General features: G+C 45.6%; 1 protein-coding gene across 1 annotated transcript; it reads right to left on the bottom strand.

Moving 5' to 3' along the window:
• Positions 1 to 2,013: 2,013 nt before the first annotated feature.
• On the bottom strand, positions 2,014 to 151,275 carry SYCP1 (synaptonemal complex protein 1). Its single transcript, XM_077484458.1, has 5 exons — positions 151,115 to 151,275; positions 122,261 to 122,328; positions 65,766 to 65,839; positions 14,107 to 14,165; positions 2,014 to 2,157 (listed from the first exon to the last, which is right to left on the bottom strand). Exons 1-5 carry the CDS (start codon positions 151,190 to 151,192, stop codon positions 2,014 to 2,016), a joined length of 423 nt encoding a protein of 140 aa, XP_077340584.1. The 5' UTR covers positions 151,193 to 151,275.
• Between the last annotated feature and the right edge of the window lie 66,561 nt (positions 151,276 to 217,836).

Below are 217,836 nucleotides of genomic sequence, written 5' to 3'. Positions count from 1 at the left end.
AAATCTGCAAAATGCAAAAAAGCACTAAAAATGCATAGGTGTGAATCAAGCCTTTGTAAGGTTTGACATATACACTTATGCTAGAGTATATATGCTCGTATATAAACATTTTTTACTACATTATATTATTTGTTGTTCATCTTACTAAATTTGGCAAATCATTGAGACATATACATCTATGTTTACAGCTGATATCCTTCAAGTTACATACTGAGACAATTAGGACCATTCATCTTCACCCATGCCATGTCTGCCGCCTGGCATCCCCTTGGGGGTACCTGTGTTCGTCTTCTCCCCCTCAGCTCCCGTGCAATACTCTGGCTGCTGCCGTCCATTGGGGGGTTCAGTGATGGAAACCCTGGTTTCATTCATTGGTAAGTATTGGACCGTTTTGCTCTAGCCCATTCTGCCATTGTTCTTACATTTACCACTGTGACACATCTTTTTTTCTATTTAAATACACTTGATCTGCATCCACCCCTGATGAGCGAGCAATGATCTTGCGAAACGTGCGTCGGGTTATCTGATGCATGCATTGGTATATACTGCATTGTATAATGTTTGTATCAAATTGATTTATTCTTTTTACTTTGTGCAAATCCATTGGCTGAGCCAGTATGCTATATTATCCATGTATGTACAATTATTTTAAAGCGGAGGTCCACCCTAAAATGGACCTCCGCTCATCGGAATCCCCCCCCCCCTCCGGCGCCACAATCGGCACCTTTCAGGGGGGAGGGGGGTGCAGTTACCTGGATAATCCAGGTAACTGCACCCACTTCCGGGCTAGCTCTCTGCAGAAAGGGGCGTACGTTACGCCCCTTTCCGCAAGCGCCCGCCCCCTTCAGCAAGTGCCCCGCTGCCTGCTGGGAAACACACAGCTCCCAGAGGCAGCGGGGACCGTCCGGATTGCGCCGCGCGGCTCGCGCATGCGCAGTAGGGAACCAGGAAATGAAGCCGAAAGGCTACCCAAGATGGCGGCGGCAGGACCCGCCAGACGAGCGAGCGATCGGCTTCGGGTGCCAACATCGCGGGCGCGCTGGACAGGTAAGTGTCACTATTTAAAAGTCAGCAGCTGCAGTATTTGTAGCTGCTGGCTTTTAAAAAAAAAAAAAAAAACGCAGAGTCCCGGTGGACTCCCGCTTTAATAAACATTTATACTACTATTACTCTTGTTACACAGTGGCTAACTGTGACCACCTCATTAAAAGTCCCAGGGCGACTCTCCTATTTTTGATTAAAGTAGAACAGGAACTTTTTTTGAAGTCGGAGCGACTGCTGTAATGTACATTAAGACAGCGCGACTTTGGGCGACCTGAAGTCGGATCCCGAGTTGCCCCTGTGTGAAGGGGGTTATTTACGAAAGACAAATCCACTTTGTACTGCAAGTGCACTTGAAAAGGGTAGATCTCAAAATGAGTGGAAGCTCTGCTGATTTTATCATCCAATCATGTGCAAGCTAAAATGCTGTTTTTTATTTTCCTTGCATGTCCCCCTCGGATCCATAGCGACTTTACTTCCATGTGCACTTTCAGTGCACTTTCAAGTGCACTTGCAGTGCAAAGTGGAATTTGCCTTTAGTAAATAACCCCCTAAGTGTCTTGTAAGACAAATCCCTTTCTATCCAGTCTTACCTCTCTAGGGATGAGATTATCAATACGCCTTTTAAGTCCCCACTCTGGCAGAGTCTTATGTAGGCCATGCATGCAATTTTCTATGAATTTCAACCAACTTTGATTGCACAATTTCATCAAACAGATTAAGGAAGCCTACTAACAATAGTTTCATGGTTTCAGTTTAAATTGTGGTAGGTTGCGTTTTCCCATTACTTTCTGAGATCAAGAGCTGGTTGAAACATTCAAGGAAAACTGTCATGTGTATGGCCAGCATTACTCATCCTACTCAATGGCCAAACTAAGAGGATTGCCTACCATCCCACCTAATTGCTAAGAAGGTGTCAGATAGATCGGGACCTTTTACATTTTTAGAATAGATATCAAACTTCACCCCACTTTATAGTACATAAAAGAGAACCAGCAAAACAGCCATATGTGTTAATAAAAATAAAGACAAAATCAAGTTTATACTTTGGCTATAGATTTCATGTCTGGAATTCTCAGCTTGAGTTCGGAGTTCTTCAAAAGCAATAATCATTCTCTACAATAAAATCATATAAAGAACATAAACATATTTTTGAACAGGTATTTTATTGGACTTTGTCATTTTACATTGGTATAACCAATATAATGGTCAGATTTAGGCCGTGATCACATTTAAACGGACTGTCCTATGAGTGTTTGTCACCCGAAAAGAAGCTCCTGCTTCTTTTTCAAGTGATAAGCTTCATGCGATTTGTGAAGGTGCGGTTTGCTGAAATTGCAGCCCATTGTGCAACACAATTTGAGATCGGGTGCAGAATCAAAGCAATTCTGCCTGCAAATCCCAAATTGCGATATGTGAATGGGGCCTTAGCAAATGTGTTGAAGTAATGAAATACTTTACTGCTTTCTCTGATTTTCCATATACTGTACCTTTATGTTTATATGGCCAGCTGAATGTGGAGCTTAGCAACAAACTAGCTATTGACCCCCTCCACCCTGGACAACCCCAGCTGTATGTTAAGCAGTTTTTTTTTTGTTTTTTTGTTTTTTTTAACCTTTTATTACATACCATAGGTCAGTCAAGTGACACACTGGGTACAGAGTACAGCCTCTCATTGTTGTGCTCCGCTGTACTCGTGTATATGGCAAGGCTACATTTAAAAAACAAAAAAACAAAAACAAAAAAGTACAGCGTACAAGCATATGGGCCTGTTCTCTGTACTCGTGTTTATAACACCGCTGTATACACATGTACAGTGGAACACAGCTATTTATGTAAATGACAGGCTGTATGCTACACCTAGGCTGCCCAAGCAGAGGAAAAATAGGATTTTTTTGTACTCGCCATAAAATCCTTTTCTCTGTAATTCACCGACCGACACAGCTCCTCTCTGTAACAAATGGGTTGTTAGCTTTATCACTAGGATAACACTAAGCATAGTTGTAACACAACACTCAGAACTCTTAGTTCTGCTCAGGGGGCGGTTCCTTGGGCTACAACCCTCCAGTATAACGTAAAGATAAAAGGAGGTCGGTGAATTACAGAGAAAAGGATTTTATGGCGATTACAAAAAATCCTATTTTCTGTTATATTCACCGACCGACACAGCTCCTCTCTGTAACAAATGGGACGTCCTCAAGCAGTGCCAAACAAGGGGTGAGAAAAAAGCACAAAACTTCATCCCCCCATGGCAAGTGGGAACTAGTGAAACTTTACCCACAAAAAACAACAGTGCGTGGAAAACCACCGGGAGTATACTCAACAGGGGTCCGCACCAAATTGCGGAAGTAATGCAACAGTGCATTAACATAAACATAAACAGTACTGTGTTTTTTAAGGAAAAACAGAAAACATATACAGTGCCTTGCGAAAGTATTCGGCCCCCTTGAACTTTTCAACCTTTTGCCACATTTCAGGCTTCAAACATAAAGATATAACATTTTTATTTTTTGTGAAGAATCACCAACAAGTGGGACACAATTGTGAAGTGGAACGAAATCTATTGGATTTTTGAAACTTTTTTAACTAATAAAAAAATGAAAGTGGGGCGTGCAAAATTATTCGGCCCCCTTGCGTTAATACTTTGTAGAGCTACCTTTTGCTGTGATTACAGCTGCAAGTCGCTTGGGGTATGTCTCTATCAGTTTTGCACATCGAGAGACTGAAATTCTTGCCCATTCTTCCTTGCAAAACAGCTCGAGCTCAGTGAGGTTGGATGGAGAGCGTTTGTGAACAGCAGTTTTCAGCTCTTTCCACAAATTCTCGATTGGATTCAGGTCTGGACTTTGACTTGGCCATTCTAACACCTGGTTACGTTTATTTGTGAACCATTCCTTTGTAGATTTTGCTGTATGTTTGGGATCATTGTCTTGTTCGAAGATAAATCTCCGTTCCAGTTTCAGGTCTTTTGCAGACTCCAACAGGTTTTCATCCAGAATGGTCCTGTATTTGGCTGCATCCATCTTCCCCTCAATTTTAACCACCTTCCCTGTCCCTGCTGAAGAAAAGCAGGCCCAAACCATGATGCTGCCACCACCATGTGTGACAGTGGGGATGGTGTGAGGGTGATGAGCTGTGTTGCTTTTACACCAAACATATCCTTTTGCATTGTGGGCAAAAAGTTGGATTTTGGTTTTATCTGACCAGAGCACCTTCTTCCACATATTTAGTGTGTCTCCCAGGTGGCTTGTGGCAAACTTTAGACGAGACTTTTTATGGATATCTTTGAGAAATGGCTTTCTTCTTGCCACTCTTCCATAAAGGCCAGATTTGTGCAGTGTACGACTGATTGTTGTCCTATGGACAGACTCTCCCACCTCAGCTGTAGTTCTGTGCAGTTCATCCAGAGTGATCATGGGCCTCTTGGCTGCATCTCTGATCAGTCTTCTCCTTGTCTGAGCTGAAAGTTTAGAGGGACGGCCAGGTCTTGGTAGATTTGCAGTGGTCTGATACTCCTTCCATTTCAAAATGATCGCTTGCACAGTGTTCCTTGGGATGTTTAAAGCTTGGGAAATCTTTTTGTATCCAAATCCGGCTTTAAACTTCTCCACAACAGTATTATGGACCTACCTGGTGTTCATGATGCTCTCTGCGCTTTCAACAGAACCCTGAGACTATCACAGAGCAGGTGCATTTATACAGAGACTTGATTACACACAGGTGGATTCTATTTATCACCATCAGTCATTTAGGACAACATTGGATCATTCAGAGATCCTCGCTGAACTTCTGGAGTGAGTTTGCTGCACTGAAAGTAAAGGGGCCGAATAATTTTGCACGCACCACTTTTCAGTTTTTTATTTGCTAAAAAAGTTTAAATTATCAAATAGATTTCGTTCCACTTCACAATTGTGTCCCACTTGTTGGCGATTCTTCACAAAAAATTAAAATTTTATATCTTTATGTTTGAAGCCTGAAATGTGGCAAAAGGTTGAAAAGTTCAAGGGGGCTGAATACTTTCGCAAGGCACTGTATTGCATATTCAATTGCAACTACAGGGTCACTTGCAAAACTTTGCAGCCAAAACAGGCATCAGCCAATGCACTGACTTCTACCTTGTAGAACTTGGTAAACGTGTGGACAGATGACCAGGTCACCACCTTACACACCTGATTGGCAGACGCTAGGTGACGGAAGGCCCAAGACGTACCGATTGCCCTTGTGGAGTGGGCCGTGACCGGAAAGGGGGGCACCTGACCCTTCAAGGCGTAGGCTTGTACTACAATCTGTCTGATCCACCTGGAAATGGTGGCCGAGAAGACCGCCATGCCCTTATTTGGCCCAGTCATGGACACAAACAGTGAGTCTGACATTCCTGAAAGGGAGCCATGGCACAAATACACCTTAAGAGCCCAAACCACATCCAGAGCGTGAAGGGCCACTTCCTTAGGGTGCTTCGGCTTAGGATACAGAGGTGGTAATACAATGTCCTCATTGATATGAAAAACCGAGACCACTTTCGGGAAAGAAAAGACGGTTGCGGACGCAACACCACCTTATCCTTGTGGATAACCAGATAGGGCGACTTGCAAGACAAGGCCGCCAGTTCCGAAACCCTCCTGGCCAATGTGATGGCCACTAGGAAGACCACTTTCTGGGAAAGAGTCAACAGGGAATCTCCCTGATGTTTTCAAATGGCGGTTTTTGAAGCGCCAACAACACCAGGTTCAGATCCCAAGGGGGTAACGGTAGACGCACTGGAGAGATTATATGTCATACCTTCTGAACGAAGGTACTCACTAAGGAGTGATATGCCAGGAAGTCGCTGAAAAAAGACAGCTAAGGCTGAAATTTGCCCTTTAATGGTGCTTAATGCCAAATTTCTTGTCTACTCCTTGCTGAAAAAACAGCAGGATCCTAGATAAAGAAAAGGAGCGCAGATGTCATCCCTTCTCACACATGGAGATGTAGGCCTTACAGGTACGATGGTATATCTTCCGAGAAGAAGATTTCCGTGCTCTCAACATAGTTGGGATCACCGAGTCTGACAGATCCCAGTTCCTCAACACCTGGCTCTCAAAAGCCATGCCATTAAAGCCAGCGATGGTAAAGCAGGATGGAGAATCGGACCTTGAGACATAAGGTCCTCTCGCAACAGCAGTCGCCAGGGGGCGTCTGCCACCAGACGCACCAGGTCTGTGTACCAAGGACGCTGAGGCCAATCTGGGGCAACCAGTATTACTGGAATCCCCTCGGCTTCCACTCTGTGAAGCAGAAGTGGTAACAGTTTCAGTGGAGGAAAGGCGTAGATGAGCTGGTACTGATTCCATGGAGCCACCAGCACATCTGACGCGTCGGCCCATGGATCTCTTGTTCTGGACACGAATCTTGGCACCTTCCAATTGATATGGGAGGCCAGCAGATCCACGTCAGGTGTGCCCTACCTCAGGCACAGCAAGCTGAAAGTCTCTGGATGCAATGCCCATTCTCCTGGGTCCAGCATCTGTCGACTCAATAGTCCGCCTGCCAGTTCTCCACTCCCGGGATGTAAATCGGCGACAGGGCCGGTACGTGTCGCTCTGCCCACGGAAGTATGTGAGCGACCTCCCGTGCAGCAGTTGAGCTTCTTGTTCCCCCTTGGTGATTGATGTATGCCACGGCCGTGGCATTGTCTGACTGGATCCTGATCGGACGCCCTTGCAGTCTCATTGACCATTTCGAGAGGCACAGCCTGATCACTCTCAATTCGAGTAGATTGATCGGCAACTTGGATTCTTCCATTGACCAGAGGCCCTGAGCCGACTGAACCCCCATCACTCCACCCCAGCCGGAGAGACTGGTGTCCACTGTGATCACCGTCCATTTCAGAGGAAGGAAAGATTTTCCAGACTGAATTACCGGGGACCTCAACCACCTTATCAGAGTGTATCTGACTGACTGGCTCACCTGGCTCTTTCGATCCAGGGACAACTGAGATTTGTCCCATTTTGTCAAAATCTCCTTCTGCAGGACTCTGGTGTGGAACTGGGTATAAGGTACTGCCTCGATGGAGGCTACCATGAGTCCCAGGACTCGCATGCAGAAGCGGAGCGACGACCACTTGCGGTTCATCAGCAGTTTTACCGCGGATCACAGAGTCTGCAGCTTGTCTGAAGGGAGAAACACTCTCGCTTCCCTGGAGTCCAGCAGCAAGCCTAGGTACTCAAGATGCTGGGTCGGCACAAGCACCGACTTCTTTAGGTTCAATAGCCACCCAAATTCTTGCAGTCTCTGCATGGTGATCACCACATCCTCCTCTAATTCTGAGGCGGAAGATGCCCTCAGGAGGAGATCGTCTAGGTATCCCACGATCGCGATCCCACGTTGCCATAGCAATGCCAAAACTGGAGCCAATACCTTGGTAAAGACTCGGGGGGCTGAAGCCAGACCAAAAGGAAGAGCCACAAACTGGTAGTGGGCTTCCCGACTGCAAACCACAGAAACATTTGATGCCGGAAGCATATGGGTATGTGCAGGTACGCATCCTGGACTGGATGTCTAAGGAGGCCAGGGAGTCCCCTTGATGGAGTGCAGCGACTACTGAGCGAACTGATTCCATTCTCAACCTCTGCACTTTTTAAAAGTGATTGAGGGCGTTTAGGTCCAAGATCGGATGTACACCTTCCTTCTTGGGAACCACAAACAGATTTGAGTAGAATCCCTGGAAGCGTTCCGATTCCGTAACCGGTACAATTACCCCGCGATTCAGCAAATCCCTTACTGCCCCCAAGAGGGCCTCCCTGCGAGCCGGGGTTACGGGTATGCTGGAGGGGAAGAAACTGTTTTGCGGCCAAGAGAGAAACTCTATCTTCTAGCCTGTAGAAATCAGATCGCAGACCCATTAGTCGGATAACCGGGAGGACCTGCGGGCTGCAAACTCCCGAAGGCGACCCCCCACCCGGGACATGGGTGGGGGCAAACCTACATGCGGTAGCTCTTTTATCCGCATGCTTGTTAGGTTTGCGGCTCCAGGGACATTTTTTGACCATCCGTGGACGTCCTGTCGGGCTGGGGACATTTTATCGAAGTTCCGGGCGGACGAAAAAGCCGCTTGTGAGCGGAAAAAGAGGACCCTTGCCTACGGCGTGGCTCCTTAGCCTTCCTGACCTGTGGGAGTAAAGTACTCTTACCACTGGTGGCATTTTTAATAATTGAATCTAATGAGGCTCCAAATAGCCTGTCGCCAAGGAAAGGAAGATCCGTCAGGGCTTTTTTGGATGCCTGGACAGCAGACCAGCATTTTAGCCAAATTAGGCTCCTCAGCACCACAGCTGACACTAAAGCCCTGGATAACAGAGGGAGAGTATCCAGGGCCTCGTCACAGATGTACTTAAGGCCTTGCACTAGTTGGTCTGCTAGTTCCACGCAGACAGGGGAAGCGTGTTGCTCTCCCAATTCGCAGTGGAAAAGTTTTGCCCACTCAGTCAGTGTCTGCAACACAAGTGCGAATGCCAGTACTGGTCGCACGGCTGACCCCACCACCGTAAACAAGGAACGAGCCACAGACTCAGTCTTCCTGTCCGTGGGATCCTTGAATGCAGGAGTCCCCTCAACCAGGATCGTGGTTACTTGTCAGGCTAGGAGCAGATAACAAGTAACAGTTCAGGTGTGCTGATTATACGAAGAGTTCAAAGCACATACCATGAGCAGGTCTAAGCAGAGCTGGTCAGCTGGGACTTGTAGTACACCGCTGCAGACATAGGTAGATGATTGCTGGACCTTGTAGTTCACTGCTGTAGATGGGGATAGATGATTGCTGGACCTTGTGGTTCACTGCTGCAGTTGAGGGTACTAGTAGAATCAGGGAAGAGTAGTCTAGGCAAGCTGGGTCATACACAGGTAGATCAGAGTCCAAACGGTACCGAATCAGAAGCAAGGAGGGTCAAACAAGCCGGGTCAAACACGAAAGACACAGCAAATATCAGCTGGCTCAAACACAAGTGAACTCTAACACGAGCACTGACTGAATGCTGATACAGGTGATTTAAACGTGAGCTGGCCAATCACTGTTGTTTCCCAGACACAGGCTGTGTCAGGTGAGTTGTGCTGGGTCCTAAAGGGATTCTAGTACTGACATTACTTTATTTAACCTGGATACTGGGGGGTCCACGACCGGAGGAGCCAACCATTTTTTGAGAAGGCGCTCCTCAAAAGGGTAATGCACCGCCATGTATTTGGGGGCTGAAAAGGTCCGTTGCAGGAGACCCCATTCCTTGTAAATGAACTTGTCAAAATAAGTCAGATACGGAACACCTTAGGTGAACGTGCTGACTTGCGGGACACAAAAGGGACCGGTACATCAGCAGAGGGATCCGCTGGCTCCTGAATCTTCAGGGTATCACTCACAGCTGTGATAAGTGCTCCAACAAGCGCTTTGTCGTGCCCGGACCCGGACGGGGGCTCATCCTCACTGTCAGAACGCTCCTGGTCAGCGTCGTCTGATAAGACAGAGCAGAGGTCACCAGCGTCAGCAGGACCCGTGCTCTCCCCAGAGGACGGGGGGGCAGGGGCCTTTTTAATGTACCTTTCTTTCCTCCATCTTGGCAATGAACAAATTGAGAACCGCCGTCAGGGTGTCCATGGGAACTGCGCAGTCCGCAGGTGACCCGGTTGCAATTGCCTGGATTTTGGGGGAAGAAATACCAGTTTCTGAAGCCATGCTGACCCTACCCTGTCTGCCACCCGAAGGGACTTAGGACAGTGACAGTCCCCGCCTCCTTGCTGCTGCTGACTGAGGGGCTCCTTCCCGCTGGACTCACCACCCTGAGGAGTTCTGCGCTGTACACAAGTAGTGCCTGTAGACCCTGAGTGCTCCCAAGTGCAGAGGAAACAAAAGCTGTGTTGGTGGCAGCCGACAGAATGAGTACTAAAACGTTCTAAAAACCATGCTCAGGCTTCAATAAAATGGCCGCCAAGTGTCCAGTACACAGACAGGAAAAACAGGGAAAAAGGCTGTGAGAGCACATGAGCCATGCTGCTGCTAGAGAACACTGAAAAAACATGTTCAGTCTTCCAGAAAATGGCCACCAGTGTCCTGAATAGGAGATCACTTGGAAAATGGCTGCTGAAGCCCAGGAAGGCATGCTGCCTTGCTCACACCTAAAATGGCCGCCAGCAGCTCCATGAGGTACAGAAAGAAAGAATGTGACAGAGACACAGCGCCGCACCTGACCATAGGAGACCCTCACAGGCACCTTCCGGGAGCTTAACACAGAGGACCCAGGACACCTCTAACCAGCCAGCCCCCCGTCTCAGCTGAGAGCCCACATAGAGCACATACACACTGCTCAGCAGCCACATGCAGCATCCCGCCAGGGAGGGGGGAGGGAAGATAGGGACAGGGGAGATGGGAGAGGGAGGTGAGGGACCCCCGAATCGACCTCTCAGGGAATGCCCAGCCGCTCAGCCCCGCCGAGGAAGGGAGAGCTGTACTTAACAGTCCTGAAGAGCTGGGAGACATTCCATTGTAGAACTACTCATTGATCAGTACAGGGTAGCTGCTGGCCTCGGCATACTGTGACGCAGACATCAGTATCCCGGTCATATGTACGCCCCGGAGCATAAAAGCTCACCGGCCACCTCTGGAGCTGAGGTTTCGTCGTGGCCTGCCGAGCTGTAGCTGCGACCTGCACACGCTCGATGGCCAGACTGGGGAGACTACAAGGATAAGAGTATCCAGCCTGTCACCCAGCCGGCTGTTGATAGTAGATCACAGGATCGTTCATCTTGCGCAAAAAGCCAGGCCTTCTGCATAAAAAAAGCATGGGCCGATGGGCCCGCAGGGTTCTTAGGTCCTTCTTCTACACTAGTCAAAATAAAACTGATGGCTGCATGGCAGGGTGGAGGGTTGTAGCCCAAGGGGCCGCCCCCTGGGAGTAACTAAGAGTTCAGAGTGTTGTGTTACAACTATGCCTAGTATTCTCTGATAAGGCTAACAACCCATTTGTTACAGAGGGGAGCTGTGTTGGTCGGTGAATATAAGAGAAATGCTCTTTCGACCTTTGTTTTCCCCTGGCAGTGAGTGGTCTTCCATAATGCAGATATATAGTGTGATGATGGCTCTCTTACTCAATACACTGTAAGCACAGTTCACCATGGTGATGCCCCATCAGGGGACCGGCCCATGATGCCCTGCAGTCACGGTATCTCCTCAGTCTTACTAGTTGAAAGATGCTATTTAACCCAAAAGACTGAAGAAATTTTGTGGCAGAAAATAAGTACTGTAGGGGATAGCTCTACATTTAAGATAAGTATTGCAGTCAGGGGGATCATATGATACAAAAATGATAGCTTCTTAAACCAAGGTGCTTCAACCTGCCAAGTGACTTAAATGGAAACATTAGGCAAAGCTACCTGGAAATTGTATGCAATAACTGCCTTTCCAAGAATGGAAAGGACTTCTGGGCAACTAATATTACTAATGCTAATATAGTGAAGAACTTCCCCAAGCAAAAACAGAATTTACCCAGAAGCGCTTTCCCTTTGCTTTCATAGTGTAATACTTTTTCTAACATCATTAGATAAGATGAAAGGCCCCAATTTGATAGCAGGCCATAGATGTTGTCAAAATAACATAATTAAAATTGTGGACACTCTAATGCAGTTTTAAATCCACTTTTTTGTTACTAAGGCCCTAAGAAGTACAGCAAAACATATGCACTGTTATAAACATAAGGTCCTATTGTGTGCGGCTTGGGTTCAGAAGTCAGTTTTGTGCATCTACAGCAAACCATTACCTCCAGAATAGATACAAAGTTGTAATGCAGAAAGGCACAAGACACAATAGCATAACATCTAAATAACAAAGATGCAGATTTCTACAAAATGTACATAATAAGATATGCTGCTATATGATCCAAGCTCTGTGAGCCTAAAGCCTTGTACACACAGTATGATTGTTGGACAACCACGCATCAGATTTTTATCAAACGGCATGTGCCAGGATCTTGTCTTTCATACTAAAATTAAAAATTGTCGTGACACAAACAAGAAAATGGTGACGTACTACGAGGAGTTTCATCTCTTGAGCTCCACCCTTTGGGCCCCTTCTGCTAATTTCGTGTTTGGCGAGTATTGATTCCAAGCATGCATGTTTGTACTTTCGACTTTTGTGCGACGGATTTGTGTACTCACCATCCGAAAATCTGACGTGAAGCTGTTTGACAAAAATGTACTAGCCTGTCATCCAACATTTGTTGGCTGAAAATTGGAAAACAATTGTTGAAAGGAGCGTACTAATGGTAAGAATTTCGGACAACAGTCTGTCAAACGACAATTCCCTTCTGATTTTTGTACCGTGTGTACGAGGCTTTACAGCCATACAGGGTTGAGATCAAGCTGTTTACCAAGAAGAACAGATTACCAATACAGTATCTCACAAAAGTGAGAACAACCCTAATATTTTTGTAAATATTTTATTATATCTTTTCATGTGACAACACTGAAGAAATTACACTTTTCCACAATGTAAAGTAGTGAGTGTAGAGCTTATATAAAAGTGTAAATTTGCGGTCCCCTCAAAATAACTCAACACACAGCCATTAATGTCCAAACCGCTGGCAACAAAAGTGAGTACACCCCTAAGTGAAAATGTCCAAATTGGGCCCAATTGGCCATTTTCCCTCCCCGGTGTCATGTGACTCGTTAGTGTTACTAGTTCTCAGGTGTGAAAGGTAAATTTGGTGTTATCACTCTCACTCTCTCATACTGGTCACTGGAAGTTCAACATGGCACCTCATACCAAATAACTCTCTGGGGATCTGAAAAAAAGAATTGTTGCTCTACAAAAAAATGGACTAGGCTATAAGAAGATTGTCAAGACCCTGAAACTGATCTGCAGCATGGTGGCCAAGACCATACAGCAGTTTAATAGGACAAGTTCCTCTCAGAACAGGCCTCGTCATGGTCGACCAAAGAAGTTTAGTGCGCATGCTCAGCATCATATCCAGAGGTTATCTTTGGAAATAGACGTATGAGTGCTGCCAGCACTGCTGAAGAGGTTGAAGGGGTGGGGGGGTCAGCCTGTCAGTGCTCAGACCAAATGCCGCACACTGCAGAAAATTGGTCTGCATGGCTGTCGTCCCAGAAGGAAGACTCCTTTAAAGATGATGCACAAGAAAGCCTGCAATCAGGCTTGCTGAAGACAAGATTAAGGACATGGATTACTGGAATTATGTCCTGTGGTCTGATGAGACCAAGATAAATGTATTTGATTCGGATGGTGCCAGACGTGTGTGGTGGCAACCAGGTGAGGAGTACAAAGACAAGTGTGCCTTGCCTGCAGTCAAGCATGGTGGTGGGAGTGTCATGGTCTGGGGCTGCATGAGTGTTGCCAACACTGGGGAGCTACAGTTCATTGAGGGAACCATGAATGCAAACATGTACTGTGGCATACTGAAGCAGAGCAGGATCCCCTCCCTTCAGAGACTGGGCCGCAGAGCAGTATTCCAACATGATAACAACCCCAAACCCACCTCTAAGAGGACCACTGCCTTGCTAAAGAAGCTGAGGGTAAAGGGGATGGACTGGCCAAGCATGTCTCCAGACCTAAACCCTATTGAGCATCTGTGGGACATCCTCAAATGGAAGGTGGAAGAACGCAAGGTCTTTAAAATCCACCAGCTCCATGATGTCGTCATGGGGGAGTGGAAGAGGACTCCAGTGGTAACCTGTGAAGCTCTGTTGAACTACATGCCCAAGAGCGTTCAGGCACTGCTGGAAAATAATAGTGGCCATACTAAATATTGATACTTTGGGCCCAATTTAGACATCACTTAGGGGTGTACTCACTTTTGTTACCAGCGGTTTAGACATTAATGGCTCTGTGTTGAGTTATTTTGAGGGGACATCAAAGTGTAATTTCTTGTTTTGTCACAAGAAAATATATAATAAAATATTTACACAAATGTAAGGCATGTACTCACTTTTGTGAGATATTATATATGTCAGTGACACTGGGGGTACAAATTTGGTTGGAAAAGCATATCTGTTTATTAATTTGACTCCACTATCTGAACAAAAACTTGCCTCAATATTGTTGTTTAGATCATCATACATCTGCCTTGTTTCATCAATTTGATTTTCATCTAAAATAAAGAACATATATTATATAGAAACATTCTAAATTAACAAATAGTAAACATTTTGAAACTTACATGCAGATTCTATTGCAAACTCTGCTGAAGCTACAAGAAGTTGACTGTTTAACCACTTCAATACAGGGCACTTTCGCACCTTCCTGACCAGGCCAATTTTCAGCTTTCAGTACTGTCGCTATTTAAATGGTGCATGCTACACTTTACCCAAACTAAATTTTTATAATTTTGTTCGCACAAATAGAGCTTTCTTTTAGTGGTATTTGATCACCTCTGCAGTTTTTATTTTTTCTAAACGAAAAAAAAAGACCAACATTTTTGAGGGAAAAAAGGGATTTTTGTACTCACCGTAAAATCCTTTTCTCCGAATTTAATTGACGGACACAGCTCCTTTAATTCTTGACCTTAGGGATATCAAGCCACCTTCAGGAGAGGACTAGGCAGAACATGTAACACATGTAAAAACAGCAAGACTGTACAGCACCTCCCAGTGGGCGGTCCCTCTGGCTATAACCCCCCTTGCTGCAGCTCAGTTCGTCAAAAAGCAGTACAAACATAAATAGGAGGGGTGGGTGCTGTGTCCGTTAATTAACTTCAGAGAAAAGGATTTTACTGTGAGTACAAAAATCCCATTTTCTCTTTCATTCATTGACGGACACAGCTCCTTTAATTCTTGACCTTAGGGACATCCCCAAGCAGTGTCAAAAAATGAGGGTTGGAAACAGCAAAACATAACCTCACCCACAACAAAAGGAACACCTCAACAGAGGAGTTGCCGTCTTAAACGGCCACTATCAAAACCTGCAGCCAACTTATGCATCAAAAGATGCATTCACAACAAACTTGTAACCGAAACAAGGTGTAAATTGCAACCTTACACAGCCACCTGTAAAACCTTGCGGCCGAAGAAAGCATCCGAAGATGCGCTTACGTTAACTTTGTAGAATTTTGTGAAAGTGTGAACGGACGATCAAGTCGCCACCTTACACACATGGGAGACAGACGCTTGATGTCAGAAAGCCCAGGAGGTTCCAATTGCCCTGGTGGAATGAGCCGTGACAGGAAAAGGAAGCACCCACCCCTTTAAGGCATAGGCCTGAACAACAATCTGGCTGATCCACAGAGAAATGGTGGATGAGGAGACCACCAGACCTTTTTTCAGACCAGCCACCGAGACAGAGTCTGACCTTCAGAAGGGAGCCGTAGCAGACAGATACACCCATAGTGCCCGGACCACGTCCAGGGAACATAAGGCAACTTCTTTCGGGTGTGTCGGCTTAGGACAAAGGGATGGTAACACAAGGTTCTCATTTAGATGGAATGCCAAAACCACCTTTGGAAGGAAAGAGGGCTGCTGACGTAGCACCGCCTTACCCTTGTGGATGACCAGGTAGGGAGACTTGCATGATAAGGCCGCCAACTCAGAAACCCCCCTGGCAGATGTAATAGCCACTAGAAAAACTACTTTCTGAGAAAGAGTCAACAAGGGAATCTCCCTAATGTTTTCAAACGGCGGTCTCTGCAGCACCAATAGCACCGGATTCAGGTCCCACGGAGGTAGTAGAGATGGACCCAGAGGGACTACATGTCGAACCCCTTGCACAAAAGTACCCACCAATGAGGGAGTCGCCAAGGGAGGTTGGAAAAAGACAGCCAAGGCTGATATCTGTCCCTTGATGGTGCTTAAGGCAAGTTCTGATCCACTCCTCGCTGCAAAAACAGCAGGATCCTGGAAACTGAAAAAGTGTGCGGAGGCAACCCCATCTCCTCACACATGAAGATGTAAGCCTTCCAGGTACAATGGTAAATCTTCTGAGAAGAAGACTTCCGTTCCCTCAGCATAGTGGAAATTACTGAGTCTGACAGACCTTGGTCCCTTAGTACCTGGTTTTCAACAGCCATGCCGTTAAAATCAGCGACAGTAAAGCAGGATGAAGTATCGGACCTTGCAATAGAAGATCCTCCGGCAACGGTAGCCGCCAAGGAACATTCGCCACCAGTCTTACTAGGTCGGCATACCAAGGATGTCAACGCCAATCTGGGGCAATCAGAATAACCCCTTGGCCTCCACTCTGCGCAGCAGACATGGTAGAAGTTGGAGTGGGGGGAAGGCATAAATCAGCCGATAATGCCCCCATGGAGCCACCAACATGTCTGGCACGTCCGCCCAGGGGTATCTTGTCCTGGATACAAACCTCTGCACCTTCCGATTGAGACGAGAGGCCAGGAGGTCCACATCTGGTGTGCCCTACCTTAAGCAATGGAGCCGGAGTGCATCCTGATGCAACGACCATTCCCCTGGGTCCAGCATCTGGCGACTTAGGTAGTCCGCTTGCCAGTTTTCTATGCCCAGAATGTAAATGGCCGACAGGGCCGGCATGTGTCGCTCTGCCCACTGGAGGATGTGAGCGACCTCCCGTGCTGCAGTTGAGCTCCTTGTTCCTCCTTGATGGTTGACGTACGCCACTGCCGTGGCGTTGTTCGACTGGATCCTGATCAGATGCCCTTGTAGCCTCCTTGACCATGTGGAGAGGCACAGCCTGATCACTTGAAGCTCGAGCACATTGATCGGCAGTTGAGATTCTTCCCGTGACCAAAGGCCCTGGGCCAATTGTACTCCATGAACTCCCCCCCCAACCAGTCAGGCTGGCGTCCATTGTGATTACCGTCCAATGGAGAGGAAGGAATTATCTCCCGAACGGAAGGGTCGGAGACCTCAGCCACCAGAGAAGGAAATCCCAGACTAGCTGGCTCATCTGAATTTGACAATCCGGGGATAACGGAGATTTGGCCCATTTTGACAAAATCTCTTTTTGTAGGACTCAATTGTAAAATTTAGCGTACGGTATTGCTTCGAAAGTGGCTACCATGAGGCCCAGAACTTGCATACAGAAGCATAGCGATGATTACCTGCAGTTCACCAACAAATTCACTGCAGCTTGAAGAGTCTGCAGCTTGTCTGCAGGAAGACAATCTCTCGCTTCTGAGGAGTCCAACAGTAAGCCCAGGTACTCCAGGTGTTGAGTCGGCACTGACACTGACTTCTTTAGGTTCAGCACCCAACCAAACTCCCAGAGAGTCTGCATGGTGATTGCTACATCCTCCCTTAATTATGAGGTGGAAGCTGCTCTCAAGGGGAGGTCGTCTAGGTAACCAACGATTGTGATCCCACATTTCCTTAACAGCGCCAGAATTGGAGCTAACACTTTGTTAAAGACTCGGGGTGCTGACGCCAGGCCAAAAGGGAGAGCCACAAACTGGTAGTGCTCTTCCCCTACTTCAAATCGCAGAAACCTCTGATGTCTGAGGCATATGGGTACATGTAAGTACGCGTCCTTGATATCCAAGGACGCCAGAAAGTCCCCCTGATGGAGTGCAGCAATCACTGAGAAAATTGATTCCATCCTGAACCTTTGCACTTTCACAAAGCTGTTGAGGATATTTAAAGTCCAGGATTGGAGGTACCCCTTCCTTTTTGAGGACTACGAACAGATTGGAGTAGAATCCCTGAAACCTTTCCAGTGTCGGTATAGGTACTATCACCCCGTGCAGTAGCAGGTCCTGTACCGCCCTGAACAGGGCTTCCTGACAAGCCGGAAGTAGAGGTAGGTTGGAGGGAAAAATCTGTTTGGTGGACAAGAAAGAAACTAATTTGTATCCCGATGAAACCATTTCGCAGACCCAATGGTCGGACAGTAGAGAGGTCCATCGAGCTGCAAACTACCGAAGGCGACCCCCCACCCGAGAGTTGGCAAATCTTCATGTGGTAACATTTTTGTTTGCATACTTGTTTGGCTTGCGAAACTAGGGGCGCTTTTTCTTTCATCAGGTGCCTTGTTGGGCTGGGAACGCTTACCTGCTTACCACAGCGGGCTAAAAATAGGATTTTTAAAACAGCTTACCTGTAAAATCCTTTTCTTGGAGTACATCATAGGACACAGAGTCTCAAGTAATTACTTGGTGGGTTATAGGCCTACCTTCAGGTGTTGACACTGGTATAACCAATACAGGAAGTTGACTCCCCTATATAACCTCTCCCCCCTTCCAGGAGTACCTCAGTTTTTGTAGCCAAGCAATATACTCTAACCCCATAAAACAGAGGGGCGGAAGCTCTGTGTCTTATGATGTACTCCAAGAAAAGGATTTTACAGATAAGCTGTTTTAAAAATCCTATTTTCTTTATCATACATCATAGGACACAGAGTCTCAAGTAATTACTTGGTGGGATGTCCCATAGCAATGCTACTTGAGGGGAGGGAGACACAACCCGTAGGGTAACCCCCAGACCTGAGGACTTATACTGCTGCCTGCAGCACACTGTGCCCGAAGGCGATATCCTCATTCCATCTTACATCTACTTGATAAAATTTTGCAAATGTATGTACTGAAGACCAAGTTGCGGCCTTGCATATCTGAGACATGGAGGCCTGGTGATGCACTGCCCAAGAAGCACCAACCGCTCTGGTAGAGTGTGCCTTAACTTGAAAAGGGGGAATCTTTCCCTTTAAACCATAAGTTTGAATTATAACTTGCCGAATCCACTTGCAGATAGTGGATTTTGACGCTGTCTGTCCCTTCTTAGGACCCTCTGGCAGAATGAATAAGACGTCAGTCTTATGAATCTGAGCAGCTTTCTTCAAATAGACTTTCACTGCTCATCAAGACAATGTAGAGATTTTTCTTCCCTGGAACCTGGTCTGGGAAAAAACGAAGGCAGGACAATATCTTCATTCAGATGAAAGCCTGAAACTACCTTTGGCAAAAAGCATGGACGAGGGCGTACCACTCTGTCCTCATGAATAACCAAATATGGTTCTTTACAAGAAAGAGCAGCCAAATCTGACACCCTCCTTGCTGACGATATAACAACTAAAAATACCAGCTTCCTTGTCAAAAGGAATAAAGGAATATGCTGTAATGGTTCAAATGGCTGTTTTTGTAACACCGACAAAACTAGATTCAAATCCCAAGGGCTTAAAAGAGATCTAACTGGTGGATTTATCCGCAGCACTCCTTGCATTAAACCCTGGACTAAAGAATGCGTAGCAAGCGGTCTTTGAAACAAAATTGATAAGGCTGAGACTTGACCCTTAATAGTACTCAGGGCCAGCTTCATCTCTACGCCTAACTGTAGAAAGGGAAGAATTGTGCCTATAATATATCTCCGAGCTTGCCAACCCTTGGATTCACAACAGGAAACATAAGCTTTCCAGACTCTATAATATATAGCTCTAGAAGCTGGATTCCTAGCATTAATCAAAGTAGAGATGAGCTGGAAAGCCCACGTTTCTTCAGAATGTGGGTCTCAATAGCCAAGCTGTTAAATTTAGCATTTGTAAAGTAGGATGGAATATAGGCCCTGCGATAGCAGGTCTGGCCTTAGTGGAAGGGGCCAAGGACCCTCCACTGTCATCTTTACGATCTCTGCGAACCATGACCTTCTGGGCCATGCTAGTGCTATCAGAATTACCGACTTTCTTTCCAGCTTGATCCTGGAAAGAAGCCGAGGCAGCAACCAGATCGGGGGAAAAGCATAGATCAGTGAGAACTGATCCCAGGGGGTCACCAACGCATTTGTTCCGTAAGCGTGTGGGTCCCTTGTCCTGGACACAAAGTTGACTAGCTTTGTGTTAAATCTGGATGCTAGAAGGTCTACATCCGGAGTCCCCCATTTTTGGCAAACAGCTCGAAACACTTTGGGATGAAGAGACCATTTCCCTTGGAATAGCTGCTGGCGACTTAGATAGTCCGCCTGCCAATTTTCTACCCCCGGAATGAAAACTGCCGATGGGCAGGGGACATTCTCTTCTGCACAAGTTAGAATCTGGTTCACCTGAGCTGGGAGACTTCTGGTGCCCCCTTGGTGATTGATATATGCCACGGCCGTGACATTGTCGGATTGAATCCTGACAGGAAAATCCTTTAACCTGGAGGTCCAGGTCTTTAGGGCCCGATATACTGCCTGAGTCTCTAGGATGTTGATGGGTAAGGTACGCTCGGTTCCTGACCATCGTCCCTGGACAGTCGTTTTCTCTAGTACTGCTCCTCAGCCTGAAAGGCTGGCATCCGTTGTCACTACCTTCCAGATAATTGATCTGAAGGTTTTTCCATTCAGCAAGTTCCGGGATAGTAACAGGGGCGGACTGACAACTCATGGGGCCCCCGGGCAATAGGAGATCATGGGGCCCCCCTGTGTCCCAGCCACACTGCCCACATTACATACATTGGACTCTACCCTCTTTAGCTGCAGAGGCAGCAGCTGAGGATGTACACATGCTGCGGCAGGAATTATACCCCCTGTTGCTTTTGGTGGATGATCATGACCCAATCAAGTGAATAGGGCCACTTTGCAAACACCCAGCAACAATGTGTAATACACGAAGTAGCATCATGCTAGTGTGGGATCCAAGGGGATAAAGAAAGTTATGTGATGAGGCAATACAACGCCTTCTTATAGCCTGCTTTAGCCACTTAGTCGCTGTACTGGATAAGGTTGCACAACCTTTGCAGAGCAAGCCCCATGACAAGCATGACAGGGTGTATAATTTCTGCTGAGGCTGCAACATGTATACACTCCTGGACCCCTAGGATGTAAGCAAAGAGGGATTCCTGGGATGGGGGCAGAGGGGAATCCCTGGGATGGGTGCAAAGAACTGCAGACATAATAAAAGACAAGAGATGGTCAGATGCTGCGGACATGATACAGGAGGTGGACAGATGCTGCGGACATGATACAGGAGGTGGACAGAGGCTGCGGACATGATACAGGAGGTGGACAGAGGCTGCGGACATGATACAGGAGGTGGACAGAGGCTGCGGACATGATACAGGAGGTGGACAGAGGCTGCGGACATGATACAGGAGGTGGACAGAGGCTGCGGACATGATACAGGAGGTGGACAGAGGCTGCGGACATGATACAGGAGGTGGACAGAGTCTGCGGACATGATACAGGAGGTGGACAGAGGCTGCGGACATGATACAGGAGGTGGACAGAGTCTGCGGACATGATACAGGAGGTGGACAGAGGCTGCGGACATGATACAGGAGGTGGACAGAGGCTGCGGACATGATACAGGAGGTGGACAGAGGCTGCGGACATGATACAGGAGGTGGACAGAGGCTGCGGACATGATACAGGAGGTGGACAGAGGCTGCGGACATGATACAGGAGGTGGACAGAGGCTGCGGACATGATACAGGAGGTGGACAGAGGCTGCGGACATGATACAGGAGGTGGACAGAGGCTGCGGACATGATACAGGAGGTGGACAGAGGCTGCGGACATGATACAGGAGGTGGACAGAGGCTGCGGACATGATACAAGAGGTGGACAGAGGCTGCGGACATGATACAGGAGGTGGACAGAGGCTGCGGACATGTTACAGGAGGTGGGCAGAGGTTGCGGACATATTACTGGAGGTGGACAGAGGTTGCGGACATATTACAGGAGGTGGACAGAGGTTGCGGACATATTACAGGAGGTGGACAGAGGTTGCGGACATACTACAGGAGGGGGACAGAGGTTGCGGATATACTACAGGAGGGGGACAGAGGTTGCGGATATACTACAGGAGGGGGACAGAGGTTGCGGATATACTACAGGAGGGGGACAGAGGTTGCGGATATACTACAGGAGGGGGACAGAGGTTGCGGATATACTACAGGAGGGGGACAGAGGTTGCGGATATACTACAGGAGGGGGACAGAGGTGGCGGATATACTACAGGAGGGGGACAGAGGTTGCGGATATACTACAGGAGGGGGGCAGAGGTGGCGGATATACTACAGGAGGGGGACAAAGGTGGCGGATATACTACAGGAGGGGGACAGAGGTTGCGGATATACTACAGGAGGGGGACAGAGGTTGCGGATATACTACAGGAGGGGGACAGAGGTGGCGGATATACTACAGGAGGGGGACAGAGGTGGCGGATATACTACAGGAGGGGGACAGAGGTGGCGGATATACTACAGGAGGGGGACAGAGGTGGCGGATATACTAGAGGAGGGGGACAGAGGTTGTGGACATGATAGTCACCTCCTCACCTTAGCCTCCATCATATTACTTCTCCACATTATCAGTGTGCTGTGTCCTCCTGTGCCACTTTCTCCTCTCCACAGGTCAAGGCAGCACAGTGCTTCCCTGACCTGTGGAGAGGAGAAATGGGCACAGGAGGAGGACACAGCACTGATGATGTGGAGAAGTAATGTGATAGTTGACAGAACACATAAGTCTCTGTCCCTCCCCTGCATGCCACAGCTTCCCCCTCCGCCGCCTCCGGGCTCCCAGCGATGTCCTCTGCTCTCACTCACAGTTTACTCTTCTCTTCCCTCCACAGTCCTCACCCCTGCTCGGCTCCTCTGCCAGTGTCCCGATCGTCTATTTGAAAATGGCGCCGGGAGGCGCCATTACGTTACTGCGCATGCGCCGCCCGGCCGAGCGCGTACGAACTTTTCCGAGCCTGGCCGGCTTTGGAACAGCGCATGCGCTGTTCCATGGTCGGCTCGCGGCCATCTTTTTTACGGGCACCAATGCCCGTAATGGATTTTAACGGGCAGCTCCAAAAAGGGGTTAACTCTACGGTTGCAAACACCGTGGGGCCCCCTGCTGGACACCGGGCCCTCGGTCGGCGCCCGACTGCCCTAATGGTCAGTCCGCCCCTGGATAGTAACCACCAACTGAGGCTCTGGGACACTCTTGGGGACAGCCGCATTGGCAAATCCAAAGTTTTATTCGTCTTGTTCCAAGCAGACAGGATACTGCTTTGAAACAGTCTCAAATGGAATTGGGCATAGGGAACTGCTTCGATTGAAGCTACCATCTTCCCTAACAATCTCATACAAAGGCAAATTGAAGGATTTTTTCTTGACCTGATCATCCTCACTAGCTGCTGTATGGAGCTGATCTTTGCCGGAGGCAAGAACACCCTAATCTGGACTGTATCTATGATCATGCTTAGATACTTCAGCCTCTTTAGTGGCTTCAAGGAGGACTTTTTTAGGTTGAGAATCCAACCCAAACTTTCCAGGTAGCTGCTTGAAACGGCTACATACCGTCTTAAGTGAGCCACTGACCGGTCTATTAACAATAGATTGTCTAAATAAGCCAGGACAGTTATGCCCTGTGCCCTTAACCTGGCTAGAGGTGGGGCAAGTACTTTTGTGAATACCTGAGGTGCTGTAGCAAGGCCGAAGGGCAGGGCTACAAACTGAAAATGCTTCTTTTCTACCTCGAAACGCAGAAACCTCTGCTGAGGAGGGAATATAGGGACATGCAGATATGCATCTCTGATGTCAATGGATGCCAGAAGTTCCCCTCCTTGTAGGATAGATACGACTGACTTGATTGACTCCATGCGAAAGGAGCGGAATCTCAGGAACTGATTTAGATTCCGTAGATCTAGAATTGGTCTGATATCTCCATTCGGTTTTGGCACCGTAAATAGGTTTGAGTAAAAACCCAAACCCTGCTCTTCTTTGGGGAACTGCATGATCACCCCTTCAGCCAATAATCGGTCCAACGCTTGCAACAGGGATTGCTTTTTGGCTGGATCCCTCGGAACGTTTGATCTGAGAAAACGGGCCGATGGAAACTCTCGAAATTCTAGCTTGTATCCTAGAGATACAGTGGAGAGGGTCCATCTGTCCTGAATTTCCCTCTGCCAGACTTCTGAGAACTTCAGAAGTCTTCCCCCCACCTTGGTGAGGGGGGGTGCCTCTTCATGATAAGGCCTTGGTATTCCGCTTTGCAGACTTGCGGCCCCAGGTCCTCCTCTGTGCCTGGGTCTGACCCTGAGATCTTCCCGTGTGGTCCGATGGCAAAGGCCGTCACCCCTGCCTAGAGGAGGATGCCCTTGGCGCTGGAGAAAAAGTCTGTTTAAACGAAAGACCATTTATATTTTCTTTTGACTGGTAAAAGAGTACTCTTTCTGCTGGAAATAGTCTGAATGTACTTATCCAAGCTATCTCCAAAAAGGCGTTCTCCCTTAAAGGGGAACCCAGTTAGAAGATTTTTACAAGGCGTTTAAGCTGACCAACCCTTTAACCAAAGTGTCCTTCGCATGTGTACAAGTACAAGCGCCAGACGTGATGCCTGGTGAATAGAGTCCTTTATAGCATCTATGGCAAAGCATAATGCTTTAGGTAGCTCGGCCAACTCCTGAGATTGTTGTGCAGGGAGCTCTTTGAGGGCATCTGTAATTTGGTCCTTTAAGGACTGACAGATGCCTATGGCTGCTATCGCAGGCTGAGTTACGGTCACTGCTAAGGAAAAAGAGTTTTTTAACATACCTTCCAACTTTTTATCTGTTGGATCCTTAAGCATATGTGCATTGTCCACTGGACAAGTTAAATTTTTATTCACATTGGAAATCGCAGCGTCTACTGCTGGAATCTTCCACCTTTTAGTGAATTTTTCCTCCATAGGATAGAGATTAGAGAATCTTTTAGGAGGGGAGAAATGCTTATCTGGATGATCCCATTTGGAATAAATAAGCTTTTCAAGTAATGCGTGTACTGGAAACGCATTTAAAGGCTGAAAAGGTTTTAAGGATCCTAAAGAGGATACCGGACCTTCAGCTGCCTCCGTTAGAGGTAACATGAAAGTAGAGCAAACCATCTCTGTAAGGCTCTGTACTTCAGTTTGTGAAGGTGAATTTCCAAGTACTGTTTCCTCTGCAGAGGAATAACCGGCTTGTTTTTCTTCCCGATCATCTGCGGGAATGACCTCGTCATGTCCTCATAGTTCTTTAGGACCCTCCACTGACTGTAAACAGTCTAAGGTGGGGGAGGGGGATCTAGGACGTTTCCTATCCACCTGGATGGATGATGCGATTAAAGCCGCTAATCTTCCTTCTAAGCCCTGCAGGGCAGAGGAAAGTGCTTCTTCAGTCACATAAACAGGGGCTGAAGTGTGTGAAGCAGTTGCACCACCGCTAGCTTCCAATGACTCACCCTGGCTTGCCATGTCTGATCTCCCTGTAGAGGAAGACAGTATGGAGGCATGACTGGGGTTCCCAGCGCCTGAGGGTGACACCTTAGGTACCTTTACGGTAGGTCTGGAAGACATAATGCTAAGTACAAAAGCAGAGGCACACACAATATTATCTGCTAAATAATTCTAGCCAAACAATGCATGCTAACAGTTCTTTTCCTGTACTGGAAATGCCTGCTTTACACCCTTACGTGCCCCGGGCTAAATGTCTCTTAGTATAACAGACTCCTCTCCTTAGTGAACTCTGGCTGCGAAGGCTGAGTTTTCTTGTAGCAGAGAGTGCTTTAACCACTTGCCGACCGCCGCACGCCGATGTACGTCGGCAGAATGGCACGGGCAGGCATAAGGGCTTACATGTACGTCCTTGCCTGCCCGCCGGTCGGGTGCCCGATCGGGCCCCCGCCCGGTGCCTGCGGCGGTCGGTATTCGTTCGGGAGCGATCCCGGACGAGGGGACGGCCATTCATTCATGGCCACCCCCTCTCGATCGCTCCCGGCGAATGAAAATGTCCGGTGACATTACTTCCTCTCCTGTAATGTAAACACAGGAGAGGAAGTGATGTATTCTCTCCTCCGTGTCGGTAGTTTTCGTTCCGGCACCGAGGAGAGAGGTTCGGTGAGTTGCACCAACACACCCCACATACAGTAGAACATGCCAGGCACACTCACACCCCCCCTTTACCCCCGATCACCCCCCAATTACCCCTGCCCCCCCAGTCACAGTGACACCAATTGCTTTTTTTTTTTTGTTTTGTTTTTTGCATTGGTGTCATTTGTGACTGTAGTAACTGTTAGGGCAGTTAGGGTTAGCCCCCTTTAGTTCTAATGTGCCCCCCAATAAAGGTTTAACCCCGTGATCACCCCCCGTCGCCAGTGTCACTAAGGCTGGGTTCACATTGCAGCGGTTTATGAGAACGAATGTGATTTGCACCGCACTGCAGTGCAAATCACATCCGATCTCTGTGCGATTCGAGTTCAGCCATACAGATAGTATGGCTGAATTCGTGTCGCACCCGCCGCAAATTCGCACGGGACCCTTTTTTTGGCCCGCAGCAGAATCGGATCGCATGGGTGTTCACACCATGCGATCCGAGTTTGCAGATCGCACTGCGATATGCAAACTGATCTGGGGGTGTCATTAACATTTCACTGACACTCCCAGCAGTTCGCATAGGGCAGTGTGAACTGCCGCCGGGAGGCATGTGATGCGGGAACCCGCCGCGGATTCATGGCGTTCCCGCATCGCTCCAGTGTGAACCCAGCCTAATAAGCGATCGTTTTTCTGATCACTGTATTAGTGTCACAGGTGACGCTAGTTAGGCAGGTAGGTATTTAGGTTCGCCGCAGCTTTTTATAGCGCCAGGGACCCCCATATACTACCGCATAAAGCCCCCTGATTGCCCCCTAGTTAACCCTTTCACCAGTGATCACCATATAACTGTTACAGGTGACGCTGGTTGGTTAGTTATTTTTTTTATAGTTTCAGGGCACCCGCCATTTATTACCTAGTCTCACTAGTGTACCCCTAAATTTAGGGGTGTCTACTTTCCAAAATGGGGTCATTTGGGGGGGGTTTGTGCCATCTTGGCATTTTATGGCCTTCAAAACTGTAACGCCCTTAGAAAGCCTGAAGGCGGTGCTTGGTTTTCGGGGCCCCGTACGCGGCTAGGCTCCCAAAAAGTCCCACATATGTGGTATCCCCGTACTCAGGAGAAGCAGCAGAATTTATTTTGGGGTGTCATTTCACATATGCCCATGGCATGCGTGAGCAATATATCATTTAGTGACAACTTTGTGAAAAAAGAAAAAAAAAAAAAAAGTTTGTAATTTTCCCGCAACTTGTGGCAAAATATAAAATATTCCATGGACTCAACATGCCTCTCAGCAAATAGCTTGGGGTGTCTACTTTCTAAAATGGGGTCATTTGTGGGGGTTTTGTGCCATCTTGGCATTTTATGGCCTTCAAAACTGTAATAGGTAGTGAGGAGTGAAGTCAAATATTTACGCCCTTAGAAAACCTGAAGGCGGTTCTTGGCTTTCGGGGCCCCGTACGCGGCTAGGCTCCCAAAAAGTCCCACATATGTGGTATCCCCGTACTCAGGAGAAGCAGCAGAATTTATTTTGGGGTGTCATTTCACATATGCCCATAGCATGTGTGAGCAATATATCATTTAGTGACAACTTTGTGAAAAAAAAATAAAAAAAAATTAAAGTTTGTAATTTTCCCGCAACTTGTGGCAAAATATAAAATATTCCATGGACTCAAAATGCCTCTCAGCAAATAGCTTGGGGTGTCTACTTTCTAAAATGGGGTCATTTGTGGGGGTTTTGTGCCATCTTGGCATTTTATGGCCTTCAAAACTGTAATAGGTAGTGAGGAGTGAAGTCAAATATTTACGCCCTTAGAAAACCTGAAGGCGGTTCTTGGCTTTTGGGGCCCCGTACGCGGCTAGGCTCCCAAAAAGTCCCACATATGTGGTATCCCCGTACTCAGGAGAAGCAGCAGAATTTATTTTGGGGTGTCATTTCACATATGCCCATAGCATGTGTGAGCAATATATCATTTAGTGACAACTTTGTGTAAAAAAAAAAAAAAAAAAAAAAATTTTTTGTCATTATTCAATCGCTTGAGGCAAAAAAATAAAATATTCAATGGGCTCAACATGCCACTTATCAATTTCCTTAGGGTGTCTACTTTCCAAAATGGGGTCATTTGGGGGGGTTTTGTACTGCGCTGCCATTTTAGCACCTCAAGAAATGAGATAGGCAGTCCTAAACTAAAAGCTGCGTAAATTCCAGAAAACGTACCTTAGTTTGTAGATGTGACAACTTTTGCGCAAACCAATAAATATACAATTATTGACTTTTTTTTTACCAAAGACATGTGGCTGAATACATTTTGGCCTAAATGTATGACTAAAATTGAGTTTATTGGATTTTTCTAATAACAAAAAGTAGAAAATATCATTTTTTTTCAAAATTTGCGGTCTTTTTACGTTTATATCGCAAAAAATAAAAATCGCAGAGGCAATCAAATACCATCAAAAGAAAGCTCTATTTGTGGGAAGAAAAGGACGCAAATTTTGTTTGGGTACAACATTGCATGACCGCGCAATTACCAGTTAAAGCAGCGCAGTGCCAAATTGTAAAAAGACCTCTGGTCATTTACCAGCAAAATGGTCCGGTCTGAAGGTGGTTAATGTGTGAGCCTCAGGTGGACATGATTGGCGTCCACAGCACTTCCCCCTCAGTAATCAACGCTGTATGGATAGACACTGTGTCTCATACCTAGCGTCATGTGACCTACAGCCACGCCCCTCTGCGTCCTCCGGCAACCTCCCCATTCAGTTTGAATATGCTTAGCTCGTCTGTATTATGCAGACCTGAAGGGAGAGGGAACCCATGCTGCTTTGAAAACAACTGGCGGTTTATGACGCTCCACAGCAGGCTAGGATATCTACCATAACTGTGAGTAATATATATATATATATATATATATATATATATATATATATAAAAAGACGCCAAACAAATCCTAAAGGAGGAGAGGGGGAGGGAAAGGGGGGTTTTGTCAGCATGCTGCTAAACTCTGCAGAGTTTTAATCATTATGGGAACATTTCCCCTTAGCCTGCTAATTCCCTTAGGAAAGTAAGAACCCCCTCTGCTGGACAACACATATACTGAGACAATGCTGTTCTATGGCATTTAAGGCATATAAAGGACTCTTTTTTTCTTAAAAAGAGAAGAATCGCATAACCTTTTTTTTTTTTTTTTTACCTTATCCTCGCTGCAGGATACTGCTGAAACAGCAAATCCAAACTTCACCCATCACGGCAGGCTGCGCTAACACACGCTCAAAGACTGGGCCCTTATAAAAAGGGGTTCCGCTTCTTTGGGCCTTGTATAGCACCCCTCAGGACAGCTTTAGGAAATGTAGCAAGACCAAAAAGCGTCCTGGTTTCTAGGGTCCAGCTCTCAAAGAGAAGTATTACAGGCAACACCTCGTTCTTGCATCGAGGTCCAGGTACCATCCTATGGCCTCAGTGGCGAGGATGGATCTGATTGTGGAGGTTTCTTTAAATCCAGCATGGATCCCTCCTGGAGCTCCTTAGAGCACGTCTTCAACACCAACATCTTTAGACACTGGCGAAAAAACGGAGGTACTCCTGGAAGGAGGAGGGGTTATTAAGGGGAGTCAACTTCCTGTATTGGTTATACCAGTGTCAACACCTTTAGGTAGGCCTATAACCCACCAAGTAATTACTTGAGACTCTGTGTCCTATGATGTACGATAAAGAAAAGCAGTTTCTGAGCGGAAAGAGAGGGCTTTCGCCTACAGCGTGGCTCCTTACCCTTCCTGGACTTTGGGAGCAACGTGCTCTTCCCACCGGTAACATTTTTAATAATGTCACCCAGCGAAGCTCCAAATAGCCTCTCACCTTGGAAGGGCAAATCAGCCAGAGCTTTTTTAGATGCCTGGTACGCAGATCAGAATTTCAAATTAGGCGCCATAGCACCACTACTGATACTACTGATACTCTAGAGAGCAGCGGGACTGTATCTAGGGCCGCATCCCAGACATACTTAAGGCCATGCACCAACTGAACTGGCAGCTCTACCGGGGGGAGACTATTGCTTCTCCAATTCGTGGTGCAACAGCTTTGCCCATATAGTAAGCGCCTGCGACACCAAGGCTGTGGCCAGCACAGTTCGTAACGATGACCTCACTACCGTTAACATGGACCGTGCCACTGCCACGGCCCTCCTGTCGGCAGGGTCCTTGAAGGCAGGAGTCCCTTCTACCAGTATCGTGGTTACTTTATTTAACCTGAATACTGGGGGGTCAAGGACCGGAGACGTCTATTTTTTCAGGAGGCTCTCCTCAAAAGTTTAAACACACCGCCATTCTTTTTGGGACTGAAAAGGCCCGCTCCGAGCTTCCCCATTCCTTGTAGATGAACTTATCGTGCGGGCCAGTTTGCGGGACTCAAAAGGGACCACCACCTCATAATAATTATAATAATAAGTGCTCCTACTAGCGCCGTTTCCTGCGCTAACCCGGACACAGAGTCATTCTCACTGTCCGAGTAGTCCTGGTCGGCATCCTCAGACACGTCAGAACAGGGGCCCGAGTCTGAATCAGAGCTCTCCCCAGAAGACGGGGGGGGCAGGGGGCGTTTTATACCCCCCTTGCGCCCACACGCCGCTTCCACCCTGGCAACAAAGATCAACAGAGCGTCCATAGGCACCACAGTTTTAGCAGGTGAGCCGGATGCAATAGCAGGGATGTCTGGGGAAGAAGCGACAGCTTCTGACGCCATGCTGACCCTCTCTTGCCTGCCACAACTTAGGGACTTAAGGCAAGGTACACAAATCCCACCCCCCTAGCTGCTGGCAGAATGAGGGGCCCCCCGCAGGACTCACCACCCAAGTGCTGCACTGTGCTGCAGCTGAACGCTCTGCCCTGTGTCAGTCACAAAGTACCCAGAGTAAAAACCGCGCTGTTCTGAGGTAAACAGACACCAGCACTAGAGGTAAACCATGCTGAGGCTACACGAAAATGGCCGCCAGCCATACTAGCAAAAAAATTACCAAGAAAATCGCAGCCAAACCTTCTAGAAAATGGCTGATGGCACAAACACTGCATAAGACTACAGGAAAATTGCCACGGCCTTAGGAAAATGGCCGCTGTCCGCGCGGCAGCCTCTCCTCATGCTCAAACAGCCCAGGCACATGACAGTAAAGAAAAAAGGGCAGAAAAGACAAAAACTAACCCTAACAACTAAAGCAGCCCTGTGCCAATGCCCGGAGCCCCCCCCCCCGGAAGACCCCTGGCCAGGTACATACACCGCACCTCATGCCAAGTCACACAGCAGCCCCAGCAGGGGGGAGGAGGGAATGAGGGACAGGGAGAGAGAAAAGGGAGAGTTAGAGACCCCCTAGTCGACCTCCCAGGGAATGCCCAGCTGCTCTATCCTGCCGAGGCAGGAAGAGCCATACTTACCCCTCCTGTTGGGATTGCTGGACGCATTCCACCACAGATCCATCACCCGAGGCGTACGGTGTGGCTGCTGGCCACTGCAAACTGTGACACAGACAGCAGTAGCCTGGTCATATGTGTGCCCCGGAGCATATCGCTCACGGTCTGCCCCTGGAGCAGAAGGGGCATGTGGTGGCTGACCCAGCGCCTAGCTAGAGTCTGCTCACGCTCGATGGCAAGGCTGGGGAGACTACAAGGATTATATTATCCAGCCTGTCACCCACCCCGGCTGTTGACTGTAGATCACAGGATCAAAATTGTAGAAAAAATTCCCAGGACCAATGGTCCCCTAAGGGAGCCAGGTCCTTCTCCTACACTAGGCAGAAAATAAACTGAGCTGCAGGAAGCATGGTGAGGGTTTATAGCCAGAGGGACCGCCCACTGGGCGGTGCTGTGCAGTCTTGCTGTTTTTACATGTTATACATGTTCTGCCTAATCCTCTCCTAAAGGTGGCATGATAACCCTAAGGTCAGGAGCTGTGTCCATCAATGAACAAAAGAGAAAAAAGTTTTTCTTTGTTTTTGTAACAATTTTTGTAAATAAGTAAGTTTTCTCCTTCACTGATGGGCACTGATAAGGCGGCACCAATAAGGTGGCACCAATCAGATGGCACCGATGATGAGCGCTGATAGGCGACACTGATAGGCAGCACTGATATGAGGCACTAATGGGCATTGATAGGCGGCACTGATGGGCACTCATAGGTGGCACTGATAGGTGACACTGAAGGGGACTTATGGGTGGGGCACTGATAGACGGCACTGCTGTGCACTGAAAGGCGGCACTGACACTGAATTTCACTGATAGGCATCACTGGCACTGTCAGGCATTTTTCAATGGCACTGATTGGCATCTGCCTGGGCACTGATTGGCATTTCCCTGGTGGTCTAGGGTGGCATACCTGGTGGTCCAGTGTGGTGACCATCCCTGATGGTCTTGGCGGCATCCTGGTGGTCCTGGGTGGGCTTCTGAGGGGGGCTGCGCTGATAAACAATCAGTACACACCCCCCCTGTCAGGAGAGCAGCTAATGTCTGTTAGACACGAGTGAGGAAAAAAACGATAAACGGCTCTTCCTGTTTACACTGTGATCAGCCATGATTGGACACAGCTGAACATGTGTTAAAGAGTCTCTGTCAGAGACTTTTTAGCTAGATAGGAGTTGCGGTGTCAGAAAAAAACGATAGCCGCGATGCGTGCCTCCAGGGGTGCACAGTGGATTGATATCCTGGCAACGTCATATAACGTCCGGTCAGGATATGGCAACCACTTTGCCGACGTCATATTGCTATATGGTGGGCAGCAAGTGGTTAAAATACCTAAAATACATTTCTGCCCAAACTATAATGTACACATTCTTAAAGCAGAGTTCCACCAAAAAGAAGAACTTCCGCTTATTCGTCTCCTCACCCCATCCAGTGCCATATTTGCCACCTTTCAGGGGGAAGGGGGGAACGGTGACCTGTTTTTGACAGGTCCCCTTCTCCACTTCCAGAGACGGCGCTACAGCAAAGCTTGACCCCCTTCTCCTTCCTCTGCTGCCAGACCAATTAAAAAGCACAGTGGACTTTCGTACGTGCAAAAAGCACTACAAAAATGCATAAGTGTGGACCAGGCCATAGAGCTTTAAACAAGCCCTCATTAACAACTATACCTATAGGCATAGCTCACATCAGAGACTCTCAATTCAGGCTTTGGTTATGTCTAAGGCTGGATTCACACCTATGCCATTTTAGTGCTTTTTGCATTGTGCAGATTTGCACTACAGTCCATTTAACATGGTTTCCTGTGGAACACGTTTTGTAGTGCATATCTACAAAATGCAAAAAGCACTAAAACTGCATAGGTGTGAATCCAGCCTAACAGCTTCCAGCCCCTGTTTGTTTACACTAGAAGGCATGCAGGCTATTAGGTCTCTGCTTCCAGAGAAAATAAAGGGAGAGGAGCTGCAGTTTCAGTGCTTTGGTTGTGAACTTTAAAGATTACTTTTGTCACAGTAAAACAAAAAAAAAATGGCTACCACCCCAAACTATAACTAGCCTTTTGCACAGTTGGTCGAAATAAGGTGCAGGCCAGCACACTCCGGATGCCTTCGCTGCCATTATGCTATTGCTCAAATGCATCCCTATGCCTTTAAGGAGGAGTGGGCTCCCTCCAGGCACACCTGCCCTTAAACTATTCATTGATATAGAGCCTTGAACAAGTATTCATACCACTTGAAATTTTCCACATTTTGTCATTGTTACAAATAAAAAACGTAAATGCAGTTTATTGGGATTTTATGTAATAGGCCAACACAAATTGGCACATAATTGTGAAGTGGAAGAAAAATGATAAATGGTTTTCAAAATTTTTTTACAAATAAATATCTGAAAATTCTGGCGTGAATTTGTATTCAGCCCCACTGAGTTAATACTTTGTAGAATCGCCTTTTGCTGCAATTACAGCTGCAAGTCTTTTTGGGTATGTCACTACCAGCTTTGCACATCTAGAGTGTGACATTTTTGCCCATTCTTCTTTGCAAAATAGCTCAAGCTCTGTCAGATTGGATGGAGAGCATATGTGAACAACAATGACTCAGGTCTTGCTACAGATTCTCAATTGGAATTAGGTCTGGACTTTGACTGGGCAATTCTAATGCCACGTACACGCGACCAGACTTTACGGCAGACTAGGTCCGATGGAATCTGTCTGTCGGACAATCCGATTGTGTGTGGGCTAATCTGAACGTTTTTCACATAACAAATCCAACGGACCTAGAAATAGAACATTTTCAAATCTGTCCAACGCACTCAATTCCTATAGGGAAAACCGCTTGTCTGTATGCTGGCCCGACGGATCAAATGCGACGCAAGGGAAGCTATTGGCTACTGGCTATCAAACTTCATTTTTTAGTCCCGTCTTACGTCATCACGTTCAAAATGAACGGACTTTTGAACGGGCTTAGCCCATTCATGTGGCGAAGTACGTTTGTTCGGAAAGTCCATCAGAACTCTGCCAAAAGTCCGTTGGGAAGACCGTCGGGCCTATTCTGCCAGAAAGTCCGGTCATGTGTCCGCGGCATAACACATTAATATGCTTTGATGTAAACCATTCCATTGTAGCTCTGGTTGTATGTTTAGGGTCGTTGTCCTGCTGGAAGGTGAACCTCTGCCCCAGTCTCAAGTCTTTTACACACTCTAATGCCGCGTACACACGACCAGACTTTTTGACAGCAAAGTTCCGACGGAACTAATCCGTTGGACAATTCGATCGTATGTGGGCTCCATCAGACCTTAGCTTGGCAAAAATCCGGTAGGATTTAGAAATAGAACGTGTTTTAAATTTTCCCGCCGGAACTCCGCTGGACCCAGTTCCTAGCGGGAAAACCGTTCATCTGTATGCTGGTCCGACGGACCAAATACGACACAAGGGCAGCAACAGCACCAGCCCACGAGAATGTTGCCAGCGCAATCCTATCACGCTGGTTCTTGGCTGTAGGGTACTGTACATCTTGAGCTCGCTTCAATAGGAAAAAACACACTTTCCTATCGGCGAGATTGACACGTTGCAAGCCCCATCGCCTGGTATGGATTTTAAGGGGAACCCCCTACGCCGAAAAAACGAGATGGGGGTCCCCCCAAGGTCCATACTAGACCCTTATCAAAGCATGCAGCCCGGCCGGTCAGGTATAGGGGTGGGGACGAGCGAGAGCCCCCCTCCGAACTATACCAGGACGCATGCCTTCAACATGGGGACAAGGTACTTTGGGGTGGGGGGCCGCAGGGCACCTCCTTCCCTAAAGCAGCCACCCCCATGTTGAAGGCATGCGGCCTGGTATGGTTGGGGGGCGCTCGCTCGTCCCCACCCCTATGCCTGACCGGCTGGGCTGCATGCTCAGATATGGGTCTAGTATGAACCTTGGGGAGACCCCCACGCCGTTTTTTCAGCGTAGGGGGTTCCCCTTAAAATCCATACCAGGCGTCAGGGCTCGCAAGGTGTCAATCTCGCCGATAAAAGCAGCGAGATTGACTTCCTTTTCTAGTCGTAAATCATCACATTCAAAATGAACGGACTTTAGTCCATGTGTGAGCAAGTCCGTTCATTTGGAAGTCCGCAGGAAAGACCGGTGGACCTAATCTGCCTGAAAGTCCGGTCATGTGTGGGCAAGTCTGTTCATTAAGAAAGTCCGTTGGAACTCTGCCGGAATTCCGGCGGCAAGTCCGTAGGACCTAGTCTGCTGAAAAGTCTGGTCGTGTGTACAGGGCATAACAGGTTTTCTTCTAAGATTGCCCTGTATTTGCCTCCATCCATCTTCCCATCAACTCTGACAAGCTTCACTGTCCCTGCTGAAGAAAAGCATAAAAGCATCCACACAATATGATGCTGCCGCCACGTTTCACGGTGGAGATGGTGTGTTCAGGGTGATGTGCAATTTTAGTTTTCCGGCTCACATAGCGTTTTGATTTAGCAATGGTGGCTGGTGCTCAAAATTTTTAGGAGGGCGCAAACTTAAAAATTCGGGGGGGGGGACATCAATTGCACCGTGCCATCAAACGAGCCATTGTGCCATCAAACGCAGCCACTGTGCCAATTAAATGCTGCCAGTGTGTCCATCAAATGCTGCTAGTGTGCCCATCAAATGCTGCCACTGTGCCATCAAATGCTGCCAGTGTGACCAGTGTGCCCGCCGTCTTCGGACACTTACCCAGTCTTGGTGGAGAAGCAGCTGGTGACGTGGACGAGCAGGGTCCTTCAAGCCAGAGTTTCCTGCCATCCTCCTCTCCCGATTTCCATCGTCTCCTCCTGATATGCGCTTCAAAAACACCCCCGCCGATGTAATTCAGGCGCCTGGCACCCGAAAAGGGGCCAGAAGCCTGAATGGGGGTGGCCACGGCGGCCATAGCTATGCACGAATCTATCCACAGTGTACAGATGGGGTGGCAGGAGAGAGGGGGCGGCGCCCTGGCACCCTTAATGCATGGGCCGCCACTGGCTTTTAGGTCAAAAAGCTACATTTTGGTCTCATCTGACCAGAGCACCTTTTTCCACGTATGCTGTGTTCCCCACATGGTTTCACACAAACTGCAAACGGGACTTCTTATGGATTTCCTTCAACAATTACTTTCTTCTTGCCACTCACACACGGTCGGACTTTCCAAAGGAAAATGTGCAATCGGAATGTGTTGTTGCAAATTCCGATCGTGTGTGGGCTCCAACTGACTTTTTCCGCCTGAATTAACGACACACAAAATTTGAGATCAGGATCTAAAATTTTCCGACAACAAAATCTGATTGTTTAAATTCCGATCGTGTGTAGACAATTCTGATGCACAAAGTGCTACGCATGCTCAGAATAAATTACGAGACAAAAGCTATTGGCTACTGGCCTCTTTATAGTCCCGTCGTACGTGTTTTACGTCACCTCGTTCTGAACGATCGGATTTTCCGACAACTTTGTGCGACCGTGTGTATGCAAGACAGGCCCAAACTCGTAATAAATTCTCTGATTAATGCTCTCCATGCCCAGCCTGTCAGATGATGGATTGAACAAGGCTCTGTAACATGTTCAAAGCTTGGGATATTTTTTTAATAGCCTAACCCTGCTTTAACCTTCTCCACAACTTTATCCCTGTTCTGTCTGGTGTGTTCCTTGGCCTTCATTTTGCTGTTTGTTCACTAAGGCTCTCTAACAACCTCTGAGGGCTTCACAGAACAACTGTATATATACGGAGTTTAAATTACACACAGGTGGGCTCTATTTACTAATTAGGTGACTTCTAGATTTTAGCTAGAGGTATCAGAGTAAAGGGTTCTGAATACAAATACACATCACAATTTTCAGATGTTTATTTGTAAAAAAAAAAAATATTTGAAAAACATTTATCATTTTCCTTCCTTCTCCTACTTCACAATTATGTCCCATTTTGTGTTAGTCTATCACAGTGGTTCTCAACTCCTGTCCTTAGGACCCACTAACAGGCCAGGTTTGAAAGATAACTGAAATTCATCACAGGTGACATAATTGGGGGGGGCGTGACCGGATGGTGATGGCGGCGGCAGCGTGTGAGGAGTGTGAGGAGTGAGAGAGGTGTGTGCTCTCACCGCTATGCCGATGGCTGAAGCCTGTGCATGGCTGACAGTATAGCAGCCTGCGGTGTACTGTCCTCGGGAAGGGAAAGAGAGAGGCTCATGCTGTTCTAGCCAAATTGCTTCCAGAACTTTATTTCATACCCCCTGAAGTCCTTGAAGCGCTGGCCGTACTTGGTGTGTGGAGACCCCTCGGTTGTCGCGGTGCGGGGGATGCCGGTCTGGCTCGGAGACCGTAGCGGCGCTGCTGGGAGGATCGCCTGAGGGTCTGTGCAGAGCAGAGAGCCCGGAACGCCGAGATCTCGCGAGACCTTGGTCTTGGTGAGAGGGAGACCAGGAGGTGAGAGATCGATGAACAAGGCAGTCCAGGCTTAGAACGCCGGTTCATGCATTAAATATCTTGGCCATCAGCAGATTAAACAAAGAAGGGAGACCTCTGGAGGATACTTGCATTACAGCCCGGCATTCAGTGTATGTATCGTTTTTTTTCTACAGTAATACATTAATAATGTGGAAAGTCCCTGAGAGTCGTTTCTCCCTATCTTAGTTTCATATGACTGTGAGTTGCTTACTGTGCTCTAAGGGGAGGAAAGAACGCACGGAGGAGTGAAACCCGCATTGCACTGTTAATTCTTTTATATATATATATATTTTTTTTGTATTAACCTGCTAACCAGTGCTAACCTATGGATAATGTTTGATCGAACTTTGAAAACCTGCTGCATCTGCCATAGCGGCTCCTGTTGATGAGAGGGAGGGACTTTGGCTGGACAGCGGAATTGCTGCAGTTACTGGAGGTTATATACTTATAGTAAACCCTCATTGTGGTACTGTGGTAACTGCGTCTGGGAACCATCTTCCCCTCCCCCCCCCCTTTTTTTTTTTTTGGACCATATATTGAATTAAATTATGGCAGCAAGAAGGAGAGGAGAGGAGACTGCAGGACAGGAGAATGTCGGGATACAATCCTTAAGGTCAGCTAAGGATAAAGATAAGGAGAAGGGCTCCCAGGCCACAGCAACAGGGACATCAGCAGCAGCAAAATTAGAAAAGTATGCTCATACCCCAGATCACACGCCAATTAAGGGAGCACAGGCAAAAACATCAATGGATAGAAAGAGCCAAGGGCAATCAGCACTGGTGGGAGGAAAGAATGTAGTCAAACAAATGGCAGGTGCAGTAGGAAGATCTGAAACAGTGCCTATACAGATCCCCCTGACTGATGGAGAAGAAGAACCAACATTAAAGGAGGTGCTGGGGGCAGTTAATATATGTAAACAATCTCTGGTAGAGCTGTGTGACCAAACAAGAGGCATTAAGGAGGAGATAGCCTTGATGCGGCAAGAACTACAAAACACAATTGATAGAATATCAGCAGCAGAAGGGAGGATATCTCAGATTGAAGATGAGGTATACCCATTGAATCAAGTGGTCAAAGACCTAAAAACACAGATGGGGAAGTTCGTAGGGAAATTGGATGAAATGGAGAATCGACTCCGGAGGGACAATGTGAGGCTGGTAGGTCTCCCTGAAAAATGTGAAGGCCCTGACCTAATTATATTTCTGGAAAGATGGTTTGTTGAAATTTTTGGAAGAGAAACTTTTTCCCAACAGTTCGCAATAGAAAGGGCGCATAGAGTTCCGATTAGAATCCCGAACCGAGGGGGCAAGCCTAGATCTATTCTACTGAAATTCTTGAATTACAAAGACAAAGCGGCTGTGCTCCGAAAGGCCAGAGAAATGGGAAGTATCACTTATAAAGGGACTAAAGTTTCATTTTATTCTGATTTTTCTCCAGATCTGCAGAGGCGCAGAGCAGAGTTTATTGAATCTAAGCATAAACTTCAGAAACTGGACATTACATATGCTCTGCTGTACCCAGCTCGGTTACGTGTTGTAGCATTGGGAGAGACCTTATTTTTTGACTCTCCAGCTGGCGTATTAGCCTGGGTGGAGGAAAAAGGGGACCGGTTGATAAGGAGATGATGGGTTAGAGGGGAAGGAGGATAACTTCAGCCCCCCTTCCCCTCCTCTTCTTTGTTCTTATTTTTTTTTTTTGTGTGTTTTCTTCTTTTTTTTTGCTTTTTCTTTTTTTCTTTTTTTTTTTTTTTGCTTCTCTCTCTTTGCCCCTTCCCTTTCTCTCTCTCTTCTCCCCTGACCTCCCCTGTTGGGGGGAGGGGGAGGAGGGACAGGGGGATATAGTGGGTACAGTGCACTCGTATTTTGGGCACAATGTATATGTTTATGTATTGGTGGGCGGTGGGACACATACAGGATAAGGGAATATATGAATGAGATTAAGAAGGGGAAAAAATGAGATACAGGTTGAGTTTAAAAGTAGGGAGGAGGGGAGGGGGGTAGGGGAGAAAGTATGGGAGTGGAAGGGAGGGAGGGGGGAGTATGAAGGTATGGGTGGGGATGTTTTGGTCACAGGAAAAGCCCCTAGGGGTAACCTAGAAGGGTACAGGGGGGGGAGGGGGGGGAATTAGGAATAAAAGGGGAAATAATGTACAGGAAAAGGAAGAAGTTTTCATAGATATAGAGGATAAATTAAAATTTGGAATATACAAAAAGTTTATATTTTTCTCACAGATGGGAAGTTTAGGTTGGAATGTTATCACAATATTTGAGAGGACACATAAAGACGTTATAATTTTTATTTTGAGTACGTTTTTCTCTCTCCTTCTGTTCCCTCACATCTCTCATTTTTTTTTAGATGGGGCGCAGAGAATGTACCCATGAGATTAACTATAATATTGAGACATCTAACTCTCTCTGTTTTTGCTGCCTTTTTGGAGAGGGTAGGGGGGAGGGAACAGGGAAAATGGAAGCACATAAACTTCAGGAAAAGGAAAAGCGTAATACTTGCACAGTTATAGATGATAAATTAAAAGTAATGAGTAAACACGGGGGAATAGTTTGTATAGATAGAAAGTTTAGATCTCACCCTCACAAGGGGAGACTGAGAAGGGATGACACTATGAAGTATAAACGATTGTATAACTTTATTAAAGTATTCACTGAGTGGGATTGCACTTTTTTTTTTACATCCCCCTCTTGCACTCTCTTCCTCGTTATGAACTATAGGGGGAGATGCAGGGACTATTTCTGCTCAACGTCAGGGAATTCAGGGAATTTAAATGTTAAGTTTGAGCCTCCAGGTTTTATTCTTTTTACGCTCTTTTTCTATCTTTTTCCGCACTTCCTAGAGTCATGCAGTCTAGAGTTTTGAATATCGGCTCTTGGAATGTCCGAGGGCTAGGAGCCTCTGTAAAAAGAGCAGTAGTGTTTGACACCCTGGAAAGATGTAAGGTAGGATTGATCTGCCTACAGGAGACACACCTAACTGAAGAAACCAAATTAAAAAGTCAGAGTAGGAAATTTCAAGCCCAGTACCATTCAGTCCACACCTCCTATTCGAGGGGAGTGGCCGTGCTGGTTAGGAGAGAGGTGGCGTTCTCCTGTCGGCAGATCAATATAGATAAAGAGGGGCGGTTTATCTTTTTACACTGTGTAATTGAAAATCAGGAGTATGTTTTTGCAAATGTTTATATTCCTCCCCCATTTAAAATGGAAGTTCTATATTGTTTGATGGAATTTATAGTGGATAAATCGGGGATCCCTGTTATAGTAATGGGAGATTTTAATGAGGTTATAAATAAAAACCAGGATAGGTTTCCGCCAGGAATATATATGCAAACGGAGGCTGAGACTCGGCTGTCTCGATTTTTGCTGGAGGGGGGCTTGTTTGACATATGGAGAATGCGTAACCCGGACCAGTTGCAATACTCATGTTTCTCAAGCTCATACTCCTCACTCTCAAGGATAGATTTAGTCCTTGGGAATGAGGAGGCAAGCCGTGTAGTAAGGGAAATAGTTTATCAACCTAGAGGGGTGTCAGATCACTCGTTAGTGACAGTATCGGTAAACTTAGGGGGGATAAAACCCCCAAGAGTATGGAATATGAATCCAGTATGGTTTGAGTTAATTGGAGACCCCAATACGGTGCTATTTAAAGTGGCAGAGTTTATGGAGTTTAACAGTGGGTCTGCAGAAGTAGGAGTAATATGGGACGCATTGAAGGCCTATCTTATTCAACAGGTAGCGAATGTTAAGAAAACATCTAATGAATTGGAGAATAGGGTTAAAAGGGACCTAGTAATAGCAGAGAGAGCATATATAGAAAACCCCACCCCAGAGAAAAAAAAAATATGGTTAGAGAAACAACAGGAACACAAGGTAGTGATCACCAGGAAAATAGAGAATAAAAGATTGTTCCAGAAACAAGTGGAATATGGGGAAGGGGAAAAAGTAGGAAAGATGCTGGCACAGATTGTAAGAAGTAACTCCTCGCCACTGTCCCAGTGATAAGGACTGAGAAAGGAGAAATCTCAGCACAGAGCTCAGTGATTACTGATACTTTCAGGGTATTTTATGCCAAACTGTATTCTTCTCGGGGGACAGAGGTTGGCGAGGATATGGATAGGTTCTTTGCGAATATCAAAATGCCGTCCCTAACAAAGGAGGAGAGTGAGATAATGGAAGCCCCATTAACAATTGAGGAAATCCAGTGCGCAGTAGCAGAAATGGCCAATAAGAAATCCCCAGGACCAGATGGTCTTCCTGTGGAAATTTATAAATATTACGGTAAAATATTGCTTCCAGAGCTCCTTAAAGTATTTAACTGGGCAAAAAAGGAGGGGAGATTGCCGACCTCAATGACTGAGGCAACAATAATAGTCTTGCACAAGGAGGGGAAAGATCCATTGGAAACACAGTCCTACCGACCCATTTCCCTTCTCTGTGCGGACGCTAAAATATTAGCCAAAGTATTAGCCATCAGATTGAATAAAATTATTTCCAGGCTGATATATCCCGATCAAACAGGTTTTATCCCGGGCAGATCTACAAGCACGAACATAAGAAGATTATACCTTAATATGCAGGTACCTATAGAGAACGAAGGTAATAAGGCAATAATGGCTTTGGATGTAATCAAAGCCTTCGATAGTTTAGAATGGCCCTATATCTGGCGGGTACTGGGGGAATTTGGGTTTGGCCCTAATTTTATTGCTTGGGTAAAAACCCTGTATAACGGCCCTAGTGCTAGAATTAGGGTGAATAATGAATACTCAGATAGGATTTTCCTAGAGAGGGGGACAAGACAGGGGTGCCCCCTGTCACCCCTGGTCTTTGCCCTGGCAATAGAACCATTAGCTATTGCAATTAGATCTAATAGGGATATGGTCGGTTTTCAAAGGAGGACGAGGGAAGAGAGGATAGCGCTATATGCGGACGATATTCTTCTCTTCCTGGGGGACACAGAGCAGTCCCTCAGACAAGGGATGAAACTTATTACAGATTTTGGGAGGTTCTCAGGCCTGGAGATAAACTGGCAAAAATCAGCTCTTATGCCATTGGATAAAAGTAGGGACCAAAGCCCAGGGATAGATGTGCAGCTGGAAGTAGTGGAGCGTATGAAATACCTGGGGATACACATACAAAGAGATCCTAATAAATATATAAGTGATAACGTGGTCCCATTAATAGCTAAATTTAAAAATAAAATCGAAATCTGGAAAAGACTCCCATTATCGAATGCAGGGAGATGTAATTTGATTAAAATGGTATGGATGCCTCAGTTATTGTATGTGTTACACAATTCCCCGATTTGGGTAGATATAATGTGGTTTAGGAAAATGGAGGTATTATTTCGAGAGCTTATATGGAAAGGGGGAGTATCTAGGATTGCTCTACAAACTTTGCAATCACCTACAAGAAAAGGAGGAATGGCAGTTCCACACCCAAGGAGCTACTTTTTAGCTGCTCAATTACAACACTTGGGAATGAGTGAAGAGATGGGTGGGGGAACTAACAGGGCCCTAATACTAATGGAGACACCCCATAAGAACATGGTAGAAGCCCTGGAGGCAAATTCATTTCCCCCCAAAAAAATACCTACAATAAAATTAGTAGTAAAAGTGTGGAAGGCAGTTAAGGCGATTAAAGGCCTGGGAGGCTTAACTCAGTATACCCCACTGTGGGATAATCGGAACCTGCAGGAAATGGAAGAAATAGGGGTATATAAAGAATGGGAAGTTAAAGGGATAGATAAGCTGGCCCAGTTATACACAGGGAAAATATTAAAAACATTTAGCGCTTTAAGATCAGAGTTTGATATATCAAAACAATCTTTTTATAAATACCTCCAAATTAGACACGCTCTAGGGAAACAATTTAATAGGCAAGGTCCTGTGTGGAATAACTCCCCTATTTTTAGTAGATTAAATGCCCCAGTAAGTTCAAAAGGATTTATAGCGGATGTATATCCAGTCATATGTGAAGGAAGTATAGGAAGCCCAGAAAGGTTTAAATGCAGAAGGAAATGGGAGGAGGAATTGGGAATATTTACGGACGAACAGTGGATGAAAATACTGGAGGATGGTTATTCAATCTCAGTCTCGCCTGCCCAGAAGATGTCTCACTTAATGCTGCTACATAGAGCCTATTATACACCAAAAAGACTGTTTAGTTTTGGACGTAGAGCAGATGACAAATGCCCTAGATGCCAAGAGTCTGGAGACCTGGCACACATGTTCTGGCGATGCCCAAAATTGTTTCGCTACTGGTCAGAGATTGTTATCATCCTGAATGAAACATTTGGTGTGGCGATCAAGGGGGATCCCAGGATATGTGTGCTGGGCCTGGGAGAAGCAATAGGAAGATCGCGACACATAAACAAAGCAATACTGAGATGTCTGTTTCAGGCAAGAAAATTGTTAGCTCAAAGGTGGCAAGCAAAAAATGCCCCTTCAGTAGCGGACTGGCAGTTAGTGATCATGGAAACAATATGGAAAGAGAGGGTGATATATTTAAGGAGAGGAAATTTTAAAGAATTTAAAAAGATGTGGAAACCCTGGCTGGATAGAATGAGATATCCAGAATGAGGCATGGGAGAGGAGGAGGACGGGTAGAGAGAGAGGAAGTAGGAGGGGAGGGAGGAATATTTGAGCTATGAGTGAAAAGTGAGGTTAGATAGAAGAATTATTGACATATCATGGATAGGAATGTTTTCTAAAGGTTTTATTCCGTTCTATAGTATTACTGTATCTGTAACGGTGAAACAAGTGTTATACGTGTTATAGAGAATGTTTTTCCTGCTTTTATTATGTAAAAAAATTTTGAAAATGAATAAAGATTATGAAATTAAAAAAAACAGGTGACATAATTTGCTGTTATCAATTTGATATGCTAATTGCTCAAAGGTGGAGTCTGTGTAGGAGTATGTGTGTGTGTGTGTGTGTGTGTGTGTGTGTGTGTGTGTGTGTGTGTGTGTGTGTGTGTGTGTGTGTGTGTATATATATATATATATATATATATATATATATATATATATATATATACACACACACACACACACACACACCTTGTCTGCCTCTCACCAAGGTAAAACTTAAAATCTGACCTGTTAATGGGACCTGAGGACAGGCGTTGAAAACCACTGGTCTATCACATAAAATTCCAATAAAATACATTTACATTTTTGGTTGTAATAAAACAAAATGTGGAAAATGTCAAGAGGGTATGAATACTTTTTCAAGACACTGTATATGGGCCTAACTGTATGTGCTTCTGTTATGGAGGCTCTGTAAATGATAGAGTTAGGAACGCAGTATAAAGAGAGATGCCTTGATGTGGGCACTGCGGCTTATGCATTTATTTGCAAATGTGTGCAAACAAAACCCTCTGTTTTAACGCAAACTGTTAAGCCTTGTACACACGGTTGGAGAATCCTTCGGAATGCGTCTTATCGGACCGTGTCGTCAGATAATCAGACTGTGTGTGGTATGCATCGGACTGATTCCGTCCGAATCCAATTTTCCAACATGTTGGAAATATTTCCCGACCAACTGGGCCGGTCGGACCTAATCCGATCATGTGTATAGCATTTTGATCGGACCAAGTGCCACGCATGCTCACATTCAAATTCTGACACGGAAGCGCTCGTTCAGGTAAAACTACTGCTCGTAAGCGATATAGCACAGTCGTCACGCTGCAATGTTAAAAATTCATTCATCAAGCGCATTATCTTGTTCTTTACAATGCTGCAAGAACCAACTTCTTTTGATGCTCATAGTCACACACACTTCTCCCGAACGGATTTCATTACTCTTTTTTAAACCATTTCAGCAATACAATTTTAGTTTGCGTCACATCTACACAATTTTAGATTTTGTTTATTCTTTTTTGGATGGTTTTGGGGGGGGGGGGGGGGATTCCCTAAAAATCTCCTTTAAAGACACTTTGCTCATTTCTCCTTATTTTTTTATTTTTGTGTAAACTTACAACAACATTATTCTATTTTTTAGATTTTGTTTTTCTTTTTTAAGCTACAGGAGGTTGTTTAGTGTTAACACCCCTTGTTATTTATTTCACTTTGTTTTTTGGAAATGTACCTTCCTGCTCACAAATAAACTGTACTTTTGGAAGGAAAACACATACGCAATTATTTCATCCAAACAAAAAATACCTTTATTTCGGTGTCAGTAACAGATAAAGAGGGAGGCAGCAATGTTGAAACTGGGGAGATTTGTGAAGCCTTGGGCCCCCAGGGCACACATCAAATATTTCAACGCAAAAATTGGTGGCCTGAGGAGTACATATCTGAGGGAGAGAAGTCTGGTCCTGAAGTCCATGAAACCCGGAACAGCAGCAGATGACATCTATGTTCCCAGGCTGTGGTACTACAACAGGCTGCATCTTCTGGCAGACCAGACTGAACCCAGGTCATCACACTCTGGTCTTCCTTCCAGGCTGTGGCTGTGGTGCTGGAGGTGTGGTAGAAGGAGGAGGCGGAGGAGGAGCAGGGGCATGGGCCAAACGACACAAGTGTGTTTCTGGTGTCATTTGGCCCAACAGACCCGTGTTGAGGGTTTGGAGAATAACCTGCTCACACAAGATCTGTTGCCCCTGCTCCATTTTCTCAAGCTTGCATGCAAGCAAGGCGGTAAAGGCATCTTGGTAGGTGGGTTTGGCTTGGAGTGCCGCAGAAGCCTCACCAATCAGCCTCAGGGCTGACTCCTCAACATCCCCCCCTTCTGCTTGGAAGGCGGAGGGGAGGGACCTGGCATTCGGTGAGGCTCCTTTGGCTGCCCACCGCCTGGCTGCCGCTTACCCCCGCCTCCTCCTGGCTACCACTTTCCACAGCCACCTCCTGGCTGCTGCATTCCACACCCTCCTGGTCCTGGCTGAGTTCTTCCTGTGTATAAAAAAGGGACATAGTTTGAGTTTTTGGTTCATCAAACACACACAATTTTCACATCAACACTGTTGCAAATTGTTAACCAATAGAAAAGACTATCATTCTGAGACCAGCATTTTTCTTTCTTGTCCCAAAGGTTTTGGCCACTACTGTCTATTGATATGTGAAACACTTTCAAAACTCACCAATTAGGGAGCAGAAATCAAGTTAACATCATTCATTTTGACTCCACAAATATGTACAACAATACTATACCTGGCTCAAGCTGGGCTCCTCCAGTTCTTCCTGAGTGGAAGGTCCAGGTTGGGCGTCGGAAGACTCATCAGGTGTGGAATGGAGCATAGGACACGTGGAAGGAAGAGTAGAGAGGGATTCTCTGGCCTCAGCCTGGTCTGCCAGAAAATTCATCCTGTCATAATACCACAGGGTGGGGACATAAACCTCAGCTGCTGAAGCTCCAGATTTCATGGACTTCAGCACCTTATTCCTCTCCTTCATATATGTACTCCTGAGGTTCCCAGTTTTCTTTTTGATATATTTGTCATCTGCCCTGGGGACCACTGGCTTCACAAACTCAACCAGTTCCAACAGTGCTGCCTTCCTCTTTGGTCTGTTACTATACAAAGGGTGGGTGTTTTGCCACAGGATTGGCATGTCTCGGTATTTATCGATGAATAGAGGGAGGAAGCTATAGTCATTAAAGCCGTCCATAATGTCTGCAAGACACAACACAAGACAAACCCTAATGTCAGGCTAAACTCCACTAATGCAGGCCTCAATCTAGAAGCAGTGTAGCCTAGTGATGTGCCAAGTTCAAAATTTTACCTTCGTTTGCGCGTTTGTCACCTCAGCTTCTCCCTCTGTTCACAGATCGTACGGACGACACACGCGTGTTACGTTTTATATACAGTGCGCATGCGTGCAACTCCGCCCGCCCCTGACGTTCTTTCCAGACTATTCCCCGCCCCTTCGCTTCCGGCGCAGTGGGGAGAGCACATGGCGGAGAGAACACAGGTGCACACTAATAATTACACTAACGAGGAGGAGGGTGAGGAAAGCCTGGAGCCTGAAACGTCCCGATCCAGGAAGACAAGATTTAAGGCCGCAAATATGTCTTTTGGAGAGATGTTGGAGATGGTCGACATATTGAACAGGACCGACTATGATGGAAAGTATGGAACTTACCCAAATCCAAATATCAGAAAGGCCAAGATTATGAATAAAGTTGTGAAGATTCTTCTGCCTAATTTTGGGGTACACCGATCCATGGATCAACTGAGAAAACGCTGGTCAGACCTGAAACTGAGGGAGCACGAGCAGTACATAAGGATCAGGCGTGTTCTTGACAAAAGTAAGTAGTTGTCGTGTGTTCATATGATTATTATTGATTGCATACTGCTCCATGTGCTTTGATTTCCTGTTGTGCACTTTCAAGTTCATGGTTTCATTCGTTCGTAGGAAACATCGTTCTTCCGGTAAATATTCTAGCTGAACACAGTGTCCCCAATAATGTTATGACCTTGAAGCTCGGCCAAAAAAAACTATTAAACAACACTTCCAAACAATGTTTCATATTGTTAATTCTTCCCTCTGTGTGCTCATTCTTTATTTTTTCGAAATCTCATAGGGGAGAGAAGACTCGGCAAGTATGAGGACACCAGGGACCCCACCCCTCACAAAGAAGGACAACTTCCAAAAGCACAAACAGAGGAGCAGGAGGAGGAAGGAGAGATCGTGCAGGTTGGGCAAATTGTCACCACAACAGGTGAGTGTCGGAGAACACAGCTTCCGGTAAGCTCATCAATGTATGTCACCATATTTATATGACATGTTTTTTTTGTTTTGTTATGTAGGTGATGTGGAAGAAGATTTCCATTTTACCAGTGAAAGTGCCCAGATCGGGGAGATAATGGGGTGCAATCGGGATTGGGAACATATCCTGCAAAACATCAATGATGTTAATTGAAATTTGAAAAACATCATTGATGTTTTGGGGAGAGTGTGAAACACCCCAAACTAGATAGGGTCTTATTTTTGGAATTTTAATACAAAATGTTGTATTTCTCAAAATTCTAAATTTGGAAGATGCACAGAGTGTGTAAACATGCATTATCTCCCATCATGGGGGATCAATGTATGTGTTTTGTGTAAAGTGTCTGAGATGAAGGGGTTGCAGCCCCAAAGCATGTACATTGATCCCCCATGATGGGAGATAGCACATGTTGACACACTGTGTGCATCTTCAAAATTTTGATTTTTCAGGGGTGACACCCCATGTGATGAAGGCAAGATCAGACCAGTTTGTACATACTCATGTCTGATATTGTCTTCACTTTTCAAAGTTGAACTTTGTAAGTTCCTGTGTTCTGTATTTTACAGTTAGATACATGCCTGTTTACACAAAAACAACAATTATACAAAAATTTTATTAAACTCAGTTTTGGAAACACACAATTTCTTGGTTGGTTGTAAAAACCTTTTCAAAACGCACATGTGAATGTGGTTGGATTAAACAGTTAAATTAGCAACAATGTGTGGCTTCCTTTTTCATGGCAACAAAAATGTATTTGGAGTACAATTTAAGTTTGTGCTGAGAAGGAGTGTGATTTAATAAAGCCAACTCCACTTTGCACTCCCAGGGCAGATTCAGGTGTACTTTTGCAGTGCACTTGTAGTGCATAGTGGATGTGCCTTTACTAAAAAAAACACCCACAGTGATGTGTAAATTTTGACAATCATGCCATTTTCCTACCATGGTGCTGAAAATGAGCACAATTTGGGTCAGTAATGCACTACATACATTAGTTACCAAAAAAGAAGGTGTGTGTGTAGCAGACCCACAACATAATAACATTATCTGAAGAAGAGACTGTCCCCTCATCTCGCTCTGAACTTCAGTTTGCACTGTTGGTGAAAAAGGCACAACTTAATAAAACCTAATTATACCTAGGAGACACTTAAAACCAAGCCAAGCAGTAAATGAAGGAGTTTCAGATAAAAATGTATTTTTAAAATGCCGCTCAGACATTGTCTGGCATATCAATGGCCCCCCTACCCACAAAGTAGTCCATGTATTGTGTTCTAACCTCATGGGCGCTTTGGGGGGGCAAGCCAGGATGAGCATGTTGAAGGCCCGTGAGGTTATCTGCATTGTCCATCAAGTCTGCTTCTTGTTGGCCAACTGAGACCGCATAGTTCGCAGAAACTTTTTTCAAATAATTGTGAAGAACACAGCACGCCAGCACTATGTGATTCAGTTTGTATTCCGCCATGTGAATAGGTGTAAGAAAAAGGCAGAACTGGCTGGCCAGTATACCAAAAGTGTTCACTACTCTTCGGGCTCTGGACAGACGGAAATTAAAAATCCTCTGGTCTGGGGTGAGGGTCCTCATGGGGAAAGGCCGCATCAGATGGTTCGCCAGGGCAAACGCCTCATCCGCGACAAAGACGAACGGGAGTCCTTCCTGATTCTCCTCTGGGGGTGGCAAGCCCAGACTGCCACTCTGGAGACGCCAGTAGAACTCTGTCCGTGAGAACACTCCACCATCCGACATCCATCCATTTTGCCCCACGTCCACATACAAAAACTCATATGTCGCAGACACCACTGCCAACATCACGATACTATGAAACCCCTTATAGTTATAATAGTATGACCCCGAGTTGGGTGGTGGGACGATGAGGACGTGCTTCCCATCCTCCACAATTGGGAAAGTCCCAATGACTGGCAAAGTGGGAGGCCACAGTCTGCCATTCCTGTGGCGTTTAAGGACACTGTGGAGTGAAACAAGAACACAAATTAGTAATTTGAGCAATCAACATTCCAAGCAGATTACACACAAACATTTTGTGACTAAATTAGTTAAACATTTTGGGAACTGAGTATTTAAAGCCTAAAGTCTAATGTCCCCTTATGAGAGTCATCACCCTCCCCATCCCCCCCATCTGGTGGGCCCTTGCTAAAAAATGAGGGGGGGGATGTTTAGGACAGGTAACCCTCTCCACTTGATTGAGAGCTGAATGGCTAAATAATGTGTGATACTTTGGGAAGCCCCTCCTTAGTTACACTATTGGCAGCCCACGTGGCAGGTAAGAAGTGTCAGAATAACAAAAATTAACCAAAATGTAAGCACTTTTTGACATTCTGATATTACATATCCAGATAATTAATAGGTTAAAACCCCAAAAAAAAACAATTTGAAAGTATTGAGGCAGGCCCTTGCACTACATGCTTAGGTGAATTCATCCATAAATGTGAGCATCAAAAGGGTAGGTATAGTGTGTATTGAGTTTGGTAAAGTCAGCAGATAGAGGATTGCTATCAGCTGAGCTAGCAGTTGGGGGGAGGGGGGTTCCTAATGATTTTGACACAACCTCCCCCAAAAAAAACAAAAAAACCCTCTGCATGAATTGAAGCACACACATCACATTTGTAGACATTTTAGGGGGTGTTTAGGGTAAAGCAATACTATGGAGCTGACAAAAGACATTGGTAAGTGATTAGACTATAGTTTTATGGGCCAAGAAGAGCATGGTGGGGAAGTTAGTGAGGCAAATATGCCTGAGGACAAAGGGGCAGAGCATATGAATTAGAGCATATTGCAATGATGGAAATTATGGAATGAGGAAAGAAATGCAAGACATTAGCAATCATGAAATACATAGAATGTGATGTTAAAGGATAAAACTTACCTTCATATAGTCCTTCTGCAGGACCTGAATGATGGCAGAACAGGTCTCTGGAATAATGATCCCCAGAGCCTGGGGGGAGATGCCTGTAGAGAACTTGAGGTCCTGAAGGCTTCTCCCAGTCGCCAAGTAGCGCAACGTGGCGATGAGCCTCTGCTCCGGAGTGATGGCTTGCCGCATGCGGGTATCCTGCCTGGTGATATAAGGGGTCAGCAAAGCCAGCAGACGGTGAAAAACGGGGTCCGTCATCCAGAGATAATTCCTGAAATCATCAGGATTATTCTCCCGGATCTCACAGAGCAAAGGCATGTGCGAGAACTGGTCACGCTGGCGCAACCAATTCTTGGTCCACAAACGCCTCCCCTCCCTGTTCATGGATCGGGCTTGTGTCAAAGTAACAACCCCAACAAGAAGCCCCTGCACAGCAGAAACTCTACGACGAGTACGTAGAGGAAACATGGTTTGAAAACGGTCGGCTGGTCAGAACGGACACCAGAAAGCACAGATAAACAGCAAAGCCTGAAAGAACGACCTGAATAGCAGAAGCAAGCAGACAATAAGAAATGCCTTTCAAAGCGTACTATACCAAGATATAGTCCACAATGATCAACAAATACTTACTAACTGCACGCACTGATTATCAGATACGCAAAGACAAGCAGAAACTGAAGAGCTGTAGCGATCTGAATCACAAATCTGAAAAGCGCGAATCGTCTCTCACCAAACTTCTACTAACACACAATAGACACAAGATCAGCAGAAGGAGCCCAAAGGGTGCCGGACGTGGAGCTGAACTTCCTTTTTCTAGTCCCGCCGTACACGGCTTGCGTCACCGCGTTTTTGGCAACCGCTAAATCAGACAACTTGGCCCGACCGTGTGTATGCAACAGTTTCGGACACAATCCGTCGGACTAAATCTGACGGACAAAATCCGACGGATTTGGTTGGCAAAATCTCCGACCGTGTGTACGTGGGCTTAGACAGAGCCAATTGGTTGTTTTCCAGGCTGCCTGGTAAGTGTGCTGAGAATAATTTTGTTTGTTTGGAAATTTTGTCATAGTGTCTGCAGCTTCATTTTACTGATGTTATAAACACTTTAAAGGACATCTATGGTCACAGCATCCATATTCATTTTATAAAGGGACAAAAACTGCGCTAGACTCAGAATTATTTAAAAAATATGGATGGCAAGCAAAAAGGGCATTTGGCTGTAGCCCAGATACGACCTTTAGCTTGCACCGATGACCACAGAGATCGGACCTTTAGATGCAAATACACCCTAATGAAGGCTTAGGGTGCATTGAAACAGTTTCATCATAGGTGGCATACCTATGACGAAACGCATCTGGGAAGACACGCACTGACTTCACCATGCTGTTTGAGAGGAGGACAGGCTCTTATGTTTGCCAGCCAGCATCTGTTTTTATCCAATCTTTTTCTCTTTACATGTAAGTGCAATACAATATTTTTTATTAAACACCTAAACTATCACGCTATGCTCAGTTTTTCTTTCCTCTGAGCACACTTTGAATACATCATATAAGCACAGTGATGAACCTATGAGACGTTTAGGGTGTATTTCCATCTAAAATTCTGGTCTCTGTGGTCATCGGTGCAAGCTAAAGGCCGTGGCTGGGCTACAACCAAACGCCCTTTTTGCTTGCCAGCTGGTAAGCAGGTATAAGATGCGGTGGTTGGGCACTTTCATATTGTGTGGAGTCATTGTGGTGTCATTAGAGGATTGATCTATATGGACTATTGTTTTTATTAATGACTGATTTATATGGACTGTTGTTTGCATTAATGACAGTTTTACTTATTGCTATTGGCGCAGCTCTTCTCTTTACCTTTTCTTATTAATTTTATAAAATCAGCATTGCAATGTCAATACAAACAATAGTTATTTCTGAAAATCTTAGCTAACCACTTAAGCTTTACCCCCCCCCCCCCCCCCCCCCTTTTCATGACCAGGCATTTTTTTGCTATACAGCACTCTGTTATTTTAACTGACAATTAATTGCGCAGTCATGCAACGCTGTATATAAATTTAATTTATGGGGTTTTTTTTCAAACAAATAGAGCTTTCTTTTGGTGGTATTTGATCACCTGAGTTGTTTATTTTTTGCACAATAAACAAAAAAAGAGACAATTTTGGAGAAAAAATATTTTTTATTTTCTGCTATAAAACATATCCAATAAAAATATTTTCAAATATCAAATTTCTTCATAAATGTAGGCCAATGTGTATTTTGCCACATATTTTTGTTAAAAAAAAATTCCAACAAGCGTATATTTATTGGTTTGTGCAAAAGATATAGCATCTATAAACTATGTTATATATACTGAAATGGCGTCAATCAGCGACTTATAACGGGGCTGCAATATTGGACAATCTCATAACTGACACTTTGTGGGAATCAGTGACACTAATACAGCTTGCCAAACTCTATGAGAGGCTGACAGTGGCTGGATGGTGCACCTTGTGGTACAAAAGATTAGGCGAATATGTGCTCAGAGACAAATGCCCAGAACACAATCAGTCTGTGTTCTGAGCATTTGTCTCTGGGCAATGCTGCATATCTTTCGTATCACTGGGTGAACCAACCGGCCACATCAACTGTCTCTAAGTTCTAGAAGGTTGAAGTGTCTGCTTCCATAGAGGCTAGTTTGGTTTCCCTTTTGCTTTTTGCTTTTTGGGCTGGTTTGCCTGTGTTATTTAGAAACACATGCCCTTTAGTTTGGAATCCTTTTGGACCTCCCTAGATTGTTACATCGTTTAATGGACTGTGAGAAATTTACTTTATGGTACATGCAAAAAAAAATGTAATTTAAAAAAATATATATTTTTAACATTGTACTGTCTTCTTTAAAAAATAGGATTTTTTGTACTCACCGTAAAATCCTTTTCTCTGTAGTTCACAGACTAACATAGCTCCTTTCTTAGACCATCGGTTTGTTACACCACCTTCAGGAGAGGACTAGGCAGAACATGTTAATTTATTATAACAAAACTAGAACTTTCTAGTTCCGCCCAAGGGGCGGCCCCTTAGGTAACAACCCCCCAGCCTGCCTCCTGCAGCTTCAGTACATCAACAAGCAGTATAACCTAAAAAATAGGAGGGGAGGGGGCTGTGTCAGTAGGTGAACTACAGAGAAAAGGATTTTACGGTGAGTACAAAAAATCCTATTTTCTCTTAGGTTCACCGACTGACACAGCTCCTTTCTTAGACCATTGGGACATCCTCAAGCAGTGCCAAAACGAGGGGTGGGAAACAGCATAAATCTTCACCCACAATGGCATTTAGAAACCAGTATAAAACTTCACCCACAAAAAAAACAGAGTGTGGGAACAGCAAACTTCTTTCCCCATAAAAAAAGAGTGCTCCTCAATCTGAGAGTCACTACCTAACAAACCGCCTCAAAACTTGCGGTAACAAATGCAACAGTGCATTTACTAAAAAGGTACTGTGTTTTTTACCAAAAACCCAGATTTTTTTTTTAGTGCAATTGCAAATTACACAGCCGCCTGCAAAACTTTGTGGCCAAAACAGGCATCAGCCGATGCACCATGTACTTTGTAGAATGTTGTAAAGGTGTGAACAGACGATCAAGTCACCGCTTTACACACTTGAGCTACAGACGCTTGGTGTCAGAAGGCCCAAGACCTTCCAAATGCCCTGGTGGAGTGGGCCGTGACCGGAAAGGGGGGCACCTGCCCCTTCAAGGCGTAGGCCTGTACTACAATCTGTCTGATCCACCTTGAAATGGTGACCGATGAGACCGCCATGCCTTTTTTTTGGACCAGCCATCGAAACAAACATGAAGTCTAACTTCCGAAAGGGAGCCGTGGCAGACAAATACGCCCTCAGAGCCCGGCCCACATCCAGGGAATGGAGGGCCACCTCTTTAGGATGTGTCAAGTTTAGGGCACAGAGATGGTAACACAATGTCTTCATTGATGTGAAATGCCGAAACCACCTTCGGCAGAAAAGAAGGTTGCAGACACAACACTACTTTATCCTTGTGGATAACCAGATAGAGCGACTTGCAAGACAAGGCCGCCAGTTCTGAAACCCCCCTGGCCGACGTAATGGCCACTAGAAAGACCACTTTCTGAGAAAGAGTCAACAGAAGGATCTATCTGATATTTTCAAATGGCAGTTTCTAAAGCGCCAATAACACCAGGTTCAGATCCCACGGGGGTAACGGTGGACGCACGTGAGGAACTACATGTCGGACCCCTTGAACAAAAGTGCTCACTAGAGAATGAGACACTAGGGGACGATGAAAAAAGACAGCCAAAGCTGATATTTGTCCTTTAATGGTGCTTAAAGCCAATTTCTGGTCTACTCCTTTCTGTAGAAACAGCAGGATCCTGGATATAGAAAAGGAGCGCGGACACCATCCTTTCTCCTCACACATGGAGATGTAGGCCTTCCAGGTACGATGATATATCTTCCGGGAAGAAGATTTCCGTGCTCTCAGCATAGTTGGAATCATGAGTCCGAAAGACCCTGGTTCCTCAACACCTGGCTCTCAATAGCCATGCCGTGAAAACCAGCGATGGTAAAGCAGGACGGAGAATCGGACCTTGAGACAGAAGGTCCTCTCGCAACGGCAGTCGCCATAGGGCATCTGCCACCAGGAGCACTAGGTCTGTGTACCAGGGACGCTGGGGCCAACCTGGGGCAATCAGGATTACTGGAATCCCCTCAGCCTCGACTCTGCGGAGCAGACGTGGTAACAGTTTCAGCGTAGGAAAGCCATAGATCAGCTGGTACTGATCCCACGGAGCCACCAGCACGTCTGACGCGTCTGCCCAAGGATCTCTTGTCCTGGACACGAATCTCGGCACCTTCTGATTGAGACGGGAGGCCAGAAGATCCATGTCTGGTGTGCCCCATCGCAGGCACAGAAGCCTGAACACCTCCGGATGCAATGCCCATTCTCCTGGGTCCAGCATCTGGCGACTTAGGTAGACCGCCTGCCAGTTCTCCACTCTGGGGATGTAAATGGCCGATAGGGCCGGTACATGTCGCCCTGCCCACTGAAGGATGTGAGCAACCTCCCGTGTGGCAGCCAAGCTTCTTGTTCCTCCTTGGTGATTGACATATGCCCTCGAAGTCTTATCGACCATGTGGAGAGACATAACCTAATCGCTCGCAGCTCGAGCACATTGATCGGCAACTTTGATTCCTCCTCCGAGCAGAGGCCCTGGGTCGACTGAACGCCCATTACTCCACCCCAGCCAGTTAAGCTGGTGTCCGTTGTGATCACTGTCCAAAGTAGCAGTAAGAACAACTTCCCGGACCGAAGTTCCGGGGACCTCAGCTACCAGAACAGGGAGTCCCTGACTAACTGACTCACCTGAATCTGCCGATCCAGGGATAATGGAGATTTGTCCCATTTTGTCAGGATCTCCTTCTGCAAGATTCTGGTGTAAAACTGGGCATACGGTACTGCCTCGAAGGAGGCCTCCCAAGAGCCTCAGGACTCAGCCTCAGGAAGCGTAGCGACGACCACCTGCGGTTCATCAGCAGTTTTACCATGGCTCAGAGAGTCTGCAGCTTGTCCGAAGAGAGAAAAACTCTTGCTTCCATGGAGTCCAGTAGCAAGCCTAGGTACTCCAAGCACTGAGTCGGTACAATCACAGACTTTTTTAAGTTCAACAGCCACCCAAAATCCTGCAGGGTGTGCATGGTGATCGCCACATCGTCCTCTAATTCTGAGGCGGAAGATGCTCTCAATAGGAGATCGTCAAGGTAACCTACGATCGTGATCCCGCGTTGTCGCAGCAATGCCAAAATAGGATCCAATACCTTGGTAAAGACTTGGGGGGCTGAGGCCAAGCCAAGGGGAGAGCCACAAACTGGTAGTTGGCTTCCCCAACTGCAAATCACAGAAATGTTTGCTGCTGAAGGCATATGGGTATGTGCAGGTACGCATCCTGGATGTCCAAAGAAGCCAAGGAGTCCCCTTGATGGAGTGCAGCGACTACTGAGTGAACTGATTCCATTCTGAACCTCTGTACTTTTACACAATAATTGAGGGCTTTTAGGTCCAAGATTGGACGTACCCCTTCCTTTTTTGGGGACTACAAACAGATTGGAGTAGAACCTCTGGAATCTTTCCGCCTCCAGAACAGATACTATCACCTGACTCAGCAGGTCCCTTACCGCCACCACGAGGGCCTCCCAGTGAGCCGGGCGTATGGGTATGCTGGAGGGGAAGAATCTGTTTGGCAGCCAAGAGAGGAACTCTATCTTGTAGCCAGAGGAAATCAGATCGCAGACCCATTGGTCAGACAGCCGAGAGGCCCACCGGGCTGCAAACTCCCGAAGGCAACCCCCCACCCATGTTACGGGTTGGGGCAAACCTTCATGAGGTAGCACTTTTGCTCGCAGGCTTGTGGTTCCAGTGAAGTTTTTGTCCTTCAGAGGTCGTCCTGTCAGGCTGGGGACTTTTAGCCGAAGCCACGGGCGGACGAAAAAGCCACTTGTGAGCGGAAAATGAGGGACCTTGCCTACGGCGTGGCTCCTTAGCCTTCCTGGCCTGTGGGAGTAGAGTACTCTTACCACCTTTGGCATTTTTAATAATGTCATCCAACGAGGCTCCAAAGAGCCGCTCGCCAAGGAAGGGTAAATCCGTCAGCTTTTTTAGATTTAAATTAGCATTTTAGCCAAATCAGGCGCTTCAGCACCACAGCTGACACTGAATCCCTGGATAGCAGAGGGAGAGTATCCAGGGCCACGTCACAAACATACTTAAGGCCTTGCACTAACTGGTCTGCTAGTTCCACGCAGACAGGAGAAGCCTGTTGCTCCCCCAATTCGCAGTGCAAAAGTTTTGCCCACTCAGTAAGTGTCTGTGACACAAGTGCGGATGCCAGTACTGATCGCATTGCTGACCCCACAATTGTAAACAAGGAACGAGCCACTGCTGCTTCGGCCTTCCTGTCCATGGGATCCTTAAAGGCAGGAGTCCCCTCTACCAGAATCATGGTTACTTTGTTTAACCTGGATACTGAGGGGTCCACGACCTGAGGAGCCGACCATTTTTTGAGAAGGCTCTCCTCAAAGGGGTAACACACCGCCATGCATTTGGGGACCGAAAAGGTCCGTTGCGGTCTACCCCATTCCTTGTATATGAACTTATTGAAATAAGTCAGATACGGAAACACCTTAGGTGTACAGGCTGGCTTACGGGACCCAAAAGGGACCACTACATCAGCAGAGGGATCTGCTGTATCCTAAATTTTCAGGGTATCACGCACAGCTGTGATAAGTGCTCCAACAACTGCTTTATTGCGTACGGACACGGACGGGGAATCATCCTCACTGTCCGAACGGTCCTAATCAGCGTCGTCTGAAACCAACAGAACAGGGGTCACCAGCCTCAGCAGGGCCCGTGTCGGCGTCAGAGCTCTCCCAGGAGGGGGGGGGACAGGGGCCATTTTTTACCACCTTTGCGCCCACGCACCGTCTCCATCTTGGCAACAAACGTATTAAGGACCGCTGACAAAGCGCCTAGAGGCATTGCACTGTCTGCAGGCGAACCGGTTGCAATTGGATTTTGGGGGAAGAAACAACAGTTTCTGAAACCATACTGACCCTACCCTGTCTGCCACCTGTTGGGGACTTAGGACAGGGATGGTCTCCCCCTCCTAACTGCTGCAGGCTTTGGGGGCCCCACCGCAGGATTCACCACCCTGACCGAGTTCTGCGCCATCCAGACAGGTGTGCCTGTGTCCTGTGTCAGCTCCCAGATTCTTATGAGAGAAAACCGTGCTGTGCTGAGCCCCACTGTACATTGCTGAAGCTGAAAAACTTGTTCAGTCTTCAACAAAATGGCTGCCGAGCATCCAGTATAAAGGACATAATCACAGGGAAAATGGCCGCCGGACTAAAGTAAAATGGAGTCAAAGCATGCTGCTCCCTGGTCACACCAAAAATGGCCACCACTGTATGCAATGAAGAACAGTGAAAAACAGGCAGAGAAATGGCAGTAAACAGCACAAAAGCGATCAGCAGACACAGCCTCCAGACACCCAGGGGAGAGACCCACAGACATCCAGGGCACAGCTACCCATTGCAGTCCCCACCCCAGGTGAGAGCCCCCCCCCCGGGAAGCCCCTGTCTATGGCACACACACTGCTCAGCAGCCCATGCAGCATCCCCCGCAGGGAAGGGGGCGAAGATAGGGACAGGGAGAGAAGAGAGGGAGGTGAGAGACCCCCGAATCGACCTCCCAGGGAATGCCCAGCTGCTCAGCCCCACTGAGGCAGGGAGAGCTATAGTTACCAGTCCTGACGAGCTGGGGAACATTCCATTACAGACCCACTCTCCGATCAGTACAGGGTTGCTGCTGGCCAGGCACACTGATGCAGACATCAGTAGCCCGGTCATATGTGTGCCCCAGGGCATTACGTCCACCAGCCGCCCCTGGAGCTGGGGGCATGTCGTGGCCGACCCAGCACGGAGCTCTGGTCTGCACACGCTCGCTGGCCAGGCTAGGGAGACTACAAGGATAAGGGTATCCAGCCTGTCACCCAGCCGGCTGTTGATAGCAGATCACAGGATTTTTCATCTTGTGCAAAAGGCAAACTTTTGCAGAAAAAAATCCAAGGACCGATGGGCCCGCAGGGTTCCTAGGTCCTTCTTCACTAGGCAGAAAAAAACTGAAGCTGCAGGAGGCAGGCTGGGGGGTTGTTACCTAAGGAACCGCCCCTTGGGTGGAACCAGAAAGTTCTAGTTTTGTTATAACATATTAACATGTTCTGCCTAGCCCTCTCCTGAAGGTGGCGTAACAACCCAATGGTCTAAGAAAGGAGCTGTGTCAGTCGGTGAACGCAAGAGAAATCAGTATTGTGCATACAAAAAGAAGCAACAATTTAACAGCTGCAGCCTGCCAGGTATGTTTACAAACAAAAATCGTGTGAACTGTGTCATAGCTGATATGGCAATCACATGATCAGGAGCCACACTGCAATGAAGTGGACTTCTAGATTTACAATGGTAGGAACGCTAATCTGTAGAATTTTATTTACTGTGATCTGAGTGGATAACTTCTTTGAGAAGAAAATAATTGGACTATATTTATATATATATATATATATATATATATATATATATATATATATATATATATATATATATATATATATATATATATAAACAAACACTGTATATAAATATTTTATATACTGTACCCATGCAATCAACCCATCCAATCCATACATACAAAGAAACCAAAAAAAAATATGCTCAGAAATTAAGTTATGTGTAATAAAATGGAATGACACAGGGAACAAGTATTGAACACATGAAGAAAGGAGGTTCAAGAAGGCATGGAAAGCCAAGACGCCCGCTGAACTCTTTCAGTAATTTGAAAGCAATCCTGCCCCTTGTTAGTGCAATTTAATATCAGCTGGTTCAGTCTCAACTGATGGCCTATAAGAAGGCGTCTCATTACCTAGGTGACACACAAGAAACATCTCATCATGGGTAAAAGCAAAGAGCAGGTACAATTGTTTAACCACTTCCGGACGGCGGTCAGGTACAAGATAAAAGTGGTCTCTGTGGCGATCCCGTGCCCTCCGCCGCTTACCAGAGCCGTCGGCAGTGGTGGAGGCGACTGCGTCTGTCCCCTGGGCTGACATGGAGAGGAATGAGGGGAAGATGGTCCCCACCCGTCTCCATGACACTGGAGGGCGGAAGCAACGTCATAATGTCACTTCTGTCCATAGCTCTTAAAGGGGCATTTTATTTTTTTAAATAACAATTTTTTTTATTTTTTTTATTTCATTTTAGTGTAAATATGAGATCTGAGGTCTTTTTGACCCCAGATCTCATATTTAAGAGGTCCTGTCATGCTTTTCTTTCTATTACAAGGGATTTTTACATTCCCTATAATAGGAATAAAAGTGACAGATTTTTTTTTTTTTTAAACCGTGTAAAAATAAAAAGTAAAAGGTTAAATAAATAAGGGAATCATTTTTTTAAACGCGTCCCGTCCCGCCTAGCTTGCACGCAAAAGCGAACGCATACTTGAGTAGCGCCCGCATATGAAGACAGTGTTCAAACTACACATGTGAGGTATCGCCGTGATCAGTAGTGAGCAATAATTCTAACCCTAGACCTCCTCCTCTGTAGTGCAAAACATGCAACCTGTAGAATTTTTTAAATGTCGTCTATGGAGATTTTAAAGGGTCGAAGTTTGTCGCCATTCCACAAGCGGGCGCAATTTTTAAGCGTGACATATTGGGTATCAATTTACTTGGCGTAACATTATCTTTCACAATATTAATAAAAATGGGGCTAACTTTACTGTTGTCTTATTTTTTAATTCAAAAAAGTGTATTTTTTTTTTTTAAAAGTACGCTTGTAAGACCGCTTCACAAATACAGTGTGAGAGAAAGTATTGCAACGACTGCCATTTTATTCTCTAGGATGTTAGAGGAAAAAAAAAGTATAATTTTTGGGGGTTCTAAATAATTTTCTAGCAAAAAAAATGTTTTTAATTTGTAAACACCACATCTAAAAAAGAGGCTCAGTCTTAAAGTGGTTAAAAAAAACCGTAATCCACGCAACTGCAATGGCCTGTATGCACTCTCGTCAAGCAAGACTTCATTGCTGAAGGAAAAGCATGTTGAAGCTTGTTGAAAGTTTGCTGCACAACATTTAGACAAGCCTGTGAAATACTGGGAGAAAATAGTCTGGTTAGATGAGACCAAAATCGAACTCTTTGGATGCCATAATACACACCATGTTTGGAGGTGAAATAGCACTGCACATCACCCCAAAACCCCCCCATATCAACAGAGAAGTTTGGAGGTGGGAACATCATGGTATGGGTATGCTTTTCAGAATACAGTACTGGAAAACTTCATATCATTAAAGAAAGGATGAATGGAAAATTGTACCAAAACATTCTTGATAAAAATCTGCTGCCATTTACCAGCATGATGAAGATGAAAAAGGGTGGACATTTTATTAAGACAATGATCCCAAACACAAAGCCAAGGAAACTCTCAATTGGTTTCAAAGAAAGAAAATAAAGCTTCTAGAATGACTCAGCTAATCACCTGACTTGAATTCAATACAAAATCTATGGAAGAACTAAAGATCAGAGTTCATAGAAAAGGCCCACGGAACCTTCGAGATTTGAAGACTGTGTGGAAGAATGGCCAATATTACACCTGAGCAATGCATGCGACTAGTTTCTCCATACTGGAGGCATCTTGAAGCTGTCCTTATCAACAAAAGATTTTGTACTAAGTATTAAATAATCTTCGGTTAGCGTGTTCAATACTTTTTCCCTGTGTCATTCCATTTTAGCACACATAACATAATTTTTGAATTTATTTGTTTGGTTTCTTTGTGTGTATTGATTGCATGAGTTGTTACCGACACGTGGTGAAAATGTCAATAGCACCTTTAGAAATATATTTACCTATAAAATTTGTGAAGCGTTCAATACTTATTTTACCCACTGTATAGATATGCTATAAATCAAAATTTTTTTGGTGATGATTAATAATGTGTGATAGAAGTTCAGAAAAAGAAAAAAATACATCAACAGGATTTAAGCTAACCCTATCACCAGGAAATAATAAATTGGTTTAAGTTATCATGAAACAGTGGGCATCCTAGTCTTCTTGAATTTATCTTTTTTAAATAAATAAAATAGTGGCCCTCACAAATTTACAAGGGGGATTTGTGGGCACATGCTTGTACAGTTAAAGAGGAAGTAAACCCTGATGAGTTTACTTCCTCTTTCATTCCCTGCAAAGGCAAAGCATAATGGACTACTATGCATCGCATAGTAGTCCATTATGTGTCACTTACCTGACACAGGAGCCAGCGAAGTCACCGCTGTCCCCTGTAGTCCGGCGCATCTATCTTCTCGGTGGGGTCTCGCAGCTCCGCCGTAGACAGCGGCGCGCAGGCGCACTGAGCGCGGCATTTTTAACGACGGAGCTACCTCGCTTGTGTCGGCTCCCGTGCGCATTCGCGGGAGTGACGTCATTGCGGCTTCGCCGAATTACAGCGGCGGAGCTGCATAACCCCACCGAGAAGATAGATGCGCCGGACTACAGGGGACAGCGGTGACTTCGCTGGCTCCTGTGTCAGGTAAGTGACACATAATGGACTACTATGCGATGCATAGTAGTCCATTATGCTTTGCCTTTGCAGGGAATGAAAGAGGAAGTAAACTCATCAGGGTTTACTTCCTCTTTAACTGTACAAACATGTGCCCACAAATCCCCCTTGTAAATTTGTGAGGGCCACTATTTTATTTATCTAAAAAAAAGATATATTCAAGAAGACTAGGATGCCCACTGTTTCATGATAACTGACACGCGCGGCAGCTCCGTAGTTGAAAATGCAGCGCTTAGTGCGCCTGCGTGCCGCTGTCTACGGCGCATGTCTTCGGGCAAATATCTCCTAAACCGTATAGGTTTAGGAGATATTTCTTGGACCTACAGGTAAGCCTTAATCTAGGCTTACCTGTAGGTCAAAGTGTGTTGTAAGGGTTTAAAACAACTTTAAGAGCTTGCCACTGGAGATCTCACTTTGCAATCACATCCGTAGGCTTGGGTCTTGATGCTCACCCATCACAAGTTGCATTTCAGTTCACTAGATATGATTATATTATTATTTCCTAAATGGTTTTGAAATTCCCCTTATGGAAAAATCATTTATGTACTCCACAAAGTGGTCTATCTGTGAGAAATGGTGCCCCACAGGTGTTCAATAGTTATTCATCTTGTTGTGTCTTATTACAGTGCATGTATGCATTCATTCTTTTTCTTAATTTCTGACGTTATTAGTCCCAGCATCCTCCAGGACTGTGACATCATAAGGGAAAAGTTCACTGTGACAACACCCGGTGACCCTGCCCCTATATAAGTCGCCGCACAACACGTCCCTGCCATTACGACCAGAGAGAGCGTTGTGTCAACATCGGAAGAAGGAAGAAGCAGAAGGCGGCAACGACAGCGACAGAAGACCAGGCCAACGCTAGTTAAAGAGCTGGAAGAAGAAAGCAGAGGCCCGGCAAGAAAGCCGGGCTCCTCTGCTAGTAAAAGAGCTAGCAGAATATAGCAGAGGAGTCCGGTGAGAAGACCCCCGAAGACAGAAAAAGAGAAGAACAACGGAGCTGTCTAATAAAGTATTTTAAAAACCTGTGTTGTTTTTTTTTTTATGTACACTTTTTTTTCCCACAGGTGAATGGGTAGGGGTACAATGTACACCATACTCATTCACATAGGGTGGGGGGGCCAGGATCTGGGGGCCCCCTTATTAAAGGGGGCTCCCGGATTCTGATATGCCCCCTGCCCGTAGACCCCCGAGAACCCTGGCCCTTGTCCTCATCAACATGGGGACAAGGTGCTTTGGGGTGGGGGGGCCGCAGGGCCCCCCCCTTCCACAAAGCACCCCCCATGTTGAGGGCATGCAGCAGCTGGTATGGCTCAAGACGGGGGGCGCTCGCTTGTCCCCACCCCCTTTCCTGACCGGCCGGGCTGCGTGCTCGGATAAGGGTCTGCTCTGTTTTTTCGGCATAGGGCTTCCCCTTTAAATCCATACCTGGTGATGGGGCTAGCAAGGTATCAATCTCGCTGATGGAGGTGGCAACATTCACTTCCTTCGCTAGTTCCGTCTACATGGAGCTGCGTTCAAAATGAATGGACTTTACTCCGTGTGTGGCCGTTCATTTCAAAAGTCCGGCAAACTCGCACAATAGTCCGGTGGATTGTCCGCAGGAAAAGTCCAGTCGTGTGTGGGCAGGTCCGCTCGTTTGGTAAGTCCAGCGGACCTCCGCTGCAAAGTCCGGCGGGTAGTCCGATCGTGTGTACGCCACATTGGAGGGTGGCTAAGTTTGTTCATCATAGTCCCACCTTCTCTTCCTCCCATAGGAGATGGACTAGGAACTATAGGATTTGTAGCGTGCATGGAGCAGTGCACAGGATCACAACTAATGGCATCACAGTGGTGTAGTGGTTAGCACTCTCACCTAGCAGTAAGAAGGGTCACTGGTTCAAATCCCAACCACGACACCACCTGCCTGGAGTTTGCATGTTCTCCCTGTGCCTGCGTGGGTTTCCTCCGGTTTCCCCCCACATTCCAAAGACATGCAGGTAGGCTAATTGGCTTCTGTCCAAAATTGGCCCTAGTATATGAGTGGGGACCTTGTATTGTGGGCTCCTTGAGGGTAGGGACCAATGTGAGTGTGCAATGTACTGGTGTCTTTATTCAACCTTACTATGAAACTATGAACTAATGTGCACTGCTCACTTTACACAAATGGAAGTGAGAGGGAAAAGTAATTGTTCACAAATTCATAGAGGACATTACAAAGAGGCAGAAAATCACAAATGGTAACAATTTAATGAAAATTAGTTTACAGGACCATTAAGTAGTGGATGTGTATGAACTATGTTTGCAGAATGAGGAAAAAGTTTAGTGTCACTTTAAGCAAAAAAATATGTGTCCATCATAGCAGCTTGAATAAACTGGATATCACTTCATACATACATATATTTGCTTTCTCTGTGGCTCTGTCACAAGTATCCTTAAGAAGATTACACACGTGTCTTGTTGCATTGGTCCTGTACAACAAAAAAAGCACCTTATTTAATTTAAACATCTATCGCTAGATTATGCTTTGGAAAACGATTAATGCCATTTTTTTATACTCTATTGATGTCATATTTCATTTCATACATTATTACACACCACTCACAATAAAGTGTATGTTACCCCAACATTTCATAGTTTTGATATATAAGTGTTTACTATGCACTCAGATTAAAAACTATCCTATTCTCTTTGTATTGCTTCCTATACGTGGAAGCACATCCATCCCAGCATGGTCAGTTTGCCTACTTGGGAGCATGGCTTGACTGTATCCCCCCCCCATCCTCACAAGTGAGAACAAAGATCCTTGGATAACTTGTCAATAAAACCTTGTAAACAATTGGTATTTAGCCACTTCAATATAGGGCACTTTTACCCCCTTCCTGCCCAGGCCAATTTTCAGCTTTCAGCACTGTTGCATTTTGAATAACAATTGCGTTGTCATGCGACACTGTACCCATATGAAATGTTTCATTTTTTTCCCCTTTGTTTCTGTTATAACATTTTGTAAATACGTTTTGTAATTAAGTTTTCTCCTTCACTGACGGGCACTGATGAGGCAGCACTGAGGTGGAACTAATATGCAGAACTGATAGGCAACACTGATAGGTGGCAATGATGGGCACTGATGGGTGACAATGATGGGCACTGGTGGGTAGTACTGATGAGGAGTCAATGACAAGCATTACTAATGGGCACCGATTGGCTTACTTTATGGGCACTGATTGGCATATGATGTGGGTACAGGTGGGCACCGATTGGTATTACTGGCGGGCACTGGTGGGGCACTCATGGGCATTGCTGATGGGGGCTGCTCTGATAATCAATGCGCTAATTATTAGCACGACCCCCACGTCAGGAGAGCCGCTGATCGGCTCTCCTTTACCCACGCCTTATTAGTGCTCATGGAGGAAAGTCGATAAACAGCACTTCCTAGTTACCACTGTGATTGGACACAGCTGATCATGTGGTAAAGAGTCTACAATCATGTTTTATTGCAAAACTTGTAATCATGCATGTACTTTCTGTCATATACATGGAAAATCACCACTGTAGAAGGAACAAATAAATATATGTTTAATAATTATTCATTTTGAAATAATATGCCTCACTTAAAGTAATAACTTCTTTTTCCATTCCATGTCAGAGGCTCTTTACCTAGATCGGAGATGCAGTGTGTGGGATCAACACACCACCGATCACCGCGCTGCACGAGCGACTTATTCTGTGGATGTCATACGACGCACAGTCGGGATAATGCACCCACTTTCCGGCTGTCATTCTGCACACTGTGGGCGGGAAGTGGTTAAAATGTATATATATATATATATATATATATACATACACACACACATATACACACACACATTTTATCATGCATTTCTGTTTAAAACTGAATAGGTTGTTTAACAAGCTAAAGGTTCAATACACTTTCAATGAGAAAAAAAAGCAGAAAAGCGCCTCTGAGTGCAAGTATTTAATGTTTACAATAACGTGTAATCTGACACTAATATGAAAGTATTTCATATTGTACACTTGAGAAAAGAGCACGCATGCTCTGAAACGTGTTGGGTCTCCTCCACACTCCACCGCTCTCCGGCTCGCTTACAGAGCGGAACATCTTCATCTCCTCCAGCCATTGAGAGGACTAGCTGGCCTCGTGATTACCGCATCAGCTGGGCTCTGTGCTCTTACCCAACACGCCAGAGACGTTTGGAGACCGGTCCAGGAGATTTCCTTTTTTCCACAAGCCTGTCATTCCTTACTTTCATGTAAGTGTCAGATTACACATTATTGTAAACATTAAATACTTGCACTCAGAGGCGCTTTTCTGCTTTTTTTCTTGTCCTATCTACTAGAGTTGGCTTTGTTCAAGTGAAAAGCTGTGCCCTCAGTGTCGGTTCTACCTTTATGATGTTATAAGCATCCACCACTAAAGACAGTTCGTCTTACTACTACTTGGACATTTCTTTTAAAAATCCATGTTCCTGGACTTTTGCCCTCTATTCTTTTATTGTGTCCCCATTTTACCTGTACCCTTTATCCATATTCTGAGCACTAACATATTTAATACACTTTAAATAGCCATTGTTTACATAAAATTAAGATGTTTGAGCAGAAGTCCATCCAAAATCTTTTTTTTTTTTTTAAATATAAAATTTAACTTGGTTAAATCACATATTGACCTCTAACCACTTGCCAGCCACCTTACTGCTACAGGGTAATTTTTCTGTGCAGAATCACATACATATACGTGATTCTGCACTTCCGGGTAGGGGCATGCCCCTTCTGCTGTGATTAGTCACAGCAGAAGCCGATCAGTGGGTGCCAGCCAATGGATGTCCGCCGACCCTCGCTGATTGTAAAGGAGAGAGGCTGGATGAAGCTCTGCATATAAAATAGAGAGACACTTTCTATCAGAAGGCCTAAAGTACATATTCAAACATGTACATCAAACATTGAAAATACATAATATGAGTGGAAGAATCGTATGTGGACAACAATTCCAGCTCCAACACATCTAGGAATCAGGAGGCCATTCAAGAGAAGGCAGCCTAATATGTAAAAAAAATGTATACTTACCTGCTCTGGTAGTGACTTTGTCAGAACCTGGATCACCTGCTAGTGGCACAGTGCTTCCCAGAGTGGAAAATTGTAGTTCCAGTGTCCTCCAGCGGCTTTCTCCCAGCAGCCATCAGATCCCATTAAAGCGGAGTTCCGCTTAAAAAAAATTTAATAAAAAAGGCAGCAGCTACAAATACTGCAGCTGCTGATTTTTAATAATCAGATATTTACCTGTCCCAGGGTCTAGTGATGCGGGGGAACAAAGCCCTGCTTGTCTCCCCCTCCTCTGTGCAGCGCCAGCATTGTCACTGTGGGCGCCCCGCTGTGACTAGCCGGGCAATCATCTGGGACCTGTGATGTGTCCCAGATGATTGCCGAGAGGAAGGAGGGAAGAGGCTAACTTGCTTCCAGCGCCGTGAGGAAGCCGGAGCTGGAATCCTCTAAAATTAGGGTTTCCACCAAGCCCCCCCCCCCAAAAAAAACTGACATGCCAGATGTGGCATGTCAGGGGGTCACCTTCCATTCCAAGTTCGGTGCATCCCTAGTTTCAGCAGAGATTGCTGCTACCTGCACTTTGAGGGAGCTTAGACCAAGCCCCAGATTGAGTCCTGTCTGGACTAAACCCAGAACATTTGATGTAGAAGGAAGGATTGGAGCAAATTCATTTGTGGTAGCAAGTGACAAGAACTTGTCCCATATTCTTGAATATATGGCATTGGTTGCTGGCTTTTAGGAAGGTTGTTATAACCCCTGGGGAACATCCTAGGTACTCGAGCCTTCACCTCTCAACCTCCAGATTGGAAGATTCAACTTCTGGGGGTTTGGATGAACTAGACTGCCCTGTGCCAGAAGTTGAGGGGAAGGAGGGATACTGATTGGAGAGCTCACACTGAGGCGCATGGCTAGAGGGAACCAGGGTCTCTTCGGCCAATATGGAAGTACTGCTAGTACCTGGACCGCCTCCCTGAAAAGCCTCAAGAGGAACTTGAATATTAATGGCCGTGGAGGAAAGGCATATGTCGTGGTGAACCTCCAGGGGCATGACAGAGCATACACTTCCTCGGCTTGCGCATGCGGCAGGCAAGAGAAGAATCTTGTTAGTTTGGCATTCTCCGGAGTGGCAAACAGGTCTACTTGAGGGGGATCCCAAAGGTTGGCAATTTGATGAAAGACATGGGGATGAAGGGCCCACTCGTTATTGTCCAGGAAGTTCCTTGACAGCATGTCGGGTTCCGTGTTCAACCTACCCGGAAGATACATCGCTCTGAAATCTAGGAGGTTCTTCTTATGCCCAGAGCATGATCGGCTCTATTTCTCTGAGGAGTGACCTACTGCGAGTGCCCCCCTGCTTCTGCAGATATGCAACAGCTGCCCTGTTGTCCAGACATATGAGTATCCTTTGGCCTTTGATTTGAGATGCCAATGAAGTCAATGCCAGGAATGCTTCCCTCATCTCCGGGATGTTGGATACCACTACCTAGGTGGAACAGGACAATCTTCCCTGTATCATGGTTTACCCGCAATGAGCTCTCCAGCCTTGTCCGCTTGCGTCGGACGTAATTGTGATCCAGGGGAAGGATGATGAGGTTTGGAGAGGTTTTCTGGAAAGGTCCACCAGCGAAGACCCCTTGCGCATTGCTCCTGTCAGAAAGATCATCTGAGAGAGTCATTGTTTCTTCCACTGCGCCAAGAAACCCGTCTGGAAATACCTCAAGTGCCAATGGGCCCAAGGAATCATCGGTATGCAGGCAGACGCTGTGCCAATGAGGCTCAAACATTGAGAAGCTGTGAAATACGGGCTCCGGATGGCCTTGACCATTCTCTGGATGATGATCCTCATCTTCGGAGAAGGTAACGATGTTGTCCCCTTCTGGGTGTCGAACATTGTACCCAGATAGATTATTTGCCTCCTTGAAGGAAGCAGAATCCTCCATTGGTAGAGTTATATTTTTTGCGAGTCGCACCACAGACGTGTCTACCACTGGCATGGAGCTTAGTGACTGCGTTCCCGACTCTGGTAAGGGATATAACTTATTGAAACGGCCTAATGAAAGTTTTTTTATCAATCTTTGACCACTCATTTTGAATGACTTGACTAATTTCACCCATCAACAGGAATAAACCTGCTTCCTTTTGAGGAACGGGAAGTAGCTTTTGGATTCCTGGGGAGGTTTGTCTGCGTCCGTCCAGGCTATCGCAGTTCTGACTGCCTGGATGAATGGTTTCACCAAGGAATGACTGAAGCCAGAAGGATCTGACTCTTCTGAAGAGTCTCCCGAAAAGTCCTCAAGTGGAGAATGTCTAGCAGGCCGGCCTGACGGAGGCAGAGTAATACTGACTGCAGAAGGACTGGGAAGATTAGGTTCTGTATCCTGAACCTGGGACATCTGTGGGCCTGGCTGAGCAGGAACCAAAGCCGCAAGCTCAGAGAAGGAGTCCTTCATTGTTCTTTTGAGCAGATCCACAACCTGTTGACTTTCTAGCTCGCGGCTGGACGCATAGTCCGCAAAACAGAATTTATAGATCCCTTTGTTCGGCAGCGGAGTAGCCCCACAGGTCCAGCATTTCATTGTATATGTCCTAGGAGAGGAGGACCAATCTCGTCTTCTGAATTTTGATCTATGTTGTGAAGAATGGGATCTGCAAACCAGAGGAGCGGGACTGGTGGCGTGAAGAATAAGACCTTTAGTCTGGGCTGTCGTCGTCACGGTGCCTCAAGGATTTTCTGGACCTCTTGGAGTGGACAGGGCTACGATTTAGGAGATCCACATTAGGCCAGTGAGTGCTTTTTTTTTTTTATACTCAGCTATAGTTTGTCTCATACCTAATAGAAGTGTGAGGACCCTTGTTGCGAGATGAATGGCTTACTGTGGAGTAGGGCATAAGGATCAGCTGCGGAAATATAGCAAGAAAGGGAAATGGAAATTGAGTTTTTCCTCCACTTTTTATTTACGCAAAACTGGCCCTTTTATCAGAAACCAAGATGGCCGCCGCATCACCGAGCAGCTGCGCATGCTCCCGCCCATACTCAGAAGAGCCGACACAGAATGGCATAGAAAATAGACAGACGGACCTCCCCCTTACCCCAGATTGCGCATACGCAATACGGTAGCGAGGACGCTGGTCAGCTCTGTTACATCTGCCAGGCTTTTTCCAAATAGGGGAAAACAAGACACCCGCAGACCCCTGCTGTACCAGGATCAAAAAGAAAAAAAGGGAGCATAATAAGATAATACATCGGCCAGCACAAGCAGACCAGAGGTAAAAATAAAACTTTTTAAAAGGAAAGTAAAGGGGAGGGAAGATAATAGAAAAAATAGGATTTTTTGTACTCACCGTAAAATCCCTTTCTCTATAATTTACCGACCGACACAGCTCCTCTCTGTAACTAAATGAGTCGTATAGCCTGCCATTAGGAGAAACTAGGCAAAATTGTTACACAGTACACAGAACTTTAATCCCGCCCCTGGGGGGTGGGCCCCCCAGGGGCGGCACTGGATAGCACTGGGCCCGCCCCTGGGGGGTGGGCCCAGTGCTATTAACCCTTCCCACTGCTCCTAGCAGCTTCAGTACGTCAACAAGCAATATAAAGTAGAAAAAAGGAGGGGTGGGTGCGGTGTCGGTCGGTGAATTACAGAGAAAAGGATTTTATGGTGAGTACAAAAAATCCTATTTTCTCTTATATTCACCAACTGACACAGCTCCTCTCTGTATCTAAATGGGATGTCCCCAAGCAGTGCCAAACGAGGGGTGGGGAAAAACAGCATAAAAACTTCATTCACCATGGCAAGTGGGAACTAGTGAAACTAAACGCACAAAAAAACAGCAGTGTGTGGGAAAACACCACTATATAACCGGGTATCCTCAACAGGAGTGATCCCCAAGACATTGTGTAAGTAATGCAACAGTGCATTAACCAAAACAGTACTGCGTTTTTATCAAAAAAACAGGAAAAATTCAATTGCAACTACACGGCCGCCTGCAAAACTTTGCGGCCAAAACAGGCATCAGCCGATGCACTGACGTCTACCTTGTAGAACTTGGTAAACGTATGGACAGACGACCAGGTCGACGCCTTACACACCTGAGCGACAGACACTTGGTGTCAGAAGGCCCAAGACATTCCGATTGCTCTTGTAGAGTGGGCCGTGACTGGAAAGGGGGGCACCTGCCCCTTCAAGGCATAGGCTTGGACTACAATCTGTCTGATCTACCTGGAAATGGTGGCCGACTAGACCATCATGCCCTTCTTAGGACCAGCCACCGAAACAAACAGTGAGTCTGACTTCCGAAAGGAAGCGGTGGCAGACAAGTACACCTTCAAAGCCCTAACCACATCTAGAGCGTGAAGGGCGACCTCTTTGGGGTGCTTCAGCTTAGGACACAATGATGGCAATACAATGTCCTCATTGATATGAAAGGCCGAAACCACCTTCGGTAGAAAGGACAGATGCGGACGCAACACCACCTTATCCCTGTGGATGACCAGATAAGGCGACTTGCAGGACAAGGCCGCCAGTTCCGAAACCCTCCTGGCCGATGTGATGGCCACTAGAAAGACCACCTTCTGTGAAAGTGTCAGCAGAGGAATCTCCCTGATATTCTCAAACGGCGGCTTCTGAAGCGCCAACAACACCAGGTTCAAATCCCACGGAGGTAACTGAGGATGCACCGGAGGGACTACATGTCGCACCCCCTGCTCAAAGGTACTCACTAATGAGTGAGACAGCCAGAGCTTAAATCTGCCCCTTGATGGTGCTCAACGCCAACCTCTGGGCTACACCTTGCTGAAGAAACAGCAGGATCCTGGAGATAGAGAAGGAGCGCGGATGCCACAGTTTCTCCTCACACATGGAGATGTAGGCCTTCCAAGTATGATGGTATATCTTCCTGGAAGAAGATTTCCGCACCCTCAGCATAGTTGGAATCACCGAGTCCGACAGACCCCGGTTCCTCAATACCTGGCTTCAATAGCCAGGCCATTAAAGCCAGCTATGGTAAAGCAGGGTGAAGGATTGGACCTTGAGATAGGAGATCCTCTCTCAACGGGAGTTGCCAGGGAGCGTCTGCCACCATACACACCAGATCTGTCTACCAGGCCCACTGAGGCCAATCTGGGGCAATCAGGATTAATGGAATCCCCCCTCGGCTTCCACTCTAGTGGAGGAAAGGCGTACATCAGCTGGTACTGATCCCACAGAGCCACCAGAGCATCTGACATGTCTGCCCACAGATCTCTTGTCCTGGACACGAATCTCGGCACCTTCCGATTGAGCTGGGAGGCCAATAGATCCACATCTGGGGTGCCACATTTCAGGCACAGCAGCCCGAATATCTCCGTATGCAATGCCCATTCTCCTGGATCCAGCATATGACAGATAGTCCGCCTGCCAATTTTGGAATTTTGGAATTTCAGAACGTGTCGCTCTGCCCACCGAAGTATGTGAGCGACCTTCCGAGCAGCAGCTGAGCTTCTTGTTCCCCCTTGGTGATTTATGTATGCCACAGTCGTGGCGTTGTCTGACTGTATCCTGGTCGGACGCCCTTGAAGACACGTCGACCACGTGTGGAGGCACAGCCTGATCGCTCTCAATTCGAGCAGATTGATCGGCAACTTGGATTCTTCCATCGACCAAAGGCCCTGAGCCGACTGAATCCCCATCACTCCACCCCAGTGACCACCATCTATTTCAGAGGAAGGAACGATTATCCGGCCTGAATCACCAGGGACCTCAACCACCAGATCAGGGAGTCCCTGATCCAGGGACAACGGAGATTTGTCCCATTTTGTCAAGATCTCCTTCTGCAGGACTCTGGTGTGGAACTGGGCATAAGGTACTGTCTCGAAGGACACGCATGCAAAAGCGGAATGACCACTTGCGGTTCATCAGTAGTTTGACTGCAAATCTGAGAGTCAGCAATTTGTCTGAGGGGAGAAAAACCCTTGCTTCCCTGGAGTCCAATAGTAACCCCAAGTACTGCAGACACTGAGTCGGTACCACCACCGACTTCTTTAGGTTCAATAGCCACCCAAACGCTTGCAGGCACAGCAAGGTGATCGCCACATCCTCCTCTAATTCTGAGGCAGAAGAAGCTCTCAGGAGGAGATCGTCTAGGTAACCCACGATCGCGATTCCGCGTTGCCTCAACAACGCCAATACTGGAGCCAGTACTTTGGTAAAGACTCGGGGGGGTGATGCCAGGCCAAAAGGAAGAGCCACAAACTGGTAGTGGGCTTCCCTGACCGTCAAACGCAGAAACTTTTGATGCCGAAGGCATACGGGTATGTGCAGGTAGGCATCCTGAATGTCCAAGGACACCAGGAAGTCCCCTTAATGGAGTGCAGCGACTACTGAGCGAATTGATTCCATTCTGAACCTCTGCACTTTTACAAAGTGATTTAGGGCTTTTAGGTCCAATATTGGACATACCCCTTCCTTCTTGGGAACCACAAACAGATTTGAGTAGAACTCCTGCAAGCATTCCGATTCCGGAACTGGTACAATCACCCCCTGATTCAGGAAGTCCCTCACCGCCCCTAACAGGGCCTCCCGGCGAGCCGGGGACACGGGTATGCTGGAGGGAAAGAATCTGTTTGGTGGCCAAGAGAGAAACGATCTTGTAACCTGCGGAATTCAGATCGCAGACCCATTGGTCTGATAACCGGGAGGTCCAATAGGCTGCAAACTACAGAAGGCGACCCCCCCAGCCGTGGCATGGGTGGGGGCAAACCTTCATGCGATAGCACTTTTGTTCGCAGGCTTGTTAGGATTGCGGTTCCAGGGACGCTTCTGACCGTCCGTGGGCGTCCTGTCGGGCTGGGGTCGTTTTGCCGAAGCACCGGGCAGACGAAACAGCTGCTTGTGAGCAGAAAAGGAGGGCCCTTGCCTGCGGCGTGGCTCCTTAGCCTTCCTGGCCTGTGGGAGTAGTGTACTCTTACCACCCATGGCATTTTTAATAATGTCATGCAACGAGGCTCCAAAGAGCCATTCGCCAAGGAATGGACGATCCGTCAGGGCTTTCTTGGATGGCTGGTAAGCAGACAGCATTTCAGCCAAAAGAGGCATCTCAGCACCATGGCTGACAATGAGGCCCTGGATAGCAGAGGGAGAGTATCCAGGGCCGCGTCACAAATGTACTTAAGGCCATGCACTAGTTGGTCTGCTAGTTCCACGCAGACAGGGAAGCATTCTGCTCTCCCAATTCACGGTGCAAACGTTTTACCCACTCAGTCAGTGTCTGCGACACTAGTACGGATGCCAGTACAGGTCGCACGGCTGACCCCCACAACCGTAAACAAGGAACGAGCCACTGCTTCGGCCTTCCTGTCCGTGGGATCTTTGAACGCAGCAGTCCCCTCAACCGGATTGTGGTTACTTTATTTAACCTAGATACTGGGGGTCCACGACCGGAAGGAGCCTACCACTTTTTGAGAAGGCTTTCCTCAAAGGGGTAACACACCGGCAAATTTTTGGAGACCGAAAAGGTCCGTTGCGGGCGACCCCATTCCTTGTAAATAAATTTGTCCAAATAATTCAAATACGGAACACCTTAGGTGAACGTGCTGGCTTGCGGGACCCAAAAGGGACCGGAACATCAGCAGAGGAATCCGCTGGCTCCTGAATCTTCAGGGTATCACGCACAGCTGTGATAAGTGCTCCAACAAGCGCCTTGTCATGCCCGGACCCGGATGGGGAATCATCCTCACTGTCCGAACGGTCCTGGTGAGCCACGTCTGATAGGTCATAGCACGGGTCTCCAGCTGCAGCAGGGCCCGAGTCTGCATCAGAGCTCTCCCCAGAGCACGGGGGGGCAGGGGCCTCTTACGTGCATCTTTCCTGCCACGTGCTGCCTCTATCTTAGCAACATAGGAGTCAAGGACTGCTGTCAGGGTGTCCATGCACACCGTGCTAACTGCAGGTGACCCGGTTGCTATAGCCTGGATTTCGGTGGAAGAAACACCAGTTTCTGAAGCCATGCTGACCCTAGCCTGTCTGCCACCTGCAAGGGGACTTAGGAAGTGAAGGTCCAACCCTCCTGCTGCCGCGTGGGTGGGGTGGGGGGTTACTGAGACTCACCACCCTGGGGCGTTCTGTGATAGCCACAGCAGTGCCTGTAGTCCCTAGGAGGTTCCCAGTTGCAGAGAGGAGAAAACTGTGTCAGCAGCAGCAGCTCTTACCAGCGGTGCAACGATCTGCAGAGCAGCATCAGCAAGAGCCATCCTGCGTTCTACACACACACATTGGATACAGGAAGCAGCTACAGAAAGCACCTGTAATGCTGCCACAAGAGGCCAGCAGTGAAAAAAGCGCTCAGGCTTTAAGAAAATGGCAATGTAAACAATAGGAATCCTAAGGAAAATGGCTGCTGAAGCTCACTAGTTTATAGCTTTCCCAAATCCAAGATGGCCGCTGGAAGGGCGCCATGCGGTGACAGAGCAAAAAATAAAAACGTGCTGCCTGCTAAGTCAGAACAACCTCCATAAACATGTTTTTGGGACCCCCAGACCTGGACCAGGACTAACGCCAGACGCACAGACCCCCACAGGTGAGAAAAAGCGACCCACAAACACACCGCCCGCAGCACATGCAGCCACCCCTCTCAGAGGGGGGGGGGGGAGGAGGGGTGATATGGACTTGGGAGAAGATAGAGGTGAGGTGGCCCCCAAATCGACCCCCCAGGGAATGCCCAGCTGCTCACCCCACCAAAGCAGGGCCGTAATTACCAGTCCTGAAGAGCTGGGAGACATTCCATCACAGACCCACTCCTGCGCAGTTACAGGGTGGCTTCTGGCCTCGGTATACTGTGATCCTGACATCAGTAGCCCGGTCATATGTATACCCCAGAGCATTGAAGCTCACCGACCACCTCTGGAGCATGAGGTATGTCGTGGCCTGCCGAGCCTCAGCTGCAGCCGGCATACGCTCGATGGCTGGACTGGGGAGACTACAAGGATATCATTAACCAGCCTGCCACCCAGCCGGCAGTTGATAGAAGATCTTTCATTCATCTTGCACAAAAAGCAGCAAACCTGCAGAAAAAGTATGGACCGAGAGGCCTGCAGGGTTTCCTAGGTCATTCTCCTTGCTAGGCAAAATAAAAACTGAAGCTGCTAGGAACAGTGGGAAGGTTTGACAGCACAGGGCCCGCCCCCCTGGGGCAGGATTAAAGTTCTGTGTATTGTGTAACAATTTTGCCTAGTTTCTCCTAATGGCAGGCTATACAACCCATTTAGTTAGAGAGACGAGCTGTGTCGGTAGGTGAATATAGGAGAAAAAACATATGCTTCTAAGATAAAGTGAAAACCACAAGCGTGGGAAAATGGGAGCTGACCCTTTTGCAACTCCTCTGCATTCATCATAGGATATGGTGGCAGACTGCGTTTTTGTGAGAAAACTCTGAGAAGAAGACCCCAACAGACCCAGAGGGGTTTCCAGCTCATCAGTGCCCAAGAACAGGGACTGCACATGGGAAAGGCTAAACCCGGCGTACGCTGCCAAAGGCAGAGGTATGGACGTACTGCTACTCTTCACCAGCACAAGAGTTATGATAAAAAAATGAGAATGTTGGGGGAGGGACTATGCCTTTAACCACTAGGCGAAAGACGGCTGCAGAACGGATGCCAATTGTCGGGAGGCCGTCCCTGGACGGCCTCCTGTTTACTTCCGCAATGCGCTCCCAGGAGCATGCATCGGGAAAGTTCTGTGCTGGCCGTGTCCCCTGGACACAGCCAGTCACAGATCGTTGTATGCCACGTATAATGCCATCTGTGATCAGTGCCACATGTCATCAGTGCCACATCACTGTTACGTGTCATCAGTGCCACATATTAGTGCCATCTGTCATCAGTGCCACCTGTCAGTGACACGTGCCATCTGTTATCAGTGTCGCGTGTCATCAATGCCACGTATCAGTGCCATGTGTCAGTGCCACGTATTAGTGCCATCTGTCATCAGTGTCACATGTCATCAGTGCCACATATTAGTGCCATCTGTCATCAGTGTCACGTGTCAGTGCCATCTGTCAACAGTGCCACAGGGACTGCGCATGGGAAAGGCTAAACCCAGCGTACGCTGCCAAAGGCAGATGTATGGACGTACTGCTACTCTTCACCAGCACAAGAGGTACGAGGAAGAAAAGGAGAATGTTGGGGGAGGGACTATGCCTATAACCACTAGGCGAAAGACAGCTGCAGAACGGACGCCAATTGCCGGGAGGCCTTTCCTGAACGGCCTCCTGTTTACTTCCACAATGAGCTCCCGTGAGCGCGCATCGGGGAAGTTCTGTGCTGCCAGTGTCCCCTGAACACAGTAAGTCACAGATCGCAGTAAACGGCCAATCACAGCGGCCGTGAACAGCGCGATAGGCGTGCCCAATGAGAGATGATCTCATATGTAAACATACGCAATCATCTCTCATTGCCGGCTCTCCCTCCTTACACAGACAGCATGTGAGGAGGGAGAGATTAGCGGCTGCAGCGGTCGCATGTAATCTGTCCTCAGTGTGTCATCTGTCCCCAGTGTGCCACTTGTCAGTGCCATCTGTCCCCAGTGTGCCACCTGAGTGCCATCTGTCCCCAGTGTGCCACCTGTCAGTGCCATCTGTCCCCAGTTCAATTTGCCCTAGTGCCACCTGTCAGTGGCATCTGCCCCAATGCCACGTATAAGTGCCATCTGTCATCAGTGCCATGTATAATGCCATCTGTGATCAGTGCCACGTGTCATCAGTGCCACATAGTGCCATATCACTGTCACATATTAGTGCCATCTGTCATCAGTGCCACATATCAGTGCCATCTGTCATCAGTGCCACCTGTCAGTGTCACGTGTCATCAATGCCATGTATCAGTGCCATCTGTGTCACGTGTCAGTGCCACGTATTAGTGTCATCAGTGCCACGTATTAGTGCCAAATGTCATCAGTGCCACATATTAGTGCCATCTGTCATCAGTGTCACGTGTCAGTGCCATCTGTCAACAGTGCCACGTCAGTGTCTCTGTCCTGGTGCTCCAGGGCCTTCAAAAGTGTAATAGTTAGTCAACAAGTTCGATTTGTCATTTATGCTCCTAGAACACGTAACAGCGCTCCCTGCATGTTGGGCCTTTCTAAGTGGCCAGGCTGTGGAAAAGTCCCACACATGTGGTATCATAATACTCAGGAGGATTAGCAGAATTTATTTTGGGGCGTCATCTGTGGTATACACATGCCACTTGAGAGAAATAACCTATTACAATGCCAATTTTGTGAAAAATAAAAAAATAAATCCTCATTTTGCAAAGAATTGTGGGGGAAAAATGATAACTCCAAAAAGCTCACCATACCTCTTACTAAATACCTTGGAACGTCTACTTTCCAAAAAGGGGTCATTTGTGGGGTATTTGTACTTTCCTGGCTTGTTCGGGTCACAAGAAATGAGTAGTAGATAAGATGTGATCAATTTTGTGTGCTTTGCACCACAGCTTGTAGACTCTAATGCCGCATACACACGATCAAACAAGCGGGTGGAAAAGGCCGGCAAACTCAAGTCCGCCGGACAATCCCCCCGTGTGTAGCCTCCGGCATACTTTTTTGACCCAAAAGTACGGCGGACTTAGAAAGTAGTTTTACACTCCAATCTTCCCGCCGGACTCGCATTTCGGCGGACAGTCCGGCCGTGTGTGTGCCAGTCCGCTGTACTTTTGAAATGAACGGACTTTTCCTCGCCGCCGGCCTCTTCTTCCGACTTTGGGGGTCTTGTCCCCCTCTTCGGTTCTTCTGCCGGGCCACCGCGCCTTCTTCTAGCTCTTTTACAGGCGGTGGCCCGGTCTTCTGCCGCCACCTTCCGTTCTTCTGTCCTTCTCTTCTTCTTCAGATGTTGCCTCGCCGAGTTCTCCGCTCACAATGACAGGGACCGGGCACGCGGCGACTTATATAGGGACAAGGTCTTCGGTTGATGTCACATGGGTTGATGTCACATGGCGACAGTCCCAGCATCCTCCGGGACTGTGACATCGTAAGGGGGTGGGGTCACCATGTGGCATCAACCCATGTGACATCAACAGAAGACCCCGCCCCTTGTCCCTATATAAGTCGCCGCGTGCCCGGTCCCCGTCATTGTGAGCGGAGGACTCGGCGAGGCAACATCTGAAGAAGAAGAAGAAGAGAAGGACAGAAGAACGGAAGGCGGCGGCAGAAGACCGAGCCACCGCCTGTAAAAGAGCTAGAAGGCGCGGCGGCCCGGCAGAAGAACCGAAGAGGGGGACAAGACCCCCGAAGTCGGAAGAAGAGGCCGGCGGCGAGGAAGAAAGCCGGGCTCCTCCGCTAGCAAAAGAGCTACAAGAAGATAGCGGAGGAGTCCGGCGAGAAGACCCCCGAAGACGGAAGACCCCCGGAGCTGTGCAATAAACTATTTTAACCCTTGTGTGTTGTGTTTTTTTTTGTACTTTATTTTACAGGTGAATGGGTAGGGGTACATTGTACCCCATACTCATTCACATAGGGTGGGGGGCCGGTATCCGGGGGCCCCCTTATTAAAGGGGGCTCCCGGATTCCGATAAGCCCCCCGCCCGCAAACCCCGACAACCAACGGCCAGGGTTGTCGGGAAGAGGCCCTTGTCCTCATCAACATGGGGACAAGGTGCTTTGGGGTGGGGGGGGGCCCTTCCCCAAGGCACCCCCCATGTTGAGGGCATGCAGCCTGGTACGGCTCAGGAGGGGGGCGCTCGCCTGTCCCTTTTCCTGGCCGGCCGGGTAGCGTGCTCAGACAAGGGTCTGATGTGGACTTGGGGGGAACCCCCACACCGATTTTTTTCGGCGTTGGGGTTCCCCTTTAAGTCCATACCAGGCTGTGGGTCCAGCGACGTATCCTTCGCGGGCCCCGCCTACCTGGAGACACGCTCGAAATGAGCGGACTTTCCTCCGTGTGTGTGGGCGAGTCCGTTCATTTCAAAAGTAGGGCGGATAGTACGGCGGACTTAGTACGCCGTATTAGTCCGCTGAAAAAGTGCCGTGTGTGGGCAAGTAGCCCGTTCGGAAAGTCCGACGGACAGTCTGGCGGGAAGTTCGCCAGACTAAGTTCGTCGGACAGATGGCTACGTGTGTACGCAGCTTAACTTTCACAAAGACCAAATAATATCCACTAATTTGGATTATTTTTTACCAAAGATATGTAGCAGTATAAATTGTGGCCAAAATTAATGAAAAAAATAAATAATAATGTGCAAAATTTTATCACAGAAACAAAGAAAAATGTGTTTTTTTTCCAAAGTTTCCAGTCTTTTTTCATTTATAGAGGTGATCAAATACCACCAAAAGACAGCTCTATTTGTGGGGAAAAAGGATAAAAAATTCATTTGGGTACAGTGTTACATGAAAATTGGTCTGGTCACGAGGGGTGTTTATGTGCCCAGTTGTCAAGTGGTTAATTTATGCTATTCACTAGTCCTGAGGGAAGAGTTGATGCAGAGCTCTATCTCCAGTATGCTGCCATGGAGGCACCAGGAAAAAAAGAGACCGCTGCTCACAGGTGATGCAATCGGTTACACTCATTGCAATGTTGCTTCGGTGAGGTGGGGTGTACGCCCTGCTACTATAGCAGAAAACATGAAACAGAGAATCTTCGGATCGGCAGCACACCCACACAGAATGTACAGTATAAAGTTTTTTTTGAAGCATAAATATTAAAAGCACTGGATGGATACAGGCAGGGGAAATGCAGGTAGGTTGACGCGATTCACACTAAGGAAGTGCTTTGTCAAAACCACAGACGTTGCAAAAACTACAAGCACATTTATAACACATAAATCACAAGTGCATCTCGTTAAAATCAACCACTCTTTATATTTTGTATGTGTTCCCTTATTCATTTACACATGGGCCGTTTTGTACGTCCCACATACTGGAAAGAACATGTGCATTCTAGCATATATACCACTCCTTTGGATCTGCAGGATATGAAATCTTTTATGTCATATTCACAGTTGGTACTCGTAGAGGAAAAAATAGTACATTTTTGACCATTAAAATTTGTGTTTTAACATGCAAAACATCTCTTACATGGATAAAATCCTTTCCCATAAAGAAACTTAACTCACTATTTTTCTTAGGGGGGTCCGAGACATTTTTTGCCACTAAATCTCACAACGTTGGTTCATGTCTGTATATAAATCCTGTTTTTTCAGGTAATACTGATGCCAATTGTCTGTCTCCTTTCAGTAATGCCCAATGTTTCTTAATAATATGCTCAACTTGCTTATGTTGATTACTGTAATTCATTATGAGAGGGATTTCTTCAAACTTTTTATTATCCATCACCCTATTCTTTGTTAAATGATCCCTTGGTATCTGAAAAACTTCCATTATTTGATTCTCAATAAAATCTTCCCCACATTCCTTGGATACAAACTTATCTCCTACCAATTTTGCCTGTTCTAAATACGTTATCTCACTCGTGCAGTTTCTTCTGAAGCGCACCATCTGGCCCTTCGGTATGTTGATTAGCCATGGTTCATGGTGACAGCTATCAACTGATTTATAGTTCCAAAAAATGAATCATACTGCTATTTATCTCATACGTTAATTTAAAATTTTTTTGGTTATTATTCAGTCCCTTAAAAAAATATTTTAAGCTTTCTTCACTACCTTTCCAAGTTAAAATACAATCATCAATAAAGCACCTGTACATAACTAGATCCTCTGAGGGGTTGGAGAAAATCACCTATTCCTCCCATCTGGCCATAAATATATTTGCCACGCTTGGTGCGTATTTTGCTCCCATCCTGATTCCATTTAGCTGTCTATAATAATCCCCACTATTCCAGAAGTAGTTACGTTGCAGTCCATAGGCCATACATCTCAAGGGAGTGCTTTGGGGCATGTTGATGGGGACGAGGGTCTCTTCCCAACAACCCTGGGCTGTGGTTGTCAGGGTCTGTGGGTGGAGGGCTAACAAGGGGGCCCTCAGATACCGGCACCCCCCCCCCCCTCATGTGAGTAAGTACCACTACCCATTCACCAAAAAGATGTACAAAAAAAGTTAAAACAGGAGTCAAGTTTTTCACAAATCCTTTATTAAAAAATAAAAAAAGAATGTCCCTCGATATATCAATAATGCCGCCCGCCCATTGACAGCTGATTACTGATGAGTTGTTAAGGTCTCTGAAGCCAGTTTTCCTCCTTACCCACTTCCTGCCCAGCCTATAGCAGATTGACGGCTGGAAAGTGATTCTATTTTTCTGACTGGGCGTCATATGACTTAAAGCAGGATAACATGCACGGCAATCAGAGGCGCTGTGTGTCAATCTGACACACTGCATCTTCGATCGTGGTATGGAGCCTCTGACGGAGGCTCCTAACAACATGATCAGCTGCGACCAATCACTTAAATATGCACTTAAAAGAGAAAAATTAACATAAGCATAGAGGTACATCGCAAACGTTTGGTAAAATATGGTCATGCTGGATAGAACCTAGTAATGGACTATATGATGGTCTAATTAGTAGAGAGGAGTGACGGTAGATAGAAGGGAGCAAAGAGCTGAGACAGAAGAGTGAGGAGTAGAAGAACGTAAAAGAAAGATAATTTGATACTGGAGGGAGGTGCCATAGTCTAATGACTGACATTTGGGGAATCTAATCTGATGTGTAGAATGTATGTACAGTGCCTTGCAAATGTAATCACCCACCTTGGCGTTTTTCGTGTTTTGTTGCCTCACAACCTGGAATTAACGTGGATTGCTTGAGGATTTGCATCATTTAATTTACAGAACATGCCCACAACTTTGAAGATTTTTTTTTTTTTTTTATTATGAAGCAAACAACAAATAGGACAAAATAACAGAAAAAGTCAATGTGCATAACTATTCACTCCCCCAGTCAATACTTTGTAGAGCCACATTTTGCGGTTATCACAGCTCCAAGTTACTTTAGATAAGTCTCTATGAGCTTGCCACATCTTACCACTGGGATTTTTTCATTCCTCCTTGCAAAACTGCTCCAGCTCCTTCATGTTGAAAGGTTTGCGCTTGTGAACAGCAATCTTTAAGTCTGACCACAGATTTTCTATTGGATTGAGGTCTGGGCTTTGACTAGGCCATTCCAACACATTTACATGTTTCCCCTTAAACCACTCAAGTCTTGCTTTAGCAGTGTGTTTGGGGTCATTGTCCTGCTGGAATGTGAACCTCCATTCTAGCATCAAATCCCACACAGTGGTACAGGTTTTGCGCAAGAATGTTGCTGTATTTAGCACCATCCATCTATCCCTCAACTCTGACCAGTTTCCCAGTCCAGATTGCTGAAAAACATCCCCACAGCATGATGTTGCCACCACCATATTTCACTGTGGGGATGGTGTTCTTCGGGTGATGTGATGTGTTGGTTGTGCACCAGACATAGCGTTTTCTTTGAAGGCCAAAAAATGCAATTTTAGTCTCAACAGACCACAGTACCTTCCCCCATACATTTTGGGAGTCTCCCACATGCCTTTTTGCAAACTCAAATCGTGCCATTTTGTTTTTTGCTGAAAGTTATGGCTTTCTTCTGGCCACTCTGCCATAAAGCCCAAATCTATGGAGCGTAGGGCTTATTGTCCTCCTATGTACAGATACGCCAGCCTCTGCTGTGGAACTCTGCAGCTCCTCCAGGGTTACTTTAGGTCTCTGTGCTGCCTCTCTGATTAATGCCCTCTTTGCCCGGTCCGTGCATTTTGGTGTGCGGCCATCTCTTGGCAGGTTTGCTATTGTGCTATGTTCTTCCCATTTGGTTATGATAAATTTAATGGTGCACCTAGGGATCATCAAAGATTTGGATATTTTTTTAATAACCTAACCTTGACTTGTACTTCTCAGCAACATTGTCCCTTAGGCCTCTTTCACACGGGGCGGATCAGTAAAGATCCGCCCCGTGATGATCCGCTCGCTCAGCGGGGATCGCTCCGTTGTACCCGCTGAGCCGGCTGAGGACAGGGCGGTCTCCGCACACTGTGCGGGGACCGCCCTGTCAGCTCTCCGCTCTCCTCTATGGGGATCTGACGAGCACGGACCGTGTGTCCGTGTTCATCCGATCCGCTCTGCAGACGGACAGAAAAATAGGATTTTCCTCCGTCTGCAGAATCGGACATTTGCGGAGGAGGACAATAGCGGGTGTCTGCGGATGCTCATCCGCAGACACCCCCTATCCCATAGGGATGAATGTATGGCCCGTATTTCATCCGCAAACGCATGGATGAAATACGGACATACCATCCACATGTGTGAAAGGGGCCTTACTTGTTTGGAGAGTTCCTTGGTCTTCGTGGCAGTGTTTGGTTAGTGGTGCCTTTTGCTTAGGGATTGCAACCTCTGGGGCCTTTCAAAAGGTGTGTATATGTAATGACAGATTATGTGACACTTAGATTGCACACAGGTGGACATCATTTCACTAATTATGTGACTTCTGAAGGCAATTGGTTGCACCAGAGCTTTTTTATGGGCTTCATTACAAAGGGGAAAAAATAAAAAAAGTTTTATGTATATATTTTTCAATTTTTACTTCACCAACTTAGACTATTGTGTTCTGATCCATCACGTATCATTCAGATAAAAAAAAAAAAACATTGAACTAAAGGTTGTAATGTAACAAAATAGGTAAAAAGCTAAGGGGGTGAATACTTTTGTAAGGCACTCTATGTTCCTATTATGCTTATATGTTAAGTTACTTTGGTCTGTGAGGTGCATGGTTTGTTTGGTTTATGTGTTTTCTTATTTCATGATACTTTAAGGATTAACCTGACTAAACAATTTTTTTGTATTTATTATTATAAAAAATTTAAAAATTATTTGATTAAAAACCTTTTATTTATTTTTTTTCAAAGTGTCACCTATGGGTTTAGGTACCATATTTTTTTTGGCATTTCACAGGCATGCACAATTTTCAGTCTTGGCATATTGACATGTCTTGACACCTATTTACTCAACGCAACCCTGTCTTTTTTATTTAATTACTTTCCGACCACCGGCTGTCAAATGACAGCCAGGCGGCGGACCTATTGTGGCGGGAGGGGGTCATAGGATATCCTCCCGTTTAAACAGGGAATGTGCGCGATCGTGCATCCCTGTTTCTTCGGTGGCGGCGTGGCTGTTTACCACGCAATCGGCTGTGATGAAGTCACGGCAGATCACAGATGGTCACACCCCCACTGTGCACGGCGCGATCGCACGTCGGTGGCAGCGTGTTCCCCGGGAACACTGCTCCTCACCGACGCTGGTAAACAGCCATTGGCCGGCTGTTTACCCACGTGATCAGCTGTGATCTTTTCACAGCCGATCACTACAATGTAAACAAACCGCGGTAGCGAGATGTTACCGGGTTCTCCTCACACACCGATCTTGTGTGAGGAGGAGATTGCGGTAACATCTCATTACCGCTTACAGTGTACACCAATCACACTGATTGCCGACCCCCCCAATAAAGAGGACCTGTCACCACCCCTCATAGTACATGTCACTCACAGCCCATCAGAGTACCTGTCACCAGGCCATCAGAGTACCCGAGTACCTGTCACCAGGCCATCAGAGTACCCGAGTACCTGTCACCAGGCCATCAGAGTACCCGAGTACCTGTCACCAGGCCATCAGAGTACCCGAGTACCTGTCACAGCCCATCAGAGTACCCGAGTACCTGTCACAGCCCATCAGAGTACCCGAGTACCGGAGTACCTGTCACAGCCCATCAGAGTACCCGAGTACCGGAGTACCTGTCACAGCCCATCAGAGTACCCGAGTACCTGTCACAGCCCATCAGAGTACCTGAGTACCTGTCACAGCCCATATGAGTACCCGAGTACCTGTTACAGTCCATATGAGTACCTGAGTACCTATCACCGCCCTTCAGAGTACCCAAATACCAGTCACCAGGCCATCAGAGTACACGAGTACCTGTCACCAGGCCATCAGAGTACACGAGTACCTGTCACCAGGCCATCAGAGTACACGAGTACCTGTCACCAGGCCATCAGAGTACCAGAGTACCTATTTGCAGCCCATGCCTCAAAGAATATATACGTTGGGGTATTTGCTTTCCAAAATGGGGTCATTTTGTGGGTAATTGCACTGTCCTGGTGCTCCAGGACATTCAAAAGTGTGATAGGTAGGAATGAAATGATATGTGTCATTTATGCTCCTAGAACGCCTGAAGGTACTACTTCAATGTTCAGCCTCTGTATGTGGCCAGGCTGTATAAAAGTCCTACACATGTGGTATCGCCATACTCGGGAGGAGTACAAGAATGTGTTTTGGGGTGTAATTTTTGCTATATACATGCTATGTGTTAGAAATATCTTATAAATTGACAACTTTGTGTAAAAAAAAAAAAAAAAAAAAAAAAATGCGGTTTCATTTTTTTTTCCACATATTCCAAAAACTTCTGGAAAAAAATTAACCGTTCAAAAGACTCATTATGTCTTACAGATTATACTTTGGGGTGTTTGCTTTCTAAAATGGGGTCATTTATATGGCAAATTCCATTGTCCTGGTACTCCAGGGCCTTCAAAAGTGTAATAGGTGGATGTGAAATGAGATGCGTCATTTTTGCTCGTAGAACTCCTGAAGGGACTACTTCAATGTTGGTGCTCTGTATGTGGCCAGGCTGTGTAAAAGTCTCACACATGTGATATTGCCATACTCGGGAAGAGTAGCAGAATGTATTTTGGGGTGTAATTTGTTGTATGCATATGCTGTGTGTGAGAAATAACCTGATAATATGACAATTTTGTAAAAAAATAAGAAATAAAAAAAATCTTAATTTTGCAAAGAATTGTGGGAAAAAATTACAACATAAAAAAACTCACCATGCTACTTACTTACCGTATATACTCGAGTATAGGCCGACCCGAATATAAGCCGAGGCCCCCAATTTACCCCCAAAAAAACTGGCAAACTTATTGACTCGTGTATAAGCCGAGGGTGAGACATGCCTGTCCATCCCTGTGTGTGTTTATCCGTCCATCCCTGTGTGTCCGTCCATCCCTGTGTGTCCGTCCATCCCTGTGTGTCCGTCCATCCATCCCTGTGTGTGTCCATCCATCCATCCATCCCTGTGTGTGTGTGTCTCCATCCATCCATCCATCCATCCCTGTGTGTGTGTGTCTCCATCCATCCATCCCTGTGTGTGTGTGTATCCATCCATCCATCCATCCCTGTGTGTGTGTGTGTCTCCATCCATCCGTGTGTGTGTGTGTGTGTGTGTGTGTGTGTGTGTGTGTGTGTGTGTGTGTGTGTGTGTGTGTGTGTGTGTGTGTGTGTGTGTGTGTGTGTGTGTGTGTGTGTGTGTGTGTGTGTCCAGCCTACCTGTGTCCCAAGCCTTTGTCCCGAGCCTCCGTCCCGTGTTGTGCCTTGCCTTCGTCCCGTCCCGTCCTGTCCCGTGCCGTGCGTTGCCTTGCCTCCGTCCCGTGCCCTCTTCGTCGGCGGCCATTGTAAAATTCAAAAGCCGCGCCTCCTCCTTCGCCTGTGATAGGCGGAACACTGTATTTCCCAGCAGCCTGTGTTCCGCCTATCACGGACGTCGTATCATCCTCGTCCGTAGTACGAGGATGAGCGGATGCCCGTGATAGGCGGAACACAGGCTGCTGGGAAATTCAGTGTTCCGCCTATCACAGGCGAAGGCGGAGCCGGAGGCGCGGCTTTTGAATCAGAATGGCCGCTGTCTGTCTGCTCGACACGCTGATCGAGCGGGCAGACAGCGATGACTCGAGTATAAGCCGAGGGGGGCACTTTCAGCCTCAAAAAAGAGGCTGAAAATCTCGGCTTATACTCGAGTATATACGGTAATACCTTGGAATGTCTACTTTCTAAAAGGGGGTCATTTGGGGGGTATTTGTACTTTCCTGACTGGTTAGTGTCTCAAGAAATGAGATACACCTGATGTACTGAAGGCCTGATCAGATGTGATACATTTTCAGTGATTGGCACCATAGTTTGTAGACTCTAACTTTCACAAAGACCAAATAATACACACTAATGTGAGTTATTTTTACCAAAGATATGTAGCAGTATAAATTTTGGCCAAAATGTATGAAGAAAAATTACTAATTAGCAAAAATTTATGACAGAAACAAAGAAAAAGGCATTTTTTCACAAAATTTACATTTTATTTTATTTATAGCACAAAAAATAAAAAACCCACTAGTGATTAAATACCACTAAAAGAAAGCTCTATTTGTGTGGAAAAAGGGACACACGTTTCATATGGGTACAGTGTTGCATGACTGAGTAATTATCATTCAAACTATGAGAGAGCTGAAAGCTGAAAATTGGTCTGGTCAGGAAGGGGGTATAAGTGCACTGTATTGAGGTGGTTAAAAAAAGAAAATTGTTATTATACTGTGTTTATACTTAAAGCGATTGTTAACCCAAAAAAATTAAATAAAAATAAAGATCCTGTTCCTTTAAAGCATGTTATACAGCACAGTGCTTGTGCTGTGTATTTTGGCCCCCTGTATCACCTGAAATACCTGACTGATCCCGTCAGTTTCTATCCTCCCCTATGTACGCTGACCACAATATATCAGTGACCTGATACCGTTGTCAGCGTACGTGCCTCCGTCATACGCTGCTATCTGCAGCTCTCCTGTCTTCCTCTGTCCTCCTCCTCCCTGCCTGTCATCTCTCACTATCGCTGATCTGCTCCTCTCCCCACTGCTTCAAAACGAACTGATCTGTATATCATCCCGTGTCCTAGCGTCTATGCTTTATAAAAAATAAAAATAAAACAATTTCTACCTGTTTTAACAGCATCTCCCAGTGATCACATGAATCCAGGCTCCCAGCTCCTCTCCTCCCTGGCTGACGTCAGCAGGGGAATCTCAGCCCCGCCCACTGGAGATATCAAACGGGGAGAGCTGAGAGCCTGGAGTCATCTTATCACTGGGAGATGCTGTTAAAACAGGTAGAAATATATATATATATATATATATATTTTTTTTTTATAAAGCACAGGCACTAGGATGCTGCTTTTTATCTGACAGAGGGGATGAAATAAAGATGAGATAGTTGCTTAACAAAGACTAAGTTAATTTTAAAGTATTTTTTTCAAAAAATATTTGATAAACAATTGTGCATATCATGCAACATAAAAAATTACAACTACTACCATAAGTCTAGCAACTCCCTCACAACATCTGTTCAGAAATCTGTTCACTTTCAGACCATAATGACATTTTTAAAGGATAGGGGGTAGGGATTTGGCAAATTCTTGCTAAAAATCATTATAAACTCTTCAACTGTTACTGACATTAGGGGCACACCAGCAGCAGCAGCATTTACAGACTCTCCAAACTGCTATAGCAGCCAGTAGTGTGTGTAATTCTACAGCTAACTCTTGGCTTTCCTGTGGTAATTATTCAGGCTGCAAAGCCGCCTGATCACTTTCATGTGTGCAGCATTTTGTGGCCCCACCGCTCAACTCCCTGGGACAGCCCTGGCACTTGGATTTGCCACGATGAGTGTCAGCAGAGGACAGTCAGGAACAGGCATTTGCCGATTGCCACTTTCAGATTCATTCAGTGCAGGGACAATCACTCATGATTTTTCAGTTCAGAGCTGTCATTCCCCAGCTGCTGTGGTAAGGGAAGAAGCTGATCAAGCATGATCTGCATTTAATTAGCTTCAACTGAGTACAGAAGTGACATTAGGGACCCCTAATGTTTTCCAAAATAGGACCTGTCATGTCATATACAGCAGCCCTCAAAAAATCCACTCGCCTGCTTGCTTTCTGCGAGTGGATTTTGAGGGCTGCTGAGGAAGTGTTGCCTGGGAGCTGGGGACGAGCACCACCGGCAGCCTGTTTGGAATGGGAGTCCTTTCTCCCAGAGATCATGGAGGGGAAGAGAGAGAGAGCGAGAGCCACCCAGGTGTTCAGAGCACAGCGATATCAGGTTTCATCTCAATACCCATGTTCCCCCGCTGCTCACTGTCATATACAGCCCCACCTCCTGGTCCCAGGACTTTGATAGACAGATCACCTGTCCAATCCCAGTGAAAGGTGATCTGCCAATCAAAGTTACCCGGGCAGGGAGCAGGGCTGTATATGACATTGTGCGGCGGGAACACGGCAATTGAAATGAAGGCCGTTATCGCTGTGTGCCCCGCGCTGCGGTCTGAACACCTGTGCGACTCTCCTGTTCCTCTCCTCCCCTACACAGGTAGGCTGCATATTGGGCACAGGCTGAATGGTGGACACAAGTCTGCTTTGGTGGGCACAAGGCTGCATTGGTGGGCACTGGAAACAGTGGCTGCATGGTGGACACAAAGCTGCAATGGTGGACACAAAGCTGCATTGGTTGGCACAAGGCTGCATGGTGGGCACTGGCCAGAAGGCTGCATGGTGGACACAAGGCTGCATTGGTGGGCACAAGGCTGCATGGTGGACACATGCAGCCTGCATTAGTGGGCATGGATACAGTTTTTAATGTTTATTTTTATAACTTAATTGTGTATAATACATTTACGTATCATTTCATGAGATAATTTATGAGGGCGTGTTTAGGGGCGGAATTAAGGCAGACTGGGTGGGGCAACTGGTTGCGAGGTCTAGCTAGTAGCTCAGGACTTGAAATTTTGAGCCCTGATATACAGTATATGGTTCTTTACCCCTTTTGCTCCGAAAGCAGTTAGCAGTATTGACCCCCACCCATAAGGTAAATCATTAATTGTTTGACATGCCTTCAAGGTAGGACATGGGAAGGCAAAATAACATTCCCACAGAAGGCAATAAAAAGAGGCACACGGAAGAAAGAAGGATTTGTTTCCAGGAAACATTGGCCCTATTTAGTGTAAGAAAGAGGGGGGGTCCCAAGAAGAAGCAGTGGCAGCCAAGACAGAACCGCGGCTATGAAGAAGTCTCCAATCTTAACCACTTAAAGACCAGCCTCGTTTTGAGATTTTGGTGTTTACATGTTTAAAACTGTTTTTTTTTTTTACTAGAAAATTACTTCGAACATCCAAACATTATATATTGTTTTTTTTTTCTAACACCCTAGAGAATAAAATGGCGGTCATTGCAAGCGCTTTTTTTTGGGAAAAAAAAAATCACTTTTTTGAATAAAAAAAAAAAATAAGACTTTTAGAAAAAGAAAAAAAACTTTTACCCTCAAAAATCTCCATAGGCGAAAAAAAACGAGAGTTAGACTTACCGGTAACTCTGTTTCTAGGAGTCGTCCAGGACAGCACTAGAGAGATAGGCTCCACCTCCAGAGGCAGGAAACACAAACCAGATCTTTAAAGGGCGATCTCCGTCCCTTCCCCTTCAGTCTTGTAAACGAGAACTTCCCCGGAAACGGCTTCTGTAACGACAAAAACACTTGTCCAGCATTATAACAGCATATAGGGAGGGAATCCATGCTGTCCTGGACGACTCCTAGAAACAGAGTTACCGGTAAGTCTAACTCTCGTTTTCTCTAGTCGTCTGTCCAGGACAGCACTAGAGAGGATCAACGAGAACTTACCAGATTAGGGGGGGGGGGACTACCGCTTGAAGGACCTTTCTCCCAAACGCCTGGTCTTGCGCTGAGATAAGGTCCAATCTGTAATGCTTCATAAACGTCGAGTAGCTTGACCAAGTTGCTGCTCGACAAATTTGTTCTGGTGTTGCTCCAGCTCGCTCTGCCCATGAGGTCGATAACGCCCGTGTGGAGTGAGCCATGGGGGAAAAAGGACATTCCATTTTCATTCCTTTGTAGGCTTCTACAATAGCTTGTTTGATCCACCTTGCAATTGTATTTTTTGAAGCTTGTGACCCCAATATTTTACCCGCATGTAAAACAAATAATGCATCTGATTTTCTAATGTTTTTTGACATCTCCAGATATTGTAAGACACAGGCTCTCACATCCAGTTGGCTGAACTCTACCTCCTTAGGATTAGTGGGAGACCCACAGAACGAAGGCAAAACCATTTCCTGTGTTCTGTGGAATTTTGTCACTACTTTGGGTAAAAACCCAGGGTCCGTGCGCAACACCAGCCTATCCTCAAAAACTTGTAAAAACGGCTCTTTCACCGAAAGTGCCTGAAGCTCACTAATGCGTCTGGCTGTGGAAATAGCCACTAGGAACACCGTTTTAAGCGTGATCCATCTCAAGGAAGGTTCTTCTTCCAGAGACTTTTTTACCCAACCCTGTAACACAATTGACAGGTCCCATTTGGGTAAAATTTTGAAAGGAACAGGTTTAATCCTGGTTAACCCCTTAAAAAACCTGCTAACTAGCGGGTCTATCGCCAGAGGTTGATCCAAAAAAACAGACAGGGCCGCAATTTGTACCTTTAAGGTACTAATGGCCAGTCCCTTATCCACACCGTCTTGTAAAAATTCCAAGACTGTCGGGATACTTAGACACCTTTTTAGTGTCCAACCATGAACAAAAAACTTTCCAGTACTTAACATAAATTGCTTGGGTTACCTTCTTCCTACTAGAAAGAAGTGTTTTAATTACCCTATCCGAGAGTCCCTTGGACTTCAAGAGACTCTCTTCAGACGCCAGGCCGATAATTTTAGGGTCTGTAGCTCTGGTAACAGAACTGGACCCTGGGACAACAGATCCTCTCTCTCGGGCAGTATGAGGGGAGGTTCGTCTGTCAGGCCCAGCAGCACCGAGAACCATGGTCTCTTCGGCCAATACGGAACCACTAGAATCAATGTGGTCCGTTCCTGCAAAAATTTCCTCAGGACTAGAGGAATTAGCTTGAATGGGGGGAAGGCGTAACAAATGTGAAATGCCCAGCTTTGTGCCAAAGCGTCTATCCCTTTTGCCCCTGCCTCCCTCTCTAGGGAGAAGTATACTGGGACCTGGGTGTTCGCTTTCCTGGCGAACAAGTCCACTTCCGGAAGACCCCATTTGCGCACTAACATCTGGAAAATCTCCCTGTTTAGTGACCATTCTGATTCGTACACCCGGTGTCGACTCAGAAAGTCCGCCAGGTGGTTGTCCACCCCTTTTAGATGGACCGCTGAAACCGATTTTAGGTTTTCTTCTGCCCAATGCATGATCGTACTTGTTAGCTTGATCAAGGACGGGCATCTTGTTCCTCCCTGCTTGTTTAGGTAGGAAACCGCCACTATACTGTCCGAGAGAACCTGTACATGGTGGTCCTTCAGATCCCTGGCGAATACCCTTAAGGCTTCCCAGACTGCCTGCAACTCCCTCCAATTGGCTGACCTCTGGGACTGTGTCTTCCCCCAGCATCCTTGGGCTACCTTCGATCCCAAGAGGGCCTCCCAGCCCCAAGCACTGGCATCCGTGGTGATGCGGACAGACACTGGAGGAGACCACCAAAGACCCCGTACTAGGTTCTCTTCTCTCTTCCACCACCAAAGAGACCTTTTGGTCTTTGAGGATAGATGGATAGTCCCGTCCAGGGACTCTTGTGTCCCGTCCCAGCTGCTCAGAATATTGGCCTGGAGACACCTGAAATGAGCTCTTGCCCAAGGAACTGCAGGGATTGTTGCCACCAATAGGCCCAATCCTGCCATAGCTGACCTGATGGAAACTGTCTGATTGGACTGCAAGAAGGTTACCATCTCTTTCACCTTTATCACTTTTTCCCCTGTGAGGAAGACTTTCTGTGATACTGAATCTACCAGAAAACCTAGATACTGTAAGGCCTGTGTTGGTATCAGGTGTGACTTCTCCTGGTTTATCAACCACCCCAGCCTTTTTAGGCAAGAGATAGCTACCCTCAGATCTCCCTGCAGTTGGAGCTTTGAGGGGGCAAAGAATAAAAGGTCATCCAAGTACAGTATGACAGCGATCCCTTTCAGTCTTTGGGGAGCCAATGCTTCTGCCAGGACCTTGGTGAAAATCCTGGGGGGAAGAAGACAGACCGAATGGCAGAGCCCTGAATTGGAGGTATCGAATCTGACTTCCCCAAAGAATCGCTATCCTCAAATACTTTTGAGAGTCTTCTCGAATCGGGATGTGAAGATACGCGTCCCTTAGATCGACAGAGGCCATGAAACAATTTGGAGGGAGTACTGATCTCACTGTAAAAATTGTTTACATCCGGAATTTCTTGTAAGTTACCCACTTGTTCAGTAACTTCAAATTCAAGATCAACCGGAATTTGCCTGACGGTTTCCTTACTACAAACACGTGTGAATAGAAACCGTGATGTATTTCCTGTGGCGGAACTGGCACTAGAACCCTCTGATCTATCAAATCGCCAATTTGCGACAGCAAAGCTGACGCTTTCTGGGGGTCTTTGGGAGGTTTGGTCAGACACATCCTTGCAGGTGGGACGTGTCTGAACTGTATTTTGTAACCCTCCCTGATGATCCTTAGGATAAAAGGATTTGGGGTAGCGTATTCCCACTGTGGGAGGAACTGCCCCAGTCTCCCCCCCACAGGAACCGCGTCACTGGGTTTTAGTGGTTTTTTTAGAAGAGGAAAAGAGATTGCTTTTATGTTTTCCTCCCATCCACTGTTTCTTAGGGGTTGACTCCTTAGAGGTCTGTCCTTGTGACTGTCCCTGCCTTTGAGGACGAAAAAAGCGTTTACCTGTAGTCTTCTTAGATTTGACAGGAAAAGCCTTCTTCTTGTCCGCAGTACGGTCCAGGACTTTCTCAAGGTCCTGTCCGAACAGAAGGTCTCCTTCAAAGGGGATGCCACATAACCTCACTTTAGAGGCCGAGTCTCCCGACCAAGACTTCAGCCAAAGTGCCCTGCGCGATGGATTTACGAGGGCAGCGGTCCTGGCTGACAATTTAACAGACTCCGCAGAGGCATCTGCTATATAGCCTGCTGCTTTATGTAGCATAGGAAGGGAATCCAGAATTTCTTTTCTGGAGGTCCCCCCTTCCAAGTGGCCTTGTAATTGTTCCAGCCAGACCTCCAAGTTGCGAGCCACTATTGTCGTGGCCATTGCAGGTTTTAAGTTATTCATGGTTACTTCCCATGACCTCTTTAACAGTACCTCCATCCTTTTATCCATGGGCTCCTTTAGAACACCCATGTCCTCAAAGGCGAGGTCTGTTGACTTTGCACACTGGGAAAAAGCTGCATCTACCTTGGGCACTTTATTCCAAACACAAGAGGGGTCCTCGCTGAAGGGGAATCTCGGCTTCATGCTTTTAGGGAAAAATAACTTTTTCTCTGGCTCCTCCCACTCTTTTTTAATTGAGTCTATCAGTGTGCTATGAACCGGAAAGACCCTAACTGAATCAGTTTTTAGGGTCTGATACATTCGGTCATGCAAGGACAGGGAGACTGGCTCCTCTCTGATTTCGAGCGTCTCATAAATTACCCCCAGTAAGGCATCAACCTCCTCGAGTGAGAGCCTGTATCTGGGAGAGCTTGACCCTTGAACAGGAACATCTCTGGATGATGCCGCCTCACTTAGGCCATCCAGAGAATCAAGTTCCTCCTCCTCCGATTTGTCACCTTCCACTGGGGTGGAAGCAGAGGGAACTGCGGCTGGTTTTGGGGTTTCAAGGTTCGCTAACATTGCTTTGATGGACTCCATTTCTTTCTATACTCCAGAAATCAAATCCTTACAAGCTCCCGTAGCTTCCTTATAGACCAATTTGTCTATGCATGGTTTACAAAGGGGCTTGGACCATCCTTCTTTTAATTTACTCATACATGAAGGACATCTCTTCTTCCCCCCCCTGACCTCTCTGGTTCTTTGGGCAGAGCCTAAGGCAAGAGAAGGAGAGAAGAAGGAAGGGAAAAAACAGACAAGTCAACGAAACCTTTAGCAAAATAGGACGCCTTCACCAAACACCTATGTGCACCCCACCAACCGCTAACAGGATTCGCAAGACTCTTTAGTCCGGATCCTGTTTGAGAGAGGGAGGGAGGAAAAATACACCTGGACCATTTCAAAATGCCTATGCATTGATTAGTCCAATGCTCCCCCCCCCCTCTCTCCCAGCCCTGTAGGTACAAGACACCTCTGTGTTTGCCTACCTGAGCTGGTTCGGCTCCACTGCCACTCTCCACTGCATCCATTTTGATCGGAACACGCCTGAAGGCTTCTCTTCGTAATGGCGATAAAGCGATGCAGCACGAACGCTTGAAGCACACGCCTAACCGCCTGGATGCAGCGCGAACGCCTCGTGGCTGCGGCTTTTTAAAATAGCCGCCAAGGTCCCGAACGTCCACGCTCGCCGCGCGACCCGGAACCGGTAGTGGATTGCCGGAGGTCCTCTATCCTCCTCCTGTGATGCACAGGCCGGAACTCGAAGCCTGTGCCCGCCCCCCACCTGACTTCGCGCCCAATTTTGAACCTATTGTCAGGTGGGGAAACGAATGCCCTCCCCGGGCTTCAGAAGGAGAACGCCGGTTCGAAGCTGCAGTCAACCCGACCGGAGGACTTCAAAACGTCCGTTTACCAACAGGTAATCCGAACTCCTTCCCCGTCTCTTATGGGCTATCCCACCGTCAGGGGAAGGAGAGCTCCTGATCCAGCCTCCTCCTCCGGTGGAGGAAACACAAAAGACTGAAGGGGAAGGGACGGAGACCGCCCTTTAAAGATCTGGTTTGCGTTTCCTGCCTCTGGAGGTGGAGCCTATCTCTCTAGTGCTGTCCTGGACAGACGACTAGAGAAAATTAAAAATTCGGGTCACATGGCTTGTAATAGAAAAAGCATGACAGGTCCTCTTAAATATGAGATCTGGGGTCAAAAAGTCCTCAGGTCTCATATTTGGACTTAAAAAAAATTGTAATTTGAAAAAATGACATTGAAAAAATGTGCCTTTAAGATGTATGGGCAGAAGTGACGTTTTGACGTTGCTTACGCCCTGCTATGGTATGGAGACGGGTGGGGACCATCTTGCCCTCACTCGTATTCATACCAAGCAGGAGACCGGACCGTCGTTAGCGGCGGAGGGCGCGGGAGGGGGGGTTGCACCTCTCCCGCCGCCAACGATGATCTCGCGGTGAACCCGCCACAGAGACCACCATTATCGTAAACATGACCACCACCTGAAGAGATGAATATCTTGGTTTTGGCAGCAGCTGCTGCCGTTACCGTGCTATCCCTCTTGAAAAAAGGGACATACATCGTTGCACGCTTATCGTGAAATGGTTAATGGAGCGACCCCCGTGAACAAGAGGGGAGAACTCTGCATGAACAAAAGCAAACAATGAAGGTGTCGGAGGGACAGAGAAAGTCGCAACGGGTGACAAGGAAGAGAAACTTTTCAAAAAAAGAATAGCAGAAATCAAGGTGTTAGGAAGTGGATAACAAACCACGACCTGTAGGGTACCAAGGGTTAGGCGACAGGAGATTACGAACAAAAGAAGTTGCAGGATGAGGAATTCTGTTCCGGGATAGGGTTAACCAGGATCACATTATGTGAAAACTACCTCACAATGTAGATGGAAGAGTATGGGTAAGAGATGTGCATGTCCCCAACCTGGAGGTACAAATGTGCCTAACTGCTGAATATCAGTGAAGTAGAGATGCTGGGAGGAGATTTCTGGGTGAAAGTTTGTAGAGCAGTGATATAATTGAAGAGGTTTGTTGAGGGAGGCAGGCAAGTGCTGGGGCATGCACACACCTCATGTTGAAGAGGAGTACTGAAAACAGGGGCAAGATTACCTTTACCAGTACTAAGTCGGCAAGTGGTGTAGAAAAAGGCCACGAGTTTTGAGAAAGTAAGACCCCGCTCACACAGGGGCAACTCAGGCATCTTCTCCCAGGCTCCTCCGCTGTCTTCTTGGAGCTCTTTTACTAGCAGAGGAGCCCGGTCTCCTCCATCTTCTGTCCTTCTTCTCTCTTCTCCCGATGTTGACACGGCGCTGTCTTCCGCTGTATTGGCTTGTGCGTCGTGCGCATCGATTTATATTAGGTATAGGGTGTGGTCACTGGGTGATGTCACACGGCGCCCCCGCCTCTTTATGACGTTATAGTCCCAGCATGCCCCGAGGCGTGACGTGATGTCATAAGAACCTAACAATAAACATCCTGCAGGGGTCAATACCCCTGGGGAAAAAACAACAATCAGTGAACATAATAAAGCTATGGATAAGCAATCAGTGGCAAATGGTTCATGTAAAACACAAAAATTACTGTATATAATAATAATAAATATTCAAAAAAGGTAAAAACCCTCCAGAGTTGTAACCCCACTAAACGAAACATGCAGCAAAAACAGAATAATCAAATGTGCATACAAATCTATAGCAATAAAAGGAATACTAAACACCCTCCAGGGTTGTGATCTCCAAAAATAAAAAAATAAGCAGTAAAACTGCATTAACCGCAGACACCCAACTAGTGAGCGTTGGCGGATTGGGTTGCTTCGAACTATGGAGAATCTCTCTACATGCATAGTAGAGTGTAAAAAAGAGACATAATTTGCTATATCTAGACGCTACAATATCATCCATAATGCCCTACAGCGCCAGGCAGGGGACAAGCCATAAAGACCAGTCGCAGAACACGTTGAGATCTGCAATCACTAAATCCCAATACAAGCGGATAGCTGGGCATTGCCACACCATGTGAAAAAAGGTCCTAGTAGAGGACAAATAATATGTACAGGTAGAGCTAAGCTGTGGGTAAATAACTGCTAACCTCTGAGGGGTATAATAAACCCCATGGAGGAACATTAACTGTATAAAGTGGTCCCTAGCTGAAATCATTGTCCCTATATAAGAGTCCACACAGTCCTCACAGTCATCAGTAGCAAGCTTCGGTATATCTATTTTCCACCTGTCAAAAGTCTTTGGATATATGAGTCCATCAAATTAAGATACAAGGAGGATAAGGGGTTTGTCCAAAAATCTTGACATCAACAGCTTCTCAATCCTATCAGGCTCTAAAGTAATAGGTTCCCGAAACTGGGAAAAAGCCATTCCTCAGTACAGCAAAGGAGGACATTCTCCACCCTTTGATAACATGTTTTAGAGTAACAATACCCTTAGCTGCCCATAATTGAGGCTCTGGAATCTGAGTAAGGTGTCTCAATTGGGGGTTACCCCATAGGTATGGGGCGAAAAAGTACCCTCTGTCCTATATATACCCCTAGCTTGGACCAAAACACGAAATGTAGTGCGCACAAGACCGGTGACCCTCAGATGTGCTTTAGGACCACGGTAAACTAGATTAGTCAACGTAGCGTAGGGGCCTAGCAATGCCGCCTCAAGTGTAGTTGCCGGGTTTTGAGTGGACTGACTGAACCACCAGCGAACCGTTACCAGTACCTCAGCCCAGTAGTACAACTGCAGGTTGGGGGGGGGAGCGAGACCTCCCTGGGAGAGAGGCAATTGGAGAGTTGTTCTGGCCAGTCGAGGGATCTTTCCTGCCCATATAAATGAAGTAATCATACTATCCAGGCGGACAAAATTTGCCTTAAGACACTGGAACTTGGGTGTTTCTAAACAAATAGAGAAATTTTGGTACATAAAAGCATTTCAACTAGATTAACTCATCAGGGATACTAAATTATCCTCCAGATAGGTATCAAACATATTAGGCACTTTTATCCTCGGATACTTGAATTCCTCTACCCACTGTAATGGCGTATGGGTATTGCCACGTGAAACCAAGGGGTGAAGGGCAAAAAGGACTGACTTTCCCCAATTGATAAGGACCCCCCGAGAACCCACCGAACCTATCTATAATGTGCAGTGCAGCTCGTGGGGAAGAATCCGCATCCTGCAGATACAATAGTGCGTCATCTGCATATAGTGATAGTTTTTCATGCAAGGGGCCTACCTGTATACCCTTCACCCCAGGGTCCCGCAGGAGACTTGCCAAGGGTTCAATGACCAGAGCGAATAACACTGGGGAGAGTGGGCCACCCTTCATCGTCCCTCTGGAGAGAGGCAAGGGAGATGATATTACCCCATTAACTAGTGGTGCACCGAATGGGTGTTTTGGTGCCGAAACCGATACCGAAAATGAAAAATACACTAGGCCGAAAATCAAAATCGATACCGAAACATATTTAAAAAAAAATATTTTTATACAGGAGATGGTCAGAGACTGGGGACATGGTACAGGAGATGGTCAGAGACTCTGGACATGGTCAGAGACAGGGGACATGGTACAGGAGATGGTCAGAGACGGTCAGAGACTGGGGACATGGTCAGAGACAGGGGACATGGTACAGGAGCTGGTCAGAGACAGGGGACATGGTACAGGAGATGGTCAGAGACTGGGGACATGGTACAGAAGATGGTCAGACTGAGGACATGGTACAGAAGATGGTCAGACTGAGGACATGGTACAGAAGATGGTCAGACTGAGGACATGGTACAGAAGATGGTCAGACAGAGGACGTGGTACAGGAGATGGTCAGAGACAGAGGACGTGGTACAGCAGATGGTCAGAAACTGCACACATGATACAAGAGATCAATGCAGCCTCACCAGTGCTCGTCCGATGCAGCCAGCCAGTGTCCCCCATTGCAGCCAGTGTCCCCCTATTGCAGCCAACCTGTGAAGGGAAGAGAGGAGAGCCACCTCCGTCGCCTGTTTGATCACAGCGCCGGAAACATCACAGCTTTCAGTTCAATAGCTGTGTGTTCCCGACCGCGCGCTGTCACGTACAGCCCCGCCCCCTTGTCCGGGCACTTTGATAGACAGATCATCCGTCCAATCCTGCGGGTGATCTGTCTATCAATGTCCCCGGACGAGAGGGAGGGGCTGTATGTGACGGCGCGTGGCCGGGAACACACAGCTATTGAAATGAAAGCTGTGATGTTCCCACGCTGTGATCAAACAGGTGGTGGAGGCGCCTCTCCTGCACTATAGCATGATATAGCTTTTCATGATGGGCAGCACCAGGGGCGGGGGCGGAGCCCTGTCCCCTACCCAGGCCACGCCCCATTTTCGGCTCCATTATCGGACGTTTTTCTCTTTCGGCAAATTGCCGAAAAGGGCATTTTCGGCCGATATGTTTCAGCGCATGAAATTTCGGTGCATCCCTACCATTAACCCTCACTCTAGCCACCATACCGGTTTTATCCAACCTATAAACTTGGTCCCGAAGCCAAAACACTCCAATAGTTTCCAGAGGTATTCCCATTTGACAGATTCAAATGGTTTTTCAGCATCGAGCGAGGCGACCACCCCCTGGGGAATCAATGTGTGTGAACAACCTTCTAATATTTATGTCAGTCCCTCTTCCCGGCATAAAGCCAGATCGGAGTGTATTAGGGCGGTGATGACCGTATTCAATTATCGGGCCAGAATTTTTGTGAGTAATTTGGCATCTATATTCAGTAATGAGATAGGATGAGATGAGGCGCACTGTTCAAAGTCTTTCCCCGGTTTAGGTACTACCACGACCACTGCATCTGACATAGTCAGAGGCAGACAGTCCTCCCTCAATGAATGCACTAACTTGAGTTTAACCTGGGAGATAACTCTTCCATGTAATTTTTAAAGAATTCCACTGGAAAACTGTCTGGACCCGGCGTTTTCCCAGTCTGGAGAGAAGAAATGGCGGTTTGAACCTCTTTAGGCTCGATTCACATCTATGCATGTTGCTTTTGAGCGTTTCTGCAGTGCTTTTTGCGGTGCTTGTCGCGTTTTTGGACACGTGTTTTTACCGCATTTGGAGTTTTTTTTTGTTTTTTCACACCGTGCAACCAGCTATATACAGTGAAAAATATGCAAAACACAAATCGCGGCAAAATCGCTGCAAAATCACGGTAAAACGCGGTACTTGTGTTTTTGATGCAGGTCCATTGACTTCTATTACATGCAAAACGCTGCATTTTGCATGAAAAAAAGTCCCGACCCTTTCCAAAAACGCAGAGGCACAAAAATGCATTGATGTGAACATGTTCCATAGGAACCCATGTTAAAAAAAATTTCCCTGCATTTCTGCAAAATGCATCAAAAAACACGTTAGTTTGAATCAAGCCTAAAGGGTGATCGGGGAATCCAAGTAGGCTCAATATTCAGTCAGGACCAGGAAGTCACCTGAGGTTAAGTACATGTCTAGATTGTCCTTGGTATAAGTAACTTTTGAGGTGTACAGTTCCGCATAGAAGGCTGTGAAGCAGTCTGTAATGGACCCAGCGTCTGTGTCTCACCAGCAAGTGTAAGTGTAAGGTGTAAGTATCCAATAGGTGAGCAACTGCAACCGGAACACATTATCTCCCCCCGGATCTGCAATCCAGTATCTGGACATTTTAGCCCCCAACATAAGTATCCTATGAAGCAGTTTAGTTGAAGCTGGATGCGGCAAATACAGGCCCACCAGAACCAACTCCAGGCCATCAATCACCGCATGTATCAACACATACCGTCCATCTGGGTCTAGTTCCAATTGTAACAATTGAAAATGGCAAGGATTTTGGAACTAGAATACTCACACCCCTGTCAAAATTAGAGACGCTTGAATGGTAATGAAACCCTATCCAGGGTATTTTAAGGAGTGTTTTACTACCCAGCAGATTGGTTTCCTGAAAGATACATATATGAGTATTATGATCCCTTAAGAAACTGAATACCAGGGACCACTTAACAGGAGAACTGAGCCCCCTTGTCTTCCATGATACTACATTAAAGTAATAGATGCAAGAGAAAATAATTATTACCCAGGAGCTCAGTATACTTACATACCCAAATGGAATGGCAGTGCCCGCCTCTGAATCCTAATAAATACATTGTACATCAGCAAATCCTCTGAAATGTGCATTTTCAAATAAAACAAGAACAGGTAACACAAAAGTCCCATATCCAAAAAACATTTCCCCACTCCCCTCTCCCTGCCAACCCCCTGAAAACTGAGGGAGGCCCGAATCCCCAAACTGTTCATGGTGAAACTTCACCCCTTGGGAACCGTGTGCTCAAGAGGCAAAGGTCTCATTTGTCACCCGTTGCCAAAATGAGAAAAACCAAAGATAAATCAGAACAAAAAAAGGGTAAGTATACTGCAAAAAGGCACATCCAGTAATCCATATAAGGTGCAGGTCACCCATCAGTGCTGAGGGTACAAAGCTTGAAGAAACAGTGATCATTACGAACAAAGCAATTAAGAGTGTATCCGAATGTCTCCGTTCTCCCGGGATTCTTTCAAGATAGGAAGGGGAGGGGGATCATGTAGGAAAGGGAAGGTCAGTACCCAAAAGGTGAGAAGTACAGGAATCATAGTAGGGACCCCAACAAGACCCCCATTTAGCACCCCTCCGGACACAAAAGGCATTTTGAGCGTTACCCCGTAAAGAGATCTCTCAGCTGGCAGGGAGACAGGCAGAAGACATCCTACCATTGGTAAACACTGAGTCACAGGAAAATGATCAGGAGTGGTCAGGCACTGTGGACGGTATCTAACCAGTTAGCTGCTTCCTCCAGCAAGGTGAGGAACCCCATTGACCGCCATCTTGGACTCTGAGCCTTGCAGGGAATAGCATACCATATTTTATGTTCTTTTCTCTCGGCCGGGAGTGAACAATATCAAAGGTCTTTCAAGGCGCTTGGGCTCAACAGAATAATCTGGGAACACCATAAGGTTAGCTTTCTCATATCTCAGTTTGCCAGAGGTCATGGCTGGCCTCCCTGACCACCAGATCACGGTCACAAAAATTCAGCAATTAAAAAATAAAAGGTACGAGGAGATGCCCCAGGGGAACCCCTATTGGGTGAGATAAGATGAGCTTGTGCTACCACAAACTGGGAGGAAAATTGAGCATTAGGCAGGAGTTCCAAATAGACATGGTCCATCTTTTCAGTGACTGTGGCATGACCGGCATTAATCGCCTGCAATTTGTTCTTTTTGGCATATTGGGGTGTCTACAGAAGCTTTTTTCTTTTCTATTTTTTGCATTTGACTGCTTTGGTGTTGGCAGCACCCGAGTTTCCCCTCTGCTCTTAGTTTCCTAAATCCTTTGAAGGATTCGTGGTCAAATCTTCAGTGGAAAAAAAAGGCATATATTGTGGGATAATACTGGGGTGCATTGAAGTGGCCTCTGCAGCTTACACATGTATTTGCTGTTGTGTACAAACGAAACCCTTTTTCTTTCTCGTACATCACGGGACACAGAGACTCAGTAATTACTGATGGGTTATAGGGTATCACTAGGTGATTGGACACTGGCACACCCTAGACAGAAAGTTCAATCCCCCATATAACCCCCCCGCCCCCTACTGGAGGTACCTCCGTTTTTTCGCCAGTGTCTTAGGTTTTGGTCACAAGTAAAGATGTGCTGTGCTGAGCTCCGCTGGTATATCCTTACTGGGGCCAGCTATGGAACCGGATCCATTCAAAGTGTCTTTTCCAGGCCGAATTGGATGGTACCCGGGCCTCATGTCCAAAGAAACAAGGTTTTACCTGTAACGCTTCTCTTTTTAGGGAGCTGGACCCTGGGACCCAGTATTTTTTTTTTTTTTTTTTAGCCATATTCCTGGCAGGGTGCTTTACGGGCCCAGAACTGCGGATCCCCCTATTCAAGGGGGCCCCAGTCTCTGAAGGTTTTTTTCCTAACGGAGCCCACTGTAAGAGGTGAAGTTTGGGTCTGTTGATCAGACCCTGCAGCTGGATAAGGTAAGGGAGACTCCAAGAATTTTTCTAATTCTAGTAGGTTTTCTCCTTTTAAGTAAATGTATGCTATGCCTATAATCGCCACCGGGGGCTGCCAAGAGCACATACCTTTCATGCCTGATCTGTCTGCTTGGTGTCCACGCTCTAAGCTCCTCCAGCCAAGCTCCAGGAAGGATGAAGGTAAGGGTTTTTTTTCCTTCTGGGATTCTCCCTCCACGGATTAGGGGACTGAGACAGGCCTGGGCAGAGAGCGGTAACATATCGCACCACCCGCTGCCATCCACCGCCGTTCGCCGATGCCATTGCAGCATCTTCACATCCACCGGCCCTTTCCTCTCCTCTGCCCCAGCCTCCCCTCCATGCTTGCCAGCAGGGTTAGAGCCTCTGCTCGTGCGGGAAACGCTTGTTTTTAAAAAGTGAGTGTGGGGGCGGAAGTGGTCGGAGGAGGGGGGGGGGGGCGAAGCACTAGGCTACATAGGCTTTAAAGTGCACTCTTTCAGATGCACGCAGCTGCTGAACTACAGTGCTCAGCAGTCAGTGCATTTTTTTGTGGTACCTCTACCTTTTGTTGCTTTGCACTATGGGTAGAAGAGGGTACAAGTACCCTGAAGAATAGGGGCTCTAAGGGGTCCTCTTCAGGCTCTGAGGACCCCCCCCTCTGCAGCACCTTCCCCCCCTGCAGGACCCCGGGAGGCTGGCCAGGGAGAGCCGTCGGGGTCAGGGGCTGCAGCTGCTTCTGGCACTTCAGTCCCTGTGTACATTACACAGGAGGTTTTTTCCTCAACCATAAATGGTTTAGAGGAAAGATTAGTGGCCTTAATCGCATCTTCACTCAGTGGAAGAAAACGCACTAGGCCCCCCTCTGTCATCCAGGACCCTCAGGAACTCTTGGATAAAGGAGAGGAATCTTCCTCAGAGGATCGAGAGGAGACTGGTGATTCCACTTCTGAGGAATCTAGGGGAGAAGGGCCCTCTTCAGCTTCTCAGGATGAAAAGATGGTGCAAATTCTTGCTGGATTGGTCCGTTCCACGTTAAAGTTACCCGTACCGGAGTCAGTTAAAGATCCACTTCTTCTGTGTTCATCTCCACAAACTGCACATGCTTTTCCTGTTCATGGTTTGCTGGAAAAGCTTATCTATTCTGAGTGGGATCACCCAGATAAACATTTTTTTCTCTCCTAAAAAGTTTTCTACACTTTATCCTATGGAGGAAAAATTTTGTAAGATGTGGGGGTATACCGGCAGCTGATGTCGCCATTTCCTCCGTAAACAAAAGCCTGACTTGTCCTGTTGACAACGCTCAGATGCTATCCAACTGGTAAGAAAATGGAATTCCTATTAAAAAATGTTTTCTCCTTAGCAGGTTCAGTAGCTCAACCTACAGTGGCAGCAATTGGAGTCTGTCAATATTTGAGAGACCATGTTAAAACAGGTCCTTAAAGCTTTACCTGAACAGTAAGCCCGGGGGTTAGCTAACCTACCAGCGGCTTTGTGTTTTGCTGTTGATGCTATCAGAGATTCTATCCTTCAGACCTCTAGCCTTACGCTTGGATTGGTACACATGCGTAGAATCTTATGGCTGAAAAATTGGTCAGCCGAATCACCATGTAAGAAACTCCTGGCGGGATTTCCCTTTCATGGTGCAAAACTGTTTGGAAAGGATTTGGACAATTATATCCAAAGGATCTCTAGTAGGAAAAGCACCCTTTTACCAGTCAAGAAAAGGAGTAAACGTCCCTACTTTAAATGGGCGCTTTCTCCAGTGCCAGGGTCATCAGCCTTAGGGCAGTTAGGACGGCCTCCTCCGTCAAACTCAAAGGTTTTTTTTAAACCCGAGGAACAAAAGAAGTCCTGGAGGTGAAGGTCTTCAAGACAAAATGCTAAGACCTCCTTCTGAAAGGGTGCCCCCACTCACACGAGTGGGGGGAAGACTACTAAAGTTCTCAGGGCTCTGGCAGGAGGAATTTTGGACAAATGGGTGGCCTCCACAATAACTCTAGATTACAAACTAGAATTCCGAGAATTCCCTTCTCATTTCCTCAGATCAAATGTACCCAGAGACCCAGAGAAAAAGAAGTCTCTCCTACCTAGACTATTGTCCCAAAAAGTTATCATGGTAGTTCCCATGCAAGAGCAGGGAATGGGGTTTTATTCAAACCTTTTCATGGTACCAAAGCCAAATGGAGATGTCGGACCCATTCTAGATCTCAAAGATCTAAATCGATTTCTAAAGATATGGTCCTTTCGCATGGAATCGATCCAATCGGTAGTGTCCATCCTACAAGGAGGAGAATTTTTGGCATCAATAGACATCAAGGATGCGTACCTGCATGTACCTATTTTTCCTGCTCATCAAAAGTTCCTGCGTTTCGAAGTAGAAAAATCCCACTTTCAGTTTGTAGCTCTGGCTTTCGGGCTAGCTACTGCACCTTGGGTGTTTACAAAGATCTTGGTCCCTCCTCTGGCCAGATTAAGGGCCCAAGGTATAACAATAATAGCATACCTAGACGACTTGCTTTTGATAGACCGGTCTGTAGCCCGTCTGGACCAAAATTTGGTCACCACAATCAACTAACTGGAATGCCTAGTTTGGGTCCTCAACTTAGAGAAGTCTTCTTTAAAACCAGTAAGAAGACTAGAATATTTGGGTCTGGTCATAGATACAGCCCAGCAGAGGGCATTCCTACCCCAAGCAAAGATCAGTGCTATAAGAGAACCGATTCAGGTAGTCAGGGCAAAGAAGGGTCCTTCTATTGGTTTTTGCATAAGGTTGTTGGGGAAGATGGTGGCTTCATTCGAAGCAGTTCCCTACGCTCAGTCTCATTCAAGGCTACTGCAAAACAATATCCTATCGGCCTGGAACAAGAAAGTTCAGGCGTTAGATTTTCCGATGCATCTGTCCTCTACAAGGTGTCAGAGCCTCAGCTGGTGGTTGATACCCGAAAATCTGCGGAAAGGAAAATCCTTTTTACCAGTTACCTGGACAGTTAACAACAGATGCCAGTCTTTCGGGTTGGGGGGCAGTCCTGGAACAGTCGACTGTCCAAGGGAGATGGTCCCCATCAACATTCTGGAGATCTGTGCGGCGTATTTAGCCCTAAAAGCCTGGACACTCAGGTTGCAGAGTTGCCCTGTCAGGATCCAGTCCGACAATGCCACAGCAGTGGCTTATATCAATTACCAAGGGGGCACCAAGAGTCGTGCAGCTCAGTGAGAAGTAACCCAGATCTTAATCTGGGCAGAAAGACATGTGCCATGCATATCGGCAGTCTTCATTCCGAGGGTAGAGAACTGGCAGGTGGACTACTTGAGCCGTGAGCAGTTAGTCCCAGGGGAATGGTCTCTTCACTCCGACGTCTTCTTGGCTATATGCCAGAGGTGTGGGGGGGGGGGGGGGGGGGGGGGTTCCGGATGTAGATCTCTTTGCGTCCAGGTTCAACAACAAGGTCGACAACTTTGTGGCAAGAATGAGGGATCCTCTTGCATGCCGGACAGATGCGTTGGTAACTCTTTGGCATCAGTTCTCTCTAAATTTATGCATTCCCTCCTATTCTGCTACTGCCAAGACTTCTTTGCATGATCAGGCAGGAGAAGTTGGTGCTTCTGGTGGCCCCAGCGTGGCCCAGAAGAGCTTGATATGCAGAAATAGTGAAGATGGCAGTAGGCTCTCCTTGGACCCTACCATCCCGTCCAGACCTGCTATCCCAGTGACTGGTATTCCATCCTACCTTACAAAACGCAAAATGTAACGGTTTGGCTATTGAAACCCACATTCTGAAGAATTGTGGGCTTTCGGGTCCTGTGACATCTGAATAATGCAAGAAAGAAAGCTTCCAGAATGATTTATCACAGAGTCTGGAAAGCATATGTCTCCTGGTGTGAATACAGGTGTTGGCACCCCAGAAAATAGATCATAAGCAGAATCCTCGAATTTCTGCAAAATGGGTTAGAGATGAAACTGGCCTTGAGTACCATTGAGGGCCAAGTCTCTGGCTTATCGGTTCTGTTTCAACGTCCACTTGCTTCGAATTCTTTGGTCCAAAGCTTTATAGAAGCCTTAATCCTCCAGTTAGGGCGCCTCTGAACCCCTGGGATTTTAATCTGGTTCTGTCGGCTTTACAGAAGCAGAATTTCGAACCGATACATCAAATTCCCTTAGTTCTGTTGACAAGGAAATTTATTTTTCTTCTGTAAGCATTAGCGGCCCTCTCTTATAAAGAACTGTATCTAATAATGCACAAGGATAGAGTGGTGTTACAACCTCACCCTAGTTTTCTACCGAAGGTGGTCTCAGGTTTTCATCTAAACCAAGATATTGTTCTGCCTTCTTTTTCCCCCAAATCACTGCTCTATGGAAGAGAAGTCACTACATTCTTTGGATGTAGTGAGACCAGTCAAAGTCTATCTGGAAGTGACTGCTCAGGTTCGCAAAACATGTTTTGTTCGTATTGCCAGAGGGTCTTAAGAGAGGACAGGCAGCATCAAAATCTACCATTGCTAAATGGATACAACAAGTAATTGTTCAAGCTTATGGTTTAAAGCAAAAGATTCTGCCTTTTCAAATCAAGGCGCTCTCCACTAGGGCTATTAGTGCATCATGGGCAGTGCATCACCAGGCCTCTGTGGCTCAAATCTGCAAGGCCACAACCTGGTCATCAGTCCATACATTGACCAAATTTTATCAGGTGGATATGAGAAAGCATGAGGACATCGCCTTTGGGTGTAGTGTGCTGCAGGTAGCGGTACAGGTTCCTCGGGTCTGATTACACCCTATGTTGTGTGGTTCCCCTCCCCTCAGATAGCATTGCTCTGGGACATCCCATCAGTAATTACTGAGTCTCTGTGTCCCGCGATGTACGAGAAAGAAAATAGGATTTTTTATAACAGCTATAACCATATAACCCCTCCCCCTACTGGAGGTACCTCAGTTTTGTAGCACAGCAATATAAGTGTATTAGAAGAGGGGAGGGACCTCTGTGTTCAGTGATGTACCTCAAAAGAAAAGGATCTTACAGGTAAGCCGTTATAAAAATCCTATTTTTTAATGTGAACTATCAGACAGGCCAATTCGGTTTGTTTCAGGCTGGCTGGTAAGTTGAGCTGGTAATTTTTCTTTGTTTTTGTTTGACATGCGTTGCCCTTCCATGTGCTCCTTGCTGTTAAGGCCAGTTATAGTGTGGGGCAGTTGCTTTTTGTTTGTACTGTTTAAATGGTGAGGGGGCACACTGGACACCTTTGCTGCCATTGTGCTATTTGCTGGGTGTCCAGTGCACCCCTGTGCCTTTAAGGAGAAGTGGGTTCCGTATATAGAAAATGGACAGAGTCCAAAGTGAATCTTCAAGGAGAGACAACCAGTGATAAAAAAACATTTTATTTAAAAATATAGTGTCTGAACAGATCAATATATTTGATCAGATCTATATTAGCGTCCCCAGCAGTTTAGGGTTCCCAAAAACGCAGCATTAGCGTGATCAGCCCAGATACCTGCTAGCACCTGCGTTTAGCTCCTCTGTCCAGCCCAGCCAAGTGCAGTATCAATCGGTCACTGTCACTTACAAAACATAACTGCAGCGTTTGCAGAGTCAGGCCTGATCCCTGCGAATGCTAACAGTTTTCTTGGTAGCATTTGAAGCAGTCGCTGACAATCAGGTGCTCTTTTCCTGTGAGTTTCACTAGTTGTATCAGTAAATTTAGAGGCCACAATGTCCAATTAAAGGTACACTAGTGAAGAGGCCTACAAGTTTCTGAGCATGACAGATGAGAGTGAAGAGGAAGTCATCCATCTGTCAAATTCAGGCTGAGAATACAAACCAGAAGACAGCAGTGGCACCCTGACAGATAGCTCTGATGACGGAGTAGTGGTTCCTGCCAAGGTCAGGCATACCCGACCCAGTTCTTCTGCTGTTGAGGTTCAACAGCAGAAGCCGACAGCCGAAGGGCTCTTGTATGGAGCAAAGAGACAGTACTAGTGACGCTCATCCTTCTGGTGAACTGGCAAGCACCAGCAGCCTAGTACATCCTGGCACTGCAGTAACACTTGGTGATGTGGCGAGTCCCATAAGTGCAGATCAAGCTGGTGTGGTGACTAGCACAAGTAGTGTCCCCCAGCCACCAAGAAGACCAACACAGGCCCATCGAGCCCATAGTGCTCATCTCGCTGCATTTGCCAATCTGAATTGGGAGCCCATACTTCCCCCATCCAGAAACATTTCATTTTACGTCACTTGATTTTTATTCACCATTTTTCACTATAGATCTAGTGGACCAAAGCAATTTGTATGCTGGTCAATTCATCGCCGCTAATCCCCAGTTGACCCTTGCCAGAGATTGGAAAACTATTATGGTTTCCAAATTTAAGACCTTTCTGGGCCTATCCCTTCTCATAGGCATAAGTAAAAAGAGTGAGTTGGGGTCATACTGGTGCACTGACCCAATTCATCATATGCCCCTGTTCTCTGCTTCCATGATATGAGTAGATCTTGCGTTCATGCATTTTAATGACAGTGAACTCTGTCGTCCTTGGTGTGACACTGGATTTGATCGGCTCTACAAAATTCGGCCCCTTGTAAACCACTTCAACCAACAGTTTGCAGCCTTGTTTACTCCCGATCAAGTTGTCTGCGTTGAGGAGTCCCTGATTAAATTTTCTGGCCGCTTGGCTATCAAACAGTATCTTCCCAGCAAGCGTGTCAGATATGGGGTCAAGATGTATAAGCTCTGTGACAGGGCAACAGGCTATACATATAGTTTTATGGTTTACAAGGGACGAGATAGTCACGTGGAGCCGGAGAACTGCCCAGACTACATAGGGAGCGCTGGTAAGATTGTGTGGGACTTTGTATCACCCTTATTCAGAAAGGAGTACCACTTGTACGTGGACAATCATTATACAAGCGTGCCACTTTTTAGTCACCTTTTTGATTGTGGAATTGGCGCATGTGGCACCGTGCGGTTTAATCTCCGGGTCTTCCCCCCCAACAGCTTGAAGATTCCCGACTTAAGACAGGGGGAGTGAGCCTGCTGGAGATGTAATAATTTGCTTGCAGTGAAGTGAAGGGATAAATCGGAAAGTTTTTGTTCTGTCCTCCATTCACGCAGACACAACAGTCGAAATTCCTATGGCGACTGGTGTTGTGGAGAAATCCCTGTGTCCACGAATACAACCTTACCATGGGAGGGGTAGACCTCAAAGACCAGATGTTGGCACCATACTTAACTGCCCATAAGGCCAGATGCTGGTACAAAAAAGTGTCTGTATATTTATTCCAAATAGCTCTGCTGAATGCTTCTGTGCTATACAAAGCTTCAGGAGATACTGGATCCTTCCTAAAATTCCAGGAAGAGATAATAACAGCCTTTCTGTTTCCAGACAGTGGATTTAGGCATGGCATGCGCTTTTATTTAACCTCCTGTCCTGACCAACCTGATCTCTACATCAGTGACGGTTTCAAACTCTACCACACACTAGTGGAGTATTAGCATAGGGTACAGCACTACACAGTCCCAGGGCACACTTATACAAGGTCTTGAAAGATGAGATGGCCATCACATTTTGAGAGACCCTAATCTGGAACGTTTACAGTTGCAGTTTACATAAAAGTGCAAAAAAAAGGCAAAAAGATTTGTTTTATTTATCGTTCTCTCCCTTATCGCTCTCTATTGTTCCATATCTATAGTTCTCACTCTATTGTTACTGTATTTTAGAACAAATGTTTTTTTTTCCACTGTGCTTAATTGAATTTGCTTTGTAGGTATGGTATGCCTTACTGTTATACTGTAATGTTACTTTGTTTTATTGTTAACCATTATTTGCTTAGCAGGTATGCCATTCAGCCGCAGCACGGGTTTATTTATTCTGACAGCAACAGCATTTGCTCCCACGATACGTAAAGCTGTGACTCCAGGACTGTAGGTGATTTCACTACCACAATAAAAAAAAAAAAAAAGAGCATATATGTTGAAGCATGGGGGCCGGGGTGGTGATTTTCTCCTAACATTAGGGGCGGATTGCCCCCATGCTTCGGCATATATTTTTTTTTTTAGGCACAGATTGCAATAAACCATTCCCGCCATCTTCCATGGTTTTCTGGGGCACTCCTGTCCCACCAGGGAATCCAAGAATACAGCAGGTGGTTTCATCAGCTCCATCCGCTCCATCCATCTCTATGGCCTAGGAAAGCGGAAGCTATGAGCATTTCATGACTTAGGTTTCACCGGATATAAACAGCGCCATTGGGAAAGCATTTTATCACACCGAACTTGGTGTAGTCAGATGCTTTGAGGGAAGAGGAGAGATTTAGAGTCTAATAGACCCCATTTTTTTCAAAAAAATGAATACCTGTCACTACCTATTGCTATCATAGGGGATATTTACATTCCCTGAGATAAATAGCCAAGAAGAGATTGCACAGGCGGTAGCAGAGGCCCAGGATACTATTAAATACCATGAGGAAGTAATGAATAACTATAGAGACCAAATGGACGAATTTGAGTACAGGGACCGGCGCCAGAATATACGTATACGAGGACTACCTGAAAAATACCATAGTAGTGACCTGCCAATGGTGGTTCAAAAGCTATTTTGTCAAATTATGGGAACAGCTGCGCCTGAATTTATTGAAATGGATAGAGTTCATCGTGTCACCTCTTATGGTATTCAAAATAAAGACAAGCCTAGAGATGCGATATGCAAACTGCATAAGTACACTATAAAGGAAACAATAATTAGGATTGCACGGGACACCCCCACAATTGAATATGAAGGAGCCATATCCTCTTGTTCCCTGACATATCCCGCCGCACACTAATGCAGCGTAGAATGGTCCGACCATTACTGGAAGCTTTACAGGCAGCGGATATTAGGTACCGATGGGGGTACCCATTTCGCTTGATAGCATCAAGGAATGGGAAAACAGCAGTACTCAGCACCAGAGACGACTTAAGAGTTCTTGGAAATATTAGAACTTCCACTAATCGATTTCCAGGACTGGAGAATAGCTAACTCTATGCAACGACCTGAGCCTTGGTCTCAAGCGGGAGGAAAAGGCTAATGAAAAACCTTAGTATACCTTAGTATAAGAGGGGGAGGGAGAGGGGAGGGGAGAGAGGGGGCTTGCTATATATTAATGTTGGGTCCCTTCTCCTCACCCCATCGGAACCTTTTTTTCCTTTTTTTTTTCCTCTCTGTGGGGGAAAATGTAAAGGGTAATGGGGAGAGGGAAGGAGAGGGAACTCAACGGAGAGTTGGGGAAGGAGGGGGGAGGATTGAAGGTAGGGAAAAGAAGAGAGACTCAGTAAGAAATAGAAATAAGCGAAGCCAGGAGGGAGTGGGGGGAGGTATGGGCCAGTTCTCAAAATCACTACTTAAATTTTATTGCGGGTTTTTTTTTTCCCCTCAATTAGGCGGGTCCCATTGAAAGGGACTGACTAACCTGCGATATGCAGGAGGGGGGGGGGGGGAGGGCTCGGGAGGAGCAAGGAGCAACCAAGCGGGCTCACCCTACCGATAGTTGGTACATTTTACTAAGTAAAGTGTTAGGTTGTGGTCGGTATGGAATTTTTCTGAGGTTCTTTTGTAGGTGTACATGGAGGTGGGGAAGACAAGATACGCAGCAACAGATTAAGAATGGTATATATCTAGATTAAAGAAATGGCTAAAGTATTAAAAATAATGACTTATAATGTAAGGGGATTGTGCTCACCCCAAAAAAGGGGCCGTTTATGGCAGGAATTAAACCATCAAGCTGTAGACATAGTTTTTCTACAAGAAACACATTTTATGTCAGGATCCGTACCAAGGCTACCGTTATTCCCATACAACCAGTGGTTCCATGCAGTATCGCCTATTGCGAGAGCTAGAGGAGTATCGATAGCCTTTGGGAACACGTGCCCACTGACATCCATAGTGGTGAATATAGATCCAGAAGGGAGGTTCCTCTTTATTAAGGGAATACTGCAGGGACAAGGGTACACATTTGCTTCGATATATGCTCCAAATACTCACACAGTTGACTTTCTGGAAAAAACACTAAAAACGTTAGAAAAATTTAGGGAAGGGTTCTTGATTCTCGGAGGGGATTTTAACCACTTGCTTACTGGGCACTTAAACACCCTTCCTGCCCAGACCAAATTTTCAGCTTTCGGTGCTCTCACACTTTGAATGACAATTACTCAGTCATGCAACACTGTACCCAAATGAATTTTTTGTCCTTTTTTCCCCACAAATAGAGCTTTCTTTTGGTGGTATTTGATCACCTCTGGGGTTTTTATTTTTTGCGCTATAAATGAAAAAAGACCGAAAATTTTGAAAAAAAACGCATATTTCTTTGTTTCTGTGACAGAATTATGCAAATTATAAATTTTTCTTCATAAATTTTGGCCACAATTTATACTGCTACATATCTTTGGTAAAAATAACCCAAATTAGTGGATATTATTTGGTCTTTGTGAAAGTTAGAGAGTCTACAAGCTGTGGTGCGAATCGCACAAAATTGATCACATCTGATGTACTGGTGGCCTATCTCGCTTCTTGTGACCCGAACAAGTCAGGAAATTACAAATACCCCCCAAATGACCCCTTTTTGGAAAGTAGACATTCCAAGGTATTTAGTAAGAGGCATAGTGAGCTTTTTGATGTTGTAATTTTTTTCCCACAATTCTTTGCAAAATTAAGATTTTTCATTTATTTTTTTCTCCACAAAATTGTCATTGTAATAGGTTATTTTTCTCACGTGGCATGTGTATACCACAAATGACACACCCCAAAAAATTCTGCTACTCCTCCTGAGTATTACAATGCCACATGTGTGGGACTTTTTCACAGCCTGGCCACATAGAGAGGCCCAACATGCAGGTAGCGCCATCATGTGTTCTAGGAACATAAATTACACATCTAACTTGTTGACTATTTATTACACTTTTGAAGCACCAGGACAATGACACGTGACACTGATGACAGATGGCACTGATACGTGGCACTGATGACAGATGGCACTAATATGTGGCACTGATGACAGATGGCACTAATACATGGCACCGATGACACGTGACACTGATGACTAATGGCACTGATAAGTGGCATTGATGACACGTGGCACTGATGACAGATGGCACTAATATGTGGCACTGATGACAGATGGCACTAATACGTGGCACTGATGACACGTGGCACTGATGACAGATGGCACTGCTGGGGGAGGATGGCACTGCTGGGGGAGGATGGCACTTTTTTTTTTTTTCTCCTCAAGGCAGAACGGCTGCCGCTGCAGCCGTTCATCTCTCCCCTCTCACACTGTCTGTGTGAGGAGGGAGAGCGGCGCTGAGATATGATCTCATATGTTTACATATGAGATCATCTCCCATTGGACACGCCGATCATGCTGTAAACGGACGCTGTGATTGGCCGTTTACAGCGATCTGTGTTTGCCTGTCCCCGGGGGACACGGCGAACACAGAACTTCCGTGATAAGCGCCCACGGTGGAGCGAATTGCGGAAGTAAACATTAGGACGTCCAGGGACGGCCTCCCGGACGAACGCACCTGCTCTACGGCCGTCATTCGGCTATAGGGCGGGCGCGAGGTGGTTAACATTATTGTTGATACTAAACTAGATACAACAGGGAAAACACCACCATCACTTAGAGCACTTAAACATGTATTCAAAATATTCCAAGCTTTACATTTGGTAGATAGTTGGAGGGCATTAAACGGAGAAAGAAAAAACGACAGTTACTACTCAAAGAGCCATAATGCCTACTCCAGGCTGGACTGGATCTTGGTAGACCAATATTATTTAGAATATGTAAAAACAGTAAGTATTGAGCCAATAACGATCTCATACCATGCCCCGGTATTGCCGGCGATTTCCCCTGCATACGTGGGTCATAGGGAACGAACGTGGAGATTAAATGAATCATTATTGGACGATAAAAAAATACTAGAGGACCTTCAACATAAATTAGTGGAGTATTTTGATTTAAATACATCAGAGGAAGTATCGGAGCAAACTGTGTGGGAAGCTCACAAAGCTGTAGTTAGAGGAGAATTAATAGCACGTGGAACACGAGTTAAAAGGGAAAAAAGAAAAAAGATAGAAGATCAGCTGGAAAAAATAAATGAATTGGAGATCAAACATAAGAGTACTTGTGAACCAGGAGATGCCGGGCGGCTGGGGATTTTGAGGGAGGAGCTTTCCAGGTGCCTGTACAGAAGGGCCAGGGATAAATATAGATTCTTAGCACACAGGTTCTATGAGCATGGGAATAAATGTGGCCGATTACTGGCTAGACAATAAAAAAAAAAAAAAAAAAAGAGAGAACTATCTCACGTACACGAGATTAGAGTGAATAATAAAGTAAAGGATACGAAACTAATAGCTACGGAATTTCAACAATTTTACAAGGGGCTATATGATATCCAACCCATTCGGAGGCAGGCGGAAGATAGGGGGAGGATAGAAGAGATGAGAGAATATATTAGTAGTTCTACAATACCAACGCTCCCCCCAGGATAATAGAAAAATTAGAAGAACCAATAACTAAAGAGGAAATAAGAAAAGCAATAGAGAATCTGCAGAGGAGGAAAAGCCCAGGACCCGATGGGTTAACAAATGCATATTATAAGAAGTTTGCCCAAATTTTACACCCTTATGTAGATATTTCAATAAAATTACAGCCTCTAACCCAATGTCCTCAGAAGCACTGCTAGCATATATAACAGTTTTGCCAAAACCTGGGAAGGACCCACAGGAATGTGCCAATTATAGACCCATATCATTGCTTAATTCAGATACAAAACTAATGGCAAAAATCATGGCTACTAGAATACAAGAAGAGGTAACACAATTGGTCCATCGTGACCAAACAGGTTTTATGAAAGGCAGAGAAACCAAAGATAATACCATACGAGCCTTACACATACTTTATTGGATGCAAAATGGCCCAGATAAACTACCTAGAACAATGCTATCAATGGATGCTGAAAAGGCATTTGATAGAGTGGACTGGGATTTTATGAAGGAAGTGCTGAAAGTAATAGGTATGGGAGATCGAATGATGGGATGGATAGCAGCCCTATATGCAAAACCTAGAGCAAGAATCAAGGTAAACGGTACTCTATCAGGCTGCTTTGACATACGAAATGGCACAAGACAAGGGTGTCCCCTATCCCCAATACTGTTTGCTTTGACTCTGGAACCATTTCTGTGCAGGGTGAGAGAAAATAAGGGAATAAAAGGGATTAGAATAGGAACTGAAGAGCACAAGGTATCAGCATATGCTGATGACCTACTATTTTATCTTTCAGAACCACAGGGATCAATAATGGCACTAATGGAGGAGGTCCAGAGATATGGAAAAATGTCCAACTTTAAAATAAACATGGAAAAATCCATAATATTACCTTGTCATGTACCACCATTGATGTCAATGTTAATGAAGAATAACTTGCCATTTATGTGGGAAAAGAAATCATTACATTATTTAGAAGTACATATCACGGCAGAGGCCAAATCTTTATATGAACTTAATTATGTATCTCTAATAACAGAAATAACCAAAGATTTAAACAGGTGGAAGGGTCATTCATTGACATGGTTCGGAAGGATAAATACTTTGAAAATGAATATAATACCTAGAATAATATATATCTTATATACTGTACCTATAGCAGTGCCTCAGGTCTTTTTTAAGAGAATACGTAAAATGTTCGTATCTTTTATATGGAATGATAAAAACCCTAGGATAGCATATGATATCCTGCACAGAAATAAGAAGGAAGGTGGAATAGGGCTTCCAGATGTCTTTATGTATTATAAAGCAATGTCTATGGTACGAATACTAAACTGGTGCCATGACTCCTTAAACGAGGCATGGGTTTCGGTAGAAGAAAGTATGGCGGCAGAAATCTAGCAGGGGCTCCATGGATACAGGCCACGAATAGAGCGCTATCAAAGTGGACATCACCATTACCACGGAACACGTTAGCAGTATGGGATAGAATGAACAAAAATGGAAAATATGCCCCACGCACATCACCGCTAGCCCCATTAGGTGGATACCCATGGTTTCCACCGGGGAAAGAAAAGGGAGCATTAGGTTCCTGGGGCTCAGGGGGAAATACAAGGTGTCTAAGATATGCTCAATTAGGAAGTTTACTCCCCTTAACAGAGTTAGTATCATCACAAGGAGATATACATATATGTCGAGATGGAGATATTACCAAATGAGAGATTTTTTTAACAAACTAGAACCTCAAGTAAGACCTCTGAGCTCCCTCACGACATATGAGAAGATGTGCATGAAAATGGAAAAACCAAGTAATTTACTATCTCACATGTATAAATTAGTTCTTAGTGAACAAAGTAACACACTTCCTTACTTTATAAGAGAGTGGGAGAAGGAATTAAGATGCACATTTAGACCAACACAAATAAAAAAACTTATGGAAATGACGCACTCGACATCAATAAGTGCAGCAATACAAGAAATATCATATAAGTTTATAGCCAGATGGTACCGAACCCCAGCCAGAATAGCAGAGATATATCCAACAGCGGATGGGCATTGCTGGAGAGGATGCAAAGATAAGGGGACATACCTTCATATATGATGGAGTTGCCCAAAAATTAGGATATTTTGGGAGGGAGTGGCAATTTGGATAGGGAGGATAACAGCAAAACCTATAGAAATGACACCCCTACAATATCTGTTTCACGGGACAGAGGGATCCATCAAATCATACAAAAAAGAAGTCATACCACATCTGCTGAATGCAGCAAAAATATTAATACCTAGATATTGGAGGCAGATAGCATGTCCCACCGTATTGGAATGGAAGAGAGAGGTAGATAAAATAATGGAGACTGAAAAATGGATATACAATATAAAAAATCAACAAGAAAAATATAAAAACATATGGGCAGGCTGGAAGCACTATTCCCGAGAGATAGAGAAAGAGTAAGATATACCAGATAAAGGATTCTGATAATCCCTCCTGAACCTCCCAGAGGTCCCTAAAGGGAGAGGGAGGAAGGAAGGGAAAAATCGAGACGTTGCTGCGTAAGCTCGTGTCCTCCAAAGGTGCATCATAGAAAGGGTAAAGGGGAAGGGAGGGGAGAAGGAAAGAAGAAAGAGAAAGACATGAGAACCGAACCACAACCTTTAATTTTTTTTTTTTATTTTTTTTTGTAGTGTGTTTTTTTAGTAAAGGAATCACGAGGGCATAATAAAAGCACATAAAGAAGGGAAATAACACAGGGGGCAGATTTAATTCTCCCCCCCCCCTTTTTTTTTTTCTTCTCTCACAGGATGTCTCTCCTCCAGTAACCCCCCCACCCCAGGCCACCATCTAGTACTGTTATAGATATGTTATGGATAAGTATGTATGTAAATGTGAAGACATTGAAGGACTTGTTTAAGCCTCAATGCCTTATGCAGGCCATACACAGTCGAATTTCGAACGAATTTTCTTTTCAAAATCAGAAAATTCGTTTTTTTTGGTGATCCGATGATGCCACCATTGATTTTCAAAATTCGGCCGACCAAGCCTTCAATTTCACCTCATGTTGCTACAGAAAAGAATTTTCTTGGCTGGGAATCTTTTCTCTCCGTAAATTTTCTTTTATCTCTGTACATTTTCTTTTATCTCCGTACATTTTCTTTTCTTATTACGTTTCTCGCACGATTCTCCCATCATTGATTAGAAAATCGATCGTTTTTCAAAAAATTTCCAACATGTCCGATTCCTCAAATTTTATTTCCGCACGAAAATCGGCTGTTACTGCAGCCCACTAATGGTGCGAAATTCATACGAAAATTCTTAGATATGATTTTCGAAAGAAAATTCTTTCGAAATTCGAACCGTGTATGGCCGGCATTAGGATTGAATGCAATTGTTTGTTGAATTTTACATAAGGAAAATAATAAAGATGATTTAAAAAAAAAAAAAAAAAAAATAGTAACTTCAGGATTTGATAGGAAACCTGACTTTGCTGGTGCAGAACTCCACCCAAACCTGGAAAACTGGGATCTGTCAAGACAATCTTCCATCATTAGGGGAGAGAGAAAAAACTGCCCTCCAACAATGCTGGGGAGAAAAGCCACGATTACAGAGGCAAGATCTGTAGTCCATCACAGGAAGAATAAATCAATGATGACAATGCTACTTAAGATATCTGTGCAGCAAAGGCAGTGTTGTCAGCCCACATTAGAAAGTTAGCAGCTCAGTGGATTTCTGACAGGATCACCAGGTATTTTTCTATACTTGCAATGTTTTGCAAAATTTTAAAGCAGTGGAAATAGTCCATGCACTGCATATATTTTTATTTCTCCACATTTACACTTTCAATTAAACAGGAATACAAACTATTTTTATTGTAGCTTACTGGTTTATTAAGTCTTCATTTTCATTTATTATATCATGTAAATTCAGTCTCAACTTTTCATTTTCGATCTGAAATAAATAAAATATGTATGAGAACTTTTTTTAAACAGCAACATACTATTTTCTGCCTCTAAATCCTTTTCAAAAGTTTATTGAAAACATTAAATAATTTAATATTTTGTGAGCATAGATATATCCCTCTCTCTTTCCCTCATCTTCCTTCACCTCTTTCCTTGACTTCTCCTCCTCCTTCCCCGCCTTTTCCCTTTTTTTTTTTTTCTCCCTCCATTCCCCCCTCCTTCCCTCCCCATCCTTTTCCACAGCTCTTCTCAGCTTTTCTCATTAGCATATTGTTATTGGTGTGTGGTGGGCTTTGATTTTCTCAACTGTGCTTTGCTACATACGGTTAGCATGAACAGTCATATATGGTTTGCGGTTATACAAATTCTGTGCCACTGCTAAAGAATGCTGTTCATAGGATATGAATGAAGGCTATCAGCTCAACATTAATCTGCTTCCCTTAGGCAGATCAAGTCTCTTCATCTTTTATGGTTTAAGCAATGATTCTCTTTGAGGAGTTTGTTGTCCTATGTAGGAGCACACAAACTACATACCATGTAGTTAATTTTTAATACATGTAGTCTTTAACCACTTCAGCCCCGGAACAATTTGCCCCTTTCCTGACCAGGCCATTTTTTGCGATACAGCACTGCATTGCTTTAACTGACAATTGTCCTGTCGTTCGATGCTGTACCCAAACAAAATGTAGGTCCCTTTTCTCCCACAAATAGAGCTTTCATTTGGTCATATTTAATCACCTCTACGGTTTTTATTTTTTGCGCTATAAACAAAAACAGTGACAATTTTGAAAAAAAATATTATATTTTGTACTTTTTGTTATAAATTAAAGCGGAGGCCCACCCTAAAATGGACCTCCGCTCATCGGAATCCCCCCCCTCCGGCGCCACAATTGGCACCTTTCAGGGGGGAGGGGGGTGCAGTTACCTGGATAATCCAGGTAACTGCACCCACTTCCGGGATAGCTGTCTGCGGAAAGGGGCGTAGATTACGCCCCTTTCCGCAACTGCCCGCCCCTTTGCGCAAGTGCCCCGCTGCCTGCTGGGAAACACACAGTTCCCAGAGGCAGCGGGGACCGTCCGAATTGCGCCGCGCGGCTCGCGCATGCACAGTAGGTAACCCGGGAAATGAAGCCGAAAGGCTCCATTTCCTGATTCCCATACCCAAGATGGCGGCGGCAGCACCCGAGTGTCGATCTAGAGATCGGCTTCGGGTGCCGACATCGCGGGTGCGCTGGACAGGTAAGTGTCACCATTTTAAAAGTCAGCAGCTGCAGTATTTGCGGACTCCCGCTTTAATAAATAAATATCCCAGAATTAAAAAAAAAATAAAAAATTCATCAGTTTTTTTCTACATATATTTTGTTTAAAAAAAATTGTACGCGTAAATTGATTGGTTTGCGCAAACGTTATAGCCTGTATAAAATAGGGGATAGATTCCTACTTAATAGGAGCACATGATCTGTCTCCTCTCCCCTGACAGAACCGGCATTTATGTGTTTACATACAGATCCCAGTTCTTGCTCTGTCATGAGCGATCGCGGATGCCCGGCTATTCAGCAACATCTTTGAGGTGCTGTAGGAGCGGTGTATACACTGCTCCTACAGCACCCCTGCCCATTGAAATAAAGGCTTTTAAACCTTTTTCGGCCATTTGTGGAGGTTAAAAGCTCCCCGCTAGCAACCAAGAAGCCCTGCAAAAATGACTGCGGAACGCCTTTACCGCCGACACCCTGGTGTTGCCAGTGTGAAAGTGCCCTAAAGTAGAAGTCCAGTCAATTCCTATCTTAACTTAAACATGCTCCCACACCCTTTATAAGCCCTGTACTAACTAACCTGTAGAGCAGGGGTCTCCAAACTTTCTAAAAAAAAAAAGGGTAATTTTACTGTCCTTCAGACTTTGGGGGGGCCGGATCTTGGTGTCAGTGGGAGGAATCGTGCCCATCATTGGTGTCAGTAGGAGGAATTGTGCCCCAGTGTTGGTGTCAGTGGGATGAACAGAGGCCAGATAAAGGCATGGAAATGGCTGCATCCAGCCCCCAGGCCAGTTTGGAGACCACTGCTGTAGAGGAAAGATGTGTTTACTTATCTATTCTCAGGGCACTCCGGTTCAGTCACGTGTTCACTCCGAGCTGCTGGCTCCAGTGAAGAGAAGAGAACACTGACAATGGTTGTAATGAATATGTGATGATGTCACCCATAGACTTACTATGAGACATCAATTGTTGACTGTCCTTCCTCTATGCTGAAAATGGCTCTGGGAACTGGTCACGTGACCGGACCAGAGCATCGGAAAAATAAATAAGTATACACATTTATCCTCTACAAGGTAGTTATAGCAGTTAGAATGAGGGTGGGAGCATATTTAAATTTAGTTAATGCAGAAGTCCAGTCAAATCCTAAGAAACCTGCACAGATCTTTTTTGGAAGTTACTACTGATGTAGCCTCACTAGTTAAATATCGTAAAAAAGAAAGGCATTCTAGTTGCCTTAGAATCAAGTCAAGTTGACAAAATTACACATTGAAATATGATTACAGTGTGAATTGGAAAAAATTAAACAAGGTTTCCAAGTATTCGATGATAAGCTGATTGCTTAACCACTTCCCGACCAGCGCACGACGATGTACGTCGACAGAATGGCACGGGCAGGCATATTGGCGTACATGTACGTCCAATCTTCAATGCCGCCCTGGTCGGGACCCCCGTGAGTCCAGTCGCGGGACCCGCGGACTCGATCGCCGCGGGCATCCCCGCGATCGTCTCATGGGACGGCTGAATGGAGGAAATGCCGTGTAAACAGCATTTCTCCATTCTACCTAGCAACTAGTGACGCTGATCTCTGCTCCATGTGATTGGAGCAGAGATCAGTGTTCACTAAATGAAAGCCCAACCCCCCCACAGTTAGTAACACACCTCTAGGAACACTTAACCCCTACACTGCCACCCACTGGTTAACCCCTTCACTGCCAGTGTCATTTACACAGGAATCACTGCATTTATATAGCAGTGATTACTGTATAAATGACAACGGTCCCAAAAATGTGTCAAAAATGTCCGATGGGTCCCCCACAATGTCGCAGTCACAATAAAAATCGCTGATCGCCGCCATTACTAGTAAAAAAAAAAAAAAAAAAAAAAAAAAATTTAATAAAAATGCTATAAAACCATCCCTATTTTGTAAACGCTATAACTTTTGCGCAAACCAATCAATAATCGCTTATTGTGATTTTTTTTACCAAAAATATGTAGAATACGTATCGGCCTAAACTGAGGGAAAAAAATGTTTTTTTATATATTTTTGGGGGATATTTATTATAACAAAAAGTAAAAAATAATGCGTTTTTTTCAAAATTGTCGCTCTATTTTTGTTTATAGCGCAAAAAATAAAAACCGCAGGGGTGATCAAATATCACCAAAAGTAAGCTCTATTTGTGGGAAAAAAAGGACGTCAATTTTGTTTGGGAGCCACGTCGCACGACCACGCAATTGTCAGTTAAAGCGACGCAGTGCTGAATCGCAAAAAGTGGTCTGGTCTTTGACCAGAAAAATGGTCCGGTCTGAAAGTGGTTAAAGCAGAACTCTGGCCAGAAAAATATGTCTATGTTGCTGCTGGTGCTCTCCTACCTTGAGCAGGCGTACTCCATTTGTTTCCTTGGGCTGTACTTTAAGAGAAAATGCATGTGCATTATTAAATTCACGGGCTTCCTTCCCTGTGATTTCTGTTCCCTCTGTCCCCACAGCCATCGGTCTTGTAACTTCCCCATTGTAGTTCTGTGCCAGTGTAGGACAGGTCTTGGGAGTGTCAGACTCCCTGGCTGTACCTCCCAGTTATAAGCATCACAACACAGCTTTTCCTTCAACTCAAACCCAGCCCCGCTCCTCTCTTAACCCCACCCCCACCCATAGCTCAGAACTCATCTCCATGATCAGCTCAGTCCCTGCCCCCCTCTCAGTACAGCCTCAGCTCCGCTTTAACAATCTCCCATGACTTCCTGCTTCTTCCAATGCACCATGGGAAGTGTATTTCCTTAAACCCCCTATGGATATCATGCGTGGCAATGCAGGAAGTTCTCCTCTTAGAGAGTGTTTCTCTAGGAAGATGACCTCACACGGTCCTGAAAATAAAGGATTACAGAAAAAGTAAGCTAAATTGATTTAAACTTTATGAGTGTTTTTATAGCTGCTGGTGATAGGATCTAAAAATGATAAACTTGTAGAATCCTGGAGTTCAGCTTTAAAACTCTGAACTGAACATTCTGGAAGGACAAATCACTTGCACCAAAAGGACTAAATACATGATGTATAATGAGGACTATAAGGACTTCAAAATGTATAATTGGGACTGGTTATGGTATAGGAGGTTTTCAAGAGGAACATTTTGAGAAACCGGGTGCAGGGAAGGAATAACAGTGGCGGGGGCCCCTGGGCTTGATCCACTTTCGGGCCCTACCTTGAATACATTACCGTATTTATCGTTGTATAACACGTATCCCAAGTTTAGGAAGGAATTTTAAAGGAAAAAAACTTTTAGGAGGGAAGTTTAACCTCTTGAGATCCGCGCTATAGCCGAATGACGGCTACAGCGCGGACCTGCTTTGCCGGGACAACGTCTATTGACTTCGTCCCGTGCACGAGCGACCTGCGCGCCCCCTGAGGGGCGCGCTCTGTGATCGCCGAGTCTATGAGACTCGCCTGACCAGGGATCCGAGCAAGGGGTGGATCCCAACCCCTTACCACGTGATCAGCTGTCAGCCAATGAAAGCTGATCATGTGACAAAACATGATTAGCTGTCAGCGCAAGGAGAGAAAACAAAAGCCGATCACCGGCGGCCGTGATCGGGACATCAGTCCCGATCACGGCCAGCGTATCAGTGCCCATCTGCCCCCTGCCAGTAACCGCCAGATAATTAAAAAAGTGCCACCCATCAGTGCCCATAGTGCCACCCAACAGTGCCATACATCAGTGCCCACAGTGCCACCTATCAGTGCCCACAATCTGCCTCAACATTGCTGCACCTCAGTGCCACATATCCGTGCCCATCAGTGTCATCTACCAGTGCCCATCAGTGCCGCCTATCAGAGCCACGTATCAGTGCCACCTATCAGTGCCCCTTAGTGCCACCCATCAGTGCCGCCTTATCTGTGCCCATCAGTACTGCCTTATCTGTGCCTATCGGTGCCACCTTATTTGTGCCTATTAGTGTTGCCTTAACTGTGCCTATCAGTGCCCACCAGTGCCACCTCATCAGCGCATTTCAATGAAGGAGAAAAATTACCTGTTTACAAAAATTTATAACAAACTATTAAAGATGATTTATTTTTTTTATTTTTTTTTGCATCTTTTTTTGTTTGTTTAGCAAAAAATAAAACTCCCAACTGTAATTAAATACCACCAAAAGAAAGCTCTATTTGTGGGAAAAAAAATGCTAAAAATTTCATTTGGGTACGGTGTTGTATGGCCACACAATTGTCATTCAAAGTGCATAAGCTGAAAATTGGTCTGGGCAGGAGGGGGGTTTAAGTGCCCTTTTAAGCAAGTGGTTAAGGAAAAAACTTCTAAATGCCCATCAATGCAGCCTTATCAGTGTCCATCTGCAGCCTTGTCCAGTGTCATTGCAGCCTTGTCAGTGTAGCCTTGTCATTTACAGCCCTGTCATTGCAGTCTTGAAGTTTAAAAATGCCACCTCAGAGATAGAGTCCTCTGTATCTCAGCAGCTCTCGGGTCCTCTCGGTGGCTCTCGGGTCCTTGATTTGGCTCACAGTCATGCACAGTCCCTGTGTTATGTCCATCATGGGGCGGGACTAGGCGTGACTGTGAGCGGAGCTGAGTACACTCGACTATGTATCTCAGCAGGGCCCGTGGGGCCACCCTATTGGGTGGGGCCCATGGGCTTGAACCCAGTCAAGCCCATTGGTAAGTCCGGCCCTGAACAGGGTGTAACCTGGGGGACAGGTAGCAGGTATAAAGCTCCCTGGGATGAGCAGTTTCTCAGGCACAGATACCAAATCCAGAGATGAAGTGACCAACAGTGCTGTGTTTATTTGTGGTATATACAAGTCCATATACAGGTTTCTGTACAGTGCTCCAGAAAACAAAATAAAGGGCAAAGTAGCAAAACACAAAAAACCTAGCCGTGTCACGGCTCTAGCTATACAATCTGCAGGCCCTCGCTACCAGGCTGAACAAGCCTAACACATGTAAGTCTCTACAAAGAACTGCTTAACAGGTTTTACCAACCTTACTGTCTTCACAGACCAACTTTGTGTGTACATCCCAGGCAGAGAGCAAAGGCTGTCTGCTCAGGTGAGCCTAAATTAGCCTGGGGAGAAGGACCAAGACCCGAACTGGATCACAGACTCCTGAATGTGTATGAGAGGAGCCTGGGAGAGGTATAAACCCTAAAAATGACTTTTCCTGGCTCTCTCTGGGACGCTCTGCTACAAGGGGTATTCTATCTTAAGAACTAGCTCTACACCCATAAACACCTGTACAAGTGTCAGTTTTTGCCCATTTTCTATGAGTTCAAAGATAAGGGCCAATGATAAGAGGAAATTGACAGACATATTTCAAAGAATAGTGAACTTGAACAATTAAAACGAAAGGGTCCAAGCCCCACAAATAAAAAAAAAAAAAAAAAAAAAAAAAAAAAAGACGAGAGCAAAAAAATAAGAAAAATCTTGTCAGTCACAGAGCACATAGTGTATGTAAATAATATTTTGAATCTTTCAGATATGAGCTATCCTCGCAGGAAGTTAAGATTGTGTTACGAGGTCTTCATTTTGCTCCATCACGTCACCTGATTTCATTAAACACATTGGTAGATGTCGAAAATATTTCTAGAAATCTACCTTTAACCACTTGACCACTGGGCACTTAAACACCCTTAATCACTTAAGGACCGCCGTATTGCCATTATACGTCATCAGAATGGCACAGGCAGGCACAAGCACGTAGATGTACGTGCCTGCCTTCCAGCGGGTGGGGGGTCCGATCGGACCCCCTCCCGCTGGATACGGCGGTCCGTTTCCCTCCGGGAGCGATCCGTGATGAGGGGATGGCCGTTGGTTTCTGGCCACCCCCTCTCGATCGCTCCTGGCCAATTATGAACTTCCTCCCACTGTGTATTGTTTACACAGGAAGGAGGAAGTGATGTCATTCTCCTCGGGGCGGTCTTTTTGACCGGACTACGAGGAGAAGACTAAAAGTAAGTGCACCAAAACACTACACTGACACATAGGTACACAAACCCCCCCCCCGATCGCCCCCCCTCCCCCCCCAGTCACAGTGTCACTGATTGCATTGATCATTTCTTTACTGATCAATGCATTCAGTGTCAGTTGTAAAAGTAAAAACTGTCAGGGCAGTTAGTGTTAGATCCAGGGTAGCCCCCTATCACCCCCCAATAAAGATTTAACCCCCTGATTGCCCCTAGAGTTAACCCTTTCACCCCCTTTTGCCAGCGTCACTAAGCGATAATTTTTCTGATCGCTGCATCAGTGTCGCTAGGTAGCTAGTTATTTTTTTAGGTTCACCGCCAGGTTTTTATATCGCTAGGTACCCCGATATACTACCCAATAATGGTTTTAACATCCTGATTGCCCCTAGTTAACCCTTTCACCCCCTTTTGCCACTGTCACTAAGCGATCATTTTTCTGATCGCTGCATCAGTGTCGCTACTGTCGCTAGGTAGCTAGTTATTTTTTTTAGGCTCACCGCCAGGTGTTTATAGCGCTAGGTACCCCGATATACTACCCAATAATGGTTTTAACATCCTGATTGCCCCTAGTTAACCCTTTCACCACCTTTTGCCACTGTCACTAAGCGATCATTTTTCTGATCGCTGCATTAACTAGCTACTTAGCGACAGTAGCGACACTTTTTTTAGGTTCACCGCCAGGTTTTTATAGCGCTAGGTACCCCGATATACTACCCAATAATGGTTTTAACATCCTGATTGCCCCTAGTTAACCCTTTCACCCCCTTTTGCCAGTGTCACTAAGCGATAATTTTTCTGATCGCTGCATCAGTGTCGCTACTGTCGCTAGGTAGCTAGTTATTTTTTTAGGTTCACCGCCAGGTTTTTATAGCGCTAGATACCCCGATATACTACCCAATAATGGTTTTAACCCCCTGATTGCCCCTAGTTAACCCTTTCACCAGCGATCACAGTATAAGTGTCACTGGTGATGCTGGTTAGCCAGTTAGTTATTTAGGTTCCCCGTCAGGTTTTTATATAGCGCCAGGGACCCCCATATACTACCTAATAAAAATTTGAACCCCCTGATTGCCCTTAGTTAACCCTTTCACCACTGATCACCGTATAAGTGTTACGGGTGACTCTGGTTAGTTTGTTTTTTATAGCATCAGGGCACCCACCATTTATTACCCAATAAAGGTTTAACCCCCTGATCACCCGGCGGGTGATATCAATTAGGTTTTAGGGTCAGGGTCTGCGTCGCCCCAGGCAGCGCTAGGTTAGTGCCAGTACCGCTAACACCCACGCGCAAAGCATACACCTCCCGTAGTGGTATAGAATCTGAACAGATCAATATCTGATCTGATCAGATCTATACTAGCGTCCCCAGCAGTTCAGGGTTCCAAAAAAACGCATTGTTAGCGGGATCAGCCCAGATACCTGCTAGCACCTGCGTTTTGCCCCTCTGCCCAGCCCACCCAAGTGCAGTATCGATCGATCACTGTCACTTACAAAACACTAAACACATAACTGCAGCGATCGCAGAGTAAGGCCTGATCCCTGCGATCGCTAACAGTTTTTTTGGTAGCATTTTATATTTAAATCCGGAAGGCAGTGCTTGGTTTTCGGGGTCCCGTACATGGCTAGGCTCCCAAAAAGTCCCCCACATGTGGTATCCCCGTACTCGGGAGAAGCAGCAGAATTTATTTTGGGGTGTAATTTGACTTCTGCCTATAGCATGTGTGAGCAATATATCATTTAGTGACAACTTTGTGCAAAAAAATAAAGTTTGTAATATTCCCGCAACTTTTGGCAAAATATAAAATATTCCATGGACTCAACATGCCTCTCAGTAAATAGCTTGGGGTGTCTACTTTCCAAAATGGGGTCATTTTGGGGGGTTTTGTGCTATTTTGGCATTTTATGGCCTTCGAAACTGATAGGTAGTGAGGAGTTAAATCAAAAATTTGCACCCTTAGAAATCCTGAAAGTGGTGATTGGTTTTCGGGGTGCCGTGCGCGACTAGACTCCCAAAAAGTCCCACACATGTGGTATCCCCATACTCGGGAGAAGTAGCGGAATATATTTTGGGGTGCAATTCCACATATAACCATGGCATGTGTGAGCAATATATCATTTAGTGACAACTTTTTGTAAAAAAATTTTTTTTTTTTTGTCATTATTCAATCCCTTAGGACAAAAAAAATAAATATTCAATGGGCTCAACATACCCATCAGCAATTTCCTTGGGGTGTCTACTTTCCAAAATGGGGTCATTTGGGGGGGGTTTGTACTGCCCTGCCATTTTAGCACCTCAAGAAATGAGATAGGCAGTCATAAATTAAAAGCTGTGTAAATTCCAGAAAATGTACTCTAGTTTGTAGACGCTATAACTTTTGCGCAAACCAAAAAATATACGCTTATTGACATTTTTTTTACTAAAGACATGTGGCTGAAAAAATTTTGCCCTCAATGTATGACTAAAATTTTGTTTATTCGATTTTTCTTATAACAAAAAGAAGAAAATATCTTTTTTTTTTTTCTAAATTTTCGCTCTTTTTCCATTTATATCGCAAAAAAAAAAAAAAAAAAAAAAAAAAATCGCAGAGGCAATCAAATACCATCAAAAGAAAGCTCTATTTGTGGGAAGAAAAGGACGCAAATTTCGTTTGGGTGCAATATTGCATGACCGCGCAATTACCAGTTAAAGCAGCGCAGTGCGAAATTGGAAAAAGACCTCTGGTCCTTAAGGTGTTTATTGGTCAGGAGCTGAAGTGGTTAATAACCAGACCAATTTTCAGCTTTCGGCGCTCTCACATTTTGAATGACAATTACTCAGTCATGCAACACTGGACCTATATGAAATTTGTGTCCTTTTTTTTCACACAAATAGAGCTTTCTTTTGGTGGTATTTAATCACCGCTCAGTTTTTAATTTTTTGTGCTATAAAGGAAAAAAGACAGAAAATTCTGTAAAAAAATGAACCCAGCCTTAGTGACACTGGCGACGGGGGGTGATCACGGGGTTAAACCTTTATTGGGGGGGTTAGGGGGTACCTTAGAACTAAAGGGGGCTAACCCTAACTGCCCTAACAGTTATTACAGTCACAAATGACACCAATGCAAAAAAAAAAAAAAAAACTCGGACAGGAATTCTGCTGCAGACCAAAAAAAGGGTCCCGTGCGAGTCTGCGGCGGGTGCGACGCGAATTCAGCCAACAGTGGTTCGAACACTGTTTTCGTATGTGGGCGGGACTTACGTATGCGTTCTCTTCTGCATGCAAGCACATGGGGACAGGGGCGCTTTAAAAAAAATAATAATAATTTATTGTTCATTTTACTTTATTTATTTTAGTTTAACATTTTTTTCCACAAAAATAAATTTTTTGATCACTTTTATTCCTATTACAAGGAATGTAAACATCCCTTGTAATAGGAATATGGCATGACAGGTCCTCTTTACAGTGAGATATGGGGTCAATAAGACCCTGCATCTCACCTCTAAGCTGGGAAGCCTGAAATAAAAAAATAAAAAAGATTCTGGCTTTGATCATATTGGCGAGTTGGTAGAAGCACCGCAGGGCGGTGGGAGGGGATGTCTATGGCTGGGTATCTCCGAGTATGGCTGGGTATCTCCAGGTATGGCAATTTATGGCAGGGTATTGCAGAGTACTGGCAGGGTATTGCAGAGTATTGGCTGGAATTGTACTGCAGAGTATTGGCTGGTATTGCAGAGTATTGCGGGTATTGCAGAGTATTGGCAGGCATTGCAGAGTATTGGCAGGGAATTGAGGGGCTACATTTCGGTGAGCAGCGATGTGGGCACTGCTGACACCGATCTCTTCCCCCTCCGCTGTACCGATCGGTACAGAGAGGGGGAGGGAGGAACGGCATCATAACATGACGTTGGTTTGTTTACAAGTGATCGCTCCGTCACGTGGTAAACGGCCGCGATCAGCGGCCGTTTACCGTGATCCGCCGGGCCCTGTGGACCCGGCGGTCATGGATGCTCTCGAGTGCGCGCCCCAGGGGGCACGCGAGAGCGGAATTCTGGGAAAACGTCATATGACGTCCTCCCAGAGTTAAACAACCGCCCTGTAGCCATCATTCGGCTATAGGCCGGTTGTTAAGTGGTTAAAGAAACTTTATACAGAGGGGCCCAAAAAGTGTATACACACTTCAACAGTTATCAACCCTAGGATGTATGAAGTCTCCTAGTTAAACTCAAAGACCACCACAAGGATGTATGATTATTCAAGGTGACAACCACCAAAAACTTCTAATGTGCAAAGTCCACCATGAAAAATGAAAGAGGTAAGAGACCCATCACTTTCACCCAAACACACTGACCAGTGTATAGGCCATACACATTGAATTCAGGACGATGGAGATGGCAGTCTATCCCAGTTCAAAAAGCAAATCGATATAATAAAATATACCAAAGAAATAAATTTTTTCACATCTGAAAAGGTGATGGGAGCTGTTCCTCTCGAGCCAAGTGCACCAAGTATATTCCAATATACAAACGGTAGCTCAATGATCATGCAAATATAAAGATAGAGGAAGAACACTCATTGCACAAACATCTTTATGCCAACATTTATTAAAACAAAGTAGAATAAACTCACATTTGATAAATAATAAGCAAACATTGCAGAGCATACAGCGCGTCTAACCATAAAGATGGCCGCCGTCTAGCCGCCAGTCCACGTTCCGCATCATTCGTCACACATCACCCAACGTTTCGTCATCAACATGTGTCTTCAGGGGTTGTGACATGAGATGGCGTGTATTTATAGGAAAGGGAGGACCCAACGGAAGGAAATTACTTGCTTCCCAAATACCGGAAGTAAACAAATATGGACGGAACTTAAACAAATACGAAGGGAAATTATTAGCGTTCCAAATGCCGCAAGTAAATAAATACAACACCAGAAGGGGCCTCTCACAGGGAGCTACGCTATGGAGCTAAAATATAAATAAGTCCCACAAATGATAGTTTCAGCGGGAACAAAACAAAAACTTGAAATACATTAATCTGTTAAAAATAACAAATCTACAAGAGGAAGAGTGTGTGTGACTTATGACAACACCAATAGTGTTCAAATAATAATAGGACGGTTGCAAGAAACGGCGCCCCCCCCCCCATGGGCAGAAGGAAAATTACACCAATAATTCTCTCTCTCTCTCTCGTTCATTTTCAACCACAGTGACAGGAAAATTTGGAAATCATAGAAAACTTCTTAGTCAAAAGGAATTCTCAGACGGTGTTTGTGGTTTTCGTTCAGAAATTACATTCATTTTAAAAACAGAATGTAAAAAACAAGTGAAAATTTCAAACAAAATTCTTTCATTCAGCGAATGTACAAAGATTTTTCGTCTGAATATTCTCATCTGAAAATTGATCGGTGTGGCCAGCATAAGGCTCGGTATACACCTATGCAGTTTGCTTTTGATCTGTTTCTGCCGTGCTTTTTGCAGTAGGTTTTGATTTTTGTGCATGTGATTTTAATGCAATTCGCATTTTTGCATTTTTTTGGGCAGATTAAAAAACACAAATTGCTGCAAAAACGCATTACATGCTTTTTCTGCAGCTTCTCCATTGAAGTATGTTGAACCAATAAAGCACCATTTTGCGTTGAAAGTCCCCGACCCTTTCAGATGTGAACGTGTCTCATAGGAAACCATGTAAATGAACTGTAGTGCATTTCTGCAAAAAGCACCAATAAACACATAGCTGTGAACCAGGTCTAAGACGTTTAGTAACATAATGGGGTTAAAAAAATGAAAATGAGCCCTTTATAGTAGAAAAAAAAGCAGATAATCACTACTGTAGGGGTTTATTTTTTACTGTAGAACAGTGAAAGTAATATTTTTACAGTAGCCATTATTTGCTCTTTTTGTACTATCAAGAGCTCATTTTAGTTTTTTTTTAACACCATTATTTTACTGGCCGATTAATCGATTATGAAAATAGTAATCGATTAATTTCATAATCGATTAGTTGTTTCAGTCCTAATATATATATATATATATATATATATATATATATATATATATATATATATATATATATATATATATATATATATATATATATATATATATATATATATATATATAGAAAATCAACAAAAATAAAACCATGAAAAAATAGGATTTTTTGTACTCATCATAAAATCCTTTTCTTTGTAATTCACCGACTGACACAGCTCCTCTTAGCCATTGGGTTGTTACGCCACCTTTACCAAGGGGCGGTCCCTTAGGTAACCGCCCCTTGGTAAAGATAGAGGCTCTCAGTTCAAGCAGATTGATCAGCAACTTGGATTCCTCTATCGATCAGAGGCCCTGAATCGATTGAACTCCCAGTACTCCACCCCAGCCAGATAGGCTGGTGTCCATTGTGATCACCGTCCATTTCGGAGGTAGGAATGACTTCCCGGACTGAAGTACCAGGGACCTCAGCCACCAGATCAGGGAATCCCTGTCTAACTGGCTCACCTGGATCTGTCAATCAAAGGACAACGGAGATTTGTCCCACTTCATCAAAATCTCTTTTTGCAGAACTCTGGTGTGGAACTGGGCATATGGTACTGCCTCGAAGGAGGCCACCATGAGTCCCAGGACTCACATGCAGAAGAGTAGCAACGACCACTTACGGTTCATCAGCAGTTTTACAGCGGCTCTGAGAGTCTGCAGCTTGTATGAAGGGAGAAACACTCACTTCCATGGAGTCCAGTAGCAAGCCTAGGTACTCCAAACACTGAGTCGGTACGATCACCGACTTCTTTAGGTTCAACAACCACCCAAATTCCTGCAGAGTCTGCATGGTGATCGCCACATCCTCCTCCAACTCAGAGGCAGAAGATGCTCTTTAAGAGGAGATCGTTTAGGTAGCCCACGATCGCGATCCCATGTAGCATCACCAAAACAGGAGCCAATACCTTGGTAAAGACTCGGGGGGCTGATTCTAAACCAAAAGGGAGAGCCACAAACTGGTAGTGGGCTTCCCGACTGCAAATTGCAGAAACTTTTGATGCCGGAGGCTTGTGGGTATGTGCAGGTATGCATCCTGGATGTCTAAGGATTCCAGGGACTCCCCTTGATGGAGTGCAGCGACTACTGAGCGAACTCATTCCATTCTGAACCTCTGTACTTTCACAAAGTAATTGAGGACTTTTAGATCCAAGATTGGACATACCCCTTCCTTCTTGGGAACTACAAACAGGTTTGAGTAGAACCCCTGGAAACATTACGATTCCGGAACAGGTACTATCACCCCATGAATCAGCAGGTCCCTTACCGCCCCCAAGAGGGCCTCCCGGTGAGCCGGGAGTACGGGTATGCTGGAAGGGAAGAATCGGTTTTGCAGCCAAGAGAGGAACTCTATCTTGTAGCCGGAGGAAATCAGATCACAGACCCATTGGTCAGACAGCCGAGAGGTCCACCGGACTGTAAACTCCCGAAGGCGACTCCCCACCCGAGTTGCAGGTGGGGGAAAACCTTCTTGTGGTAGCACTTTTGCTCACAGGCTTGTTAGGCTTGCGGTTCAAGAAGTCATCCTGTCGGGCTGGGGGCGTTTGTCCGAAGCTCTGGGCGAACGAAAAAGCCATTTGTGAGCAGAAAATTAGGCCCCTTGCCTACGGCGTGGTTCCTTAGCCTTCCTGGCCTGTGGGAGTAGCGTACTCTTACCACCTGTGGCATTTTTAATAATGTCATCCAAAGAGGCTCCAAAGAGCTGGTCGCCAAGGAAGGGAAGATCCATCAGGGCTTTCTTGGATGCCTGGTCAGCAGACCAGCTTTTCAGCCAAATGCTGACACTGGAAGGGAAGATCCAAGGAAGGGAAGATCCATCAGGGCTTTCTTGGATGCCTGGTCAGCAAACCAGCTTTTCAGCACCACTGCTGACACTGAAGCCCTGGATGACAGAGGGAGGCTATCCAGGGCCACGTCACAAACATTCTTAAGGCCTTGCACTAGTTGGTCTGCTAGTTCCATGCAGACAGGAGAAGCCTGTTGGTCCCCCAATTCGCGGAGCAACAGTTTTGACCAGTGTCTGCAACACAAGTGCGGATGCTAGTACTGGTCGCATGGTTGACCCCACAACCGTAAACAAGAAACAAGCCACTGCCTCGGCCTTCCTGCCCATGGGGTCCTTAAATGCAGGAGACCCCTCTACTGGGATCATGGTTACTTTGTTTAACTTGGATACTGAGGGGTCCACGACCGGAGGAGCCGACCACTTTTTGAGAATTCTCTCCTCCAAGGGGTAATGCGCCACCATGTGTTTGGGGACCAAAAAGGTCCCTTGTAGTCGACCCCATTCCTTGTAAATGAACTTGTCAAAATAAGTCAGATACGGGAACACCTTAGGTGAACGGGCTGGCTTACGGAACCCAAAAGGGGGTGCTACATCAGCAGAGGGACCTCCTGGCTCCTGAATCCTCAGAGTATCACACACAGCTGTGATAAGTGCTCCAACAAGTGCTTCATCGCACACGGACCCAGACGGGGACTCATCTTCACTGTCCGAATGGTCCTGGTCAGCGTCATCTGAAACGACAGCAGGAGTCACAAGCCTCAGCAGGGACCAGTCTGCGTCAGAGCACTCCCCAGAGGACAGGGGGCAGGGGCCGCTTTATAGCACCTTTGTGCCCGCGCACCGTCTCCATCTTGGCAACAAACGAATTGAGGACCGCCGACAAAGCATCCAGGGGCACCGCTTATTCCTCAGGCGAACCGGTTGCAATTGCCTGGATTTCGGGGGAAGAAACACCAGTATCTGAAGCCATGCAGACCCTACGTTGTCTGCCACCTCATGGGGACTTAGGACAGTGATGGTCCCACCCTCCTAACTGCTGCTGGCTGAGGGGCTCTTTCCCGCAGGACTCCCCACCCTGACTAGTTCTGCGCTGTCCAGAAAGTAGTGCCTGTGGTCTCTGTCAGCTCCCCGGTGCAGAGGAATTCCCACTGTGTCATCCAAAGCTGCTGCTTATGGCACTGAAACCAATCAGCAATGTGCCCAGACTCAAAGAAAATGGCCGCCAAGCTTCCAGCATAAGAACATAAAGCACTGGGAAAATGGCCGCCGGTGTCACGTACCTTACAGCAGAGTCCGAAAATGCTGATGGTGGCCTCTTGCATGGTTCCGGTCCCAACACCCCTGGTAGTGAGGACAGGGAGTGCTGGGGCAACAAAGGGTGCAGGTGCCTGCAGGCTGAAGGCTGGAGCTTGGAGATACAGGATCCTCTCGGAGGATGCTGGAGCTCGGAGATACAGGATCCTCTCGGAGGAAGGCATGAAGACTGATCAGCAGAACTGTTCAGCGGAAGCCAGGCAGGTAAGAATGGATTCAGGAACACTGCAGCGTCAGGAACAGGCAAAGGTTGGCAACTGGCTGGCAACAAGGTACGTAAACGGAAGGCAAGTTCGTAGTCAAGAGTAGGCAACGGGCTGGCAGCGAGGTACAGAATCGGGAAGCAGAGCCGTAGTAGAGAATCCAAGCCGAGGTCTGTATAATCAGTAAAGGTAGATAACAGGCAGGGGTGATCCAGGAGAATGGTCAAGGAAGCCAGGTTTGTCAGGAGCAAGGTAACAGGTCAAACAGCAATCAGGAACAAGCTGAAGACGATCCAGCACTGGTATCAGGCAGAGACTTTTTAAATAGGGCGCCATGCGCCAGGATTGGTGGATGTGAATGTGCATGCACGAGTGGTCACATGGTGACCCCGCCCCCTTACGATGTCATAGTCCCCATGTGACATCAACCCATGTGACCAACCCATGTGACACCGCCCCATTGTCACTATATAAGTGACCGCACAGCGCGGCTCTGGCATTCCGGCCGGAGAGAGCGACGTGTCAACATCTCCTGGGGAAGAAGAAGAAGAACAAGAAGAAGAAGAAGAACGGAAGGCGGCGACGGCGACGGCGACAGTGGCGACAGAAGACCGGGCCACCGCCTGTAAAAGAGCTACAAGAAGGCGCGGTGGCCCGGCAGAAGAACCGAAGGCGGCGACAGAAGAACGGAAGGCAGCGGCGACAGAAGACCGGGCCACCGCCTGTAAAAGAGCTATAAGAAGGCGCGGTGGCCGGGCAGAAGAACCGAAGAGGGGGACAAGACCCCCGAAGTCGGGAGAAGAGGCCGGCGGCGGGGAGGAAGAAAGCCGGGCTCCTCCGCTAGTAAAAGAGCTACACGAACATAGCGGAGGAGTCCGGCGAGAAGACCCCCGAAGACGGAAGACCCCCGGAGCTGTGCAATAAAATATTTTTTCTCTGTGTTGTGTTTTTTTTTGTACTTTATTTCACAGGTGAATGGGTAGGGGTACATTGTACCCCATACTCATTCACATAGGGTGGGGGGCCGGTATCCGGGGGCCCCCTTCTTAAAGGGGGCTCCCGGATTCCGATAAGCCCCCCGCCCGCAGACCCCGACAACCAACGGCCAGGGTTGTCGGGAAGAGGCCCTTGTCCTCATCAACATGGGGACAAGGTGCTTTGGGGTGGGGGGGCCGCGCGACCCCCCCTTCCCCAAGGCACCCCCCATGTTGAGGGCACGCGGCCTGGTACGGCTCAGGAGGGGGGCGCGCTCGCTCCCCCCCCCTTTCCTGGCCGGCCGGGTAGCGTGCTCGGACAAGGGTCTGTTGTGGACTTTTGGGGGGACCCCATGCCGATTTTTTTCGGCGTTGGGGTTCCCCTTTAAGTCCATTCCAGGCGGCGGAGCCCGCGATGTCTCCTTCGCGGGCCCCGCCTACCTGTACACGCGCTCGAAATGGGCGGATTTGCCTCCGCCTTACGTGGGCGAGTCCGTTCATTTCAAAAGTTGAGCGAACTGTTTGTCAAACAGTTCGCTGAAACAGTCCGCTCGTGTGTGGCCATGTCCGTCCATGCTAATTTTGAGCGGACTGTTTGCCGAAACTGTTTGACAAACAAAGTTGGGCGAACAGTCCGCCCGTGTGTACGCGGCCTTATAGATTTGTTATTTTTAACAGATTAATGTATTAAAAGTTTGTTTTGTTCCTGGTGACACTATTCATTTGTGGGACTTATTTATATTTTAGCTCCATAGCGTAGCTCCCTGTGAGAGGCCACTGCCGGTTTTGTATTTGTTTACTTCCGGTATTTGGAACGCTAATGGTTTCCGTCCATATTTGTTTACTTCCGGTATATGGAACGCAAGTAATTTCTGTCCGTTGGGTCCTCCCTTTCCTATAAATACACACTGTCCCACGTCGTCACAACCACGCCTCTGAAGACGCATGTTGATGACGAAACGTTAGGTGACGTCAGTGACATGTGACAAATGACGCAGAACATGGACGGACGGCAAGACGGCGGCCATATTTATGGTTAAAAGCACTGTATGCTCTGCAATGCTTGCTTATTATTTATTAAATGTGAGTTTATTCTAGATAGTTTTAATAAATGTTGGTATAAAGAGGTTTACGCAATTAGCAGTCTTCCTCTACCTTTTATATTTGCTTGATCATTGAGCTACCATTTGTATATTGGAATATATTTGGTGCACTTGGCTCGAGAGGAACAGCTCCCATCACCTTTTCAGATGTGAAAGATTTATTGCTTTGAGATATTTTATTATATCAATTGCCTTTTTTGAACTGGGATAGTCTGCCATCTCCATCGTCCTGAATTCAATGTGCATGGCCTATACACTGATGGTAAGGGTCAGTGTGTTTGGGTGAAGGTGATGGGTTTCTTACCTTATTTATTTTTCATGGTGGACTTTGCACATTAGAAGTTTTTGGTGGTTGTCATCTTGAATGGTTCTACCTTTTTTTCATGAACGAACTTTTATCATGAACTCTATTATAAAAACTTTACATTTGTTATGTATTGCTAATGAGCGTTACACCCTTTTTAATATCTTTTTATTGTATCCAACAATTATGTCTTAGCTGCTATTCATTTTGATTGTGATATTTAGCGCAACAAATGTATTCCAAGGATGTAGAATTGCTGGAACTCCTGTTTACGTTGTGCCTACCTAGGAGATTTTCATACAGTAATGGGTGTTCTGTTGAAAAATAACTAATGAATTGTCAAAAGAAATGTGTTGTACATCATCTCCTGCACGACTCATTTTAAACAGATTTGGGAAGAACCACATTATGCGATTGCGTTAGGTATCACCTCTCTAACATTAGAACAAACAAAAATACAAACGTGAGCAGACATTTTGTAATTGATCATATTATAGAGTAGAGCAATAATCCTATTAGGACAGGAGATTGTTTTTATTTTCTGAGCAAGGGGGAAGTGTACTGGATTACTATAATGGAATCAATGATCCCTAGGTGTATATATTTTGAGTGGGATGTGTCAAACTAAGTGAGATAAAAACTTTTCTTCCCTGCAGATATCCTTTCATCCTCCACTTCATAACGGTCTCTCTTTTTCTTCTTGTTTTGTTATGCCTTGTCTTCCCCTTATCTCTCTCTTCCCTACATCTTCCCTTCCTCCCTCACTCCAACCCCCCCCCCCCCTTAAACCACCCCCCCCCCCTCTTTCTCCTATCTTTTCACCTCTCCCCTTTTCTATCCTCTTTCTGTCTTTTCGTACCTCCCTCATCTTCCCTTCTTCCTCTCTTTTTAATTGTACATGTACTATACGTATACTGAAGTGTTATTTGACTTTAAAAAGGTGGCCACCATACAACTTTTATCTAAATACACCACTGCCACATTATAAACCCTAATATCCTGAAATTAATGAAGAATTACAATGTGCAGCCATAGTGTCTTTCTAAAATGCAGGGATAATATAGTTTATATTATAAAACAGCCAGTGTGAAAAAGTAGTAATTTGCTTGTCCATTATAAATTCACATAATCCACAAATATATGTGCTTTCAAAACTAGTTTTATGCCAAGAAGTCTTCAAAACCACCTCCACTGCTCAACAAGAGTCACCCCTGCCAGCAGACAGGAACTCCCCCCAAATATATGCCTCTCTTTTTACAGATAGGCATATATTGCTTTAAACCACTAGCCGACCAGCCGCTGTCATTATACTGCGGCAGGCCGGATCGTTCTCGTAAATCGCCGTATCTGTAAGACGGCCCTTTAAACAGCAATTGCAGGCATTGCGTGCACTGCCAGAAGCGCGGCTGCTACCTTCACGGCAGGGTATCCAATGCACATGACCGGCAGGACGTGATCGTGGGCACTAGAGCCAGAAGGGGGATATGTGTGTGTGTGTGTGTGTATAAACACAAAAATTTCTGTTCTGACAGGAGAGTAAGTACAGATCGTCTGTCCCTACTAGTTAGGAACAGTGATATGTCTCCTTCTCTAGTCAGTCACATCCCCCACAGTTAGAAACACTCACGAGGGAACGCATTTAACCCTTTGATCGCCCCCTAGTGCTAACCCCTTCCCTACCAGTGACATTTACACAGTAATCAGTGGATTTTTATAGCACTGATCGCTGCATTAAATGTCAATGATCCCAAAAATGTGTCAAGTGTCCGATCTGTCCGTCATAATGCTGCAGTCCTGCTAAAAATCGCATATCGCCGCCATTATTAGTAAAAAAAATATATAATAATAACAAAAACCAATCAATATACGCTTATTGGGATTTTTTTTTTTTAATATATTGGCCTAAACTGATGAAGAAATTACATTTTTTTTACATTTTTTGGGGGATATTTATTATAGCAAAAAAGTATAAATGATTGTTTTTTTTTATCAAAATTGACGCTCTTTGTTGCATAAAAAAATAACGCAGAGGTGAGGTGATCGAATATCACCATAAGAAAGCTCTATCTGTGGGGAAAAAAAACTGACGTCAATTTTGTTTGGGTACAGCATCGAACGATCGCGCAACTGTCAGTTAAAGTGACGCAGCACTGTATTGCAAAAAATGGCCTGGTCATTAAGGGGAAAATCTTCTGGGGAAGAAGTGGTTAAATGGAGATCAAAAACTATTGATGGTCTCCAGGTGATACTCTTAAAAAAGTAAGATATTACAAAACACGTGGGGCGCGGCTTAGCAGCAATCAGAAGTGATGTCTACTGAAGATCCGGAGCATTCGTTTCCATAGCGTCACAGGGATTGTCATTTTTGCATCCATTGCTTCAAAGATTTTAGATATGCACATCGTTTGCCTGCTCTTGTAAGTAAGATTCCTTTTTAGTAAAATAATCTGGAACTTGCTGCACTATTGGGGTGTGTTTTATATATTTTTTATGTGAGAGTACCAGGGTATCAAGTGCGATTGAAGAGTGGATGAGGAGCTCACCTGGGGACCGCCAGTAGTTGTGATCTTCAATAAAGCGATTATATGCCTATTTGTAAAAAGAGAGGCATATTTGGGGCAAGTTCCTGTCTGTTGGGAACATTGGGATTCACATTCCACATAGGTGTGGTTTTTGAGGACTTCTTGGCATAATGCATGTAGGTTTGGAAGTACATACAGGTGCATCTCAAAAAATTTGAATATCAAAGTTAATTTCAGTAATTCAATTCAAAAAGTGAAACTCATATCTTTTATATAGAGGCGTTTTACACAGTGTGATATATTTCAAGCATTTATTTTCTTTTTTTTAAATTTTGATGATTATGGCTTACAGCTAGTGAAAACCCCAAAATCTGTATCTCAGAAAATTATAATATTACATAAGACCAGATTTTTTGTACTCGCCATAAAATCCTTTTCTCTGTAGTTCACCGACTGACACAGCTCCTCTCTTAGACCATTGGGACGTCCCCAAGCAGTGCCAAAACGAGGGGTGGGAAAACAGCATAAAACTTCACCCACAATGGCATGTGGGAACTAGTATAAAAACTTTACCCACAAAAACAACAGTGTGTGGGAATAACCAAAACTTTTTTACTCACAAAAAAACGGGTGCTCCTCAACTGAGAGGCATTACCTCCAAACTGCACCAGAACTGCGGTAACAAATGCAACAGTGCATTACTTAAAGGTATTGCATTTTTACCAAAAAAAAATGGAAAAAACGTAAGTGCAATTGCAATTATAACGTTGCCTGCAAAACTTTGCCAGCAAAACAGGCATCAGCCAATGCACTGACATCTACCTTGTAGAATTTCCTAAGTGTGAACATACGACCAAGTCGCCGCTTTACACACTTGAGCAACAGGTGCTTGATGTCAGAAGGCCCAAGATGTTCCGATGCCCTTGTGGATTGAGCCGTGACCGGAAAGGGGGGGCACCTGCCCCTTCAAGGCATAGGCCTGTACTACAATCTGTCTGATCCACCTGGAAATGGTGGCCAACGAGACCGTCATGCCTTTTTCTGGACCAGACACCGAAACAAACATGGAGTCTGACTTCCGAAAGGGAGCCATAGCAGACAAATAGACCCTCAGAGCCCGAACCACGTCCAGGGCATGAAGGGCCACCTCCTTAGGATGTGTCAGCTTAGGACACAGAGATGGTAACACATGGTAACACAATGTCTCCATTGATATGGAACGCCGAAACCACCTTCGGCAGAAAAGGTTGCAGATGCGACAGGACCTTATCCTTGTGGATAACCAGATAGGGCGACTTGCGAGACAAGACCGCTTGTTCCGAAACCCTCCTGGTCAAAGTAATGGCAACTAGAAAGACCACTTTCTGGGAAAGAGTCAACAGAGGGATCTCTCTGGTATTTTCAAATGGCGGTTTTTGAAGAGCCGATAACACCAGGTTCAGATCCCATGGGGATAACGGTGGACACACCGGAGGAACTACATGTCGGAGCCCTTGAACAAAAGTGCTCACTAGAGAGTGAGACGCCAGGGGTCACTGAAAAAGAGACAGCCAAATCGGATTTGTCCTTTAATGGTGCTTAAAGCCAAGTTCTGGTCTACTCCTTGCTGTAGAAACAGCAGGATCCTGGATATAGAAAAGGAGCACGGACGCCATCCTTTGTCCTCACACATGGAGATGTAGGTCTTCCAGGTACGATGTTAAATCTTCCGGGAAGAAGAATTCCGTGCTCTCAGCATAGTTGGGATCACCGAATTCGAAAGACCCCAGTCAACACCTGGCTCTCAATAGCCATGCCGTTAAAACCAGCGATGGTAAAACAGGATGGAGAGTCGGACCTCGAGACAGAAGGTCTTCTCATAATGGCAGTCGCCAGAGGGCGTCTGCCACCAGGCGCACTAGGTCTGCCTACCAGGGACGCTGGGGCCAATCTGAGGCAATCAGTATTACTGTAATCCCTGCGGCCTCCACTCTGCGGAGCATATGTGGTAACAGTTTCAGCGGAGGAAAGGCATAGATCAGCTGGTACTGATCCCACAGAGCCACCAGCACATCTGACACACCTGCCCAAGGATCTCTTGTCCTGGACACGAATCTCAGCACCTTCCGATTGAGACGGGGGGCCAGAGGATCCACGTCTGGTGTGCCCCATCACAGGCACAGTAGCCTGAACACCTTCGGATGCAACGTCCATTCTCCTGGGTCCGGCATCTGGCGGCTTAGATATTAAGCCTGCCAGTTCTCCACTCCCGGGATGTAAATGGCCGACAGGGCCGGTACATGTTGCTCTGCCCACTGAAGGATGTGAGCGACCTACTGTGCGGCGGCCGAGCTTCTTGTTCCTCCTTGGTGACTGACATATGCCACCGCCGTGGAGTTGTCTAACTTGATCCTGATCGGACGCCCTAAAAGTCTTATCGACCATGTGGAGGGGCATGGCCTAATCGCTCTCAGCTCGAGCAGATTGATCAGCAACTTGGATTCCTCCACCGACCAGAGGCCCTGGGTTGACTGAACTCCCATTACTCCACCCCAGCCGGTTAGGCCGACATCCGTTGTGATCACTATCCCTTTCAGAAGTAAGAAGGACTTCCTGGACCGAAGTGCCTGCGGACCTCAGCCACCAGAGCAGGGAATCCCTGACTAACTGGCTCACCTGAATCTGCCAATCCAGGGACAATGGAGATTTGTCCCATTTTGTAAAAATCTCCTTCTGCTGGACTCTGGTGTGAAACTGGGCGTACGGTACCGCCTCGAAGGAGACCACCATGAGTTCCAGCACTCGCATGCAGAAGTGCAGCGACGATCACCTGCAGTTCATCAGCAGTTTTACAGCGGCTCTGAGAGCCTGCAGCTTGCCTGAAGGGAGAAACGATCTCGCTTCCATGGAGTCCAGCAGTAAGCCTAGGTACTCCAAGCACTGAGTCGGTACAATCACTGACTTCTTTAGGTTCAACAGCCACCCAAATTCCTGCATGCTCTGCATGGTGATCAACGCATCCGCCTCTAACTCTGAGCGACTACTGAGAAAACTGATTCCATTCTGAACCTCTGTTTTACAAAGTAATTGAGGGCTTTTAGGTCCAAGATTGGACGTACCCCTTCCTTTTTTGGGGACTACGAACAAGTTTGAGTAGAACCCCTGGAAACGTTCTGATTCCGGAACAGGTACCCATCACCCCGCGACTCAGCAGGTCCCTTACTGCCCCCAATAGGGCCTCCCGGCGAGCCGGGAGTACGGGTATGCTGGAGGGAAAAAAATCTGTTTTGTGGCCAAGAGACAAATTCTATCTTGTAGCCGGAGGAAATCAGATCGCAGACCAATTGGTCGGACAGCCGAGAGGCCCACAAGGCTGCAAACTCCCGTAGGCGACCCCCCCCACCCCACCCGTGTTGCGGGCAGGGGCAAACCTTCATGCGGTAGCACTTTTGCTCGCAGGCTTGCGATTCCAGGGACGCTTTGGTCTTTCAGAGGTCGCCCTGTCGGGCTGGGGACGCTTCACCGAAACCCCCGGGCGGACGAAAAAGCTACTTGTGAGTGGAAAATGAGGGCCCTTGCCTACGGCGTGGCTCCTTAGCCTTCCTGGCCTGTGGGAGTAGAGTACTCTTACCACCTGTGGCATTTTTTATAATGTCATCCAATGAGACTCCAAAGAGCCGGTTGCCAAGGAAGGGAAGATCCGTCGGGGCTTTCTTAGATGGCTGGTCAGCAGACCAGCATTTTAGCCAAATCAGGCGCCTCCACACCACTGCCGACACTGAAGCCCTGGACAACAGGGGGGAGAGTGTCCAGGGCCACATCACAAATGTACTTAAGGCCTTGCACTAATTGGTCTGCTAGTTCCACGCAGACAGGAGAGGCCTGTTGCTCTCCCAATTCGCAGTGCAAAAGTTCTGCTCACTCTGTGAGTGTCTGCAACACAAGTGCAGATGCCAGTACTGGTCGCATAGTTGACCCCACAACCGTAAACAAGGAACGAGACACTGCCTCTGCCTTCCTGTCCGTGGGGTCCTTAAAAGGCAGGAGTCCCCTTTACCAGGATCGTGGTTACTTTGTTTAACCTGGATACTGGGGGGTCCACGACCGGAGGAGCCGACCACTTTTTGAGAAGGCTCTCCTCAAAGGGGTAACGCACCGCCATATATTTGGGGACCGAAAAAGCCCGTTGCGGTCCACTCCATTCCTTGTAAATGAATTTGTCAAAATAAGTCAGGTACAGGAACACCTTAGGTGAACGGGCTGGCTTATGGGACCCAAAAAGAGCCGTTACATCAGCAAAGGATCTGTTGGCTCCTGAATCTTCAGGGTATCACGCACAGCTGTGATAAGTGCTCCAACAAGGGCTTTGTCGCGCACGGACCCGGACGGTGACTCATCCTCACTGTCCCATCGGTCCTGGTCAGGGTCATCTGAAACGACAGAACAGGGGTCACCAGCCTCAGCAGGGCCCGAGTCTGCTTCAGAGCTCTCCCAGGAGGATGGAGGGCAGGGGCCGTTTTTTACCACCTTTGCGCTCACGCACCGCCTCCATATTGGCAATGAACGAATTAAGGACTGCTGACAAAGCGTCCAGAGGCACTGCACTGTCTGCAGGCGAACCGGTTGCAATTGCCTGGATTTCAGGAGAAGAAACATCAGTTTTGAAGCCATGCTGACCCTACCCTGTCTGCCACCTGTTGAGGACTTAGGACAGTGATGGTCCCACACTCCTAACTGTTCCTGGCTGAGGGGCTCTTTCCCAAAGGACTCACCACCCTGACTGGTTCTGCACTGTCCAGCTAATAGTGCCTGTGTCCTGTCAGCTCCCAGGTGCATAGGAGACCACGCAGAGCTGCTCTGAATGGCGCTGAAACTGACCAAAAGTGTGTTCAGGCTTCAAGAAAATGGCCACCGAGCATCCAGTATAAAGGACATAATCACAGGGAAAATGGCCGCCAAACTACAGGAAAATGGCCACAGAGCACGCTGCTCCTGGGTCCCACCAAAAATGGCCGCCGAGCACTATATACCACGAGGGACAGTGAAAAACAAGCAGAGAAATGGCGGTGAAACAGTGCTGCAGCGATCAACAGACACAGCCTCCAGACACCCCCCAAGGAGAGACCTACACACATCCAGGGCACAGCCAGCCAAGCGCAGCCCCCCCCCCTCCAGGTAAGAGCCCCCCCCCCCCCCCCCCGGAGAGCCCCTTTCTATGGCACACACGCCGCTCAGCAGCCCATGCAGCATCCCCCACAGGGAAGGGGGGAGGGAAGATATGGACAGGGAGAGGGAGGTGAGGGACCCCCGAATTGACCTCCCAGGGAATGCCCAGCTACTCAGCCCCACCAAGGCAGGGAGCTCTGTACTTACCAGTCCTGCAGAGCTGGGAGACATTCCATCACAGACCCACTCTCCGATCAGTATGGGGTGGCTGCTGGCCCGGCACACTGTGATGCAGACATCAGTAGCCCGGTCATATGTGTGCCCCAGAGCAATTACGCTCACTGACCGCCTCTGGAGCTGAGGCATGTTGTGGCCGACCCAGCACGGAGCTCTGGTCTCCACACGCTCGCTGGCTAGACTGGGGAGACTACAAGGATAAGAGTATCCAGCCTGTCACCCAGCCGGCTGTTGATAGCAGATCACAGGATATTTAATCTTACGCAAAAAGCAAAGCTTTTGCAGAAAAAAAACATGGACCGATGGGCCCGCAGGGTTCCTAGGTCCTTCTTCACTAGACAGAAAAAAAAACTGAAGCTTCAATGCAGGCTGTGGGGTTGTTACCTAAGGGACCGCCCCTTGGGTGGACTAGAAAGTTATAGTTTTATTATTACATGTTAACATGTTATGCCTAGTCCTCTCCTGAAGGTGGCGCAACAACCCAATGGTCTAAGAGGAGCTGTCAGTCGGTGAACGTAAGAGAAAAAGGATTTTTAATACAGAAATGTTGGCTTACTGAAAATTCTCTACGTACGGTATAATATGCACTATATCAATACTTGGTCGGGGCTTATTTTTCATGAATTACTACATCAATGCGGTGTGGCATGGAGGCATTCAGCCTGTTGCACTGCTGAGGTGTTATGGAAGCCCAGGTTGCTTTGATAGCAACCTTCAGCTCCTCTGCATTGTTGGGTTGGATTTAAGATTCAAGCAGGACTTGGTACCTGCCCACACTGACAAAAGTACCAATACCTGGTTTAATGATCATGGTATCATCACCTGACCTAAACCCCATAGAGAATCTGTGGGGTATTGTCAAGAGGAAGATGAGACACCAAACCCAACAGTGCAGACGAGCTGACGGCCACTATCATGGCTTCCATAACACCTCAGCAGTACCACCGGCTGATCGCCTCCATGCCACGTCACATTGATGCAGTAATTCATGCAAAAGGAGCTTCGACCAAGTATTGAGTGCATACTATACTGTACATGGACATACTTTTCAGTAAGCCAACATTTCAGTATTAAAAACCCTTTATTTTATTGGTCTTATGTAATATTCAAATTTTCTGAGATACAAAATTTGGGGTTTTTACTAGCTGTATTCATAATCATCAAATTAAAAGAAAGAAATGCTTTAAAAATATCACTGTGTGTGTAATGCATCTATATAAAATATATGAGCTTCACTTTTTGAATTGAATTACTGAAATAAATTAACTTTTTGATGATATTCAATTTTTTTGAGCTGCACCTGTATATTTGTGGATTATGTGAATTTATAATAGACACTTGAACTACTATTATTCACAGTTTTCACAAAGTGGATACTGGGTATTTTAGAATATAAACTTTTTTGTGTGATGTTTTTTGCACTAAAATTGATGCATCACAGTGCTGCGTTATGAAAATAAACTATGGTTGCAAATTTTAGTTTTTCATTCATTTATCATTCATTATCATGCATATATGGCTGCAAATGTGGGATGTTTCCTTTTAGGAGATACTCAGGTGTTCTGATTTGTACTAATCGGTGTGTAGTAGCTTTCCATTTTCTACCAATAGGCTAAACAAAGTTTGGGCTCACTTTACCTTCACCTTTCTCATTCACTCATTTTATTTTGTTTCCCTCTCCATTCAGTAACCTGTCTGTAGTGCCTTCAGCTGTATTGGCAGTTTAATGCAATCTACTTCTTGGTAGTCATTTTAAGTGGCATCTGCCTAAAATGAGGGTTTACTTTTAAACAAAGTATCATTTAGTTCAGCTTACATTCACCTATCAGAAAAAAATGTGTGCAAATGAAACATTATTCCACAATTAAAAAGCAATACAATGTAATATGCATGTCATAAAACTTCTTGACCTCAATTCTCATGTATCAAAAGAAACACACCTGCTGCCTCGACTTACTTGCAACTCTTTAATGCTCTTTTGCTGAGCATCTGAAATTTTTCTTTTTTCCTGTAGTTTTGATTCCTTTTCCTTCATTTCAAGTTCAAAAACAGATTTCCATTTTTTTATTTTCTCAGCCTCCCTATGCAGCTTGGAATATAGCTGATTAAGAGATTCTGCATTCTGTACAATGACATACAGTATAAAAATTAGAGTTACGCTTACCGGTAACGTCTTTTCCAGTAGTCTTTCAGGACAGCCACTATGAGAGATAGACTCCTCCTCTTCCTCTGGAAACACTGCGCCAGCCCATAAATTCTTACTTCCCCTGCCGGACCTCAGTTATATCGAGAATACCTCCGGCCAGCTGGGGAGACACAAGAACACATTAATAACATATTTATCAAATACTATTATCTTGCTGCGCTCTGGTCTTTGTAAGACTCCCCCCAATTTTCGGGTGGGAACTAGGGCTGTCCTGAAAGACTACTGGAAAAGACGTTACCGGTAAGCGTAACTCTAATTTTCCCTAATCGTCTTTCAGGACAGCCACTATGAGAGGATAAGCGAGCACTTACCAGTTAGGGTGGGACTACAGCTTGCAAAACCTTTCGCCCAAAGGTTTGCTCACCTGCCGACACCAGATCCACTCTGTAGTGTTTAACGAAAGTGGAATAGCTGGACCATGTTGCTGCTTTGCAGATCTGTTCTGGCGTAGCTCCTGCTTTTTCTGCTTGGGAGGCTGCCATAGCTCTAGTGGAGTGTGCTTTAATACCCACTGGGATTTCTTTCCCTGCTGCTGAATAAGCCTGCTCAATGGCTACTCTGAGCCACCTAGCAATAGTGCGCCGGGACGCTTTACAACCTTTCCTGGCCCCGGAAAACAAAACAAATAAGGAATCTGACCTTCTGAATGCCTTGGTCAGTTCCAGATAGTGTAGGATACATCTCCTAACATCTAAATAATGAAATCTTAATTCCTTCTCACCGGAGGGATTGGGACAAAAAGAGGGCAAAACTATTTCCTGGCTTCTATGAAAGCTGGATGCCACTTTCGGCAAAAAGGCTGGATCGGTCTTTAAAACTATCCGATCCGGAAAAATAACACAAAAGGGAGCCCTGACTGAGAAGGCCTCCATCTCGCTGACCCTCCTGGCAGTTGTTACTGCTACCAGGAACACTGTCTTCAGAGTAAGCTCTCTCAGAGAACACTCCTTCAAAGGTTCGAAGGGGGTTCCAGTTAAACTCTGCAAAACTAAAGATAAATCCCATCTGGGAAAGGACAGACCCTGGACCGGTCTCTGTCTGGACAGGGCCCTAAAGAATCTGACTACCCATGGGTTGGTAGCCAAATGATCCTCCAAAAAAACACTAAGGGCTGATACTTGACCTCTAAGGGTACTGATGGATAACCCCTTATCTGCCCCACGTTGTAAAAATTCCAACACTGCGGAGGAGCTTCGTACAGAGAAAGAGCTCTCTGCGCACCACTTGTTGAAACGCAACCAGACCCTTTCATAGATCTGGCGAGTTTCCTTCTTCCTACTATCCAGAAGGGTAGAAACTAGCCTCTCTGAGAATCCTTTAGATTTTAACAAACCCTCCTCAGTAGCCAGGCCGCTAAGTTCCACTGGTGTACCTGTGGGCATAGGACTGGCCCCTGAGAGAGGAGATCGTCCCGAAGGGGCAAGAGCAAGGGAGGTTCTATCGCCAACCGTTTTAGTACTGAGAACCATGCTCTCTTTGGCCAATGTGGAGCCACCAGAATCAGAGATGTGTTTTCCATCTGAAACTTCCTCAGAACTGCTGGCAACAACACTGGAGGTGGGAAGGCATAGCAAGTTCCGAAATTCCAATCCTGGCTCAAGGCATCCACCCCTAGAGCTCCCTCTCCCCTTTTTAGGGAGAAAAAACAGGGGGTTTTTGCATTGTTTTTGGACGCGAACAGGTCCACCTCCGGAGACCCCCATCTCTTTACTATGAGATTGAAGACCTCCTGGTTGAGAACCCAATCGCCCTCCCTCAGCTTCTTTCGGCTGAGAAAATCTGCTACTACGTTTTTCTCTCCCCTCAGGAAAACAGCTGAGAGCGAAAGGGTGTAGGTCTCGGCCCAGGACAGAATCTCTGTTGCTAAGGACAATAGGGTTCCGCTTCTGGTGCCACCTTGTTTGTTCAGATAGGCCACTACGGACGAGTTGTCCGACCGCACCTGAATATGGTGACCCTGAAGCTCCTTTTTGAAGAATCTGAGGGCTAGTCCCACTGCCCTCAATTCTTTCCAATTGGACGATCGAGTCAACTCGTCGTCTTCCCAAGTGCCCTGGGCTAGAAGGGAACCCAGATGTGCCCCCCAACCTTTTCCACTTGCATCTGTGGTTACTACCCGAGAAACCGGGATGAGCCACAGACGACCCTGCGACAGATTTGTCACTTTCCTCCACCACCAGAGGGATCTTTTTACCTGGAGGGGAATATGTACCAGGGTGTCTAGCGCCTCCTGACTGTGGTCCCACACCCCTAGGATGAAGGTCTGTAAGGGACGAAAGTGTAGCCCTGCCCACTGTACTGCTGGAAGGGTGGATGTAAGGAGACCCAGTACTGACATCAGAACCCTTATGGAAACCAGCTGGTTGCTTTGTAGAGAGGCCACCGCACTGTCCAGTTTTTGTACCTTTTCTTTTGGCAGAAAAACTCTCAACAGTGTTGAGTCCAACAGAAAACCTAGATAGGAGATCTGTTGTGAGGGGATCAGGCTGGATTTTTCCAAGTTCAGAAGCCACCCCAGGTCTGTAAGGACCCTTTTGGTTAGATTGAGATCCTTGACCAACTGAGTTGGGGATGCTGCAAACAGAAGCAGGTCGTCCAGGTAGGCAATTACACATACTCCCTGGAGCCGAAGAAAGGCCATGGCTTCTGCCAGGACCTTGGTAAAAATGCGGGGTGCAGAGGATAGCCCGAATGGCAGGGCCTGAAACTAAAAGTGTATTGTTTCTCCGCCCAGATCTATGGCAAGGCGCAGAAACTTCTGCGAGGCCTCCGCTATGGGGATGTGCAGATACGCGTCCCTTAGGTCCAGAGACACCATGAAACAGTTGTGGGGCAGGAGCGCTTTTACTGAAAAGATCGATTCCATGCGGAATCTCTTGTATGTCACTGAAGCGTTTAGAGGCTTTAAGTTCAGGATCAGCCTGAACTTCCCTGAGGGTTTTTTTACTATGAAGACGTGGGAATAAAACCCCCTTCCCTCTTCTGCTCTCGGGACCTTGCGAATAACGTCCTGATTCTCTAACTCCCTCAGAGCTTCTAGCAAGGCCTCGGCCTTTACCCTGCACCTGGGTAGATGCGTGACAAGGAGCCTTTGAGGGGGTGGTCTTAGGAATTCCAAGACGTACCCCCTTCTTATTACCCCTAAAATAAATTGATTGGGGGATATTGCTTCCCACTGTGGAAGAAAGGCCCCCAGTCTTCCTCCCACTGTAGTTGGACTGTCACTGGGTTTTACTGGGCTGGATAGGAGGGCGAAAAATCGCCCCTCCTCTGCCCTTGCCTTTTTGGGGCCAGGTTTTCTTTTTTGACTCTGGTTTAGGGGTTTCCCTACGCCCCTGCGGACGAAATCCCTTCTTTGTTGGTACAGGGATTTTCCGTTTGAGAGGAAAGGACTTTTTCCTGTCCGCTGTCCGGTCTAGAACCGTCTCTAGCCCTGGGCCAAAAAGGAGGTCCCCCGTGAGGGGAATCCCACAAAGTTTTATTTTGGAGGCATTATCCCCTGGCCATGTTTTTAGCCAGAGGGCCCTTCTGGCCGAGTTGGCTAGAGCCGCCGTTCTGCCTGACATGCGGACGGACTCAGCAGAGGCATCTGCTATATAAGAGATCCCTCGCAGCATAGTAGGGAAGGATGACAGAATGGTTTCCTTATCTGTGCCTGCCTCAATATGTTGCTGGATCTGAGAGAGCCAGTGCTCTAAATTGCGAGCCACAACTGTGACTGCCATTTCAGGCTTAAGATTGCCAATGGCCGAGTCCCACGTCTTTTTAAGCAGGGAGTCAATCCTTTTATCCATGACATCTGCCAAGGCCCCCATGTCTTCAAATGCCAAGTCTGTGTGTCTGGAGACCTGGGAGAAAGCGGCATCCAACTTGGGACTTTTATTCCAAAGGCATGCCGGGTCCTCTGAAAATGGGAACCTTCTTTTGAGGGATCTGGATAAAAAGGGTTTTCTCTCCGGATCCTGCCACTCCTTTTTAACTGTTTCCATTAACACATCGTGTACTGGAAACACCCTTCTTTTTGGCTCCCCCAACCCAGAATACATTTGGTCATGCAGGGTAAGGGGCTTTTTATCCGTCTGGATACCAAGGGTTGTATAAATTGCCTTTAAGAGGTCCTCTACCTCATCAAGGGATAACTTATATCTAGAGGCTTTCCTGGACCCATCCTGGTCCTCCCCCTCTGAACCCTCCTCAGAATCAGAAGAGGAACTGTCTGGAAGTTCCCTATCTGTCCCTGAAGGGCCTGCAACCTCCGTCCCCCCTGTACTAGGGGGTTGGACTGGAGCAGAACTCTGTGCTAGAGGTGGGGTTGTATCCTGGGGAGATGGACCCGTGGGAAGCTGGAATTTTTCAAAAAGGGACCTAAAAGAGGAGAAGGTGGACGAGAGCTCTTTAACTGAAGCTGCTAGTCCTGACTCCTGTTCAGATTCCCTTTCCCTAACAAGGGAGTCAATACAGCTTTTGCACAACACCTTGGTCCAAGATTCCCCTAAAATGTCCCTACAGGAGGCACACTTCCTTCTAGAGCTATGCGTGGACCTAGTTTTTTCCGCCGCTTTCTAAAAGAAAGGAAAAAAGAAAAAACAGAAAAAACAGAGTCAATCAAACGCTCGGGATACAACCCTGGGAGTGCACTAGACCCTTATTATAAACGAAGGGATCTGAGCCTCCCCACCCCCCTGGCCACCCAGGGGGGTCTGCCCCCCCACCCATGATAGAACCATACATTGGGGTGGGGGGATCCTAGATAGAGAGAACCCCTCCCCAGGGCGCTCTTACCTTAGGAATGCTGGAGATAGAGTCGGTCGTTTGAGCCTCGGCTTCCGACATGACTGCAGGTGGCTGCTTAACACCGAGTTCCACGCTGCCTGTGCGCGTTCTGAACTCATCTCCCGCCTGTGCCCGGCCCTCCTATCAGCTCCACGACCCGGAACCGGAAGTCGATCGAGGTCAAGCCTTCGTTTTCCGCCGGATACGACGTCGCCCGTCGTTCGGCCCGCTCGGTTCAAGAAAAAAAGGAGGCGGACTGTACCCCCGTACAGGGAAATCATCCGAACGGCTTGCCAGCTGCGTCCCTGTAGACGCGATAGGAGTCCCCCACGACCTGAAGCCGCGCTCGACTCGGAAGGGGTGGCAGTACCTGGTGAAGGTAAATCAACCGTTCAACCCGTCCGACACGCGGACGTTGGGTGCGAACGGTTTGAACCCGGCTTTTAAAACGAAGCCCCTGCTTCTATCCACCGGGCTCTTCAACGTCAAAAAATGGCCACAGCCTCCCCGACTGAACGGCCTGGTTCCTTGCACAGTGTCTCCCCGCCGGAGGAAACACTAATAACTGTGGTCCGGCAGGGGAAGTAAGAATTTATGGGCTGGCGCAGTGTTTCCAGAGGAAGAGGAGGAGTCTATCTCTCATAGTGGCTGTCCTGAAAGACGATTAGGGAAATTAAAAGTACAAATCTGCATGAAATAATACAACGTTCTACACGGATGGGATCAATAATAGAAAATATTTAAAAATTAAAACGTAAACTTGAAATACACTACACAGTAAGATGTTCAATGTAATTGCCTTAACTGGAACCAGATTATGGAAAGGTGGGTGAAGGCTCTGGTAAAAGTAGACGCTTAAAATTATCAATTGAAAGTGAATCCATTCCATGAAAATTTAACAGTGTCCAACTAGAGCTGCACAATTAATCGTCAAGAATCGTTATCGCAATCTTGAAGAAAGTGTTTAAAGAGGAAGTAAACCCTGATGAGTTTACTTCCCCTTTCATTCCCTGCAAAAGCAAAGCATAATGGACTACTATGCATCGCATAGTAGTCCATTATGTGTCACTAACCTGACACAGGGGACAGCGGTGACTTTGCTGGCTCCTGTGTCAGGTAAGTGACACATAATGGACTACTACGCGATGCATAATAGTCCATTATGCTTTGCCTTTGCAGGGAATGAAAGAGGAAGTAAACTCATCAGGGTTTACTTCCTCTTTAAACACTTTCTTCAAGATTGTGATAACGATCCGGCGCATCCATCTTCTCGGTGGGGTCTCCAAGCTCCGCCGCTGTCATTCAGCGAAGCCGCGATGACGTCACTGCCACGCATGCGCACGGGAGCCGGCGCGCGTGGCATCTTCATCATTGACGATGCCACGCTCAGTGCGCCTGCGCGCCGCTGTCTACAGCGTATGCGCCGTAGACAGCGGTGCCTGTCTTCAGGTAAATATCTCCTAAACCGTATAGGTTCAGGAGAAATTTCTTGGACCTACAGGTGAGCCTTAATCTAGGCTTACCTGTAGGTCAAAGTATGTTGTAAGGGTTTACAACCACTTTAACAATTCTTTCTATGCAAAGAATTCTCTCTGCTCTTCTGAAGCAACAGCCCTCAAAAGTAAGGAAGAGAAAAACTGGGCAGTCTGCCAATAATCACAACATTCTTTATCAGTTGAACTTAAGTATAAACATTGTAACAATTCGTCAATGGAACAGACTGTGTGTAAGTGAAAAACGTTTAACCACTTAAACACTAAACCTTTTTCTGACATTTGTTGGTTTCAAGTCAAAATCTTTTTTTTTTTTTGCTAGAAAATTACTTAGAACCCTCGAACATTATATATGTTGTAACATTGGGGGATGTTTAACTCAGTGGCAGATGCTTTTCAGTAAGTTCACAGGGAACAGGAACTTTCATTTAAGGGCATGGTAGCCCACTTTTATTAAAAAGGAACAACATAAAGTTCACACATGCGCTTGGTTGCCCACACAGGGGTTCTTCTGCCAAAAATAAATACATGAAAAATGCCAAGCCACCTGGCTCTCTTCAGCAGCAGTGCCGCCTAGGCTTTACAATTCAGCCCTCTTGGCCATTTAACAGGGTTCCCGCACAACTACTGTACCTCTTCAGCTTCCTTGCTGCTTAGGCCTTCCACTTCAGGCTCTCATTTGTCTCCGATGCACACAGCTTTAACACACACAGTGTCTATCTAGCAAGCAGCCCCTCACTGCTCTGATCCTCTGACTTGGGTCTCTGGCTTTCTCTAGTGCACACCTGCACTCTCTGGACTCCTGGAGACCTCCTGTCTCTCTGGGTGGAGCCCAGAACCCTAATCCTAACTTTGCTATAAGCCCAGGACCCACCTGCTCAATCAACCAGCCAGACTCCTGGCTGTTCCAAAAACCCGGTCCCAGGATTGGAGATTCCATCCCACCCATAACGCTATGGAATCTCCGGGCTCCAGGTCCCCAAGTGGATTTTACAAACTTTGGAGGAAACTGATAAAACAGATTCCTCCACATTAAATACCCCTGGAGCCCCTCAACCTGCCTATTTGAGAACCCTGGGCGACAATTACTAGGACAGGGAACTGTACTGTCACAATGTATATATTTTTAGTAGACACCCTAGAGAATGAAATGATGGTTGTTGCAATATTTTATGTCACACTGTATTTGCGCAGCTGTATTTCAAATGCAATTTTTTTTTCTTTTTTTTGTATAATGTGAAAGATTTTATGTTGCGAGAATCGTGATCTTTTTATTCTAAGCAAAAAAAAGAAAAATGTGATTTTTAATTTTGGCCAGAATCGTGCAGCTCTACGTCCAACACAGATTTATTTTCCCCTAAACGTCTTTCAGGACAGCCACCCGAGAGACCTTGGCCCCTCCCCTCTGTAGGAAACAACACGCCAGCCACCTTTAAATTTCCTCCTCCCCTTCTGGCTCCTCAGTTGTTTGTTTCCTCCAGAAAGGAGACACCACAGGGTAACCAGAGCCAGAAAGCCAGGAGGCTTGGGTTAAAGAAATCCTTGGACTATAACCAGGAGGCTTTTCTGGTGCCAAAACGCCACTCTCCGCTTCTCTGAGGACAAGAGAAAATCGGGGTTTCAAAAAACACTGAGGGCAGTGGAAGAAGGTGTGGCTCCGCAACAGATCCAAGCCCACAGTCAGCCGGTGCAGAGTGAAAAGAGCCGCGTCTGGCTCATTGGCCACAATGAAGCCAGGTGGCAGGGGACGTTATTTCAGGCAGAAGAGGCGGTAACTCAAACTGACCTGCAGCTTCCAGTTCTAGCCGCAGGACTTTGAAAGGGGGCCAGGCGTGGGCTGGAGAGGAGCGCATCACTGTAGAGACAGCACAGGCTCCAGTTGTGGGACAGAAAATGTCAGAAGCAGAGGGGAACCAAACTGTTCCAGCAGAAGCCAGCTCCAGCCACTTCAAGGTAAGGGCAGCTTCTCCTTATCATACCAACCCCCCCCTCCCCCCCACAAGAATGGGGGTACCCCCTGGGTGCCAGAGGGGAGGAACATGGGGCCCCTGGGAGGGAAGCCCTTAGGTCTTAAAGCTGCGCCCCTGCATTAAATGGCAGGGAAGGGATGTGACTGTATTTATGTTTGATACCTGCTCTGTTTATGTCTTGCAGAGCAAAACAGACAAATCCACTAACCTCATAGTTCAAAAAGGAGGTTCCCCTCGTGTAAAGCTACACTTAAGGACTCCTGGGGAAAACTTTATGTAAGGAATGTATTGACAAATGAGTTCAGAAGCATTCGACAGAACAGGGTACTGAGTTAGCGAGACATACATATTTAGCAGCCTCAGTTAAAGAACTCTCTTCTAACGTTTAAAACTTTAAACTTTAAAGGTTCAGATCAGGCAGCCTCAGCCTGCTCCTCTGCCAGTTCAGATCAGGCAGCCTCAGCCTGCTCCTCTGCCAGTTCAGCAGGTAGCGTTATCAAAAATGTATGTAATACCATCTATGAATGCAGGCCCTCCAGAATCCTCCAGGGAGGAGGCCGAGGAGGAGCCAGACAGCGCAGCCTCTGGTTCCCAGGAATCAGTAGGGGGGAGCTCTGGAAGGGGATTCCAGTAAACCCTCCCAATATAAGCTGTCACTGAAGGATGTAGAAAACCTTCTAGGGGCTATTCATACCACTCTAGGTATTCAGTCGGAGAAGAAAAACCTCTACTACACAACCAAATGTACCAGAGAACAAGAGAGAAAGAACTTCCCAGTCCATGAGGTTTGAGTAGAGGCAATAAAAAAGGAATGGCAGGACCTGGAAAGGAAACCCTTCCTTCTTTTCAAGAGAGTTAAAAAGAAGGTTTCCATTTGCGGATGATCCAGCGTCAGTTTGGAATAAAGCTCTTAAACTAGATGCAGCATCTCAAGGCATAAAGATTTAGCCTTCGAAGGCTCCGATGTAATGGATAGATATCCACGTGGTCAGTATAGATGGCTGCAAGGTCTTTGGCCTTATCTAATTCTGCAAGACGAGCCTTGTGGCTAAAGACTTGGCAGGGGGACGGCACCTCTAAAGCCAAGCTCTGTGGGATCCCATTTACAGGGGACTTGCTGTTTGGACCAGGACTAAAGTACAAGATCGCACAGTGGATAAGAAAAAAACATTTCTGCTGAAGAGTAAACCAACCTGGGGACAGCGACAACAAGGCAAGAAAAGCCCAAAAGGCCAAGGTCTCATGTTGGACCACCTAAGGCCGAAAAAAACAAAAAAGACCCTGGGAACAGGGAGGAAAGAACAAAAGAGGAGCAATTTTTCGGCCTCCTGAACAAGCCCGTAACAAATCGTGACAAGTTAGTCACGACGGGGGGGAGAGATTGGGGGCCTTCCTCCCACAATGGGAAGCAATCTCCTCAAGCCAATTTATACTAAGAATTGTGCGACAGGGTTATCTCTTGGAAATTTCAAGATCACCCAGAACAGGTTTTACCCCACAGAACTGTCAAGAAAGAGAAAAGGCCAGAGGTCTATTGGAAGTCATAAGAGAAGCTAATAAACAAATGGTAGTAATCTTTGTGCCACGGGAGGAAGCAGGCAAGGGATTCTACTCCCACGTGTTCGTGGTTCAGAAACCTTCAGGAAAATTCAGACTGATACTAAATCTCAAGCCACTAAACCTGTTGGTCAACTTCAAAAGGTTCAGGATGGATTCTCTGTTTTCTGTAGAGGCACTACTACCCCCAAATTGTTATATGGCTTCCCTGGACCTAAAGGATGCATACTTGCACATCCCTAGCGCTCAAAATTGCCAGAAATACCTAAGACTAGTGATAAAAATGAAGGAAGAAACATTCCAACTTCAGTTCCAGGCTCTGCTATTCGGCATTTCCTCCTCGCCTCGGATATTCACAAAAGTGATGGCAGAAGCACTGGCAACACTCTGGCTCAGAGGCATTTCCGTCATCACCTATTTAGATGGCCTATTTCTCTTTGGAACCACCTCAGAAAAGTTAGCCAAAGATCTGAAGTACACCTAAGATTTTCTACGAAAACTAGGTTGGTTGTTAATTATAGAGAAGTCTAATCTGATCCCCACCCAGCAGATTACATACCTGGGGTACATCCTAGACTCAGGACAACAAAAGGTGTTTTTATCCAAGGAAAAGTTACAAAAAAATTAAAGATGCAATGAAGATGTTAAAGAACGATCAACCATGCTCAATAAAAGGGACAATGTCCACGTTGGGAAAAACAAAGGTTAGGTTCTTAGCAGTAACGTTCTTTCCCGCAGTTTTTCAAGACAGCACGGGTACTCACCTGACTGTATAAGTTGCCTGAGATTTCCTGAAACAGGAGCCGTGGTATTTTTTTTAACTATGTGTATCACATGTTCTTGTGTCTCCCCAGCGGCCCGGAGGTGTTTTAAGAAAAACAGAGGAGCCCGCAGGGGAGGAGGAAGTTTAAAGTTGGCTGGCGCAGTGTTTCCTACAGAGGGGAGGAGCCAAGGTCTCAGGTGGCTGTGCTGAAAGACTCCGGGAAAGAACGTTATTGGTAAGTAACTTTTTTTTTAATCTAATTTTTGATTGCTGTTGATTAATAGTTATGATTTAAATAAAATAATTAAAAGTGTTGACGAAGTATAGGTGCCCTTTGACTATGCATCATTTCAACTTAACATCACCTGATACCACGTTTGGTGGGATTGCCCTCCAATACAGAAATTCTGGTAACAGATCTTTCAACTATACTGCAAACTGATGGTGACCTCTCTCTTTCTCTCCCACCCCTGAGGTAGCTCTATCATCCATGCTCCAGGGAACATTCAAGTCCATTAAAAAAGATGTATTGTGTCACTTTTCGGTCGCGACCAGAATAGTGATTCCACATTACTGGAGATCGATGATTGTACCTTCCCTGGGGGAGTGGGCTACTGAAGTAGACCATATTAGGGATCTAAAACATCTGCTGGCTGAGGAAGCTAATAAGAACGGTTCTCTCTCACTTGGACTTCATGGTCCATGTTCCACTACCCATCAAACTTCATCTCCTGGGCAGAGGACGACCTAGGCAACACCCCCTGATGACCAAGTTGGAGTGATCCCTGTTCTTAATCTTTCTGCTTCCCCTGCTTTATTGTAACACCTTCTCCTCTATGTATAATTGTACCCTTCAGAATCCATTAAACACTTGCTCCTAATACAAAATATGACTCTTACAACTAACTTCTCCACAGCATAACAGGTTTTTAGAATAAGTTTGGGTGTAGTAATACAAGATGTATACATATAATCTTCGCAGCTGAAAAGTGGGGTCTTGTATTTCTTTTTTTTTTTTTTTTTTTTGATACACATGTTGAACACGATACAATAATATATTTTTTTAACCTCCCTTTACACGTTTTATTATCCTTACTTACTACTGTTAATGATTTCTATGCCGACTGAATTTCCCACCTTGTTTCTTTCAATAAAATAAGATTGAATTAATAAAGTAATTAGCGATCCACGTGATTTTCAGATTACTGAGAAATGTGAACTCACACATACCTCTTCCTCTATAAAAGGTGAAATTTTACGCAAAAAGCAATCTGCAAAAAAATAGAATTGTGAAAATTTGCAAACATTAAACATACAACTGCATAAGTAAATTGAAAGGAAGAGCTCATCTGTTTACCTTGGGTGCTATGTATAACATCTTGTGTCTTTTCCAGAGGAGGTTTAAAGTTCTAAACATAAAAAAGCCAACATTGTATTAAGAGAACAGTTATTATACGAGTAAGACACTGTCAACCAGTTTTGATTGCATCATAACGGATTATTTCCAAAAAGTCTATAGGAATGCAGAATTACTAGAAGCAGGTATAATGCATGGTATCTGCAGGTCAAATGCACCTGTCAATAGCAAAAACTGCATTTGCCTATTGACACACTCTCAAAGCCTGTTGTCAAAGTCCCAAATAAGACATTCGTATTTGCTTAAAAAACAGCTACTCTATTTATTTTCATTTTGGTATGGGGTTCCCCTCAAAATCTATACCAAACCTAAGGGCCTGGTATTGACTTTGGGGGGACCCCCATTTTTTTTGTCATGTGGTTCCCCTTAAAATCCATAACAGACCCAAGGGCCTGGTGTGGATTGGGGGGGGGGGGGGGGCACCACACAGTTTTTTTATTTCTGGCATTCTTTTGTTTACATTCAGCTGTCGGCAGGGAACCCTGTGGACCACTGATGAGTCAACCATTGTTATGGATGCAGCGGCCGGCTTGCTGGGCCAATCCTTAACCAGTAATTCACTGGTTGTTAAGGACACCACTGTCCGGACGCTAAGGGACAATAATTCTGGGCTTAGGCGCTTATCAGCTGTTAGCAGGGTTTAGGACCATATAGGAGCTTTCAGCATTTTTTTCTGCCAACATTTCGCTCCTAAGACCATTTTTTTACTGTTAAATATGTGACTAGCAGCGGAGGACTAGAAGCCCCTCCTGCTTATGTTTCCCTGCAGACAGGCTGGAAAAGAGGTGCGTCATGTGACAGCTGTATATCAATTAGGAAAAAATTGGATTTTTGTACTCGCCGTAAAATCCTTTTCTCTGAAGTTCATTGACGGACACAGTTCCTTTAATTCTTGACCTTAGGGTTATCACGCCACCTTTAGGAAAGGACTAGGCAGAACATGTAAAACATGTAAAAACAGCAAGACTGCACAGCACTGCCCAGGGGCGGTCCCCCTGACCATAACCACTCACCCTGCTTCCTGCAGTCCAGTTTGTAAAAAAGCAGTACAAACATAAATAGGAGGGGTGGGTGCTGTGTCCATCAATGAACTTCAGAGAAAGGGATTTTTTTCGGGGAGTACAAAAATCACATTTTCTCTTTCGTTCATTGACGGACACAGCTCCTTTAATTCTTGACCTTAGGGACGTCCCCAAGCAGTTTAAAAAAAACAAGGGGTGGAAACAGCAAAACATAACTTCAAGAAAAAATTATTTTGGTCTAGAAGTGGTTGCTGGCACCCTAAATATCTAAAGCCCCCAAAAAGGCTGTTGATATACAAGTATTATATATAAAAAGAATAGGGCCCAGGGCCCTACCTCATACTTTGTAAGCTATATCAGAATTAAAGGGGTCTCCAAAACCAACTATTCTCCAGAAATTATAACCTTCAGAGGAAAAAACCCTCTGGGTAGAGAGGAGATAAAGTCACGCTATGTTTCCACTATTTAGAAGAAAAAGAGAACGTTGGGACTTTAAATGAGGCGGTGACCGGGTAAGGTCAATTGCCTCCATCCCTATTTGAATAAAGCAATCTAAGTTTAAATAGGCTAATATCCCTGGCAGTTGCATATGTCACATGTTTTAGATAGGAGCAGTCGCTCCATCACCTTGGGAGCTGCGAGGCGTATCGCGGGCCTTCCTCCTCCTCTCTCTATAGGGTGGGTGGACCGCCCTGCACTACGTATCGACGTCACACTTTATGTGCTGGAACCGCTGCGCCATGTCTTTGGCGCCGCTGCCTTCCATCACTTTTTACATCTAGCAGCCAGGTGGAGTAATAATTTGGCACCGTTTTGCTTGCTAGCGGTTCCGCCCGGCTGCAGCTGCCTATCCTCCTTAGTGCTTGCTCCCACGTGACGTTGGTGGGTGTGGCAGACTAGCCCTTATAAGTCTCCTGGGGCAAATTGACTCACATGGTGGTTCCAGCCCTATATCTGCACACTTTGTGGATCACTCAACACTGAAGTGTATTAGGTAATTTGATCTTCACTTTTTCACTATTTGATTTATGCTGCACTTCTATTTTATTTCATCTAATCTCTTGGGTTGATATGGTTTCTTAAAATATTCCATGTATTTCACTTTTCCAATCATTCCAACTTTTTACTCTCACTAAGTTAACCTTACCTATACACTCAATAGCATCTCATTATCCTATCCTTTACCAAGTTTAGGACAGATGACCTATTGTACCACATAATATGATCTTCCAACCTATTTTACAATCTTTCTTTTATTTTTAGCACATATGGTCACTGTTGACCATGATCAATTTTTGGAATTTCCTTTTTTGGAAACCATCTTTGTCCAGTCCTTGTCTGCCTTCCCCACCTCAGCTCCCACCAGTGATACCCATATGGGGTTATTCTGATTCATTTTGGCATATTGCTACTGCATAGATATAGATAATGTAAGTACTTTTGAGAGTGGTTTTGGGGGGTTTATCCTAGCCAATATTACTTCTAATTACTTTATTTTAATCTCTGCTTTCCGTGACAGGGTCAGACCTTACAGATATTATTATTATTATACTACAGCATTCAGTTTTCCACGTGCATGCTCCTGAAGAGTGGATGAATCCACAAAATGCATAGAGCTACTATATGCCATGTTTTATGCCAACTATATGTTTTACTTACTTAAAGCGGTAGTAAACCCGCAAATTTTTTTTAAACCTGCAAAGCAAAAGGCATAATGAGCTAGTATGCACCGCATACTAGCTCATTATGAAATATTTACCTTAGAACGAGGCCCCGACATCTGGCCCGATCCACGCCGAGGGAGCTGACATGTAGATGAACTTATCAAAATAAGCCAAATACGGAAACACCCTTAGACGTGCGGGCCGGTTTGCGAGACCCAAAAGGGGCCGCCACCTCAGCAGAAGTTCCTGCTGCATCCTGTATCTTCAGGGTATCCCGCTCCGCAGTGATAAGTGCTCCTACTAGCGCTTTTTCCTGCGCTAACCCGGACACAGTCATTCTCACTGTCCGAAAAGTCCTGTTCCGCATCCTCTGACACATCAGAATGCGTTTTTTACCCCCCCTTGCGCCCGCCCACCGCTTCCACCCTGGCAACAAAGGTCTCCAGGACAAAGACAAAGCATCCATATGCACCGCATTTTGGGCAGGTGAGCCGGTTGCAATAGCAGGGATGTCTGGGGAAGAAGCGGCAGCTTCTGACAGCATGCTGACCCTCACTCGTCTGCCACAACTTAGGGACTTAAGGCAAGGAACACAAATCCTCCTCCTAGATGCTCGCAGACTGAGGGCCCCCCGCAGGACTCGCCACCCTGACCGAGTGCTGCACTGTGCTGCCGCTGTCCACTCTGTTCTGTGTCAGTTACGAAGTGCCCACAGTAAAAACTGCGCTGTTCTGAGGTATACAGGCACCATCACTAGAGGTAAACTGCACTAAGGCTACAAAAAAATGGGTGCCGGCCTTCCTAGCAAAAAAAAAAATCACAAAGAAAATGGCCGCCAAACTTTCTAGAAAATGGCTGACAGCACACACACTACATGAGACTACAGGAAAATGGCCATAACCTCATCAAAATGGCCGTACCTCATAGTGAAGGAAAAAAGGGCAGTGAAGTAAAAGCGAACCCTAACAGCCAGCGCAGCCCCCCGCCAAAGTCCGGAGCCCCCCCACCCCAGAGGACCCCGGCCAGGTACATACATCGCACCTCATGACCAGTCACACAGCGGCCCCAGCAGGGGGAGGAGGGAATGAGGGATAGGGAGAGAGGAAAGGGAGAGTGGGAGACCTCCTTGTCGCCCTCCCAGGGAATGCCCAGCTGCTCCATCCTGCCGAGGCAGGGAGAGCCGTACTTACCCCTCCTGTCAGGATTGCTGGACACATTCCACCACAAACCTATCACCCAAGCAGTACGGGGTGGCTGTTGACCATGGCACACTGACGCGGAAAGCAGTAGCCCGGTCATATTTGTGCCCCGGAGCACCTAGCTCACCAGCTGCCCCTGGAGCAGAAGGGGCATGTCGTGGCCGACCCAGCATGTAGCTAGGGTGTTCTCACGCTCTATGGCCAGGCTGGGGAGACTACAAGGATCTATATTATCCAGCCTTTCACCCAGCCCGGCTGTTGATTGTAGATCACAGGATCAAAATTGCAGAAAAAATTCCCAGGGCCAATGGTCCCCCAGGAAGCCAGGTCCTTCTACATTAGGCATAGAAAAACTGAGCTGCAGGAAGCAGGGTGAGGGGTTATAGACAGAGGGACCGCCCCTGTGCAGTGCTGTGCAGTCTTGCTGTTTTTACATGTTCTGCCTAGTCCTCTCCTGAAGGTGGCGTGATAACCCTAAGGTCAAGAATTAAAGGAGCTGTGTCCGTCAATGAATGAAAGAGAAAAGTACTTTTTTTTGTTAAAATAATTACAGTTCCATCATCCACATACAGAAATAGAAGGGACAATATAAATGAAACAGTGTGTGTTTAGTATCACTTTAAGGCCACTTTCACACTGAGGCGCTTCTAAACTGCCAGTAAAAACACTGAGCGCTTTTGAAGAGCTTTTCAGGCGCTTTTAAAGAGCTTTCCAATCATTTCAATGGGGAAGGGAGTTTGTCACAGCCCTGCTAGCACACTGCCCCTGGCCCAGTGTGAAAGCGTTCATTGATTTTAATGGAAATACGTTTTCGTGAGCTTTTTAGGCGCTTTTTTAGCGTGAAAGAGCCCGAAAAGCGCCTCAGTGTGAAAGTGGTCTAAGTCAAAAACCTTTAAATTTAAAATTTACCAGAGCCCATTCTCAATCCACAACTGTCCTGTCTGCAGCAGGTCTTCCACCCTCCCCCCTCTCTCACAGGCTTGGCTGAGAGCAGCTGGTGCCAGCTCCTGCTGCTGTCAGTCAAATCCTGTTAGCCCTGCCCACTCACTCACTGCTGAGTCGAACTGTGAGTGAACAGATGCACACAGCCCGGCTCAGGATCGAGCCCCCACCAGTGCCACCATAGCAAGCAATGAGTATATTCAAAAGAGAGGAGGAGCCCAGAGAGTTGAAGAGGTGGTTCAGGGCCTCCCCATGCTTGAGGTACTGCTGAGGAAACTGACAAGCATTGTAGTAGTTGATGCTACAAAATTTATAGCAGTGATTTTCTGGGTCCTGTACCGATACACTCTCCTATGACACGCTCACCACTGAGGATCACTTGCTTTGGACTGCTGTCATTCAGATTTTTTTTCTTTCTAATGAATACAAGGTGTTGTCTGATTTACTGAAAAAATAGGATTTTTGGACTCACCGTTTTCTCTGTAATTCACTGACCGACACAGCTCCTCTCTGTAACTAAATGAGTTTGTTAGCATGCCATTAGGAGAACTAGGCAAAATTGTAACACAATAAACAGAACTTTCAGTCCCGCCCCGGGGGGTGGACCCTGTGCTAACAACCCTCCCTGCTGCCCCAGCAGACTCAGTACGTCAACAAGCAGTATAACGTAGAGAAAAAGGAGGAGTTGGTGCTGTGTCGGTCGGTGAATTACAAAGAAAAGGATTTTACAGTAAGTACAAAATCCTATTTCCTCTTATATTCACTGACCGACACAGCTCCTCTCTGTAACTAAATGGGACGTCCCCAAGCAGTGCCAAACGAGGGGTGGGAAAAAACAGCATTAAAACTTCATCCACCATGGCAAGTGGGAACTAGTGAAACTAAACCCACAAAAAAACAACAGTGTACGGAAAAACACACTGCTATATAACCAGGTATTCTCAACAGGAGAGATCCCCAACACTACAACCTTTTTGCGGAAGTAATGCAACAGTGCATTAACAAACAGTACTGCGTTTTTATTGAAAAACCAGGAAAAAATCTCAATTGCAACTGCACGGCCGCCTGCAAAACTTTGCAGCCAAAACTGGCATCAGCCGATGCACTGACGTCTACCTTGTAGAACTTGTTAAACGTATGGACAGACAACCAGGTCGCCGCCTTACACACCTAAGCGACCGACGCTTGGTGTCGGAAGGCCCAAGACGTTCCGATTGCCCTTGTAGAGTGGGCCGTGACTGGAAAGGGGGGCACCTGCCCCTTCAAGGCGTAGGCTTGTACTACAATGTGCCAGACCCACGATATGGGTCTTAGTGTCTTAATATCTCCAAGACCACCTCCAAAGTATAATGAAAACCATATACAAATAAGTGCAATTTAAATGCAAAAACAAAACATAAATACGTGTCAAGAGTGTGAGTTCCCCAAACACAGTATGAGTAAATCAAACTCAGTGCATATACCTCTAAAAATAAAAATTAAAAAATAGAATAGAATATGAAAAAAAATTTTTGCAATTTTTTTACATAAATGAAATATCAAGAAAAAAATTATATTTAGAGACACCCTATATAATGTCCATATAGTTATATGTCAAAAAAGATAATAATAAAATGTCCATATAGTAAACAAACACCAGTGAAGTAAAGCTTCAAGTGGAGTGCAGCAGTGAAGGACAAACTTCAAACAGCTGAGTTATAGGTACACAAAATGAAATCTTCTCCAAAGATGTATTGTGCTTTTCCCAACACCGAATGAGTGAATTGGCTTCTTACCAGATCCAAGCGACCCCCCGTTACAGAGGGTCACCACAGGCGACAATAGTCAAAGAGTATCCGGATAGCGATTCCTCCTCAAGCGATCCTGGATCTTTCACGCGGTAGGGTTATGGCTGTTATTCCACATATCACTCCCAACTCAACGTGGTATCACATAGGGAAAAACATAGGCTCCAGATAGTGTAAAACCAAAAGACTTTAATTTACAAAAACGAACGTGTACACTTACATAAAAGACTTTAAAAGCAGGTTCAAAACAGAAGCGTGCACCGGCCGGATGCACGCCAACGCAAAGACCGACCCGTCCTTCCTGGTCCAAAAAGCACGAACACGACTGGGGTGACCCCGAACAACACCCAACCCAACCCCGGCACCAGCTATGGTTTTAGGAGACCTGTGAATAATCAAAAAACTCCATATCAGACTAGGAATCAATATGTGGGAGCTCCTCAACAGAGAATCCCCAAAAAAGGCCCCAAGTTGAACGGGCCATACCCTCACCGAGCACCTTTTTCTCCGAGAACAGGACGACCCAGCCATCCAGGGACCTATGGGCCCCCAGATTGGACTCAGGGTCCTTACCAAGAGAATCTCCCCTATCAGAATAGAGATGATAGGAATTATAATTACAATGTCCCCACTCAAAATCGTTTTTTTCCCCTCTCTGACTCTGAGACCCCTAGGGGATCGGGCCGAGCAGGAGGGAACTGGAGGGCGGACCCTAGACGGCACCCCAATTCTTATATTCAGGGGAGTCCTGGATATAGACAGGGACACCAACAGCCTGCCTATGAGGGAGGGCCCCACACCAGTGGAAATAATAACCAACATTTTTTTCCCAGGGACAACAGAGGCCTGAAAAGGTCCGTCGAACAAAGAGAGGGGTTAGAGGGGGGAGGCGAGCCCAATCAACAAAAAAGAAAGAGGCCATAGGAACTGGAATTTTTAATCTAAGCAAACAGGAACTCACGGCTTCTGAAACCAAATTACTCGACAAAGGTTTGAAATTTGCTCCACCCAGGTGTCTGAGCAAGTTTCAAACTTATATGGACGTACACAAATTTGTCCGTAAATTGAATATAAAACGATATATGTTGGGTAACCCCATCAGAGAGAATACCACGAGAATAACGGAGTTTCAACACTCCAACCTTTCAAACGCGTCCCTTTTTAATCCTCCAGGATCCCTTGCACCCAGTATTAAGGTGTTTAGGGATGTGGTACTACGTGACCTGGAGGATATTAGGGTGAGGAAAGTCAAAATGCGTAGAGACCTGGAGATGGGCCTAGACACTTTGTGTAACAACAAGTCCCTGGTCATTAGACCCGCCGACAAAGGAGGGGGGATCGTGGTACTAGATCGATGCGACTATTTGAAAGAGATGTACCGCATCTTGGAGGATAGGGAAACATACACTATCCTTAATCGGGATCCAGTGGACAAGTATAAAAAGGAACTGGGTAGGATCGTGGAGGGAGGTCACCGGAGGGGCATTCTAAATGATAAAGAAAAACTTTTTTTGATACCCTGTGCCCCCCGTACACCTGTTATCTACTACCTCCCGAAACTCCATAAGAATCAAGCTTGCCCCCCGGGACGACCCATAGTCAGTGGTATTGACTCGGTCACGTCCCGGGTGGGCAAGTATATAGATCACTATTTGCAACCTCTGGTCCAAAAGGTCCCGTCATATGTCAAAGACACCAAACATATAATCAATCTTCTGTCTGGCATCACCCCTGGAGATGGTCTTTGGTTGGTCACGGCAGATGTTAATTCATTATACACCATCATCCCCCACTCCTTAGGAGTGGAGGCAGTGAGACTATTCCTAGAGAGGGGGTCGGGTCTTCCTTCACCTCAGATTGATTTCCTAATAGAACTTCTGGAATATGCGGCCGGACACAACTATTTCTGGTTTGACCAGCAATTTTATCGCCAGGACAGGGGTGTGGCCATGGGGGCAAAATATGCCCCCAGCTTGGCCAACCTTTTCATGGCCAAATGGGAGGAGGACATCATTGATGCCCCTAGAAGGTCTGAGATAGTCCTGTGGGCGAGGTATATCGATGATGTCCTCCTCCTTTGGGAAGGAACAGAGCCAGATTTGCGGTCGTTCATGGATAGTTTAAATGAAAACAACAGAGGGATCAAATTTAGTTTTGAGGCCAGCCAGGATGAGGTCAATTTCCTTGATCTCAATATCAGGAGGGTTGGAAATGAGTTCATCACATCCACATATTTTAAATCCACCGATAGGAACTCGTATATCCCCACCGATAGTTGCCACTTTCAACCTTGGCTAAAAGCTGTTCCCCTGGGGCAATTTTTACGCCTCAGACGGAACTGTTCGGACATTGCAAAATATGATGAACAGGCAGCGATTTTGGCAGGTAGATTTTTGGAAAAGGGATATGATCCCGTTTCCCTTGATGCAACCATGAAGACTGCCCGGACTAGAGATAGATCTTCACTACTGGCAGATAGACAAAGTGCTAGGGCTTACATACAGGGTGGTGTACCGTTTGTTACGACTTTCTCAGTCCAACATCGCGGTGTAAGAAATTTGATTCAAAAACATTGGCACTTACTCACTAGTGACCATGTTTTGAATCCAATTCTACCTGTTAAACCCCAAATAATTTTCAAAGGGGCCTCTTCACTGGGAAACAAGATTGCCCCCAGTGTACAAGACCCGCCTAGGGCCAATAGGTGCTTCTTTCAAAATCTAATTGGTTACTATAAATGTAAGAACTGTCAGGTCTGTACCCTGAATCTACATAGGGGCACTAAGATTACTAGCATTGCATCTTCAAGCACCTCTAGAACATATGAAATAGAGTCTTTCATCACTTGCTCTTCGGAGGCTGTGGTTTACCTTTTACAGTGCCCTTGTGGCCTCCAGTACATAGGGCGGACCAAGAGGGCACTCCGCGTCAGGCTGAACGAACACATAGGCAACATCAGACGTGGGTTTGATAAACACCCTGTGTCCAGACACTATGACCAGACACATAAGAGAGACCCATCAGGCACCCTATTTGTCGGTTTAGACAAATATAGGCCCCACTGGAGGGGAGGGTCCCTGGTTAGGGAAATATCCAAGCTCGAAATGGCCTGGATTCATAAATTAAAAACATATGTTCCGTTTGGCCTTAATGTGGACACCGATGTAAATGCCTTTATTAATAACTCTTGAGGTGACCTGTTTGATATAATGCTTCTCTACCATGGCTCTTGTATCATTTTCTGTGAAATACCATTTTACTGTACTTTTCTCTTGCTGTTTTATTTTGGTATGTATTATTGTAGAACATATCCCTGTTTTTCTCCTTTTTGGCCCCTTTTAGATGGCAGGCCTGGCTTTGGGTTTGGCGGCCCTCTAGATGTGGGGACTCATGGTTAATTGCATTCCTTGATATCTGTTTGGGATGCCCTAGGCTAATCTCTGGGTAAAACGTGAGTCAGAAAGGTTTTTGAAACATATGTTTACAGTAGCCCCAGTTTTTAACTGTATTTGATGGACATACAAATACATCAAGAAACGCAAAATATTTTTTTGGTGTATTTCTATACCAATTTGCGGTATTTTACTTTATTTTATTTCATTTTATTTTTTGTTTTTATTCTATTATCTATCATTATTTTTCATTTTATTGATTTTTTTGCTTTAGTTCACCCTCTTTTTTGACCTACACTATGCCCTATTTCTGGACATAGGAAGGGTAGTTTGAAATGAGGGCATTTGCCACGTCTCTCGTCCAATAGGGTCATTACCTGGAAGTGAGGCTTGGTCTATGACCATATGACGTTCGTATGGAAACGAGGTATGGTCTACAATCATAGGACGTCCGTTGCAGAAACATACATCTGACGTTCGTGATTGATAGTGAGGCTTGGCCCATGGTCATTGATTCCTAATGCTTAAGTGATATCTAAGATGGCCGCTGACCCAAAGCGAGGCTTGGTTAAGTTGATTGTTATAAAAGGGGTGACGTCGCACGCCGCCCGTGCCCCTGGACGACGTAAATTATTACGAAACGCGTAGGGCGGTGCGAACGTGTCGACGTCACCCCAGTCGTGTTCGTGCTTTTTGGACCAGGAAGGACGGGTCGGTCTTTGCGTTGGCGTGCATCCGGCCGGTGCACGCTTCTGTTTTGAACCTGCTTTTAAAGTCTTTTATGTAAGTGTACACGTTCGTTTTTGTAAATTAAAGTCTTTTGGTTTTACACTATCTGGAGCCTATGTTTTTCCCTATGTGATACCACGTTGAGTTGGGAGTGATATGTGGAATAACAGCCATAACCCTACCGCGTGAAAAATCCAGGATCGCTTGAGGAGGAATCGCTATCCGGATACTCTTTGACTATTGTCGCCTGTGGTGACCCTCTGTAACGGGGGGTCGCTTGGATCTGGTAAGAAGCCAATTCACTCATTCGGTGTTGGGAAAAGCACAATACATCTTTGGAGAAGATTTCATTTTGTGTACCTATAACTCAGCTGTTTGAAGTTTGTCCTTCACTGCTGCACTCCACTTGAAGCTTTACTTCACTGGTGTTTGTTTACTATATGGACATTTTATTATTATCTTTTTTGACATATAACTATATGGACATTATATAGGGTGTCTCTAAATATAATTTTTTTCTTGATATTTCATTTATGTAAAAAATTTTGCAAAAAATTGCAACATTTTTTTTTCATATTCTATTCTATTTTTTAATTTTTATTTTTAGAGGTATATGCACTGAGTTTGATTTACTCATACTGTGTTTGGGGAACTCACACTCTTGACACGTATTTATGTTTTGTTTTTGCATTTAAATTGCACTTATTTGTATATGGTTTTCATTATACTTTGGAGGTGGTCTTGGAGATATTAAGACACTAAGACCCATATCGTGGGTCTGGCACATATACATACCCTACTCACACTTGGGTATTTGTGGTTAGCGCAGTTCTTTCTTTTTTCTATTTCTGTTTGGTGTATTCTTGGTGTACATTTTGAATTGCAGCTTCCGTTCAATACCATTTGTATTCCGTAGCGCAGTTTCTTCCCCTTTTTTTCGCTTCTTTTGTACTACAATGTGTCTGATCCACCTAGAAATGGTGGCCGAGGAGACCGCTATACCCTTCTTTGGACCAGCCACCAAAACAAACAGCGAGTCTGACTTCTGAAAGGGAGCTGTGGCCGACAAATACACTTTTGAGCCCTAACCACATTGAGAGCGTGAAGGGCCACCTCTTTGGGGTGCTTGGGCTTAGGACACAACAATGGTAAGACAATGTCCTCATTGATATGAAAGGCCGAGACCACCTTCAGTAGAAAGGACGGTTGCGGACGCAACACCACCTTATCCCTGTGGATGACCAGATAAGGCGACTTGCAGGACAAGGCCGCCAACTCCGAAACCCTCCTGGCCGATATGGCCAATAGGAAAACCAACTTCTGTGAAAGGGTCAACAAGGGACTCTCCCTGATATTCTCAAACGGCGGCTTTTGAAGCGCCGACAACACCAGGTTCAAATCCCACGCTTCCCAATGGTGGACGCACCAGAGGGACTACATGTCGCACCCCCTGAACAAAGGTACTCACTAATGAATGAGACGCCAGGGGTCGCTGGAAAAAGACATCCAGAGCTGAAATTTGCCCCTTAATGGTGCTCAACGCCAACCTCTGGTCTACACCTTGCTGAAGAAACGGCAGGATCCTAGATATAGAAAAGGAGCGCGGATGCCACCCTTTCTCCTCACACATGGAGATATAGGCCTTCCAGGTACGATGGTATATCTTCCTTGAAGAAGATTTCCACGCCCTCATCATAGTTGGAATCACCGAGTCCGACAGACCCCGGTTCCTCAGCACCTGGCTTTCAACGGCCATGCTGTTAAAGCCAGCGATGGTAAAGCAGGGTGAAAGATTGGACCTTGAGATAGGAGGTCCTCTCGCAGTGGCCGTCGACAGGGAGCGTCTGCCACCAGACGCACCAGGTCTGCGTACCAGGGCCGCTGAGGCCAATCTGGGGCCACCAGGATGACCTGGATTCCCTCGGCTTCCACTCTGCGCAGCAGGCGTGGCAACAGCTTTAGCGGAGGAAAGGCGTGGATCAGCTGGTACTGATCCCATGGAGCCACCAGTGCGTCTGATGCGTCTGCCAACGGATCTCTTGTCCTGGACACGAATCTCGGCACCTTCCGGTTGAGGCGGGAGGCCAATAGATCCACATCTGGTGTGCCCCATTTCAGGCACAACCGTCTGAATATCTCCGGATGCAATGCCCATTCTCCTGGGTACAGCATCTGTAGTCCATCTGCCAATTTACCACCCCCGGGATGTAAATGGCTGACAGGGCCGGAACAGGTCACTCTGCCCACCGAAGTATGAGAGCGAGCAGCGGTTGAGCGTCTTGTTCCCCCTTGGTGATTTATGTATGCCACAGCCGTGGCGCTGTCGAACTGTATCCTGGTTGGACGGCCTTGAAGACACGTCGATCATCTGTGGAGGCACAGCCTGATCGCTCTCGGTTTGAGCAGATTGTTCGGCAACTTGGATTCGTCCGTCGACCAGAGGCCCTGAGCCGACTGAATCCCCATCACTCCACCCCAGCCTGATAGACTGGCGTCCGTAGTGATCACTGTCCATTTCAGAGGAAGGAATGATTTTCCAGACTGAATCACCGGGGATCTCAACCACCAGATCAGAGAGTCCCTGACTGACTGGCTCACCTGGACCTGTCGATACAGGAACAACGGAGATTTGTGTCATTTTGTCGAAATCTCCTTCTGCAGGAATCTGGTGTGGAACTGGGCATAAGGTCCTGCCTCGAAGGAGGCTACCATGAGCCCCAGTACTCGCATGCAAAAGCGGAGCGACGACCACTTGCGGTTCATCAGTAGTTTGACAGCAGATCTGAGAGTCTGCAATTTGTCTGTGGGGAGAAAGACCCTCGCTTCCCTGGAGTCCAATAGTAAACCCAGGTACTCCAGACGCTGGAGCCAGTACTTTGGTAAAGACTCGGGGGGCTGATGGCAGGCCAAAGGGAAGTGCCACAAACTGGTAGTGGGCTTCCCCTACTGCCAAACGCAGAAATTTTTAATGCGGAAGGCACATGGGTATGTGCAGGTACGCATCCTGGATGTCCAAGGACGCCAGGGAGTTCCCTTAATCGAGTGCAGCGACTACTGAGCGAACTGATTCCATTCTGAACCTCTGCACTTTTACAAAGTGATTGAGGGCTTTTAAGTCCAAGATTTGACGTACCCCTTCCTTCTTGGGAACTACAAACAGATTTGAGTAGAACTCCTGGAAGCGTTCCGATTCCGGAACTGGTACAATCACCCCCTGATTCAGCAAGTCCCTTACCGCCCCTAACAGAGCCTCCAGGCGAACCGGGGATGCGGGTATGCTGGAAGGGAAGAATCTGTTTGGCGGCCAAGAGAGAAACTATCTTGTAGCCTGTGGAAATCGGGTTGCAGACCCATTGGTCGGATAACCGGGAGGTCCACCAGGCTGCAAACTCCCGAAGGCGACCCCCCACCTGATATGTGGGTGGAGGCAAACCTTCATGCGGTAGCACTTTTGTTCGCAGGCTTGTTAGGCTTGCGGTTCCAGGGATGCTTTTGACCGTCCGTGGACGTCCTGTCGGGCTGGGAACATTTTTACGAAGCACCGGGCGGGCGAAAAAGCCGATTGTGATCGGAAAAAGAGGGCCCTTGCCTGCGACGCGGCTCAATAGCCTTCCTGGCCTGCGGGAGTAGTGTACTCTTACCACCCATGGTATTTTTAATAATGTCATCCAACGAGGCTCTTTGTCGCACCCGGACGGCGAATCATCCTCACTGTCCGAATGGTCCTGGTCAGCTTCGTCTGATAGGTCAGAGCAGGGGTCACCAGCCGAGCAGGGTCCAAGTCTGCATCAGAGCTCTTCCAGAGGACGGGGGGGCAGGGGCCTTTTACACGCACCCTTCCTTCCACGCACTGCCTCTATTTTAGCAACAAAAGAGTTAAGGACCGCCATCAGGGTGTCTATGGGCACAGCGCTATCTGCAGGTGACCCAGTTGCAATAGCCTGGATTTCGGGGGAAGAAACACCAGTTTCTGAAGCCATGCTGACCCTACCCTGTCTGCCACCTGCAAGGGGACTTAGGACACTGAAGGTCCCACCCTCCTGCTGCCGCCGCCTGGAGGGGGGAAAGGGGGGTTCCTATCGCCAGACTCACCACCCTGGGTGTTCTGTGATAGTCACTAGCCGTGCTTGTAGTCCCCAGGAGGTTACCCAAATGCAGAGTGAGGAAACTGTGCCGGCAGCAGCTGTAGAAAATAGCGGTGAAACGATCTGCAAAGCTTGCACCAGCGTTCAGGAAATTGCCATCCAGCGTTCTGTATACACAGTGGACACAGGAAACACCATGTGAGAGCACATGTAATGCTGTCACAAGAGAACTGCGGTGAAAAGAGCACTCGGGCTTCAAAAAAATGTCCGCCAATGCAACTAATAGGAAAATCTATTAGAAAATGGCCACCGAGGCTCAAAAGGGGAACCTGCTTTGCCCAGAAGTCAAAATCATCAAACAGCGCTGCCTTAAACCAGCAAGAAAACCCCCAGACACCTTTAGGGACCCTCCACACAGGGACCAGGACCATCGCTAGCCACACAGACCCCCCACAGGTGAGAGACCCAGCTATTCCCATACACACACCACCCGCAGCACATGCAGCTGCCCCCCCCCCCCCCGGGGGGAGATAGGGGCGTGGGAGAGAAGAGCAGGAGGTGAGATGGCCCCTGAATTGACCTCCCAGGGAATGCTCAGCTGCTCAACCCCCAGAGGAGGGAGAGTCGTACTTACCAGTCCTGAAGAGCTGGGAGACATTCCATCACAGACCCTGCGCAGTTACAGGGTGGCTGCTGGCCTGGTATACTGTGATCCAGACATCAGTAGCTTGGTCATATGTATAACCCGGTGCATTGAAGCTCACCGACCACCTCTGGAGCTGAGGCATGTCGTGGCCTGCCGAGCCTTAGCTGCGACCTGCACGCGCTTGATGGCCAGACTGGGGGGACTACAAGGATAACTCAACCAGGATCTTTAATCTTGCACAAAAGCATCAAACCTGCATCAAAAAAATGGACCAAAGGGCCCGCAGGGTTCCTAGGTCATTCTCCTTCACTAGGCAAAATAAAACTGAGTCTGCTGGGGCAGCAGGGAGGGTTGTTAGCACAGGGTCTGCCCCCCCGGGGCGGGACTGAAAGTTCTGTGTATTGTGTTACAATTTTGCCTAGTTCTCCTAATGGCAGGCTAACAAACCCATTTAGTTACAGAGAGGAGCTGTGTCGGTCGGTGAATATAAGAGAAAAGGCATTTGTAAATGACAGGAGTGAGCAAACCCTTGTGGTCAATCTGCAGGGGGAAAGCTGCTTGGCACAGGACCTGGAAGATTGCTGATATCAGTGCAGTAGTGCTGACTACTACAGTGATTATATATGTTATTTTTATTTTTTTGTCGTGCTTACCTGCACAGAGCAGCCCTGAACCTCCTCCTTTTCCATTGCCCCATAGCAAGCCACATTCTATATTAGCACTAGTGCAGACTTACTCCCGAGTTTCCCAATCTGTGTCCATTGACACACACAGCATGGCTCAGCCCCGTCCCTGCTCCCTCCTCACAAGATATTATTAACCATAGCAGGAGCCGATGGCTCCCACAGCTGCCTCCATGTCCATACCTGGAGTGAAACTTTAACGTTTTAGGCGATGATTGAGCCAAATCAACCAACATCCCTTTTTTTTATTCTTTTTTTTTTTTTTATTATTTTTGCAAAACAACAAAGTACAAAGGATCCACATACAGTATCAAAAGCCCCAAACGAGTGGGCTGACCTAACACAAACCAAATATAATGGTAAGGAAGATGTAGGATACAACAGTATTTCAGCAAGTAGACAGTAACTTATTAACATTATTTACTGTATCTGCGTAAGTAGCAATATATCCCATAATTACCAAATATATTCTATCATACCGAATATTCTGCGTTAGCAGCAATAAAAACAGTAAATGTCAAAATTTGAGAAATGAACAGCAATAGTCTCCATGGGAACATCAACGTCCACATCTATGTCATGTGCAGCAGAGATTTATCGGCAGCAGAATAGTCAAACCTATGCCAGTAAAATCATTTCTGAGAAATTTGTCTCTGATGCCCTTTTCTGTTGTCAGCGGGTCCTTCATTATGTTAATTTCCACAATTTTTGACAACCAAACGGTGATCCATGGCAGTTGGTGCTGTTTCCAAAATAGAGGAATACAGCATTTTGCCCAAGAGCAGGACAATGGACCATCGGTGGGTCTTGTGGTGGTGTAGCAGGCCAGGTCCCATATCTCCCACTGCTTCCCTACATCTCCAACACATCTGCAAGCTTTGAGGAAACATTTTATGGAGCCTGGAGGGAGTATAAGACCATTTGGTCAGAATCTTAAATCCTCATGTTTTATATGTGAAAAGGAGTATTCTCGCAATCTGTGTCAGTGAAATAGATATGGTGGTTCCTTTACCAATTAGTAATATATAGGGGTGCAATGGATCGGCACTGATCCGCATTCCAAACGGGTCACCCTGCTCGGATCGGCACACTCCGCGATCCGCGGAGCACTTCGCGGTCTCGGCCTTAGCAAAGTCCGCGGCGCCGGCCTAGTTCCAGAGCGGCGGCCATCTTGGTACACCCGTCTGCGTTTTCAATGTGATCACTCCGTAACGGTTCCTCTCTCCCCTCTCTGTACTGATCTGTACAGTGGAGGGGAGAAATCAGATGGCAGTCACAGCCATCCCAGCAACACCCTGCCAATACTCTGCAATACCCAGCAATAATCTGCAACACCCAGCAATAATCAGCAATACCCAGCCAATACCCTGCCAATGCTCTGCAATACCCTGCCAATATTTTGCAATACACTGCCAATACTTACCCTGCCAATACCCTGCCAATCCATGCTCAGCCAATATTACATTGGGGAGATGAAGTGGATATTACAGTGGGGGAGATGTATATTGCAGTGGGGACTATATAGTGGTGGCATTTTCACAGCTTTTTAGCAAATTCAATTATTATTTGCTGATCTGAAAAATGATCCGATCCATGAGTTTTTTTGATCTGTTGCACCCCTAGTAATATATGGAGGTTTAAAATCTGCCACATGAAAGCTGAATAGGCGGTACATTGTTCAAATTCAGTGATTTTTCACTTGAAAGAAGTAGCAGACGGCAAAGAAGCTAGAAATGAGTTGAACAGTATTCCAAAACATCAGAAACACAAAGGCAACATGATCGATCAGCTGAACCCTGGACAGACATTGTCCAGAGTGTATAAAGTGTCCGGCTTGGGACATCCCTTTTGCTCTTAGGACCATAAGGTGTGGGTCCACCAAGCCTGGATTAAATGAAGAGTTCCCTATAATATGGAAGAATGGAGATGGATGTAGGGAGAACAATTCACTTCTAAATAAGTACCGATACACCAGCTTTCCACCCAATGTTTGAGAGTTCTGTGTTTGCACCAAAAGATAACTACTTAAATGGCATGCAGCCTGTTAAACTGCAAGGTCTAGAAATGCTATCCCTCCCACAGAAATTGCAAGATTGTTTGACACAGTGGGCGGCACAGTGGTGTAGTGGTTAGCACTCTCGCCTAGCAGTAAGAAGGGTCACTGGTTTGAATCCCAACCACGACACTACCTGCCTGGAGTTTGCATGTTCTCCCTGTGCCTGCGTGGGTTTCCTCTGGGTAGTCTGGTTTCCTTCCACACTCCAAAGACATGCAGGTAGGTTAATTGGCTTCTGTCCAAAATTGACCCTAGTATATGAATGAGGACCTTGGATCGTGGGCTCCTTGAGGGTAGGGATTGATGTGAGTGCAATGTACAAGGATAGGGACAATTGTTGACACTCACTCAGGTTGAACTGGATGGACTCGTGTCTTTATTCAACCTTACTAACTATGTAACTATGATTGACAGCCCTTTTAAAGGAGCTTGGGACATGTATCAGTATGGATTGCAGAAGATATAGTAGGCGAGGAATGGTATTAATTTTTATAGCCTAAATAATTACTCCTGTCAAACCATGAAAAAATACCTAGTCGATAACTCCTGTTTTTTTAATTGCTGAGAGGGGGGGGGGGGGGGGGGGTAGATTCAAGAGCCTTACTCGGTATCCTGGGAAAATTAATGGTACCATATATAAGCTATTGCCAACTTGAACGGGAAGTTGAACTTAAAGTGGAAGTAAACTCCCCTATCGTTTTCAGCCAAGGAAGCTGCCATCTTTGCCTCTGTTTAATCTTCAACTGCTATGGTGCTGTACATGTGATTCATTATGACACCAGCCATTGGATGGTTTGATAGTTTAGCTGAGAGCACAACCAATGTGCAGTTGGCATTCCCGGCATGCTTTTTTTTTTTTTTAACTGTTTAAATCAATGGGTTTACTTCCACTTTAAGGGATCTAACAATGACCTCAGACAGGCAGATGTTCATTGCCTCCAATTGTTGATAATTAATGCAGAAATTAGAAAGTGCACCATCCTTCTCAAGCATGGATAGAAAGTTCAGGAGGATATTAGCGGATTGGTAATGGAATTTTCCATAGAAAAGGCTCTAAAGTTCAGGGGAGACAAAGGACAGCCCTGTCTAGTCCCATTTGCCATGTTGAAGGCAGCGGAGATGTGACCATTCACTTTTACCTGGGTTCAGGGATTCGTTAAGTTAATCCACCTCAACATTCTCTGCCCAAAGACCAGATGGCATAAAGTTAGAACGAGGATGGTACAACTTACCTTATCAGCCTTCTCAGCATCCGTGGATAGTAATAGGGGGATCCTTTAAGATTGCGCTGCGTGGATGATGTGTGTAGCTTTGATATTATCCCTCACTTCCATTGAGGGTAAAAAAAAAAAAAAAAAAAAACACTTGATCCAGGTGGATGATATTGACAATATGGTCCATTAATCTCAAAGCCAGGATCTTGGTAGACAGCTTAAAGTGTTACTAAACCCAGTAATCTGAAAATAGTTCATCTGCCCACCCACAGTGCCCACAGCTTATAAATATTCTTTTACGTTAAAATACTGCCACTATATACCTTTTCGGATAATCTGTATACCACGGTCACATGATAAACTGTAGAGTTTGTCCAGAGCTGTGTGTTCAGGTAGGAGAATTCCACTATAGCCTGTATACAGGCCCACATGTGTGATTTCAATATCACGTGACCTGGCTAGTTGTGAGAACAAGGAATTGTCCTCTCCAGCAATAGAGACTAAGCTGAGCATGTGCAGGAGTGCTATCCTCACTGTATTAGGAGGGCTACCCTCACTGTATTTTCTAGCCTTGCCAAGAGAGACAGTGCAGGAGGGAAGGATCTGTCCATATATGATCAAAGAGCCTTTTTACACAATCCAGAGGATTAACCCCTTAAGTTCCACAGTGAGTATAACAAGCATGCTATTCTGCATATACAGAAATATTTTACTGTTGTGGGTTTAGTAAAGCTTTAAAGTCAATATTCAGAAAGGAGATCTGAAATTCTGGCACATTATAGTTATAGCCAAAGAGGGCAAAGACCCATTAATGTGGGCCCTATGCATGTTCAGGAAGAGGAACCCTGAACCAACAGCGTTGTACACTTTTAAAAACAAAGGTGCCAGGATGCTGGTATTGGATAGATAATACAAGAGTGAGAGGCCATTCGAGGCCGGGGCCTTCCCATTCTGCATTTGGGACAGAGCAACAGCCAACTCTTACTCATGATTGGAAAGTCTAAATCTGTCAAGACCACATCAAGGAAGCGTGGCATGCCTGGTTCTGTGAGGTAGGTGTTAATATCTTCAACTCTGGGCCTATTCTGTGATGGGATTGTGGGAGAGTTCAAATTGTATAGATAATACATAAAACAAATGGAAAGTAGCAGCTATCTCATCAGTTTTATACATTTTACGATGGTCGGCATCTAAGAGCTCAGGAGTAAAAGATGGGGGTTGTGCTCTAATTGCTCAAGCTAAGATCTTGCCACATTTATTATTACCACGTTTGTAGGAATTTTTTTAGCATTTGGCAATCACTGCTTTGGCCTTGTCCCTAACAGGGCGTTCAGGCAGTCTTGTATGGTTGTGAAGTCAACCTGGACTACACGGGCCATGGATTGTTTCTGCGTCTCCTCGAGCTTCTGAATGTCTTGAAGGAGGGAATCTATTTGGCTAGCCTTTTCCTTCTTTGGCCAGGAACTCAACTTGATGAAAATACCTCTAATGTAGGTCTTATGCACTTCCCACATTACTATGGGGTTGCAGCCCAGGGTATTATTTGTAGCAAATAAGAAACATTTTTTGCATACTTCCCCCACGATTGGGGAAGCACTGATCAGAGTGTTCTGGCGGGGGGGGGGGGGGGGCATCCCCTTGTCAGAACACAACTGCTCAGCGAGGGAGATCACTGCACTAACTTTAACTTTGCAACGTTAGTACAGCAGCTCCCGCTGGGCTGAATGAAAAAAAATAACTTATAGCGTATACCAGGCTTTATTTATAGACGACTAGACACAGCCAAAAGCAGTACAAAGAGAGTCATAGGCAACAGAGCAAACAAAAGTTAACAGGCCATAAAAAGCAAACAAGGGTAGAAGACCCTAACTCAACAGCTGCCTGTAGCAGCTTATGGCCAAAGCCATCATCAGCACAGGCTTGAACATTCAGCTAGTAATATTTAGCAAACACATGAAAAGAAAACCAGGTGTCAGCCTTACAAATCTATAAAACAGATGTTTGATGCTGAAAAGCCTAATAAACTCCCACAGACCTAGTGGAGTGGGCCTTAACAAAAAGGAGGAACCTTACCCTGTAGGGCAGTGGTTCTCAACCTGTCCCCAAGTACCCCTAACCGGCCATGTTTTCAGGTTTTCTTTCACTTTGCACAGCTGCTTTAAATCAATATCAATCACATGGTATTGATAAGAGCTATTTTATCTAAGGGAAGTTCCCAAAAAATGGCCCGTTGGGGGTACTTGAGGACCACTACGGCCCCAAACGGACGAGCCATCTTTGTAAGTACTACTTACTAGTATTTTGTTCGTTTTGGGAGACAATGGGAGTAATTTGTGGTCAATATTTATTAACCACTTGACCACTGGGCACTTTAACACCCTTAATAACCAGACCAGTTTTCAGCTTTTGGTGCTCTCACATTTTGAATGACAATTACTCAGTCATGCAACACTGGACCTATATGAAATTTTTGTCCTTTTTTTCACACAAATAGAGCTTTCTTTTGGTGGTATTTAATCACCTCTCAGTTTTTTATTTTTTGTGCTATAAAAGAAAAAAGACCGAAAATTCTGCGAAAAAATGAATTTTTCTTCGTTTCTGTTATAAAATTTAGCAGATTAGTAATTTTTTCTTCATAAATTTTGGCCAAAATGTATACTACTACATATCTTTGGTAAAAATAAGTACAAATTGGTGGATATTATTTGGTCTACAAGCTATGGTGCCAATATCTGAAAATTGATCACACCTGAAGTACTGACGGCCTATTTCAATTCTTGAGACCCTAACATGCCAGAAAAGTACAAATACCCCCCAAATGACCCCTTTTGGAAAGAAGACATTCCAATGTATTTAGTAAGAGGCATGATGAGTTTTTTGAAGTTGTCATTTTTTCCCACAATTCTTTGCAAAATCAAGATCTTTTTTACTTTTTTTTTTTTTTTCACAAAATTGTCATTATCAGGTTATTTCTCACACACAGCATATGCATACCACAAATTGCACCCCAAAACACATTCTGCTATTACTCCTGAGTATGGTGATACCACGTGTGAGACTTTTACACAGCGTGGCCACATACAGAGGCCCAACATGCAGGGAGCCCCATCAGGCGTTCTGGAGCACCCAGGACAATTCTGACATTTCTCTCCTACATGTAAAAATCATCATTTATTTGCTAGAAAATTACAGAGAACCCCAAAACATTATATATATTTTTTTTTTAGCAAAGACTCTGGAGAATACAATGGTGGTCGTTGCAAATTTTTATCTCACACGGTATTTGCGCAGCAATTTTTTTGAACGCGTTTTTTTGGGGGGAAAAAACAGTTTTGTGCTTAAACAAAACAAAAAAAACAGTAAGGTTAGCCGAATTTTTGCATAAAGTGAAAGATGAAGTTATGCGGAGTAAATAGATATTGAACATGTCACTCTTCAAAATTGCACATGCCCGTGGAATGGCGCCAAACATCGCTACTTAAAAAATCCCCATAGGCGACGCTTTAAATTTTTTTTACTGGTTACATGTTTTGAGTTGCAGAGGAGGTCTAGGGCTAGAATTATTGCTCTCGCTCTAACGTTCGCGGCGATGCCTCACATGTGTGGTTTGTACACCGTTTTCATATGTGGGCGGGGCTTACGTATGCGTTCGCTTCTGCATGCGAGCACATGGGGACAGGGGCGCTTTAATTTATTTATTTTTTTATTGTTCATTTTACTTTATTTATTTTAGTTTGACATTTTTTCCCCAAAAATAAATTTTTGATCACTTTTATTCCTATTACAAGGAATGTAAACATCCCTTGTAATAGGAATATGGGGTGACAGGTCCTCTTTACAGTGAAATCTGGGGGTCAATATGACCCCACATCTCACCTCTAGGCTGGGAAGCCTGAAATAAATAAAAAAATAAAAAAAGATTCTGGCTTTGATCGTACTGGCGAGTTGGTAGAAGCACCGGAGGGTGGTGAGGGGTGGGGGGGGCGTCTATGGCTATTGCAGGGTATCAACGAGTATGGCTGGGTATCTCCGAGTATGGCTGGGTATGGCAATTTATGGCAGGGTATTGCACAGTATTGGGGGGTATTGCAGAGTATTGAGGGGTATTGCAGAGTATTGGGGGGTATTGCAGAGTAATGGCAGGGTACTGCAGAGTAATGGCAGGGTACTGCAGAGTATTGGGGGGTACTGAAGAGTAATGGGGGGTACTGAAGAGTAATGGGGGGGTACTGAAGAGTAATGGGGGGGTACTGCAGAGTATTGGGGGGTACTGCAGAGTAATGGCAGGGTACTGCAGAGTAATGGGGGGTACTGCAGAGTAATGGGGGGTACTGCAGAGTAATGGCAGGGTACTGCAGGGTATTGCAGGGAATTGAGGGGTTAAATTCGGTGAGCAGCGATGTGGGCACTGCAGATGCAGCCCACATCGCTGCTGACACCGATCTCTTTCCCCTCCGCTGTACCGATCGGTACAGAGAGGGGGAGGGAGGAACCGGCGTCATAACATGACGCCGGTTTGTTTACAAGTGATCACTCCGTCAAAAACGGCCGCGACGGTGGTCACGGATGATCTCGTGTGCGCGCCCCAGGGGGCGCGCGAGAGCAGAATTCTGGGAGGCCGTTAATTAACGGCCTCTCAGAGTTAAACAACCGCCGTGAAGCCGTTAATCGGCAATGGGCAGTTGTTAAGTGGTTAATATATAAATTTTATATGCTCATGCTGCTACTGCTAGTAAGGAAGATACATAATTATTAGTGCATGCCCAGGGGGTAGATATTTGTTGCTGTGCTCCTTTGCTAATTTCTTTTTTTAGTGGCCATCTCATGTTTTTTTCACATTCACGAGGCACTTTTTGCACTGCAGCCCTCTTGCTGATCTGGAGATCCCTCAGGGCATGGTTTGACAACTTCCTGCAATGTATGAGCTGAGAGAAGAGATGCCATGCTTTTCTTCCAATACACAGAGCAGCAACAATATAATAATAATTTATTTAATTGCAGACAGACATTTACTACCCTACCCGTACCCTCTTTTAAATACGCAGTACAAGTACATTATTAGCATTGAGCATTCATGTTGGTTAAACTTGGTTCAGGTTCCTAAATGTTAATTATTATTGTGGCTTTTTTTGTTTTTTTTCTCAGGAAAAGGCAAAGCTGTGTACAGGAGTTCTTCTTCCATAAAAAGAATGTCACTGTTTGCACACCCCAAATGGCCATTGCATATACCAATAGCATACTCAACATGATTGTAAAAGATATGAGACCTCTTTCCATTGTAGACGGTTAAGGATTTTGTGAGATGATCAACACGTTTTACCCAGGATACACACTTCCCTCCAGGTCCCATTTCACTAAGCTGATGGAGAAGAAATATAAGGAGAATTTTGAAAGATTGAAAGCATCACTCAAAGATGTGAAATCAAAAATAGCTCTCACCACAGACGCATGGACCAGCATTGCCACAGAGGCATACTTGGGTGTCACATGCCACTTCATCAATGAAGACTGGAATCTTACATCGTACAATCAGACCACTATGCCACTTGAAGATCGGCACACAGCTGAAAACATTGCTAACTGGGTGGAAAAATCAACTGAAAAGTTTGAGATATCCATGGCCAATGTAAATGGAGTTGTCCATGATAATGCTGCAAATGCTGTCGCTGCTCTGCATATTTTGGAAGAAAAGCATGGCATCTCTTCTCTCAGGTGTGCTGGTCATACATTGCAGTTAGTTGTCAACCATGCCCTGAAGGATCCCCAGATCAGCAAGACCCTGAGAGCTGCAAAGTGCCTTGTGGAACATTTAAAAAAAAAGTGAGCTGGCCACTACAAAGTTTAAAGCAAAGCAGCAACAAATGGGTACCCCTGAGCATGCACTAATAAATGATGTATCCGTAAGATGGAACAGCACTTTACACATGATCAGCCGCCTGCTTGAACAGAGGTGGCCTGTGACTGCAACTCTTTCCGATCCTGATGTCACACCACAAGGGAAGCGCTTCCTGGAAAAAATCACGATCAGTGGAGCTTACTTGAGGAAGTGGAAGGAAGTGGAACAAGTCCTGAAGCCATTGCTACTGTTTTCTTGAGTGGAGAGTCCTATGTGACTACTTCCGCTCTACCTCCTCTGGTAAATAGCCTCCAGAAATCCATACAGAGCACAATTTGCGAGACAGCAGCAGTCAAAGCTTTCCAAAGTGTTGCTGCACAGGAGATGACATCAAGATGGGAGCGGGAAACTAAATTCAGAGATGATGGTGGAGAAAATATATGTCTTATTGCAGCAGCCCTGGACCCCAGATTCCGCAAACTAAAATTCCTGCCACCTCAAGGTCCAAGCTCTTGCTCTTGAAGTGAAAAGAAGATATGAGGAAGAGCAAACGCAACATCGATGTGAGGAACAAGGTCAACCAGTGCAGACATGAAATTTTCTGAGAAGAGGCAAGTGTCTCTGTTAGACACTTTGCTCGGTTCTTCAGATTCAGATGACCAACACAGTAATGGCGAGAATGACACTGGTCACATCCAAGATCAAGAAACTCACAGTGAAGTTGTGCGGAATGAGATACACATGTATTTCAGTGAGCAGACTATTCTAAAGGAAGAAAATCCGCTGAAATGGTGGAAGGAAAATGAAAAGAGGTTTCCCATCTTGGCCATGCTGGCAAAGAGTTACTTGTCTGTGCCTGCAACATCAACGCCATCTGAAAGGCTTTTCTCAGTTGCTGGCAACATTGTGACTAAAAAAAGAGCAAGCCTAACATCAGAGCATGTCGATATGCTAACCTTCCTCCATTGCAATGCTAAAATATAGCATTGCAATGGAGGCAGTAACACAGGCCCCCAACCTTTTTCACTCCTGACTGTGTGTTTTGTTCTTGTTGGGCTGTATTAGTGTATTTATGTTGGGATGGCTCATGGCTGTCTTCAGTGTTGTATTGGCCATATTCTTGCACAGCCACAGTGTTGAGCAGTGCTTTTGGTGGGCTTGGTTCCTCCTTGCTTCCTTCCTTGAAAACTGTTAACTCCTCAGGTATGTTTTACATTACAATTACACACCACAAAAATACTGCTCAATCGACTCTACAATAACACTATGTAAGTAATAATGATTACAGTTACATAGTGTTATTGTATGTTGACCAGCATTTTTGTGGTGTTAAACAACAACTCTTTAGGTCAAGAGGCATAATGCCATATAAATTCTGCCTAATACTTTGCAAAAGATGCATTCTGATGACATTATGTGTGGTTGAGTAGTAAGGTAAGGTTACCAGTACCACACATTGTTGCACATGCACAATGCCTTCTGAATGCATCTTTTGCAAAGTGTTAGGCAGAATTTATATGGCATTTTCATGCCTCATGCCCTAAAGCGTTACCTTGTATTTTTTGGCACTTGTGTTTTTGCACACACAGTGTTGAGCAGCAGTTCAGACTCAGAGCAGCAGTGCTTTTGTGGATATGGCTCCGCCTTCTATGTTACCTCCTCAGGTATGTTTTACATTACAATTAAAGTAACATACCACATAAATACTGCTCAATCAGCACTCTCTACAATAACACTATGTATTCAATCAATGATGATTACAATTACATAGTGTTATTGTATGTTGACCAGCATTTTTGTGGTGTTAAACAACAACTCTTTAGGTCAAGAGGCATAATGCCATATAAATTCTGCCTAACACTTACCAAAAGATGCATTCTGAAGGCATTATGTGTGGTTGAGTAGTAAGGTTAACACACAAAGCCTTCAGAATGCATCTTTTGCAAAATGTTAGGCAGAATGTATATATATATTTTCATGCCTCGTGCCCTAAAGCATTACCTTTTTATTTTTGGGCACTTTATTTTTGTATATGATGTCTTTCATGTGTTTTGTACACAGTGTTGAGCAGCAGTGCAGAGCAGCAGTGCTTTTGTAGCATTTTTATATGGCAAGTTTTAATGCTTCTGGCTCTGAATTAATGGCAATGCCATTATTCATGCCTGATGCTAAAGTGTTGTTTACATTTTATTTTTGTGACTTTTTTACACTGTAAAAACTTTACCACATTGAAGTACTTTTTGGAAAAAAAATTAATAAAAGTTGAAATATTATATTTAGAAGTTGTTCGTATCATTTTTTTGTAAAGTTATCCAAAGGATTATTATCTAAATCACAAAAGGAACACACTAGAATCATTTAAAAAAAAAAAAAAATAATCGGATAGCCGTTGACTAATCGAAAAAATAATCGATAGATTAGTCAACAGACAAATTAATCGTTAGTTGCAGCTCATATAGATAGATAGATAGATATAGATAGCTATAGATATATAGATAGATATATTATACACACACAACGTGCCCATGCTGAACTACTCACATCTCCACCCCCTGGTCCCAGACAAAGATATCTCTCACCCCAGCCAGACAGCTTTAGAGGTCTCCTTTTAATTCACCGCAAAAAAAGCCCATGAGCCACAAAGACTCTTATCGATCTAAACAATAGCTCCACTACACACGTCTCCAAAACCCGATATAAAGAAATATCCAGGCAGAAAGGGCATAAAAGACCTATAACAACAATTAAAAAGCAAAATTCAACCAACCTAATTCAGTATCCATCATATACATACAAAAAAAAAACATGCAAACAGATCTATATATCTCTGCAATATATTATATCCCAAAAGATACTTACAAAAAACAAGGTATGAAACATTGAATCCTCAACAGCATCGGCAATACCCCCAGGGAGACAAACATGAAGCCGACACCTCCTGGGCTCCTGGCGTTTGCCTTAAATAGCCCCACGAGGAAAAGAAGTGCCAAATTTTTCCCTAATCACAGCCAAATCAGCTGTGAATCACAGAGGGCAGTTGGGAGGAGCAGAGGCGGGGGCTCTGACGTGATGTGCTGGGGGGTGGGGGGAAATCGAAGAATGACAACAAACCGCATTCATCCTAATGCCACATGAGAAAACACTCATAGCTGCCACCCAGACTACCAACGGAACCTTGGCGCCATCGCGCGAGCGGCAATGTTAAATACTGACACTGTCCATCACGCTGTAGCGTCATCACCATGGTGATCAAGCCAGCATGGCTGGGGTGACGACATCATAACCCGGAAACAGAAGTGACCTCATCACGCCAGACCCGGAGGTGACCTAATGGTGGAACGGCTCCATAGGCAGAAGAGGGAAGCGGCGGCGTCACCCGGGAGATGCCGCTGCCCCTTCCCACAGCCCAAGCGTTAGGTGACGCAGCGGCATCATCACCAAGGAAACGCCGCCACCCTCCCTCACCGCCAGAGCCAAGGAGGCCAATAGGATCCAGGTGGGGAAAGATCACCATGGTTACAGTGTAACCAAAGAACGTCCCCAAAGGACCCCCCCAATGCTCGGGCCAAACATGTCTAATGCAATGGGCGACAAAGTAAAAAAAAAAAAAAACAATGCCCCCATACATCAAGGGGATCCGTCCAGCACTCTGGGGACAACAAGCCCACCTGGATGCTGAATAGACCACCACTTACACCAAGGGGCCCCCGAATTACACAATGTCAACTGCCATTGCAACTGGGACCCAATGGCCCATCCTCCCACATCTGCTCGCCGTGTGAAGGGAAAGGGGAGACAAACCCAGGCCCACCTAGAGATATATAAATCCCCCAATGGGCTTCACCCCTAAATCTCCCACCAAGACAAAAAAATTAAAAGGTGGTGATGATATGGGAAAGATTGAAGTTCCCATTGTCATCCAACCAACACCCTGGGCCGCAAATCAACCCCAATGGGACAGACTCAGATATAATTATATATCCGGATACTGGGAGTAAAAAACACACCATACCACTCCAGAGCATGCACCTCTGGTGCTGTGTCACCACCTCAAGGCAAAAAACTAAAACCACCCGATACAGGAAAAACACCCGGTATAGACCAAAAGAGGGCAGCATAAGATGTCGCCCTCCCGGTGCATCCTGGGCAGCCCATATAAAAAGAAAACAAGTGGGCTTACCTGTGCCGGGAAATAGACCCAAGCTGCCGACCGGGGCCCGAAAGGTCAAAGTTCTAATGGATACCAACAAATGGGAAAGTATGTCAGCCTAAAGTTCAAATTTACAACAATTGAAAAGAGCTGCGTGAAGCACCCCAATATCATGACAATACCAATGGGTGGATCGCACAGCACGCCTACAAACATTAAAACAACAAAAAAACAAAAACAAATAATAGACCTCTTATATAATAGTTACTGATGATCCCCATCCCATATAGACTACCAACCCAGAAGGAGTAACAAATATTCAAAAAGAGAGATATATATATATATATATATATATATATATAGATATAGATATAGATATACACCCAGCCCAGGTCGGTTTGACCCACTAAATCTATACAATCTCAGTCTGTCTTACCAGAATTAAAGCCATCCAAGAATGGCCTGAAACTTTCTGTCTCATTAAGACCAGGAGGGGTGATGGCGTCTAAATATTTAATCCAGCGCATTTCACGCTGTAACAATATTTTTTCCAGTCTCCCCCTCTCATTGGTATGTGTACCCGATCAACAACAGTGAAATTCACAGAAGGCATCCTATAGCCATGTCTTTTAGCCAAATGTCTCCCAAGTGGGAGATATAGATTACAAATCCTCATACTGAATAGATGCTTGCTCACACGTTGACTAAATTCCTAGTTAGTCTTCCCAATTTGGAAAGCTCTGCACTCGCATTGGAGAAGATAAACAACTCCTTTTGGTTTTACAATTTGCAAAGTGCTTTAACTGGAATCTTTCTCCATTGGGTAACTCGAAAGATGTATGTTGCCTTATCACTTCACAAAATAAACACGACCCACATGGGTACGTTCCCCATGTTCTACAAGGGTCAAGTCGTTGACTACCCTTATATTCACTATGGGTAAGCAGGCATCCAATCGAACCTGCTTTTCCAAAAGTAATTTGAGGATTAGCAGTAATCAATTCAGAAAGGATTGGATCACCTGTAAGTACTGACCAATGCTTGGAGAGAATTTTTCTCACTTTCTCATGTTCATTCAAATAAACGTAATATTATTCTTATGGTATCCTCAGTTTTTTCAATTTTTTTCTTCTTAACCACTTAAGGACCGCCGCATGCCAATGTACGTCATCACAATGGCATGTACAGGCACAAGCACGTACATGTACGTGCATGCCTTCCAGCGGGTGGGGGGTCCGATCGGACCCCCTCCCGCTGGATGCGGCAGTCCGTTTTGCTTCAGGAGCGATCCGGGATGAGGGGATGGCCGTTGGTTTCTGGCCATCCCCTCTCGATCGCTCCTGGCGAATGAGAAGCTTCCTCCCACTGTGTATAGTAAACACAGGCAGGGAACCTCCTCTGGCACCTCCACACTGTCCTATCGAGCCCTCCGCCAAATTAAACTACAGTTGCAGGGACTGGCATTACATGACACATGGCGCACCTTATTCCCGTCGGTCAGGGAATTTACGTTTTTCTCCACACCTTTTCAAAAATATTCTCGCATAGACTATTTCTTTCTATCCCAACATGACCTATCTTTTCTGTCGCACTCTACGATAGAACCTATGTATCTTTCAGACCACCACCCCATCTCCGTCACCCTAACTTTCCCGGAATCCGCATCTAGAACTAAAATGTGGCGTTTAAACTCGACCCTGCTCAAGGACGCTGAGTTTACGGCTCGATTGGACACCCGGCTTCACACATACATCAGTGAAAATGCTTCCCCAGATATCTCTCCACTTACTCTGTGGGAAGCCCATAAGTGTGTTATCCGGGGGGGAACTATTGACCCAAACAGCCAAGCTCAAACGTCAGGCACAGGAGACTATAGGGCAACTGATGAACAAAATTAGACGACTGGAGTCCTCCCACAAGTTCTCACTTTCACAAAGCTCCCTACGAGAATTAACACACACCCACTCTCTTCTGGAGGAGCTGGGGAAGCGCACGAGACGTCACTATATTCTTCACCAACGGGTATTCTATGAACAGGGCAATAAATGCAGGAGGCTTTTGGCGCGGGTGGTGCGAGCTTCGGAGACCCTCCAATATCATCCACCAGATTAGAGACCATCAGGGTACGCCCTTCTCTAAAAATGAGGACATTGCGAAGCACTTTAAGAGCTACTATACAGATCTATATAACCTACGACCACCTTGCCACCAATGTACACCCGTAGAGCAAAGAACAACAGCCATTAGGGAATTCCTGGCTCGGTACTGTCCAAACACCCTCTCCCAAGAACAGGCGGAGGAAATGGAAAGGCCCCTGACTATAGAAGAGCTTCAGGTGGCTCTTAAGCAGATGAAAACGGGAAAGAGCCCAGGCCCAGATGGATTCGCACTCCAATATTATAAGTGTTTTTTTTCAATATTAGCCCCCAAGATGATACCCGCCTTCAATTCACTGGCAAACCCCAACACCTCGACAGGCCGTATGTTAGAGGACCATATCACGGTCATACCAAAAGAGGATAAGGACACGACACAAGTACAAAATTATAGACCTATCTCCCTCCTCAACGTAGATACTAAATTGTACGCCAAAATGCTAGCGAACAGATTATCACCGCTCCTGCCCAATCTTATATCCCCGGACCAGGTGGGCTTTGTCCCTGGCAGAGAGGCCAGGGACAATACCATCAGGGCACTCAATATCCATCATTGGTGCAAAATCTCAAGAACCCCGGGCTTTTTTCTATCTTTGGATGCAGAGAAGGCGTTCGACAGGGTGGCCTGGGACTACATGCAAGAGGTCCTGAGGGCAGTCGGTCTCCACCCTCGCATGTTGGCCCATATCCTGGCACTGTACTCAGCTCCGTCCGTGAGAGTGCGTACTAATGGTCACCTGTCGGACGCCTTCTCTGTGGCAGGTGTGCTCCCTGTCTCCCCTGATCTTTGTGCTCTCACTAGAACCCCTTCTCAATCAAATTCGATGGAACCCAAATATTAAGGGTCTCCTGATACACAATAGAGAGTATAAGGTTGCTGCTTTCGCGGATGATATTCTCCTTTCCCTAACTGCCCCGCGTATTTCGCTGCCCAACCTATTGAAAAATATCGAGGACTATGGGAGACTATCCTATCTGAAGATTAATTATGCTAAATCACACGCTCTGAACATCTCCCTGCCGCACCAAGATGTAGAAGGTTGTCAAAATTCATTTCCATTTCAATGGACCAAGAAGGCCATTACATATCTGGGAATTCAAATTACGACCAAACTAGAGGACCTATATAATGAGAATTTTCTGATGGCCCTTAAAAGAGCCCAACACGACCTGAACGAATGGGGAAATATGAATGTCTCATGGTTCGGCCGCTCGGCCCTGTTGAAAATTATAATTTTGCCTCGCCTTCTATACCTTATGCAGTGTATTCCGATTACCCTACCGACTTCCTTTTTTAATACATTTAAGAAGGCCACGCATTAGCTACCACCGACTCACTCGTCCAAAAGCAAGAGGTGGCATTGGTCTGCCGGACCTTTATAAATATTACCTAGCAAACCATCTTATGAGATTGGTTGACTGGAACATACATGAGAGTGGGAAGGTTTGGGTTTCCCTGGAAAAATCATTGACACATTTTACTCTGGGATCTCTGCCTTGGACGCTGCCTCGGCACTGGCCACTGGAGGCCACGACACACCCCCTAATTCGCCCATCCCTTGAGGCATTTAGACAGGCTGCAAAAAATAAGTCATTTTCCTCGACCCCGGGACCCCTTACCACATTAAGGGGTAACCCTGACTTTGCGCAGGGAGTGTCCAACTCCTTTTTGGAGCGGGAATGGCCCGCACACACGAGTCCTGGCACACCAATTCTTCACCCGTGGCTCCCCTTGCACATACGAGGATTTGGTAGCCTTATCTCACTCTACCACCTTTCCATTCTGGACATACAGACAAATCCAACATTTTTTAGCTGCCAAGGCCCCGACAGACATGGACGAGGCAACTGACACCTTTTGAATTCGCTATGCTCAAGATCACCCCCACAGAGGCACTTGATCTCGTCAATCTATTCCATACTTACAGACGACATGCCTATTACCCCAGACTCGGCACAGGTCGCATGGGAAGCGAACCTTGGGACCTCCCTCTCTGAGGATGACTGGGCCTGCATTAATGAACACACCCATAAAGGCTCTCTCAACGTAGCCATTCAGGAGAATTGCTATAAAATCGCAACACGATGGTACAGGACCCCGGGCACTTTTACACAAATTCTTCCCAGTGGTTCCAGACAAATGCTGGAGGTGTGGCAATGCAAAGGGAATGATGCTCCACATCTGGTGGGCCTGTGATGCCCTGCAACCCTTTTGGAAGGAGGTACACCAGCTTATTGCACATATCACCACATATACCTTAGACTATTCCCCGGCCCAGTACCTGCTACTAGAGGTCGACCGATATGGGTTTTTCTCTGGCCGATGCCGATATTTAGAAATCATGGCGGCCGATAGCCGATATATGATGCCGATTTTTTTGGGCCGATATGTTAGGCCGATTTTATTTTATTTATTTATTTTTTTCCTTTTTTATTATTTTATTTTTTTTTTAATCCCCTTGATCTAACACACCTTTCCCACTGGGGCATTTTTCAGGCGCTTTTGGGCTAAAAATAGCGCCTGTAAAGTGCCTGCAAAATGGCTCCCCTGCAGTTTGTGAAAGAGTGCTTTCACACTGAGGCGATGCGCTGGCAGGATCTTAAAAAAAAGTCCTGCAAGCAGCACGTTTGGAGTGGTGTATACCGCTCCTCCACCACTCCTGTCCATTGATATGAATGGGCACCACTGGCGAAGCGCATGCAATGCGATTTGGCAGCAGTGCTTCATGGGCGCATTTAACCTCTTCCTTGGCCGCTAGCTGGGTTATATGTGCCCCACTAGCAGCCAAATAGCACCGCTAAAATGATGGTAAAGAGCTGATAAAACTTGCGTTTTACCATCAACGCCTGCCCGCTTCAGTGTGAAAGCAGCCTTCAGAAGTGATACAGAAAATTTCTTACATTTAAACATTTATTAAACAAAACAAACCTCCAATCAGTTTACTTGCATGTATGATTTAGATAAATAAAAACAGGTAGTCAAAACTTTTGGACGAAAAAAAAATGGGCTAACTTTACTGTTTTTATTTTATTTTTATTTTTTAAATAGTGTATTTTTTTTCCCCAAAAAATGCATCTGAAAGACCTCTGTGCAAATGCCGTGTGACATAAAATATTGCAACAACCGCTATTTTATTCCCTAGGATCTCTGCTAAATATATATAATTTTTGGGGGGTCTAAGTGATTTTCTGGCAGAAAATACAGGATTTTTACTTGTAAGCAACAAGTGTCAGAAAAGATTTAGTCTTTAAATGGTTAAACTGAGAACTTCTACACACAGAGATGACTTCATTCATTCAAGTGTAAACATTGTATCTTTCTGTTCTTTTCTTGGCAGCCTGCCCAGAGAGGAGGAAAGACGTTTCTATGACGACGCAGGCAACTTACACTGACTTCTATTACAGAAGTCAATTCAAAGTCCTGCTGTAGTTCTAAATCGGCTTTTTATCAGCACAATCGGCCGATGCCGATTAATTAAAAAACGGCAAATATCGGCCGATATATCGGCCGGCCGATATATCGGTCGACCTCTACCTGCTACACCACACAAGACTACCCAAAACTGCCTACTACAAGTCATTGGCCATGCACTTGGTAAATGCGGCCAGATTGTGTATTCCAGTGCATTGGCAATCAACACACACTCCTACGATGACAGAATGGTTTCAGAGGGTCTCTAAAATAGAAGAACTGGAAGAGCTAATTCCTAAAAATTCTACTGGGTTCTAAGGTGAGGCTGTATTATGCACTCGTTTACTGTGCATCTAGCACACTACTGCAGGTCCCTTTAGGGAGTTAATATATGTTTAGCTGTGCTAGCCCTTTAACCTCAATACTGTACTTATGTATTTTGGATTCTCACACTGAAATGCCACGTTGTAATGTGCACATTGTTTACCCTGATCTGTACTATTTCAATAAAATTCTTATGGAACAAAAAAAAAAAAAACACAGGCAGGGAGGAAGTGATGTCATTCTCCTCGGGGCGGTCTTTTTGACCGGACAACAAGGAGAAGTGAAAGTAAGTGTGCACCAACACTACACTAACATGTAAGCACACATAGGCACACAAACACCCCCCCCCCCCGATCGCCCCCCGATCATCCCCCCCCTCCCCCTCCCAGTCACAGTGTCACTGATTGCAGTGATCATTTATTTACTGATCACTGCATTGTGTCAGTTGTGACAGTAAAAACTGTCAGGGCAGTTAGTGTTAGGTCCAGGGTAGCCCCCTACCACCCCCCAATAAAGGTTTAACCCCCTAATTGCCCCTAGAGTTAACCCTTTCACCCCCTTATGCCAGTGTCACTAAGCGATCGTTTTTCTGATCGCTGCATTAGTGTCACTAGTGTCGCTAAGTAGCTAGTTATTTTTTTAGGTTCACCGCCAGGTTTTTATAGCGCTAGGTACCCCGATATACTACCCAATAATGGTTTTAACCCCTGATTGCCCCTAGTTAACCCTTTCACCCCCTTTTGCCAGTGTCACTAAGCGATCGTTTTTCTGATCGCTGCATTAGTGTCACTGGTCCTGCTAAGTAGCTAGTTATTTTTTTAGGTTCACCGCCAGGTTTTTATAGCGCTAGGTACCCCGATATACTACCCAATAATGGTTTTAACCCCTGATTGCCCCTAGTTAACCCTTTCACCCCCTTTTGCCAGTGTCACTAAGCGATCGTTTTTCTGATCGCTGCATTAGTGTCACTGGTGCCACTAAGTAGCTAGTTATTTTTTTAGGTTCACCGCCAGGTTTTTATAGCGCTAGGTACCCCCCATATACTACCCAATAATGGTTTTAACCCTCTGATTGCCCCTAGTTAACCCGTTCACCAGCGATCACAGTATAAGTGTCACTGGTGACGCTGGTTAGCCAGTTAGTTATTTAAGTTCCCCGTCAGGTTTTTATATAGCGCCAGGGACCCCCATATACTACCTAATAAAAATTTGAACCCCCTGATTGCCCCTAGTTAACCCTTTCACCAGTGATCGCCGTATAAGTGTTACAGGTGACTCTGGTTAGTTTGCTTTTTATAGCATCAGGGCACCCACCATTACCCAATAAAGGTTTAACCCCTTGATCACCCGGCGGGTGATATCAATTAGGTTTCAGGGTCAGGGTCTGCGTCGCCCCAGGCAGCGCTAGGTTAGTGCCAGTACCGCTAACACCCATGCGTAAAGCATAAACCTCCCGTAGTGGTATAGAATCTGAACAGATCAATATCTGATCTGATCAGATCTATACTAGCGTCCCCAGCAGTTTAACCACTTGACCACTGGGCACTTAAACACCCTTAATAACCAGACCAATTTTCAGCTTTGGTGCTCTCACATTTTGAATGACAATTACTCAGTCATGCAACGCTGGACCTATATGAAATTTTTGTCCTTTTTTTTCACACAAATGGAGCTTTCTTTTGGTGGTATTTAATCACCGCTGGGTTTTTTATTTTTTGTGCTATAAAAGAAAAAATACAGAAAATTCTGTAAAAAAATGAATTTTTCTTCGTTTCTGTTATAAAATTTAGCAGATTAGTAATTTTTTCTTCATAAATTTTGGCCAAAATTTATACCACTACATATCTTTGGTAAAAATAAGTACAAATTGGTGGATATTATTTGGTCTTCGTGAAAGTTATAGAGTCCACAAGCTATGGTGCCAATATCTGAAAATTGATCACACCTGAAGTACTGACGGCCTATTTCAATTCTTGAGACCCTAACATGCCAGAAAAGTACAAATACCCCCCAAATGACCCCTTTTTGGAAAGAAGACATTCCAAGGTATTTAGTAAGAGGCATGATGAGTTTTTTGAAGTTGTCATTTTTTCCCACAATTCTTTGCAAAATCAAGATTTTTTTTACTTTTTTTTTTCACAAAATTGTCATATTATCAGTTTATTTCTCACACAGCATATGCATACCACAAATTACACCCCAAAACACATTCTGCTATTACTCCTGAGTATGGTGATACCACGTGTGAGACTTTTACACAGTGTGGCCACATACAGAGGCCCAACATGCATGGAGCGCCATCAGGCGTTCTGGAGCACCCAGGACAATTCTGACATTTCTCTCCTACATGTAAAAATCATCATTTATTTGCTAGAAAATTACATCGAATCCCAAAACATTATATATGTTTTTTTAGCAAACACAATGGAGAATACAATGGTGGTCGTTGCAACTTTTTATCTCGCACGGTATTTGCGCAGCAATTTTTCGAATGCTTTTTTTTGGAAAAAAAACAGTTATGTGCTTAAAAAAAAAAAAACAACACAGTAAAGTTAGCCCAATTTTTGCATAATGTGAAAGATGAAGTTACACCGAGTAAATCGATACCTACCTTGTCACTCTTCAAAATTGCACAGGCTCGTGGAATGGTGCCAAACGTCGCTACTTAAAAATCCCCATAGGCGATTATTTAATTTTTTTTTTTACTGGTTATATGTTTTGAGTTACAGAGGAGGTCTAGGGCTAGAATTATTGCTCTCGCTCTAACGTTCGCAGCGATACCTCACATGTGTGGTTTGAACACCGTTTTCATATGTGGGCGGGACTTACGTATGCGTTCGCTTCTGCATGCGAGCACATGGGGACAGGGGCGCTTTAAAAAAATAAATAAAAAATAAAAATAAAAATGTTATTGTTCATTTTACTTTATTTATTTTAGTTTGACGTTTTTTTCCCCAAAAATAAATTTTTTGATCACTTTTATTCCTATTACAAGGAATGTAAACATCCCTTGTAATAGGAATATGGCATGACAGGTCCTCTTTACAGTGAGATATGGGGTCAATAAGACCCCGCATCTCACCTCTAAGCTGGGAAGCCTGAAAAAAAAAAAAAAGAAAAAAAGATTCTGGATTTGATCGTATTGGCGAGTCGGTAGAAGCACCGGAGGGCGGCGGGAGGGGGGGGTGTGTCTATGGCTGGGTATTGCAGGGTATCACCGACTATGGCTGGGTATCTCAGAGTATGGCTGGGTATCTCAGAGTACGGCGTTGCAGAGTATTGTGTTGCAGAGCATTGCAGGATATTGGAGGGTGTTGCACGGTATTGGCGGGTGTTGCAGAGCATTGCATAGTGTTGCACGGTATTGGCGGGTGTTGCAGAGCATTGCAGAGTGTTGCAGGGTATTGGCGGGTGTTGCAGAGCGTTGCAGGGTATTGGCGGGTGTTGCAGAGCGTTGCAGAGTAATGCAGAGTATTGCAGAGTATTGCAGGGTATTGCAGGGTATTGCAGAGTATTGCAGGGTATTGCAGAGTAATGGCAGGGTATTGCAGAGTATTTGCAGGGAATTGAGGGGTTAATTTTCGGTGAGCAGCGATGTGGGCACTGCAGATGCAGCCCACATCGCTGCTGACACCGATCTCTTCCCCCTCTGCTGTTCCGATCGGTACAGAGAGGGGGGAGGGAGGAACCGGAGTCATAACATGACGCCGGTTTGTTTACAAGTGATCACTCCGTCATTTGACGGAGCGATCACGTGGTAAACGGCCGCTATGAGCCAGGGGGCACGCGAGAGCGGAATTCTGGGAGGACGTCATATGACGGCCTCCCAGAGTTAAGAAACCACCCTGTAGCCGTCATTCGGCTATAGGGCGGTTATTAAGTAGTTAAGGTTCCAAAAAAACGCATTGTAAGCAGGATCAGCCCAGATACCTGCTAGCACCTGCGTTTTGCCCCTCCGCCCAGCCCACCCAAGTGCAGTATCGATCGATCACTGTCACTTACAAAACACTAAACACATAACTGCAGCAATCGCAGAGTCAGGCCTGATCCCTGCGATCGCTAACAGTTTTTTTTGGTAGCGTTTTATATTTAAATCCGGAAGGCAGTGCTTGGTTTTCGGGGTCCCGTACGTGGCTAGGCTCCCAAAAAGTCCCCCACATGTGGTATCCCCGTACTCGGGAGAAGCAGCAGAATTTATTTTGGGGTGTAATTTGACTTATGCCCATAGCATGTGTGAGCAATATCATTTAGTGACAACTATGTGCAAAAAAAAATAAAAAAATTGTAATATTCCTGCAACTTGTGTCAAAATATAAAATATTTCATGGACTCAACATGCCTCTCAGTAAATAGCTTGGGGTGTCTACTTTCCAAAATGGGGTCATTTTGGGGGGGGTTTGTGCTATTTTGGCATTTTATGGCCTTCGAAACTGTGATAGGTAGTGAGGAGTGAAATCAAAAAATTTGCACCCTTAGAAACCCTGAAGGCAGTGATTGGTTTTCGGGGTGCCGTACGCAGCTAGACTCCCAAAAAGTCATACATATGTGGTATCCTCATACTCAGGAGAAGCAGCAGAATATATTTTGGGGTGCAATTCCACATATAACTATGGCATGTGTGAGCAATATATGATTTAGTGACAACTTTTTGTAAACTTTTTTTTTTTTGTGTCATTATTCAATTACTTGGGACAAAAAAATAAATATTCAATGGGCTCAACATGCCCCTCAGCAATTTCCTTGGAGCGTCTACTTTAAAAAATGGGGTCATGGGGGGGGGGTTTGTACTGCCCTGCCATTTTAGCACCTCAAGAAATGAGATAGGCAGTTGTAAATTAAAAGCTGTGTAAATTCCAGAAAATGTACTCTAGTTTGTAGACGCTATAACTTTTGCGCAAACCAATAAATATACGCTTATTGACATTTTTTTTACTAAAGACACGTGGCTGAATAAATTTTGCCCTAAATGTATGACTAAAATTGAGTTTATTCGATTTTTCTTATAACAAAAAGTAGAAAATATATTTTTTTCCTCAAACTTTTCGGTCTTTTTCCATTTTTTTATTTTTATTTTTTTATTCTTGCACACATCAGCGAATTTCTCTAATGAGACATAAATCAACTTTCCGTTCAGTATTGTCTCCTCATATATTCACATCATTGTGGCATAATATATATTTTTTTCCAATATCATCAGAGAATATAAATAGAGAATTCTTTTTTTTTTTTTTTATAGAAAATACAATTCATTTATTTATTCCTCATAACTCTATTATTTTTCCCCATCCCCTACCACCCCCCCCCCCCCCGCCCAATTCCCTAATTATCTGTCAGTGTTTTCCTTCCTTTTATTCCTCCTTTCATATGGATTATGGTCTTAAATATTCTATATAGCTCCAGTTTTTTTAAAAATCCCTCCAGCATTTCCATTTTATTTCTACACTTTCTCTTTCTGTACCCTCTCCACCAATTAGTTTTTCCATCTTATACGTCGCTTCGACCGCATCTACCCACTCCCACATCGATGGGGTTTCGTTTTCCTGCCAGTTTTTAGGGATTCATTTTTTCGCTGCATTAAGAAGGTGTGGGATTATGGTTTCTTGATATTGTTTTATATTACTCTTTGTATCATGGAACAATATAATCCAGGGATCTATTTTCAACTTTATTTTAGTTATTTCTCTTATTTTTTGTAAAATCTTCCCCCAGTAAGTTTTAATTTTTGGGCATGTCCACCATAAATGTGCCATTGTGCCTTTGGTTTTACAACCTCGCCAACATTCCGCCGATCTTCCCTGCTGGAATTTTGACATCTTATCTTGAGTATTATACCATCTGGTAAGGCATTTATAGTTCATCTCAGCTGTTTTACTATCTATTGCCAAACTATGTGTTAATCTCATTATTTTATTTATTGTGTCCTAGTCACATTGTGTACCTAATTAATTTTCCCATTTTCTAATGTATGGCGGGACCTCCAGCTCTCCCAACGTCATCAACAGTCCGTACATCCTTGAAATAATTCCTTTCGGATTATTGGTTGTACAGAGTCGCTCCAACTGAGTCAGCTCTTTATCCGATCTTACTGGTTGTGGTAAGCTGCCAATAAAATGGGTTAGCTGGAGGTAACGCCACTCATCCATAAACATTAAATCCTTGTGCTCCAATTCACCTCGTGTTATAAGTTTACCTCCTTTCATAATGTCTTTTATTTGTCTATTTTCATTTTTTATCCAATTGCCACCTATTTCCCTTTTCCCCGGTGGAAATAGTTCATTCTCTTTCAGTGCAATAAGCGGTGAGTTATAGTGTCCATTTAATTTTTTATAAACCTCATCCCAGTATTTTAGTACTATCCGTGTCATCTCATTTGTGCTCCCTTCTAAAACCCTATATTTTGGAGGATTCCACACTATTTTTCCTAAATGTGTCCCACTGTATTTAAATTCTAAATTAACCCACCTTTTCTCTTTACCTTTCTCTTGCACCCAATCTACAATTCTGGACAATACTATTGCCTTATAATAACTCAACAGGTCAGGGACAGCTAGTCCTCCTCGCTTCTTCTCCCGTTTTAATACTGAAAAAGAGATCCTGGATTTTCTATTTTTCCATATGAATTTGAGCAATAATGATTTTAACTTTGAGAAATAGCCAGCAGGGATTTCGATCGGCATCATCTGGAATTTATATAGAATCTTAGGGAGAATAACCATCTTCAATGTGTGTATTCACGCCAGCCAAGAAAGTGGTCTTTTGGAAAGTCGTTTAAGTTCGTTAATTTCGTTTAATAGTGGGATGTAAATTAATTGGTACATTTTTTTGAACGAATTGGCCAATTTTATTCCTAAATATTTCAAATTTCCTCTCCATGTGAATTTACATTCATTTTGGATCTGCTGTATCTCTTGTTTCCTAAGATTGATATTCAATATCTCGGATTTTGTTTGATTTATTTTAAAGTTCGACATTTCACCGTAGTATTCTAGAGCTTTATTCAGTTTGGGTAGAGTGTCCCTAGGGTTACTTATGTAAAACAAAACGTTGTCTGCAAAGGCTGCCAGTTTATGTGTTTCTTTTCCCACTTTAATTCCTGTAATTCCAGGGTTGTTTCGAATCGTGGAGAGGAGAGGCTCTAACGATAGTATAAATAAAAGGGGCGATAATGGGCAACCCTGTCTAGTCCCATTTTCCATCTCAAAAAGGTAAGGAAGATGTCCCGTTAATCTTTATGGTTGCTGTCAGGTGGAAATAGAGTGTTTTAATCCACTGGATCATTCTTGATCCTATGCCCATTTTGTGTTAAAAACATAAATCCCCAGTCCACCCTGTCGAAGGCTTTTTGAGCGTCCGTCGACAGTAGTAAGACCGGGGCATCTAGTTCCTCCCTCTGAGTTATCAACAGGAGGGTTCTTACCCCATTATCTTTACCTTCCCTCCCTGTTACAAACCCGACTTGGTCCGGGTGGACCAGATGGTTCATCAAAGTTTTCAGTCTACCTGCTAGTATTTTAGCAAATAACTTAGTATCTACATTTAGTAATGATATAGGTCGGTAGCTAGAGCAGATCGTCTTGTCCTTTCCTTCTTTTTGGATCACAGTTATTGAGGCAGTTAATGCATCTTTACTCATTTCATAGTTTAGCCCTAGGCCATTCATATATTTACACAATCTCGGGGTCAAAATACCTTTAAACTTTTTATAGTAATTTATTGTGAATCCATCGGGTCCGGGGCTTTTCCCTGGGGCTGAGTCTTTTAAGGCTTTATTTATTTCCTCCTCCGTGATGGGGCTTTCTAGATTTTCTTTTTCATTTTCAGTAATCTTAGGCAAGCCTGCTTTATTTAGGTATTCGTCTATTTTTCTTTTTATTTTATTTTTTTCTCCCATTTCCTTTTCTTTTTATTTTTTACTGCATATAAATGTTTTTAGTAGGTTCTAAATGTTTCTGCTATTTCTTTAGTTGTATATGTCATATCTCCATGTTCTGTTTGTATTCTTTCTATATAATTTATAGATTTTTTCTTTTGAAGCATTTTTGCTAAGTGTTTAGTAGGTTTATTACCTTCCTGATATCTTTCTTTAGCTAATTGCCTGAAGATTCTATTTGTTTCCTGTTCCATTAACTCATTTAATTCTTCTCTTTTATTTATTAATCTTTGCAGGAATTTTCTGTCGGAGGTACCTTTTTTGTGCTGTTGTTCCATTTCAAAGATTTCTTCTCTTAGTTTTTGTTTCTTAGTATTTTGTTCTTTTTTTTTTCGCGCCCCAGGCTATCAAGATCCCTCGGATGTATGCCTTGTGGGCGTCCCACACGGCTTGTCCTGAGGTTTCTTCCTTAGTGTTAGTTGTAAAATACTGTTCTAATTCTTTACGCACTACTTCATATCCCTCTTTATCCTGAATTAGGTCTTCATTAAAGTGCCACGAGGGCGCTTGTCTGTATAGTCCGGGGATCGACATTCTCATCTTTACGGGAGCGTGGTCTGATAATGTAGTTATTTCTATCTTCGTTTCTATTATATTTTCCAGTACTCTGTGTTCTACAAAAATATAATCAATTCTAGAGTGCGTCCCATGCACAGGGGAGAAGAACGTATAATCCATTACTCCGACATGTTGGGCCCTCCAGGTATCCACCAACTGCCAGGTAGTCAATCTTTGTTTTATCTTTTTTAATTGGACGTTGCTCATCCCCTGTGCACTTGACGTACTATCTACCTTAGGTTCCAAACAGAAATTAATATCACCCATTATGATTACATAGCCTTCCTTGAACTTCTGTAGTCTAGCCAAAATGCCCATTAGGTATTTTATTGGGTTTTTGTTCGGCGAGTAAATATTAACTAATGTACATCTCATGCTTCCCAACTTTCCCTTTAAGAAAAGATATCTTCCTTCTGGGTCTGTCTCTCTGGCCTCAAGAGTAAAACGAGTATTCTTGGAGAACCCTATTGCTACCCCTCTCCCTCCATTTGATATTGTGTCTCCATAGTACCAGCAAGGATAATCTTTGGAATAAAGCCTAAATGTTTGAGTCATGGGATATGTGTGTTTCTTGCAGGGATATTACATCCGCCCCGAAATGTTTTAGTTCTCTCAAAATCTTTAACCTCTTATTGGATGTGTTTAACCCTTTCACATTATAAGTTATAAAATTAAGAGCCATTTTCTCGTTCTTTTTTTTTTTTTTCTCTTTCCTTCCTGATCCCTGAGACTCTGCCCCGACCATATTTTTCTTGTCCATATTGGGAGGACTCCTTTCTGACATTTCCCCTAACTTATAATACCCCACTCCCTCCGCCCCAACTCCCCTACCCCCCCACTCAAACCAAATCTCCCCCCCCCCCCGGGCTCTACTCCAGCCTTAGACTTATTGATTGGTCCGGTATTCCTGGCCATCTCTAAGTCTTCTTTTTTTTTTATACCTGAGGTGGAGCTGAGTACCTTGCCACCATCCCCCCTCCCCAAAAAAAAAAGGGGGGTGGGGGGGGGGCGGACCCACCCCGCCTTACCCTGAATCCACTACATACCGTCCCCCGTCCCAGCCCCCCTCCAAATCCATCCCCCCCCCCATAATATCTCTCAAATCACTTCTGCCCAACCCGGTAGGGCCGGAGCTTGGATCTCTAGTCTCTCACAAAATCCAATCAGCTCCTCCGGGAATCTCAGCCTGGCCGATCTGCCATCTTTAAAACCTACTAAGCAGGCCGGGAAACCCCACTTATATCTTATATTTTGTACTCTCATCTGTTCTAATAGAGGTTTCAGAAGCCGCTTTCTGGTCACTGTTTCTGAGGCCAGATCCGGAAAGACCTGTAACTCTGACTCTGCGTATTTTAATACTGCTTTCCCCCTTAGTTTTGTCCATATTTCTTCTTTGTCTTCATAGAAACTGAATCTTACAATAATATTACGCGGTTTAGCGATTCCATCTTTCCTTATTTTACCAATTCGGTGAATTCGTTCTATCTTTGGGAAGCCTTCTTCCCCTCTATCCAAGAGTGGGCGAAATATGTTTTTAATGATTTCTCTTAAGTCTTCCTGTTCATTTTCTGGTACTGAGCGGACTCTTAGGTTTTGTCTGCGATTTCTGTTTTCTTGGTCTTCTAATCAGTATAGTATATTCCTTTGTTGTAAGTGTATTATTTTAATTTGTTCGTTTACAGTGCATATTTCCTGGGCCTGTCTGTCCACTCTATCTTCTACTGCTTCCACTCCATTTAGTATATGACCCAGGTCGGATCTTAGCGTGCTAATCTCCAATTTTATGGCGGCTTCTAAATTCGTAAGCATTTCCCTCATCATTCCCTTCGTTATAGATTGGTCCTTCACTTGGAGCTCCTCATTTTTACTTAATTCTAGTTCGCTTTCAGTTGTAAGGCCGTCTCGGGATTGATCCTCAGTCTTTTCAAGTTTTTTCTCCATTCCCTTTCTTTTCTCTGGTTTGGGGGGCAGCCTGTCCATCCCTTCTCCTCTTGGACTAGCCCCTGGGGTCATATATTGTTTAACTGTGCTTTCTGCCGCAAGATTTTTTGGGGCTTTGGGCCCCCCGCCCCTAGTGTTTTGTTTTGAGGATTTGCTCATTTTGATTTTCTTCGCCTCGTTAGATCATTTCCCCAGTTTAAGATCCTTTCATCTCCTCTTAACTTGGAGTAGGATGGTATACTGGGTATTCTTTGAGCCCTCCTTTTTCCTTAATCTGTCTTCTACATGGAGGGGAACTGGGGGGGATAATCTCAACTCCTTGAAAATTATTTTACGGTAGGTTTAGCGCAGATGGGCCAATATTAATGCAGTTGTGGTTTATTATATTGTATATATCACTCGTTTATGGGACAGGCAGGGTTACCAACGGTTACTAATAGAGTCTAGTGTATTACCGATGCTGTTTAATAAGTGGTTGATTGTCCCCTTATAAGTAGGTCTACAAGTACTCTACTCAATTAGTGGGGTAAGGGAGGAAAGAGTAAAAATAGAACAAAAGAGGGGAAAAAAAAAGAAGAAGAAGAAGAAAAAACACACCTTCCCTTATATTTTCACTTATACCGTATCTTCAGACTCCAATATACTCCTAGGTATATAACAAATTTCAGATGTTCTCCTTGGCAGTAAATTCCAACATGCTAGAAAATAGTTACTGTAGGCTTATTACATCTTATTTGTCTTTTCAAGTTAATAAAAAAAAAGACTGTTGTCCAGGAAACAAACCCCTTTTTCATTCACATTAACCTTTTTTTTTTTTACCGGGATTTATGTATGAGATCTATTTAATCTTCAGACTTAATATAGCCAGGCAGAAGAGTTCATCCTCCTCTCTAATGTGTATATATCTGAGTAGTTTGTACGTTGAAACACCTTAGATCACCTTACAGTAAGGAGATTGCAACAACACTCAGCATTACACAGCAAAGCCTACTTCCACGCAGTTTAGCAAAGAGAAGATAGCAGAAATAAACAGAGACACATTCAGCATATTGGCTTATCTGATCTGCGTTGCTCTTCTCGGGTCTTTCCTCTGATAGTTGTCCTCTTCCTTGATCCCTTCAGAGCAAACACAGGGCTGTAGTCAGCGGTCTGTGCAGTGACAGGCTCTTGGTGAGGCTTCGCACGGCCGGATCAGGTGGGGGGGGGGCGAGGGGGCGGGGGGGGGGAGGGCGAGCGGACAAGCGGCAATCTCCCAGTTAGATTATTCCCCTGTACCCGGGCTGGCAGGCAGGTGGGTTCCGGAGCCGGTTTGGGCGAATAGCAGTCTCCATTCCACCGGAGCTCTCACCTTCCGGCTATATTATTTGTCTTGCCGCGCGCCAGCTCCGTCCGGCCTCCTCTAGCTCCTCCCTCCGCCTCTACATCCTCACGTAATGACCTGAGTGGTCTTTTTCCATTTATAATCGCAAAAAAAAAAAAATCGCAGAGGCAATCAAATACCATCAAAAGAAAGCTCTATTTGTGGGAAGAAAAGGATGCAAATTTCGTTTGGGTACAACATTGCATGACCGCACAATTACCAGTTAAAGCAGTGCAGTGTGAAATTGTAAAAAGACCTCTGGTCCTTAGGCTGAAAATTTGTCCAGGGCTGAAGTGGTTAAACAATAACTGATGTCTATCCTGATTTTTTTTTACACAATTAAAGGCTTTTTGAGGCACGATTCCTCTAGTCAACAATATCTTACTAAGCTTATCTGCCTCTAGTTGAAAGGCTTCTGTCAGGAAAGGCTGGCTGGGGACAGTGGTCTGTCGTCTGTCTGTGCTCGCCTGCGGGTGCCTGGGCATGTTCGCATGGTTACCGGCGCCAGGCGGGCTATTTAAACCCAGTTCTCCCTTCAGATCTTGCTGCTTGATCTACAGCGTTCCTGAGTCTATTGTCTGAATCTGATCTGTTCGTGTATTGAACCAGCCTGACCTGTGACCTTCCCTGCCTTCTGCCTGCCTCTGACCTCCAGCTTGTCTACGACTCTGCACTTGTCTTATCCTCTGGTCCATCCGTGCTCATCCGTTAAAGACCCAGCCTGTTCCACGTTCCTGCCTCTGCCTGCTGCATCTGTTCCTGTACTGACTGTCTGGTTTGACCCGGCTTGCCCGACTCTTCTGTGTGTCTACTCCTGAGCGATCTACCTGTTCCTGTTGGTCTCCTGCTGTTTACTGGTTTCTGTCCACTGCCACCATGGCCTGCTTGTCCAGCTACAGTTCATGAAGTCAGCCTGATCCATCCTCTGGCTTTTGATCCTGCCAGGCACTCGTGCTACCTTTGACTCCCGTGCCTCCTGTCACCACCATCAGGGGCCATGAGTCGGGGACGCAAGAGAGGTCTCCTTCTGCATTCCGGGCTCACCACTAGGTACTTGACAGCTTCATCAGTTGTACAGTTCCGTTTTTATTCAAAGAAGTTGAATGTATGGTATGGATTTTTTCAAGGGCTCGGGGTGAAAGCTTCAGGTATGCAGAAGTGTATTGCCTGCGGTCTCCTTCCTAAATAACTGAGTAGTTAATCTTCCCGAGGCATCTTTCCTAATAGAAATGTCCAGGAAGTCAATTTTAGAATAGTCATAAGACATCGTAAAGAAAAGATTGAAGGCATTCTGATTCATTTCCTCCAAACATTGTTTAAGCATTTCCTCTGCACCATTCCATACAAGGAACATGTCGTCACTGTAACGTTGCCACAATACTACGTGTTCCGTGTATCTCACCAATTGATCATTGGATAAAAAGGTCATTTCTCACTCCCCCAGGTACAAGTTGGCATAAGAAGGCGCACAATACGTGCCCATAGCCACACCTTGCACCTGGAGGTAGTGGGATCCTTTAAACAAAAAAACATTGTGTCTTAGTATAAAGTCAAGCATCTGAAGAACAAAATTATTGAACTTCCATTCAGTAGTGGGTCTTTGTTGCAAAATTCACCAATTGCGGCTACCCCCAAATCATGTGGGATGCTACTGTAAAGTGACTCAACGTCTACTGTAAGCAATATTGCCAAATCTGGAATTTACAGATCCTCCAATATTTGCAACAAATGAATAGTATCCTTCGTGTAGGATGCCAGTTCCAAGACATGGGGTCTAAGATAATCATCTATGACTTGATGCTAACCCCTTCAGAGATGCTCCCATTCCCCGAGATGACAGGTCTTCCCGGGGGATTTTTGATATCTTTATGTACCTTAGGTAATGCACACATTGTTGGAATTCGAGGATGTTTTGTACATACGAATTCCAACATGTCAATGGTAATGGTCCCACACATGTGGGCTTCATCTACCAAGTCATAGAATTCCTGATTAAACTTATCAACCAAATGAACAAATTTTGAGATAATATTTACGATTATTCAAGATTTTTAAACACATAGCTTCATACATCAAATTGTCCATTGTTCCCACCTTTGTCCGAGCCCTTAATAGTTATTTCAACATTATTTTTAAGAGATTTTAATGCATTACGTTGTTCAGGAGTAAGATTCTTAGATCCACCTTTCTCTTTGCTGATTGCTTGAAATTCCTTAGTGGTTAGTTTTACAAACAGCGCCAGGGCCGAATTTTGATTAAGTGGGGGAAATTTATTGGATTTCTTTTTAAAGACTTTTTTTGGTCGAGAACATTCTTGAGGTTTCTCCTCAACACTGTCTTCACTATTGAAATCCTCCTCCCAGACATCAATACAAGACTCATTTTCTTGAAGTAGCTGATTGAGATTACGCAGAGCTCTAAAATCAGCTGCTGTAAGATTCGGCATAACTACTTCCTGTTGTATAGATTATTTTTTATACATACTTTTAAAGAGCAGTTTTCTTGCAAATAAATGAATGTCCTTAATAGTTTCAAAATTATCCAGGGACTCATTGGGGCAAAAAGATAATCCAAGTGAAAGCACATGGCTCTCAGCCGGTGTGAGTGTGTGAAGACAAATTGAGAATATTTAGTTTCACGCAGCGAGCATATGTGGGAGGATGGGCCATTGGGTCCCATTTGCAATGGCAGTTGACGTTGTGTAATTCGGGGCCCCTTGGTGTAAGTGGTCTATTCAGCATCCGGGTGGGCTTGTTATCCCCGGGGTGCTGGACGGACCCCCTTGATGTATGGGGGCATTGTCTTTTTTGACTTTATCACCCATTGCATTAGCCATGTTTGGCCCGAGCATTGGGGGGTCCTATGAGGACGTGCTTTGGTTACACTGTAACCATGGTGAACTTTCCCCACCTGGATCCTATTGGCCTCCTTGGCTCTGGCGGTGGGGGAGGGCGGCGGCGTTTCCTTGGTGATGATGCCGCTGCTTCACGTAACGCTTAGGCTGTGGGAGGGGGCAGCGGCGTCTCCTGGGTGATGACCCCGCCGCTTCCCTCTTCTGCCTATGGAGCCGTTCCCCCCGTTGGGTCACTTCTGAGTCTGGCGTGATGAGGTCACTTCCGGTTCCGGGTTATGATGTTGTCACCCCAGCCAGGCTGGCTTGGTCACCATGGTGATAGCACTGGGGCTCAGCGGACAGTGTCGGTATTTAACATTGCCGCTCGGGCGCCACCTCCGCCGACTACCAACAGAACCTTGTCGCTGTCGCCTGAGCGGCAATGTTAAATACCGACACTGTCCGCTGAGCCCCAGTACTATCACCATGGTCTGGGTAGCAGCTATGAGTGTTTTCACTTGTGGGTGGCAGCCAGGGGTGTTTTCTCTTGTGGCAATAGAATGAAGTTTGTTGTCATTCTTCGATTCTCCTCCCCCCCTCTAGCACATCACGTCAGGGCCCCCGCCCCACTCCTCCCAACTTCCCTAGGTGATTCACAGCTGATTTGTCTGTGATTAGGGCAAATTTTGGCGCTTCTTTTCCTTGTGCGGCTATTTAAGGCAAACGCCAGGAGCCGTCATCTACATGTTTGTCTCCTTGGGGGTATTGACCGGTGACCTGAATTAATCCACTACTTATATGGGGCTAATATTGCCGATGCTGTGGAGGATTCAATTTTTCATACCTTGTTTTTTGTAAGTATCTTTTGCGATATAATATATTGCAGGATCATATACATCCATGCAGATATATAGATCTGTTTGCACATTTTTTTGTATGTATATGATGGATACTGAATTAGATTGGTTGAATTTTTCTTTTTAATTGTTGTTATAGGCCTTATGACCTTTCTGCCCGGATATTTCTTTATATTGGTTTTGGAGACATTTGTAGTGGAGCTAGCCGGGGTGAGAGATATCTTTGTCGGGGACCAGGGGGTGGAGATGTGAGTAGTTCAGTATGGGCAGTGTGTGTGTGTGTGTGTGTGTGTGTGTGTGTGTGTGTGTGTGTGTGTGTGTGTGTGTGTGTGTGTGTGTGTGTGTGTGTGTGTGTGTGTGTGTGTGTGTGTGTGTGTGTGTGTGTGTGTGTGTGTGTATATTTCAGAGAGTGGCTTCCCTGAAGAAGATACTTTATGCATTATTCGAAACGCGTTGAAAAAGCCACTTCTTGTCGCTCTATACCTGTACAAATCGCATATTATATTGTGTAAACTTTTTGTATAATTATACTATTGTCTTTTTTAATTTTGTACTAATAAATATTTTTGTATATAGATATGAAAAACCATTGCTCTGGATATTGCCTTTAAAATCCCACCTTTTGAGGTATTCAATTATTATGTACATTAAGGGATGATGGCAATAACATGTCGTTCCATATGAGTCTATGTAATCCATGGATGTGACTGCAATTGTCACAGAGCAGCGCTGTGGGCACTACAGATCCAGGCCACAGCACTTCTGCTATCCGATCTCTCCCCTCTCTGTACCGATCGGTACAGAGAGCGGAGGGAGGAACCGGCATTAAGACATGACGGCGGCTTGTTTACAAGTGATCGCGGGATTCTGGGAGGACGTCACTGTACACACTCCCAGAGTTATCCAGCCACCCTGTAGCCGTCATTTGGCTATGGGCCGGTTGGGAACTGGTTAAACACATCACCATTTTTCTAGGTAAATATATTTCCAAAGTTGCTTCTGACATGAAATTTTCCCCACATGTTGGTAACAACCCATGCAATCCATACATACAAATACACCAAAACAAATAAGTTCAGAAATGAAGTTATGTGTAATAAAATAAAATGACACAGGGAAAAAGTATCAAACACTAACTGAATTGTATTTAATACTTGGTACAAAATCCTTTGTTGGTAATGACAGCTTCAAGAAGCCTCCTTTAGGCCGGGTTCTCACCGCTGCGATGCGGGAACGCCGCGAATGCGCGGCGTTTTCCCGCATCGCATTACTCCCGCCGGCAGTTCACACTGCCCTATGCGGACGGCTGGGAGTGTCAATGATATGTTAATGACACCCCCAGATCCGTCCGCATATCGCAGTGCGATCTGCCGACTCGCACAGGAATCGGATTGCATGGTGTGAACCCCCATGCGATCCGATTCTGTTGCGGACCAAAAAAAGGGTCCCGTGCGAGTTTGCTGCGGGAGCGATGCGAATTCAGCCATACTATCTGTATGGCTGAACTCGCATCGCTACGGAGATCGGATGTGATTTGCGGTGCGAATCACATCCGGATCTCCCCCCGCAGCAGTGTGAACCCAGCCTTATGAAGAAACTAGTCGCATGCATTGCTCAGGTGTCATTTTTCCCCATTCTTCCACACAGTCTTCAAATTCTGAAGGTTCCGTGGGCCTCTTCTATAAAACTCTGATCTTTAGTCCTTTACATAGATTTTCTATTGGATTCAAGTCAGGTGATTGGCTGGGCCATTCTAGCAGTTTTATTTTATTTCTTAGAAACCAATTGAGAATTTCCTTGGCTTTGTTTGGGACCATTGTCTTGCTGAAATGTCCACCCGTTTCATTTTCATCATGCTGGTAGATGGCAGCAGATTTTTTTCAAGAATGTTTTGGTACATTTTTCTATTCACCCCTCTTTCAATGATATGAAGTTTGCCAGTACCTTATACTGAAAAACAGCCCCACACCATGATGTTCACACCTGCAAACTTCACTGTTGGTATGGGGGTGTTTTGGGGGTGATGTTCCTTTTGACCTCCAAACATGGTGCGTATTATGGCATCCAAAGAGTTCAATTTTGGTCTCACCTGACCAGACTAGATTCTCCCAGTATTTCACAGGCTTGTCTAAATGTTGTGCAGCACACTTTAAACGAGCTTCAACATGCTTTTTCTTCAGCAATGGAGTCTTGCGTGGTGAGTGTGCATACAGGTCATAGTGGTTGGGTGCAAAAGTATATTGTTTTCTTTGAAATAATCGTACCTGCTAATTCCAGGTCTTTCTTGGGCTCTCCACAAGTAGTACTTGGCTCTTGGACAACTCTTTTGATAATTCTTTTCACACCTGTCAGAAATCTCACGAGGAGCACCTGGTCATGGCCATTTTATGGTGAAATTATGTTCTTTCCACTTCTGGATTATGGCCCCAACAGTGCTCACTGGAACATTCAGGATTTTAGAAATTCTTCTGTACCCAATGCTATCAGTATGTATTGCAACAATAATGTTGCAAAGCTCGAGATAGCTCTTTGCTTTTACCCATCATGAGATGGTTCTTGTGTGACACTAGGTAATGAGACGCCTTTTTCATAGGCCATCAGTTGAGACTGAAACAGCAGATATTAATTTGCACTGTCAAGGGGCAGGATTGCTTTCTATTTACTGATGGATTTCAACTGGTGTCTTAGCTTTCCATTACTTTTTGCACTTCCCTTTTTTCATCTGTTCAATACTTTTTCCCTGTCTCATTCCATTTTAGTACACATAACTTAATTTCTGAACTTATTTGTTTTGGTGTCTTTGTATGTATGAATTGCATGGGTTGTTACATGTGGTGAACATTTCATGTTAATAGCACCTTTAGAAATATATTTACCTAGAAAAATGATGACGCGTTCAATACTTATTTTACACACTGTAAATCTGAAAATTGATCAATCCTGATGTACTGATTGTCCAGCTCATTTCTTGAGGCTCAAAAATGCAACGACAGGTCAAATAACCCCACTTTGGTAAGTAGACAGGTATTTAGCAAGAGGCATGGTAAGTTTTTATCACAATTACTTATGTAATACCATGATTTTTTTTCTTACCATAGTAACACTGCTGCTCTAGGGAAGTGATCAGGTTTTTTTTTTTTTTTTTAACACACATTATGATTGCATACACCAGTTATCACTAAATGGCGGACCGCAGGCCAAGTCCGGAGCACGTCAATGATCTGTGCAGCCCCGCCGGGGTTACACCATTTAAGATCTGCTTTTTTGTCTTCAGCTGCCGCTGCCTGCTAGCTCTGTTGTCGTCACAGAGCTGACATCAGAAGAGCAGCACAGCGATGCATGGAGGGCATGGGCTGGCCCAGTCAACTGATAGAATGCAGAGCGTTTCTAGCAACCAATCGACCAATCAGTAAACTGGGGCAGGTCCTGCCCTCTGTCCATCTCTTTGCTGCACTTCCAATGTCAGCTCTGTGCCTCCAATGTCATCTGCTGTTTCCTGTGTAAGGTAAGACGGGGAAGAGGGCACTGTTATGAAGGACGGAGAGGGAAAGTATCAGAAACTGAAAGGAATGAGGGGTGATATAAAAGGGAGGTAGGGCAGGAATGTGAAGGGGGTTTTACAAAGGGGGTGAAGACAGGAATGTAAAGGGGGTTTTACAAAGGGGGTGAAGACAGGAATGTAAAGGGGGTTTTACAAAGGGGGTGAAGACAGGAATGTAAAGGGG

Source organism: Lithobates pipiens, unplaced genomic scaffold (assembly GCF_037356315.1).
Source record: "Lithobates pipiens isolate NorthernLeopardFrog02 unplaced genomic scaffold, aLitPip1_a1.2 Scaffold_16, whole genome shotgun sequence".
NCBI classification, from domain to species: Eukaryota; Metazoa; Chordata; class Amphibia; order Anura; family Ranidae; genus Lithobates; species Lithobates pipiens.
Note: the sequence above shows the minus strand (reverse complement) of the source record. Positions and strands in the feature narration are given on the sequence as shown.

What these genes read in the sequence shown, in the direction of transcription:
- SYCP1 (XM_077484458.1), bottom strand. Translation starts at nt 151,192, where the DNA reads ATGAAGGAAAAGGAATCAAAACTACAGGAAAAAAGAAAAATTTCAGAT. An exon ending in AGAGCATTAAAGAGTTGCAA is followed by an intron (nt 122,329 to 151,114) that starts GTAAGTCGAGGC and finishes TATTTATTTCAG; the next exon opens with ATCGAAAATGAAAAGTTGAG. An exon ending in ATCTAAACAACAATATTGAG is followed by an intron (nt 2,158 to 14,106) that starts GCAAGTTTTTGT and finishes ATTTTATTGTAG; the next exon opens with AGAATGATTATTGCTTTTGA.